The 273,612-nt window shown below is 37.6% G+C and overlaps 6 protein-coding genes and 1 pseudogene across 12 annotated transcripts; 3 read left to right on the top strand and 4 right to left on the bottom strand.

The window, feature by feature from the left end:
* The first annotated feature begins 15,815 nt into the window (after positions 1-15,815).
* Positions 15,816-16,289, top strand: LOC118839950 (cytochrome c oxidase subunit 6A1, mitochondrial-like). Its single transcript, XM_036747468.1, has one exon. The coding sequence runs from the start codon at positions 15,816-15,818 to the stop codon at positions 16,287-16,289; it is 474 nt and encodes a 157-aa protein (XP_036603363.1).
* Positions 16,290-24,505: 8,216 nt separating this feature from the next.
* SPATA9 (spermatogenesis associated 9) lies at positions 24,506-39,907 on the top strand. The gene is made up of 5 exons (XM_036741917.1): positions 24,506-24,566; positions 24,747-24,835; positions 26,626-26,853; positions 37,145-37,240; positions 39,635-39,907. Exons 1-5 carry the CDS (start codon positions 24,506-24,508, stop codon positions 39,905-39,907), a joined length of 747 nt encoding a protein of 248 aa, XP_036597812.1.
* Positions 39,908-43,506: 3,599 nt separating this feature from the next.
* On the bottom strand, positions 43,507-57,959 carry RFESD (Rieske Fe-S domain containing). Of its 3 annotated transcripts, none has more exons than XM_036736606.1 (4): positions 57,877-57,959; positions 47,300-47,479; positions 47,174-47,208; positions 43,507-44,080 (listed from the first exon to the last, which is right to left on the bottom strand). In XM_036736606.1, exons 2-4 carry the CDS (start codon positions 47,475-47,477, stop codon positions 43,781-43,783), a joined length of 513 nt encoding a protein of 170 aa, XP_036592501.1. In that variant the 5' UTR covers positions 47,478-47,479; positions 57,877-57,959; the 3' UTR covers positions 43,507-43,780. The 3 variants fall into 3 exon arrangements, with proteins under 3 accessions (XP_036592501.1, XP_036592511.1, XP_036592505.1); XM_036736616.1 differs by having other exon boundaries at positions 47,300-47,482; positions 57,877-57,929; XM_036736610.1 differs by lacking the exon at positions 57,877-57,959 and adding an exon at positions 57,313-57,540.
* Positions 57,960-61,533: 3,574 nt separating this feature from the next.
* Positions 61,534-62,829, bottom strand: LOC118839942 (annotated as a pseudogene).
* A 16,187-nt stretch (positions 62,830-79,016) lies between these two features.
* On the bottom strand, positions 79,017-80,551 carry GPR150 (G protein-coupled receptor 150). 2 transcript variants are annotated; one of them, XM_036743615.1, is made up of 2 exons: positions 79,917-80,551; positions 79,017-79,880 (listed from the first exon to the last, which is right to left on the bottom strand). In XM_036743615.1, the coding sequence occupies exons 1-2, from the start codon at positions 80,549-80,551 to the stop codon at positions 79,133-79,135; spliced, it is 1,383 nt and encodes a 460-aa protein (XP_036599510.1). In that variant the 3' UTR covers positions 79,017-79,132. The 2 variants fall into 2 exon arrangements, with proteins under 2 accessions (XP_036599510.1, XP_036599505.1); XM_036743610.1 differs by having other exon boundaries at positions 79,017-80,551.
* Positions 80,552-83,795: 3,244 nt separating this feature from the next.
* On the bottom strand, positions 83,796-134,201 carry ARSK (arylsulfatase family member K). The gene is made up of 8 exons (XM_036767441.1): positions 133,781-134,201; positions 120,168-120,297; positions 116,259-116,418; positions 104,785-105,067; positions 102,254-102,425; positions 100,054-100,278; positions 89,520-89,744; positions 83,796-84,889 (listed from the first exon to the last, which is right to left on the bottom strand). Exons 1-8 carry the CDS (start codon positions 133,949-133,951, stop codon positions 84,609-84,611), a joined length of 1,647 nt encoding a protein of 548 aa, XP_036623336.1. The 5' UTR covers positions 133,952-134,201; the 3' UTR covers positions 83,796-84,608.
* Positions 134,096-256,109, top strand: TTC37 (tetratricopeptide repeat domain 37). Of its 4 annotated transcripts, XM_036767430.1 has the most exons (45): positions 134,096-134,314; positions 134,855-134,940; positions 139,007-139,082; positions 142,763-142,799; positions 144,258-144,414; positions 152,075-152,165; positions 157,026-157,169; positions 158,222-158,313; positions 158,811-158,886; positions 161,859-161,999; positions 168,014-168,112; positions 168,230-168,338; positions 177,136-177,276; positions 179,113-179,214; positions 180,687-180,826; positions 182,149-182,235; positions 182,322-182,425; positions 182,862-182,988; positions 183,904-184,083; positions 184,364-184,488; positions 185,255-185,508; positions 186,600-186,702; positions 191,001-191,177; positions 191,745-191,889; positions 192,028-192,106; positions 192,194-192,255; positions 192,357-192,413; positions 193,990-194,058; positions 194,145-194,219; positions 194,978-195,119; positions 199,942-200,035; positions 200,972-201,049; positions 213,791-213,915; positions 214,529-214,652; positions 220,621-220,842; positions 222,377-222,449; positions 226,275-226,328; positions 226,515-226,626; positions 234,630-234,758; positions 237,691-237,812; positions 240,938-241,096; positions 243,667-243,819; positions 247,729-247,859; positions 250,392-250,515; positions 254,691-255,705. In XM_036767430.1, exons 6-45 carry the CDS (start codon positions 152,076-152,078, stop codon positions 254,775-254,777), a joined length of 4,707 nt encoding a protein of 1,568 aa, XP_036623325.1. In that variant the 5' UTR covers positions 134,096-134,314; positions 134,855-134,940; positions 139,007-139,082; positions 142,763-142,799; positions 144,258-144,414; position 152,075; the 3' UTR covers positions 254,778-255,705. The 4 variants fall into 4 exon arrangements, with proteins under 4 accessions (XP_036623325.1, XP_036623315.1, XP_036623307.1 ...); XM_036767420.1 differs by lacking the exon at positions 142,763-142,799 and having other exon boundaries at positions 254,691-256,109; XM_036767412.1 differs by lacking the exons at positions 142,763-142,799; positions 144,258-144,414 and having other exon boundaries at positions 134,888-134,940.
* Positions 256,110-273,612: the final 17,503 nt, after the last annotated feature.

Raw genomic sequence — 273,612 nt, 5'->3', positions numbered from 1 at the left:
CTCTATTCTAAGGCTTTCCAGTTTGAACTCATCATAAGCCTTCAAAAGCCTAGGGTGATCTCTGCACCATGAAGGAGCAACAGAGTAAAACTCCAGTATACAAATATGATGTAATGTGTAGTGGAGAGAGCCAGCCTTAGGGTTATTTAGGAGATCCTGGGTTCAAGTTACACCATTGACATATTGGCTGTATTAACCTGGACCAAGTAACTTAACTTTTCAGTGCTTCCTAAGCATCTCTCAAGACTAAGCTGTGGAGTAGTTGAAGTAAACATGATTAAGTCACCACTTAAAAAACTTAAAAGTGCAGCCCCATATTGTGAAATATGGGTCTCTTTCTGAGAGCAATGTTGATAGAGATCTATCATCACGATTGGAGGGGACCTCAGACACGTAGCCTAGCTTCCCATAATGCAGAAATCAGTTCCCTCAGTTAACATTGCTTTATGGATCATCCAGCCTCAGCAAGCACAATGCTTTCATGAATGGAATGGATGGAAAGTAACCTTAGCTGGGGAGACCTCTTGCAACATGGGACATTTGAGTCTTGAAGGAAGCCAGGGATTCTAAGAGGTGAAGATAGGGAGAGACAGCATCCCAGGGCCAGGGCATCATCCATGCAAAGGTACAGAGACAAAAGATAGGGTGCAAGAAGAAACAAGTATCAGTAGAGCTGGATCATGACGGGGTGAAGGGGAGGAACATTCAGGAAGACTGGAAAGGTAGGAGGGTGCAAGGACACAAGATCTGTTCTTCCCTGTGTGATAATTATGAAGTTTCAAGAGGTACAGTTTCTGGTTAATTTAATCATATTAATAAGCAGATGGTCATTTGGCCATCTGTCTTAGACCAAAGACCCCTGACGGTGGTGAGGTCACAGTTTATATGCCCTTCAAAGAGCAGGTGTTCCTGAGGGAAACCTAATCACCTCTGATTGGTTAAGCAAACGGAAAGTGGGCTATTTTGGGGTACATGACCTAGGTCACTCAAATACTGGTCAATGATACATCAATTTCCATATCATCTGTCTTGATAAAAAGGAGAATCAACATTTCTCCTCACCACCACCACCCCCCACCTGTCTGAACAAACACAATGAGCAGGAATATACCCGTTAGCTTAAACTTAGAATTTCTTTTACTGTCTGATTAGATCTTGGCATGGATAAATCTCTAAGAGAGATTTCCCACCCTGGTTGGTTTCTGGATGAGGAAGTAGAAAAGGGGAAAAACTTAAACCTAATACAAAATTAGTTGTTAAACATAAGAGAAAAATATTCATTTCTCACACCTGAGTATGCCAATTATAGGATGGCAGACCCTCTGAGAGAATAATGAGATATGGAAGAAAGAGAGGCCCATGCCAGCTTGGTTATTAATAGGTTTTATTAGGGTTAATTGGGGGAGCTTACAAGGCAGCTAGGTGGTACAGTGGATAGAGCAGCTGGGCCTGGAATCGGGGGACCTGAGTTCAAATCCAGCCTCAGTTACTAGCTGTATGACCCTGTTTGCCTCAGTTCCTCATCTGTAAAATGAACTAGAGAAGAAAATGGCAAACCACTGCAGTATCTTTGCCAAGAAAGCCCCAAATAGGGTCACAGAGATTTGGACATGACAAAAAAACAGCTCAATAACATAAAAGGCCAATCCTGAGAGGCAGCAGGACAAAGTAAGATGGTTACCTGCACCAAGCCCAGGTCAGGCCAGGTATTACATAGAAACAGCACAAAGAAGGCATAATGCCGAGGATGGCCCAGGATCACATGCAAGTTCTCTTATCAGATACTTGGAGCTCCTTTTGCTGTTTACATTCTTTCAAAGTAATTTACATCAGGGCTGTCCAACCTTAGGTTTTTATTGAAACAATAGGCAATATATTTTGATTTGCCATTTTAGTGAGAGCTCTGTGGCTTCCTTTACTAAAGCATTTATGTAAATTTCTATGATTGTAAGCCCGCGGCATAAATCTCACTGCGGGTCACATGCTTCTGGGCCACATTTTGGACAGCCCTGATTTACATTATGAGACTGGAGGAAATGTAGCCAGATTTTAGCTCCCAACATACAAAGAGGGCCATATGTGAGAGAGGTTTAAATGCCAAACAAAGGACTCAATTCTGGTTCCTGGAAGGGTAAAATCCCAGAGACTGTCTCAGGTCTATATATGAGCATTGATAATGATTGGAAAAGCAGCTTCACAAAAGTGCTAATAGGACTGAAAATATTGTTTTCCTCCTTTGAAGGGTATAGCCACCAACCAGGTTTATCAGGCTTATCCCACAACTCAGATATAATGAAGACATTGAATGAAATGGCAAATTTTTTTTTTCCAAAATGAAAAACTAGGCCCAGAAAAAATACTGCAAGGTCAAATGTCAACTTCCAGACCAAAACTTGGCAGAACAAAATCTATAGTAATTACTCAGAAGCTTTTCCTCTCCTTTGCTTCCACACACTATTCTTTAAGATACCTAATTAAAATCTTTTGTGCACCTCCCCAAACTGTGTGTGAATAAAAGACATGTTTAAATGATAGAATAAAGAGCACTTCTATGCCTCACTACCTGTTGAAAGTGGGGAGTTCTTCTGACCGTGGGTAACAGTGACTGCCCGGGGCTCCACTGCCTGAAGGGTGCCCTGCCTTGCATCCTTCCCTTGAGGCTCTCCAGGAGAAACTCTTTTTTTTCCTATAACCAGCATTTATTAAGTGCCATCTGCATGTTAAGCATGGTGCCAAGCACAGGGTTATGTAAAGAAACAAACAAAACAAAACAAATTGAAATACTTGTGTTTGCCCTCTGGGATCCCATGATCCAATAGGGGAGACAGCACACAAACCACTATGGACACATGAGCTAGAAACAGGATAAATTGGAGATAATAGAAGGAAGGCACTAGAGTTAAGGGAGGTGAGGAAAAACAAGAGGTGAAGTTCTGGTTGAGATTTGAAGGAAGCCAGGGAAGGCAGGAGGCAGAGATAGCTTTAAATGCCAAATAAAGTATTCTATATTTAGTCTTACAGGTAATAGGAAATCACTGATGCTTATTAAGTAGGAGGGTGCCATGGTCAGATTTGCACTTTAGGAAAATCATTTTGGCATCTGAGCAAAAAGATAGGTTAGAATGGGAAGAGAAAAGAATGGTGGTGATGCCACTGCCTCACGGCACGTGGTGGGGTGGGGTGGGGGGGCGTGGCTAGAAGGAGCCTTATCAACCTTAAAGCATCAGGGAAACAGAAGTTAAATAGAAGTTGTTGTCATCTACACTATGGGGTAGAGGCCCTCCTTCTGCCCTGAGAAGAAGGGGTTGGGACCAGGGATATTAGAACCCTCCAGCACTTCCCACAGCCTCTCTTCTGAGGCTGCTCTTCCAAGAGAAACTCTTAAGAAGGTTTGGGGTGTCTGTTCTCTGTCATTGTACTCCTTACCAATAGTGTCCTCCTAGTTTTAGAGGTCCTCAAACCTAAATCCTGTTTAATGAATTAACAGATTAGCTTTTACTAAGGAAGATATCTATTTTAAACGTATAGCAAGAATAAACATATAAACATCCCTCTAATATCTGGAGGCATAATCCCCCCACTGTGTCACTCACCTTCTGGGGAGGGGGAGGGGATTAGGTTCATAGCTCAGTTCCTATAGAGCACAGTCCCAGTATGTTCCAAGTCCAAAGCCCCCATGATGTTTGAGTCCCTGACACGTTGGCTTCTCAGGGTTCCTTCACTAGACCATTAGCAATATCTGGCTTGTAATCCTGCCTCCGAGGTGACCGTGTAGTCTAGTCCAGGGATTCCACTGTCTATATCTAGACCTGAAAAGGATAAGCAAAACAGACTAAAACAAAAAAACCACACAACGCAAGATAAATGAACTATCAAACAAAAAACCCCTAAGCCTTATTCTCTAGTCTACAGGGCCTAAAGAGTGGGGAGGAGGAGAAGGTAGTTCTTCTGCCCCCTTTCTACCACCACTAGGTCAGTTCCTGGTACCCTTGCTGTGGGTGACCTTGGACTTTTACCTTTCTGGACACTGCCAGAAAAGGAAAGAAAATGTCCCAGGTCTAGTCATTTATAAGGTACACAGAATCTGTTCTTTCAGAAGCTGGTCTCTGGCATCTCCCATGTGGGCAACTCTGCACTAGGTGATATGAGCATATACAAAGCCTGTTTACATATGTACTCTGCACCATGAAAAAATATATATGCTGAAGAATAGAGATTCAGACATTTTCTTATTTTTGCTTAACCCAAGCACCTGGAAACACTGGTCCATTGGAAATCATCAGAAGGTGTCAGAAAGCTTTTCTGGGTTAGCCCTCCCTGATGATACCAAATATTATAAGTAAATAATACAAGTAAAAACTTCAAAATTCAGAAAAAGCAGTGACAAGAAGTGAAAGAATTTTCCCTAAGGTACTTTTTTTTTTTTTTTTTTTTACAAAAGACAAAAACAAAACAAAAAATCATTGGAAGACTGACCAGCCTGCAGTTTTGGATGCTCTCTCCATTGAAACTTGCCCTTCTGATTCCACAGTCCTCTTATGGGCCCAAGGGGGCTGTATATCCCTTTTGGCTGCTGTACTTTTAGGATCTGGATTTTGGAGTTAGCTTGTTAGTAGTTTCATAGGGGGATTCTCCACTCTCAGGGCAGGTGGAAATCTGCCCTTCAGGGCCCCTCCTGCTCTCACTATATGTGATCCAGCACTAGATGGCCCCCAGATCAGGCACATATGCTACAATTTTAGTATTTTAAGCTTTGGGATTTAAGCCTATGGCAGTGTTCTGGGGGTGGGGTGCGGGGTTAGGAGGAGGGGCACAATCCCATCACTGGGGACACTGAAATCAGTGTATCATTATTATCCCTCAATCTTAAAAAAGGAAAGGGGGCAGCTATGGAGGAATATGGAGCCTAGGAAATAAATGAAAACATATTTCTGACAAAAATTAATGCAACCTGAGAGGAAATAATCTGTAGCAGGAGTGAATTGTGTTATATAAGAAACTCAGCTTCAAAGATTTCTTAGAGCATTGCTCAGCAGTGTTCGAGGTGGCCCTTCTCCTGACTCCTTTGGGACTTCCCACCACCACCACGACCACCACCACCACCACCACCACCACCACCACCACACTTGTCCCACCCCTGTCTCCAACCCTGCCCTGCCCCAAGGTCTAGTGACTGAAGAAAATCCTTTTGGGAACAGTAGAGCCGAGAATAATAGAACTAGCAAAAGAAAACAGATTGTACTACAGTGGACACGAGGTCTCCCTGCTAGAGTATCCCTACTTGCCAAACACACCTTTATCTAAGTCTTGATGTCTAAGAGAACAGAGACCAGAAGACCAGGGGTGGGTTAGGACCACAGCAACACTGGATTCTAACAGGAAAGGATTCCCAATCACTACACTTTCAGCAGTAGCACGATAGATAAATCAGTAGAGTGATGAAAATAGACAAAAGCTGACTGAAGAGAAACATTCTAAGCAAGCTCTAGCATAGCACAAGTTCTGCCTGATGAAGGAACTTGAATCTAAAATCTCCTGAGGAGGGGAGAGATATGAGAGTAAATGGTTCAGGGCTCCCTGAAATGAAAACGAAGCAATTCCAATAATCACCATAATAATTCAGAAGAGCCATCAAAAATTAATTGAAAACATAAAAGAAATAAAGACATTAATTAGATCTAGCCCTTGGGGAAGAAACAAAATAATCACCTTGTATTTATTGAGTGTACTCTGACAGACATGTTTCTGGGTTCTGGGAATACAAGCACAAAGAATGAAACAATTCCTGTTGACAAGGAGCTAGAAAAGTACGTGTAAAAACATAAATATAATAAATACAAATATATGCAAAGAAGTTACAAGATAGTTTGGGAGGGAGGGCACTAGCAAATGGAGGGAATTAGGGAAGACTTCATACAGATGATGCCTCAGCTGAGCCCTAAAGAAAGAGAGGACAGAAGTAAGGAGGGAGTACATTCCAGGTATGTGGGAAGGCTGGTTTGGCTAGATCACAGAGAATGGGATGGGGAGAAGTGTTCAATGAGGCTGAAAAGACAGGTTGGGACCAGGTTATGAAGGGCTTTGAAAACTAAAGAGAGGAGTTTATATTTTATCTGAGAGAAAATAAGAAACCAATGGAGTTGACTGAATAAAAGAACCCTGTGATCAGATATACACTTAAGAAAAATTTCTTTGGCAATCATGAATAGAATGGACTGAAGTAGGGAGACATTTGAGGCAGAGAATTAGGAGGCTGTTGCAATAATTTAGACAAAAGATGGTGAGGTCCTGAACTGAGATGATAACTATGTGAATGGACAGGAGTTAGATATGAGATATGTTAGGGAGGTAGAAAAGGCAAGAATTAGCAACTGACTAGAGATGGGGTGAGGGAAAGTGAGGAGTCCAGGATAACGCCAAGGTTTCAAACCTTGGAGATTGGAAGGACAACAGTGCCTTCTCCAGAAATGGGAAAGTTTGAAAGAGGGGAAGGTTTGGAGAGAAAGATAAAAAATTAAGTTTTGGACATGTTGAATTTAAGTTGTGAGATTAGACAGATAGATAGATAGACAGATAGATAGATAGATAGATAGATAGATTATAGCTAAACATATCTGTCAACCATCTTCATAAAGATGATATTTAAATCCATGGGAGCTGATAAGGTTTTAAAGCAAAGGAGTGTAGAGAGAGGAGGACATGGGACAGAACCTTGGGGAATACTTACAATTAGGGTCTGTGAGAAGGAAAACAGGTAAGAGGAGAATCAAGAGAAAGAAGAGTGTCATAGAAACCCAGAGAAGAGAAAGTATCCAGGAGAACAGGATGGTCAACATTGTCAAATCCTTCAAATAGGTTGAAAAGGACCAAGGACCAAGAAAAGATCATCAAATTTAAAAATTAAGACTTCATTGTTAGTTATGGTGAGAACAGTTTCAGATGTCAGAGGTCAGAGTTCTGATTTCAAAGGATTGATGAGTGAAAGGAAGTGGGGGCAGTTATCATAGACAGCTTTTACAAGGTGTTTGGATGAGAAGGGAGGAGAGATATAGAGCAATAGCTTGAAAGGATGGTAGAGTTTAGTGAAGACTTTTTTAAGAATGGGAAGACAAGTATGTCTGAAGGCAGTAGGAAAGAAATAAGCTAATAGGGAAACATGATTGAAGATGAAATCCACCGGAGAAAATAGGAGAAGAAGGGATAAGTACACATGTTGTGCGCACGCACAAGAATCGGCCTTGGCAACGAGAAGGGCCAATTCATTGTTAGAGACTTGAAGAAAAAAGAAGAGAGCAGGAGATGATCTCAAGAGGTTTTGAGAGGATGAGAATGGACGAAGAGGAAATGCACCAAAAGCCTCATTTTCTCAGTAAAATAAGAGACAAGATCTTCAGCTGAAGTAAGTGGGGGGGGGGGGGGGAATTGGTTAGGAAAGGAGATGTGCGAGGCTTGAGGAGTGAAGAGAAGATTTGGAATAGTTTCAGTGAAGAATGAGATAGGGAATCAATTAGAATAAAAGGACTGTCTAGCTACACAGAGGGCCCAGTTGAGGCTGGATAACATGAATTTGTAATGTGCCCAGTCAGACTTTTGCCAGCTACATTAAACAGCTGGTGAGTAGGAGCAGAGAAGCTAGATAGTGGGAGTAATCCAGGGCTGACGTTTATTGCCAAGAGAAGAGTGGCAATAGTACAAGAGGCAAGGAATTCAAGAGCAAAGAACAGGGTAGAGCTGAAGTGTCAAACCAAAAGGTTGAGAGTAAGAGAGAGATGTAAGTACAGTCAGGGCAGGGATAAATGGCCCAAAAAAGGACCCAGGAGCAGAGGGATGGAAGAATATGTTCAGGAGTGATGAGGCACAGAGAGAGGTGGTCATATAGGAAAATGTCAGAGTTTATCATTAAAAAATTGGAACGCTGGTGGGTGACACCAAAATGTAGTGTGTGACCATTCTTAGGATTGTAGCCAGATTTCATTCCTACATCAAAGAACATATTTACAGGCAGCAAAAGGGGAAAGCTCTTTGGATCCCAAGGAGGGAACAGTCAGAATAGCACAGGATTAGTCCATGGTTTAAAAAAAATGAAAGGAAAAATTGTAATATGATATTATAAAGAGTAAATGATGTTGGCTAGCACCCAAAAGTAATATATCCTGCAAAGCTGAATATAAACATAAAAACAAACAACTGGATTTCAATAAAAGGGAAGGGTTTATATTATTTTTTTATAGAGTACATGTAACTAACCAAATAACAGAAAACTAAATACTTTAGTAATGAAAGGCTAAAAATGAAATTTTTCTTTTCATGTGTCCAGAGCTAGAAATGGATGTGAACGTGGAGGAAGGAAATATTTCTTCTTCTTTTTTTTCATTTTTAAAAAATCTTTAACATTGAGCGACAGTGAGAAACATGTATGTGGTAGGATTACATAGAGGAATGCACCTCAGGTGGAAAGAAGAAAGAATTAGACAGGAGCTCAGATAACAACTGATCAGGAATTAAGGGGCAAGGTGGAGGAAAGGCTTTCAGTTTTTGCTTCTGCCTTCAGAGTGGTGAGAAGTAAGCACATTGTGGGGCAGATAAAAGAACAGAGTGGGTGTTTATAGCCGAAAGAAAGGGAAAGATTTGGAAGCAGCATACTGTGACTCCACAAAAGCAGTAAGGGTTGCAATGAACTGTCTGGGTTTGGATATTTCAGCAGATCAAATTCTACAAGAGTGGGTCATATGTCTTGGTACTAACTCCCATTAAAAAGGAGGAAGAGGTCGAGTATCTGGGGAGTAATGATTCAGGGAACAGAACAGGAATTCATGGATTCACAAGAAGGATAGCATGACATCACAAGGAATGAGTAACGAGGGAGGAAAGACAACGAGCTAACAGTTCTTCCCCTGGACTGGGATTAAGGAAATGTAAGCAGAATGGCCTTTGTTTTCTTTGAGTGACTCAGTTTATCTCATTAAGACTTACTAGGTGCTGGGCCCTTGGGGGCCCAAGGTAGGGCTAACTCCAGGGAGGGCCTAGTTTACATGTCTGGGACAGCCAAGGCTTTTTAGACCACGTGGGTTTAAGTGCACCTCTTTGCAAACAATTCATGGGGCTGGCTAAGGGGAAGTGTTAACTCCAGAGCCATGCCCTATTGGGTGTTAACCTAATCTATGTGGATGTGAACCTTCCAGGGTCCTAAGGGGAGGGGCCGACTCAAGAACCAATCAGCTCTGGTCATTCAGGTGGCTTGATGATGTCAAAAACTCTATAAGAGGAGAGAAGACAGCTTGAAGAGTCCTTTTCCATTGGAGCCAGAGACAGTTACAGCTGAAGCTGAAGCAGTAGCTGCTGGTAGCAGAGCTGACCCACGTGTGGACTGAGGAGTGCTGAGCAAGGACTTGAGGCCAGTGGGTAATCTTTTTACCGTAGAGGGGAAGCATGTATATGATTTTGCTTTATACCATCATGCTTCTCTGTGGCCTCCTGGTTGCTCTTGTGAGGCGGACTTATTGGGCCTGGAAGGTTTTGATCAAAATATCAAAATGGGGATGCTGGTTCGTGGGTCTGTTACTGTGGAGCTTAAATACATGCTTTAATTCTTCTGCCTTCTGCCTAGAGAATTCCTTATATCCTGCGGTTCTGAACCTTTCAGGCACATATGAGATTCTCTTTGAAATCATAAATTTTGCCTTCATAATACAGGAACATTAATTTACCCTACTGCTTAATCAAAAATGAGTATTCCTAGGGATATAGTCTTGAAAATCTTAGAAGGAGCAAGGAGTAAGAAAGAAAACAAGACTTCCTGGAAAGAAGGGATGCTACAAATTAGAATCACTGAAAGAGAAGAATAGATCAGGCATGGGGAAATTAGGTAGCACATTTATCTGAGCTGGGAAATGGAAGAGTTAAACAGAAGAGAAAATAACAGTAAAAGTAAAATAAGGAGTTCAGGTGTTTGGGCAGGGTATTGGGAGAGCTGAGACTGCATTCACATTCTCAGGTAGTCCAGTTTATCCTACATTATCTCTCCTTGACCTGTTTTCCAGGCTAGTTATTTTTCCTATATTTCACATTTTCTTCTATCTTTTCAGTCTTTTGACTTTGTTTCTTGATGTCTCATGGAATTATTAGTTTCCATTTGGCCATTTCTAATTTTCAAGGAATTATTTTCTTCAGGAAGGTTTTGACAGCTTTGCCAAGCTGTCGATTCTTTTTTCATGTCTTTCTTCTATAACTCTCATTTGGTTTTTAAAAATCATCTTTAACTCTCTTAGGAATTCTTTCCGGGCTTGTGCCCAATCTTCAGTTTTACTTTGAGGGTTTGCTTACAGAAATTTTCAAGTCATTGTCTTCTTCTGTATTTGTATCTTGAGCATCCCTGTCACTGGAGTAATTCTTTATGGTCAGCTTATTTTTTTGTTTGCTCATTCTTCCAGATTATTTCTTAACTTTGGACTTCATGTTATTTCCAAGTTCTGCATGTTTCTGGGAGGGATGTCTCATTTTAATTTCTGTCCTTTTGTGTTCTTCAGCTTTCATAACTCAGTCTGGGGGCCTTCACGTTTTTAGTGCTCCAAAATTAGTGTGATCCGAAGAGGAGAATCTGTCCATTGCCCTCCTGGTCTGACCTCTGCAAGTTCCTGACCCAGATTTGGGTCCTTTGGCTTGTGTGTGGTCAGTAGACTGATGATGGGCCCCAGGCACTCTTAGATTGCCAGGAAGCTCTGCAGATTTGTAGCAGCTAAACCATTGGCCCCTATTTGGTCTAGGATTCTTTTTCTGGTTATTCCACTGAAGTCTTAAAAGCTGGGTTAAATGCTAAAACTGAGTCCCTTCTGTTATTCTCCTGGACTCAAAGTCACACAGCTACATTTCTAGAACTTGTTTCTTGCTCAGTACACAGCTCAGGTAGACCATGATCCCTTGGCACTGCTCCTCTGCCCCCTGGACCCATGACCTAGAGCTGGGCAGTGGGTGACAGAGCTGCTAGATGGCATGCATTTCTGTACTCAGTGCCAGTTCAAGAATTGCCTGGGATCGCCTCCTCCATCAGTAATTCCTACCTTGGTGTTCTATCTTGGTCCTCTTACTTTCCCTTGGAGCTGGAATGTTCTCCATCACTCCAGTCCTCCATTCCTTAGTGTCTATAGACCTCTTTGTGTGCCTCTCTATACCTCCCTGGGCTGGAGAAATGACTCATTCTGACTTTTTTCTTTCTAATCCCAATTAGAATTTGGACTGGAGACTTTTCTAGATTGATGTAGCCGAGATGTGCCAGATGAGGTTGGCAAAAATGTTTCTCACTCTGTCAACTTGATTCTACCACTCAGGGCAAAGTTTTTTAATAAAATTTTGCAAGTAGTCTAAAGAAATATATTAATAAATATTCAGAAGATTATTCACCGTGACCAATTTGGATTCAAACCAAGTCTGCTAGAAAGGTCAGTCCAACCCCACATAAACCACTAGTTTTTTCTTAAAAGATATTGAAACCATTCTTTAGACTTGACTGGCTCAGGGGAGTAAGGCTTATCCATAATTATAGCCTCCTGGTGGCCTAAGCACAAAAACGCCAATGCATGAAGAACCAGCAGTAATTCCTTCATGCTTCCAACCTGCAGACAATCATGGGCAATCCAGAGGTAGGGAAGTGAGGCCACTCTGAGTCAGTGCCGTATCTTTCCCCTGCTGTGGCTAAGCAAATTTTCTTTTGTTAACTGTCAGATGTCCTACCAGTGTCTTCTTTCATTCTAATCTCAAACCTAAACTAATAGACCAAACTGAATCAGGCCTGATCTACTACATCAAGGGTGCAGGGATACTGAAAAATTAGGAAACATTTTGCATAATTGACCACATAAATTGCAAAGGCAACGTAATTGTCTAAATAGATGCAGAAAAACTTTGACAAAATAGAGCACTAATTTATGTTAAAAAGGCCTAAAAAAGTAGTTGTGAAAGGGCTCCTTTTTAAAATGACAAAAACCCAGTAGCTTGCACTTTTTGCAAGGGAGAAATACTAGAAACTTCTCAGTATAAAGCATAGTAAAGCAAGGATGTGTCTTCTTCCCACTGTTACACGTTTTGGTTCCAGAAATATTACCTATAGTAATAAGACAAGAAAAAATATTAAAGGCTTAGAGGAGACAAAAGTATTCCTACTTGTAAATGATATAATTACATACTTAAAAAAAATCTGTGAAGAAACTAATTGAGTGATTAATAGCTTTGGCGAAGTAGAATAATGCAAAATAAATCCATAAAATCGCCAATACTTCAATAGAGCACTAACAAAAATGAGGAAGAAATTATTATCCCACACAAAATAACTATAAAATGCACAAAATATATGGAAGCTAACCTACCACGACACACAAATTTTACACAAATAAAGCTAGAAAGCATTCTTTAATAAAAATAAAGGTTGACAAATAATTGGAGAAACAGTCACTGCTCAGGGTTGGACCATATCAACTTAATGAAAATGGTAATGCTACCAAAATTAATTTACAGATTTCTTGCTTACTTAGTTTGGGGGTTTACTAGATATTCTTTACTTTTCCCTTGGGGCTAAGGGAGATTTTTAAAACCCTGAGGGAATTCTTTTTAAACTAGACAAAATAATATTCTGTTAGGATAACAAAAGGTCTAGAATCTCAAAGGAAATAAAGAGAAAAAGAAAGGGAGCAGAGCACAGTATTACCAAAGTTCAAACTATATGAAAAGCAATAATTTTGTTTTTTATCATCAAAACTAGTATTGGTTAAATAGCAGGAAAGTAGATCAGTGGAACAGACTAGAAAAGCAAGAAACAGAAGCAAACAAAACAAAAAGTCCAGCACTCAAACAAAACCAAGAACACAAATTTTAAATCATAGATTAAGAACCAAATGGGACATCAGAGGCTAACTAGTTCAAATCTTTCATTTTATAGAAGAGGAAACAGACTCAGGGAAGTTAAGCCCTTTCACGACTACTTTTTTAGGCCTTTTTAACATAAATTAGTGCTCTATTTTGTCAAAGTTTTTCTGCATCTATTTAGACAATTACGTTGCCTTTGTAATTTATGTGGTCAATTATGCAAAATGTTTCCCAATTTTTCAGTATCCCTGCATCCTTGATTCAGTCTGGTCCCAGGTCCTCCAGCACTGGAGCCAATGCTGTTCCCACTGCTGGGGGTGCCGCTAGGTGGCACAATGGATAGAAGGCTGAGTTTGGAGTCAAGAAGACCAGAGTTCAAATCCAGTCTTGGACTGTTACTAGCTAAGTGACCCTGGGCAAGTCACTTGACCTCTGTTTGCCTCAATTTCTTCATCTGTAAAATTGGGATAACAGTAGTAGGTATATCCCAGGGTTGTTGTAAGGATCAAATTACATAAAAATTATAAAACACTTGGCACAGTGCCTGGCACATAGTAAGTGCATATAAATATTATATATATATATATATATATGTACACACATATACATATATATGTAATCTATATAAATATAATCTAGTAACATACCTATTAAGGCATATTTTTTAGTGGTAGTACTTTGTATGTTTAATACAATTAGAATGCAAATGTAAATGTCCTCATATACAAATACTTCAGAGTCCAATATGACAAATTGTTATGCAAGTAACTCAGGATTTAATCCTTCATTATTTCTTTATAGCTTATTTCCTTTTACCCTTAAGTTCATCCTCATATGTTAACACACTGAGATAGTAAATACATTCTAATTTCTAGCCAGACATTAATAAAAATCAGTCAAACATCCCTATGTTGAGAAAAAAAAACCCACAACTACCTTGAATTATACCATAAAAGAAAACCAGGGCCTGACAGGCCCATAAGGGAAGTTCAGGAAGAGATAAAAAGATGATGATCCTTCATAGAGTATTATAACTATCTTCAGTTGTCCATGTTTTGTTTCTGAAGCTATCAGTGGACTGATGTAACAATTAATGCATCTTAAGTAAGACTCAAAAGGATTTTTCAACATTGGATCATAATCACCCAACTTAAAGGGAAAAAAATAATGTAATGGGAAGCAAATAGTTACCCATTAAGGGCTCCCTTTTTTACAAGAACTGCTGAGGTATTTTATATTAAAGCTACTTACTGCAGCTGAGGACTCTGTGTGAGTTCCTACATTTAGTTACAAAGGCTTATTCAAAGGAATAATTATACGGCAATTTGGGAGGAGAGGAGGGAGGTAGAGTGAAGAAAAGTTGAGGAGAAAGCCCACACATAAGACTTACTTGTCCAAAAGAGATTTATCAAACAATTGTTTATACAGCTGATTCCTCAAGAGGCCTAGAGACAGGAATGGAGTGCTGCAGTATTCCATATCTATAGACAACTCAGCATGTTGAAGTGGCAGCTCCATAAATGGCTTCCCAGATTTCCCTTTTTAAATACAGAAAGTCCTGTCTCCAGTGCTCATTAAAAATGCTCTCTTCTTTGTGGAATTTATTTAATTTTGATAGGCTTGGAGCAATTATCTCATACTTCTGCTCCTAGATCTTTGTTTTGGAATTTTTGAAGATAGTAATTAGTTGAAGGAGATAAAACTGTAGGACTGGAGCACTTTCCAATTTAGTCAAGGTTCTCTAATAAGGGGGATAATGGAGGATCTTAACTATGATCCCAAGGACTATTTGGGCTCAAATAGAAACTTTCTTAAGAAGTTATAATTGTAGAAATGAAGAGACCTCAGCTGGTTTCAGGAGTAAAAGTAGAATGAATGGATGGATGGATGGGTGGATGGATGGATGGATTAAAAAGCACATGTTAAGCAATTACTGTGTGCAAAGCAGTATGCTAAATTTTGGGGATACAAGTAGAAAAGCAATACAGTCTCTGCTTTCAAAGATATTCTAATAGGGTAAGAAACACAGCTACAAGGCAAGTAGAAAGGCCTGGGGATCCTTAGGATATAATGGCAAAGTAGACAGGTAATGCATCTTCTTTTTTTCAAATATATTTTTATTTATTTCAATCAATATTTCCCAATTACATGTAAAAACTTTTAAACATTCTTTTTTTTTTTAATTTGAGGGGAGGTGGAGCCAAGATGGTGGAGTAAAGGCAAGGACTCACCTGAACTCTCCCGAATTTCCCTCCAAACAACTTTAGAGTAATGCCTCAAATTGAAATCTGGATCTGCAGAACCCACAAACTGTAAGGGTGAAACAATTTTCCATCCCAGGACAACTTATGTGGTTGGCAGGAAAGGTCTACCTCAGTGGGGTGGTGGTCAGACCTGGAACACAGTGCAGACAGCAGAGCACAGGCTGTGACTAGGTGCCAGCAGCAGGCTGTGGAGGCAGTTCATCAGTGTGTATCAGTAATTAGGGTGGGATTTTTTACTGTTTTCTCTTTTAGAATGCTAAAGTAATCAAGTGCCTTTGAGTAAGTCTTACTAGGTGCAAAGGGCCCACACCCTCTTGCTGATTAGGTGTGAAGCCTTCACGCCCTAAGAAGGGTACATAAACTCAGATGTTAGCATTTTGTTTGGGGCTCTCACTCACTGGAAGAGTATTGGTGTGGAAACTTTGGGTAGCCGCTGGAGCCCCCCCCCGCTTTGAAAAATCCCAGATATTGGTGCTTCTCTTTTTGGTAACTATGTATGTGATGTCTTGATCAGACAAAGCCTGTCTTTTGAATTGTGTTATTTGATCTGTTGTAACTTCTATTTGTATTTACTCTGAAGTTCAGGGTGCTGGCTTTTCCCCCTGAACTAAGTGAATGACATATGTATGTTTGATTAAAGTGAGATTGTTAACCCCTTAGCATTGCTTTCCTTAGAAAAGCAGATCAGGTTGGAAGATGGCTGTAACAGCCAGCGGTCGGCTGCTGGCGCAGCTGGGCCAGGTCCACGCTGCGGCTAGGTGGTCGTTCACCAGCAGCGCCCACGCCGAGGAGGGCTCGGGCTGCATGTGGAGGACGCTGACCTTCTTTGTGGCGCTCCCGGGGGTGGCGGTCAGCATGCTCAACGCCTACCTGAAGTCGCGGGAGCATCACCAGCGGCCCGAATTCATCTCCTACCCCCACCTCCGCATCCAGACCAAGCCCTTCCCATGGGGAGATGGAAACCACACTCTGTTTCATAACCATCACGTCAATCCTCTCCCAACTGCTGGGACCATACCAATCAAGCACTGGGGGACCACAGCAGCAGTTGGACCATCCTTCTTTCTATGTGGAACAGAAAATTATAGGGGACCTTCCTTAAGTTCACTTGCACCACACAGTGACAAATATGCTGACCTTACCATTTTGCTTGTGATTGGGACAGCTTAAATAAATAAATCTTACCCTAAACAAAAAAAAAAAAAGCAGATCAAAGAACCTGTGCTGGCAGCTCTTGTTGCTGGTCTTGCTGGGTCTTACACCCCTACAGCAGCTGCTAGCAACATTGTTGTTACACAGCGGCAGTAGTAACTTTTGGGAGCTCTCAACCCACAGATGGCAAGGGGGGTCAGACAGCTGGTCAGAAGGAGATTACAGGGGACTTTTTGCTGGCACTGAGTGTAGGACTCTGTTTAGCTAAACATATACACTTCTGAATCACAGCCAGGAGCTAAGAGAAGCACTACCTCACTAGTATTTGAAGCCACAGTTGTGTAGGGTCCACGGTCACAGTTCCAGGTAAGAGAAGAGTGGTTGTAGTCACTAATAGACCAGAGCACAGGCCAGGTGAGCAATTTTTCTTAGAGAATGCTATCTTGGGAGAACTGAAGAGCTATAGATGCCACCCCCCCCCAAGCTTGTTGTGAAAACAGCATCAAGAAAGGCCTGAAGCTTGAAATAGTGCCCCCTCCACCTGAGGAGAAGAGCCCAACTTTAAAATAAAGTTAAAAAGTTAAGAAATAGAGTGGAATAATGAGCAAACAACAACAACAACAAAAAGAACTCAACCATAAAAAAACTACTAGGGTGACAGGGAAGATCAAGACACAAACTCAGAAGAAGACAATGAAGTCAAAACAGCCACAAGTAAAGCCTCAAAAAATGTAAATTGGACACAAGGCCAACAAGAATTCCTGGGAGAGCCAAAAAATGATTTTCAAAATCATGTAAGAGTGGTAGATGAAAAATTGGGTAAAGAAATGAAAGCAAAGGGAGAAAAGTATGAAAAGACAATTAATAGTTGGTAAAAGAGGCACAAAAAATACTGAAGAAAATAATACCTTAAAAACCAGAATTTGGCCAAATGGAAAAAAGAGGTACAAAAATTCATGGAAGAAAATAATTCCGTAAAAATTAGAATTGGGAACTAAAACAGAGTCAAAAGAATGAAAAAATAGGAGAAAATGTGAAATATCTCATTGGAAAGACAACTTATCTGGAAAGTAGATTGAGAAATATGGCTTAAGAATTATTGTACGACCCAAAAGCCATGATCAAAAAAAGAGTCTAGACATCATATGTCAAGAAATTATCAAAGAACACTGCCCTAATATCCTAGAGTCAGAGGGTAAAATAGAAACTGAAATAATCTACCTATCACCTCCTGAAAGAGATCCCAAAATGAAAACTCCCAGGTGTGTTATAGCTAAATTCCAGAGCTCCCAGGTCAAGAGGAAAATATTGCAAGCAGCTAGAAAGAAACAATTCAAATACCGTGGAGTCACAGTAAGGATAATGCAAAATTTAGCAGCTTCTACATTAAAAGATTGGAAAGCTTGGAATTTGGTATTCTAGAGGGCAAAAGAGCAAGGATTACAACCAAGAATAATCTACCCAGAAAAACTAAATACAATTCTTCAGGGGAAAAAATGGATATTCAATGAAATAGGGGATTTTCAACCATTCCTGATGAAAAGACCCAAGCCGAATAGAAAATTTAGCTTTCAAATATAAGACTCAGGAGGATAAAAAGGTAAATATGAAAGAGAAATCGGATTCAATATGGGAAGGCAATACTCATAAATCCTAAGAACTTTATCATCATTAGTACAGTTAGTAGGAGTATACGCAGAAGGCACAGGTATGAGTTGACTATGACGGGATTATATCCAACAAAATAAAATTAAGAGGTAAGAAAGAAAGATGCACTGGGAGAAGAGGGGAGAGAGAGAAAAAATGGGGGCAAATTTTTCCACATAAAAGAGACATGAAAGGAAGCATTTTACAGTGGAAGGGAAGATGGGGTGGTGCAGGTAACACTTAAACCATACTCTTATCAGAATTGGCTAAAAGAAGGAATAACACACACACTCGGTTGGATACAGAAATCTGTCTTTCCCCACAGGAAAGTAGAGGGGAGGGAAATAGGAGAAAGGAGGTGATAGAAGGGAGAGCAGGTTGGTGGAGGCAGTGGTCAGAAGCAAAATAAAGCTTTGGGGATGGACAGGCTAAAAGGAGAGTTAGATGAACTCATCCGTAAGATGGAAGGAGATAGCAGAGTGGATTAGAAATTAGAATTTGACAATATGTTGTAACAATAATGCTGCTTGCAGTAAGGCCAATAACACCAGCCCACAGGAGGGCTGCTAGCACAGGTTCTTTAATCTGCTTTTCTAAGGAAAGCAATTTTAAGGGGTTTACGATGTCACTTTAATTAAACATTCACTTAGTTCAAGGGGAAAAGTCTGTTCTGACAGTTCTGAGAGTTCTTGATACTTGATTCTCAGTTCTTGATTATGAGTTCAATGACTATCCTCTGGGTATATATACCCCTTTTCAGGGCCTGAGGGCTTCGCACCTCTTGAGGGCTTCACACCTTTTGTGATCTAGTTAGCAAAACGGTGTGGGCCTTCCTACAAACAAAGGCAAGACTCAGTCAAAGGCACTTGATTGCCTTAGTGCTGAGAAGCACTCCAAAAGAAAAAAAAACAGTAAAAAGTCCCACTTTGCCTGCCCTTACACATGTTGTTTACAAGAAACACACTTGAGACAGAGAGACACACAGTTAAAACAAAGGGCTGGAGCAGAATCTATTATACTTCAACTAAAGTAAAAAAGGCAGGGGTAGCAATCATGATCTCAGAAAAAGCAAAAACAAAAATAGAGCAAATTAAATGAGTAGGGAACTACATTTTACTAAAAGGTACCATAGACAATGAAGTAATATCAATACTAAACATACATGCACCAAATTGTATGGCTTCCAAATTCTTAAAAGAAAAGTTCAATGAGCTACAGGAAGAAATATACAGTAAAACTATACTCATGGGGATCTCAACTTTCCTCTCTCAGAGCTAGATAAATATAAACAAAAAGAAACAAGAAAGAAGTTAAGTAGGTGAATAAAACTTATGAAAAGTTAGATACAATAGATCTCTGGAGAAAACTGAATGAGTATAGAAAGGAATATAACTTTTTTTCTCAGTGGCACATGTCACCTATACAAAAATTGACCATGTATAGGGCAGAAAACCTCATAACTAAATGCAGAAAAGCAGAAATATTAAATATATCCTTTTCAGATCAAAGGGTCCATGGAAACATAGCTAAAAAACTAAATTATCTAATCCTAAAGAATGAGTGGGTCAAAGAACAAATCATAGAAACAATTAATAATTTCATTAAAGAGAAAGACAGTGAGACAACATATAAAAAATTGTGGATCGCAACCAAAGTAGTACTTAGGAGAAATTTTATATCTCTAAACACATCAATAAAATAGAGAAAGCACAGATCAACAAATTAGGCATACAACTAAAAATCTGAGTTCCAAATTCTATCTCTCCTGTCCTCTCCTCTCCATCCACCTTGAGAAGGCAAGCAATGTGATATAAATTACACATGTGTAATTATCATAATGCATCTTCCTTAATGTTATTTCCATTGATAAATCCTTATCTGTTTTTTGACATTGAGCCATTTGACAGTACTAAGGACTTTGTTAATGAGAATTTTCTTTTCTGGTTGTTTAGGAGTTGTGTATGCTGATGAGACAGGAGTTATAATATTACACAATTAAAAGCAATAATCAATTAAAACTACATAGGTATACCAAATAGTAGCCAATTAATATGTCTTGCCAAGGAGTTCTGCTCTCTAAATTACTTGGCTATTTTAAAAAGAATGGTCTTAGGTTGTTCTCTCAGACCTTTTCCCCTTCTTGATTCTACATACGAATGCTAAGTCAGATTCTGTAGTAGAGAGGGAATAAACTTCCAATCCACAAAGATCCAAGCAAGGGGAGAAAGACATTAATTATCAATATGGACATATATACATATATATATATATATATATGGAGAAAGAGAGAGAGAGAGAGAGAGAGAGAGAGAGAGAGAGAGAGAGTCCATCAAGCATTTACATTCCTTAGAGTGAGGAAAGATAACACCTATAGTTATAAATCCTAAAAAGAAATGTATCCTTATACATACAATAAGAAGGGTCATAAAATCCACAAATTAGACACTATGAAATTTACCTTAGTAGTCATGGCTTAAACTACTATTGTAGCTTGAAAGCAAGTTTGGCAAAATAAAGTTTAAACCAACACCACAATAAGCCCATAATCATGTAAATATAAAAGGTTACCCCATATATATGAGGCACATTTTGCAAGTAGGCTTCTAGGAGAAGAATTTTTTTATGTCCTTAAAAATTAGTTGTTTTCCACTAATAAGCATTTGTTTTCTCTTCCATCTCCACCCCCCCGCCCTGGGGAAAATAAAACAAAGAAAGAAAAATGAACCCTTGTAATAAATATGCACAGTCAAGAAAAACTAATTCCCACATTGGTTATGTCCAAAACTGTGTTTCATTCTCCATAATTAGTACTCCACTTCTATCAGGAGATGGATAGCGTTCCTCATCATCAGTAATGGAGTCGATCAGAATTCTTAAGTCTCTTCATTTTTGCAATGTTATTGTTACAGTATAAATTATTCTCCTAGTTCTGTTCATTTCACTCTGCATCAATTCATACTCTCAGATTTTTTTAAAAAGCCTATCATAGCCTTTCAGCATTTTAATGACATAATAATTTTTAAAAATTATTTTCACATACCATTATTTGTTCAACCATTCACCAATTGATGGGCACTCCCTTAGTTTCCAATTCTTTGCTACCATTAAAAGAGCTTGTGTAAATACTATTGTACATATGAGTACATTTTCTCTTTCTCTGATGTGTTAGTGATCTAGGCTTTGCAATTATGTTCATAAGTCACAGCTTAGTAACTTTGGGGGAATAATTCCAAATTGCTTTCCAGAATGACCAATTCACAATGCCACCAATGGTGCATTCATGTGCCTTTTTTCCCCTGTAGCCCTTCCATCATCTGTCATTTTCCTTTTTTTTTGTCAGCTCTGCTAATCTGAATCTGAATTAAAACTTCAGAGTTGTTTCAATTTGCATTTCTCTAATTGTTTTTTTTTTCATGTGGCTATACATAGCTTGTTTTTCTTCCCCTGAGAATTACTTGTTCTTATCCTTTGACCATTTGTCAGCTGGGAATGACTCATTTTTATAAACTTGAATCAGTTTCTTATAAACTTTAGAAGTGAGACCTTTATCAGAGAAACTTGCTATGAAGATTTTCCCCCCAGTTAAAAAACTTTAGTTTTATGTAATTGAAATTGTCCATTTTTTCTTCTGTGACCCTCTGTACCCCTTGTTTGGTCATGAACTCTTCCCCTATCCATGGGTCCCAAAGGTAAATTCTTACTTGCTCCTCTAATTTGCTTATCATGTGAACTTTTATACTTAAGTCATGTATCCATTGGCATTTATCTTGGTAAGGATATGAAGTGTTGATCTAAACCTAATTTCGTCCAGAAACCAGTTTCTGCCTTCCTTCCAGTCTTTTCAGCTGAGTTTTTTTTTTAAACCAGAGAGTGAATCTTTATCCCAGTAACTGGAGTCTTTCTAATTTTTTTTTTTGTTCAGTCCTATGGTTGCATCACTTAGGAACTCCCTGCTGATGGACATCAGCAATTCCTCTGTAATTTAGAGTAACATAGAGTTGCCTCATGCATTAAGATAAGCAATTTGTCCATGGTCACACAACTATTACATAACAGAGGCAGGACTTGAACTCTGGTCTTCCCTACTCCAAGGCTGTCCTGCTATTCACTACAAAATGTTGACTTTCATCATCATCATCATCATCATCAACCATGATTATTCCAGAATCAATACAATTGGCATCAAAATATTAGCAGGATAATTGCCTCAGATAAAGTGTCACTGAGATACTTCCTGATCCTTTCAGTACTTCTTGATCATCCTCCCCAGACATCTCTTTTGGGATATAGACCTAGCAGTGGTATTACTAGGTCAAAGGGTATGCACAGTTTTATAGCCCTTTGGCCATAGTTCCAAATTGCTCTCCAGAATCATTGGATCAATTTGCAACTCCACCAACAATGCATTAGCATTCTAACTTTCCCACATCTTCTCCAACATTTATCATTTTCCTGTTTTGTCATGTTAGCCAATCTGATAGGTGTGATGTGATGCCTCAGTGTTGTTTTGATTTGTAGTTCTCTAATCAATAGTGATTTAGAGTATTTTTTCATATGACTATAGATAGCTTTAATTTCTTCCTCTGAAAACTTTAGGTTCATATCCTTTGACCATTTATCAATTGGAGAATGACTTTTATTCTTATAAATTTGACTCAATGCTCAATATATTTTAGAAATGAGGCCTTTATCGGAGACATTGGTTGTAAAAATACTTTCCCAGTTTTCTGCTTCCTTCCTAATCTTGGTTGCATTGGCTTTGTTTGTGCAAAAACTTTTCAATTTAATGTAATCAAAATTATCCATTTTGCATTTCGTAATGTTCTCTATCTCTTCTTTGGTCATAAATTTTTCCCTTCTCCATAAATCTGACAGGCAAACTATTCCTTGCTCTCCCAATTTGTTTATGGTATCAGCCTGTATATCTAAATCATGTACCCATTTTGACTTAATCTTGGTATAGGGTGAAAAATGTTGTTCTGTGCCATTTTTTTCCTGCCTAATTGTACTCCTAATTCTCAGTTTCTGCCATACTATTTTCCAGTTTTCCCAGTAGTTTTTGTTAAATAGTGAGCTCTTATCCCAGAAGCTATAGTCTTTGGGCTTATCAAATAGATTACCACAGTCACTGACTACTGTATCTTATATACCCAACCTAATCCACTTAATTTCTTAGCTAGCATCAAGTAGTTTTGATGATTGCTGCTTTATAATACAATTTAAGATCTGGTATGGCTAGGCTATCTTCCCTTGCATTTCTTTTCATTAATTCCCTTGATTTGAGATGGATTTGTTATTATTTATTCTAACTCTATAAAATAATTTTTTGTAGTTTGATTGGTATGGCACTGAATAAGTAAATTATCTTTGGTAGAATTGTCATTTTTATTATATTAGCTTAGCCTACCCATGAGTAATTGATATTTTCCCAATTATTTAGATCTGACCTTATTTGTATGAAAAGTATTTTGTAATTGTGTTCATATGGTCCCTGGGTTTGTCTTGGCAGGTAGACTCCCAAATGTTTTATGATGTCTACAGTAACTTTAAATGGAAGTTTGTTAGTAATATATAGAAATGTCAATGATTTATGTAGGTTTCTTTTATATCCTGTAACTTTGCTAAAGTTACTTATTATTTCACGTACTTTTTTACTTGATTTTCTAGGATTCTCTAAGTATAGCATCATGTCCTCTGTAAAGAGTGATAGCTTCGTTTCTTCTTTGCCTATTCTAATTCTGAAGTGGGGACTCTCATAGCATAGAAAATAAACTTCAGGCTTCACAGCCTTGTCCAAGATAAGCCCTCTTTACCTTGATCTGGTTATAACAAACAGTAATTATGTTTAGAGATATCTTTTCTGGGCATGTTATCTCATCTAGGCAATGGAAAAATGGATTATGTCTATAATTAGATTGCAATCAACAATTGACGCACTCAAAATGGAGGTGAGCCAGTCATGTAGCAAATAACAACAGTAGGACAACCCGCGCTTCTACTCCTTAAATATGAAAAGAATTAGAACAAGGCCTCCACTGAGATGGGCGGTTACTTTGTGGAGGCTATACAGAAAGACATGAATAAAAATGGGGCATGACTGAGAAAGTGTGGAAAGAATCCAATTGGTAATGATGGAAAGAATACCAACACACACCAGTAAGATCAATAGATACTTCTATTTCCCTTGGTTTAGAAAGGTATTTTTTTTAGAGTCCCGGCAAATTTCCTTATAAAGAAACTTTGTTACCAGAGGATTCACTAATTCGGGCATCCCTGTAGGAGACAGGACAGTTGTCTTATTTCCCATAGCTCATCAGTCCTTGTTTTGTGCTCTCACTCTGTTCCCCTCGCAAGCACCTCTACAATCCCTATCCTTACTATTGTGACTTCAGAAGATTCTGTAACAAGTTCACAAAAGGCCCATTGTTCCATAAAAAATTATTCTGGTAGTCAACCACAGGTTCTGGGCCTTCCCTGCTTTCTTGAGTAGGAAGGCTATCTTCATTCCTGCCTACAGGCTGAGACCGACAAACATCGCTTAGGGCTACAGGAGAACTGAGAATTAGGAGTACAAGCAGGGATTCATCATGCCAATCAAACCCGTTGGTTGGATATGCGGCCAAGTAGTGAAGAACTTTTCTGGAAGAAGTATACAAAATCTTGTTCAAATGGGAGTTGGGTGTGTGGGAAATTGGGATAAAAATTCCTCAAGACTTCATTTTCTCAGTCTCCAAGGAATTGCCACCTATATATGTTGCGTTCTTTGGGAATGTGTTGGGGGGTATATTTTTAGTTAAAATATTTCTCTGGCTTCTTTTCATCTATCAGTTGAGGGACTTCAGAAAGCAGTCATGGACCTTATAGACGAATTTAAGGATGAATTCCCCACCATATTAAGATTATCACAGTCAAACCAGGTAACGTGACTTTCTAACTTTGAAAAGGGTTCTTCTTTTCAAAAAACAAATGAATATTGTATTTTTTCCTACCGTTTGTTGGATTCTTGATCTTGAGGTTGAATGCATAAAGGCACAAGAAAGATTGATAGCTCAAATATATGGCAACAATGTTGCAAATTTCAGCTCATAAAAGACTCCCTAAATTTTAGTATGCTATTAGGGTTTAAGCCTAAGGAAAGAAGACAAGGTCATGGGCCCAGAAAAGAAACACCAACATACAAATGTTAAGAATTTGATCCAAGGCAAATCAACCGAAGGTCAAGAAGGAAATGGCTCCTGTGGTTCTGTTTATTATGGTTAACAGAAATCAACATGATTTAGATGACAATGTAAAACAAGATAGGAAATTTTACTCTCATCAAAGCAAACAAGATGAGGTTCATTTAAGATTTAATTGATGTAAAATAAAAATGCATCTACATAATATTCCAAATAAAGCTTACTTGAATTAAAGCAAATATGATAGGGAAAATGATAACAATGGGAAAAAGATAGATGTTGTGGGCATATATCCAGTCAGTCAATAACCATTTATTAGTCACCACTATGTGCCAGGCACTGTGCTAAGCACTAAGGTACAGAAAGAAAAAAAGCAGAAAATGTGGAAAGAAGGTTGAATGATTTATGATCAAGAGGCATTAGATGTTAGTATGGAGCCCTCTTAGTAAATAAACGGGTTTGGAAGGGAAATGTGGACCAATGATTGTCTTACACTGTCCAAGAAGAAAGACAGCTTATTTATGAGAGGTGAATAATCTGCTTTGCCAGAAAGGTTCATGCTCTCGAGTGGAGAAGGTGTTACCATAGTTTGGAAGAAAATATTCTTTAAAAATCATCCATTTACTTGATAATATCCCACTAGCAACCTTAGCCATCTGTAATAAAGCCAAAATTCAGTTGAGACAAAAATGATGAGACATTTAAAGTAAACATTTCAGCATACTAGGCTACTAAATAAACTTACATAGAAATATCTATGTGATACAGAGATGTTAATTTGCACTGACTTCTTAAAAATTCAGATAAACTGTAGGGATAACATATAAAAATTAATTAAGGAATGGCTCATTTTGCTTCATTGGTTAAAATGAAGTGTAGCAATGCTAAGTGATTTCTCTGGGGTTCAAGAATCCTATCTTTAGAGCTGGAAGAGAGCTTAGAAGCCATGGAGCCTGACTCACTAATTTTACAGAAAAGGAAATGAAATCATGACCTGCCCAGGGTCATATAGCCAATAATTGTAGGGGGCAGGATTTGAAGCCAAGTCATTCTCACTCCAAGTCCAGTAAACTAGGGCTGATAAGGTACCTTTATAACATATATCATGATATAACATGTTCTGGTGATGCCAAAATGTTTCTGATTCAGGATATTCTTGTTTTATAATTTAGTTTGGAGTAATGGATAGAGTCTAGGCTTGAAGTTAGGAAGACCTGGGTTTAAATTCCAACCCCACCAACACACTAGCTACATTGACACTGGGCAAACCACTCAACCTCTTCATGCCCCAGATTCATTTGCCAAGTCATAGAGGGTTTCTTGCTGGCAGAGGGTATTCTCAATCCACACTGGAAGATTCCATTCAATTCAGTCACAAATCCTTGTAACTTGTGGGATTTGTCATTTATCCAACAGATATTATGATACACAGGGAATTATGGGGATACAAAGTTGTATAAAATTTAATGTCAGTCCTCAAGGAGCTTTCAGATTATGTGCCAGTCACTTTTCAAAGGTTTGTTTTTCAGAAAACAGATGTGGTCCCGAGAACATCCAAACCAAGAATGGCTGTTACCCTAGCTAAGATACATGCAGGAGCAGTCCTCCAAGGATTACATAAGATATCCAGATCATCAAAATCGGTTGCCAAACTTTTGCAGCCTCAACTTGCCCATAGGCTTTTAGAACTAAAGAACATATCACATCGTCTGCTGAGGGATGTAAACACCCCAAAGCAACCTCTGTATAAAGTTCAGGTAAGAGAAATGAACATTTAAATGACAATAACTTTTTAAAAAAATGATTCTCTAAAATATCTGAAAAAGTGAGTATATAGTTCATTTAAGTCCTTAGGTAAAAAGCTGACATTTCTTTGGTAAGGAAAGGATTTGGTAGGACCTTTCATCCCATGCAATTTGTTCTCAAGTATTGTGAAGGGGGAGAGTAATGAATATAAGAAAACAGATCTATGGTTGCCTCCTTAAAACAACCATATAAATTAGCAGCAAGGCTATATAAAAAGTTTTGCTCTCTTTTCCCTTATTATCTTTTTTTTTTTTTAGTACACACAGTATCTGGGGAGGGAGTAGGAGAAGAATGGGAGAAAATGCTGACTATATTTTGCTGTAAGGAAGTGCTTAGGGTCTTTCATCCTAGTTATATAAATAGAGTGGAGTATCACATTTTGAAGAATTGTAAAAAAGGCTAGGTCAGCTAGATGTTGTCCAAAGCTAGCATACATCAGTAAGATGTACCGAATGGCTCAGTATCAAACTAGCTCCTTGTGGAGTTAAATTTAATTTCTCATGCCTCCTAAATTAGTCCAGCCAATAATCCCTTCTACAGTTGGCTTTAGTGTCCTAGGAATGTAGATGACTAGGCATACTGCACTTCTGTAAACTGGGAGCACTGTTTTGGTGCTCTTTTTTTGAAAGTACCAAAGAGGTTACAAATGAAGTCATGTCAAAATGTAAGGTGAGGTTGCCCCTACCATTCGTTTTGTTGTTGTTGTTTTGGGAATACATGGTATGTCACAATCCACCTGGAAAGGCTAGTTTGCTGGGACTCAATCTATACTGACTTCCCAAGACCCCTTTGTGAATTCCAGGGTTCCAAATGCTGACCAGAGTCCCAGAACCAACCCATTCCTGCCTAGGGATTTAAAAAATCTACCTCAGCCCCAAAGGAAAAGTAAAGAACATCTAGTAAACCCCCAAATTAAGTAAGAGTTATATGGTAGGTCTATAGTGTATCTACAGCCTAAAAATGATCGCTTTGTACTATGCCTCCCATACTTAACAATTTTAGGGCCAATAGAGCTATTGGGAACACAAGTACATCTCTCCCTTCGCTGTGTGGTTCAGGTATGAACATTGGTGAATATGAGTAGGTAACTTGATGATTGGAGAGACAGGGCTAGAGACTGATATTTGGAAGATTAAAAAGTCCATTATATTTTTTCTAGAATATAGCCATATAGATTTATTGAAAATGAAGTAATACACGAAACCCTTTGTCTTTCTGGTTTCTTTAAAATCTAACTTAATTTCCCTTTAATACTTTCTTCTTTTGGACATACGTTCTTTAATTCTGTATCATGAAACCACAATTTCATCACATTGGACATTAAGCATATCTTTGATGAATGGCACTTTTTTTCCAAGTCTAGCTTTGCTTATAACCCATAAGTTTCTCCTTTTATTTTCTTTTAAATTTTAAACATTTTTATTAAAAAGCTCTCCCACTAACCATCTCTATCAAACAACCAGAACAAAAAAAACCCCAAAAGTTAAAAAAACCCAAATCTCTCAATATATTTCTACTTAGAACAGCAAAATAAATTCCCATAATAGCTATGTCCAAAAATGTTCATTTTCTGCAATTTAAAGTCATCATCTCTCTGTCAGGAGGTGAGTGGCATGTTTCATCTTTATTCTTTTGGACTAATGGTTTGTCATTATATCCTAAAGTTCTAAACACAACTTTCAAAGTTATTTTCTCAGTAATGTTACTATTATTGTATAAATTATCCTCCTAGTTCAGCTCACTTCACTCTGCATCAGTTCAAAAGCTCTTCCCAGTTTCCTGTGAAGTCGTTCATTTTGTTACTTCTTATGACACAATAATATTCCATCATGTTCATATCTCACAACTTGTTTAGCTGTTCCCTAATAGGAGGACATCCCCTTAGTTTCCAATTTTGTGCTACCAAGAAAAGAGCTAGTATGAATAGTTTTGTACATATATATCCTTTTTCTCTTTTACTTCTTTGCAAGAATGGGTCCAGTAGCTGGTTCAAAATGTAGGCACAGTTTGTTCATATTCTGAGCATAGCTCCAAATTGTTTTCTAGCATGACTGGATCAATACAGCACCACTAACAATGCCTAAGTATACCTGTTTTCCCATAGCCCCTCAACACTTGTCATTTTCCTCTTTTGGTATCTTTGCCATCTTGATAGCTGAGAGGTGGAATCCAAAGTTTTCTTAATTTGCATATCTCTAGTTATTAGTGATTTAGACCACTATTTCGTGATTGTTGATGACAGTTTTTTTTTCTTTTGAAAACTGCCTGTTCATATCATTTGACCATTTATCAATTAGGGAATGGCTCTAAGTCTTATAAATTTGAATCAGTTCCTCATCTACCTTGGAAATGAGACCTTTATCAGAGACCCTTGTTGCAAAGATTTTTTTCCTCAGTTACCTTCTAATTTTTGCTACATTAGCTTTCTTCGTGCAAAAACTTTTGAACTTCATATAATCAAAATTTCCTGGTTTATCTTGTGTGATACTCTGTATTACTTGTTTAGCAATGAACTCCTCCTCAATCTATAGACCCAAAAGATAATTTCTTCCTTGCTCCTCTGATTCATTTATAAATGTAACTCATATATCTAAATCATGGATCCACTTGGATATTATGTTGGTACATTGTGTGAGGTGTTGATCTAAACCTAATTTGTGCCAAACTCTGTTCGGTTTTCCCCATTGTTTTTCTCAAATTGTTCAGCCCTCAGGAGCTGGGGTCTTTGGGTTAATCAAACAATAAGCTATTATTGTTTTGCTTAAGTCTGTCCACTGAGTGACCTTTGACATTTCTTTAAAAACTGACACCCAAACTGTTTAATGAGATTAAACAAAAACATGTGCATAATTAATTTATTTTAAATCTCTTTGGCTTTTGTATTTATTGCATATTAGGTTGAAACAGTGAAAGATGTTTCAGCTCTTTATTTAGTGAAAGCAATAGGAAACTCTGAGCATAAAATATACTGTTATTTGAGTTTTACATGCTTTTATTTAGCTTATATAAGACACAGTGTTTGAGCTATGCAGCTCACAACTGGTAGGCTGGAGTATTCAAGAGAATTTCAGAGGAGTACTTCTCATTTTTATTTACTTCATTCTTTGGCATAGTATGTGCAGGGAGAGAAACTTTTTTTGGTATTTTTAAAAATTATATATATTTTTTCAGACAATGAAAATCCACCTCCTCTCCCTTCCACCTTCCCTTTCTCAAGAATGAAAGAAAAACAAAACCCTTGTTGCAAATGTGTATAGTCAAGCAAACCAAATTTCCCTTTGGCCATATCCAAAAAAAAATAGATGTCTATTATGCATTTTGAGTCCTTCACCTCTCTATCAGTAAGGGTGTAGCATGTTTCATCATTTTTCCTGTAGAATGGTGACTGATGACTACACTAATCAGATTCCTAATACTTTCAAAATTGTTTTTCTTTTTCATCTTGTTCCTGGTTCATTTCACTCTGCCTCAGTTCATACAAGACTTCACAAGTCTCTCTGAAGCCATCCCTTCCATCATTTCTTACTACACAATAGTATTCTATCCCATTTATATACCATAGCTTGCTCAGCCATTTCCCAAAGGATAGGCACCTTCTTGGAATCTCATTCTTTGCCATCTCAAAAACAGCTTTAAATATTTTTTCCTCCTTAATTAGAGTTTGATTTGCTTAGTACTAATCCTAGGGAGAGAAAGAAAAAAAAACACTTTTTGTCTTGCTTTTTTTCCCTGTCCTGCTCCTAGGTATTTGTTATTTTTGAGTCATTCAGTTGCACCTGACTCTTCATGACTCCATGAATTATAGCACACCTGGCCTTCTATCCTCAATGATCTCCTGAAGTCTGTCCAAGCTCCTGTTCATTGTTTCCATGATACCATCTATCCACCTCATCCTCTGATGTCCCCTTTTCCTTTTGCCTTCAATCTTTCCCAACATCAGAGTCTTTTCCAATGAGTCCTGTCTTCTCATTATATAGCCAAAGTATTTAAGCTTCAGCTTCAGCATTTGACCTTCCAGTGAAGAGTCTGAATTAATTTCTTCAAAGTATTAACTGATTTGATCTCCTTGCTGTCTAAGGGCCTATCAAAAGTCATCTCCAACACCACAATTCAAAAGCATCGATTCTGTATGGCTCAGCTTTCCTTATAGTCCAACTCTCACAGTCATACATCGCTCGCTACTGGAAAAATCATAGTTTTGACTGTATGCAACTTTGTTGGCAAGGTGATGTGTCTGCTTTTTTAGTATGCTGTCCAGATTTGCCATAGCTTTCCTTTCAATTTCCAAAACACTTGTTGCAAATGTGTATAGTCAAGCAAACCAAATTTCCCTTTGGCCATATCCAAAAGAAAAACTAGATGTCTATTATGCATTTTGAGTCCTTCACCTCTCTATCAGGAAGGGGGTAGCATGTTTCATCATTTTTCCTATAGAATGGTGACTGATGACTACACTAATCAGATTCCTAATACTTTCAAAATTGTTTTTCTTTTTCATATTTTTCTCCATCTACAGTGATCTTTGAGCCCAAGAATATAAAATCTGACACTGCTTTCATTTTTTCTTCCTCTGTTTGCTAGGAAGTGTTGGGAACAATTATCAAGATCTTAGTTTATTATGTTAAATGTCAAGCCAGCTTTTACACTCTCCTCTTTCACCATCATCAAGAGGCTTCTTAATTCTTTTTCACTTTCTGCCATCTGAGTGGTATCGTCTGCATAGCTAAGATTGTTGACATTTCTTCTGGAAACCTTAATTCTGGCTTTTGATTCATCCAGGCTGGCATTTCACATGATATACTCTGCAAATAAGTTAAATAAGGTAACAATATGAAACCCTGTCATACTCCTTTTCCATTCTTCAACCAATCACTTGTTCCCTGTTTGGTTCTAACTGTTGCTCCTTGGCCCCCATGCAGATTCCTCAAGAGAGAAGTCAATTGATCTGGTACTCTCATCTCTTTGAGGACTTGCCACATTTTGTTATGATCCATGCAGTCAAAGGCTTTAATGTAGTCAATGAAGCAGGAATAGATATTTCTCTGGAACTCTCTTGCTTTCTCCATAATTCAGCAAACGTTGGCAATTTAGTTTCTTGTTCTGCTGCCTCTTCAAAAACTAGCCTCTCTTCTGCCAATTCTTGGTTCACATACTGCTGAAGCCTAGCTTGTAGAATCTTAAGCAAAACTTTGCTGGCATGTGAAATGAGCACAATTGTTTGTTAATTTGAATGTTCTTCAGCATTGCCCTTTATTAGGATTGGGATAGAAGCTGATCTTTTCCAATCCAGGGGCCACTGTTGGGTTCTACAAATTTGTTGACCTATTGACTGCAGCACTTTAACAGCATCATCTTTTACGATTTTAAACAGCTCAGCTGGAATTCCCTCACCTCCACTAGCCTTATCATTAGCAATGCTTCCTAAGGCCTACTTGACTTCATTCTCCAGGACTTCTGGCTCTAGATCAGTAAGTATACCATCATAGTTATCAGTGATGTTAGGATCTTTCCTCCATAGTTTTGTGTGTTCTTGCTACCTCTTCTTAATCTCTTTTACTTCTAGTAAGTTCCCACCATTTTTGTCTTTTATCATGCCCATTGTTGCAGCAAATGGATCTCTAGTTTCCTTGAAGAGATCTCTGTCTTTCCCATCCTATTCTTTTCTTCTATTTCTTTGCATTGCTCATTTAAGAAAACCTTCTTATCTCTCCTTGCTATTCTCTGGAATTCTGCAGTTAGGCATATCTTTCTCTTTCTCCTTTACCTTTCACTCTCCTTTCCTCAGCTATCCTCATCAAATAGCCATTTTGCTTTCTTGCTCTTCTTTTCCTTTGGGATGTTTTTTGTTGCTGCCTCCCATACAGTATTGTGAACCTCTGTTCAGTTCTTCAGGCACTTTATCTACCATATCTAATCCCTTAAATCTATTTTCATCATTTCCACTTCATATTTATAAGGGGTGTTATTTGGGTCATGCTTATACTTCCTGATATACTTCCTATTTCATTCAATTGAAGCCTCACTTTTGCAATAAGAAGCCCATAATCTGGGCCATAGTCAGCTCTAGGTCTTGTTTTAACTGACTATATAGAGCTTCTTTACCTTTGCTGCAAAGCATATAATCAATCTGATTTTGATATTAACCATCTAGCGATATCCATGTATCAATTTGTCTTTTGGACTGTCAAAAAAGAGTGTTTGCTATGACCAGAGAGTTATCTTTACAAAACACTATTATTCTCTACTATGTTTCATGTTGTATTCCAAGGCCAAATTTGCCTGTTATTCTGGTTAGCTTTTAATTTCCTACTTTAGCATTCCAATCTCCTGTAATGAATGTGACATCTTTTTTTGTTGTTTCTAGAAGATGCTGTAGGTCTTCATAGAACCAATCAACTTTGGCCTCTTCAGCATCAGTGGAATAGTTTGCCTTGGATTTGAACAGATATCATTCTGTCATTTTTGAGATTCTACCTCAGTACTGTTTTTCTCACCCTGTCATTGACTCTGAGGGCTACTGCATTTCTTCTAAGGGATTCTTGCCCACAGTAGTATATGTAGTGATCACCTGAATTTTATTCAAGCATTCCTTTTCCATTTGAGTTCACTAACACCCAAGGTGTTGATGTTTACTCTCATAGCTATAATAGTAGCCAATGGAATAGAAGACTTCCCTTCAGGACAGTTCCCTAAAATGGAAGACATTCCAGTAGTTAGTCTGATCCAGAAATAGGATGCCAAAACAGAGACTATTCCTGGAAATTAGAGATGACTTGCAGGCCTTTATTCTGGCAGTTTTTTCACTGTTGCTCTTTGTACCTTTTGTAGGTTCCACAAAACCTGGCATTTTTTTTAAATTTTAATAGCCATCTACAGTTATGCTCTTCTCTGTCATCCTCAGATCCCTAATGTACTAGAAATGCTGTGATTGTTATTTATGAGAATTATGTAATTCAGTTAAGAATGATAATATTAACTTGGACAGTGGAAAGTTTTCTCCAAGATGCAGCACCACCAGTAGGGCTTGATTAAAAATTTCTTAAATGAGAAACAATACTTGGGAGTTTCTGGCAACTCAAAATTACCTTACTTTTCCAAAAGTTAGACTTTTGTCCACTTCAGCAGTCTAGAAAAAGTCATCACCTGGAAATACCTGAAAAAGACATTTTCTTTTTCTTTTGCATAATTTTTAATTTAGTTTTTTCTTTTTCCCCAGTTACATGTAAAAACAATTTTCAACATTCATTTTTAAAACTTTGAATTTCAAATTCTCTCCCTTCCCAACACCGCTCCCTCCATTGAGAAGGCAAGTCATTTTATAATATAGGTTATAATATGCAGTCATGCGAAACATATCCATAACACTCATGTTGTAAAAGAAAATATAAACAAAAAAAAACCTCAAGAAAAAAAACCTCAAGAAAAATAAAGTTTAAAAAAAGTATGCTTCAATCTGTATTCAGACACCATCAGTTCTTTCTCTGGGGATGGATTTTTCATCACAAGGTCCTTCAGAGTTGTCTTGGATCATTGTAGTGCTGAGAATAGCTAAGTCATTGTACACAGTACATTTCACTTTGTATCAGCCCATACTAGTCTTTTCAGGTTTTTCTGAAAGCATCCTGCTCATTATTTCTTATAGTACAATAGTATTCCATTGTAATCACATACCACAACTTCTTCAGCCATTCAACTTCTAATTCTTTGCCCCCAGAAAAAAGCTGCTATAAATATTTTTGTACATATAGGTCCTTTTCCTTTTTGTTTTTCATCTCTTTTGGATACAGACCTAGTAGTGGTATTGCTAGGTCAAAGAGAATGCATGGGCGTAGTTCCAAATTGCTCTACAGAATGGTTGAATTGGTTCACAACTCCACCAACAGTGCATTAATGTCTCATTTTTCACACATCCCCTCCAATATTTGTCATTTTCCTTTTTTGTCCTATTAGCCAATCTAATAGGTATGAGGTTGTACCTCAGAATTGTCTTAATTTGCATGTCTCCAATCATTAGTGAGTTATTTTTTCATATGGCTATGGATAGCTTGGATTACTTCATCTGAAAACTCATCATATATTTTGATTGAAAAAGGCATTTTCACAGAATATAGCTGTCCCAAAGCTCAGGTGCTCATGATGTGGGCAAAACTCTTCTTAAGGCTTTCAATTACATAATTGTGTGTAAAATGAGGCAACAGGTTCAGAGGAGGAAGATAAGCAGATAGAAGAATTATAAAAGCTCAGAAGTCTGGGACCATTTAGTATATGTGCAAAAAGAATCCTATTCAGTACAATAGTACCTGAGGGTGATATTCATAAAGATGATACTGTCATCAAGAAAAGAGCCATGGTATCTTGTACTTAAGAAAGCCAGATGACATGTAATCTAAAGATTTCCATGAAAAATAGTTAGAATAAACAAAGTTTTGTTATTGAGAGAACTAAGCGTTATTTATCTGGAAAATTCACTAATGTAGAATACCTCCCCATAAAGAGAGAATAATATGTTACTACAATGCCTAGTGTGCAAATAATTTCTCAGACAGAATTTATTAAATATAAAATACAAAGAAATCTTATCTCGCGACAGTTTGCCAAGCAATCAGTCTATTTGAAAAATGTATCAAAACCAATCAAAGCATGCTGGGCTTATTTTCCCAGGTCCCAAGTAATCTCATAGATAGTCTCTTAGAGCAATATTTTATCCATTCCTCCCCTACTCAGTCTTCTTCCCTCCCCCTGAAAAAAAAAGTACCACCCACAAGTAGGTTTTGAATAATACTTAAAGTCTCTAGCTTGCAAATAATGAATGTACAGGTAAGCACGGTCCTCAACCCATGACTGTTGTCCCCAGTGCTGCTGCCATAAGAGCCCATTTTGAAAAATCATGGAGCTTTTAGAGAAAATGTGAGTTCATAGAGTCATGGAACGTTAGGGCTGAAAGGGATTTCAGAGGTCCTCTGGTCCAACCCTCAAAGAGGGTGGCATTTAACTAGAGCCTTAAAAGAAGCTCTGGGGAAAAGTGAAGAGACATCAGGGTAGCGTTTTGCTACCCAGGCACAGAGGTTGGAGAAAAGCTAAGTAGGTTAGTTTGGCTGTATAAAGTGCCTGAGGGAGAGTAATGAGTTATCAGTCCCCCAAAGCAGGCTGGATCTGGATTATGAAGGGGAATGAATGCCAAGCAGAAGAAATTTGAAACCTAGAGGCAAAGGAGAGCCATTGAATTCTCTTGAGCAAGGTAGTAACAGTCAGATCTACAATTTAGGAATATAATTTTTGGCAATCTTATGGAGTATGAATAGAAGGAAAGGAAGAGACTGACCTCAAGAAGATCAAGTAGGAAGTAATTGCTATCTAAGACTGACAAAAATGTTGACTGAAATAGGCCAAGGACAGGCTCTGCCGGTCCCTCTTCTTCAGGCTGACATCAATCTGTTAATTATCACTCATTGACTGAAGGCATTCATTCATCTCTGGATTCTCACTGTATCTACCTAACATTCAGGCCATGTGTTTTTCTCTTCCATAAGGATGTAGTAGAAAACTTTGTAAGTAGCATGTTAAAAAATCGGGCATATGACGTCTACATAACTTTGAGGGACTACTGGAAAGTTCATCAACGAAAAATCATTTGAATTAACAAAAAACTTCTTTTAAATGCAAATACCCTTTGGAGGATTTGGGGGACTATCAGTCATTCTCACATTAGCGGAATCTCATTCAATCCACGGCTTTTTCTAGACATCTAGATTAATCCCAGGGGCCCTGATTAAAGAGACAACCCTTCCTCTTCATCTCCTATACTACATGCCTTCCTCCCTGCCCTTCCAGGATCCAGAACTCAAGCCCAGCAATGTTAACATAGCTGCATTATAGGTTAAAAGACCTTTTGTGGGCTAGCCATTATTTATAATAATGTTTCCAGGGGAAAATGCCTTCTGAGTTCCAAACAATCAACTTAAAATAATAATAGTAACCAACACATGAGGCACATAGAGTGCTTAAAGCTTGTAAAGCACTTTATATATATATATATATATATATATATATATATATATATATATATATATATATAAATGTATATACATTTGTTCCCAAATGAATGTCGTCTTTTGTGGAAGAATTCTTTTTCTAGGAGTAAATGATAAAAGCCTCATTTTACACTTCACATAAAGTTTAAATTTTTTAAGTGTTAACTTTTTTAAAAGAAAAAACTTACATTTTTTTTTCCTTTTCCTACAGGTCAGAAAGGGTTCTTTGTTAGATATAATCTCCTTTCCAGCAAAAACGGCCTTTGTAAGCATACTGTATGCATCTTATGCAGCACTAATTTACTTGGTAGGTTAATGAAATACTCTTAAGTGCAATAGTTCATTCTTGTGATGGTGAAGAGATAAGGTGAATATCCATCTTATTTTTTCATAAAGATCAAATGCTATGGTAAACCAGAATATGCATAGCATTTGGGTGGAATTTCAACCTTAATTAGCCAGAATAAATGCCTTTTTGAGGATAAGGATTACATACCCAGGCATTCATCCAGTTGTCACACTGTAAGAAAGAATGGCCCTGTTTTCACACCAACCTAATTATAGTACAGTAAAGCTTCTGTTCGACAGAGCTTAATTAACTAAACATCTATATTATCTAAAGTATACTGTTGAAGTAGGCTATTTCTGGAGATCTGATATTATTTAAATGTTTCCTCTAACATTGAAATTGCACTATAGTACAGTATCCCCAATACCAATTTATAAAATAAGCTGCCATTGCTTAATTAGTCAGAGTTCCCTCAATACTTTGGATAATCAAGACAACCCTAAAAGCTTCTTTTATTTAACAGATAAAAAATAGAATTGAATATCTTATTATAAAGTTTTTGCATGTAAAATACAATCCTTAGGAGAGTAAGTTATCTACCCTTTTAATCTATAGCCTCATTAACCTTGATTTGTGAATCAGTAGAAACATTGCAGGACAGAGCTAGAGGTCACTTTAGATAAAATCTGGTTTAATCTTCTCAGATTCGGAACTGAGGCCCAGAGAGATGAAATTACTTGACCAAGGCCACACAATTCATCAATTGGCACAACTCTCAGGCTATTGTGTGTTTTATAGGTTGGGGAATGGTGTTCCTTCTCTAGATCCAATCTAAAAATCCAAGAATTGTGGAAAACAAATCTGGAAAGATACACTGGGTTATCTGTTCCAACACCAAGTGGCAAAGGATGACATTCAGATAGGGAATTGGGGGGGGTCAGGAGACCTTGACTCTAATCCTGGTTTTGCCTTCAATTAGTGTAACTTTGGGCAAACCATTTTACTTCTTTGGGCCTTAGTTTCTTCAACTGTAAAATTGGGGGAGGTATACTAAATGATCCCTAAAGCCTTTCTTGCTCTTTCTATGGTCTATGAACTCACAAAAATAAACCCACCCTTTATTTAACCTGTGGCCTTACCTGTTATCACACTTCTAAATCCTCTATTTCCATCGAAGTCCCAACAGTATGAAAAAATGGGCAGCAGCTAGGTGGCACAGTGAGTAGAGCACTGGCCCTGGAGTCAGGAGGACCTGAGTTCAAATATGGCCTCAGACACTTGACACATGTACTAGCTGTGTGACCTTGGGCAAGTCACTTAACCCCAATTGCCCTGCCCTCCCCTCAAAATGGAATGAGACCATATGCCCCTGCAAATGGGCTGCACTCTCACGTAAGTACACCTAACCCATAGTAAGTATGTTACTTAAAAATGTTTGCTTTTAACCTGCAAACATTCTGAAGTAAAATGCCACAGTTTTTAACCAAATTGTCAAAGTATTACCCAAGTTAAAAAACAAATAACGAAATCTTTCTGTCTCTCTTTCCTTCTAATGACCTATGACTAATTGTTCATACACTACCTTACAAAAACTTTAATATGTTCATAGCCTTCTCCTAGCTGTAATGGTTTGGGTCTTCCAGACTCTCATGGACTAGATCTTGCTATTTGCCATTTATTTATCTGTTTACATGTGGCTTCCCAGGTAGAATTTAACCTCCTTGAGGGCAGGGACCATTCTTTATGTCTTTGTAGCCCCATGTGACAAAATAGTCCCTTTCATAGTGTAAATTGCTTAAGAAATACTTGTTGAATTAAGCTGAATTGTTAATTTCCTTGAATACTTGCTGTCCTCTACAAGAATTTACATTTCATTTGTATGTTGCACTATACAGGTTAAGTATAACAAACCTATGTTTTGCAACTTTTTTGAAATTGTTAAAACTCTAAAAGTTTTTATTTATTTCATACATATTTCCTGATAAAAGTGCCACATAGAATAAATTTATTTGTGAGTGAGACTTCTGGCATTGGAGGGGATGAGCCGATTAAAATAATTTTAAAAGAATTTTAGTGATATTCTTTGAGATAATGAATCTGAGGTATCACAAAAGTTGGGGCTGGAAATCACTGCTCTATTGTCGCATTGAATTCTTCTCCAAATGATCTATATTCTTTTCAAGTTATGGTGCTCTAGACAGTTATTACTATATGAAGAAAATTCCAAAGGTGTTATAAAGAATTCTAATTTATAGTATTAGTTGGGAAGCTAATCCAATCACTTAGAAAATATTTCCTTTAATGAATCATGAAGACATAAATTCTGAAGTTGTTATTGGAACACAAAGATTGCTAACTTTTAAAGAAAATGTTATTTAAAAATAAAATAGATTTTTCTTTTTTATTATATAGACAGTCTGTATTAATGCATTGCTGGAGAAGGCGAAGAATATTTTTCAAGAAGAAGAGTCCATAAGGCAAAACAAAAGTGATAATTTTGAAGTTAGAAAAGCTTTTTCTGAGCCTGTGTTTTCTGAATGTGAAATCATAGCTAAGCCTTATAGATCTCTGCAGAACCCAAACACTGCTCGCCTTTCTGACATTAAGCTTCCTGATATTAAGTTGAGTAACAAGATTCAAGTATTACATTCTGTATTTGACCAATCATCTGAAATGAATGAATAAGTAAATATGAATACAAAAATCACTTTTTAAAAATGAAGCTTAAATGCTGTCTGAAGGTACATTTAATCTAAAAATGGGGAAAATGTAGATATAGTGAATACCCTACTTATAAACAAAGCAATTGCTACAAAATGTCATTCTCTGATGCCATGTAGAAGAAAAATAAAATGAACTGTTTTATATGTATGTATGATATAAGTGGTTTTCAGCACAAAGAGAAAATAGTATAGATATATAAATCAGTGTAAATCTTCACTTTAACAAATCAATATTAATTTGGCAGATTGTGTGTGTTATGGCACAGCCTAGACTGTGGGTCCTTTTACAATAAATTTATATTTTTGAAATCTCTTTTGAATACCTTTCTAATAACTGAAATTATTTAAAAATTTTTAATGAAGTTTTAAAAACTAACAAAATATCCCATAATCCTTTTTATAAAGACAATAAGTATGTAAGTATTCACAAGCTTCATAGCACAAGACTATTTTGTCATGAATAATTACTTTCTGCCTTACTTTCTCTATCTGAAAATTGTAGAAGTAAACACTTGAGATTCTTGGGTGGTCATACTGTTTAATTATAAAATACTACATTTACAATTCAAAATCAATTTGTATGGGTAAGTTTATTTGTATAAACAATTTTATGGTGGCTAGATAATATAATGGATAGAGAGCTGGACCTATAGTCAGGAAAACCTGAGTTTAAATCCAGTCTAAAACACTTACTACCTACATGACCTTGGGCAAGTCATTTAACTTGTGAGTCTGTTTGCCTCAGTTTCCTCATCTGTAAAATTGGGATATTAGCATCTACCTCCTAGTTGTTGTGAAGATCAAATTATGTCATACTTGTGAAGCACTTAGTATAGTGCTTGGAACACAGCAGGTGCTATATAAATGCTATTATGATTATGAAGTTCAAATCTTGTACGTAATTGATGGAATCCTAATAACACTGGCCCCGGCTGCAATATTCTAACTTCCTTATAGGCCCCACTGAACCGCAGGTCCACAGCACCTATCTAGCCACTCCCCACCCCCCCCACTCAATATCCTAACTTCTTTGTATATGGCTCACTGCTCACTAGAACAATGTGTGTGTGTCCGTAAACTCATATTTCTCACAGAACAGCAGGTGTGTCTATGTGATGAGATCCCAGCCACTACCTCTAGCTAGCTACTGTCCCCACTATTCTTCATATTTCCCACAGAAATAGCAGGTGTGTCCAAGCACTCAACCACAACTACATCCATCTAGCCTCAGAAAAGACCACAACACTCAGCCAAATCAGAAAGCAGCACCATTAGGATGCCCAAGCAGGATATAGACCCCAAAACAACAGAAGGGACTTTCCCTAAGTAGGCACCTGTACAATAATAGTAAAGAACTGACCTAGAGTGAACTAATATAAAGAGGCTTATTATAATATCATTATCATACATACATACCCCCCAAATGGGTTTTTCTATATGCATTGTGGGTAATTGCATGAGCAGTTCCGCCGTGGCTGGGACCCCTCCTCCTTTATCTAATCCCTTAACAAACTATTCCTGCCTTTTTAATATTAATCATATTCCTATGTTCTATGTAAATTTTGATTGTGATCCTATAAAATCCATCTTGCTTTCTCTGAAGTTGCTAGTTCCTCTTGGAAGTCAGCCCGCTTCATGAGAGGTGTCAAGCTCAATAAATGCCTACACTTGGACTAGAGGTGGTCTGACTCTGAATTCTTTGAGACAGTTCCACCACAACACCTTATGAAACCTCAACAGTTTTTGGCGTCCCTGGGCGGGCGAAGACTAAACGTCAACATAATCGAATATATAAAACTGATTAACTTTATAACTTTGAAAGAAAAAATGAAGTAGATTAACGGTAACACTTAAAGGTGACTTCTGTTTCATATTCTAAGAGTGTGTTTTCAAGGCTTAGAATGTATTATTTATAGGTTACAGAGAAATAGTTCAAATTTAAGGCCACAAATCAGACTCGTGCTGCTCACCGTAGGAACGTGTGAGCTCTTTGAGGGCAGGGACTGTTTCACTTTTTGTTCTTGTATCCCCAGCACCTAGCACAATGCCTGGCGCTGCTAGTACTTAATAAATAACTGTTAAATTGAATTGAGTCGATCTAAAACCAGTCCCCTGACTCCAAAGTCACTGTCTTGCCAATGAGCTACGCTTGCTTTTATGCTGTATCTTCAGCCTTTGGGAGCAACATCAATACATGGATGGGATTACTAATTCCTTTTCTAGAAGATCCTTGTTGTTCGGTTGTTTCAGTTCTGTCTAATTCCTTGTGACCCCGCTTGGGGTTTTCTTAACAAAGACCCTGGAGTGGTTTGCCATTTCCTTCTCCAGCTCATTTTACAGAGGAAGAAACTGAGGCAAACAGGATTAAGTGACTTGCCCAGGGTAACACAGCTGCTAAGTGTTAGGCCACATTAGAACTCAGGTCTTCCTGACTCCAGGCTGGGTGCCATCTAACTGACCTAGAAGTTTCTTACCCATTCTTTTAGTAATAAATTCTGGAAATTTGCCAGGAATTTGAGCCAAGTTCATCACTCTACGGTTTACAGCCAGCCTCTCTTCTTTTTTTTTTTTCTTTAAAAAACAAAGCAAAAAACCAACCAGGACATTTGTTCTTCCCTTGTCCTGCTGCAGCTCTCACATTCTCTATACTCTTTCAAAGAGCACTAACAATGGTTCAACAGTAGCATCCCAAGAATCTGGGATACATCCCAGGTGTATCTGGGCCAAGTGACTTTGAACTCAGCAGGGGCAGCTAGTTGTTTTCGCATATTATCTTCTTACTTATCTTGGGTTTCAACTTCCTATCATACTTATGTTCTATCTTTTTCCAGTCCAAAGATCATTGTCCTTTGTAGAGAAAACAGATACAGGAATTGAACAGTTTTGCCGTCCTTCTGCCATCTGTTATCATGGCTCCAGCTCACTAGACCACTGCTCCTATCTTTGAGCTTCCTCTTCTCAATTTAGAGTAAAAAATATATATATATAACAACCCCTTTTGTTGTTTCTAGCATTCCTTTCCATGTCTCGGATCTTCCTGAGCTTCAGTTTTCCAAACTTAAAGGACCACCACATGCTTTAGCACTGATGCTCTGTCCTTGCTTCCATTTTCTGTACCTCTTTTATTTTACTTTTAAAAATTGATATATCTTGTTCTTCAAGACTTTTATTTCTCCCACCCAGAGAATCATCTTTTATAATAAAAAAGAAGAAAAGGGGAAAAAGAAAAACATTTAGCAAAATCAATTAACATATCAATCAAAAGTGACATTATCTAGTATTTTGCACCTACAGTCTCCTGCCTCTGCAGAGAAAGAGAGGAGGAGCATTCTCATATCTCTTGTTTGGGTTTAAGTTTGGTCATTTTAATTACTCAGCATTTAGTTTAGATTTTTTTTTAATTGTTGTTGCTTTTCTTTCTATTTACATTGTAGTACTTGTGTATATTGTTTTCCTGGTTCTGCTTAAATCAATTCATGTCTTCTTATTTTTCTCTATATTAATATTCATAATTTCTTACAGTACAATAATATTCCATTATATTAATTTATATTTCAATCAGTTGAAGTTAAAAGGCATCTACTTTATTTCCAGTTTCCTGAGATATGTCTTGTTGTTTTTTAGGCAAGGTTATGTCAATGAATATTCTGATATGGAAAATGTATCATAGGTTTTGTTTCATATTACATTCCTGTTTATGCTCCTCTGACTTACCATTTTGTTGTTTTTTCAAATGATACATTTATACCAGGTTAATTACTGTCTATTTATTGTCTTTTGTATAGAATTTTCTAAAAATACTTTCCACACATATGAACACGTTTTTCCACTATTGTCATATATTTTTAAAATCAGGAACTTTCTTCAGAGTAGAAGGTCTTTGAATTACTTTAAACTGTCCAGTGGCATAGTAATCAGAATCACACTTAAAATCTGAAGCCTTAGAAAGAGTCACATAAATGTGTCCATTTTTCACAGTCACAGAATGGATCCTTTGCTTTACTCCTTTGGAACACCATTTGGGTACTGCTGATGGATCTTTCGGGTTTATAGATTGATACAGTCCTTCTCCTGTTGATAAAGTAATTTTGTATTTATGCCAGGGGCAAACAATACATGTCCGTCCATCAAAATCCTGGGGAAGAAAATTATTAAAGCAGATTTAACATTTTGGAATCCCAAATTCTAACATTAAACATAAAGATTTTTGAATGCAATTTTTATTTTATTTTTTTTTCATTTAGCAGGAATTTGTTTTCTCTCCTCCCACCAACCCCTAATTAAAAAAAAAAGGAAAAACAAAACTTTCATCATATTTGAATAATCAAGGAAAACAAAATCTCACATTAGTCATATCCAGAAATGTATCTTTCAATCTGCATCATGAGTCTTATCAGAGATGGACAGCAAGGCAACAAGATTTTTAAAACAAAAGCTATATTAACTTGCATTTGCTAAAGGCCTACTACCTGCCAGGCACTGTCCTAGGTGCTGAAGATACAATCACTAACATGATAACATGATAACATACCTCCAAGCAGGTTGAATTGTTTGGGTTTTTTTGCAGAGTCTTTATTTGCTTTAATCTGTATTCTGAGTCTATCAGTTCTCTATCTGGAGGTGAATAGCATGCTTCGTCAAGAGTATGTTGGAATTGTGGTGGGTCATTGTGTTGATCAGAGTTACTAAGTCTTTCAAAGTTGATTATATTTACAACATTGCTGTTATTGTGTAAATTCTTCTCCTGGTTCTGCTCACTTCATTTTGCATCAGTTTGTACAGTTCTTCCTAGGTTTTTCTAAAACCATCTAGTTCATTTCTTATAATATAATTGTATCCCATCACATTCAAATATCATAGTTTGTTCAGCCATTCTCCTATTAATAAGCATCTCCAGTTTCAGATCCCTTGCCATGAAAGGGCTGCTATAAATATTTTTGTATATATGGGTCCTTTCCCTCTTTCTTTGATCTCTTTGGGGTACAGCCCTAAAAGCAGTATTGCTGCATCAAAGGGTAAATATAATTAAATAACCTTTTGGGCGTAGTTTCAAATTGCTTTCCAGAATGGTTAGACCAGCTCTACCAGCACAGCATTAGTGTACCTATTTTCCCACATCCCTTCCAACATTTGCTATTTTCCTTTTTTTGTCATCTTAGCTAATCTGGGGGTGTAAGGCAGTATCTCAGAGTTGTTTGATATGTATTTCTCTATTAGTGATTTAGAGCATTTTTAAAAATATGGCTATTGATAGCCTATTCATATTCTCTATCAGTTGGGGAGCAGCTTATATTCTAATAGAGACCTAACTTATAAGAGTAGCAAAAAGTGTGTTGGGCCTAGAGTCATGAGAAATCTAGGTTTGAATCCTACCTCTGACACTTTACTAGCTTTGTAACCATGGGCAAGTCACTTAACCTCTATGAACCTTGATTACCTCATCTGTAAAATGAGGATAATAGTACATACCTCACAGGATCTTTGCTGGGATCGAATGATAGAATATATAAGTGTAAAGCACTATATAAAAGTGCTTTTATTAATAATATTATTAATATTATCATTATTAATAATGCACTGTTATTTATTATTGTTATTATTAGCTATTATTAATAATAAAACCAATAATAAAAAAAGAATTACTATATTCAAATTATTTTTAAAAAGCTCCTGACAGTTTATTACCCATCTAAAACATAAATGCCAAAATGAATGAAAGAAATAAAGATTTTCTTTCCTATTACATGCCACCATCAAATATGTGCTAGAAGTGCCTGATCAATTTTCTCCCTGAAATAAGAGATCTCGCAAAGTGTTTTTACATTGAGTTAGTAAATATTGGTTTTAGGACAAAAGCACAACCATGTACCTGGGATCTAGGATATATAAATAGGTGTTCAATACATGTTTACTGAATAAACTGAAATGAGGCAGCTGCGGGGTACAATGGACAGAATGCTAGTCCTAAAGTCAGGAAGACCCGAGTTCAGATTCCGCCTCAGGTGTCAGATGGGTTAAGTTGTGTGACTCTAGACAAGTCACTTAAGCTCTGCCTGCTTCAGTTTCTTCAACTGTAAAATGGGGATAATAATAATGGCAGGGCTGCTGAGGATCAAATGAGAAGACATTTGAGCAGTTCTTAGCACAGTGCCTGACACACAGTAAGTGCTTCCTAAATGCTTGCTCCTTTCCTTTTTCCTCCTCAGACTACAAAATTCAAAGTGAAATTCATAGATGTTTATTCCCAGTTACACTTACACAACCAATGTATGACACTGAGAAAGTAATTTCACCTGTTTTTATCCCAGGAGTTTGAAATCTATCTGTTGGAGAAATATCTTACCCATTAAGGATACTTTAAATGTTGTACTCGTAAAGCATTATAAAGTGTTAAGTATTTATAAAGCAAAAAAATAAAGTCCTCAGATAACATAAAATGCTCTATACCTTTTCAACTTTAAGAGGTTACAAGAATGAAAACAACCTCCACTTGCTACTTGAATTAGGACTCAGTTTTCTAGTTCTAGTGTGAATTTAAAAAAGAAACAGAAAGTGAAAAGGCCAGGTAATAGAAGGACCTTGTAACTTATAGGGCAACACTTAAAGGAGGAATGTTAACATCTCTGGAAGAGTGGGAGAAAACTCTATAGCTTGGGCACAGTTCTATGTTGGAACATGGACATGGACATGGACATGATTCTTAAAATGAACACTAATTAGTATGCCCTCCCAATTTTATCCACCTGGCCTAATAGCCATCATCAGCTATGGAATAAATTCTGAAGGAAACTAATGAATTTACCATCCATCAAAATGCCCTAATATCTAGCAATCTCTTAATAACACTCAATTACTAAGCTCACATCTAGGTTAAGCATGAAACATATAGATACAAAGTTCAGAGAGAAAAAGCAATCTAAGTTGAGGCTGAAACCTTGCATGAGGAGGAAAGGTAGTGCTGCCCATTTTTAGTATGGAATAGAGGAGAAGAGGGGCAGAATAAGAAAGCTGGACAGTTTTTAAACTCTTCTGTAGTAGAATCTTTATAGTATGGCTTATGTATTTTGTAACATGAGTTTGGAAATATTAAATTCTAAAGTAAAATATAATTTTTATGTTCCCTACTCATTTAGAAAGCCAAAAGATTATTAAAATACTAAACAATGAAAATATTAAGAAATGAAATAGAAAAAAATAATCAGTTTGTTGAAAATGGGTTTGTACATACCTCTATTTCTCCCAAATGTAAAGGTCCTCCTGAATCTGAAATACAAGTGAGTACAACATCTGGTCAACAAAAGTAGTTTCATAGTTAACTATACAATGACAAAGGGAACATATGTAAAAATCTTACGGTAACAGCGAATGTCCATAGCATGATATTCTCCTTTGTGATAGAAAATGACAACTTCTCTGTCATGGACTACAGCTGTCATTCTTTGAGATTTTTTAATGTCTTCTTCTCTGCCAACATAGACAGGAGAATTGTCTTCTATTGTCTCGGGATCTTGTGTAGAGCTTTGCAGATCCATGTCTGCTAAATAAAATACATTTTAAAAAATACACTAAATAACTAATAAGTATGGCCTATTAATTCAGGATCTTAACCCATACAGAGTTAATTATACTGCATAAAAAAACAAGGATTTCTTCCAGATGAATGAGACTTTCCTTGATCAATATAAAATTCTTATAGACACAAAATCCTTATTGGCTCTTCTAAAGTAGATATTTTATTTTTTATTAGGATAATCAGTTAGTAACACTAGGTATGCTGTCTTACCAAGAGTTTCCACATTCTTTCTCCTCCATTGACCTAACATCTCTAGCAAAACCACTATTCACAGAGGGGAATACCAGTAAGTTGTTGCTAACTTCTTCCCATGGTGGCAGAGCCACTTCTGGAGGCATTCCTGGTTTTCTTTACTTCTGTGGTGGTGGCAAATGGAACTTTTCAGCAGGTGCAAAGAAACTTCCATAACCTATTTAAAGCCAATTGTGTTTTGTTTGGTAACTTTAAAATGTTAGGGAAAAAAGGGTCTAGTCCTCTAAGAAGCAAGGTTTTTGAAGGAGGGTACCTAAAAGGAATAAGGTTCTTCAACAAAGGTATAATTTCCAGGATAGAGAGACTCTAAGTGAATTAGGGCTGAATTGTGTATACAATTGTTACATGCCGTTATTATAAGAAGGGCAGTTCAGAATTACATAGAAGGTAGAAAGCATACAGGTACTCAGAGCTTTAGCACTCTAGACCACTGGTTCTCAAAGAATGATGCAGGGACCCCTTGAGGGTCTTTAAGACCCTTAAAGGAAGACTCTGTGATTTTTATAATAATACTGAAATGTTACTTGCCTACTAAAATACTCTTCCTTTTTCCAACCTCATATCTGAGACTGGATTTTCTTCATATGCACCAACCAAAACAGTATATTGCAATAGACTGAATACAGAAGCAGATATGAGAATCTATCTTCTATTAAGCCAGACATTAAAGATATTTATAAAAATATGCATAATAATGCTATCCTCTTCACTATCTTTGTTGTGAAAAATAATTATTCATAGAAAATATGTTATTAGTGTTTACATGTAATAGGTTTATTATTGTTATTTGAGATGAATAAATGAACATTCTACAATTTTATCAATTTTAATTTACAATACAGTAAATATTAGTAGATATAACCATGTTAACAAAAACTCTCTAGGATTCTTGATAACTTTAAAGAAGGTAAAAGGCCTTTGAGACCAAAAGGTTTAAGAACCACTATTTCAGACCATAGTCTTTGGCAGGGAGGAATTAAGGGCAGTTAGTGCTCACAAGTGTTATAGGAGCAATTAGCATGTTTTTCTTTAAATTAAGAACTAGCTAGAAGAGGAGGAAAAGGAAGAAAACAGAAGCTCTGAATTCAAGGTATAAGAGAAGTAAAATGTGGAGTTTTAAAAGTAATTATAAAGGTACTTACTTTGTATATAGTTGTAGTTTTTCTAACCAATAGTTTCATTAGAACATTAAGTTACTTATAAGAAGAAAGTCTTTAACTGACTAGCTGTGTGATCTCAGGCAAACTGGTCTCAGGGCCTCAGTTTTCCTTTTTGAAAAGATGAGATTTTAATAGATGAAGTGTAAGTTCCCTTCTAGCTCTAAATCTATGATCCTTTGACTTTAAGTCAACATGAGAAGCAACGAAACTCCAATCAAATGGAAAGGTCAATATTAGCAAAATACTGTCAAACCTAAAGGATATGTCTGTTCTGTTAATAACAAATAGATTTTAGGGAAGCGCTTTTTTTTTGGAGGGGGGAAGAATGGGGAGATTTTTGATATTTGTTGGGAAGTGTTTGTTGTTTAAAAACTGTATTAATATTTTTAGAATAAAAGTTGCTGTGGCCAAATTTCTTCTCAACCGTTGGCCAACCTTCTGGTAATAAGCGTTTCCAAACTTAGACTAGTCTTTGTGTGACAAACACAGAATTCATCACTGGGCCTGTACTTGAAGTCTTTCCAACTTAATACAACTTTCTAGAGCTTGAGCTCTAAGATTGCAGCATTAGTGAACCCAAGGTTATTGCCATGCAACAATGAAACACTGCAGTAGGACTTTAATGGTATATAAATACAAAATGACTAGCAATTCCAAGAGAAAAGATGGGCTGGTAATAAGGACTAAATATTAAGATAATAATGCTGTGAAATAAAAGTAATGCTCAGATTCCTATTTCGAATCTTTCACAACTTTGCCAAGCACAATGACAGGCAGATATTCTCCCCAAAAATCTAAGGAAAAAATATTTAAAAGAGGTTTAAAAAAACTAAGTTGAACACTATGTTATTATAATGACTAAGTATACCCTCAGAGAGAGGTAAGAGAATGTACTTCCCTTTCTTCTTTGAAAAGGTGGGAAGGCTATGTATGAATCACTGGCATATACTATTGAACTTGATTGACCTGTTGGTTAGTTTTCTGAGTTGCTTTTTTATCTTTTATTTTTTTGTTATGAGATGGCTTGACAGGCAGGGGAAAGGATAGAGACATATAAAGCAATGAAAGTGATATAAAAACAAAATATTTTAGACCAGACTCATGATTTCGCTGTGAGCTTCCTACGAGCAAAATCCTACCCAATATTTAGAACCTGCTCTGCAACTTAGAGTTTAGATAATTCCTGCGACCACTGAAAAGATAAAGCGACTTTCCCAGAGTCAAACTGCAAGTCTATGTCTGAAGCAGGGCTTGAACCAATGTCTCTGACTAGAAGTCAGACCTGTTCTCTCTCCATTGTGCCATACTGAAAATAAGACACCTGTAACAAAATTTTTAATGGTTGAGTCAAAAAATAAACTTTGAAAAGCCATTAAATTCTTTATGTATCATATTTGATGCACACACATACAGGTGTATCAAACAACAAGAAGCAACCACCCCCAAATACTATAATCAGCTGGTCAGCTGGCTTGTGGATTCTTAAACTACCTAGATTATTCTTTCCCATACCAAAACTACCTTTTATAGCTAGTTTATTTGTACTTCCAGTAGAAAATTAGCAGGTATGATAAGGTGAAATCTGACATTAGTCAAATTTACTATCAAGTGTGACAAGTCTGATTGTCTAAAAAGTTGAAATTTTTGCCTCAAGTTTTCAGATTAAATGTAGATTTAAATTTTTCATGTTTCTCCCTATTCTCTAAGATAAATGAGAGTAAACTATTTCCCTGAAAAACAAACAAAAGCTCCTGTCCTCTAAAATATACATATGAAATCCAATACATTCCTTCAGATGATTTTTACAAAAAGAATGGCTAAATTAGAGATTATGTAAATTCCTAAAAATATTGGAAAGGTTTACTTCCAAAGTAAGAGCCAGGCAACAAGAAAAAGAGGAGGGGTAGAAAGTCCCAGTTGCTTTCTTTTGGACTTCAGCAGTGAAATGCTAGAGGATCAAGGGCTGACAGACTGGTCTAGAGGGTCAAGGAAATCAAAGGCAAAAGTCCATAACAGTTGACAGTGGAGTGCCTCACTTCTTCACAGTAAAAAGCCGTACAAAGTTATTTTACAAGGTAATATCTAGGTGGTTAATAAGTGTTCACTGTATCTTGAGCCTCAGCTCATGTCCTTAGAGAGCATCTAGTCCAATCCTCCTCATTTTGCAAATAAACTCAGACTTAAAGAGGTTAAGATCACACAGCCAGAATTTGAACCAGCTCCTTTCTATCAATTCAGATCTCATCATTCCACTATACCATCCTGACTGTGGGGCGTGGGGGTGGGGGTTGGTAGGTAGGAGAAGTCAAAATTAGTTCCTAAATTTAAAATACCTTTTCTGAAGATTTAGGTTGCGTATTAATTTATGTCTAGACGGTGACCCTGTCTCAAGGGAAAAGTGGGGAGGGGGATGAAATACTTTATTTTCAAAAAATATTCTGTGGGCAGCACTGATATGGATAAAGACTTTAGAGAGTTCACTTAAAACTGGGCATCGAGAGAGAGAAAGCCCAAGGTAGTTACATAATTCATTTTCCAGATTTTAAAAAAGGAGAAAAACCACCAGTACCATAAAAATAATGAAATGCATAAGATATGTAATATCAAAATTACGGCAATTAAGTCCAAAAGAAAGTAAAAACAAAATATAATATTTTCTTAGTCATGGTGAAATAGAGTTAGCAAATTCACAGGAATCTAACAAGAACAGTTTCAGTTTCTTTCAAGGTTGGGAGAAAAGGCTAAAGTGGACCTTTTTTTGGCAAGAGATAAGAACAGAACAAAACAGCTGTAGGTGGAATGATAAAGGTTTAAGGCACTTTATTTACTCTTTCACACTATGAAATACTTATCCTGTCATTTCATGATAATTGGTCTCTTTGTGTACAACATAAATGCCATTACTTATTATATTTAGTGGCTTCGTAATTAACAGCTCCATTTCTTAATTAAAAGTTGTGACTATCCTTGCCCATTCATAATGTTGTAAACAGGGCCAATCCAATTACTGTCATTTTAAATGTATTATTCATATTCCCCTACACAGTTTTAATCTATCTTAATCCCATATTGAAACAACACAACCTTAACAGAAAAAAGTGACAAATTAATTCATCTATTGTTATATTGAGAAGGAAAATATTTCAGAACAGTAGCCATTAGCTCCCTTAAAATCTTTTTTTTCCCTCCTTTCTCTAACTTTGAGTGACAATATTGTACATAATAAATTAGATAACTAATTCCAAGGGTCTCACAATCTGTCAGGCACAGAGGAGACAGGGAGTACACTCAGGATGCACATAATTATAATACATTAAATTCAATTAAGTCTATTAAGCTACTGGACTGGACTTCCTAAGCATCTGGAAGTGAATATCTCATAAAGAAGAGCCAAAGACAACATAACGAAAGCAGAAAACTAAAATTACTTACTGGTTACTCCACAGTACACAGGTTCAAACTACTGGGGCTCTGCCAATATAAAGTTATCAGAACTTCTAAGATGGGCACACCCTTGCCTTCAGCTTCAGAGTAAATAAATTTTGGAAACTTTTTTCTCTCAAGAGTAGTTCAGTTATTTCTTAGTGATATTCCACAATTTACACCAAAAAAGGTGGGGGGGGGGGAGGGCACACATTTCCCCTATACCCTTTAAAACAAATTCTTAAGAAACACCAAATAAAATGAGCATTTGTTTACACTGTAAAAGAGAATTGTATACAATGCTGCAAATCTTTATTGTGCAGAGCTTTTCAAGTACATAATAAATCCAATGTTACTTAAAAGGCTATCCTGCTTATCTGATTTCTTCTTTACCAGAGACTCCTACCCTTCTTGTTTGTTTGTCCTTAATTCTCAAAGAGGACCATGACTTCAGGAAGGTGATGTCACGACTTGCAAATGAATTAGATTTAAGTGAGGCAGCAAGTCACCAGCCCAGGAACCACCTGGGTCCAGTGGCAATATATAGATCAGGATGACTGGAGATGGCCTGGGATGCAGTGGGAGACCTTGGCCTTTTTAAGCTAAGGTATTTCCCAAGTCTCAGTTTGTCTGAGGCAATGCCCATTCAGTGGTGTAGACTCCATAACATTCAAGACAAACCAGTACCTCACTAACCTCTATTCTCTAGTGTATTACACTAGAAGAATGTTAGCTTTGGTGTCAGATATGCTTACTACCTATCCGACCTCGGGCAAGTCCTCATCTACAGAGTAAAGACGTTAGATTAGATGACCACTAAGATCACTTATAGCTCCAAAGATATAACTCAGGAGAATAGAAGCTCCAGACATATTCATTTCTCAGCAACTTTCTAGTTTTCATTTCTTTCTGTCTGCACATATCATTGCCTCTCCCCCATCAATTCATGAGTCCCTCACCTCTGGAACCTGCCTTAAAACTCATTTCCTCCCGGAAAGCTTCCGTGATTAAGCCCTACATGGCTACTCAATAGTTATGTACTGTAAATTCTATCTTACACTTACTAACATGTTGCTCTATAATATAAAGTGTCTTCATTTCTTACTGTGTTCTTTCCTGTGTCCTGTTGTCCAAACTATACTATAAATTCGTTTTTTGCAGGTACTGTATTATTTTCTATTTCTTTCAATAATAGTTGCTGGGTAGGGTTCAGTACACTATTGGATTAATTGAAGTGAAAGAAGACTCCATAAACCTGCTAAGCAACAGAATATGGAAAAATAGCTCCTGAATTTTCAAAGGTGAATAGAAGAGTATAAGGTTTAAAATTTCTGTAGATTAACATTCATCAAGGATATGCTTGCTTACTTGAAAAGTAACAACGTAGTTGAAAATTTGCTAAAACTTGCAAATTGTAAAAATACGTAACATGCTACTGAAAATACCCTAAAAATAAAAATTTTATACAACACAAAGGTAGGAGTCAAAAAGTTGTATTATTCTTTATCTTGAAACAGACAGTGTGCCAAGTATGTATAAAGAGCGTACTGTGTGCCAGGTACTGTGCTAAGCATTAGGGGTATAAGGAAAGGAAAAAACCATCCATATCCTCAAAAAGCTCAAAATCTAGTGGGAGAGGCAACATATAAACAATTATGTACGAACAAGACATATACAGGATAAATTGAACATAATCCCAAAGAGAAGGCCCTAGTATTAAGCATGTGCACATATTTATGTATGGCTGATCATATATGCATGTGTGTATATATAAATGTGCATATATAGCTGTATATGATTATATAGTATCTATCTATATATATATACATAACCATATGTAGTATCTATATTGATATTACACACATATATGTGTAAGTACATGCTTTCCAAACTAGAATGTAAATTCCTTTAATTCAGTATCTTCTGTTTATATGTGTACACACACACACACACACACACACACACACACACACACACAGAGTCATCATAGTAGTTGAGTATTTCCAATATGCATGGACTACCTCAGCAAATATAATAAAAGTACCATGTTGAGAGATACCTTAGAATATCTAGTGAACCTTTCATTTTACAAATGAGAAAACTGAAAATCAAAGAAATAAAGGGTTATAAAGCAAGGGTGGGAAACCTGTGGCCTTCTAGGTCTTTAGATGAGGCCTTTTGACTGAGTCCAAGCTTTACAGAACAAATCCTTTGATCAAGGGGATTTGTTCTGTGAAGTTTGAATTCAGTCAGAGGGCTGCACTTGAGGACCTAGAGGGCAACATGTGGCCTTGAGGCCTTCAGGTTCCCCACCCCTGGGTTAGGGAGTTAAAGCCCAAGGTCATACAGCTAGATAGTGGTACAGGCATAAGAACCCAACTCTCCTGGCCCCCAGTATAATTTTCTCTTCACTATACTCTTATTTGAAGGAATCAGTATGCATTCATCAGAGTAAAATCTCATTTCCTGTCAATCTAGATTCTCTGATTGCAGATGAATTCATGGTCCTTAGACATGCAAAAGACATGATATGTGTATGTAAGCACTATTTGCATTTCTACAGAGCTAATTCTGCAGATGTGACATAGACAGACAGTCTTCACTTAGGTTCTGACTTGTCGACAAGAGGAACTTTTCAGAAAAAAGGAAGCCCTACATCCACATTTAAAGAATGGGGAGGAACATTAGAGGTCATCTAATCCAACACAAGCCATAAGTAGCATGAAGTTTATTTAAAAGGGAAAGGTTGGTTCTTCTGCACATGAAAGACCATAGAATTAAATGATTTTGAGTTGGAAAGTTCTTTAGAAGTCAGCTAGTCAGGGCTTTCCCCTTCCCCCTTCTGCTTTATAGTTGGGAAAACAGCCTCAGAAAGGGTAGTTAGTGACTGGACTATAACTTGGGTCTCTTGATTCCCAACCTACTGTTCCTTCCATAACACCATATCTCTCCATAACTTTGTAATACAGTATGCATAAGACATTGAAGTTTATGTATCTAATCAATATCTAGGCTATAAAAAACAAACCAAACATAAAATAAGCCAGCTGATTAAAGAAAATCTTGTACTACACAGTTTAGCAGCATCCAGGACAGAATCATAGACTATATCTCTATACTAAATTTCATCTTTTAGACAAATTCAGTGCTAACAATAGCTGTCCTCTGACTTCAACCTCTCTGGACCTTAATTCAAATTACCTAACCTCTCTGGAGTTCAGTTCATCTATAAAATAATGAGGCTGGACTATAATGGATTCTTAAGGCCCTTAAATCTATGATAAGAATTACAGAATCACAGAATTTGAGAGTTGAAAAGGACTTCAGTGACCATCAAATGTAACCCTTAGCCAGGAGTAGTGGGGATAGTCTAACAACCTAGGACGTGGCAATCTAACTTCTGCTTAGACTTCTATAGAGGGGAAATTTACCTCTCCAAGAAGTTCATTCCATTTTTTGGACGACTGTTATTTTTTTTTTACATCCAGCCTAAATTTGACTCTCTGCAACTTTCATCTATGATTCCTGGTTCTGACCTCCAAGGCTAAATCCAGCAAGTCACATTACAACCTTTCAAATCATTGAAAACCACTTTCATGTCTCTCCTGAAGTCTTCTCTCTTCTATAGGCTAAACATCCCTAATTCCTTCCCTGGATCTCCACATGATACAGACTTAAGGTCCCTCCATCATCCTGGTTTGGTTGCCTGCACTGCACCCAGGGCCATCTCCAGTGGTCCTGATCTATATATCTGGCCACTGGACCTAGATGGCTCCCAAGGACAAAGTCAGGCTGGTGACTTTGCACCGCCCTCCCTCACTTAAACCCACTTCACCTATATGTCACGGCATTACCTGCCCGATGGCACGGTCCTCTTAGAGAACAAAGGACAAACAACCTAATGTTTATGGTACTCATCTGGCATTTATCCGGTGAGACTGTGAAGTAATGAGAACGAATTTCTATGAATCAAGTGGAAAACTGATCCACGGCTGCCTCTCATATTTACTTGTCAGAGTCCTACCTAGACTCCGCCTTCCTCCCTCAAAATGAACATACCCCTTCAGATGACCCTTGGACAGAGACAAAACAGAACATCACCAAAATTTCCTTGTTTCTGGACTCTAAACTCTTAGCGCTGCCGGAGATCTCGCTAGCTCTTGTAGTGGCCACATCACACTGAGCGCTCAGTCCCCTAAAACTCCTGACTTTTTCAGAACTACCGTCCACCTAACCACGCTCCCTCCGTCTCGTACTTGGGAGGTTCATTTATTTTTATAGTTAAGCGCAAGACTTTACATTTATCCCTCCTCAATTTCATCAGATTCAGCCCAAGGCTCTAGTCTGCTAAGCTCTTTTAGGATCCTGGCTCAACCAGATAGCTCTCCTTCCCAACTCCGTGTCACGGGCAAATTCGATCATCTTGACATACAAATAAATGTACAAACGCGATTGTACAGTAAACCAAAAACTGGTTGGTTCATATCGGTGCAAGATTTTTTTGTTTAAAGCTGCAAGGTTTTTTTGGTAAACAAATTTGGTAAATAAACGGGTGACAGCCAGTCATCCAAATTAGTGTATGTGCACATATATTTACTACATGTATTTTCAAATCATCGAAAAAAATCTTCTGAGTTTCAGATTCTCTACCTCCCTCCCACCCTGTCCTCCTCCTAGAGAGGGCAAACAATGATATCGATTATAAACATATGTTCCTATTGGCCATGTTGCAAAACAGATCTAAAAAGTAATAAAAGTATGTATATATACACATACTTCTTTAGGTGACCGGCTATATGCATACGTGTGTGTCTATATTCATATTCACATACACACACACGCACATTTAACATAAAAGGAGCCCTGGCTGCGCTCTCCAGGGGGCAGTGGTCGTCAGAAGGGGGATCTTGCCTGCCTGCTTTCTGGGTCAAGAAGCAGATCGAAATGATCAGGGCTCACCTCCGAACTCCCGGGCTCCGAACCCAACTCTGCCAATGTTCCCGCGCAAGTCACTAAACAAGCCCTAGTGTCCTCCTCGGGATAAAGAGAGGCTAATTTTATTGTCCCTAAACTAGGTTCCAGATTCAAACACCACGCGTGGAGCCCGCCAGCCCGGGCCCGTGGGGTAAGGCGTAACGAGGCCGAGCATCAGCCCGCGGGCTCGGGTTACATCCAGGAGCTGGGGCCCGCTGGGAGGTCCGAGGACTCTCCTCTGCCCCTCCCCCCATCATGGAGACCAGGGCTTCGCCCCCGCTCCGACATCTAAGGGGCACCCCCCCCTCCCCGCCCCATCCAGGGCCGCGCTCGAGGCCTGCGGCCCCGACAGTGAGAGGAGAGCGCCTCGCGAGCCCGGCGCGTTCCAACCGCCTGTCCGCGCGCCCGCCGGAAGTAGAAAGCGGTTCAGCCTCCTCGAGCCCTGCCCCACCCCCCGCTCCTCCCCGGGGGCCTCCCGAGCCCGCCCTCCCGCGAGGATGGAGCGTCCACCCGCGCTTAGCTCCTCCCCCCCCTTCACTGCCCCCGAACCTCAGTCCAGCGCCATGCGGTGCCGCGGCCTCCGAAAGCCAGGGGGATCCACGTAGATTGAGGCCTTCGGGCTTTTCCCTTCTCCGCGGGGGCGGAGCGACATCATGCACGTGACCCGAAACGGCGCGTCTGGAGGCTGGGTGGCGCTGCCGGGTGGCGGGCTATTAAATTGTGAACTCCTCCCTCTTTCCCCCTCCCTCCTCCCCGCCTCGCCCCCACGCTCTGCCTTTTGAGCTGCTGTAGGTCATGTGGTGTACGGTGCTCCTGGTCAGGGGGCTCGAGTTCGAATCCTACCTCAGACACTTCTCTCTGTGACTTTTCCAAGTCCCTTGGCCTCAGCTTCCTCATGTGCAAAATGGAATGATAATAGCACCTGCCTTCCTGGAGTTGGTATGAGGACCAAATGAAATAATATTTCTAAACTGCTTTGAAAACCTTAAAAGTGCTTATGCAAACGGTAGCTATTATATATTTATTATATATTATGATATATATAATAATAATATAGATATATTATTATTTATTATCACTCCTCCTCACTCTTGGTTACCGGTGTGAACCAATGATGAACCGGCTTGGCGCGTCCTCACATCCACCTCGTGCAAAGCCACGCAAGGCTCAGCTCTAGCGCCACCTTCAAGAAGCCTTTCCTGATTTGCCCACCCCCTCACCTTGTAGATAGCTCCTGTAATTACTTATTCAAGAACGGGTCTCCACATATTGGTAGCTCCAGTAGACGGTTTAATAAATGCTTGTGGTGGATGGGCTAACCAGAGTTGGAATCACGAGTCCAGCTCTTTCATCTGTTACCTGTAGGACCCGTGGAAAGCGACTGCGGGTCTCTGCCTGGTGGGTAAAATGCCCCTATGGGGATTAGATACTTTGGGCGTCTTCTACCTCTAAGTGTTAGGATCTCAGGGATCCAACCAGCTAAAGAACCACTTTACGATTTTACCTCTAATAACAACTTCAGTTACTTCTGTGAGGACCATCCATCTTTTGAATTTTTTTCTCAGCCCATTTAAAAAAAAATACAATTAGCACAGTCTCCATCCGTGTATTATGAACGGCTAGCATTGTATGCTCAACTGAAAGACTAAGCTTGGCTTTTTCAGGGCATTGTTAATTATCGATGAAGCATGATACTTTATTCGCCGCCCAACTTGTTCCTGGGTTCCCGGTGTTTTCCCCTGAACGGCAATGAAACCAGTTTCCATTGGAACAGAGTTTTGATGTGAAAAGTTAATTGGATTCTCAAATCAAGGTTATTTATTATTATTAAGTCGTTATCGCATGCAAAAAAACAAAAAACCGAAAACCAACCCAAAACCCATGCTGAGGGTTGAGACAGGTGCCAGAGGATTCAGGGAAGTATAGGAATTCAGGAAGCATAGCACCCTATCTTCAGGGTCTTTATAATCTAATTGAAGAAACAGAATTATAAAGATAATTTGAATTCATTGATTTAATATTTTTAAAGCATATATTCAACCATCACTACATTACAATAATTCCAGTAAGAAAATTCTATTTTTAATAAATAAAAATAATACCTAAATAAAATAAACCATATATAATACATAAAATTAATAATAATCACAGGCTATGAGAACAAGAAGAATAACATCTCTACAAATAGTAAAGTTACCTCTCCATTAACCAAAAAAAAAAAAATCAAAGTAATTATACTTTGCTAAAATAGTAAAAAACTGTTAATTTTCATATATATTCATTTTATGTGCTGTCTTATTCCTGTGATGTGCTCAGCATACATGTCCTTGCTCCGCTTAATTGCAGTCTATACCATTAATTTTCTCATAAGATTACTACATCTCTGCCCAATTTTTAGTCTGGCTCCCAACCTCAGTCCCATGATCCTTGCATTACTTCAATCTGAGGGTGCATAGTATAATGACAGAATTAGGGATATAGCCAGTAAGTGCTACATCACAGAAATTGAGAAAAGAGAGATAGAAACCCAATGGCTTAGAGTACTTTATGAGGGCTTCTGGAGAAAGGCAAGACAGGATCGAGAAGACCCGGCTAGACAGCTTTTAATGTGAAAAAGACGTGATCATCTCACTGCAAACATGAGAGTCATCAATGTTGTGGAGCAGGCCCTCCCCTACCATCACCCCGCCCCCGTGCCACCTTGGCTGCATTAATTTAAAATGTCCAGAAATAGGAACATTATAGTCCTGCTTTGCCGGGCCTTATCTAGTGTCACGTCCAGCGTGGGCGTTCTATTTTAGGAGCGGCATTGATAAACTGCAGTGTCTCCTGAGGAAGAATAGATAAGGAGGCAGGGGTGGGGGAACATAAGATCACTATCTTCAGATCTCTGAAGCGATGCCATATGGGAGGAAAGATTAGGTTTATTCTGCTTAGCTCCCCCGTAGAAATTAGAGAGGGATATTTTAGTTCAGTAGAAGGATCATCTTCCTAATAGACAGCTATCCAAAATACCTGTTGAAAATCGATTGAGGATGCCTAATAGCTGCAATTCAGTGAAGAAGCAGCATTTGTGGCAGTGGAAACTCAGGGGAGAAACAGCATATTGCAGTAGTGGTGGAGTGGAGAAACAGCCCATGGCGATTGGCAGCTCCCTGGTAAACAGCAGACGGCAGTAACAGCGCAGAAACAGGTAGCAGCTCGATGAAGGCACATAAACAGATTCTTATCACTCGGGGGCGGGAGGGAGGGGGAAGCCGCAAGCAGAAGCTTTGCAGGCTGGAACATCACCATAGGAGCGTGAATTCAGAGTTTCAATCAATAAGCATTTATGGAGAACCTCTTATGGGCCAAGCGCTGTGCTAAGCACCAGGAACACAAAGAAAGCGTCCCTGCCTTCAAGGAGCTTACCCTCCGACGCAGGCTTCTTAAAGATGGCACTTGAGTTGATGCAGGGTGTTCAGAGAGGTACACTTGGAGTCAGGAAGATGCTCAGACGTTTATTAGCTGCGTGACTCTGGGCAAGTCACCTAACCTCTGTTAGGTTTACTCTTCTGTAAAATGGGATAGTAATAGCATCTGCCTCCCAGGGTTGTTGTGAGGATCAATGAGATAACAATTGTGAATACCTGGCAAATAGTAAGTGCTCTGTAAACGTTCATTATTATTATTATTATTATTATTATTATGGGAGACAACACATAAAAAGAAGCTGACTGATAGGAGGAAGGGTACTCCACGAAGGCGAATGATGAAGTCCTGCAGCTGGGGTGGGAAATGTTTCTAGGAGGTGTGAGTTGATTTTATCTTGCATGATGAAGAATTTCTAGAAATTATGAAGTCTAGAAGAGGAGCCAGGTGGGAAATGAAATTGAATTGGCTACACATTTCTTTTTTTTTGTGAGGATTTTTTTTTCTGCTAGAAAATTAGCAAATACATATTAATAATTTCTTTGAGAATACAATAGATGACATTCGCACAACTATCAAGGCCAAAATAACTTTTAAGGATCAAAGTATGTTCAAGAATTCAATCCTAATTCAGCATGATGAATGAAGAGGTGAGAGGGATGATTCTTGGACTAATGACCATCGATTTAGGAAAGCTATATTCCTATTAAGAGTGGGAAAATAGGCGTGTGTACTTCTTTCTTATCTCAGTCGCTGATTGGTGCAGAGATTGGTCCAAAACTATTTCCTTCCAGCTCATCTCTTCCCTTCTCCTTTCTTTGGTTTGCCTTTTCTATGAAGCTTCTTTAGTTGCATTTGCTCTTCCTTAAAATCTGGAGGTTTATCTCTGCAAAGGTCAAAGAAACAGAGTTTCCTCATGAGAGCAAAACAGGTGTTGTGAGGGGTGTACCAGTCGTAAGTTTCCTTCCTTTCCGCCAAAGGCTGTTCGCTAGATAACTTCACTACTTTCCTGGACTTGGAATCAATGGGGCTGCCAACTTCTCCAAATGTTCGAGCACTCAGGTGGGCCATTTACGTGGCATATTCTGAAAGGAATGACGTCTCAGGAGAGAGCCAGAAGAAGACAGTTCCAATTTAACAGGTCCGGGCCTTCCTCACCTATATGTTGCATCAGCTACATGTTTCTTCTCCCGCTTATCATGAACCATGGGAATCTTTGGGACTTTACACTATTGTGTGTTTCTGTGGAACGTCCTTGTCTCCCAAAGAGCACCTTGACCCTTAGTGTAGTTTTCAGGAGACCATTGGCCTAGGGATATATATCACATCGTAGGAACTAAATATTTGTTGAACGGTGAGAGAATGTCAGAATAAAGAGTTTGGACTTTTTTTGTCGATGTACACTACTGGAAGATTCCTTTGCAAGGACTGTGGGGGTGGGGAAGGAAAAGAGAAGGTTGACATGACTTAGAGATTTCTAGCCCAGGGATTTGGGAGATTGGTGGCATCATAGAAAGAGATGGGAAAAAATATAAGAGGGAAAGGGAGAGTCAAGAAATGGCAGTGGGGAACAGAGGAGTATCCCAACTGTTTCATCAGAATCAGTGTGTCTGAGAGGTGAGGAAGGTATAGCCAGTGGAGGGCTAGGAACACAGGGTTGCTAATGTTAGAGGAACAGTGAGGAGGAATCTTTTCTACACTCTAAACCCACTCCTCTCCCTCACTGGTTATATTTCTAGAAGGTATCTTTGAGCCACCACCCCTGCCTGACTTTCCAATCCAGCCTCATGTTGAGTCACTTATATTATGTTCCAGTCCCCTCTTCATAGGCAGCTCTCTTCTCTGCTGGCAGGGGTCCCATCCCTCAAAACTGATTCTTCCCCTGAATGACTATCTCTATATATCCATATTTATCTGTTTGTCTGCTTGCTTTTTTGGAAGCAAACCAGATTAAATAACTTGCCCAGGGTTATCTATATCTGTCTGGAAAGTGTGTCTCTACTCCCTCAATTATTCTTCAAACTCTCTCAAACCAATGGACTCTCAAAATACTGTATGGGATCTCCTGGGCAAATCACTGTTAGACGCCATGGCTGACGGGGATGGTGGTGAAAAAAGAAATCACCTTTTTCCTCCCTGCAGGGGTCTTCTTCATAATGTATTTCCAAGCCTTGATGCCCTTGAACTGAACTGCCATCTCTAGGTCTTAGCTATTTAAAGTCTTGCAAGCACATGTCTAATTTTTGCTCAGCGAATATAGTAGCTCTCTTTAATTCTGTAAGAGAACAATATTCATACATCTTTATAGTTAGCCCTTCATTGCTGCCTTATAATTACATTCTGGCCCTTTTGATTTGGGAGGGTGGTGAAAGATCAACTCCCCCATACCAATTAGAAGAGCATATATTTGATCCTAGAGATAATTGAGAATCACTAGAGTTTATGGAGTAGAAGTGTGTTACAGTCAGATCTTCATTTTGTGAAAATCACTTTGGTGGTTGTATAGGAATGAGGAGAGGCTGAAAGGTAGGGGGACTCAATAGGAGCCTATTCCAGTTGTCAGGATGATAAGGGGCTGAACAAGGGTGGCAGCTCTAGGAGTGGAAAGGAAGAGACACATGTGATAAATGTTGTGAAGACAGACACAACATGATTTGGGAAGTGTCTGGATATGTGGGGTTAGTGCCAGTGAGGAGCTGAGGATGACAGTGAGAGGCTGAGAACCTGGACAACTAAAAACATGTGGGTACCCTCAGCAATAGGAGGGAAGTTTGAAAGAGGGGTAGGTTTAGGGAGGAATGAGAATGAGTTCTGCTTTGGATATATTGAGTTTGAGCTGCTTATGTATTCAGTTTTAAATGTCCAATAGTTGGTTAGTGATTCAGGACTGGAGCTCAGGAAAGGGACTGGGGCTAGAGATATAGATCTGAGAGTCTTCAGCTATAGATAATAAACGAACTCATGGAACTTGGTGAAGTCACGAACTGGGATTATAGAGGGAAAAGAGAAGAAGGCCAAGGGCAGAATCTGAAGGTATGCCCATGGTTAGTGGGCATGACATAAATAAAGATCCAGCAAAGCAGACTGAGAAGGAATAATCAGTTAGTTAAGTGGAGGGCCAGGGGAGTAATGTCACAAAAATCCAGACAGGAAACAGTATCTGGGAGAAGGTGATCAACAGTGTCAAATACAGCAGAAAGGTCAAGAAGGATGAGGATTAAGAAAAGACCATCCAGATCGGAGATTAAGAAAACATTGGTAACTTAGGAGAGAGCAGTTTCTGTTGAGTCATGACATCACAAGCCAGGTTTCAGAGAGTTTGGAAGAGAGTGAAAGGAGAGGAAGTAAAGAAACTAAATGTGGCTTGTTTTACCAGTTTTAAAAAAGCTTTTTTTAAAAAATTATAAATTTAACAATATGAACAGATATGAGGTTTGTTTTCCCCAATAAAAGAATAGAAAAAGAGGACAGAATCTTAGGCCATGAATATCTATAAGGTACAGCATAATGATTTTTTTTCTTATTTCAAATTAAACGTGGTAATTACAACCCCATTCTGAACTTCCTTTTAATGTCTTGCATATTTTAAAAATGATTCATTGATGTTCTTATCTTACTTTTCTTCCCCCCTTTTTTTTTTATCAACATCATTCCTTTATACCCTCCTTAAATCTCTTCCAAAACCAACAAAGTAGTGGTCGGACATTGCATTCATCAACTTTCTTAAGTCTTTCAAAATTGGTTGTCTTTATGATGTCATTATGTAAATAATGTAATATAAATCAATTTTCTTGTTCCCCCTCACTTTGTCAGTTTATACCAGTTTTCTCCAGATCTGTTCTTTTTATTATTTTATATGGTGCAGATATTTTTGTGCATATGGGTCCTTTCTCTCTTTCTTTGCCCTCCTAGAGATATATTCCAAACAGTAATATCACTAGCTGGGTCATAGGTAAGCCCATTTTAGTGCCTTTTTGAGTAAGTTCCAAATTGCTTTTCAGAATGTTTGGATGATTACACAGTTTTACTGACAAGGCATTAGTGTGGTTGTCCCTCTGACAATTGTCACTAAACCAGTAAAATTCTCACTCCACTAGTTGTAGTTCTTGGGTTTATTGAATGCCATGCTATTATGTTCAATTGCTTCTGGGTCTCATGTATATAATCTGTTCCATTGACCAAATCTAGATGGAGAAAGACAAGAAAAAAATTTCAATGAGTTATTTTTCCAGCCCAAGGCAGCATATGGAGACAAGAGAGTTCTGTGGATATTGTGGATGGGATCTGGCCAGGAACACACCAAGCAAAGCACTCCAGTATAGGGAGAAGCTGTGCACCAGGGCAAGTAGGGGTACAAGACCCTTACTGTGGCACCATGACCTCTTACAGAGTGTGGGAACAGGTGCTAATTGGACATTTCATCACCCACTGCCTAGTTCTGGGTCATATACCCAGTGTAGGCTGGGCATAGGGGACCTGTACCTGCAGAGGGCATTCCAGGGTAAGGAGTAGTCTTTTGGGCTGTGTACCCAAAGAGGAGCAAGCTCAGAAGCAAATAGCAGCTCTTATAGCTTAGAACTCAGGAACAGAGGCAGGTCTCAGTTACAATTCCTAGACCTGTCCAAAACCTAAAGAGGAATAAGCAGGGTAGGACTCCCAAACCAAAAGGAAGCTTGCAGTTAGTTCTGCTTCTCTCAACTAGCAGTTTCCCAGCTGGCTGAAAGTGGCTGAGTTCAGTAGCAGTGTAATGGCAAGGGCGTACCAGGGGCAAGCCCACAGATATGTTGCTCAGACCTAAACCCAGGTCCAGAACTTGTAGAACTCAGACCAGTGACTGGACTTTGCTCTGGATCAGACTACTTAGAGAACAACAATAACTTGCAGTTCCCCAGCCTGAGCTGTTGCTGAGATCCTGCCATAGCACAGTATTCAATACCTCAAAGAAAACATCAACAGGACCATCCCAGACCTTTCTTCAAGAAGTGCACCCCAAAGCCAAGAAGTAGGCTAAAAGAATAAGCAAGCAAACAAAAATCCTACCACTAAAAAGCTATTGTGGTTACAGGGACACTCAAGCCACAAACCCAGAAGAGAATTACTCCAACACATACAAAAGCAAAGCCTCAAAGAAAAACACAGCTTGGGCACAAACTTAACTGGACTTCCTGGAAGATATGAAGCAAGAGTTAAAAATTATCACATCAATGAAATAAGAGTGCTTGAGGAAAAAATTGGATAAGAAATGAGAGCTATGAAAATTAGAATGGACCACATAGATGACAATATATCCATGAGACAACAAGAAATATTAAAAACAAAGTCAAAAGACTGAAAAGAATAGAATAAAATGTAAGATAACTCATAGAGGAGAAAAAAAATTTAAGAATCATTGGACTACCTAAACACCATGACCAAAAATTAAAAGAGCTGAGACATATTTCAACAAATTTTAAAAGATAACTGCTCAGATCTCAAAACCAGAGGGCATAGTGGAAATAGTCTTACACTCACCTCCAGAAAGAAACCCCTCTCAGAACATTGCAACCCCTCTCAGAACATTGTAACCAAAATCCAGAAAGTTGAGGTCAAAGAAAAACTACTATGAGTCACCAAAAGGAAAGAATTAAAGTACCCAGGAGCCTCAGTCAGGTTCGCACATAATTTAGCAGCCACCACTAAAGAGCCAGGGAGATTTAATATGCTATTCTAAGAAGGAAAGGACAGGGACTTACAGCCAAAAATAATTCACCAAGCAAAACTCAATATAATCATACGGGGCAAATGAATCTTTAATGAAAAAGAAGATTTCCAAGCATTCGTCATGAAAAGACTAGAGCTACAATAGAAACTTTGGAATTCAAACATAGAAGTTAAGAGAAAGAAAAGGAATGTGATGAACACTGATAATATGTAATTGAAATTTATCCATAATGTTCTATACAACTTCTCTTTGCCTAGCCCTGAACCTGTTCACTGTTTTTTAAACTTTCCTCCTCTCCTTTTAATCTCTTCCTTTACAATCCATCGTTGGAAGTTAAAATTTGTTTTGCTTGTGCTTATTCCTTTTCTTTTTAGTTTTTAACCTGTTCACAGATAAACATCAAGTTGATCACCCTACTTGACTACTTATGATCGCTGAGTGGTTCAGTGGATGAAACCATCGCAGGAGGAGTGGAAAGAACACTTTGAGAAGTCACTGTATTTTAATTTTGGTACTGCTGATCACATTCCTCTGATTTTGTTTTAATAGCTCTCCACTTATTCCGCCCTACATTTCTGTTTTCATTTTCTGCTCTAATTGTTTTCATCCCCATTTCAGTCAAGCTTGCCTTTTTAACCATAGCACCCATCAGTGAGAGGGTCCCCTGTACATGGCAGCTGAATTATGTGTATATATTTGTTTCTATTATATAGTTGTCTGTCTCCTTTCTCTTATAGGCTAATGATTAAAGAGAAGGCTTACATAATGTTAGAGTCAGGAGGAGGAGAAAGAGATAAAGAAAAAAAGAAAGAGAAGATGGAGGAAGAAGAGGAGAAGAAACTAATCTGCTTATTAGTCAGTCAGTCAGTAAGCACAGTATTCAAGCCATTGTGCTAGGGATACAAAGAAAGGCAAAAAATAAAAATGAAAAAGTTTCTGCTCTCATGAGGCTCACAATCTAATTGGGGGAGTCAACATGTAAGGTATATACAAGGCAGCTAGGAGGAGCAGTGGATAGAATGCCCTGCCCCTGGAGTCAGGAGCACCTGAGTTCAAATTTCACCTCAGGCACTAAGTAGCTGTGCAATGTTAGGCAAGTCACTTAACTGTTTGCCTCAGTTTCCTCTTCTGTAAAATGAGCTGGAGAAGGAAATGGCATAGTACTCCAGTGTCTTTGCCAAGAAAACCCCAAATGGGGTCAAACTGGGTCAGCCCCAGTTGGAAATGACTAACCGACTAAAAAACCCAACAACATATAAGGTATATACAGTGTGGATGGAAGGTAATTTTGGAGAGAAAAACACTAACAGCTACAGGGATGAGGAAACATCTTCCCGTAGAAGGTGGGCTTGGAGCTGAGTCTTGAAGAAGGTCAAGAAGAGGCAAAATGTAAGAAGGGAAGAGCATTCCATGCATGGCAGTCAGCCCATATAAAAGTACAGAGATTGGGGTTGGGGGGAAATGGAATGTCATATCTGTAGAGCAAACAATAGGACAGTTCTGCTGGATGGCTAAATGTGTGCTGAGGACTAGAGTGTAAGAAGACTGGAAAAGTAGGAAGGGGCCATGTTGTGAAGAGCTTTAAATACCAAACAGAGGACTTTATACTTGACTGCGAAGATAATAAGGAGCCTTTGGAATTTATCAGGTTATTATAGCACACATAGTAATATAGCTGTCTATGTATAATATACTTTTATATAGATTTTAAGATTTACAAAGGGCTTTCCTGACCCAAATCCTGTGAGGTAGACATTATGAGTATTATTATCACCATTTTACCAATGAAGAAACTGAGACTCAAGGAAATTAAGTGACTTGTATTTGTACAAGGTCATAAAACATAAAACAAGGTCATAGATCTACTTCTTTTTCCAAGGCTAATGGACTTTATGGTATACCATAACTGCCTTTTTTGAAAGTGTTTGTAAATCTACAAAATATTCTAAATGGACATGTGACCCCAGTATTAAAGATTACACCATAAAAACATTAGAAGAGAAGCAGGGGACACAGTGGAGGGAGTAGCAGGCCTGGAACAATCAAGGCCTGAGTTCAAATTTGGACTCATACTTACTAGCTGTACATCCCATAGCAAGTCATTTAATCTCTATCTGCCTTAGTTTCCTCATCTGTAAAATGAGGTACCTCTGATGGTTGTTTTGAGAATCAAATGAGATAATTGGCTTTTTTTCAAATGAGATAATATTTGTAATGTGCTTTTTAAACTTTAAAATGCTATATAAATGCCAGCCATTTTTCATAGCTGGGGGTAGGAAATACATCCTTAACCAAAAAAAAGACTAAATAAAAATAAAATAGATAATTTTGATTGCATGAAATTAAAAGCTTTTGCACACACTAAAAAATTAATGTATCTAGGATAAAAATGGAAGTGGTGCAAAGGGAAAAAAATACTTCTGATAGCACTGCTAGCACAGCATGAATGTAAATCCTAAATAGTAACTGTTTCTCTTTTGGCCAGGAACCCTGAGGTCTTCCCCACCCAGTCTGATTTTTTCTTTTTGAGTTTTGATTACAGGGGCCATCTCTTGATTAACTTCTTAAAGAGGCCTATTCCCTATATGGGTGTTACCTCACTCAACACTCAGAACCTGAAAAGACCTTGGCCTGAAAGGGCTAGTCTCCCATTGCATCCTGGGCCATCTCCAGTTGTCCTGGTGAATATCAGGCCACTGGATCCAGATGGCTCTGGAGGAGAAAGTGAGGTTGGTGACCTTGCACAGCCCTCCCTCACTCAAATCAAAGTCAACTGCAGGTCATGTCATCATTTCCCTGATGTCATGGCCCTCTTCGAGAAGGAAGGACAAACACAAAACAACAACAACAAGATATCTAAAATATAGAAATCCTTCTTTCAGATGCTTCTGATAAGAGTTTAATATCTAAGATATAGAAACAACTAATAGAAATATTTCTGATTGAAAAATGTTTCCCCATAAGTAAGTGATCAAAGGTTATGAACAAATAGCTCTCAAAAGAAGAATTGTAAGAATATTACCAACCATATGAAAAAAATGCTCCACATCACTAATAATAAGAAAAATGCAAATCAAAATAACCCAGAGGTTTCAACAGTTGTTTCAATTAATTTTTAGTTAATTCTCTAGGGTTTTCTAAGTATATCATCATATTATCTGCAAAGAGTGATAGTTTTGTTTTTCATTGCCTATTTTTATTATTTCAGTTTCTTTTCCTTGTCTTATTGCTATCGCTAGCATTTCTAATACAATATTGAGTAATAAAGGTGATAATGTACATCCTTGGTTCATTCATGATCTTTTTGGGAAAGCTTTAAATTTATCCCCATTGCAGATCATGTTTACTCTCAGTTTTTGGTAGATACTACTTACCATTTTAAGAAAGGCTATATTGATTCCTATGCTTTCTAGTGTTTTTTTTTTTAATAGGAATGGATATTGAATTTTGTTAAAGGCTTTTTCTGCATCTATTGACATAATCAAACGATTTTTGATGTTTTTGTTATTGATATGGTCAATTATGCTGATAGTTTTTCTAATATTGAACTAGCCCTACATTTCTGGTATATATCCTACCTAGTCGTAGTGTAGGATCTTTGTGATATATTTCTGTGATACTGGTAATTTGACTTTTTCTTTTTAAATCAAATTAACTAATGGTTTATCTATTTTATCTTTTCATAAGCCAGCTCCTAGTTTTATTTATTAGTTCAGTTTTTTAAACTTTCAGTTTTATTTCTCTTTCCTGTAATTTTGAAGATTTCCATTTTGATGTTTAATTGGGGGTTTTTTTGGTTCATTTTCTGTTTTTTTTTTTAAGCTGTGTGCCCATTTTATTGATCTGCTCTTTCTTTCTCTTATTGATATATGCATTTAGAGATATACATTTGCCCCTAAATATCACTTTGCATTCCATAAATTTTGGAACATTGTCTCATTGTCGTCATTCTCTTTAATGAAATTACTGATTGTTTCTATGACTTGTTCTTTGACCAATTCATTCTTTAGGATTATGTTATTTAGTTTCCAATTAATTTTAACCACAGCTCTTTATTAAATCTAATTTTTATTGCATTATGGTTGAAAAAGGTACATTTAATATTTCCAATTTTTGCCATTTGGTTGTGAGGTTTTTATGCCCTAATACATGGTCAATTTTTGTGAAAGTGTCATGTATGGCTATTCCCATTCAGTTTTCTCCAGAGGTCTGTCAAATCTAACTTTTCTGAGCTTCTAATCATCTCCTTGACTTCTTTCTTATGGTCATATTTATCTAACTCTGATACAAGAAGGTTGAGGTCCCCCACTAGCAGAGTTTTATTGTCCATTTCCTCCTTTAATTCATTGAACTTTTCCGTTAAGAATTTGGATGCTATGCCATCTGGTGCATATATGTTTAGTATCGATATTACTTCATTATCTATGGTTCCATTTAGCAAGACGTAGTTTCCTTGCTTATTATTACCCTTTTATTTAGGTCTGTTTCTGCTTTTGCTTTGTCTGAGATCATGATTGCTATCCCAGCCTTTTTTTTTTAACCTCAGTTATGCATAACAGATTCTGCTCCAGCACTTTATTTTAACTCTGAATGTGTCTCTCTGTTTTGAGTGTGTTTCTTATAAACAACATATTGTTGGATTCTGGTTTCTAATCCATTCTGCTATCCACTTCTGTTTTATGGGTAAGTTTATCCGATTCATATTCACAGTTATGATTAGTGATTATGCATTTCCCTCCATTCTGTTTTCTTTTGTTTGTGCTTCTCTTTCTCTTTTTATCCTGTCCCTCGTCTAAAGTCTGTTTTGCTTCTGACCACTGCTTTCTTTTATCTTCCTTCCTTTCTTTTTAACCTCCTCTTCCTTCTCTTATCCCCTTATACTCCTACTTTCCTGTTGGGTAAGATAGTGTTCCATTACCAATTGAGTACATGTGTATACACACACACACATATATACATACATATACATACAAACATTCATACATACATGTTTCCCTCTTTGGACCAATTTAGATGTGAGCGAGGTTCAAGTATTGCCCACCCCACTTCCTTCACTATTTCCCTCTCCATGGTAGAAGTTTTTCCTTTTACACGTCTTTTATATGAGATAATTTTCTCCATTCTTCCTCTCCCTTACCGCTTCTCCCAGGGTATCCTTCTTTGTCTCCTAAATATCATTCCAACATAATTGATTCATTCCCATATCCTCTTTCTATGTAGATTCCTTTTAACTACCCCAATAATGATTAAAATTTTTAAGATACATGTATTATATTCCCACATAGAACAGCGAACGGTTTAACCTTATTGAATCTCTTATGATTTCTCTTTCATGTTTACCTTTTTATCCTCTTGAGTCTTTTATTTGAAAGTCAGATTTTCTATTGAGCTCTGTTCTTTCCATTAGGAATGCTTGAAAGTCCTCTATTTCATTAAATATCCATTTTTACCCTTGAAGGATTTTACTGTTTTGCTGGGTAGGTTATTCTTGGTTGTAATGCCAACTCTTTTGCCTTTCAGAATATCATATTCCAAGTATTCTGCTTCTTTAACGTGGTAGCTGCTAAATCTTCTGTGATCCTGACTGTGGCTCTGTGGTATTTGAATGGTTTCTTTCTGGCTGCTTGAAGTATTTTCTCTTTGACCTGGGTGCTCTGGAATTTGGCTTTAATGTTCCTGGAAGTTTTCATTTTGGGATCTCTTTCAGGTGGTGATCAATGGATTGTTTCAGTTTTTATTTTATCCTCTGGTTCAAGGATATTGGGGCAGTTTTCCTTTATAATTTCTTGAAATATGATGTTTTGGTGCTTTCTTTAATCGTGGCTTTGAGATAGTCCAATAATTCTTAAATTATCTCTCCTGAATCTATTTTTCAGGTCACTTGCTTTTCCAATGAGGTATTTCACCTTTTCTTCTAATTTTTTTCATCCTTTTGACTTTGTTTTATTGTTTCTTGATGTCTCATGGAATCATTAGCTTCCACTTTCCCAATTCTAATTTTTAAGGAGTTATTTTCATCGGTGAATTTTTGTACCTCTTTTACCATTTGTCCAATTCTGCTTTTTAAGGAGTCCTTTTCTTCAATGAACTTTCGTACCTCTTTTTTGATTACCATATTTCCCCATGAATAAGACACTCCCACGTATAAGATACACCTTAATTTTGGGGCCCGAAATTTGAAAAAAAATGTATTACATAAAGTTATTGAACTCAAATATTATTCATCATAAAATTCATACAATAATACAATGAAATTCAAGGACCTTCTGCTCATAGCTTTCAGGCATCTTTTGGGTAAGTCTGGTGTGTCTATGCATGCTTAGTCCATTCCGTTTCATAAACCTGAAGCACCAATTGTGTCCTCCTTTGAAATCAGTAACTTCTTTTTCATCAGCAATCCTTCTTGCCTCATGCTGAACCATCTTTGTGGACGCAGGAACTCCAATTGCCCTTTGCTCTTCAATCCATATCTTCAATTCGCTCTCTAAATCAGGCCGTTTTGCTGACTTGCCTCTCATGGCCTTCTTCTGCCGTGGCATTTTCAGTAGGGTTTCTTCTTCCCGTAGCCAGTCTCAAATTGTTTCCTCAGTTGGAGGAGGACCAAACTTACGTTCAGCAGCACGATTTCCATTCACTTTTGCAAACTGGATCATACTTAGCTTCAATTCAGCATCATACAAAAATCTTTTCTGAGCCATTTCTGGGCAGAACGTGGCAAAACGTAACCTAACATACTGGTAACAAATGCAAAACAATGAGCGCAAAGACAACAAGCACGAAAAAGTGGGAAATGCAAGTAAAAAAATCTACAACAATGAACACAAAAACAAGCGCGATAAACCAGGAAATGCAAGTAAAAATCTACAACCACTTTATAAGATGCACCCAGTTTTTAGACCCAAAATTTTTCTAAAAAGGGTGCATCTTATTCATGGGGAAATATGGTTGTCCGATTCTATTTTTTAAAAATGTGATAGACAAAGCATTTATTTTATTTTTATTTATTTAATATTTTTAGTTTTCAGCATTGATTTCCACAAGATTTTGAATTACAAATTTTCTCCCCATTTCTACCCAGCGACCATCCAGACTGTCCTGGGCTGGAGCCCTGCTTCCCTCTGCTATTTCGTGGGTTCTGCAGTTCTAGAATTTGTTCAGAGCCATTTTTATAGGCGTTTGGAGGGACCTGGGGGAGAACTTTAGGCAGGTCCCTGCTTTCCAGCCGCCATATTGGCTCTGCCCCCCTAGACTCAATTCTATTTTTTGAGGTGTATTTTCTTCAGTATTTTTTGAGCCTCTTTTACCAAGCTATTGTCTTTTCATAATTTTCCTCCTTTGCTTTCATTTCTTTACATATTTTTTCCCTCTACTATTCTTATTTGATTTTGAAAAAAAATTTTTGGCTTTTCCAAGAATTTTTATTGGTCTTATATTCAATTGACATTTTTTTTTTCTGGAGGCTTTGCTTAGAGCTATTTTGACTTCATTGTCTTCTGAGTTTGTGTCTTGATCTTCTGTCTCACCATATTTACTTTTATGGTCAATATCTTTTTGTTTATTTGTTTGCTCATTTTCCTACCCTTTTTCTTGATTTGGAACTTTATGTTGATATTGGGTCTGTTGCCAGAATGAGGGGGGTAGGGGGGGGGTTGGTGATGATGTTGGGGCACTTTCTCAAACTTCTGGTTTTTTCCCCACTGCTGTTTTCAGAGCTAGTTCTGGGTGTTTGGAAGTTTTCAATGCTTCCAAGGTGGTGTGATCTGGGAAGAGGTGTGGTCACTGGTCTCCTGGTCTTCACTCTTATCCTGACCCAGGAAGGGTCCCTAATCCCTTGGGATTGCAATTGATACTGCTCTCCTCCAAGCCCCTCCTCCCTTGGGACTAGAAGTGATACTGCTCCTCAGGGTCCCCTGATCCCTTGAGGCCAGAAGTGGTATTGCCCCTCAGGGCTTCCACTTCCTCTTGACTGGAAGTGCTCTCCCTGCCCTTGAACTGACCAAGAAGTGGATGTAAGCAATGGAGCTGCCAAACTTCTAGTCTTGCATCCAGTGCTTGCACAGGGTTACCCTGGAATCTCTTTCTGACCAGTTGCCAGGTGCCCTTACTGTCTCTGGCTTGAGAGCCCTAGACATTGCTACTGCTTCTGTTAGTGCCACCTAGTCCCACCGCTGGTATCTCATTCACGTGGGCTCAGGGCCAGCCTCCTCTCCTATGTCACAAATCTTTCTTTCTGACCTCTTAAGTGTTCTTGGGCTAGAAAGGTATCTCTCGCTCTGACCATTTGTTGGTTCTGCCTCTCCAGAATTCAGTTTCAGGTGTTATTTTAGAGTTGTTTGGAGGGGAATATTAGAAGAGCTCAGCAGTCTCTGCTCTGCCGTCTTGACTCTTCCCCCAGAAGTTCTTTTTTTTTTTTAAACCCAAGATGATGCCCAGGTTAGAACAAGGGTTCTTAATCTGGAGTTCATGGATACAATTCATGGTGTGTCTTATTTCCAATCTGTTGCCAAGGTCTATTGATTTTACCTTTGCAACATCTCCTGTATATGTCCCCTTCTCTCTTCTGTCACTGCCACCGCTATCACCAAGGGACCATTGCAATAGCCTAGTGGTGGGTCTGCTTGGCTATTGTCTCTCCCCATTCCAATCCATCATCCATTCAGCTGCCAGAATGTTTTTTCTGAAGCATGGGTTCAACCAGGTCATCCCCCTACCCAATAAATTCCAACAGTTCCCTCTTGCCTCAAGAGTCAATTACAAAATGCCCTATTTGGCATTCAAAGTCTTCATAATTCAGCCCTTTCCTACTTTTCCAGTCTTCTTATACCTTATTCCCTACCACATACTCTTCAATTCAGTGATCCTGGTCTCTTTGGGGTTCCAGAAATAAGACACACCTTTTCTTAGCTCCAGGCATTTTCCACATTCTACTTCCCTTATCTCTTCCTGCTTGCTTCCTTTAAGTGCCAACTAAAATCCTATTTTCTCTTTTTTAATTAAGATTTTTTTATTTTTAGTCTACAACACTCAGTTCTGCATGATTTTGAGTTCTGGATTTTCTTCCCCTCCCCCTTCCCTCCCTAAGACTAAAATGCTATTTTCTATAGGAAGCTTTTCCCAACTCCTCTTAATTCTAGTGACTTCCTTCTGTTTTTTCCTACTTATCTGGTATATAGTTTGTTTTGCATACATTTGTTTGCTTGTTTTTCCCCATTAGATTGTAAGCTTCTTGAGGGTAAGAACTGTCTTTTGCCTCTTTTTATATCCCCAGTACATAGTGCCTGGCACATAACCAGTGCTTAACCGATATTTATTGACTGACTTTGTAATTTATAATTTTAGAAAGTTGCCTGGGGGCACTAGGAGGTTATGATTTGTTTAAAGTCATGATGCATTAAATATGTGTTCAGAGGCAAGGCTTGAATTCTCACTTTTCCTGACTTCTCATCCACCAGGCTGCATTTCTTCTATTAATTTTTGGTAGTTTAATTCATTGTTCTTCTGGCTGATGCTTTAGCTGTAGTACTATCTTCCACGTACTCCTTATTCAAGGTATGAAATTTCATTCATGTTTGCCTGCTTTAGCCACAGTCTGTTTCAGTAATGTAATCCAAACCAGAAGTGAATTTGCCTCTTTTCTGGAAGTAGACTATGCATTCTATTAATTCTTATTAGATCAACATCCAGTATTGAGATGTGCTTGCTCTTTCCTTCCTATCCTCTTCCCATGGAGACCAATTAGGTTCTAAACCAGTTCCAGGAATGCAAGTTTGGTCCACCTCTTAATTATTTGAAATCTGTAGATTAAGTAGTTCCAAGGTCAACCTGACAGTTAGATTTTGCTCTACAATGGGAATGGAGTATCCTTTGAGACTGCTCTGGAACGTAAATATATCTCTATTTGGCTATAGTAGTGGTTCTCAAAGTGTGGCTCAAGAACCCTTGGGAGACCCTAATTCCTTTTCAAGTGGGGTGGCATGGTGTCTGAGAAAAACATTTATTTTCATAATAATACTAGGATGTTATTTTCCTATTAAAATACTCCTCCCTTTTTCAATTACATATCTATGTGAGGCTGGATTTTCTTCATATAGAATGAATGCAGAAGCAGATATGAGAATCCGGCTGTCTTCTACAAATCTGGGCATTAAAAAGGTTTGCAAAAACATAAGAAGCAATATTACTCTTACCATTTTTTTTTGCTTTGAAAAATGTCATCCTTTTTAGTAAAAATATCATTTATGTTAACCTGTAATGGCTTTATCATTGTTATTTTTAAGTGAAAAAATGCATATTTTAAAACTTATTAGATTTAATTTCTATGATATGGTTAATATTGACAGACATATCCTGCATGAATTTAAAAGGGATCTTGAAATGTGTAAAGGCATCGTGAAATGCCTTTACATTGTTTGAGAGCCACTAGGCTCTGAGGGTCTATTTAGGCAAGGACGACAGTTTTCGATTTCACTTCCTGGGGCCACTTTGGAAAAGAGTCTCTCTATTTCCCTTCCATCCCTTGCCTCAATTAGGTTTGTACCAGGCCTCAGTGAGGCCAAGGGTCTTAATTCTATTTTCTGGTTTGAAAGTTAACGATGATTGTAATGTGAATTGGGCTTAATGACAATATCAACATAGTCTATATGGAGTTGAATTTAGTCAGATTTCACACGAATTTCACCCTGTACTCTCTATTTTGTTTTCTGGTCCTAATTATGGAATATACAGAGCATTTCAAGCAGATAACACCCAGTTGTAGAAAAAGCCTGTCAGACTTTAATTCTATATCCTTTTCTACTTGGTACAGCATGAAGGTTCAAGCCTGTTAAATTCATGGTTTTGCTATTATATAGCTGTATTTTAATTATTTAGTGGTTTATAATCCACTTTGTAGACTTTCTAGGTATTCTCTTTACTCTTGCTGATAGTTTTTATATCATAGTACCTTAGCCCTTTCAGTCAAGGTTAGAGAGAAGAAATAAATAAATCATTACTGCTTGATAACATTTCTGGTAAAAGTTTTGGGGGAGGAGGTTAAATAGTTAAAAGGGGGTTTCTTTATCTGTGGATATGACTTATCCATATTTTTGCTATCCCTCATGATGGATCATCAATAGCAAATACAGTAATATTTTAAAATAATATATTATAATAAATATTAGTAATCAGGAGTTTGGGGTTAGGTTTCTGGTTCCATTACTTTGACCTCAGCCAAATCAATTTACCTTTACGTATTTATTTCTCCATCTGGAAAAGGCTGTTTTTCCCCGAGCCTCAGAGCTATATGGAAACACACAAATTACCATCATTTCATCTTTCTTACATAGTGAAGGGCTCACATATTCAGCCATACCCTTTCTTAGAATCAAGGACATCTGGAGAGGAAGGCAGAGGGACCCCACTGTTATCTCCCTGTGTTTTGATTAATCCGTCATTTTCAGCCTGATAAACATGCCAGTATTACATAGGCTTTTTGAAAGGTTTCTGCACATCTTCCTAAGGATACAGTTTCAGTCCCGGCTGCTTCCTCTCAGCGTAGCTGTATCTCCCATACTAAAGAAATCCTTTCCCAGGTGACAGCCAAAGCCTTTCCTCGCAACTGGTCTCTGAGTCTAGGGGCATCTACTAAGATAGTGCTGTAACGAAGGGTTTATAAAAGTCTCCTTCCTTCCAGTGAGAATTTTCTGATGTTGTGTGGGTTATTTCAAAATGGTTAAGTTAGAGTAATAATGAAAATAGCTAATATTTACATAGTACTTTTCACATATATTATCTCATCTGTACCTTCTGGGAGTTAAGTTCATGATGCCTTTAGAGGGCAGAAGCCAAACAAACAAAAGTGAAGGCACCTATTTTTTTTAAAGGAGAAACTAATAATTCTTTGCATAGTGGGCACTTAATAAATACTTGTGGAATAAATGAGTGACATGTGAAAAATTACTATTTTTTGAAAAACATTTTTATTTTTTACAAATACTCTATCACTAGTCAGTCACCACAATGTAATATAGCATGATTACAGTTCTAGCAGCATCTCAGCCACAGTAGCTAATCAATCTGTCCAACATAAAGGATGTCTTTTTTTTTCCTCTTGTGAAAAGAAAGAGAAACACAGGATGACACATGGAATAAAAGATGTAAGTAAGACTCAAAATAAAATAGAATTGACAGCAAATTCCCAAATCTTGGCACTTCACTTAAAACACAACTGCAGAATTCAGAACTCTATTTAAATATTAAATAAATGTGAAAATGGAGAGCTCTCTAGAGATTTCTTACTCTTCAGAACAAGTGGCAGCCTGATTTTTTTCTTTTCTTCTGTACACACTGGAGAATGGGGTGGGAGTTCAAGAGAGAAATGAAAAGTCAGGAAAGGAAGGAGGGAAAGGAGAGAAAGAAGGAAGCAAGGAGGAAAAAGGGAAGGAAAGGGTGGCAAGAAGAGAAAGAGAGGAAACCAAGGGAGGGAGAGAAAAGATGGAAGAGGCAGAGAAGGAGGAAGGATGCAAGAGAAGAAGGGGAAGGAGGGGAAAAGAAGGACAGAAAAAGGAGGGAAGAAGAAAAAGAAAGAGGGCAAGGAAGGAGGTTTTTAAAGTAAACCACCTGCTTTTCTTGCTAATCAGTGATCTCTGGAGAGATGGGCTTCCCAGGCTTCTCTCCCTGAAAGGCGCAGAAGTGAAAAACAGGCCACTGCACTGGCTAGAAGGCGCTTTCACAGGAGCAGGGGAGCTGCTTGGGGGCAGGCCGTAGTGGTGGGTGAAGGGAGCCCTCCGACGTGTAGGCTCCCGGCTGCTCCCGACGACGATGGTGATGATAGTGGTGGTGGGGCCAGCGGTGCCGGTGGAGTGGTTGGTGTCCCCGGGCCGCCTCGTCCTCGTCCTCCCCGTCTCCTGTCTTCGGGCAGTGGCCACAGCAGCAGACCGTGCCCAGCCTCCTCCACAACCGCCGCAGCCGGCTGTCACCAGCTTGGAAGAAGAGGTAGACGTAGGGATTGAGGGCGCTGTTGGTGACCACCACGACGCCCAGCGCAGAGGCCAAGCCCTCGCCTTGCCCATGGTCGGGAGGCTCGGACGACCAAGCAGCGGCCAGCTCCGCCGCGAAGTAGGGCAGCTCGCAGACCACGAAGAGCAGGGCCAGCACCAGGGTCATCTTCAGGCTCTGCACCTTGGCTCGAGTGAGCGCGCTTCGAGCCGGGGCTCTGCAGTGACCAGTCTCCCAGGCGCAAGGGGACCAAGCGGCAGGAGCTGGCGCCTGGGGTCGCTGCTGCCACAGAGTCCAGAGCAGGCGGCAGCAGGCGACACTCAGGATGACGAGAGGAGCCAGGAAGCCCGCGACGGCCCCATACACCGTGTAGACCTGCAGGTGCCAGCGAGGCAGGGGTCCGAAGATGGTACGGCACCGGCGCTCCCCGGACCACGCTCGGGCAGAAGCCGGCTGCCCCGGCGGGCTCTGTGAGGTGGCCAGGGAAGAGCCAGGTGTGGACGCAGCCAAGGGCAAGGCGGGAACCCCACTGTAGCCGTCGGGGAGGCCGGCGGCCGGCCCCCCACGGACCACGAAGGCCTGGGGCAGGGCGAGGAGCAGTGCCAGCAGCCAGCCCAGGGCAGCAAGGGCGCGAGTGGGCAGGGGCGGGCCCAGGGGCCGGCTCACCACCCGGTGTCTCTCCAGGCAGATGAGGGCGAGAATGTTGGAGGAGGCCAGGAGCGCCGACACCTGCAGCAGCTTCACGACCCGGCAGGCCAGGTCTCCCCCGACCAGTTGCGTGTCCGCCAGTAGCTCCCAAGCTAGCTGCGACAGCACGGTCCCCCCGCACACGTACAGGTCGGCCAGGGCCAGCTGCACCAGCAGAAAGTCCATCTTCCGACGCTTGGGGCCGGCCCAGGGTCCGCCGCCGCCGCCGCACAGCGTACAAAGCACGGTGGCGTTACCCACCACTGCCACCACCAAGATTATCCCGAGAGAAACGAGCCGGACCTTGTGGCTTGGAAGAGTGGGAGGCGGGGGCAGCATCCCGGCAGCAGAGTCCCCCACAGACGACAGGTTGATACCCTGGCCCAGCGGGATGGAGATGGAGAGGTTAGGTACCGGCGGCAGAGGGCCGGGACCAAAGGGATCCTCCATCTCCTAGCAGAGGCCGCTCGGATGATTGAAGTGTTGGCACTGCAGGGGTGGGCGGGACGCGGCGCGGGAATTGGAGGTGAAGGTGAAGGAGCGCTCCAGCAGCTGGGCCGCCGGGTTAAGTTCCTTCTTGGAAAACAAACTTTCTTGAAAACGCACAAATGAATGCCGACGGATTTGCAATTTCTCTCTCTCCATCCTCCCCTCTTTTTTTTTTTAATAGGTTGTGTCTCCGTCATTTGACACTGCGATGTGGGCTGTGCACCAAGTGAAGGCACGATTGCTTATTCGCCACCCCCCACCTCGAGCCGCCGCCGCTTTCCCCTCCAACCAGTCCTGCCCGCCCCCTGTCTTCCCTGGAGCGCGGTGATCAGCCTTGAGAGAACAGCGCGCACACAGGTGGCCTTGCAGCTCCGTCAGAGCACTCTCTAGGAAGAAAAGCGCTTGGACCGATAATTAACGATTTGGCTGGAGCTTTGAAACCGTCTCGGCTCGGAAAGCAGCTGCCTGCGGGAAGTACCTGGCTGCATGGGGCTTTAAAGGGTCTTCTTTAAAGAGCTGATGTATTTTCCTTAAACGCATGGATTGGGACAATTAACCTGGTTTAAAGTGTAGCTCAGCGTAAGAATGAGAAAATAAAAGCACAGAACCCAATTGCAATATATGAATAAAGTCAAACCAGAAGAATCTCCGAGAACTTTGGTATGTATAACCCGTCCAACAATCAGTGTGGATTTCGTTGCAGTCACTTCTCCCAGGGAAGTCAAAGATTTGCAGTTGTGATTTTCCGATCACTAAAGGCAATCCTCTTTTCCATAGTAGCGACTGCTACATACATTCTCTGTGATGTGAAATTAATTTCATTAGTCTAAAGCCTGCATTAATAGTTTTTATGCAAATAAGTAATCCATTTATTGCTTTCCCCCTTATGTTTTGATCCAGGAACGGATGTATCGTTTCTTCTCGACTTTGTTGATTTCCCCTTATACCAGATGGGAGGTTGTTAAGAGGGACTACGCCTCCATTAAACCTAAGAAAAGGTGACTAAGAAAATGTAAAAGCAGCCAATTTTTTTTTTTTTGGATTTCCAAGTTACTTGGAAATCCAAGTAATAGGAATTAGTTTAGATTAAATCCTTTTAACAGACCTCGCCTCCTGCCCCCCACCACAAAACAAGGTTTAATTTTTCCTTAATTAATTTGAGCCGTTGCAACCCTTCCAATATAAGGCCAGCTAGGTTAAGGATCCTCGCACCAATCTGGTCCATGGTTAGGGCCAAAGGTAAATAAAATGCTGTGATTGAAAATCCTAGACTTGGGAAAGTTTTAAAACCTAGTGCTAGAATCCCATGGTATTTGCCTAGGTATGTATCCCTCTTGCCAAGCCTTTTCTTAAAAAAAAAAATTTGTCATATGATTTTCAATAGTGGCTCCAGTGGTCATTCTCCCCACCCCCAATGGAGCCAGAACACTGGACTGGGGTTAGGGGTTGTAATCCTAGTCCTTAAAGTCAGTTATCTAACCTAGGTAAATAACTTTACCTCTCTTGGGACTTATTTTCCATACTTGTCAAATGAAAGGGTTGTTCTAAGTTCTGCCAGTGGGGGCAGCTAGGTGGTGAAGTGGACAGAGTGCCCGCCCTTGTGTCAGGAAGACTGATTTTCCTGAGTTCAGGTCAAATTTAGCCCCAGGCACTTATTAGTTGTGTGATCCCGGGCAAGTCACTTAACCTCGTTTGCCTCAGTTTCCTCATCTGTAAAATGAACTGGAGAAGGAAACAGCAAACCACTCCATAAGAATAAATGTCATAATAAGGTCAGGAAGAGTCCAACGCTAAATAAAATTGGGGGCAGCTAGGTGGCAAGTGGATAGAGAGTTGGTTCTGGAGTCAGGAAGATTTGAGTTCAAATCTAACTTCAGACAGGTACTAGCTGTGTGACTCTGGGCAAGTCATTTAACCTCGTTTGCCTCAGTTTCCTCATCTGTAAGATAAGCTGGAGAAGGAAATGGCAAACCACTCCAGTAACTTTGTTAAAAATTTGAGTTTCTATGTTCATTACATATATTTTTGGTGATCTGGAGCAAGTCACTTCGTGGCTGTGGAGATCATAAAATTCAACATCAATAAACATCTTGTAAAGGTTTTAAAAATCACTTATTTATATTAAAAACACTGTTGATTATTTTTTGTCTTTACATGACAGTAATTCCATACCTTCCTTTCCCTCTTTGAAACCTCCTCCATTTAATCTCTGAGGAAAAGGTGGGGAGACATACTTTAATTTCTCTCAGGAAGAGACATTTGAGGAAAATGTGACACTTTAGTCATTCACTCAATAAAGATGTATTAAATACCTGCTATGTGCCAGGCACTGTGCTAAGTGCTCGGGTTACAAAGAAAGACAAAAGACAGTCTCTGCCCTCAAAGAGCTCACAATCTTAATGGGGGAGAAAAGCAAACAGCTATGTACCATCAAGCTATATACAGGATAAATGGGGAATAATAATGATAACAATAGCTAACATTTATATAGTGTTTACTACGTGCCAGGCACTGTGCCAAGTGCTTTACAAACACCAGAGATAAGAGGGGTTAGGAAAAGCTAACAGTAGGTGAGATTTTTTTCTGGGACTCGAAGAAAGCCAGAACGCAGAGAGGAAGAGGAAGAACATTCCAGGAATGGGGGATACCCAGTGAGAAACGTCAGAACTCAGATGGAGTCTCTTGTGTGAGAAAGATCGAGACCACCAGTGATGCTAGGTCAGAGTATGGGGTGGAGGGGTGGAGGTGGTAATGAGACCAGAAAGGTGGTAGTTAGGTTATGAATACTGAACAGGAATAATTAATATTGAATGACAAAAAGAGGACTTATCTTTGATCCTGGAAGTAAGAGGGCACCACTTGAGTTTATTGAGTGGGGGTGGTTGTGATGGTGTGTATGAATTGGTTAGACCTGGACTTTAGGAAAATCACTTTGCAGGATGGATTGGAGAAGAGACTTAGGGCACACAGACCTACCAGCCTCATATTACAATAGTTCAGGTGTGAGGTGATGAGGGCCTGCACTAGAGTGGTGGCAATGTCAGAGGAAAGAAGGGGGTGACAGATGTTGCAAAGTGAAATGAACAGGCCTTGGCAACATATTAGATATGGAAGGTGAGAGAGAGGAGACAAGGCTGACACCTAGGTTGGGAGCAGTCTTTGTGTAGGACTTTCAGGCAAGACACATTTAACTGAACAAGTAAAATACAACATTTGTAACTGGGACATTTATTAGCATAAATACAAAAGACATTCAAGAGAAGTCATAGAATGGCAGTAAACATGATTGAAGAACTGTTCAAATATGAAAAAAATTAAAAGAATGGAATCTCACTTTATTCATTTGCAAAAAGTACTTCAGTAGAACATTTTTTCAAAGTAACTACAATGATACCACAACTAAGGTTGGATCTAGGTTCTTGCTTCTCTTAATAAATCCAATTCCCCAGGCTCACACAAGCTTCAGTCCAGGGTGCTGAAAGATCGGATGTATTCAAGGAGAGAAGTGATTCACAGTCTAGTGAGTCTGCTACTTACTGCCTTGGTGATGTTGGGCAAGTTACGTAACTTCAGTGGGCTTCACATTCTCCTGCAAAATAAAGGCACTGGACTGTTCATCTTCTAGCTCTAAATCTATGGTCTTATGGCTGTTCTTATTTGATATATAATGAACTTTAAAGAGTTGATAAATGCTAAAACATTTCATAGAGGTATAGTCTTTGTATTAGAGTATTTGTAATTATATAGTTGTTTTTCATATTTTATTTAATCTATTTGATGCCAGCACATTATGGCAGCTATATTAGAAAATATAATTCTGTAAACATCCAGCTTCTATTTTAAAATATAACAGCATTTAATAAAATTGCTTTGACTGTCAATGATCACTTAATTACTGAATTTCACTATACCTTTAGTGATAAAGATTTTTGTAACTGTACACATATTTATACTGCTTGCATAAAGATATAAAAACACATAGGTAGTGCATTTGGTTACACATTTTTGTACAAACATTTTATAAATTAGTGTTGGTTTTAAGCCATTGGTTAATTGCACTTTCATACTTCATTGGTTCTTTTAGCCAGTCCTGGTGCCACCTAAGGTTTGCTATCGCTTTTGTATAGTTTTGTCCTAAGCTGTCTTTCCAACTGATAAACTGTTTCTTGTTGTACTGGTGGACGGAAGCAGACACTACAGGGTAGTTTATAATGGAGCGAAGCTTTTGGTCCAGAGAATGAGTGATTTCTGGAAACCTTGTGGCTACATTTGTTAATTCATCTGGATCTGAAGAAAGATCTGAAAGAAAAAAAATTATATGGCTGAATAATGTATTTATTATTATTTAAAATCAAGTCACCTGCTGGAAAGATATTATTTTGTGTTGAATTCAGAATGTAATTCGGAATGTCATTATTTTATGTTAGATTTGGTATTGTGTGAGAAACTGCTTTCTTCTTCCTCTTTTTGGTTAATGTGAATGCTGAACAGGAGGTGTACCCTTGGAATGCAAATCAGGAATGGTCCCTTCTGCCTGGCTGACAATTGCAATGCCCTACCACTATTTTTGGCTTCCTATTGTCCTTTCCTGTCCATTCTGTAGGGATAACTGAAGCAAAGTAGAGAGTACTCGAATGTCAGGGCCTTATCGTTAGCAATTCGGCTTGAAACTTTTTAACAACCTTGGTTGCCAAAGTACAAGTTCTTCTGGTACTTATGTAAATTATGAGGCTAAATTCCTAAAGTATCAAAAAAAAGAAATAACACCTGGATCCATGGAGTCTTGATATATCTAAGAGACAAATAACTTCTTCTTGAAACCTTGGTTAGATATAATTTCTTTCACATTATTGTTTTCTACCAAGGCAAAAAATTGCCTTCTTGACAAAGGGGATATATGGTTCTAGAATAAACAAGTTTCTAGTAGATACGTTTTAGGATTTAACATTCCTTTCATTTAAAATATGATAAGAATGTTGAGTATGATAAATTATGAGGAAGATGTTAGTTCCTCTAGGATTAAGCACAGTTTTGTGCACAAAGTAGGTGTTTAATAAAAATTTGTCTAATCAAACTTTATTATTAGAAAGCTATTTAAATAATTTACACCAGAAATATACTGATAAAAGTGAAGAACTTTGTCCAATTAAATTTCATTTATAAAGTACTTTCAGAACAAAAGAGACATTTATTCTTAATTTATTGCTACAATGAAGCACCGTAGAAATACATTTGGGTAGAACTATTCCTCTTCCCTTCCTCTCAGGCTATGTGGTATGCGGGTATTCACCAACAAGCTTTAGGTATGCTGGAACTAATTTTATAAATACCTTATGCATTTGGTAACTCTTTATTTTCCTAAAAGTTCTGATTGCATTAGGGCTGTCTATATCTATAACAACATTACCATCTGGTAAAATTCTATTGAGCGTATATAAAGTTGGAAAGGTATACTGGGGCAAAATTCAATGCCTAGTTAAGAAATTATGAATTTTTATTCAGTATGTTATATGAAATGATGGAAGGTTTTTGAGTAATTTGATTAACTCAACTCAATTCAGTTCAACTAATACTGACTGAATGGAAAGGTACAGTGAGGCCAAACTGTGGACAGACTTGAGGGTAAGGACATTTAAGTTTATTTTGGTATGTTTTTATTTTATTAATGAGGCAGCTAGGTGGCAAGCACACTGGGCCTGAAGTCAGGAAGACCTGAGTTCAAATGTGAGCTCAGACACTTACTAGCTATGTGATCCCGGACTGCCTCAGTTTTCTCAATTGTAAAGCAGGGAAAATAACAGAACCTACCTCAAAGGGTTGTGAGAATGAAATGAGACAATATTTGTAAAGCACATAGCAAAGTGCCTAGCATATATGGGGCACCCAATAAATGCCTGTTCCCTCCCCTCTCCCCATATAACAGGGAGCCTCTGAAATTTTTAAAGTAAGGGGATTAAGTAATTATGAAATAAACTTTAGGAATATGAACCTGGCAGCAGTTTATGCGATGCTTCTGAAGAGGAAGAGAGATTGTCATCAGTAGATTAATGAGGGGTAATGAGAGCCTGAACTAGGCAGGTGGTAGTAGGAATAGAGGGAAAGTTGGCAAACAGAATATCTGAATGGGTATGGTAAGTAAGAGGGACAGGGAATGGTCAAAGATGGCTTCAAAATCGGAAATATGGATATTGGGAGGATGGTGGCACTATTGATAATAATGAGATCTGAAGGAGAAGCAGTCTTTTGGGGGAAAATGATGTGTTCAGTTTTCTATAGTTTGAGGTGTTAGTGGGGTATTTATATGGAGATATCTACTGTGATGTGTTAATGAATGGATCACAGTAACATAAATCCAATCATACTTCAAGTGATACCAATTAAAATGATGCTTATATAGTTTATTCTTATGCTAATAATATAATCTCCATATAGTTTTTTATAGAAATAAATCTATTAAAGTATGACTCTAAAGACACAGCATATGGTGTTTAGATTAGTCTTCAGGTTACATTTATTAACACTGATTAGGAAAAAATTGGCAGTGAGAGTTAAAAAATATTCAGTCACAGCTAAGGCAATGTTAACTTTCAAATATGTAAATATCATTTTCTATAAATAAAATATGAACAATGGAGCTTAAGATGCAGATAACCTCTCTGAGTAGCTAAGTTATTTATAAATGACAAACTCTTGACGAATGCTTTTGTATTTTTTAATAAACAATTTATATTGACAATGTAATTTACTTTCTCTAAAGTACAACTTTGATGCCTCATCATGGTGTGGAGGTGGCTTTGGGTTCTTGAAGGCTGTATCAGTAGCACAAGCATGTGTTCTCTCTCTCTCTCTCTCTCTTAAACCTCCCCCCCACCACCAATCCTATCAAGTAGGAAAGTCTCTGAATGTGGCCCTGATAATATGCCATTGTCTGAGGTCCACCCCCTCTAAGTTTGGAGAGGGTCATTACCAAAAAATGTCTAACAAGTGTGGGGCTTTTGATCACTCATGAAACTGTCTAATGTGGTGTAGATCAGAGGTGTCAAACGCGTAGCTAGCAACCTACAACACTCCCAAAGGGGTCCTGAACGAGATTAAAATGTAATTGGAGAATATTTAACAAAATAAATAAAAACACAATAAAACACAGATAATGTTAATATGTGTTTTTTTTCTAATTCAATATATGGTCCACAGGGATCCTTATATACAGCTTAATGCCCTCCATTTTTTTGGAGTTAGCTTCCACTGATGTAGAGGGATTGCAATTGAAAACCTACACTGATGAAAACACAGCTCTTCTGAAGCATGTCTAAGTAATATAATTTACAAAGAAAATTAAAAAATAAGATCTTGCATATTCAGTTCTATTAGGTTCTCAAGTTCCCATTTGAACACTTAGAAAAATCACCGTTTGATTCCTTCCTTTACAACTGTGCATACTGTGTCCCAGAGCAGAGAAGAAAACCTCTTGCTGACATGGCCTATGATTCTCTTTGTCATCTGAGCTTACTAGTCAAGTGCTACTAGAAGTCCGCTTTCTAATACATGATGTTAGATGATAGCTCTTTAGGGCAGGAAGACCAGTGGAAAAACAGTGTAGAATTCTGGGTGAGACTATTCATTGGTTTCCTTTCCTGGTCTACCTTTGGTTCTTTTAGAAATCTATCTCTGGGGGTACATAAGGAGGGCCATGATCTAGGCACGAGCAAATAAACAGCCCAAAGTCAGCTTCTGATGCTGACATCCTGAACTCTGGTTTTAGGGGAACTGGTCTTAATAATAACAATAATAATGTTAACTATAACTACAACTAATATGTTACTATAACACAATATTTTCATATTATTATATATAACTGACATTCACATAGGGCTTTACATTTTCTAAGATGCTTACTATACATTACTTCAATTGAGCCTTGCAACCACACTGTGAGATAGTGACTGCAGGTACTACTATTCCCTGATGATAAAAATGAGACTCAGAGATTGTAAATGAGCTGTCCACTGTCATCCAGCCAGTGTTAGAAGTCGAATTTGAACTCAGCTCTTCCTGAATCTGATGCTGGTTCTCTCTATGCTAAGCACACTCTCATTAAGAGTTACTTTGAAATAATAACTTTGGTAGTTTAAGGAAAAACTGGCATTAACATGTGATTAAGGAAAAAAACCTGGCATTAATGTGTGATTTAAAAAATCTAGAATGTCTATTATAAGAAATAATTTAAAATACTACTATAATATTCCCATTTTAATTGTTTCCTTTAACAACAGGATATAAATATTTTTAGAAATTTAAATACTTTAACATCCAACTAAATTCATTCAATATCCATTATATTCCTACTTTTGCCAAAAAAGTGTTAACACATCGCTATGAGGCAGGAGAAGAGCCCTTCAATTTCTAATGTTATATCTGCTGCAAGAAATTATTACAATGTATATGCCTACCAGATTAAAACCTGATTCATTCTATTTTTGTCTAGTGTACTACGAAAGGACAAACACTGTGAAGTTATGAAATCCTGCTTTGAATGTCTCCACTAGAATCAGTTTTCCACCTTTAAGAAACAATTGTTTTTCTCCCAACTTGCTGTTAATTTTGCTAGTAAGGTACTCTTACTTTTGCCCTGTATGCTCCATTAATTAACTTTAAAAGTATATTGGGAGTATGCATGGCCGAACAGAGCAGAGAGTCAGCCTTACATTCATCAGGAAAACACCTGGCTCTGCTTCTGACCCGTCCTGGTTATGTGACCCTCAAGCAAGGCACTTACTCTCTGTTGCCTTAGGCAACTCTAAAACACTATAAAGGGCAGAGCATCTGCCAATAGTTCTAAATGGGAGTTATCTACAACAATGAAATCATAGATCTGGATTAAAAAAAGATACAATAAAAATGAAATTTAAAAATATATCAATTGACTTACCAAAGAGTTGAGGAGGTGAAGGAGTGCCATCAGAGTAAGCTATGTATTTCCATTTGTCAATTCTCAGCATATAGGTGGAAGCATTCACATTGCAGCCATGGAATTCACTCAGAATCCAGGGAGGGCGTGGCCTTGCGGACTTAGAATTATTACTGAATGCTTCTGATGATAATGGAATCAAAGAATATCCACTCAGGTTCTGAAGGAGAGGAACTCCAGCAATATCTAGACATCAAAAATATAACAAGTTTTTCAATAAAGCTTAAGATATCTACAATATTATTTACATTTTTTCATGTATCAGATCAAGGGATGGTTATCATATTTATTATGAAGAAAAATCATGCTTTTGATACTGAGCACAGAGGGGCGTAGTTATATGAAATAAGCATAAAAAATTCTCGTTAGTATTTTTAGCATGACAGAATAAGAAATCAATTTACAAATAGATTCAAACTGTATTAAAAAAGTTTGGAACTTGCAATGCATTTTTCACCCCACCAGGACAACGGGGTTAGGTTCCTAAGCCAGACCAAAAAAAGCCTGTGAACCCACAATGTTCCAGAACTATTTTTCATTTATAATGACAAATAGAAAACAGCAATGCTCAAAAAACTTCCTAAGTATTGCTTTCCCCATCTATAAAATGACAATACTACTATTTGCATTTCATATCTCACAAGGCTGTTGAGAAGATTAAGTTTATACATACTGCACCAATCTCTCCTGAATTCCCAACTGCTGGTTAGATACCTCCAAATGGATGCCTCATAGGCATCTCAAACTCAGCATGTCCAAAATAGAACTCATTATCTTCCACAATTAAACCTGATCCTCATTATAACTTCCTTATTTTTTCTAAGGGCACCAGTATTCTTCTAGTCACCTAGGCTCATAACCTTAGAGTTCTAATAACAGCTAAAATGTATGTATCACTTTAAGGTTTGCAAAGTGTTTTACATATATTATATATATTATTATACATATATACATATATTATTGCATTTGATTCTCACAATAACCCTCGGAGCTAGGTTTTATTATTATCACCCTCATTCTATAGTAACCCCTCCTTCATGCCCCATGGCCAATTACCTCCAACATCTATCTCACATCCACAGCTTTTTTCCCCACTCAGCCAAAAACCTAATTAGGGAACCTGTCATGTGTTGTTTCTGTAGTATTGTAAATTCCTAACGGATTCTCACTTTTAATGTCTCTCTCTCCTCTAACACCTCTTTCCCATAGCTGCCAAAAGCAATCTACCTGAAGTATGAATCTTTGATTGTCATGATTCAGTATGTTTACTTCTGCTGATGTCTCTCTTTGCCCCCAGTGCCTCTTTCAGCCATTGGTGAGTTTCTCTTGGAACCTCCATTTGGAGGAAGAGCCCAGTCCAGCTAGCCTTCCTCCTCTGGATTTCACCATCAGGCCTCAGCTGCCTTCTCTCTCTGCCTCAGGGACCTCTTCTCCCACCTATGGGTTTCTCTCGGAAGCTCATTTTGAGGAAAGGCCCAAACCAGTTATCCTTTATTCCCCTGGACTTTGACACTCTGCCACTATAAGGATAACTTCCACCTCTCTCCCTTTTTATGTGTTGTCTTCTGCCATTAGAATGTAAGCTCTTTGAAGGCAGGACTGTTTTTCTTTTTTGTTTGCATTTGTATTCTCCATACTTGGCTTAGTGCCTGCCACATAGTAACCCCTTAATAATGCTTATTGATTTGACTAGCTAGAAGAATTATGTATATTAATTTTCTACATGTTACATATTTATTGCATTGAATGAACAAATTTTTTCCTATGGATCTAATGCAAAATATGTTGATTATGTAAAAATGTGACTTTTTTTGGGGGGAGGCAGTTGTATGCTATATGCATACCTCCTACTATTCTAAATTTTAAATTTTCAAAGGATTAGAAAAGTTTGTTACGGAGATGTAACACTATCTCTTTATGTGCTGAAAGGGGCAGGAAAAGAGCATCTGTCTAAGGGACATTGATGAAATCAGTCTGAGAAGAAACTGTTTCAATTAAAATGTTGTGAAAGACATAGACTGTTTTGAGGACCTGAGAGAAAACTACATCTCAGATAAATGTATTAAGAGGCCTCGTCTGAAGGCGGAGCACAGATTGGGCTGCAGATGGTTGCAGGGCACTGTGGTCTATCAGATCATTTGCGTGTGACTGTCTTTAGAGTTGTGAAAGCTACAGCTGATAAACTATCTATAAAATAACTGTTTTGGAACAATGGGAAGATTATATAAGAAGTGGGTAGAAAGGTGAAATTTTTGAATTTTACATTACAAACCTAAGAGGCATCACTGTTTATTGAGGTCCTGATTTTAGACATCAGAAACCAGAGACAGGAGGGCTAAGAGATGATCAGGTAAAGAAAGAAGCAGGAGAGTTAGGAAGCACAGGAGTAGTTCAGGCAGAAGTCACAGGAGACAAGAAAAATAGCTCTCAGAAGACAGAATATAGAGTTTAACGGCATCTGACTCAAGCTGACAGGTTGCTCTGCAGCTGTGTTGCTGCGAGTCATGCTGACTGGATGAGAAGCTTGTTTTTTCGAGAGCTGATTGTCTGGCTAAAAACACAATCGCCCTCTAGTGCAATCTATAGCCTGAAGAATGGGAGACTCTGAGATTTGCCTGTGTCACCCTTTACTGTCTTTGTGGTATGAGGGAGAAGTAAAGGGGGAAAGACAGGTTTTGCATCTGCTTTGCTGTGAGAAGAGGTGTAACTCTGCTGAGAGCCTATTAGGAGAAAACATCCCTTGCTAATATAAGAGCCGGTTGGGAAAGGCTGCACTGCCCTATCACTATCTATAGCTTGAGAGAGAGAAACTCCTTAGAGACCTGAGCATATTTGAGGAGTATGGAAGTTCTCTGGCTTAATGGAAATGCATGTCACTGAAAAAGCATAACATTTCAGAACCCTTCCAAGGGTAGGTGTGTGCTAAAAGAGCTCGTCCACTGATTCAGCAGCCTGAAAGTAGAAGAAAAGTAGCTTTGATAAAAGCAAGAGAGCTGTGAGGAGTAGAGTAGGAATAGAGAAATTGTTTTGCCCAGCAGGAGATACATGGTGCAGATTGAAGGCCTGCTGTTGAGTCATGAGAGGTCCTAGGCATATAGATTCCATTTCTTTTATGTCTCCCTACTAGGTTTCTGTGTGTGTTCATTCAACTCTATGGACCTTATGTCCATTAGTGGGAGAGTGTGACCCAGATTTATGAGTGGATTACTCTTGTTTTCACTATAAAGTAAATGCTATGATTATTTTTGCTTTTGACTTATCAGAAGCATGAACTCAGGGGATCAGGAGCTATAAGTAATAAGGAGCAGAAGTACAACCCTTCAACACTAGGATTACCCCCAGAACCCAGAGAGCACATTTGACTTGTAGCCACATGTTCATGGCCAATATCCTTCCCCCTGCCCTTTTCCTCCAGGGAAAATACCTTAGACTTGCCAGCATGAGTTTGGGTTGGGCATGGGTGAGCCAGCTCTAGAGCAGGGGTACATGCAGCTGGCAGATAAATATTTATTAAGTACCTACTATGTGCTAGGCACTGTGCTAAGAGCTGGAGATAAAAAAGTCCCTACTCCCAAGGAACTCACAATCTAAAGGGGGCAACAACATGCAAACAATCTACATATTTCTATAGCATTAAAGGTTACCTCTTTAGCATTATATGATATTTTTAAGTGCTTGTTTTTATGAAAATTAGTTTTTATATTCAATTTTTCTAGTAATTCTGCCATTGTACTCAACTCCATATTTTGCTATTACCAAGGAGAAAACATTTACCTTAGTAGTAGGAAGATAACTACATAATTATTAACAATAACTAGTTTAAAATAGTGGGAAAAGGTTAAAACTATGACATTAGAAACATAATGATTTTAAAAATAAGAATTATAGCTTCTTGACCTAGGTAAGATGGTATAGGTAAAGGATTTCTTGGTTGTGGCAGTATACTCATTCTACCTGTTTACTAAAGATCATCTCTAATTTTTATGCATCAAAGAAAGAGGCAACATGGTATAGTGGATAAAGGACCAGCCTGGAAATTAGAGACTTGGATTCAAGTCCTCTCTCTCTTGTATATCACAACTGTGTTCCCATTAGAAAGTTACTTAACCTCTCAGTGTTTCCAGGCTATTTTCTAAGACTAAATAAGCTGATGATCTAGTGTAGTGAACTTTCATACCAGGATTTTCCCACACTGATGAAATCAGGGCACCAAATTTTTAAAAACTGAATGCATGAAAGATGACAGATGGTTTTTACTACTTTGTTATTCATCTTAGTAATTCTACTTTAAGATCATTAGTTTTGACTTATAAAATTTAGGATATGGCATCTAACACTAGTCAAGACCAAAGCTATCGGACAAGGAGAATTTTAAAATGTAAATGACTTCTAACTGAGGAAATTTTTATAATTAATTGCATTGACATTGTATAATCATACTTCTATAATGCAAAATCAGTTGGATTTCCTATGAAGGACTCATGAAGTGAATCAAGAGTTTCTAGGAAATGCTGTGGAGAAGTCAAGGATGAGAACTGAGAACAGGGTATTGGAGTCAAGTAATCAAGAGAGTGCTGGTGACCTTTCAGAGAGTGGTTCAGTGACTTTCATCCAGACATTTAGAAAATTATTTTCTTTCACATCTATAATTACAGTGAGATTTGCACTGTAGGTTTCTATGTCTACTGCTTCATTTAAGGAGATACAGATAGAGATATACACATTACTCATCCCACTGCAACAGAATGTAGTATCATTCTCCCCTACTACTCTGTACTTGAGAGGAAGCACATAGCCATTTGGAGGCTTCATTAGGATTTTTACAGCTAGCTGCAATGGAAAGTCTTCCCATCTTCCTTTTTTTACTCAACTCCTTCTCTTTGTTTACTAACACTTAAATCTTGCAGTCAAAGAGAAAGTCATTTGGAACTGTCCAAAAGTGGAATGGGTATGTTTGAGATGTAGTGGTACTCTTCACTGGTAAGTTTTCAAATGGAAGATGGGTAGTTACTTTTGGGGGATGCTGTAGAGGGGATTTCTGTTAGGATATTTGTTGGATTAAATGACTTGTTAGCTCTGTTCCAAATCTGAGATTCTATGATTCTCACAGGATAAGAAATTATGGAGGAGCTATGATAGGTGTCAGTGGAGTGACTGAAAACTCCAATGAAATCACAAATTAATTTATACAGTCTTCTGTAATCTCTGTACTGGAAACTGACATATCATCACAGGTGGCCAAAGTTTCATCTTACTATTTCCATAAGCTTTTGTGAGAATAGCTTATATAACACATACTCCTGTAACAACAATGCTGCTAGCAGCTGCTGTGGAGGTGTAAAGGAAATAACATCAGCACACAGGAGGGCTGCTAGCACAGGTTCTTTGATCTGTTTTTCTAAGGAAAGCAACTTTAAGGGGTTTACAATCTTACTTTAAACATACATATATCATTCACTTAGTTCATGGAAAAAGTCAGCACCCTGTACTTCAGAGCAAATACAAACAGAAATTACAGAGAAAAATGACACAAATCAACAGAGAGGTTTCTGTCCGACCACAGCAATACATAGTTACCAGAGAGAGAGAAGCACCAACATCTGGGTTTTCAAAGCTGGGGGTGGGGGGTGGGGACGGGCTCCTTAATGGCTACCCAGAGTCTTGTCCGAGCAAATCACAGGAATAGTTTTCCAGTGAATGAGACCCCAAAGCTAAATGCTAACCTCAGAGTATATATACACTTCTTCAGGGTCAGCCCACAGAGACCATCACAACCATGTGACTCGAACTCATGTGACTTAGGCTTTCTTGTGACTTAAGCTGGTCATCAAAGACTCTTGATTAATCAAAGACTCCTGATAAGGTAAGTCTCAATCAAAGGTGCTTGATTACCTTAGTGCTGAGAAGAGCTAGAACTCCAAAAGAAAAAAGAGCAAAACAAAGAGTCCCGCTTTGCTTGCCATTACAACTCCTGTTAACAGCTTCTAACGGTATTAGGGAAGAAAGGTATATACATGAGAATCTTCTAATTGAAAAAAGAACTCAGTAAAAAAATAAATTAAAAAACTGATCACATAAACTTTCCAGGGACAAAGGTAGAAGCATATTTGGTTGACAAATCGCTTAGAGATGTCAGCAAACAATGACTAAGAAGGGTTTTAAAATAAAGTTTTAAAAATAAATAGGTTTTTAAAATAAAATAGCATTGGTGACACTAAAAAATCGCAGGCCTTGGAACACCATATATGGAAGAGCAAAAGAACTGGGCCTCCGGCCGACAATATCATATCCAGCAAAGCTAAGCATGATTTTGAATGGAAAAAGATGGACACTTGATCAACTGTCAGACTTTCAGGACTCTGTTTAAAAAAACCCTGTATTCAATAGATTTGACATATGAGAGCCAAGGGAAATATGAGGTACATACCAATGACCAGTTACAAGGGATTAAATAAGGATATAATGTTTACTTTTTATGTATGGAAAATGTAAAACATATACTAGTAATTAGGTAGTTCATAAGAAAGATTGGGTTAGACCTGAGAATGATATGACTTCAAAAAGTAAAACCATTCAAGAACAGCTAAAAGAGTAATTATCCTATACAAATGAGGTACAAGAGGAAGAACCGATATAGAGGAATTAGATGGGGGAACGGGGGCTGTTAGTTCTGGAAGCCTACTGGGTTTGGGAATGGGTGTAAGAGGTGAAAATACATGTACATCTAACGAAATAAAATTCTAAGTGAATAAGGAGGGGGTGAGGATAAAAGAAGGATCTTTATAGGAGAGGGTGAGGGAGTAGGTTAAAAGGGGATAAAGAAGGGTATTTAGGTTTAGGGGAATGGCAGGATAAGAGAGAGATTGGCAGAATGGAGGTAGGTTAAGTAATAGGAGGGCAAGGTAGCATGTAGAAGTAAAGTAGAAGAGTTAGGAGAGATGTGAAAAAAGAGATAGGCATAAAAATAAACATAAGATCAGGAGTAGGATATCTTAGGGAGGGTATATGTTTATATATGTATGTGTGTGTATATAATATATAAGTATATGTGTATGTATATATTAATACCTATACATAAATATATCCATGCTCAATTGTAGCCTTGGGGTGCCAGGTAGGGGGAAGGAAGGGGGAAAAAAGAACAAAGCAAAAAGTGTATAGCAGAGAACAAAAGAAAACCTACAAGGAAGCAAAGAAGAGATGGACAGCTTTAAGCTTAACACACAGTATTTGATATATAGGCTTTCTTGAAATGATAAGTTATTGCTATATATTCTGAATCCTCTCCTATGTTCTGCTGTGCACAAGACTTTTTTTCTTATTTTATATTTAAGTTCATGATGTTTCTTTTTCTTTTCTTATTATGTATGTTTTTGTATTTGTTTAAAATAAAAACAAAATTTTAAAAAACACGGAAGGACATACATGAAAAAAAAATTAAAACACTCAAAACGTGATTTGAAGGCAGGAGAAAAATAAAGGATAAGGATTAAAACATCTTAAAAGCCCTAAAAACCACTAGAAAATTCAGAAGTTTTACAATGGACTCTATTTTACTTGAGAAACTAATTCAGAAGGTAAAAGACCTATTTAGATTTTTTCAAAAATTATCAAGCATTTATTAAGTGTTTACTATGAGTCAGGCATTATGTTATATTACCAGTAAGTTTGAAAATATCATCTTCTGAACTGAGGGAGAATTTTGAAAGACAGCATGGTGTGCATATGTTCCCATAGTGGGTGATACTACCCTCTAGGAGGCTCTGGAATGATCCTGGGAGAGCTGTAGTATTCTTGGATGCAACTGGGGGGTGTTGATTAAAAAGAAGGGGGTGGTGGAATCATACGGAAAGAAGAGAAGAAAAATTTGAAAAACTATTCCTATGTGTTTCATCTGTTGTATAACAGAGTTAGACTTGTAGTGATTACATTATTTTCCAAATAAATATACAAAATGCAAATTATCAATCAGTGGTCATCTGCCAACAGGTTTTAACAAGCAAGTGTAGGCAGGTGAGTGTGTGGTGCAATGTCGGAAACGCCAGCATGCAACAGCAGGAATATATGCATGCAATGACTTATTTACAACACAATAATATATAGTTAAATGATGCAATATTGTGTCATCAAAATTTCAATGCAGAAAACCCCCATAAATTTACAATAAATTATTAAATTTAGGATATGTCATTTAAAAATATTTTATATTTTTTGAAGTGATGCAAATAAAAAAACCTGTTAAAGGGTTAAAAACAGTAGATTTCCAGGGGGATGATGAGTAATTTATTTTTGAAAAGGCAGTGGTAGGCCAATTAAGTTCGGGAACCTCTGGTGCAGTGGATAGAGAGCCAGCCAGGAAAACCTCAGTTCAAGTTCTAGTAAGTCACTTAACTTTTCGATGTTTGGGGCAAAAATCTGAGACTATAAATTGCAGAGAAGATAGCAGAGGCAATTTCCTCATCTGGGAGCTCTGTATGCCAATGAAAAAACACTCCTTTCCTTAAATTTCTAACTAATATCCTTTATATTCAAGGATGATGTATACATTTTATTATTCTTACTTCCAAATTACCAAATGCTCAGTTTTGAATGCTGCTTTTCTAGATTTAGGAATATACTGCACGTGTAGGAAGTCAATGCAGTAAAGAAGTTATGGAGAAGCATCTAAAGCAAGGGTTCTTAACTTTTTTGGGGTCATGAACCCCTTTGGCAGTTTGCTGACATCTATGCACACCTCAAAATAACTTCTTAAATGCAGAAAATATATTGGATTTAAAAGAAAAACAATTAAATTGAGATACAGTTATCAAAATATTAAAAAAAAGCAAGTTCATGGGCTCTAGATCAAGAACTCTTAAAGTTGACAGCTCTTTCAGTAGAATGTAATCTCCTGAAGCACAGAGCCTGTCTTACTTTTGCATCTGCACTTCTAGTGCCTAGTATTGCGTCTGGTACATAGCAGGTGCTTGATAAATACTGTTATTGTTAAGACTCATGACACAAAAAGAGACAACTAAAAAAAGGCAGTATGATATGAAAGTCGATGCAAGCCCAATGAGAAAGGTGATGCAATTCAGAAAGGTGATTATAGAGGAGGGCATGGTGACATTTAGGGGTTATAGAAATTAGTTTCTATATTTTACAATCCCCTCCTTCTTGGACCATTGTAATCATCTCCTAATCACCTCTTGGTCTCCTGTGTTAAGTCTCTCCCCTCCAAACCATCTTCTACACAGCTGCCAAAGCAATATCATTAAAGCACAGGTCTGACCAGGTCACTCCCCTGATCAAGAAGCTCCAGAGGCTCCTTCTTGCAATCACAATCAAATACAAACTCCTGTTAGGCATTTAACACCCTTATGGAAGCGTACAGGACTGAGGCCTTACAAAATAATACAAATTAATAGTATGTTACACAATTGAAGAATTTATATTTTAACAGTATTCTGGTCTGATGTCCTTGGTCGCCTTTGAATGAAGACCTGATCCATTTCTCTTGAATGGAACACAGAATCAAAACAGGGAGCAGGTGTAATTCTCCAAAGAAGGAAGGTTGGAGGTAGATCATCAAACTGGGTTTATGGTAGACGAACTGAGAGTAACAATGTCTTCTTGTTGACCTAACGAAGAGGGGCATCCCTTTTGTTTACCAGTGACCAGACTGAAAGGCAATCTTTAGAGGAAATAGCTAGTTTCTGGAAATCTTTTCCATGGTTATGTGCTGACATCTACACTGATGTCTCTATTTAGTAATTCTAAAAACTTCGACTGAATATGCTTTACTATTGCTATAGGATTCCATTGGGAACGTGTGTGTGTGTTGCGGGGGGGGGGGGGCTTTGTAAGATTTGGTTAAAATGCAAGGGAATACTTCCCCTCGGCCCTTGAAAATCTTGCTCTAGCCTACTTGCCCGGTTTATTATAAGTGCTCTCCTTCATGCTGTCTATGTTCCAGACAAAACTGGATTTCTTGTTATTCCTCACACACAAGATTCTGTGTGCCATCTCCAGGCCTACCTACAGGTCATCTCTCAGGCTTGGAAAGTACTCTCTTCTTACCTCTTCTAATAAATCCCTAGCTTTCAAGTACCACCTCCCACACAAAGTCTTTGCTGAAACCTTTCAGCTTCTACTATCCTGCACCCCTGAAATGTGGAACATGAGCTCTTTGAGGGCAGAGACTTTCATTTTGTCTTTGTATGTCCAGAACCTAGGGATACCTGGGACATAGGAGGTTATTAATAAATGCTTACTGACCAATTGATAATCCTATGACTCATATGAATATTTTGAAGGAAAGGGGATTAATTACGAGGAGTGAGGAGCAGAAGGATACATTTTACTTTTTATGAAGTTGAGTCATAAACGACTTACTCAAAACTATTGGCAAGCCAGCAAGAGCTGTCTTGGTACACAGTCTTGTGCCATCATCTTCCTAAGCCACATGACAGTAAAAAAAAAAAGTTCATACTTCAGACAGAATCACATAACTTACCTAGTAGAGTGGGGTAAATATCTACAAGAGAGACCATATCTGGGATGTGGAGGTCTGCTTTAATGCCGGGCCCCATCATCAGAAGAGGAACGTGGGAACTTGCTTCATACATACTCATTTTATAAAACTGGCGATGGTCCATGGCCAGCTCACCATGGTCAGAGGTGAATATAACAATAGTCTTCTGAAGAAGATTTAACTGGTAAAGAGTCAAAATAATCTCACCTATTGAAAAAAGGAACACCCTATTGTAACAAAAAAACAGTGATGACATGTATGTGTATTGTGCATACATATATAAATATATACATACATACAGTATGTATTCAAATGGATTTTTGATGTCCTTCACTTCAGAGCTTTCCCTGAATGATACAGACTGTGACCCCTCTATGCCTGACAATCCTGTGCACCTCTTGCCTATGTCTGGCCAGAAGCTCATCACAAGGGGTTCACCCAATGTGCTGGAGACCTTTCTTGCTTTCTCTCTATGTTGCAAGGGTACCAGTGGAGCAGTCTGGCTGTCTACCCGCCGTCTTTCACCTTTAACATGTCATCAGCTCATTTTCTCTTCCTATTATATAATCCTTCAATGATATCTTTTTTTCCAGTTCTTCAGAGTTAATTTAACCTCACTGGTTATATTTCATAGTCTGCTCACACTCATCATATGTACTCTATCAAGTGCTGAAGATGCAAATATGGAAGTGAAAGACAGTTCTTGCCCTTGTGGAACCTTCTTCATTACTTAGTTTTTCTTATGTGGATGATTAGATCAAACTTTTTTTGAGTGGTTACAGATCTAAGTACTAAAAATCCTATGGGCAAAGATTACTCTCTATATTCTTGCCTTGTATAATTTTGTAGCAAAACTGAATACATTGAGTTATATTGTCTTAATTAAATTATCTCATAGCCAACCACTATAAAGCTGTAGTAACATCACTGTTAGTACCTATTTATAGCATTATTCCTGTAAAATAAATGATGTAATAATGTTTTGCCCAAAACGATAAAAGGTATCAGGTGGAATATGGCCATACATAATTGACAGTAGCACCATAGCTGAGAGATACCAGCCCTGTTTGCCACTGCCAGTGCTAAAACTGCACATGGTAACACAGGCTGCATTAAAAAAAACAACTTGATTGCTTTTGTCACAGGTGAGTGCTGTGATGAAGGAAAGCTCCTTTATTTTGCCATTATTAAAATCTTATTGAAATAATCCAAGGCACAATGAAGAGGGTTCTGGACTTGGGGTCAAGAAGATGAGACTTCACTTTCTGTCTAAGATGCTTAATTGGTGTGTGAGCTTGGGCGAGTCATTTCTCTTCTGAGAGATGGTTCAGATCTGTATCAGCAGAGGGAATTTCCATACCAATGGAATCAAGTCCATACTGTGATGTCTTAATTTTATTAACATATTGCTCTCGAAATAATTCTCATTGTAAAATGCTAGTTTAGAAATTAAATTCCAAGCTCTTAGATTTTGTTAATATTCTAATGCTGGCAAAACCTCCTACCCATTCCTGTTACCTCCTTAAAAAAGGATTAGAATTCTCTGTCTTCATAGCCTGATGATGTGATAACCAGACAGTACTCCAAACTGCAAAGCAAATACTTTCCTGATATGTTACCAACTGAAGGCTGCTTTAATTTTGAGCTGGCCTTGAGCCAAGATGAATATAGTTAATCTGTTCCACCTGCAGGCTAGCCTTAGTGGCTAGAATCCTAGGTAAAAGAACAGTTCTGGAGCCACCTGGATGTTAAGAGTCTGACGAAGGGCAGACCAGGCTTTTAGGACTGATTCTGTATCCTAGAACTAAAGCTATCTTTGAAATGCCCTGTCATTTGCCTACCCACGTTTGGCTCGTGCCCAAAAGTCAGCCTTCCCATCCAAAAAATTCATCTTAAGCAGATGGTAGCCTTCTTCGATCCCTCCTTCATATTTGAATAAACTGAATTATCCTCCAAGTTATTTTATCAACTGATAACTGAGATATGCAAAGGTTTATTCCACAACTAATAGTACGTCTTCCAATCTTTCTGTGCATCAAGTACACCGTCTCTAAGCAACTGTTGTATGAACATCCTTGAGTAATTTTCTACAAGTCACTAAAGCCAGCCTGAATCACAGTCAGTTAGAAAAACAACATTATTCTTCTTCTCTGTGTAATTGCTTATTAATTATACCACCTACCAAGCATGGCATCTGTCTCAGCACACATAGCATAATAAAATGCTCTAATATCTCTAATTTCTTTCTTTGTGAACTGCCCAGTACAGTTTTTAGTGTAGGAAGAATAATAATCTACAGGGTGCATTTCTGACAGAGGAGACCATTTTGGAATTTTGATAGCTTTATAAAAAACCTAAAAAATAAGAGAGAAAATTCAGTTATGTAAAGGTAAAAGTTATTTGTTCTTACATAGTCAAAATGCCAACCTACGGTTTCTAATTAAAGATGGTGAGGAAAGACTTGCCATAAATGATTTAAAACAAATATTTAATCAATTAAATATGGAAATTATGTACCAATTAATTTATTTGAAATTTAAGTTATTGTATATTTGTACACGTAGAATAAGACATTTCTGAAAATTACTTTCAAAGCCATACAACCAAATTGAAATTCCTATAATTATATGCTAACAGAGAAACTCTAAGTAGTACAAAAAAAGAAAACCAACAGTTCAGTATGGTGTTAAGTCTTAAAAATCAACACTGGTGTAAGTCTTAGATATCAACAACAGGAAATAAAGAGTTTGATTTCAGCTCTTCTCCTTTCTCTTCCTGACAGATCGTTAGCAGAAGTACATGTAATTTAGGGAGCTAACCAAATGTTTATTTAAATAATAGTTATGGGGGCAGCTAGGTGGCACAGTGAGTAGAGCACGGCCCTGGAGTCAGGAGGACCTGAGTTCAAATCCGACCTCAGACACTTTACACATTTACTAGCTGTGTGACCTTGGGCAAGTCACTTAACCCCAATTGCCCCGCCTTCCCCCTTCCAAAAAAAAAATAACAGTCATGGTTCACATTTCTATAGGACTTTAAGGTTTGCAAAGCATCTTCCTTACAACAATCTTGTGAGGTAGGGTAGTGCAGGTATTAGTATTCTACTTTACAGATAAGGAAACCAGCTCTGAGGCCTGTTAACTGACTTGCTCATGGTTATCCAACTGCAGTCTATGGCAGGACTCAAAACCGGGTCTCGACCTAAGTCCAGCACACTTTTCCAATCCACTATGTTGCTTATAAACAGATGTCTTTTATTTGTATGTATACATGCTTGCAGGTTTAGCGGACCTTTAATTACAGTAAAATACCTTTAACTTTGTGAGGATTGTATGAAATCTTCTTTAGGACAGTACTTTGTAACTGTAAAGCACTATATAAGTGTAAACTTATTCTTGTCATGAGATATATTGAAAAGTGACTTGTAAAGTAGTTCAGAGATATGCTTACTAATTTCTTATATTACTTAACTCCTTTCATCAGGATAACTCACTTTTTGCAAGAAGACATTATTGTTTTCCTCACAGATGAGGCTGAGAGGCAGTACAGCATGAGAGAAAGTTGGCTTCGGAGGAAAGAAACCCTACTTTGATCCTGGTTATATCATAAGACCCTGGGCAAGTGCCCTGATTGTCTCAGTACTTTAAGGCACTGGGAGAGCTTCTTAAACTTCTTCTACTCCTGATCCCTTTGGATGTTTGGGCAGCATTTGCTGGCACTGCCTGGCCTGAGGGCATGCTCAGTGCAAAGCACGCATGCTTTGTGTTCAGAAACAAGGCTGCAATGAAGTTGTGGGATGCAACATGGACAAGCACTGCCAGAAACACCTTGGATTCATTACGTGTTTGATTTTTTATTAATTTTTGGTTCTTGCATGTTCAGAAACCTTTTACTGTTGGCAAAGGGTCAAGACCCATAGTTTAAGAAGCATTGTAAGTCTAAGCAGGCCTCTAAGACTAGAAGTGTCAGTGGAGGGGCTGTCCTGAATTGGTAGAGGGAGTTTACTTTTCTATGAATTCCCTATAACCATGAAATAACAGGCACAGTCCATATTCTTATAGATTAAAAAAACCTTATGGTAATCCTCTACAACGACTCACAATAATTTGTTTAAGGTTTACAAAATGCTTGTCTCCCAATAACCCTGTGAGTTATACTGTGCAAATATTATGATCCCTATTTCATAGATGAAGAAGTTTGACTCTAGGAGAGTGATGTGCCCAAGGTGACACAAAGAACTGGGACATGAAAGTAGGGGTGGGGAACCTACAGCCTCAAGGTCCAGGCCACATGTGGCCTGAGGCCTAAGGTTCCTCACCCCTGCCCTAGGTTTTCTGACGCCAAGACCAAGAGTCTTTCTACTACCATCATGCTTCCTCTGCTTTAGCTGTGAGAACACATACACACATATCAGACACAAGGCAATATGACTGAGTTTAATAGATGAGTTACATTCATTTTTGCAAAGTTGCCTCCTTAGCTATTATACATTATATTACATATTATATATAATATGTATGTATATATGCATATACATACATACATATATACACATACATACATACATCTATCTATCTATCTATCTATCTATATGAGGCTTTGAATGAATTAGAATGTTCATCTTTTATACCTCTAACCTTGGATGCAAGGAAAAAGAATGAAATTCTCAATAAAACATATGTAAATTAATTTCTGTTTCTGAAGTATACTTACTTTTTTGAGCCAATAAGGAGATGTCTGGAATGTAGAGGATCCAAAATTTTCCCCTGTATATGGTGATGGATAAGGATGTGGTAAATTTAATCCCAAATAAAGAACAAATGGTTGAGTAAAGTTAATTGCTTCTTTTCTTAACCAGCTTGTTGCTTTATCTGTATTCTGCCAATCTTCTTCCATTATTCTTGCTTTTGTCTTATCAGGGATAAGATTAACCACAGGCCTGCCCTCCTGACGAAGCAAGAAATCAACATCTCTTGTCCATGCTTCCACACGATTGCTGAGGAGAAAAGTGCAGCTTCCTGTATTTTACTTTAAAACTCTGCTGCCATATGTTCAATAAGGAATAATAGTAACTAGGTAGCAAATGATACATGAAACAATTTTTGCATTCAATCTTGTTTCTTACGGAACAATGTCAGATCATAAGAAGCTATTATACAGCTTACTGCATTACCAAATTGAAAATTAGGAAAATATGCAAATCAACATATTTTTCAGAATGACAATGCTATGTTGCTTTAGAGGTACTAATTGTTCCTGTTATTAGTCCGACATATTTATTCAAATAAAAAGTGATTTGAAGTCAGTCATTGTTTTGCCTTATTCATTTAATTTGTATCTTGTACTCCTTTTGCCAGAAAAATAAACCATAATACCTCTAATCAATGATCCTATAATTTAATTATATCACTTGATCCTTACATTTTAATTCTATTTCCCATGCATATTCAAATACTCTCATCATTATCTTGATTTTTGACTCTACCTTTTGTGATTTCTAGGGCAGTTATAACCCTCTGGTTGTCCTTCTATACTAGTACTGATGTAATTTTACCCCCTGATATTTTCATGCTTAAGCTTTTTAAAACTTAAGTGGAATGGTGGACTCACTGATGTTGGTATTTTTCCTCCAGTGGTACAGATTACAACTCACCCATGCGTTCCTGCCCCATATGATTTTCATTCATGTTCATCATATTGGAAACCCTTTTATATTTTCATGTTACTGATGTGACACACTTTCAATCTTGGAAGCATTAAGGAATCATTTTATAACATATCTCAGAAAAGGGAATATTACTGTGTTACAAGAAACTGTAAAAGGAACAGTTTTGGAGAAATCTGGCAAGACTTTAATGGGACTGATGCATAGTGAATTGAGCAGAACCAGGAAAACAATTTATGCATTAACAACAATACTGTCAATAAAAACAATTCTGAAAGACATCAATTCAATGACCAAACTCAATAATTATTAAATGAGATGGATGCAAGATAGAGAATAATATATACACTTCTGGACATGGTCAGTGCAAGAATTTGTTTTGCTTGACTGTGTCTATGCAAGGATTTTATTTTTGTTTTTTCAATTTTTTTTGGTAGGGGAGAGTTAGAAAGGAGTGAGGGGATTCAATGCCCTCTTCCCTCTGCCCCCATCTCCCCTTCCAAAAGAGTATTTTTTCCCCATTGAAGTATTTTTTTTAATGTGCAGAAGAGAGGAGGAAGGCTAAAAGGAACCACAAACAAGCAAACATTTTTGAAACTTACATGCTGAAAGTATTAAATACTTAAAAAAAGAGAAGCAAGCTGTACATTACAGAGATCTGTAATTTCATATATAATCTTTTTTGTTCTACTACGTATAAGGAAATTGCTGCAGAAGCATATTCTAACCCTTCTCTCCCGTGCTGAGGGTAGTTTTTCTTTTAAAGGTATTGAGACCATTTTTGGGACTTTGTTGGCTCAAGGGAGCAAGGGGAACTATTGACTTCACTTCCTGAGTGACTGTTTGAGTGAAAAGAAGCCAAGAGGAGCAGAAGGGCTCTCAGATGTTTGGCTAGGGGTTCTCAATGAAGCTTCCTTCAGCTGAATTAACTCAAGGGGTTCGCAATGCTCATCTTTGTGGAATATCTTCCTCCTGCCATGGCTAAATACACTTTCTTTGCTTAACTTTTGAAATGACCTATCAATGTACATTTTGCTCCAGTATAAAATCTAAATTACCAGGGGACTAGCCTGAGTTATGCCCAGTCCAGAAGAGAAATGCTAAATTTATTCATTTTTGTTAAGTTTTTAAAGTTCAGAATAAAAAAATTGTCTGTCTTGTCTTAATGATAATTTTATCCCTCCGAACGGAGAGGAACCAGTGAAACTGCTTCTTTGGACTTAGGAGTGGAAATGATGGGAAACTTGAGGAAGTGACTATTCTACCTTAGGATGTCACACAGTAGAGAAAAGTTGGGTATAATTCGACAGATATGGACCCTGGATATGGGGAAAGAAGGTCTCAAAGGGCTTAGAAAAAGGATTGGTAGATGGACTAAAATTCTATAAGGGGAAGCCAGCTTTGGAAGAAGATCACAAAAATAAAATTCTAAAAACACATTTTAGATTAAGAGGAAAAGGATGAATATACCAATATACCAAGATAGATACACAGGAACTCAACAAGCAAAAGCAGTTTTTTATTTTTGTCTCTGTGGCCACAGTACCTGGAACATAGATGATGTTTAAAAAAAGTTTGTTAGAATTTAATGGATAACATCTAGGACTGAAGTCTCACTGGAATGACTCAGATACATGCTTGACCTTGTGCCAACATTTTTATCAGTGACTTGGATAAAGACACAGATGGTATGCTTTTCAAATCTGCAGATCACACAAAGCTGGGAAATTCAGCAAAAAGGCAGCTAGGTGGCACAGTGGATAGAGTATGGGACCTGGAGTCAAGAAAATCTGAATTCAAAGCCTCAGACACTTATTACTTGATCCTAGGCAAGTCACTTAACCTCTACCTCAGTTTCCTTATTTGCAAAATGGGGATAATAACAGCATATGCTTACCTCCCAGGATTGCTGTGAAGATAAAATTAGATGTTTGTAATGCATTTTCAAATCTTAAAGTACTATATAAATGCTATTATTATTATTATCATTAATAAATAATTAATTCCTTTGGATTATAAGATGGAGAGAAAAGTTCCACCTGTATCAGTGGAGGGGGTTTCTTTACCTGAGAACTTGCAAAACCAATAAAATTACAGTTCTAATTCCTATCACTGGATAGTAATTGGTATCCAAGAAGTATTCAAAAAATCTTGACAGGCTAGAATGTTGCATTAAATCTAACAAAGTGAAATTTAATGGATATAAATGTAAAACTTTACACTTGGGTTCAAGAAATCACTCATATGTACAAGATGAAGGAGGTATGGTTAATTAGGCAGCAGTTTCTCTAAAAAAAGATTTGTGGGGATTAGTTGATGAGACTGAATATGAATCAATGCTGAAATATGGCAGCCAAGATGCCTGCATTAAGACATGCATGGTCCCTAGCATACAGGTTACTGATAGTTCACTGTACTCTGTCCCGATCAGATCACATCTGATACAATGTTTAGATTTGTTCTGCTTGACCCCAATGAATAAAACTTGGAGCAATGTTGGAAAGGGACAAATTTAGGTTTGCTTTAATGAAATAACTTTCTAACAATTCTAGGTATCCCAAAGTGAAATGGGCAGATAGTGGACCCCCCCTCACTGAAGATATTCAAGCAAAAACTTGACTATTTGTCATACATGTTGTAGAATACAGTTTTGCTCAGATATGGGTTGCATTTAATGGTATCTGAGATCCCTTCCAAGATGGAAATTTCGTAGTTTTGTTTGAAGCATAAATTAGGGAGATAATTGCCAACGGTGTTTGTTGCTGTCATTATTTTATTTGGGGTGCCAACATAAGAAGAATGTACATTTTTACCCATTTAAAAACTGAATGGTTTAACTGCTTCAGTTTGCTTATTATTAATATATTAATTTTAATATTTATAATACTATGGAAATAATAATAAATAATAGAGAAATGATAAGACAAGCAGTGGCGGCCTAATTAGTCAGTCAGTCAACTGTCAGTCAATAAGCATTTATTAAGTGCTCACAATGTGTCAGGCACTGTGTTAAGTGCTGGGGATGTAAAGAAAAACAAAAGTCTGGTCTCTGCCTTCAATGAGCTAGCACTTAATGAAGGAGACAACATGAAAATAAGTATATAAATGTAAAATAACTATAACCATATGTAGAATATATACGCAATGCATATGGAAGATAACTGCAGAAGGATAGCACTGGCAGTGGTGGGCATAGGAAAAAATCTGTAGAAGGCAGCATTTGAACTGAGTCTTAAAGGAAGGCAGGGAAGTCAGGAGGCAGAGGTGAGGAGGGAGAGCACTCTAGGAATGGGGGACAGCCAGTGAAAAGGCTTAAAGAAAGAAGATGAACTGTTGCATTTGAGCAACAACATGAAGGCCAGCGTTATTAGACTGCAGTATGTGTCAAGGGGAATAAAGGGTAAGAAAAATGGAAAGGTAGAAAGGAGCCAGGTGGTGAAAATAAGTGAGTCTGAATATTGAATATTCCAAAAGGCAAAAGATAAAAGCTTACAACCAAGAATAACTTATACAGCAAAAAATAAGTATAATTTCACAGAGGCTAAATGAACCTGAATGAAATAGAGGACTTTTAAGCATTCCTGACAAAAAGACGAAGTAGAAATGCTAAAGGGTAAACACAGGTGTCAAGAGAAACATAAAAGGAAAATATGTTTGAGCAGCTGTAAAGGAATACATAAAGATGAAATGTCAGACACATTCTAATGGAGAAGAAATAAGTGTCCCCTCTGAAACCTACGCTAATATCATCAAGGGTCATAGGGGAGGGAAGGGGAACTCATTAACTCATATAATCTAGTTATACATGTAGATGACTGTACAAATTAGGAGGAAGGGATGGGGGGAACCAGCAACATCTTTTATCTTTGAAAAGAATGTTTAGCTATATGGGGAAGCTAATGTCCTACCTCTTAATTTTGGGTATAACATTCTAACAATTTCTACCATTTCTCACCTTTGCAGAAAAATATTGTGTAATGCTACTTGATATTTCGATATTCTTCTTGGCTCCTAGAACCTGCGCGTCTTCACACCTGAACTCTCAATTTCTATGACTAGTTCTCCCTTGAGTACATAATTGAATCTCTTCCTGGCTACCAGAGATTTCATTCCTTGAAGTGATTTCCTGTCTTGAAAGACTATTTATCTGTGTCTATCTGTTCCCTGCTAGATTTGGTGTCTCCTGCTGATCAAGCAGCGATGAGTCAAAGTGGCCTGGCTGACATTTGGAAGTTGGAGAGGAATGAGGAAAGAGAAATTCCATCCTTCCCTCCAAGAGTGATTCCCTCTTGGTGTCTGGGCTCTTCCTCAATTGTTGGCTCCTGCCTGAACTGTCTTTCAAGGATGGTGAGAGCCAATGTCAAAGAAATACAGGGCACAAATGTATCTTTATAATTACCCGTCCCTAATCTACGATTATAACCTGGGCTTCCTGGGCTGGGGAGGGCGGGGATGGTCAGAGACCAATTCCCCTGTACAAGTATTGTCTCCCAATTCTGCCTTCTTGGAATACTAATTCTAATGAGCAAATTGAGTGATATTTGTTTTCCTACAAAACATGTTTGATCACATCCTCCATTCTTCTACCTTCTCAGATAAACAGTAATATCTGAAGAAGTAAAAAAAGGATGTCTTAAAATTTTCAAAAGCCAGAAGGAGTGCTTTTGAAAACTGAACTGTAAGTGGGAGTCTAAGGTTCAAAATCAAGTACAGGGTATTTTGGAATTTTTAGAGAAAAATAATGTACACTGTAAGATAAAAGGCAGAAATGGGAATTTCATGAGAAAACTCATATGCTAGTGATGTTTTGCCTTCTAAAATATTAAAAATATGAAATTACATATGTATTGAAATGTTCTGGAATGACACTGTTTTCCATGGGAATAAATTAACTTGCAATAGGCTGGTCTCTTTGCATCAAGTCTCTCCCCAATTTGGTCCATCCTTCACTCAGCTACCAAAGTACTCTTCCTAAAGCAGAGGTCAGACCACGTTTCCTCTCTATTTAGTCATCTCTAGTGGCTCCCTGTTACCTCCAGGATCAAATGCAAAATCCTCTTTGGCTTTTAAAGCCCTTCATAACCTGGCCCTTTCCTTCCATTCCAGTTTTCTTTCACCTCACTTCTTTCCCCATACCCTACAGGCCAGTGACCTTGGTATCCTTCCAGTTATTTAAAAAAGAAACTCTATGTCCTAACTCGTGGAATTTCCATCCGTTGTCCACCACGCTTGGAATTCTCTCTCTCCTTATTTTCAACTCCTGGCTCCCTAGACTTCCTTTAAGTCTTAGCTAAAATTTCACCTTTTATAAGAAGCCTTTCTTGCTTCCCTTTAATGCTAGTGCCTTCCCTCTGAGGATATCTCCAACTGTCCTGAATACACACACATATTGTATATGTACAATACACATATGTACATATTATATATTTATCTTATTTCCATTGAAAATATCATTCATAAACATTTTTGACAAATATATATACATATTTTGATATTTAATAGTTTAGAAGGCAAAATATCACTAGCATATGAAATTTGTCATGAAACTCCTATTTACTATACCAAAATATATTTTGAAAAGCTCTCCCCTATACATATTCTTTCCCTGTTTTCCTTTTCTATTCCCCCTACCTAGGAAAGGCTGATGTAGGGCACCCAGCTAAACCAAGGTAAATGCCAAAATAATACAACTAGGCTGTATTCCTAAAGGGATACAGGGAGGCAGTTTTTTTAAGATAAAATGCAGAGTGGTACCTTGCAAAATTCATTAGCATAAAAATATAAATGGAATCAGGAAGTGGTCTGTATCGTTTATAGATGACAGGTCTATACTGAGTGTAGGTTTTTACAGTGGCAAATCAATGAGTTAAAATGTATTATGTATCCATCATTACAAAGCATTGCATTAGATCACTTTTTTCCCTCAATAATTTGAAATGGCATACAGAAACCTCAAGAGATGATTCAGCACAATTCATATAACCTTTGTAGGACTGCGTTGATAACAGAAACCCTGACCCCTTTGTTCAGACAAATGACTGTGTGGGTGCATAAAGGAGTCAAATAAATCATCTTAACAGCTGACTTCTCTTCCTCCAAATTCCGGTGAGAAGATGAATAAATGAAAATATACCAAAAATAATTAGGGTATTGAAAATTACCTTCTACCCAGAAACCACCAAGACAAAAGTGAATCTTTTGTTTTATATTGCTATCATAAACCTCTTAAAAGTTTTTTTTTCATTATGAAATTTACAAACATCAAATAAAATGGGCATTTCTAAATACAAAGTAGAACAGAAAGAGGATTTATCTCAGAACCTTTAATATGGAAAAGTGACAAGTTCTGAAGTGGGCCACTATGAAGTCAGAAATATTAAAGCAGCATTTAAAACAAATGGAATATGTATGTATGTATGTGTATATATATATGTGTGTGTGTCTGTAGGTATGTGTGTGTATATATGTATATGAATGAATAGTTCAAAATAAATATATAATACTAAGAAAGAATAATGGCATAATCTTATGGAAAGAACATTAGATTTGGAATCAGAGGACCTACATTCTAATCGTGACTCTGTTACCTGTATTAGCCTGGGCAAGTCACCAAACTTATTTGGGCTTTAGTCTCCTAGTCTGTAAAATGAGGGAGGTTGAACGAAATTATCTCTAAAGTCTTGTCCAGCTCTTGATCCTATGATACTGTAAACTGGTGGAACACTAATACAACACTAAGATTATTCAGAGCAAGGACTATAGTTAGCTTACTTTAAGTTCTTCACAAAAATGATTTTCTATTAAGAATTGTGAATCCCTTCCTCAATTTGGATCCTTTCCAAGTTTATTGTACTATCAAAGAAGACTATAAAATGCCTATTTTTACTAAGTCTGGTTCAAAAAATTCCCTTTGAGTTTGGCCATATTTTAACCGATTTGTACCCAAGCATCATCAAAAGTTACACTTACGACTTGGTAGTCTACCTGTGATCCAGAAATTTCAAGAATTTTATTTTACTGCTGATTAGATTTTCCCTCCAGTGGGAAACCTCCCCCCTTACCTTTTTAAACTAAATAGCATGAAGAGGATATATCAGGGCCATATGATCGTGTTGACAGATGAGGCCATTGTACTTTAACTCTTCCTATGGAGCGTTTGGCTGCCTTGACGACAGGATCTGTGTATTTATGAAGGCATTTGCACATCACTGAGGATCGGTGATTCAGACCTTCCTCAGAGGTCAGAGGATGATTTCATTGGCTCAAATTATTGTTGGCTAATGCTACTCCTTACTGTGCCTATAGAAAGGAACAGATGCACAGGTCCCTGAGAGACATCCAGAGGGTCCTGTCTTCCACCCACTCTCAGACTCAGGCATCATAAAATCTTAGTGCTGCTTAGTGCTTTAATAAGTCTTAATCTTTGGGGCTGAGAGATTCCATCCCTGCCTCTCTTGAGCTGGGGATTCTTGTTCTTATTCTTGGCTGTTGCCCTTCTGCAGGTCAAAAGGCTTTGCCACTGTCTCTCCATAGCTATCATCTCTGGGGCTGAGTGGGGCTTGAATCAAGACTTTTGGGACCCTGTCTTTACCCACACATCAAGGTGTGTGAAGCTGAAACCTGTGTTTTGGCACAGATTTCCAAGGATGCAGCACTCCTCCATCATTGCGATGGCCTTGGAGAGAGGATCCACATGGTCCAGTAATCAAAGGTCCTGTTCCCCAGCCTTTTGAAAAGGTATCAAGGTTATCTAGATGAAGGATTGAGGACATGACCCTGGAGCTAAAGGAGCAACAAAGGGCAGTCACAACAAGGAAGAAAAAACCTGGACTTTGTCTTTTCTTACTAATGTGAGTTATTTAGGTGATGTGGTATGCATCTAGCGGGAAGGAGTACCAAGCTACTTCTCAAAGAGAAAAACACTCAAGGTCTTGAGTAAATCAAGCAGTCTGCTTCCTGTGGACTTGCAGCCAACAGGAATCCTGGATGAATCCCTCCAAATGTAGCTTGTGTATTATTTTGGGAGAAAGGATCTATCTTCACTCATGCCTTTCTAAGGCAAATGACCTAGATCCCTCAAAACAAACAGAATGCTACAATTTCTGAGTTGGAAGGAATCTCTACGGCCATCTAGCTCAACATGTACACAACAGGAATTTCCACTATAACATACCTGACCAGTGACCATCCAGCCTCTGCTTAAAGACCTACAGGGAGGGGGAACCCACCACAAAATGAAGCAGCCAGCCCACGTGACTTCTGGACAGCTCGAATTGTTAGGAAGTTCTTCCTGACATCAAGCTTAAGTTCAGCTTTGTAATGTTGATCAGTTGTGCCAGAGAAGACATCTAAATCTTCCTTAGCATGCTGGGGAGAAGCTGTGTTGCTCTGGTGTGGGTGATGAGTGGGACAGGGAGGGGCCATTGAGGCACAAGGAGCAATTGGGTAGCCATGCTCAGATTCTTGACCTGGAGCTTTGTCTTTGTCTTTTACTTTGGTCCCCAACACTTCTGTCTTCTTTCTACCTTTCCTATGGGAAGTCCTGCCCAGCATTCTGTGTCCTGGGGGGTGGGGATGGGTGTGCATCTAGCAGAGGGTCCTTGTAGGGAGTTGGGAGCTGCTTGACTTTTTGCTCCTTGAAGAATAAGAAGCCCAGCCTGGAGGGAAATTGTGTCAGAGGTGACACCTAACCTCCACCTGCTTTTGAGTTTTCTGCCCGAGTTCCTGACCTGGTGATTATAAGGCAGAGGAGAATAGCATTTTGCCCTTTAAAAATTCTAAAGTTGACTCCTTTAATCCTTTAATTAGTAAACTGATTTTTACTGCATTTTATGGTCCACTAGTACCTCACTAAATATTAGTCCTTAAACCTGAATCACTGGACTGATCTAACACAGCTTTGGCCTAGAAGGTCACAATTCTCCAAATACCTGGAAAAAGCTCTCATGCTACCCGTGAGTCTTCTCTATCCTAAATTAAACATTCCTGGTTCCTTCAACCAATACTCCTATGATATTGACTCAAGGCCTTTCACTCTTCTGGCTGTCCTTTTTTGGATCTGCTCCAGGTTATTAATTTCTTTAAACCATTCTGGTAGTAGAATATTATCAACCAGAGTCCTCTACCATGGAGCCCATCCGGGCTGGCTTTTCCTTAGGCCCTGATCCTTTCAGGTTGGTTTCTCATGACTGGCTTATGGAATAAAGGCTCAAGCCTCACTGCCATGCTCAGATTCCCAGGTTTCTTAGGACAAGCTGCCTTGATTTACTGATCACTTAAAGGCATAAAAAGTTCTACCCACATGAAATCAGGGCTTTTCAAACTTGATGCCTGTCTCAAGGCCACCAGAAGTCACCATGCCAGACCACTTCTGTGCCTAGAGTGCTGGACCTGGAGTTGGAAAGACCCCAGTTCAAATCTACTCTCGGACACTCACTAGCTGTTTGACTGTGGCCAAATCACTTAATCTTTACTTGCCTCAGTTTTCTAATTGGTAAAACGGGGAGGAGATAGTTTCATTGTACTCTATCTCATCATACCTCATCTCTAGTATTGTGATCAGTGCCAGACACCAGGGTTATTGACTCAGGCTGGCCTCCTGGTACTTTGCAAACCTTAAAGTGTTATATAAATATTACCTATTATTAAATATTTACATCTACTACTTGAAAGAAACGAAAGACTTGTAGATCATTCAATAGTTATCAAAAAGGAGGTTTACTCATAGCATAGAAAAGACATTTCACAGAACACAGCACTTAGCTGCGTGATCTAGCATTTATATGGTACTTCGAGGTTTGCACAGCACTTTACAGATTATCTAATTCTGACCTTACCATGACTGTGGGCATCAGGCACTATACATCTATACACACTGTGTGTGCCATAGCTGACTTTGATAGACTTAGCTCTTCTCAGAAGGCAAGGACCTAAAACAATTCCAAAAGACTCATGATGGAAAATGCCATCCATATCCAGGAAAAGAAATATGGAGTCTGAATGCAGAGCAAAGCAGACTCTTTTCTTTTTTTGTTTCATTTTATGTTTTTCTTTCTCACAGTTACTCCCATTCGTTCTTCTTCTATTCTTTCTTTTACACAACATGACTAATGTGAAAATATGTTTAATAGGAATGTATAATGTAGAGCCTATATCGGATTGCATGCCGTCTTGGGGAGAGAGAAGGGGAGAAAATTTAAAACTTACGGAAGTGAATGTTGAAAACTAAAAATAAATAAATTAACTAAAAAAACCCCACTGTGTTGAGACGTACATGTCAAAAACAACCAACACATGGAACAGCCCTTAGAATCATTTGGATTTGTCTTTTAATGTTTATGGAAAACAAAATCATAAGTACATTAATCATATTAGTTTAAGAAGATATCATTGAAATCTAAGTTATATCAACAGAAAAATAATTTAAGAATATTTTTACCTTTGGTCTATTAAAAGTAGTCACAGTATGCATCTACGCACATTCACACATACTACATCAGGAGGCATATGATTCATTATTTACCTAATGGAGTGATGTCCTGAAGTATAGTCCAATTTTCCAAACTTCTGTGTGTGGTAGCCAGATTTTTGCAAAAGGTCCATCCATGTTGTGTAATTTTCATCCAGGCCCTTAAAATTATTCCAAGATTCAGTTAAATGAGTAAAAAGGCCACTCCACATTGCTGAAAAACATATAAAATAGGGATTATAATAAGAATTTAAAATAAACACAATACATATGTGTCTATACATGTGTATCTACACATGCGAATATGTAAGTATATGCATATATACATACATATGTATATATACACATACACACACACTTTGGCTCACTTAAAGGCTAGAGGAGTAATAAGTATAGGGATATTTATTTATTTTAGGCATAAAATTATAAGCTCCGTTATACACTTAACCTCCAGTTAAGATAATTACTCACATTTAGACAGAGGTTGGACTCTTTGCCTAACTTTACATTTCTGTCTGTTTCTAGTTAACCCCTGGCCTATTTGTGGTTAAGGCAAAATTCAGTTTGATGGAAATGTTTAGGTAATGAAATAACAGATGATACTAATAACATTGGTGATTAGACAGGCACCAGGAGAGAAAACCAGGTTCAAAGAGTCAACCTTTTCCTGAATCTTCTCTCAGCTTGGCTTTTTTGCTCTGAGATACCTGTAGAGCCAACGACTTATCTTGATATCTCCCATCTCTACCACAGCTCAGTACTGTCTTTGCTCCTCAGGAGTGTGCTGGAATGTTACACCTGCTCCAACTACCCTTCTGAGCTCCCTTGATGATTTTTAGAGGATCCTTGAGTCATGATCATTTCCTCAATCTATCCAAAAAAACAGAAGTCTTGTGTGAAGTTCAAAGGCCTTTTTGAACTTAGTCTAAGGCCTATGAATAAACTGATTCACTGGGCATCTTATAACTTTAAGTGGAGAGGGGTTGAGTAAGTCAATCACTGCAACATTAGATATATATTAGGGATTAAAAATATGTTGCTATCAGATCAATGGACATACTATATATTTCTATAATGATTAGTAGGAAATATTTTACAATTTCCTACTCTGATGCCTCAGAATTGAGTGGTCCTGAGCTCTGGAAGGTTATGCCAGTGGAGCACAAATTGTGGTCACACTAAAAAGTTTTCCAAAGCAGTCTTAGCAAGAGATTCTCTGCTCTGTAAGGACTAGTTCAGATCAGAATGAAGAGACTGACTACAAGTAGGGTGGTCATTTGGAAATGACCTCTTTAGCCATGGGAACTTGTGGAACAAAGGAAAATATGGCCTTCAGTATTATGTGGCTTTATGATTTTGGAGTGGCAGAAAACGGGCAGAGGATGCCAAAATTCAAAAAGTTTTCAGACTATGAAGCTAAGTTTAGTTGTAGTCTCTTAATATCTGTGTTCAGTAACTACTGAATAGACAAGTAAAGGAGTGGGTTTTACTGTGTGTCTAAGGACAAGAAGAAATAGTTCATAATGCACAGTTGGTAATGATAACTGTGAATGTTAATGGGATGAACTCACCCACAAAACGGAAGTGGAGAGCAGAGTGGATTAGAAACCAGAACCCAACAATATGTTATTTATAAGAAACACACTTGAAACAGAAAGACACACAAAGCTAAAATAAGGGCTTCGGCTGATGTTGAAAAGGCAGGGGGAGCAACCATGATCTCAGACAAAGCAAAAGCAAAAACAGACCCAATTAAAAGGAATAAGCAGGTAAACTACATCTTGCTAAAAGGAATTACAGACAATAAGTAATATCAACACTAAACATATAGGCACCAAATGGCATAGCATCCAGATTCTTAAAGGAAAAGTTAAATGAATTATAGGAGGTAATATACAGTAAGACTATGCAAGTGGAGGACTTCAACTTTCTCCTCTCAGAACTAGTAAGTCTAACCATCAAATAAACCAGAAAGAAGTCAAGAAGATTAACACAATCTAAGAAAAGTTTGATATGACAGATATCCAGGAAAAACTGAATGGAAATAGAAAGGAGGCTACCTTTTTCTCAGCTGTACATGACACCTTCACAAAAACTGACCATATATTAGGGCATTAACACCTCACAACCAAACAAAGAAAAGCAGAAATATTAAATGTACCCTTTTCAGGTCACAATGCAATAAAATCAGATTTAATAAAGGGCTGTGAAAGCATAGATTAAAAGTTAATTGGAAAGTAAATAATCTAATCCTAAAGAATGTATTGGTCAAAGAACAAGTCATAGAAACAATGAATGATTTCATTAAAGAGAATGGCAATAATGAGACAACATACCAAAATTTGTGGGATGTAGCCAAAGCAGTACTTATATCACTAAATGCATCCATCAATAAAAGAGAGAAAAGAGTAGATCAGTGAATTGGGCATGCAACTAAAAAAAAACTAGAAAAAGAATAAATTTAAAAGCCTCAGCTAAACACAGAAACAGACACCCTGAAAATCAAAGAAGAGATTAATAAAATTGAGAGGAAAAAACTAGAAGCTGGATTAAAAAAGAAAGTCAAATTACTAGTATCAAAAATGAAAAAGGTTAATGCATCACCAATTAAGTTGAAATTAAAGCAATTATTAGGAGCTGTTTAGCGCAATTACATGCCAATAAATCTGACCAGCTATGTGAAATAAATGAATATTAATGAAAATAAAATATAGAAGAGGTTTGTGCTATAGGTAACAATTCTGAGAACCAAGGGGGTGATTCTGAAAATATCTGGAAAAGAGTATATTAAAAGGCAGGAAAAAACTGGACCTTATTATAAGAGCAACAACAAAAAAGGACTGAGAGAATATTCATAATTACTGACCTATATGCATACTGTCTTATGTTTATAAAACTTGTTAATAAGATGCTGCATTGGCGCGTAGGTAATGCTAAGATCCTTTATGAATGATTTATGGGAGGCCTTGGCCAAGAGTTGCACAGGACAAGAAAATGTGGCTGGATTGCAATCTTTACTTTACTTTTCAAAGGAGAAGTCATATGGATGGATATGTTCATCAATCCGTTGAAATACTGAAGCAAAAGATCCTTGTTTCCTACTTCAATGAAGAATATAAAAATATATAACATTTGAGAGGCAGCATAGAATAATGTATAGAGAGCCTTTCTCGAGGTCGAGAATTCCTAGGCTCAAGTCCCATCCCTGGCACACACTGCCATAGTATGCGTTTCTGCCCAAAGCCACACGATACATCTATAAATTGCAGGGCAGCTAACACTCTGCAATAATACAGGGAATTTCCTTGCTGGGAGTTCTCTATGATGGAGAAATTACAAGTGTGGATAAAAAAATAAATTAAATCAAGTTCTGAACCCACAGACTCCATAATATAAATTTTAGGTTTTCTCTTTCATTGGAAGCACATTCAAATGAATGAATAAGTATCTTTAACTTGGGAACCTCTAAGAATAAGTGTCTTAATAATTTAGAGAGATACAAGCCAAACTACTAGGTGCTATACAAACTTAAAAACACAAAGAAGTTACAGAGAAGCCAAGAAAAACAGTTGTTTTGGAGAAAAGATAAAGGATTAAACTTTTCAGTTGTATCAATTCATGTTTTAATATTCTGTTCCTGAATTATATACACTTCCTAATGCCAGTGACATTTTGCCAGTTTAACTATTTCTCTAAACTAAGCCAAACTACTGAGATGACCATACTAATCTGAGAAATGAAAACTGCATGGCAATTAGTGAAGTCTGAATATGGAAACATTTGATATCATGATTAGCATATTAGCAGATCCTCAGATAAAGCCCTCTATATTTGGAAGGTTAATCATATTCTGTTCTCTGAAGTCTAACACTAAAGAAAAACTTAAACTAAGTTCCATATTGTATTATTTATTTCAATTAATATATATATATATATATATATATATAATAAAGACATCTGTACCTGCACGTGATGGGCAACAGACTGGAGAGTTTGTGTATGCATTGAGAAAAAGGGTACCATGTTTTTTGATGAAGTTTATAAAAGGAAGTGCTACTGTCTGATTTCCTGGATGAAATGTGAGCCTTCCATCCTATAATCAAAGAAATAGTAGTTAATCATATTATACAAGAAGTATATTTTCTAATAATAATAATAATGTTAACATTTACAGTTTGCAAGGGGCTTTAAAATTATCTTTACAGTACTCAAAACAACCCTGTAATGCAGAAATATGCTTTTCATTCTGCAGATAATGAAATTAGCATAGGGACATTAAGAAGTCAAATACTAAATGCATAAGCACTTCAATTAAATTCACATGAATCAAGTACGTTTATCAATAAACTAGGAAAACTGACTTTTCATGACACTACTCAACTCCTCTGCTAGCTCATTATCGACTGACTCACCATTCCTGCGACTCCCCATGATGCAGTGCTTGTGCTTGGACCCTAATTCTAACATCACATTTCCCCTTAGCCTCTGCCTGGGTGCCTGTGCCTGTGGCAGAATTCCAATTTCAGAACAAATCTAGTTCTCAAACATTCTTTCCCAGGAAGCCTCTCTAGCTAAAGGGCAGTGTGCCCCAAAATTATCTCTGATTCTTCCTTAGTAAGCAGCTATGCCCAATTATAGTTTGATTCCCAGGTGTTGATAACTGACCATATACTGAGTCTAACATATATCTTAGACATAGTTCAAACGTATACTCCCTTACATTAATCTTGACTAACAAGGCACTTGATGGAACCTATCCAGTATCTCCAGCTAGCCCTGAACTTTTGGTGACTGAGTGACGTTTCACAGGCAAAACCACACCTCCTCCTGGCCGTGCGCCCCGCACCCTGTGGGCTATTTCCCAGTGAACTCTGGGTAAGATACCTGTGCAGTAGATACAAAAAGTGCATGTTCCTGTAAGAACTGACCAACCCCTAATCACGCCCTGACCACTCCCTAATCCCACCCCAACACACCTAATTGACAGGTTTCATCCCTAAATCTTGTACTTAAACTTTCCCTGTAGCCCCGTCTGGTTGCAGGTTCCCTAAGAACTCTTGCCCGCTTTGTTTACTTAAAGCCTCCTTGACTTAAAGAATGCTTGGGTCTGTGAATTCATTCCAGGTGGCCTTGCCTTGGGAATTTTGGTTTAGGATTTCTGCATCCCTGGGTTCATTTCTCCCTCTACACCCAGACTAAAAGTCTCTTCCTGGCCACCATACCCTTATTAGAATAGAATATTAGAATTTAAACTTATTAGAATGTAAGCTACTTGAGGGCAAGGGCTATTTCACTTCCGCATTTGTATTTTCAGCTCTTAGCCCAATGTCTGGCACATAATAAAGGTTTACTTAGTGCCTCTTCATTCATTCATGGAAATCAAATATACCAAATATTCATCAACCAAGGCTCTGTACTAGGTCCTTTTCTCCCTGTGATCTCATCAGCTTCCATGGACTCAATGATCACCTCTATGAAGATGACTTCCAGATTGATATTCAGCTCTTGAGCTTTAGTCCTGTATCAACAACTGTCAACCGGACATCTCCAACTGGATGATCCCTAGGCTTATGAAACTTCATCTGTCCAAGAGAACTCTTTATCTGTCTTCTCATATCCTCCTCCTTTCCCATTTCCTTATTTCTGTCAAGAATCATCCCTGGCCCCCCCCCCCCCCGCCAAACACTCAGGTTTACATCCTCAGAATTTTCCTTGGTCCTTCCCTCTCAACTCACTTATTATATCTCGATAGCTGCTGAGCCTTGTAGAGTCTACGTCCATAACATCTCTCCACATCAACCCCATTCTTTCCAATCACAAGGTCACCACCCTGGTCCAGGCTTTCATGACATCTTGCCTGGATTACTCTAACAGTCCCCTAATTGGTCTCTGTCTCAAGTGCTTCCATTCTCTAATTAAGTTTCCACATAGCGGCCAAATCCCTTACTCTCAATCGATAAATGATCAAAGGATATGAATAGGCAGTTTTCAAAGCAAGAAATCCAAGCTATCTACGATCATATGGGGGAAAAAACCTCTCAATCACCAATGATTGGATAAATGCAAATCAAAGCAACTTTAAGGTTCTACCCCACACTTCTCAGACTGGCAAAGACGACAAAAGAGGAAAATAACAAACGCTGGAGAAATTGTGAGAAAAATAGATACAGAATTGTGAGTTGGTCCAGCCATCTTTGGAAAGCAATTTGAAACTATGGTAGGAAAACTATGAAACTGTGCATACTTGACCTACTACTAGAGAAATCAAAGAAAGGAAAAGGGGGAGGGTAGAGAAGAGGATAAACATTTATGTAACACCTACTAAGTGCTAGGCATTGTACTAAGCACTTCACAAACATTATCTCATTTGATCTTCACAACAATCCTGCAAGGCAGGTGCTATTATCTCCATTTCACAACCGAGGAAACTGAGGCAATCAGAAGTTAAGTAGCTGAGGCCAGATTTGAACTTAGGTCCTCCTGACTCCAGGCCCAGGTTCCATCTAAGGCATCACCAAGCTGCTTACAAAAAATGATTTATATGTACAAAAATATTTATAGCAATTCTTTTGTGGTAGTCAAAAGTTGAAAACTAAGGGAGTGTCCTTTTACTGGGGAAAGGGTAAACAATTTGTGGTATGTGAATGTAAGGAATATTAGTGTGCCAAAAAAAGATGAAATAGACAATTTCAGAGGGCAGACCTTTATGAACCGACGCAGAGAGAAGTAAGCAGAACTAGGGGAACAATTTATCCAGTAATAACACTATAGAGTAAAACAACTTTGAGAGGCTTCAGAATTGTGATCAACACCATGATAAATAAACCAGAGAAAGAGACATGCATTTTTGGACATGGCTAACGTGGACATTTTTGCTGGACTATGCAGATACATATTGAAGGATTTTTTTTTTTTGGGCTTTGGGAAGAGTGTAGTATATGATGAAAATGCAGACAACTATGTACAATCAAGTTATATATGGCTATATGTAGGATAAATGGGAAATAATTAAGAGAGAAGACACCAGAATTAAGAGGGATTGGGAAAAGCTTCTAGTAGAAGATGGGATTTTAGCTGGGACATGAAGGAAATCAGCAAAGACAGGAAGCAGAGAAGAGGGGGCAGAGTATTCAAGGCATAGGAACAGCCACAGAAAATGCCAGGAGTCAGGAGATGAAGTATCTTTTGTATGAAAAAGCAAGTGGCACTAGATCTAAGAATACATGGCAGGTGTATGGCATAAGGTATACTAGAAAGGTGGGAGGGGGAGAGTAGGTTAGGAAGAGCTTAGGTTAGGTTAGGTTAGGTTAGGTTAGGAAGAATCTCAAAAAGAGGATTTATATTTGATCTATGTCATGCCTTCCCTCCACCCCCATTCAATAAACTCTAGTGTCTCCCTACTGTCTCCAGGATCAAACATAAATCCTCTTTTTGTCTTAAATTATGTTTAGAACCCCCTGTTCAATATAGCACTATTTAATACGATATTGTTTCACTTTTATCTTTGTACCCCTAGCACCTCAAACAATGGCTTGAATACAGCAGACATTTAATAAATTCTTGTGTATTGATCGGTAGCAGAAAAGTGTGTAATATATTTGATCCATCAAAATTGGTTTAAAATGAAATTTAGATTAGGAAAGAGAAAGTTTCAGGTAACTGGAAAAGTAAACTCCGCAAAATACCTTACTTGCCAAAATTAGGTTCTGAAATAATGATAGTACAAATAATAATAACTAGCATTTCATAATGCTTTTAAGGTCTGTAAGGTGCTTAATCTGGTCTCATTTGATCCTTATGACAACCCTGTGACCTAGGAGTTTTTATTTTCACCATTTCACAGATGAGGGAACTGAAGCTGAAAGAAGCAAAGCAACTGGCCCAGGGTCTCACAGCTCAAAGTGTGAGACAGAATTTGAACTTAGGTCCTCCCATATCTAAGCCCAGTACCTATCCACTCTATCACCTAGCTGCCTCTAACAAAAAGATCTTCAGAACAGTCAATGAATAGTTAATGAAAATACTGAGTGCCTATTACACATAAGGTATGGGCCTACGTGCTGTGGAAGATACAATAAAATATGAAACATGGCTTCTACTCTTAAGAAACTTACAGTCTAGTTAGGGAACTATGAGAGACAGACAGACAGACATTACAATACAGCGGCTATGACATGGTGGCGAGAACACTGGATTTGGGGTTAGAAGACACGAGTGTGAATCTTGGCTGTGCTACTTACTACACCTGCGTGAACCTGGGCAACTGAATTAACTTCTCTGGGCCTCAGTTCTTTCATCTGCAAAATGAGGTTGGGCTGGTTGAACTAGATGGCCTCTTCAATTCTTTCCAGTTCTTGATTCATGATTACACTTTCTAAGGTCCATTCTAGCACAACTCCCATGACCTGTGAAGTAAGATGAGAGGAGGCCTGAGGAGGGGAAGACTGCCTGAATTAGGAAGATCAGAGTTCAAATTGTAAATTATTTAATTCCCATAAATTACTTAATCTCTCAGTGCCCCAGGCAACTTTCTAAGAAAAAAAAATGGGGATTAGTTGCTGATTGGCACTACTGATAATTTCCTGGAAATTCCTTGTATACTTGAAATCACAGATCCAGACCAAAAAATAAATATCAATAAGTAAATATGAGAGGCAACCATGGATCAGTTTTCCATTTGATTCATAGAATTCGTTCTCATTGCTTCATAGTCACACTTGATAAATGCCAAATGAGTAGCATAAATTATAAAAATGTGTGCTGTTTGTCCTTCATTCTCTAAGGGGACCATGACATCAGGGAGGTGTGCCATGATATGCATATGAATTGGATTTAAGTGAGGGAGGGCTGTGCAAAGTCACCAGCTTCACCTACTCTTCCAAAGCCTTCTGGGTCCAGTGGTGGGGTATTTAGAGGGAGGTATGTCCCTTCAAGCTATGTTGGAAAAGTTAAACACCTCCAAAGTTAATAACCTCCAACTGTCTTATTGAACAGTGGATATTAACAAATGATAGCTGGGGTAGACGGTTTGCACTCTAACTGTAACAAGAGAAAAATCAGATGCTTCCTCTCTCGTATTTAAAACCAAAAGAAGTGTTTTATTACATTTGAGTTTGAGTGCAAAAGAATTAAGACTGAGGAAATGGTAGCTGCAGTAGTTGAAGTTTCACCTTTGGAAATCTTGATATCAGGTTAATCTTTACCAATTCTAAATAGAAATAGAAAATGGAACGGCTAGGCTAGGGGAAAAGGCCATTCCAGAAGTGGAATGGAAAGAAAAAGAATTCTCAATAGTATAGCAGGCTGGCATGCTATTGGAAGCTATAGGCTAAATTAAGACTGCTGCCAGATGGGATGTTCAGTGGAGAGAAGAGATAATTCAGACAAGAATCAACACACACTTAATTCTAAAGCATATGTATTGATTGTAAAGCTTATGTACATGCCCATTTAGTTTCTAATTTTATAATTTATAACTAAAAATCTGTCTAAGCAATAGCTTTTTTAAAAGTGGGTAATTCCAATCAAGGTTCAATCAACATACATTTATTAAGCATTAACTTTGTGCCTGGCACCAAACTAGGCTTTGGGGATACACTTTAAAAAGAGAGACAGTCCTTGACATTCATAAACTTACATTTTTCTCTGGTGTGTATGTGAAGGAGTACATGTTTCCAGATAAATAAGTAGAGGATGTATACAAGGAAAAGGGAGAGATGAACAATGGGGAGTGGGAGAGAGGAAAGGTCCTTGAAGACAGTAGCACTTAAGTTACTAGAAGCAGAAGTGAAGAGAAAATGAGGGCAGGAAGTCTGTGCAAAGCCTAAATGGCATGTTATGTATGGGGAAACAGCAAGTGGGTGACCAGTTTGGTTATAGTGTGTTGTGTGAGTAATGAATCTGGAGGGGTAGAATGCAGTCATACTGTGAAGAGCTTTAGATGTCAAAAAAAAAGAATTTGTATTTTGTCTTGAAGATGAGGAGGCAATGAAGCTTCTGCCAAGGTCAAACCTTTACTTTAGGAATAAACATCGGGAGGTAGAGTCAAGATAGCAGAGTGAGAGGAAGCATTAAATTTGTCTCACTTTTCGACAAAAATCTAGAGAATACAGCAGACTGAATTCTGGTTGGAAAAGCCAAATAGAAGTCACAGTAAGTCATTTATCTAGTCCTAGGTGGCTTAGGGAGATTGACAGAGAGGTTTATAGACATTGGGGAGGGTATCTGGTTTGGAGCATACACAGCTGGAGCATTTCAGCACCCAGGGCAGGAGAGAAGACTGATTCTGGGCACCAGGACAGGAAATTTCCTGAGATCTCTTTCTGTCCCTGAGCTTCTTCATTTTCTTCCATTTTTTTCCCCAGAATTTTGACTCTGTTTTATTATTTCTTGATGTCTAATGGAGTCATTAGCTTCCACTTGGCCATTTCTAATTTTCAAGGAGTTATTTTCTTCAGTAAAGTTATGTACCTTTTTAACCCACATTATTTTTTCATATATTTACAATGATTCTCTTTTCATATCTTTTCCCCCAGCTCTAACCTCTTTTCCCATTCTCTCCCTTCTATTCTCATTTAGTTTTTAAAATAAATTTTTTGCTACTTCTTTAACTCTTGCTTTAACTCTTTTAGGAATTCGGTTGGGGGCAGAGCCAAGATGGCAGCTGGAAAGCTGGGACTTGCTTGAGCTCCCCACCAGGTCCCTCCAAAAACCTATAAAAAATGGCTCTGGACAAATTCTAGAACTGCAGAACCCAGAAAATAGCAGAGGGAAGCAGCGGTCCAGCCCAGGGCAGCCTGGATGGTCACTGGGTGAGGTCAATAGTGCATGCAGCTGGGAGAGGAGCAGAGCAGAGCCCAGTGTGGATGGCAGCACAACCAACCAGACCAGGAGTCCAGGTGGAACAGCGCCCTGAATCAGTGAGCTGTGGCAGTTACCAGACTGCTCAACCCACAAACACCAAAGACAACAGAGAAGGTTAGTGGGAAAAGCTGCAGGGGTCAGAGTGAAAGGAGTTTGGGGTTCAGCCACTTCGCCTGGGGCAGGCGGGGGGTGGGGTGGGGTGGTGCAGCTACAGAACTTCAGCTGCAGCTGCTTCTGGCCCCAGGCCCACCTGGCTGGAGGAATTAAGTGGCAGATCTGAGCTGGAGTGCAGAGCCTGCTTAAGAGCTGAGTCAGGTCCAGGTTGGTAGTTCTTGGGGGAGGAGGAGGGCTGGTGTGGCAGAGCTGGCTGTACAGAAATAGCTCTGAAAACAACGGCGCATCCCCTCAAGCTTGGAACAAAGTACTCTTTACTCTACAAGCAGTCATACCCTTACAAAAAACTCAAGGGTCAAGTAAGTTGGCTGGGAACATGGCCAGGCAGCGAAAACACTCTCAGATTCAGACTCAGACTTTGGATTCTTTCTTTGGTGACAAAGAAGACCAAAACATACAGCCAGAAGAAGTCAACAAAGTCAAAGAGCGTACATCAAAAGCCTCCAGGAAAAACATGAACTGGTCTCAGGCCATGGAAGAGTTCAAAAAGGATTTGGAAAAGCAAGTTAGAGAAGTAGAAGAAAAATTGGGAAGAGAAATGAGAGTGATGCAGGAAAACCATGGAAAATAAGTCAATGACTTGCTAAAGGAGACCCCAAAAACACTGAAGAAAGCAACACCTTAAAAAATAGACTAACTCAAATGGCAAAAGAACTCCAAAAAGCCAATGAGGAGAAGAATGCCTTGAAAAGCAGAATTAGCCAAATGCAAAAGGAGCTCCAAAAGACCACTGAAGAAAATACTACCTTCAAAATTAGATTGGAGCAAGTGGAAGCTAGCGACTTTATGAGAAATCAAGATATTATAAAACAGAACCAAAGGAATGAAAAAGTGGAAGACAATGTGAAATATCTCGTTGGAAAAAGCACTGACCTGGAAAATAGATCCAGGAGAGATAATTTAAAAATTATTGGACTACCTGAAAGCCATGATCAAAAAAAGAGCCTAGATATCATCTTTCAAGAAATTGTCAAGGAGAACTGCCCTGACATTCTAGAGCCAGAGGGTAAAATAGAAATTGAAAGAATCCACAGATGGCCTTCTCAAAAAGATCCCTGAAAGGAATTCTGTTGATCTTGTGTCCAAACTGCATTTTTCTTTAAAGCTTTGCTTATATATCTTCGGGCGTCATTCTCTTCTTTGGTGCTTGTGTTTTCAGCTTTTGTGTCACCATAGTAGCTCTTCATCATCAGATTCTTTTTTTCTTTGCTTCTTCCTTTGCTGTGAATTCACCTTTATCATTTTTGATACCAGTAATTAGGTTTTACTCTTTTTTTTTTAACATTTATATAACATTTTTTAAAAATTTAATTTATTTATTTAACATATTTAGTTTTCAGAATTGGTTTTCACAAGAGTTTGAATTACAAATTTTCTCCCCATTTCTACCCTTCCCCCCCACTCCAAGATGGCGTATATTCTTGTTGCCCTGTTCCCCAGTCGGTCCTCCCTTCTGTCACCCCACTCCCCTCCCATCCCCTTTTCCCTTCCTTTCTTGTAGGGCAAGATAAATTTCTACGCCCCATTGCCTGTGTATCTTATTTTCTAGTTGCATGCAAAAACTTTTTGTTGTTGTTTTTGAACATCTGTTTTTAAAACTTTGAGTTCCAAATTCTCTCCCCTCCTCCCTTCCCACCCACCCTCCCTAAGAAGTCAAGCAATTCAACACAGGCCACATGTGTATCATTATGTATAACCCTTCCACAATACTCATGTTGTGAAAGACTCACTATATTTTGCTCCTTCCCAACCCATCCCCCTTTACTGAATTTTCTCCCTTGACCCTGTCCCCTTTCAAAAGTGTTTGTTTTTGATTACCTCCACCCCCATCTGCCCTCCCCTCCATCATCCCCCCCTTTTTTATCTTCTTCCCTCTTCTTTCCTGTGGGGTAAGATACCCAATTGAGTATGTATGGTATTCCCTCCTCAGGCCAAATCTGATGAGAGCAAGATTCACTCATTCCCCCCTCACCTGCCCTCTCCCCTCCTCTCCCAGAACTGCTTCTCTTGCCACCTTTTATGCGATAATCCACCCCCATTTATCTCCCCTTTCTCTTCTCTCAAAAGTCTCTCTCATCCCTTAATTGATTTTATTCTTTTAGATATCTTCCGTTCATCTCAACTCACCCTGTGCCATCTCTCTCTCTCTCTCCCAATACATATATATACATACACATCCTAATAATATGTATATACATATAAATATCACCCCAGACATACATATATATGCATATATATATATATATATATTACATATATATATATATAATGAATATATACATATAAATATATATATTATGTATCCGTATTCCCTTCAGGTACCTATACTGAGGTCTCATGAATCAGACACGTCATCTTTCCATGTAGGAATGTAACCAAACAGTTCAACTTTAGTAAGTCCCTTGCAATTTTCTTTTTCTTGATACCTTTTTCATGCTTCTCTTGATTCTTGCGTTTGAAAGTCAAATTTTCTATTCAGCTCTGGTCTTTTCACTGAGAAAGCTTGAAAGTTCTCTATTTTATTGAAAGTCCATATTTTGCCTTGGAGCATGATACTCAGTTTTGCTGGGTAGGTGATTCTTGGTTTTAACCCTAGCTCCATTGACCTCCGGAATATCATATTCCAAGCCTTTCGATCTCTTAATGTAGAAGCTGCCAGATCTTGGCTTATTCTGATTGTGTTTCCACAATACTCAAATTGTTTCTTTCTGGCTGCTTGCAGTATTTTCTCCTTCATCTGGGAGCTCTGGAATTTGGCGACAATATTCCTAGGAGATTTCTTTTTGGGATCTATTTGAGGAGGCGATCGATGGATTCTTTCAATTTCTATTTTGCCCTCTGGCTCTAGAATGTCAGGGCAGTTCTCCTTGATAATTTCTTGAAAGATGATATCTAGGCTTTCTTTTTGATCATGGCTTTCAGGTAGTCCAATAATTTTTAAATTATCTCTCCTGGATCTATTTTCCAGGTCAGTGCTTTTTCCAATGAGATATTTCACACTGTCTTCCATTTTTTCATTCCTTTGGTTCTGTTTTATAATATCTTGATTTCTCATAAAGTCACTAGCTTGCACTTGCTCCAATCTCATTTTTAAGGTAGTATTTTCTTCAGTGTTCCATTGGACCTCCTTTTCCATTTGGCTAATTCTGCCTTTCAGGGCATTCTTCTCCTCATTGGCTTTTTGGAGCTCTTTTGCCATTTGAGTTAGTCTATTTTTTAAGGCGTTGTTTTCTTCAGTGTATTTTTCATTATTTTTTGGGGTCTCCTTTAGCAAGTCATTGACTTGTTTTTCATGGTTTTCTTGCATCCTTCTCATTTCTCTTCCCAATTTTTCCTCTACTTCTCTAACTTGCTTTTTTCCAAATCCTTTTTGAGCTCTTCCATGGCCTGGGACCAGTTCATGTTTTTCTTGGAGGCTTCTGTTGTAGGCTCTTTGACTTTGTTAACTTCTTCTGGCTGTATGTTTTGGTCTTCTTTGTCACCAAAGAAAGAATCCAAAGTCTGCGACTGAATCTGGGTGTGTTTTCGCTGCCTGGCCATATTCCCAACCAACTAACTTGACCCCTGAGTTTTTCAGTGGGGTATGACTGCTTGTAGACTAAAGAGTTCTATGTTCCACGTTTGGGGGGAGGTGCCTGCTCTGCCACACTAGCACTGCTCCTTCCCCAAGAACCCGGACTGGGCTTAAATCTTCAGCAGGCTGTGCACTCCTGCTCTGATCGCCACTTAATTCCTCCCACCAGGTGGGCCTGGGGCCAGAAGCAACAGCAGCTGTAGCTGCCCCACCTCCGCTGCCCCTGGGGCTGGTAGCTGAACCGCAAACTCCTTCCACTCCCGCAGCTTTTCCCACTAACCTTCTCTGTTGTCTTTGGTGTTTGTGGGTTGAGAAGTCTGGTAACTGCTGCAGCTCACTGATTCAGGGCGCTAGCGGCTCCTGGTCTGGTTGGTCCGCACAGCTCATGCTGGGCTGTGCTCCGCTCCGCTCCCAGCTCCCAGCTCTGTGTGGGATAGGCCTCACCCAGAGACCATCCAGGCTGTCCTGGGCTGGAGCCCTGCTTCCCTCTGCTGTTTTGTGAGTTCTGCAGTTCTAGAATTGGTTCAGAACCATTTTTTATAGGTTTTTGGAGGGACTCGGCAGGGGAGCTCACGCTAGTGCCTACTTTCCTGCTGCCATCTTGGCTCCACCCCCAGGTTTTATTCTTTTTAAGAAAATCAAGTTAGCTGATGGTTTATCTATTTTATCATTTGTTTTTAGAAAAAAAAGAGCTCTTAGTTTTATTTATTAGTTTAGTGGTATTTTTACTTTCAATTTTGTTCATATCTCCTTTGATTTACAGGACTCCTATTTTGGTGTTTAATTGGAATTTTTAATTTATGTTTTTCTAGTTTTTTAAGTTACATGCCCAGTTCAACACAATGACCAACCACAACCCCTAAGGACTTGTGATGAAGTATGCTATCAATTCCAGAAAGAAAGCTGGTGTAGACTGAAGCATATTTTTAGAGCAAAGGTTGAAGCATATTTTCTTCTCTTTCTTTTTTTGAACATGGTTGATGTGGGAATTTTTTTTTTTGCATGAGTATACATATTTATAACGGATTTTTTTTCTTGTCTTTTGAATTGGTGAGGAAGAAAGAACAGGGAGGGAGAGAATTCCATATTGAAAATAAAATAAAAAATGAATTTTGACTTGGCAATTGTGTGAAAGATAGATTGGAGAGACATGACAGAAGGAGGCAGGGTTATAAATTAGGTTACTGCATGATGAAGGCCTGAACTAGTGGTACAAAGAAGGCAATAGAAGCAATGGCTATTGAGAGTCATTAATTATATACAGTGTGATGGAGAGAGAACAAAGAGCTGAAGATGATTCATCAGTTTTGAACATGGGTGACTAGAAGAATGATGGTGCCCTTGACACAAAAAGGGAAGCTAGGAGGAGGTATGGGTTTAGGGGGAAAGATAAAGATGATTTCATGGCAGAATTTTTTTGGCTGAGAGATTGGGAAAGGCTTAAAAGAGTTACACGTAATACCTTTTTAGAGCTAACATGCTTGTTTTAAGTCTTGCAGTTATTTAAAAAAAGATCTTTGGAGTAATGGTTAAGTATTTATGTACTCAGATACAATCCCTCAAACAAAAAAAAAAACTACCGTTGTTACTCATTTATTTGACCCATCTTTTGACAATATCACTATCCTGGTGCAAACCCTCATCAGTTCCTACCTTGACTACTGTAATAGCCTTGTGGTTGTCCTCCTTGCTTCATCTCCCCATTCTATCCCATCTTCCACTCAATCAAAGCAGTCTTCCTAAAGAACAGGTCTGACCCTGTCACTCCCCCAGTCAATAAAGTCCAATGGTTCCCCATTACCTCTAGGATCAAAACTAAAATCAGTGGTTTGTTTTTTAAAGTCCTTCATTATCTGGCCCTTCATACCTTTCCAGTCTTTTTCCATTTACGTCCCTCCACGTACTCTCCAACCTAGTGATACTCTCTTCTTTGATCTTTCTTCAACGAGACCTTCGTCTTCAGACACTGGGTATTTTCATCGACTGTCTGCAAGCCTGGAATTCTCTGGGTTCTCACTCTAACTCCGGCCCTCCCTGGGTTCTTTCACGTCCCAGGTAAAAGCTCATCTTCTGCAAGAAACCGTTCTGGATCTTCCTTAATCCTAGTGCATTCCCTGTGATTACCTCCACTTTATCCTGTATATCTTTGTACCCAACTGTTCACACGTTGTCTCCTTCATTAGAGTACGAGCTCGACAGCAGTGACTAGTTTTTGCCTTCTTTGTATCCCCAGACTTAGCACAGTGCCTGGCAAATAGTATATGCTTAATAAATGCTTGTTGACTTCATTTGCGTTAAAGGATTATAGATTTAGAAGTGGAATACCCCTTAGCCCCCATTTTACAGATGAGGGCTATAGAGGCAAAGCATCTTGTCCAAACAAGGCCACGTGGAAAGTGTCAGAACCATGAGTCAAACACAGGTCGATTTAATCCACCATAAGCCCTTCCAATTAAAAATGGGCCGAGAGCGATCTAACTAGAGGACAGGAAGGTCCTACGGGCATGGTTGTTAGGGGGGAGAGGGGGTATAGGAGACTTTCATTTATCATTATCCTGCTTATCATTTTTCAAACAGACCACCAGCATTAGAAGTTAAAGTGAATGGGAAATTCACTTTTCAGTTCCATTCGTTTGCAAAGTTAATACCCCTGAATGAGTGAGGGAGCAAAATGTCACGAGACCCTGACAGCATCCCCCAAAGAGCGGATGCAGTTTAAAAGGGTCCGACACTTCCCTTCCACGCTGTGCACACTTCCTAGTTTGCAGCAAAGTGAGATCACGAGTGGGGGTGAGGGTTAAGGGAGGCTCTCGGGGTTTCCGATCGGTGCGGTAGGGGCAGCTACACAGGGTCCCTGGTGCACTAAGTGCCTCCCTGGCCCGCCCGCACGCAGGCGGCGCCCTTCCGCCAGCAGCTGTGCAGGGGAGGGAGGAGGGGCGCCCTCTCTCCCCGACCTCGTACTTACGAAAGAATCGCTCACCACCAGCACCACATTCGGTACCGAGGGATCCCGGGCTGTTTGGGGAGGGGGCCTCCCTGGGCCGGCTTTTTCCTCTAGGCTACCTGCCCATGGGGCCGGAGCCGGACCCGCAGAAGTGGCCACCATCAGGACCACACCTACTGACCACCATTGCATCGCCCCACCGGGCCGTAGGGTTCACCCTCCCTTTCTCAGTCCCAGGACACAGCGGGAAGCGCTCCTGCCGGCGCACCGCTTAGGCTTGTTTTCGAGGAACAGGTCCGCTACTTCAAGCACACTTCCTCTGAATGCGCTGCTTCAAGATGCGCAGAGGAGGAGGGGCAGAACTACACCTCCCAGCAGGCCGAAGGGACGCACAGGCGCTCGACGTAACTTGGCCGGGAGCTTGTTCCGTCCTCCCCTCCCCCCCCATCCCTCGGCCCCTAGTTGCTCTTTCTGCGGCTGGGCGAGGTCACGTGGTCCTGTCCTGAGGAAATACGCATGCGCCCTGACCCGTGGGCAGAAGGCGGCTCGAGTAAGGTACATGTAGAAAAAAATGAATCGAGGTCTTGGGGGGGGGTGGTTGGGTTAGGGACTTCTAAGGGGGCTGCCCGTCTGCGGTAGAAGGGGACCAAAGAGAGGGCCCGGGGTCTCCCCTCTTCTGACCCCAGGAGAGGCGCGAGCCGGCTGTGGGAGGACTCGCTGAGGTGGCCGTGGGCAGCCTGCCAGCCGCGGTGAATGGGGCAGGGCTTGGAGGGGCCTCCCCCCCGCCCCAGTCTTCAGCCCCTGCGGGGCCCTCTGACCACTGGGCTTCCCCTCCTGCCCCCGGGGCCGCTCCCACCTCCCGGGGCTGGGTGATGGGGGGCTTCAGGGCACAACCTCATCTTCCCAGGTGTAAGGGTGGCACGGGAGAAACCGTCTCCTCCTCCTTCGTGGGAAGAAGGGTTTGATTATGTGGCGTCCCCCCGCCTCACAGGGTTGTTGTGGGGAGAGCAAAACGCGGTACCCACAAACGTGAGCTATTATGTGACGTTTCCTTATCTGACGTTGGTTCAGAAAGTCATTCTCTTGTTGATACAGCTTCTCTCCTTCTTGAACTTTCTTCCTTGGAAGGATGCAGAAGGAAGCAGAGCCCTGACATTTCTGACTCCTTATTTTAATCTCAGGTATGTAGCTTGTAAATTGTGCCAGTTACCAATAGTTCTAAAATGTTCAGTAATGGGGATAGTTCACATTTAGGTTTAATTAACAATTTCATTACGGAATGGTAGAGTATTTTTTTTTGGGGGGGTGGGTAGGGCAGCTTGGTGATTTGGATGTAGTATTGGACTGGAAATCATGAAGATCTGGTTCAAATCTTGTCCCAGACACTTGGTAGCTGTGTGATTCTGGGCAAGTCACTTAACTTCAGTAGGCTTGAGATTCCTTATCTGGAAAGTGAGGCCTTGTGACTTGACTTGTAGGAGTCCTCACCCTAAATCTGTGATCCGTTTCATTGATGTAGAAGTTCCTGGGTGAGAAAACTCCCTCTAGCAATGTACTGCAAAGTAATGAGACTTTCCCACGTTGGCAAAGTCAGTATGTGTCAGAGGTGGGTGGTGAATCCAGCTCTTACTGATTCTGAGTCAGCTCTTTATCCATTACACTCTGTGAGTTGCTGTTAACCCCATTTTACAGATGAGTAAATGATTCTCAGAGAAATTACTTTGTCCAAGGTCACAAAAGACAAAAAAAAAGATTCTTTTGAACAGCTGTTTTAAAACCTAATGTTCCCAAATATCAGGGAGGCATGGTACAGCAGGAATAGCATTGACTCTGAATGTTCAAATCCTGCTTCTGATACTACCTGCACCATCTGATATTACCAAGTATCACCTAATACTTCTGATATTACTTAGTATTACCTAGTAGCTCCAATACTACCTGAATCAGAAGACCTGGGTTGTCTAAATCTGTAAAAATAATGTGAAGGATACTAATGCCTAGAATGACCTGATGCTGAAAAGGAAATCTAAGAATGTATAAGATTGCCTAAGGATTTTGGTACTATGATGAGAAGATAGAGCAGCACTACTTAATTCTAATTTTGCTACTCTTTTCTCTACTAAGACTAAGGTTCTTTGATTGAAAAAGACAAAAATGACTAACAGGCAGGAAAAGATAATTAAGGAGATTGTAAGAGAGTACCTAGCTGCCCCTGAGTCCCAAGTTACCAGACCCAGATGAACTGCATGCTTATGTACTGAAAAAAAATTGTCAGATATGATTTTTGAGCTGGTGTTAGTGATTTTTGAGATGTGGAGAACAAGGGAGGTATTGCAGGACTCAAGAAGGGAAATCATCAATTTTCAAGAAAGATGAGAATAAAGTCTACAAAATAGTTGTTGTTGAGCCAGACTCTTAATTTCTGGCAGAACTTTGAATTGACTTATTTAGATGATGGTTAGTGAATCTATCGAAAAGGAAACAGTATTCACCAAGAGTGAACATGGCTTCAAGAACAGATTGGGTAGGACATGATCCCTGTATATAATATCTTTGCTTAATTGTTTATCTTTTCTCAAGGTGGGGGAGGGGGTGGCAGTTCAGTCTGTCTGGAAGAAGGAATGGGAAATTAGTGTAATGTTCAGATAAAAGATATCAATAAAACATTTAAAATAAAAGGTAAGAAACTAAAAATAAAACAGATTTTGCCAAATTACTCTCATTTCCTTCCCCTCCCAAGAGGGTTATCAGGCTCTTAGATTTGGAAAATTCTGTAGATAATATATTACTCTCTATGTTATATATAATATATTACTTGGATTTTAGCAAAAATTTGACAGTTTCATGCTATTCTTATGGATAAGGTTGGGAAATGTGGGTGGAGCTAGGTGGGTTGAAAACTAGTTTAATGATTAATGTCAAAGAGTTGTCCTTAATGTTTCAAGTCAACTTGGAAGGAGGTCTTTAGGAAGTTGGCTTGGCCCTGTGTTATTTTTAACATTTTTATTAGTCTTTCAGTCATTAAGCATTTATTAGATGCTTACTATGTAAGCACTAGGCAGTTGCTAAGCTCTGCTCCCTGCCTTGAATGATTTCACATTCTAATGGGAAAGACAATATGTATTTTTTTTCAATTCTTCATTTTATTTTTCATTGAACAAGCATTTTCCATTCCCCTTTCCATTTAAAAGAAAAACAAAACCCTTGTAACAAATATGTATAGTCACATAAAATGGATTCCCTTATTTTCCATATTCAAAAATTGATGTTTCAGTCTTCATCTTGAATCTGTCTCTTCTCTGTCAGGAGATGGGTAGCATAGTTCAGGTTCAGGCCTTTGGAATTATGGTTGGTCATTACATTGGTCAGAATTGTTAAAGTTTATCAGAATTGTTTGTATTAAATTGTTCTCCTGGTTTTGCTCACTTTACTCTGCATCAGGGGAAGACAACGTACAAATAACTACACACACAATGTCCAGTGTAAATTGGAGATCATCTTAGAGGGAAAGCACTGAGCATCTTAGGGAATCATTAAAGATCTCTTTTGGGAAGAAGGGAGCCAAGAAGGGGAAGTGAGGAGAAAGAGAGCATAGATTGCTTATATATCAAATTTATAGATGAAAGAAAGCTAGGATGGATAGCATTTTGAATGATAAAGTCAGGATGCAGAAAGATCTTTTACAGGCTAGAATCTAATGAGTTACCATTTAGTAGGGATAAATGTAAAGTCTTAAACTCATCTACTCCTCCTTGCATTCCAAGTCCATCACTCCTACTCTGGGCTCACTTTTCTCCGTTTGTTATTTTTATACTATAGTTAAAGTAGTTTGACTTTAGTAGTCCACACTGCTCCCTACCTTAGAGTACTTTACCCCTTCCTTCGTCCTATTGCTGTTTATCCCTTTCTAAATCTAACCCTCCATTACTGCTTTCATCTGCCCTTTCTGCTCCTACTAGAATATGGAGAAAGTTGTGAGGGTAAGGGAAGGGAATAAGCGCTTATATAGCGCTTTCTATTTGCGGGACAGTGCACTAAGCACTTTACAAATATTACCTTATTTGGTCTTCTCAGCAACCTTCAAAGGTAGATGTTATTACCTCCATTTTATAGATGGGGAAACTGAGACAATCAGGTTAAGTGATTTGCCCAGAATCAGATAACTATTAAGTGTGAAGCCAAATTGGACCTCAGGTCTTCCTGATTGCAGGCCCTGTAAGGAACAACGTGGATGCCACCTGTTGTAAGGACCCTTTACTGACATCCTCCCAGTGTTAGTGTCTCTCCTCTTCCCTCCCAAGTTACTTTGTACATATTTTTATTTACTTTATTTACTTTTGTTTTTCTCTGTTTCTTGACGCAAGGGCAGAAACTTGTTTTTGTTTTTGTCTTTGGCATATAGCAGACTGCCTGGCACATAGTAGATACTAATAGGTACTTATTAAATTGAACTGAATACAGTGGGAGAAGATTGATAATTTCTGGGTATATATGTGATCTTAGATTTTGAACTGTAGGAGACCTCAGTGGTCATCTAGTACTAACCCTCTCATTTTGCAAATGAGAAAACAGACTGGCAAAGTGATTTGCCCAAATTTACCCAGGTGATAAGTGGCAGAGCCAGTATTCTAATCTAGCCAGGAGTCATCTGATTCCAAATGCAGAATTCTTTCCATTGCATCATGCTGCCCAAGTATGAGTTAAGTTATTAAGTCTTAGATTAAAAATAAAATAAGTATAGCTTGATCAGTTGTTTATGTCATTTTCCACCCTATGGGTCATTGACTAAATCTTTGGCATACTTTTGAAGTCAATGGCCAGCATTTATTAAGTGCTTACTATGTGTCAGGTACATGCTTAGTCCTGGAGGGAAAAGTACAAGCAAAAAAAAAACCCCAGACTCCCTGCTTCCTCAGAGCAGGTCCCCACGCAGGGGCATGGTGGAAAAATTCTGAGAATCAAAAGCAGAGCCCAGAGAGCAGTGATGTTTGGTTGGCTGGAGGGTAGCTCACCATGAGGAAAAGGAGGCTGGAGGGCAGAGTTATGTTCTAGGGTGAGGAGGAGGCTGAGGCTTAATGGTGAAGTCTGGCTGACCTTAGCCCTTATGTCTCTTCTCTCTTAACAAGCTTTAATTGTTCAGCTGCTCTCAGTTAGGGAATCAGCTAATTTGATCATTTTTTAAAGAAAATTTGAAATTTTCTGTTTCAGGATCTTGAATCTCATGTCTTATTTGTTCCCTTTAACTAGATGAAGGATGGATGAAATGCTGTCTGAAGTTCTGTCCAGCAAGATAAAAGATAGAAGTGATGATAGTGGTCCAAAGGTAAGCACATAATCCCAATGTTACCTAATGATGGTTTGATGGTTTGATCTTTACATTTCAGCAAAAAGGTTTAAAGATACGATGTTGTGTCTCTTTATAGACTGTAAGTTCCTTGAGTGGAGGGATTTGTATTTTGGTGGTGTGTCGCCAGGGCTCTCATTGTGCTGGCTAGAATCAAATACTTCCCCTTCATATCAATGTTGGAGTCGGTCTTGCCTCTTTTCTCTCCCTCAAACTCCACATCTAATTGATTATTAATTCTGATTGATTCTACCTTTATAGACCATTGGTGTAGAGGCTATTGTGTAGGACTAGGAATGACTTTAGAATGACGGGTTTGAACCTGCCCCAAATACGTAGTAACTGTGTGACTCTGTAAGTCACCTAATCTTTATTTGCCTCAATTTCCTCATCTACAAAATAGGTATAGTATCGGTACCTCCCTCTCAGGGTTGTTGTGAGGATCAAATGAGATAAATGTAAAGTGCTTAGCACAGTGCCTGGCACATTGTAAGTGCTATATAAATATTAGCTATTATTATTATTTTTATTTACATCTTAACTGTACTTAATGGCCATTGCTACAGTAGTCCAGGTGGTCATAACCTCTCATTCAGACTATTGTATTACCTCCTGGTTGATTTCCCTCCTTCCAGTCTTCTTTGTCTCTACTCCTTCCTCTGCCCTGCTGCCAAAGCTATAGTTCTGAGGTGTGGGTATCACCATATTATTGTCAGCTCAGAATGTTTAGTGGCTCCTTGTTGCTTCTAGGAGAAAATGCTAACTCCTCAGCCTATTATTTAAAGCCCTCTAATAATCTGCCTCCAGTGTACCTTTACAGAATTAATTCATTACTTCATTTGTTCATGCATTTTTTTCTTCTAGCCACATTGGCCTTTTAGTTGGTACCCACACTTGACTATCTGTCTCCCATTTCTGTTTCTTTGTGGAGGCAGCTGACCTCCATGGCTAAAGTGTTTTCCCTCCTTGTTTCTGTTTCTTATAGTCATTGACTTCTTTTAAGACTCAGCCTAACTTCTTCATGAAACTTTTTCTGATTCCCTGAGTTGTTAGTCTTCTCTCCTTCCTAAAATTATCTTTTATTTATTCACTCCATACATGTTTTGTGTTCTTAGCAGAATATAAGCTCTTTGACTGCAAGACTATTTTGTTTTTGTCTGTGTTCCCTGCAGCCAGGAGAGTGCTTTGCAAATGGTAACTGCTTTAATTTGTAAAAGATTTACTGTTTTATACTAATAAAAAGAGAAATGCAACTCTGAAGTTTCAACTTAGACCCACAAAATTGGTGAAGATGAAAGATGGGAATAGTCAATGTTGAAGGGACTATGGAAAGAACCACACTAGTTTCCTGTTGGTGGAGCTATGACTTGGTCTGATCCTTCCGGAACGCATTTTAGAGTTATGCTAGGAAGGTGATTAATATATCTGTAGTCTTTGATCCAGAATCCCACTGTTAGGCATAGTCCCCAAGGAGATCAAAGATCAAAATCCTCTCTTTGCCAGGATATTTACAGCAGCATTTTTTGTAGTAGCAAAGATCTGGGAAAAAGTGGTCATTCCTTGTCTGGGGAGAGGGTAAGGCCATTTTGGTGTGAGAATGTAATAGAATGAACTAATACAAAATGAAATTACCTGAAGAGGGAACATAATATACTCAATGATTATAACCATATAAATGGAAAGAACCAAAATTAAATCAAAACTGAAGGTTCTATAATTGTAATGCCCAAGCTTAGCTCTAAAGAAGAGATGGGAAAAAAACGCACATCCATTCCTCCTTTACAGATATGAGGGACTTTGAGCATGGAACATTTTCGGTGTTGTCAGAATTGGTTAATGTACTAGTTTTGCTGAATTTTTTTCCTTCTCATTCATTTTCTTTCCTTACGGGGAGTAGTTCTTTGAATAAAGGAGGGATGTATTTGGAAATAAAGATTATGTTAAAACAAAAGATAACCAATAAAAATGGAAAAAAGTTGAATAATAAAAAGATATTAATAGAAGGATTCTCACCCCTCCCCCCCCCCAAAAAAAGAATCACTGATTTGATAGTATAATCCTCCTAAAATAATTTGAGAAGGAGGGAAGAAAGATAATTACATATAAAGGAAATTTTAATAGCTAGTACCTTGGAAGATAAACTAAAAGCAAGTATATTACACTACAGGGCACCTAGGTGGTATGATGGATAAAGGGCCTGGCCTGGAGTCAGGAAGACTTATCTGACTCAGCTTGGGGTGCTTAATCAGTTCTTATTCATTCAGTGACTATATGTATGAAGCACTGGACCAGAGGCACAAAGATTAAAAAATTGCATAGCCCTTATCCTTAAACATAATATAATATTTTACTTGGAGAAAGAGAACATGAAGACCTACATATAGTACAAGTAGGGACAAAGGAGATGTCCAGACAAAGAGCTCTAGGAAAATGTTGAATAGGAAGACAATACTCTGGGGAACCATTTAGTTGAGAGCCAGAGAGTGGTAGGTTGAATACTTTTTTGAATTAAATGAAGAAAGAGATTAGGAAGAAAAGAACAGTAGGCTTAGTCCAGAACATGAGACATTTAGTTTATAGACTAAGAAACTTCATTGATGTGAAAGGTTGCTAAATATTTTAGGTCATCAGTAAAGAAGTCTTTTGAAGGGCAGTGTGCCTTTTATAGGACTTTACATTCTTACCTGTGTAAGAACTTCTGTGCAGTTTCACTGTTGTCTATTACATGAAGTTCAAACTTTTGTTGTCTGACTTTTGAGACCCTCTATAATTTGTCTACATCTTCTTTATAGTTAGGCTGGTTTTCTCACTGTCTTTTATATACTTTACTGCTTCTGTTCATAATCATTTGCCCCCTGGACTGTTCTTCATCCTTCTCTGTGAAAAAATAAATTAATTTTCCTGGGCATAGTTGAGCTCTTTCCTCTCCATGAAGCCCTTTTATGTTTATTCTAGCCTACAGAGATCTCTTCTCTAAGTACCACAATATTTTATTATTCTAAAGTGGTTTCACATGTGTTTTATGCCTTTAGATAGGAAGCTTCCTGTAGAGGGCCAGCTCTGAGAAAGTCCATTCTGGGATAAGATACTAGCTAGGTTTTCCCTGAGGCCTGTTCTTGCCCTTGGGCTGATAACTCAGCATGTGGGCTCTCCAAACCCCGCCTCGACACACACATGCTCTCTTCAAAGCTTCCTCCACATACACGTGCTCTCTCCAAAACCCCCACAGCACACACGTGCTAAATACCACCTGTGGGCTATTAACACAATACTGTTTATGGCAAAAGGGGAACTAAGCATGAGGAAGTCATGCATTATAACAAATGTCTTGCATGTGAATTTGTTGATCTGCTTGCCTAAAAAGGTATATAAGCCCTTTCCCTTTGCATAATGAATGGAGCTATCATTTACTCTCCCACCTGGCCCGTATAGTCTTTTCACTTTTTACTCTCTGCAGCATTGGGCCATCTCTGGCCATTTAGGCGCCATAGCCACTGACAGCAGCTTCTTGGGTTTATGTCTTTTTTTTTTTATCACCTAACAACAGTAATAAGTGGCATATGGTGCCTATAGTATTTTATAAATACATGATCTTGTTTCATCCTCGCAACCACCCAGAGAATATAAGTACTACGGTTATTATTATCTTCATTTTAGAGATGAGGAAACACATCCAGAGAGGTCAAGTCACAAAAGGTGTGAGACAGAATTTGAACCTGGGTCCTTCTGCATTGCAAGCCTAGTAATCTGTCCACTATACCCTGTTACTTTTTGGAGCCCACTACAACATGAAATTAGACACTCAGTATTTATTGGTTGTTTCTTTTGTATCCTTTTAAAGATTTGATACTATCTAAATATAGGGAAGGTCATTTGGCAAACAGTTATTGCTTGCCTAATCAGTGCACAGTTTTGGGCTTGGTTGGCAGTGAGAAAGATCCTGCTTTTAAATAGCATATATTGTGCTTCAAAGTCTGCAAACATTTTGCAGGTATTTGCATTTGTCTCTCATAGCAGCCTTTTAAAGTAGGTGTCATAATTTTGCCCATTTTAGAATTGAGTAAACTGAGGCTGAGAACGGTTAAGTAACTTCCTCTTTGGAGTCACATATTTGGTGATTGAGGTGGGATTCAGACCCAGGTCTTCCTGCTTCTGAAGGCTAAAGGTGAATAAAGCATCTTCACTGCCTTCAAGAAACTTATTACGTAGGGCAGAGAAGAGATAAACACAAATGACTGCATAATACAAATTGAAATACAAGTAGAAGGGAATGAGATTTAGAACCAGAAGGCAACTTAGATATCATCTATCTGCCTTCATTTTAGAGATGAGGCAAAGCATGTTACAAACCTTAAAGCTCTGTGTGAATGCCAGCTTTTTGAGATGAGGCAGCTATGTGGCAGAGAGTTTAAGTGAACTTCCCAAAGTCACATGGTAGTAAGTAATAGAGCATTTCACTCCCAAACCAGTGTTTCCACTATACCATTCTGTCTTCTATGATATTTAAGAGAAGTATAAAGTATGAACATTCAGAAAAGGGTGGGTTATTTTTGTTTAGTGACATCAGAGAAAGAATTTGAGTTTGTCTTTTAAGGGAAGGGGTAGGATTTCAGGAGTTGGAGTCAGTAGGGCATTTCAAGGAGATGGGGTGGTATGGAAATGAGAAAGCACATGGTAAAAAATGACTGGTTGGTCAGCTTGGCTTGATTGTAGGAGATAGGTACTATGTTTACTGCAAGGTGGCAGAAGAAAGTTAGAGCTAGATTATAGAAGACTTTGCTAGACTAAGAAGTTTATACTTTATCCACATAGGTAGTAGGGAGCTATTGAACCTTTTTAGGCAGGAGAACAATCAAGACTCTGTATCAAGTATATTAGTTTGACAGACATATGTAGAATACACTGGAGAAGGGCAGAGACCAAGTTCTTTCAGTGGGTGGTGGGAGGAGAAATGGAAAGGAAAGGATGAATACAAGAAACCTGTCAGAGTAAGAATCAACAGAAATTGGTTTTGGGGTTCGTTTGTTAATTTTAAAAGCTGGGCCTTTTAAAATGACCCCTTTCATTTTGTCATTTTTTTCTTCCTTCCCATTTACCAAATATTCAATACTATTTATCAGAAAAATCTAAAATAACAATGATTATTTTTCTTAGTTTTCAGCTATTTTTACCAAAGGATTCTTCAGCTTGAAGACATTTTAGTGTGAATTTAACATTAAAATTTACTGGCCTCTCCAATCAAGATTTGTAATCCTTTAAAAAAAAGTATCTGATAACTGCACTTATAAATTTAAGTCAAGAAAATTGTCAGGTAAGATCATGCTGCAAAAATTACCGAAGTCATATTTTTAAAAATTGTATGTCTGGTTGTAGCCATCAAAAACTCTCATGCTTGCATTGTAAATAGCATTAAATCCAGATTGCAGGCAAGTGATTTACATAGTAAATCTTTTTAACTTCAACTTTTGTTAGTACCTTACGTTAAGTGGAGGATTGCTTTCTTGGTTTTGGTTCTTCTACCTTTAGAGGTTCTCTCCTCAATTGCTTTGACACCTCTTCTTGAATATAAGGAGGTAAGAAAGACTTAACTGGCCTAATAGTTTAATTTTTTTACTTTATTAATACTGCTGCTCTTTTGTTTCTGCTTAACTCTTCTCCCAGCTTCACTGGGAGACTAGATTTCAAGTGAGTAGGCCATGAAAAGATAAAATTTCATTTTTAATACTAAACTGAAATTTATTTGCTGGGAAACAAATATGGTTTGTGATGGATTAAAAATTATTAGAGCAGAATGATGAATTTAGATAACTTATAGAATGTTAAAAGTTAAGGCTTTTAATGTATTTTAAAATTAAGAATAAATTTCCTACATTCCAAATTGAGTTTTCTTTTTGTTGTTAAAATTACTGGAAAAGCTTTTTTGAACTTTTAGCCTTGCTTCCTTTCATGTGTAAGCATGCATTTTCTTTATCTGAAATGCCAGTGAAGGAAATAAATAAGTGACTTGCCTAAGGTCACACAGCTAACAAGTGTCTGAAGCTGGATTTGAACTCAGGTTTTCCTGTCTCTGGGCCTAGCAGTCTATCCAATGAGCCACCCTGCTGCCTTCATCTTACGCATGTGCCAAATTTGGAATGATACAGAGCATTCCAGTTCACCTCCCAAGCATGTTTTAAAGATAAATAACTTAAATGTATATGAAATGTTGAAGGATAGACACTAGATAAATCCAAGGCATTATCATTGGTGGTAGATAATGAAATTGATTCTATTGATGGGGATAAAATGCTCATTTTTTGAAGCAGATGAACTGTTTCATGTGTTGAATTCTTTAGAGAAAAGATATTTAAATCTCTTAAAATAGGATGATAGTGTATGTCAGCCTAGGATTTTTGTAGGTAACATGCTGGTCCTGGGTAGTCTAGGCTCTGAGTTTATTTATCTCTGTAATTGGGAATTTTTGGAGGGGAGAGGTGGAAGATTGGAACAAAATGGAAATGTGTGCAATTTTTAAAAGTTATTATAGATGTAAAGCCTCTGTTTTGGTAACAGAAAAATATATCAGAGAATCAAATAATTTCTAGAGGTGGAAGAATTTTTTTAAGTGTAATTTATTTATTTTTAGTTTTCAGCATTCACTTCCATAAGATTTTGAGTTTTACATTTTCTTTTTTCTTTTCTTTCTTTTAAATTTAATTTATTTAATATTTTTAGTTTTCAGCATTGATTTTTCACAAGAGTTTGAATTACAAATTTTCTCCCCATTTCTACCCTCCCCCCCACTCCAAGATGGCATATGTTCTGGTTGTCCCATTCCCCAGTCAGCCCTCCCTTCTGTCATCCCACTCCCCACTCATCCCCTTTTCCCTTCCTTTCTTGTAGGGCAAGGTAAATTTCTATGCCCCATTGTCTCTATATTTTATTTCCTAGTTGCATGCAGAAACTTTTTTTTTTAACATCTGTTTTTAAAACTTTGAGTTCCAAATTCTCTCCCCTCTTCCCTCCCCACCCACCCTCCCTAAGAAGGTAAGCGATTCAACACAGGCCACATGCATATCATTATGTAAAACCCTTCCACAATACTCATGTTGTGAAAGACTAACTATATTTTGTTCCTTCTATCCTATCTCTCTTTATTGAATTTTCTCCCTTGACCCTGTGCCTTTTCAAAAGTGTTTGTTTTTGACTACCTCCTCCCCCATCTGCCCTCTCTTCTATCATCCCCCCTTTTTTTATCTCCTTCCTCCTTCTTTCCTGTGGGGTAAGATACCCAATTGAGTGTGTATGTTATTCCCTTCTCAGGTCAAATCCAATGAGAGCAAGATTCACTCATTTCCCCTCACCTGCCCCTTCTTCCCTTCCTACAGAACTGCTTTTTCTTGCTACTTTTATGTGAGCTTATTTACCCCTTCTATCTCTCCCTTTCTCCCTCTCTCAATATATTCCTTTCTCATACCTTAATTTGATTTTATGTTTTAGACATCATCCCTTCATATTAACTCACCCTGTGCCCTCTGTCTATATGCATATATGTACATATATGTATATGAATGTATGTATGTTTATTCCCTTCAGCTACGCTAATACTGAGGTCTCATGAATTACATACATCACCTTTTCATGTAGGAATGTAAACAAAACAGTCTAATTTTAGTAAATCCCTTATGATTTCTTTCTTGTTTACCTTTTCATGCTTCTCTTGATTGTTGTGTTTGAAAGTCAAATTTTCTATTGAGCTCTGGTCTTTTCACTGAGAAACCTTGAAAGTCCTCCATTTTATTGAAAGTCCATATTTTGCCTTGGAGCACCATACTCAGTTTTGCTGGGTAAGTGATTCTTGGTTTTAATCCTAGCTCCATTGACCTCTGGAATATCATATTCCACGCCCTTCGAACCCTTAATGTAGAAGCTGTTAGATCTTGTGTTATCCTGATTGTGTTTCCACAGTACTCATATTGTTTCTTTCTGGCAGCTTGCAGTATTTTCCTTGATCTGGGAGCTCTGGAATTTGGCAACAATATTCCTAGGAGTTTTCTTTGGGATCTTTTTGAGGAAGCGATCTGTGGATTCATTTTACCCTCTGGCTCTAGAATATCAGGGCAGTTCTCCTTGATAATTTCTTGAAAGATAACATCTAGGCTGTTTTTTTGATCATGGCTTTCAGGTAGTCCAATAATTTTTAAATTATCTCTCCTGGATCTATTTTCCAGGTCAGTGCTTTTTCCAATGAGATATTTCACAGTCTTCCATTTTTTCATTCCTTTGGTTCTGTTTTATAATATCTTGATTTCTCACAAAGTCACTAGCTTCTACTATCTCCAATCTAATTTTTAAGGTAGTGTTTTCTTCAGTGGTCTTTTGGACCTCCTTTTCCATTTGGCTAATTCTGCCTTTCAAGGCATTCTTCTCCTCATTGGCTTTTTGGAGCTCTTTTGCCATTTGAGTTAGTCTATTTTTTAAGGTGTTACTTTCTTCAGTATTTTTGGGGTCTCCTTTAGCAAGTCATTGACTTGTTTTTCATGGTTTTCCTGCATCACTCTGATTTCTCTTCCCAATTTTTCCTCTACTTCTCTAACTTGCTTTTCCAAATCCTTTTTGAGCTCTTCCATGGCCTGAGACCAGTTCATGTTTTTCTTGGAAGCTTTTGATATAGGCTCTACTATGTTGACTTCTTCTGCCTGTATGTTTTGGTCTTCTTTGTCACCAAAGAAAGATTCCAAAGTCTGAGACTGAATCTGGGTATGTTTTCGCTGCCTGGCCATGTTCCCAGCCAACTTAACTTGACCCTTGAGTTTTTCGTGGGGTTATGACTGCTTGTAGAGTATAGAGTACTTTGTCCCAAGCTTGAGGGACTGCGCTGTTGTTTTCAGAGCTATTTCTGCACAGCAAGCTCTGTCACATCAGCGCTGCTCCTCCCCCAAGAACCGTCAACCTGGACCTGACTCAGATCTAAGCTGGCTTTGCACTCCCACTCTAATCCACTACTTAATTCCTCCCACCAGGTGGGCCTGGGGTTGGAAGCAACTGCAGCTGTAGCTCCGGAATCAGCCTCAGAGCTGCATCACCTCTGCTGCCCCAGGGGCAGTGGCCAAAGAAGAACTCCTTTCACTCTGTCCCCTGCAGTTTTTCCCACTAACCTTCTCTGTTGTCTTTGGTGTTTGTGGGTTGAGAAGTCTGGTAACTGCCACAGCTCACTGATTCAGGGCTCTAGAGCCTGTTCTGCCCCGCTCCCGGTCTGGTTGGTCTAGGCGCAGCCCATGCTGGGCTCTGCTCTTCTCCTCTCCCAGCTCTGTGCGATAGACCTCACCCCGTGACCATCCAGGCTGTCCTGGGCTGGAGCCCTGCTTCCCTCTGCTATTTTGTGGGTTCTGCTGTTCTAGAATTTGTTCAGAGCCATTTTTATAGGTGTTTGGAGGGACCTGGGCGGGGGGTGGGTCATGCAAGTCCCTGCTTTCCAGCTACCATCTTCGCTCCACCGCCCGAGTTTTAAATTTACTTTCCCTCCTGCTCTTTCCCCTTTCCCAAGATGGAATGCAATCTGATAGAGGCTCTACTTACACATTCATATTAAACATATAAAAATTAGAACTAATGGGAGGAACCATGAGAAAGAAGAAGCAAAACAAAACAACAAAAGAAAAGGATAGCAAGTAGTATGCTTCCAGCTGCATTCTGACTCCAAAGTTCTTTCTCTGGATGTGGATGGCATTTTCCATTATGAGTCTTTTGGAGTTGTCTTAGGTCCTTGCATTGCTGAGGAGCTAAGTCAATCAAAGTTAGTCCTCACACACTGTGGCTGTTACTGTGTCCAGTGTTCTCCTGGTTCTGTTCCCTTCACTCAGCAGCAGTTCATATAAGTCTTTCCAGGTTTTTCTGAAGGCTGCCTGCTCATCATTTCTTATAGCACGATAGTATTCCATTACATTCATATACTACAGCTTGTTCAGTCATTCCCCAATTGATGGACATCCCCTCAATTTCCAGTTCTTTGCCACCACAAAAAGAGCTGCTATAAATATTTTTGTGCATGTGGGTCCTTTTCCGTTTTTATGGTCTCTTTGGGATACGGACCTAGGTATTGCTGGGTCAAAGGGTATGCACAGTTTTGTTGCCCTTTGGGCATAGTTCCAAATTCCTCTCCAGAGTGGTTGGATTAGTTCACATTTCCGAGGTGGAAGAATCTTAAGTAATTTCATCCAACTCTAGCCCTTATCCTAAGTGTGAATTTGATTTCTAAAATGTCTAGTACATGGCTTTAAGGTCTTTCCTTGAAATTATGGAGAACTTTGTACTATAGAATCAACCCTTTCTGTTTTTCACCAGCTTTGTTATGAAGCCAAAATTTGCAGCTCTTTAAAAATCTGCCTATTGTTTTGTTTTGTCTTCTGGGCCAAACATAATGAAGCTAATCCCTTTTCCACCTGACAATCCTTTACTATCTGAGCACAGCTGTTTGGGCCTGCCCCCTTCTCCATGGTAACTGTTCTTAGTTTCTCCAGCTGATGTTGTTTGTGGCTTAATGTCTTTCCCCTCAAGAAATCATCCTCAGGATGACTTTTTAACTTTTCAGTGGCCCTCCTACAGTACGATATTCAGAAATAGTTACAGTAATAACAATTCACATTTACATAAGAACTGTACCTTCCAGTGTATTAAGAACTTATTTTGGGAAGTTATGCATTGTAGTAGAAATAAACAAAAATCTGAGTCAGAGGATCTGGGGTCAAATCCTGTCTGCAGCTTACTGCATGTATGACCTTGAGCAAGTTACTTTATGAACCTGTTTTCTCATCTGAACTAAGTGACTGCTAACATCTTTGCTAGCCAGGTACTCTGATCCCCATTTTACACATGAGAACATTGAGGTTTGGAGAGGTTAAACTAGGATTTAGACCATATCTTCTGATAAGTTTAGTGGTGATTCCTCTGTACTGTTTTTGTCTGATGGGATTCAATTTGGCGAAATTCAGTCTGAATGCTGTCACCTAAGATTACATTAGCTTATTGGTCTATGCTTTTTAGCCACATCTTTTGACCCATGAATTGCCTTTAGGATAATATAAACTTCACCTTTAGAGTTCTTTTCAGTCTAGCCTCACCCTATCTTTCTAGTTTGATTATACATCATTCCCCCTTTCCATGTTCTAGATTCTTGCTGTTTCTTTTCACTTATGACACTTCCTTTCCTGTCATTGTGCCTTTGCATGGCAGGCTCCGTGCCAGAAATATTGCATTTTCTCTCTCTCTCTCTGCCTGGTACAATCCCATTTTTCATGAGTCAGCTGAAATATTACTTTTTCATTATCCGTTCTCCCCAAATGTTGGTGCCCTCCTTCCTCAGACAACCTTCCAGTTATTCTGAATAGAATTACATGTATGTGTTGTCTTCCCTGATAGAATTTAATCTCTTTGAGAATGGGGACCGGTTCACTTTTTGTCTTTGCATTCCCAATGCTTAATGTAGTACTAAGATTCATTGTCGCTGCTTAGTAAGTGCCTGTTGATTGATTGATTTACTCTCTATACTGTAACCAGTGTAGAAGTAAACCTAGGCTTAGGCCTGTAAATTTATCCCTGTTAAATTTCATCTTTGAATTTTAGCTTTGTTAAGATGTTCTGACACTCAATCTGCCATTCCATGTATTAGTTATTCCCTCCACTCCTTAGTTTTTTTCTTTACATTTTTGATAAGCATATCATCCATACTTTCATCCAACTTGTTGATATAATATCAGCCAGAACCAGGCCAAAGACAGAGATGTATTCCAAGCACTTTAAAACTCAGCTTTATGGTAAGGATGATGAATTGAAAAATAACAACACGTGAATCCTGCTTTCTTTTTTGGCTTCAAGTTATTTCCTCAAATTACACTTCTTTCCTTCATATAAAGCTGTGAAGTTCCTTGGGTATAGTTGCTAAAATAGAAGTGCAAATCTCCAAGCTCAGTTATGACAAATTAAAATCTATTTCAATTAATTTGGTAATATATCTTATGACTTAAGTCTTAGTTATGTGGTAAGTTCTCTCTGTGTGTTTAATCCCTTAGGAAAGTCACAATTTATCTCTAGCTTTGCTTCAATATTTCTCCCTGAGGAATTTATGCAGATGAGAGATTGGCAGTTATTTTTTAAGGGTTTAGAGCCTAAAATGTGTGTGTGTGGGGGGGAAATTTTAGCTAAGCAGATAAAGGATTTTGAGGAAGAATTTTCTCATTAAATGCAATAAATCCTTACCTTTTTGATTTCCCATGCCTATTTCTATACCAAATGTTACCCCTTTTTAAAATTCCTTTGAATCTCAACCATTTTTGATGGGAAGCTTCTTAAAATGTAATTCTTCTGGCCTCTGATTAACTTTGTTTTGGGTATAGTATAGTGAAGATTCCTTTTAGGTGTGGTAAAAGTACAGTTATTTGTAATTGGCTGCTGAGTTCTTTTTCGACTAGGAAATCCCGTGATTTCATGATTATTTCTCTTTCCTTGCTTGGTAACTAAAAAAGAACAGCAGTTGAACATGAAAACAAGCAGTCTCTTACACACCTTGGTAAACTGACAATAATTTTGTATAATTAAAGTTCATAATGATGACTGAATTATCAAGAAAAAGCTAAACCATGTTTAGTAAGCTCTGCTTTCATAGAGCATGGGTGTATAAGATGAATTGCCTTTTACTTCTACATTTCTTCATATTTCTGGTTGCCATGCAGTATAACTGATAAAATTAATGGCTGCCTGGGGAAACCAAATAGCCAAATTTGTTAAATCATTAACCTTAATTTCATGTATAACAATGTCAGGGTAGCAGTTTCATCTCTTGCTCGCAGGACAAAGTTCATGAATTTTTGCTTTGTTCCAATATTCCTGAAAATTACTTTCAAGTGACATGCTGTATTATATAAGTAAAAGTTGCTGGAAATCTATCTTCTGGATAAGTGGGATGTTACTGTAATGTCATTTCTTTTTGTTAATAGGATGTCAAACAAGCAGGTGAAGACAGCATTGAAAAGTGCCAGAGATGCAATAAGAAACAAAGAATATAAGGAAGCTTTAAAACATTGTAAGGTAAATAGACCTCTTCCAATTTTGTTAAAATGAGTTATATTATCAACTCATTTACAGGCACTATCTATGAGTTCGCGTATGAACTGATTAGATATAGCCTAAACACATAATCATTAAGTTGATTAATTTTGATTGGAGATAAATAGTAAAACATATCCTTGCCCAAATCAGAGTTGGCTATTACATTCAATTTCTAATTGATCTGGGTTTTTAAATGGCTCAAATATTGTACTTTTTTTTGGGAAGAGCTGTTCGGCCCATTTGCCAAAAAAAAAAGATAACCCAGTCAGCTAGTGGTTTTCAAGAGCCTCTTGTGGCACTTAAAGGCACCATGCTAAGTACTGGGTGTATAAAAAAAGACAAAAAACAGTCCATACTCTTAAGGAGCTCACGGTCTAATGGAGGAGCTCATAGACTTTGAAGATGTGATCATTTCCTCACTTAATAAGGTACATGTAAGATTTTGTTGCATGCAATAATTTATTCAGTTGAATGAACATATTGCCATGTTATAGCCCCTGCAGTTAGGAATCTAAATTACTTGTATCCAGTAGATACTGAGTGTGACACAGCTTCCTTTTTATAGTCGTAGTAACTGTATGGAACAGTAGATAGACTGTTGTACTTGGAGTCAGGAAGACCAGAGATCTAATCATGCCTGAGATACTTATGAGTTCTCTGACCCCAGACAAGTGACTTAACCTCTGTCCACCTCAGTTTCCTCACCTGTAAAATGAGGACAATAACAGCACCTACCTCCTAGGGTTGTCGTGAGACTCAAATGAGATAACATTTTTGTGATGTCACGCAGCTTCCACCTAGAGCCTTAGCTTTGGGAACCAGGATAAGACATTTTTTTAGTCTAGTGATGAAAGAGCAGGTAATAGGGAAGGAATGCTGGTGCATGGTGGCTCTTGCTTCTTTGGACCCTTGATGGTAATGAAGAATTATGGCGTTGTTTCAGTTACTGAGGGTAGATTGATGAGGTAGGTTCCTAGAAGAGAAGGCCTAAAATTTCTGAGGGTGTGTCCTACTCACAATTGGCTTCTTGAACTATCTTTGTGGGACGGTAGGTGATGGTAGTATGTTTTTAGCTTTGTAGGTTTTTCCAAATATCACAGTTTCTAGAAATCTTCATTTGCCTAGAGAACTTCTGCACTTGTCATATTAGTGATTTTCACCTTAACTCTCCTAACAAGTTAATATGTTACCCACTCATTTGCAGATACTCAGTACCTGAATATGAGGTGACCAGAAATAGAAAATTAGGGCGAGTCAGATACATGAAAATTATATGTTTTAACTCTAATCTGGATGAACATACTCCTGATAACCCCTGTGGTGAAAGTTAAAGCATCTCCACGTGAATAAACCAAATCTTATCAAATAACATCAGAATGAAAATAGCTATATAGCAACAACAAAAAGGATTGAGATCGTCCTTTTGAGTTAATTGTAGTAAGGTTAAATTTACAGTTCTTGGACAAACCAAAATTCATGAAATAGTAAAAGAGAAATCTGTTTGCCCTGTTGCCTGTCTTCTCTGATCATATCGTAGTTGAGACCTTACCTTCTTGCCTAAATTGTTATACTACTTTCTTAACTGGTTTTACCTCTAGTTCATCTTCTCTCAAATCCTTACACTGATACTTCTATACTCATGAATGAATGAAAATGCATTTATTCAGCACTTATTATGTACAAAGTACTGGGGATACAAATAGAGAATGCAGAACAGTCTTTGCTCTCAAGACACTCCCATTCTAACAGGGAGAGACAACACACACATAGGAGCTATTAGTTGCAAGTCCTTAGAGTGCAGTAGCAAAGCAGATGGTGAAACATCTTCTTTAATGCCATTTCCACTAATAAAACCACACTGATTTCGGATGTTGAGCCGTTTGATGGTGCTCAGGACTTTAGTGGCAAGAACTTTTGTTTTCCAGGTCTTCAGGAGCTGTGTGTGGCAGCTGAGGAAGTTGCCAGGTCACATCTCCACAAGGGATATTGCCCAGGATAATGTTTTTTTCTGGTAATAAAAATTCAAATGGCTCCCTCTTGCTTACAGAATAAAGTACATCTTTGTTACTCTGGCATTCAAGGGCTTTCACATTCAGGTTCCATCCTACTTTTTGGCCTTATTGTGTGTTATTCTCCATTATGTATTTTTTGTGTTCCAGTCAGACTGGACTAGTCACCATTGGGAAGCTAGGTGGTACAGTGGATACAGTGGCAGTCCTGGAGTCAGAAAGATTCATCTTCATGAGTTCAAACCTGGCCTTGGACACTCACTACCTGTGTGACCCTGGTCAAGTCACTCAACCCTGTTTGCTTCAGTTTTCTCATTTGTAAAATGAGCTGGAGAAGGAAATTGCAAACCACTGTAGTATCTTTGCCAAGAAAACCCCAAATTGTATCACAAAGAGTTGGATATGGTTGAAATGAAGGAATAGCAACAAAAGTCACCATCACTCATGCTTAGAATAGTCTCTCTCCCATTTTCTGCTTTCAAGGGATACCTTAAGCATCATCTCCATGAAGCATGTTCTGATCTTCTTTCCCTCACTCTTACAGGAAATATCTCCTTATTTTGCTGTTTTTTGTTTCTTTTCCTTTGCATTTATCACATTTTTCTTTTCATTTTAAGTTATCTGTCTGCATATCTTTTCTACAAGATTAATAATAGTTCATAATATTGCTAACATTTATATAGCATATACTATCAGCAAGGCACTTTACAATTATTATGTCATTTGAGCCTCAGAACCACCTTGGGAGGTAGGTGCTTTTTTTCCCCGTATTTTATTATTTAATATTTTAGTTTTCAACATTGATTTCCACAAGATTTTAAGTTACAAATTTTCTCCCCAATTTCTTCCCATTATCCTTCCCCCCCCGGTAGGTGCTGTTTTTAATCTCCATTTTACAAATGATGAAACTGAGGCAAGTTCACACAGCTAGTAAGTGTCTGAGACCATATTAGAACTCAGGTCATCTTGACTCCAGACCTAGTACTCTATCCTCTGCACCACCCAGCTGCTCCAAGATTATAAACTCCTTAATGGGGGTAGGGATTATGTCTTCTCATCTTTCTAACCCTACCACCTAGTTCATTATCTTGCAAAACCAGATATCAGAATTTAATATATAGGTAATTTGAATTTTTCTAGAACATCTCCACTAAAGTCTTCATTGTGTCTTTGTGGTAATTCTTGATTTTAAAGGCTGTGCCAGAAGTACTGGCATGCTAGAATATCGCATCGAGCTAGAAAGTCTAAAAGCATGGGCCTGAGAACAGATTTTGCTTTTTATCCATGAGCCAGTCCAGCTCAGTTTTGCACAGCCTGCAAACAGTCTACTCTTCGGATGATGAAGTTTTTGGCCATTAGAACGTTTGAAGACCATCTACCAAGTTAAAGGGGAATTGCAGTCTGCACTAGTAAAAGGATAAGATGAAACTCAGCTCCTTGAAATACATATGAAATTACATACTCATAGATGCTTTATTAGTTTTACATTAATACATGCCAATAGGTGTTTTATTAATTATTTACTTTAGCATTATACTCCGTACTATTTAGGATATTTATACAGCATCACCAAGTAGCCTGCAATTTAAAATAGTCATGTTTAGCTCAAAAAAAAATCAGACTGGGAAGTATTTAATTTGAAAAGCCTATCCATCTTATGTAGCATTGGGAATGCAGATGAATCTGAAACTATATGAATATCTAATACTGAAAATGATTTCACCATAACACATTTGCTATGATTCTGTCGATCTCCAGGGCACATATTTGTGTAATTTCTTCCATCCTTGGTGTGGGTGTTTTTCAGTAGGTGGTATGATCCTTTCTTGATGGTAATTGATCTTGTTTAGTAGACTAGTGCCAGGGGCAGATTGTTGCTAGAGATGTCTTATAGATGACAAAAATATGAACTGTTGTAACCAGTAAAAATTGTGAAATTGTGGATCATCTCTTCTAGGTAACACATAAGTAGTTCACAGAAACCCAGAATATTAGAGCTAGGAGGGACCTTTGAGAACATCTAATTAACTGTCCTTCATTTTACCAATGCAGAAACTAAGGCCTTAAGGCATTTTGACTACGATCACACAGTTATTAATTGGAGAACTAGCATTTGAATCCCCAGCACACGATTTACTAGGCTAGGGAGGTTTTTTTTCTGCTGTGGATCAGCCTTACTTTTAGTAACTGTCATTTGTAAAGGCAGTGATCCTTGCCTTAAATTCTTCTGTGAGGTAACAGAAAAATAAATCTTCATGGTAATGGTATACACCGCAAAATACTAACACCACTGCACAAATATACCCAATGAAGATTGTATGGACAAGTCTGGGATCATGGTAAATAGAAATAATGGTGGAATAGGTCAAAGGGAACTGTCAGATGAAGAGCTGGATTTTGTGGGTTGGAATGAGATGAGATCTGTAATTAAGTAAATGTGAGGATGAAGATGAAGTTTTAGGTAGTTCACCTTGTTTTAAATTTTCAGAGATTGAATTTTACTAAATCTAGCTTGTGTGGTATTTGGGGAATTTTCCATTCTAAAAAGAAATTGATCAGTTCTCAATGTCTTTATTCGGTTTACTTTCTACGGTGAATTTTCAGTTCCAGGCTAGTTTCCTCACATCAGTCTTGAGGGAATTCAAACCAATTTTAACATTAGTTCAGTTATAGACAAGAAGGCAAATTGAAGGCAGATAAAATTACATGAATGTATTTTAGAACCAAATATATGGTATAAAATACTCTAGGCTCTTAAATCGGTCCATGTATTTTGGGCGTTGGATGGATTTGATGTGATTTAGTGAACTACTTTTATGTCTTGGAGCAGACTGTATTGAAGCAAGAGAAGAACAACTACAATGCCTGGGTTTTTATTGGAGTGGCAGCAGCTGAACTGGAACAGCCTGATCAAGCACAGGGGGCCTACAAGAAAGCAGCTGAACTAGAACCAGACCAGTTATTGGCCTGGCAGGTATGTGGGATGTTGAATGAATGTTTGTGCTGTTTTTTTTTCCAGAGGATTAGCTAGCTTATTACCAATCTCAGGACAGAGGTAACAGGACATTTCAAAGGTATATCCAAACCTCAGAGCTTGGATTTGAAATATTCTGAGTTGAACAGTCTTTTAAATGTCACAATTTGGCATTCAACTTGATTATATTATTGCTAATTAGGTTTACAAACCTGATAAATTTAATTGTAAATTCGCCAAAAGGTTCTTTAGAAATTCCTATTTTTCTTTTTTTAGTATCCTTGTGGGAAATTGAATTAAAAATATTTATTGAAGAAAAATTTGTCAGTCAAATCTTTTAATAATTGAATACATTTTAATTGTGTTTTACATATTGATAGTTTTAATATTGCTTATGATATTCTCCAAATTTAATATTTAAGTGTCTTTCCTGGGTTAGCTCTTTTTTTTTTTTTGCCAGTATAGGCATAAATTATTCACATCCTGTTTTACTATTTTCTGCAAAAGACTATAGAATAAGAGACATGGACCCTGGAGAACTTGAACTTGTTTATTAAAACCACTTGATGAAGAAATTTCACCATAAAACCAAACCTTAGAGAGATTCCCTTCCTACCCTCTTATTGCATATGACGAAATGGAATTTTAAAGGTCCAGTGACTTGCACAAACTCACACAGCTAATAAGTGGCAGAAATGGGATTTTAACTTAGGGGTCTTCTGATTCCAGAACTTGTGTTCTTTTCATTATACCATACTGCTTTTCTAAGTAAAGGTATTTTTATATCAATACTCTTAGAACAGCTAATTGCTTTTATAATCTGATGGCTATTGAACAGTGAGGCAAAAAATTGTTGTTTTTGCTTGCTTATGTGATAGAACGCAATATCATATAGGCCATGCTATTTTGGGATTTGGGGATTGTGTTTTAATTTTTATCATAGAAATGTTGCAAATGATCCATCTTTAATCAGTGAGGTACATATTTAAGGAAATTTCATGTGTTGAATATTGTATATTTTTGGAAAATTGACTGACTGCTCATTCATTTAGGGGTTAGCAAGTTTATATGAGAAATCTAACTATGCAGATGCCAAAGATGACTTGATCACTGTCTACCAAAAGCTTTTGGATCTCTATGAAAGGTAATGAACATATGGTAAAAGACTATTTACTTGGTAAGCTCAAATTAGAATAAGCTGTTGATTTAAAACTTTATTTAAATGACAGACATTGAGAGTCGGACGTTTTTCTTTTAAAGGAATGCCATAGAAGTGGGTACCATCTCTGCTAGTACAGATCGCAACCTCTTCAATGCTTTCTCATCCTGTTTGAATTTCTTTGCCTATGTCTTTCTATAAATCTTCCCAAGATATTATAACCTTATAAAATATGAACATAAATTTATAAATACTAACATAAAATTATACAATATTAATTCACAACATTAAAAACAAAGCCCTAAATTGTGATACTTTGTTTTAGAGACGGTTATTTAGGATCACTTCTGTATGAAAATTTTATTTATAATATGAGATTTTAGCTCTTGTTTAAAGTAACATCCATTAATTAACAGTAAGTGTTGTTGAAAATTTTGGAGATTGTTTTTTCAGCTACTTTAAGATATTTCTGTTTTTTCAAGTGCTGACAAGCAGAAGTGGTGTGATGTCTGTAAGAAGCTTGTGGATCTTTATCACCAAGAAAAGAAATACCTGGAGGTTGGTTAATAATTTTCTGGGGGTGCTAGATTTGGTTTGCTATAAAACTATTATTAAAGTTATTTAACTTTTAATTTAAATTTAAAAAGTCTTACTGTAGTATAATGAAACTGAATTTCCGGTTTTTGAAGCTTTCAGGGCTTCTGCTATGAACCATTGAGAAGAAAAGGGAGTAATTGTACCTCTAGTTTCTAACATAAGGGTAGTATGATTTGAATCCTTTAAAAAAAAAGTCTACTCCGATGTATCATTGAAGGCTTTACCAGACTAGCAGTGCATGCTCTGGCAGGTTCCACAGTGCTGAAAAGGCTTCGAGGAACATGACAAAAGTGAAATTGATTATATTTTAAAATAATAACAATAATAGTCGCTAAAATTCATATAGAGCTTCCTGTGTTCCAGGAACTGTGCTAAGTGCTTTACAATTATTATTTCATTTGATCATCAGAGCAACCTTGGGAGGTACTATTGTTATCCCCATTTTACAGATAAGGAGACTGAGGCAAACAGAGCTCGAGTAACTTGTCTAGGGTCCCACTGCTATTAAGTGGCTGAGGCCAGATTTGAACTCAGATCCTCCTGACTCCAAGCCCAGCATTCTATCCACTGTGCCACCTAGCTGCCTCTAAAAAACCCTAGGAAATTACTGATTATATATTGATTACTGTTACTAATATAGCATCATCCCTGAATTGGCTGTTTGTATGTAGTCAGGTGACAGACTTGTTTTAATAAAGATCAAAATTAATACAATGCTGGAAGAAACAGACTTGTTATAATAAAGATCAAAATTAATACAAAGCTGGAAAAAAAAAGACTGGCAATGAAAACTACTCTAACCTGACCTATTTGAATAAATTATTAACAGTAAAAAAGTGGGATCGTGACTGAAGAAAGGATACAGAAACTGACTACAACTCTAATGATGTGCACAAGTTTAATTGATGAAACTCATTTTCCATAATAATGAGATCAAAAGAGCCCCAAAAGCACCTTTCTTAGTAAATGCTTAACTTCCTTGCAGATAAAGAGATAAAGCATCCAAGGACAGCACCAGTTTAGAATATAAACCCATTTGTAAAATCTTAAGAGAAAAGTTTGGTGGAAGACTATATATATGCACTGTTGCTTCATAAAAAAGCGAAGTTGTAGAGGGTACAACCAGTTTAATGATATCTTTAATAAAAATGAAACCAAGCAACCCAGTTAAGCAAACACACTCTGAGAGCATTTAAAGATGAAACTGAAAGTATGTCAACAAACAGCAGAAAAGTATCTACAGAGATTAAAAAAAAAAAAAACCACAACCCGTCTCTTTTTCAGCACCAGGGAAAGTCTATGTAGCTTTTACATTTGGACTTTAGCATCACCTTTCCAAATATACTTATAAAGAACATAAGATTATATTAAAGAGAACAAAGATGGGAAAATCAGCTCAATTACGCCAAGCGCACTTGGAGAGTTCTGTAAGAGGGGACAGGGGACGTCGTGTATTTGAGAGGCTCTCTTGACTCTGGCAGCTTCTCAGTCTCCTTTGCTGGATCATCATTTGTATAGTGCTCTCTCTTTGTGGGTGTATCTTAGGGCTCTGTCCAAGGCCCTCTTCACTTTTGACCCTCTCTCTGCTGATCTAATTTGCTTCCATGGGTTCACTTGCTGTGTCTATGCAGACAGCTCTTAGATCTCTATATTCAGATCCACTCTCATCGTGAAATCTAGTCCCATCTCACCAATTGCCTAATAAGTTATCTGGATGTCCTGTAGACATTGCACACTCACCATGTCTAAAAACAACTTACCTTTCCCCTAAATGCTCCCCACATTCTTCTTTATTTCTGTTGATGGCTTCACCATTCTTACTGTGCCCCAGGTACACGGTCTTGGAGTTATCCTCAATTCTTCCCTGGTGCTTTAGTGGAAAGAACAATCAGTGGCTCTGAAGTGAGAGGCCCTGGGTTCAGACCCCATCTCAGATGCTTTCTTGCTTGAGTGAACTTTGGCAGCCCGCTTAATCTCCCTGAACCTCTGTGTCCTCATCTGTAAAATGAGGGGGCCTCTAGATGGCTTCACATTGATTTTCTTCTCTTACAGCTACCACACTAGTTCAGATCTTCATTATCTCTCCTATGTCATTGTAATATTCTCCCATTTGGCCTTTCTACATCCATTTCCCTTCTTTTCCAATCCATTCTTCACACAGCTGCCAGATTGATACACCTAAAGCATGGGTCTGACCGTATGATTTCCCTGGTCAAGAAACTCCAGGTCAAAATATACTGCTCTTTGTATTTTAATAGAGAAAATACAAACTCTTCAGTATTTTAAAGCCTTTCAAAAACTAAATTTAACCTGTATTTCCAGGCTTTCCAGCACAATACTTCCCCTTTATGTATTCCACATTCCAGTGAAACTGGCATGCTTGATGTACTCTTTGTATGCCCATCCATTTCTTAGTTGTCTGTGGTTCTACACAGGCTATCTCCCTATTTCTCTAATGCTCGCTCGTCTGCCTCATGAAATCCCTGCTCTTGTCATGGCTCGGTTCAGGAGCCACTAGGAGGTCTAGTCCAATTGTCTCAGTTACTGATCCTCTTCCCCAGAAGTTGCTTTGTATTTACTTTGTATATGTTTGGTATTTAATTTTCTGTGTACATGTTGATTCCCCCAATAAGCTGTAAGCTCTTTGAAGATAGACTTTTTTTTTTTTGATCTTTGCATTCCCAGCAACAAGCATAGTGTGTGGCACATAGTAGGTTCTTAATAAATCTTTATTGAATGGAATGGATTTGTTTCATCTCATCTCGTTGAAGTTTAGAATATTTGCTGCTTCTAAATATCATTTTTAAGACATATTTAGAATTGATAAAAATAAGAATAACTTGATAAAAATAAAGTTCAGAATATTAATGTGGTCAGTTTATGACCAAGTTCTTCATTTTTTGCAACGCTGTATCATTTCTCTTTTTGGCCAGGTGGCTCAAACATGGCACAGACTGATCAAAACAAGAAAGGAAGGTGGTGCAGAGGATCAAGAGGTCCACCAGCTGTGGCTAAAGTTAACTCAGTTCCTGGCTGAGAGTACTGAAGAAGAAAACGAGGAAATTCAGCAACTGGTAATTCTATTTTACATATATAATGTATATGTATATACATATTTTATATATTTATATAGTTCACAGAATTTCAGAGTTGAAAGGTTCTTTATGTTTGTTCAATCAAGTACTTGTTATTTATCTCAGTAGCCATCTAGTTCAACCTTTATCCTCAGTTAAATACCTTCTGTCACAAACACAATAAATAACCATTTGGCTTTTTAGTGTAAACCTTAATGAGGGGAAGCTCACTCCCTCCTGAGGTAGTCCATTCTACTTTTGAATAGTTCTTCTTTTTTCTGAAATCAGCAGCCTTTCCTCATTTGAAGTCCACTCAATCAAACATTTCTAGCCAATCTGAATTATAGCAGTTGTGATATTTCCAACCCCCAGGCATTCTTTTTCTTGAGGAGTTCAGTACTTGGTTTGCCATCTTCCTTTCTTCCCCAACTCTTGCCTTATGCTGGGAGCCTTCAATATGTACTTAGAGGTTTTCTGAAACTCCACCCTATCTCTCATCTCTATCTCCGCTTTACTCATACAGCTACCACCTTATTGCGTCTTGCCTAGGTTATTGCAGTAGCCTCCAAATTGGGCTCCTGGCTTTAACCCTTTCTTCATGCCACTGTCTTCCTTCCCCACTACTAATGGAATTTTCCGCAAGTGAAGATCTGACCACGTGACTCTCCTACTCAGTCAACTCCAGTGGCTTCCTATTGCTTAGGGTATAAAATAGAAATTCCTTTCCTTAGTTTTTAAAGCTGTTCACACTGTGGCTCTAACCTTTCTCTCAGTTTTCCTTGAACATTCTTCTTCTTCTGTACTCTGACCCATTGACCTTCTCTGTTTTCACCTGTAACATTCTATCTCCATGTCATTGCACTGGCTATCCCCATTACTAGAATGTGTTCTTTAAGACCCTGCTCAGTCACCATCTTTTGCATGAAGCTTTTCCTGATTCCCCCAACTATTAATGTCCTCCTCCCTCTCAAACTACCTTCTACTTAACTACTTTTTATACATTTATATGTTTTAACCTTGTATTTATTCTGTATATTTCTTCATGCATAATTGTTGTTTCCTCAATTTACCTCATTCTTGTACTTGTATTGCCAGGGCCTGCCACATAGTAGGCACATAATAAAAACTTGTTGATTGATTGGCAGTGTGTTATAGCCTGTAATGAGGTTCTTTGGTGTCCTTTGGCTCTGAATTTTAATATTCAGAGAAAGTCTCATGAAGAATTTGTAGAGATGAAAGAAGTAAGCACTTGAACTAGTAGTTGTCATTTTTTTTTGTGGGGGTGGGGAGGCAACAATAAAATAAGAGATGTTTTGCTAAACATTTAGTGTCCTTCACTCATTGAAGAAATGAAAATACGGTAAAAATTAATATTGGAAAGCAGAAAGTGTTTTGTTTAACATTTTACATAGTTTTATAGGATTTTCCATTTAGAATCAAGCAAGTCCCTGACTTGCTTTAGGAACAGAAATTATGAGGCCCTTGCTTCTGGGACAAGGATGGTACTAGCACCCAAGTCCTAGATTTTGAGTCTCTTGTTTGTATGTGAACTTTATCACTAAATCATCAGAATAACCATCAAGAGAAGTAAGAAGCCAAAGCCATTTGAAACATAATTTCAGTGACTTTTCTCAAAATAATACATCCAAAGTTATATCTTATTTGTGCTTAGAATTTAATGTCTTAGGGGCTAAGAAATTTTAATAATTGAAACAACTTATCCTAATGTTTTTCTGTGTCTTTATCTTTTTTTTAACAATGCAAATTTAAATGGAAAGGAATAAGTAAATGCTTTTTATTCTTTATTTCTAGATTATGCTTTCAGAGCTGTGATTGGAGACTGTTTCCATCCATTATTTCTTAGTACTTTAACATTTTTAATGACCTTACTCCATTATAAACCTATTGAAGGGAGTGTAATTGAAAAAGCACTTGATCAGGCATTGGTGGTCCTTAGTTCTAGTCCTGGATCTGCCCTCTGCTAGTGGTATCACTTTTCATAAATCATTTCACCTCTCTCAGCCTCAGTTTCCTTGTCTATGAAATGAGAGGCTTGGATTAGTTGATCCCTAATTCTCTTCAGTTCTGAATCCTATTTAGCTTGATAATCTCTAATCTTTTTCAGTACTAAGATTTTATTACTATTGATTATGTCACTCAGTAATTTTGTTTTACTTTTGAACAATTTGTAGTTGTCTTCTAAATGTTGACTTTTCTATCCTTGATGACTTCAATTCACTTTTTTCTTTGATGGTGAACTTTGGTTTTGAAGGCTATTTCAAAAGGAACTTACATTTAACAGAAAACACAAATAGCTGTGTCAAACAGCTGACCCACAACCCTCCCAAATGTGGCCCAAGCCAGATTAAAATGTAATGGGGAAATATTTAACAATATATAAAAATACAATAAAACATAAATAATATTACATTTTAAAATTAAGTCAATATGTGGCCCACTGGGATCCTTACATATGGATTAGTTGTCTACTTTTTCTATTTAGGTGTGACAGCACTGATTTAGGATAGGACAACATTTCCTAAAGTTAACTGTCAGTTCTCTCTTGGGGCAGGTCATCTACCTTGCTGCTGCTTTTAGAAGGCACTGGAATCATAAACTAGAACACAACTAAACAGAAGCGTAATCTCTACACGTCCCTTCCAATTCTCAGATTCTAAGAGACATGCTCAAAATTGTGTTGCAGGCATATCCAGACTACAGTATGCAATTTTAGATTCCATACTTTAACAAAAATGTAATAGAGCAGGTGAAGTTTCAGAGAGAGACAATGAAAAGAAATATGCACAAGCTGTTGCATTGATGAGAATTTTTCAAAACAATTTTCATTGTGGAAAAACAAAAACCAAGAAATGTTGCATGGTGAGAATTTTTCAAAACAATTTTCATTGTGGAAAAACAAAAACCAAGAAATGGGATACTCATGGACTCTGTTAAATCATGAAGGGTAGTCTGTACGTAGCTTTATTCACTGAATACTGAAATTAAGAGGTACCATTTGAATCTTATAGGAAGCAATTTGAGGTCAAATAAAAAATATTGCATTTGACTAGTTAGCCAAAGTCTCTTGCTTTGATTCTAGAAAGGCAATGGAATGAATTACCCTATGGGGGCATTTAGCTAAAAATAGAAATTATTTCAAGAAAAATTTACATTCAAAGATTAATAGTGTATTCTTTATAGAGGATTATGAGCATTTAGGTCTCCTTGGAGAAGAGTCTCTAACAATTCAGTGTTATCCTTGAATCTTCATTCTCATTCTGCATGTCTAATCAGTTACCATATTTTCTTGTTTCTCTGTACATGATCTCTTTCACATGTGGCCCCCTCTCTCCATTCACATAGCCACCATTCTAGATCAAACCTTTGTTACCTCTTGGTGATGGTAGCGTCCTGATTGCTCACTCTGCTTTAGGTGTCTCCACACTCCAGTCCATTTTCTACATAGGTATAAAAGTGATTTTCTTAATCTCAGATCCGACCATCCCAAACCCCCTTTTCCTTTCCCTCCTTCCCTCCAGTTTAAACTCTGATGGCTCCATGTTTCCTTCAGGATCAAACATAAACTTCTTGTCTCTTACAGGTCTTCACAATTTAAATCTTATTGTTTCTAGACTTCATAAACATTGCTATCCTCCATACATTCTGTGCTTCAGAATGATTGACCTTCTCGCTGTTTGTCATTCCTGATATTCTGTTACTCATCACTGTACCTTTGTATTAGTTTAACCCCCTTGCCTGTAATGCTCTCTTCACCTCTGCCTCATGGAGTCCTTGTTTTGCTTTAATTTTCAGCTCAAGCACCACTTTCTACATTAGACCTTTCTTTGTCTTCCTAGCTGCTGGTGCCCCCTCCTTCTGCCCCAGCTTCCCTTGTATCTGTTTTGCCTATCTTTATTTGTATATGTGCATAATAGAATGTAAACTTCTTGAGAATAGACTGTTTTACTCTTAAGAGCTATACTTGCTCATTGAATTCATGTAAAGTGATAACATGGAGGACAAATGTTCTTTGTAATCAGAGACAGAATATTTGGTTTGGTGAGTCATTTAGCAAAGACATTTTGACATTTCTTAGGTTCTACTTTCTTATCTCTAAGTTCTTATTGAATTTAGTACTTTAGTCAATACCTTAAGTATTCATTATTTCTGTTTACTGTCACTCTTATAGCCTACTTTTGTCTCTCTTGATACATAATCATCAATCAAGTACTTGTGGTTTAAAGCTTCACTTCAACAACAATAAATGAAATCCCTGATCCAGTGAAAGTATCAGCCAGAAAAGCAGCAAGTTTAGTAGAGAGCAGGGCTGATGTTTTGTATTAGTTTGAGGGTGATGTTGCCCATCTCCACTGTAGAGAGCACTTTGATGAAGAATTGAGTTAGGCATACAGAATTGGGAAACTGGAGAACATGCTAACTTCTCCTAAGTCATATTTACCCAGTGTAACTTCATTGTTTTGTCTGAAGCATTTTGAACTGCCAGAATATCAAACAGTGCATTTCTTTTTTTTCACACATTGCATTTCAAAGACATAAAAATGCCTTTTTAGTTGTATATGATATTAAATTTTAGACTGATACTTTAATTATGTAGTACATATAATTAGGAGTTGATTATATTTTTAAAAATAAGAGCTTCGTTTTTGCATTTTTTTTTGGGTTTTGTTTTGGGAGGCAGTCAGACTCACGCAGCTAGTAAGTGTCTGAGGTCACATTTGAACTCAGGTCTTCCTGATTCCAGGGCTTGTGCTCTATCTACTGTGCCACCTAGCTGCCCCTAAGAGCTTTGTACATAAAATCTTCAATAGAATGTATTAATTAGAAAAGGGCAGATGGGTGGTATGGTAGATAGAGTGCTGGGCCTGGAGTCAGGAAGACTCATCTTCCTCAGTTCAAATCTGTCCTTACACACTTACTATCTGGGTGACCCTGGGCAACTCACTTTACCCTGTTTGCTTTAGTTTCCTTATCTGTAAAATGAGCCTGGAGGAGGAAGTAGCAAACTACTTCAGTTTCTTTTCAAAGAAAACCTCAAATGTGGTCATAAAGAGTCAGACATGACTTGAAAAATGACTGAAGAACAATTGAATTAGAAAAAAATTGTTTCAACTATGCTACTAATGTCTCTAGGTTCCTTTGTATTCGTAGTAAAATGAACACATAGTAAAGACAGAGGCCATTGGCTGTTTTCCTCTCTGATTTATTTCATTTCACTTTTCTGTTAGACTACTTAAATTATGACAAGAATACTTATCATTGCTGCTGGTAGAAAGCAAGTGAATTGTTTAGTTTTTTTGGAGGGGCATTAATTAACTTCTCAATCTTTGAGATTTGCATGGGGCATGAAAAAGTAGGTATAGCAGTTGGTGTGAGATATGCAACTTAAACCCAGGGCCCCCTACTCTGCAGCAGGCAGTCTTCTCCACTAGATTACTCTGCCTTTTCAAGACTATTAACTTGCAGAGCAGCTGCCAATCTATAGTAAAAGGAGTTTCCTTAGTGGGAGTTTCCCCACACTCTGAAATATCGGAGATACAGAGACAACAGTAAAACAATCCTCTTTACATTCCAGTGGAGGAGACAACATTTATATAATACAGTGTATGTACAAAATGAACCCAAGGTGGTTTTGGGAGGAATGTCCCAGCAGCTGGAGAGATCAGGAGAAAGGCTCATGTAGCTATGCGGTGCTGAGCTGCATCTTGAAGGAAATTAGGGTCAGGGAGGCAGCAACAAGCAGAAAGTCCCTCCCTGTCATGCACAAAGGCCTGGAGGTGGGAGATTGAACATGGTATGGACTTGCATGCTGTGCTTCTAAAAAATCCATTTCTTTTCATGAAAAGAATCACACATATAATAAATGGGAAGATTTTTGGAAGTAAGAAACAGTGAACTAAGAAACTGTTCTTTAAAATAAAAACCTTATAAAGTCTCCATTTGTTATATTTGTAATTTCAATATTCTGTAATGATGTCTATAATTTGTCTTTTTAGCTTTTCACTGCATTTGAAAATGCTTTGAGTTCTTCAGATAACATTCCTAGTGAAGATCATGAAACACTTTATAGACGCTTCATTCAGTGTTTATCTAAAGTAAGATTTCCAAATATCTTTTTACAAAAATTCTTACATATATATCCACAGTATAATTTTAAAAACATACCTTACTAAGATGAATATTTATTTTTATTTTGTCTTTATATTTTTAAGTTTCCTCATGAGATTTCTAGGATGAAGAAAGCATGTGAAGGCATGATGAACATCTATCCTAGTGTGTCTTATCCATTGGAAATGCTTTGCTTACATTTAATTCAGTCAGGTAAGTTGAAGTTTTTTGGTTTGTGTTTAAAATTTTTGTTATTTTCATTATTGAATGCGTATTATGTTCAAGTAATTAGGTTAACATGGCACATAAATGAGTATAGGAAGTATAGGGCGTGGTTCTCACTTTTAAGGGATCAGGTCTGATTGGAGAGAGAAAGCATATACCTGCATGAGTACTATTACAAAGAATTTTATGCTGTCAGATGAATTGTATAGTCAAGCTTCAGAGGAAGGTGTGTGCCCTATAGAATCAGAAAAACTTTGTGAAGACCAAGATTTTGAAGGATAAATAGGAAATGAACAGCAATATGAAGAGGTTGAGGAAAGAGCAAAGTTATTTGGTGTCAGAAAAGTTATGAGTGGGTGAACTGTGGACCTGTTTTATTAATATTGAGAACAGGTTAGCGTAATGAAGATGGAAGGACTATGTAGCAGAATATGGGGAAAAGTAAGAATTTCTTTGTGATATGCTTTGGAAATAACAGAATATAAGTAAACACAGAAGAATGAGTCCTGATAAGTACATGTTAAAATTGTTTTTTTTTTTTTTTTTGCCCCATTTAGGTTTAGTTCTAGCAATGGACTGAGAAAATAAATCTTGGAGAATGTTTGGGGAAATTTTTATGGGAAGGCTAGAGCCAATAAAAAAAGAGAATAGAGGTTAGAATAGCAGGAGAAAAACCTGGAGAATTGTAATGTCACACTTTGCTAATTTGATTAAGGTCAAATTTCAGAAAGGTCTAGGAGAAGTAAAGATGAGCAGGCCCTAGTAGTCCTGCGGTGTGGTCAAGAACAATTGAATGGCTATAACACTCCCAGCCCTAATAGATCAGTTGTCAAAAAATGTGAGAAAGTTTTCAACATGAAAATTGCAAAATTGAAAACATGCTTTTAAGTCACTAATATTAAGAGATGTTCAGATTTCAACAACCACATAGTTGGCAAAAGATGATCCAAAGCAGGGGCAGTAGTGGAGGTGCTTTGGGAAAACAGCTGCACTCATTCACATGTGTTGGGGCTATGCCTTGGTCCAGTTTTTCTGGAAAGAAATGTGGAATTATGCAAGAGAAGTGTTTAAACTGTCTGTACAGCACATTGCTCAGCACTATTGCTATTGGACATACTCCAGAAGGAAACAGAAAGGTCAAAGCCAAAAACAAAGTTTTAACATAAAACAAAATACAGCACCACTCTTTTTAGTGTGAAGGAACTGGAAATAAAGTAGATGCCCATTGGTTGGGGAATAACTGAAAACGTGGCATGTGAATGCAATGGATTATTACTGTAGAGTGAGAAATGATGAATGTGAAAAATTCAGAGAAACACGGGAAGATTTGTAATAATTAATTCGGAGTGAAATAAGCAGAATCAAGAAGACAGTTTCCTCAGTTGACCAAGACAGTTTTACTCAGTTGACCACAACAGTGTAAATGAAAATATCACTAAAAGTAACCAAACTAAGTAACTGAAAAACCAAAGACTGATCTAGACAACATATAACAAAATGTACTCACTTGGGTAGAATGTTGTAAATATGAGCAAATAGGGTTACTCTAGAGTAGTGGTGTGAAACTCAAATAGAAAGGGATTCCTACAGTCCATATTGACTTAAAAACCCACAAATGAGTATTATATGTATTATATTGTATTTTTAATTTATTTTGTTAAATATTTGCCATTTACATTTTAGTCTGATTCTCACTAGGGGGTTTTGCAGGTATGTGATAATTTTGCTGTCTCTGCTGTACAGGATATTATTGCTTGTTTGTTTTTCTTATAAAGGAAGGCTCATTCCAGAGGGAAATGGAGGGTTTTCCTTCAGAAATATCTGTGGTACAAAGACAAAGGGAATCAATAAAACATCTTACAAGAAAAAGATGCATGCTCTGTAAGGAAAAGAGCATCACATAACTCTTCAGTAAAGAGAAGGGTATGATTTTCATATTTATGGTAAACATTGCCTTTCAGCCAAGAGGTTTTTTTTTTTTTATTAAATTGGCCTTTGTTCTTGTTAACAAATGTAATAGTTAGCACAGGAGTAGCCTTCTATATGGAAGACAGAAATGGTAAGTTATCATTTTGTTTCCTTCTGTCTTGTGGCATGTGGACTCTCCCTTCCCTAATAGAAGGAGATGAGACAGACCAAATGGAAAAATTTTGGCACCTTGGCATGCACCTTTTTAAAATGTCGAGTCTTGTTTGTTAATAAATTTCAACAGATACTATTGTTTGCATGGTATACAGTACCTTGCATATAGTTGGTGTTTAGTTTAATATATGTAGTTTAATTGAAGTTAAGTATTGTGCTCTCACAGGATATAAAGTGGTTTCCTTTATTCTTTTTATAGATTCTAAGGAACAGACCTTGCCCCTCAAATCAGGTTATAGACTAATAGAGACAAGACAGAGAAGTATAACAAATTGAGCTATATAAATTCAGTAATTATCAAAGTGCTGATATTAGGGTGGTAGATAGATAAGGGATTATACTGGGGAATAGTAGGGCTAATTAAAGGTGGGAGGATTTTAGGGTGAAGATGAAGAACAGAATAGCAGTGTAAGGAATTATAATTTATTATTATTACTATGACCCAGGTATGTGGTTTGAAATACCCTGGGGGAGATGGTCAATATCTGGCTTATGATGATCTCCTAGTAGTTTAGGTTTGCTATTGGAACAAAATAAAATAGTCATAGAATATATGACTTTTGGTAGACTGAAATTTACCTAGCTATGGCAGAGAAAGGACATTCAACAAAGACACTGCTGATTGAGCTAAGCAAAGCTTACCTGGCTCTGTGCTGCTCAGAGTGCTCCACTGGGCAAGTATTCTGAAGCTCATTGTGACTTTTTGTACTCAGGGACCTGAAAGTTATGTCAACAGCTGGAGCCTTTAGTCTCCTGAGCCAATTAAGTCTAGAGTTTGGTTTCAGTACATTTTAAAGAAAAGAACTAGCTCAGACCAAGTCATGGGGGAAGGTTGGGATATCTCTTCCTCCTATTACCAGTTATCACCAAATGGTCATTGTGGATTGGAGAATTCAGACTTGGTGATGAGTTGTTCAGATAGGTTATAGCTTTTACAGTTAACAGAGAGGCATGAAAAGTAACTGGAATTGAGAGGTTTTGTTTTTTTTTTTTTGTTAAATCATAACTAAACTTTCTTAGGTACTGAGTACTTTGAATAGTGTATTTAGTCATTCTTCAGGGTCATTATAGGCATGCTGTGAATAGGACTTGTATTTTTCTTAAAGAATTTGAGCATCTGCTAAAACTGAATCACTCTTCTGTTTCAGAGAGAATGGTAAATTTCATTCTCCTTTGTGCCGCTTTCCATGTTGAGACTTGAAGAGTGTGGTTTTTTTTTTAAACAATTCAGCTTGTTGTAAGACACAGATAGCAAATACTGAATAGCTTTCACAGTTGTAATATGATGAATTTTTTTCCCCCTAATGCTAAATGACCTTTTGGTTAGATTTTATGTTGCTTAGTTGTTGAAGCATTAGACCAGAACTTTTTTTTAAGGCTTTGTGCTTTGGAAACATTAGGAAATCCATGTCAACATAAAATAAATAAGTGTTCACAAAATATGTTTTTCACCTCCTAGCTAGGTATATCCAGAGGGAAAATCCTTTAGTGTTGGCCAGTTGAAACAGTATATGAAAACCACTATAGAATTAGAAGTAAATAATCTTTGGTTACGGAAATGGCACACTTTCTGGGATTTTTTTTATCGCATGTACAGACTTATTGGAACAAAAATCTTCATTTCAGGGCTTTTCATGCTTTCATTCATAGAACTTTTTATCCTTTGGACTTAGAATTTCAGCAGTTACATCTTCCCAGAGTTGAAGCACCTTTCTGCCCAGGGTACATGCCTATAAAGTAGTTGTTTCATCTCTTTCTTCTTAATTTACCATGGTTCCAAGATTTATATCCAAACTTTTCCTATTAACATTGGAAGGAGGAGTGTAATAAATCTCAATTCAGGGCAGTAGAGTTTGGGGATAGAAGACTTTGTCTGCTCTTCCTTAAAATAGGAACAATGTACCTAGTCCTAATGACAATTTTCAGCAACACTGGAGTATTCTAAGTGTTTCTAAATACTCATGGAATGTCAGCCAGGAGTTCACTTGGTTCCTACTCTTACAGCATTTCATCTTGTTCCTACTAGGTTATTATTATTGAGCCTGGGGTAAAAATGAGTCCCTTACTTTTACCTAATGAAGATTGGCTGTTGGGAACCCTAGACAGTAGCTAAAGAACATAGTTGGAGAAAATTATCATACAATGACAGCTTCCCCTCTTCAAGAAATTGGCACTATGAAGATGTTCATTCTAACTTTTTTGAAACTTTTTTCTTTTAACCAGTCTTTTGTTGTTACTGTTGTTCAGTTATGTCTGAATCTTCATGACCCCATTTGGGGCTTTCTTGGCAAAGATACTGGAGTTATTTGCCGTTTCCTTCTCCAGCCCATTTTACAGATGAGGAAACTGAGGCAAACAGAGTTAAATGACTTGCCCAGGTCACACAGCTAGTAAGTGTCTGAGGTCAGTTTGAACTCACGTCTTCCTGACTCGAGGCCTGACACTCTATCCACTGCGCTGCCTAGTGGCACTTCTTATGTACTTTTAATTTTGTAATGTTCAGATGCTCTAGACTAGTGGTCTTCAAAACTTGGTTTGAAGTAAAATTTTTTTAGCATGCATCCCCAATATGCGCCTGCTTATTTATAAGTTTTAATTATGTACATTATAAAAGTTAGAAAAAATAGAAATTAAAAAAGGATTTGATAAAGAGGAAATAATATTAGATCCTAGAGTCAGTAGAGAGCCACTGGAGTTTATAGATTAGGGTAGAGATATGGTATTCACTATGTTTTAGAGAATTCACTGGTAGCTATGTGGAGGATGGATAAAAGAGTGGAGAGATTTGAGGTAGGGAAATCAATTTAGGATGTGACACATATTGTAGAGGTAAAAGTGATGAGGTTTGGCAGTTGATTGGATATGTCGGGTGAGAATAAGGAGTTGAAAATGATGCCAGGGTTGTGTATGTAGGGGACTAGAAGGATGGTGGTGCCCTTGACAGAAATAGGGAACTGAGAAGCAAATGATTGAAGCATACCATTCATGTCAGGTTATCCTATGAAACACATTTTGTCCCACCCAAAATGAAAAGGATATATATCTATATATCTATATCTCTATATATCTCTATATCTCTATATCTATATCTATATCTATATCTATATCTATATATATCGATACATCTACATCTATATCTATATATATCTATATCTATATATATCTATCTATATCTATATCTATATATATAACAAAGAATTTACCTGACAGTTGTAACAACGGTATGGCCAGCAGCTGCGGTAGGGGTGTAAGACCCAACAAGACCAGCAACAAGGGGTCTTTTATTAACTCTTACTCCCCTGCCCAGCGTTCCTTAAGGAGTACCTGCTGCTGGAGTTGAGCCAGAGGAACTATGTGGGAGAGTATCAGATTTTTCCAGTGGTATCTGTACAACTGCTACTGTGGGTTCATGTAGAGGTTAGGTTGTAATTCCTCTGAGGGATGGACAGCTGGCCTGGAAGTGGGAAAGTTGGAAATTTAATCAAGGAATTGTTGGAGATAAGGGTATATATGTATGTGTTAGAGACATGATTGGCTATCATAGGGATAGTGGGATGTTAGCTATCTTTCTACCCTCCTTTTGGTTGATCATGCACGCCTTAGGGTTAACCGATGAGTCCCTAGCCCCTTCTTTGAAGATCAGTGCTGTAGACACATGTGCTGTAGTGAATTAGATAATTAAGCTCTTTCTATTTGTTGGTGGTTTGTACTGTAATGTTATTTTTGGATTATTTCAGTTGTATCTGACTCTCCATGACCCCTTTGGGGTTTTCTTGGCATTGATACTGGAGTGGTTTGCCTTTTCCTTCTCCAGCTCATTTTACAGATGAAAACAAACAAGGTTAAGTGACTTGCCCAGGGTCACACAGCTAGTAATTGTCTGAAACCAGGTGAATTCAGGTCCTCCTGACTCCAGGCCAGGTACTCTATCCATTGCACCACCTTGCTCTCCTTTGTACTGTAGTACAGGCTATTAACCAGAATTGTCTATTACCTATTGTGCTTTTGAGGATTGAGACTAGTTTTTGGCTCAAAGTAGTTGGATTCTGATAATTAATTTTGATAATTAAGATGGGACTTTTTTTTTTTTTTTTTTTTACTGTTTTCTCTTTTAGAATGCTAAAGTAATCAAGTGCCTTTGATTAAGTCTTACTAGGTACAAAGCCCCAGGCCCACACCCTTTTGCTGATTAGGTGTGAAGCCTTCAGGCCCTAAGAAGGGTACATAAACTCAGAGGTTAGCAGGTTGTTTGGAGCTCTCACTCACTAGAAGAGTATTAGTGTGGAAACTCTAGGTAGCAGCTGGAGCCCCCAGGCATTGAAGAAAACCCAGATGCTGGTGCTTCTCTTTTTGGTTACTGTGTATGTGATGTCTTGATTAGACAAAGCCTTTCTCTTGAATTGTGTTATTTGATCTGTTGATATTTATTGTTTGTAATTTCTATTTGTATTTGGGCTGAAGTTCAGGGTGCTGGCTTTTCCCCCTGAACTAAGTGAATGATATGTGTATGTTTGATTAAAGTGAGATTGTTAATCCCTTAATGTTGCTTTCCTTAGAAGAGCAGATCAAAGAACCTGTGCTGGCAGCTCTTATTGCTGGTCTTGTTGGGTCTTACACCCCTACAGCAGCTGCTGGCCACATTGTTGTTACAATTGTAAGGTAAATTCTTTGTTATAGCCATCTGACTTTCCATAAATAGGGAATATAAAATGAAAACATAGTATTTATTTTCTAATTTCCTTGGAGGTGATTAGTCCCAACTAATCAATATAACACCATGACTTATGTCATGGTGTTAATTATTAGTAGACCAAGTCTTTGAGAATACTAGTATACCTTTATGGCTAAAGCCTGCTAATTTTCTATACATGGTAGAGTTTGATTAAAAGATTATTTTCGACAGCTGTTTATTGAACAGCTACTATGTGTAAGGTATTATGTTTGGTATTGGGCATGTAAAAATGTAGTACATACTAGTTTTGCCCTCAAAGATATTTCAGTTCAGTTAAGAGTAATTACTTATGCATAGAGTGAAATAGCAATAAACAGTGGCATGTACAGAACATGGTGTAATGTTGACAATAAGAACTATTAAAAATTCAGAGAAGAGGGAGAGCCTACGTGTTGGTACTGGAGTAGAGTAGCCAGCTATTCCTAGAACTCATTTTGGTGCATGGGTAGAACATATTGATAAATCAGTCTTTATATTTCCCTTAATTGTGTCATTTTGTGTTATGTCTTTTTTTTTTTTACTAGCATACATATCGAAATAGTCATACTTTCAGTTTCTTCGCCAGTGCCTCTGCAGAACATTCGAGTTTTTAAAATTGGGAAGGGGGTTGCCCTTTAGTCATTATAGTGTCCACTGGCATTTCCTTTGCACATGGGAGCTGCTGAGTCACTGTCTATGTAGAAGTATCATTTGCATTTAGTTTTAGTTGCCTGTAGTATTGACTGAATAGTAAAAACTTCCCAGTTAACATTTTTTTCTTCCATCATATTTTTTTTAATATTTTGATATAAATCCTGTGAAAGAAAATTTTGTTAAATATTTCATTTGGTGGAGAATGGAAATTTATATACAGATATTACTGCCATAGCACATTGTTTTGTTTTGTCCTGACCAGTGATTTTATTGGTTAGAGGGCTTCTCCTGGGTAGGGAATTTCCCTCTGCCAGTGCAGATTGGCAGCTTGTCTGCAATTCAGAGATTCCTGGGGTACTTAGAGGTTGTGACTTGCCATATGGTCAGACAGTCAGTGTCTCAGAAAATATAAGATAGGAACCAGATCCTTCTACATTATAGGCAAGTTTTCTATGAACTTTGACTTGCCCACCTCTCTGTCAAGTCTTTAGTCTTGTTTTTAGTCTTTAGATCTGTTTTTCAGATTTATCACTTTATGTTGGAAGTTATTTCTTTTTAAGAGTTTTTAATTTTCACATTTTATTTCCTGTACCTCCTCTCTTTTTTCCCAGAATAGTTGAGATTAAGCCCTTTATTGTATCTTAAATATTTCTGAGGTTGGGAGTGAAAGATAGTAAGCTTTGATTGAGGGTAGAAAAAAATGAGAATATATTTGGGTTCATAATTACATAATTTCGATTGCTCTTTTTTTTTTGTTTCTTCCAAATTGATCATGAAATTAATGTTATGGATTTAATGCATAAAATACATTTATTGCATTGGTTGATAATTACTACATAGACGTAACATCTTGGAAAAGGAAGACTTAAAAGATTTTACAGCATTTTTAATGTAATTGTTAGGCTGCTAGTCCACTAAAGGAGCTTATTCAAAGGAAGAAAGATAAGAAAAATGGGTAGGTAGTAAGATATTCCTGAAATCTTATAGACAGTTTGTAACAGAGTGCTGATCAAATTTCAAACTCTTGTTACTTAGGATGAAAGTACTTAATTAAGAGCAAATTTTCTTTGAAAGTTTTGGCTGTTATGACATCATTTAAGAATTCAGTTTCTAGGTAGGAAAGGAGTGTGGATGTGCCTGAAATAGTAGGAAAACTTGTTTTATTACCATGTTTTTCTGTAATTTTACCAGTAAATAATCTAGCTTTTAAAAACTAATATAGACCTGGAACTTAAAAACTTCTTGCATATGAATTAGATTATTTTTCCTTTATACCAGGAAGTTTCACTGATGAAGCCCTGCAGTACTGTTACCAACTGGTGGAGAAGAACTCAGAAAGTGGTCCTGGCCTCATTGGCTTAGGCATAAAAGCACTACAAGACAAAAAATATGAAGATGCTGCCAAAAACTTAACAGAAGGTAAATATGTAATGCATAAAGTAAAATAAGTAGTACAATTGTGGTCTTAAAGTGATACTCATTCAGTTTTTAAGTACTTAGTATTGGCCCTTAAAGAACTTAAAATATAGGTAGAGAGAGAAAAATCCATAAGAAACAATTAGACAACCATTTCAAAGCATCTTGCCAGCAGGGTTGAGGGTGGAAGCCTATCACAGAGGATGCTAAAAAGACCTGTGTTAAAAGTGCAACCTCTGATAGATGCAACTGGGCAATCCTGGACAATCACTTAACATCTCTGAGCTTCAGGCAATTCTCTATTATAGATGGTAGCACTCTTCACTGATGAATGCAGCCACAGGTTCTGAATATATTGATGCAATGGCATTAATTGCTATTCTGAGAAAATGAAAGTGCTCATAAAGTAAATTATGTGTATATTCAAGCTACTTTATTTCGCAAATGAGCAAAAATGTCACCAACTTTATATTCTAGAAATTGTGAATTCTGCATATTCAGACATAGTAATACAGTTATCTAGTAATATAGTAATTACAATATATAAAAAATTAAAAGTTAATCAGGTTATTGACTTTCTCAAAAATAATTATGTTGGAATCATCTGAAAACTAGATGCATATAAAAACCTTTACATTTTTGTATAAGCCATCAGTTGAAATTTATTCCAAATTAGCAATTCCGGGCAAAGTCTAGTTTTTCTCTGTTTTTGGATAGAAAAAACTCAATTTCTCATTTATTCTTTCATTTAAAAAATTCTGGCTAAGTTTTATTCATAGAACAGAATAAAAGCAAAGGGTTTTGGAAGTACTTTTAACATTCCACTTTTGTGGAATTTCTCTAATATGCTAATTTTTCTGTCAGTCGCATAGGTTTTCTACTGGACAAGTAATGAAGCTTATCCAATAGAATGTTACTTTCTTGAGGTCAGGGACTGCAGGGTTTTTGTCTTTGTATCTTTAGTATGGGCCTTGCCCTGCCATAGAACCCAGTGTTGGACATTAACTTGAATTCTGCCTGACGCTTTGTTTCTCCAGGAGCTGTTTCTGATTCAGTTTTTATTCTGCATAGAGAAAAATGAAAGTTAATCATTTTGGAAAAATATTGTCTGTTGAGAGTCTGGAAGCTGTTGGAAACCCTCAACATTCCTTCTTGCAGTGCGACTTAGCCTTTCCCATAGATAGAGGACAGAGGAGGCAAGAAAGCCCCCAAAGGACAACTCAACAGGAGGAAATGGCAGAACAGTACTGAAAATATTTTAGAATGAATTGTTAAGTGCGTTTACTGTTACCTCTCAAGGATTCAGCATTGTACAGTAGAAAAACAATAGATTTGGAGTCAGAGAACCTGGGTTAAACTCCCACCTTTAACTCTTAGAACTTATGTGGTCTCATGCAAGTCATTTAACTTCCCTGGGGCTCAGTGTTCTCATCTGTAAAATGGGAGCATTGGAATATTTGCTCTTAGAAGTCCTTTCTAACTCTAGATTTATGATTCCATGATCTTTTGTATAATATGTGACATGTACATGATTGTTCCAAGCTGAAAATACACAAAGGAAGCTAATTTTCTTTTACTTTTATAATAATCCTTCCTATTAATGAAGTGTGTGTGTGTGTGTGTGTGTGTGTGTGTATACACACCTATATATGCATGTATATCTACATACACACATACATATTTTGTGTGTGTGTGTGTGTGTGTGTAAGCCATTGCTGTCCAGTGATTCAAATTGCTTTAAAATTCGTAAAGGTTGTTGTCATTGCTGTAGGCTCAAGTTGCTTGTTGTATAACTCAGTCACCAATAATCCTGAGTTTATGATTATTGTGTTCTGTTAGGATTAAAATCAAGCAGTGTCTGCATAGTAGGATGGTATCATCTGGCAGAGACCCAAGTGAAAATGCATCGCTATAAAGAAGCTATACTTTCCTGCAATCAAGGTAATAGTTTTATTGAAATCTTACAATTGAGTTATAGTGGTTGCTCACCTAGTTTGTTTCAAGGGCAATACAAAAGGTAGCATGGTGAATTGGATGTAGGGATAAACTTGGGATTAGGATGGCCCAGCTCTGAACCTGACCTCTTGCACTTAGACATGTAACCATGGACAGGTTATTCTTTGATCCTGTTTCCTTATTAGTAAAATAATAATAACAACAGTGAGAGTAGTAATATTGATAGCTAGCATTTATATAGTACTCTGAAGTTTGCAAAGCACTGCATATAACTCATTTGAGTTGGGGACAATATTACCTTTCATATATTCTTCATGTGGCTGTTGTGAGGATCAGTTGAGATAATGTATGTAAAACACTTTGCAAAATTGAAAGCACTATATACATAAATGTCAGCTTTTATTTTAATTTTGAGAAAAATCATTTCTGTATTACTGCAGTGTTTTATTGTGTTTTCTAGAATGTAGAATTATTTAAGATTTCTTAAGTGTCTGTGTGAGATAAATCTTTAGCCATCATCTAATAGGTTCTCAGGTACATAACCTGTCAGTAAAGACTGACAGCTTCTCCTGAAGGGTTCTTTGTGTTCAGAATTTTGAGACTGGGGTTGATGGACTTTAGGAGAATATGTTTCTGACCTTTAGGACTTTATCAAAGGTTCTGAATTGCTCCAAGAGTGCAAAGGAAAATCCTAGGGAGATCTGGAGCAGGTATGATTCTGAGAATGGCATCAACTGAAATAAGGGAGGGATAGGGGAACCTTGACGCTCTATGCTATGTCTTTGGACCTGAATAGGTCTCTGAGTTCTATACTTGTCTGTTTTTCTTCTGCTAAGGAACTTATAGAAGGCATACTGAATGTAATTTATAGCCCAGTTGTGACAAGTCATTTTGATATGGGGTGGTGGGATAAGCCTTAGTTATCTAGTAAGTTATCTTTGTCAGTATTCTGAGATGCCTAGTTATTGATAGAGAATATAGCATATTTTGGTATAGTTCTGTCATTATTTCAGGTATTTTCTTATTGGGCTCAATGAAGATTTCATTTTTTGCTATACATTATCATAGGATTAGAACTACAAAGGAACTTAGAGACTATCTGATTTTGTTGTTTCATTTACAGATGATAGCAGAAGTTAATAGTAGCTAGCATCTGTATGGTTCTTTAAGGTTTGCAAAGCGTTTTACGTATGTAATTTTATTTGATCCTCTGAACAGCTCTTTTGATGAGTCAGCTAACCTGTACATGGTCATTATGTAGGTAGTTGGTACTAGAGCCAGATTCAAACCCACAGTCTCCTGATTCCCAATTCCTTGCTTTCTTTAGTAACCACGCTTTTCACATGTGCTATATTAGTAATTTGTGCTTCTCTTGAAACATACAACTAAGTTTATTAATAATTCTTTTAAAACCCCCCTTAGAGAAGATTCACATTTTTATTTTTACATTTCCTTAGCTCTGAAGACAATAGAAAACTTCAGTGCACCTGGTAGAAGTCTTCATCAGAAGAACCTCTGCCTTCGTTTGAAAGCAGAGGCCTTAATAAAGCTTTCAGATCATGACTCTTCAGAAGAAGCAATTGCCACTGTAGATCAGGTATTAAGAGGTTTCCCCTCAGTTTTTCATGGCTGTCATCAGTCAAGTCTTTCCCTTTTAAAAAACTTTGCCTTGGAAAGTGTGTATTCCCAGTACAGTACCAGATCTGTAGAACTTACATGGCAAACTTCTTACTTTTGGTTTTCTCAAGTCATCTGCTTGACTTTTTGGTTCAAAAATTGGAACATAATTTATTAGTAAATGTGAACAGTGACTAAATAACACTCAGACAAATGTGCTCTTTTTCTTTCTGTTCTTTTGTCTGTTATTGTCACATGTTAGAACAAGTTCGAGGTTTTGATGTCTTAATGTTTCATTTATTTATTTATTTTTTTGAGAGGGGAAGGCAGGGCAATTGGGGTTAAGTGACTTGCCCAAGGTCATACAGGTAGTAAGTGTGTCAGGTGTCTGAGGGCAGATTTGAACTCAGTTCCTCCTGACTCCAGGGCCGGTGCTCTACTCACTGCGCCACCTAGCTGCCCCTAAAGAACATATCTTGTACCTACTGAAAAGAATAACATGATGATACACAAGTGACTTTTTATTAATGATGATTCTCTGCAGACATGCAACTTAATAACTTCATAGAAAAGAAAGTTGAATTTAAGGAACCACACTAATTTCTTAGTGTTCTAGTTTGAAAGCATTCTTATCAGAAAATGGCATAAAAATGTGAGTACTAAATACGTTATCCTTAAAGATTGTTAGCAAAAGAGAGCTTTAATATCATTGTGGAGTTTGTTTAAAAATTTTCTTGATATTTAAAGGTGATTATATCATTGTATCAAATTCTATCATAATTTAATATATATCATTTTGATATGTTGATGTAATATATATCATAAAATTCTATCATAATTCCTTAAAATTTGAGAATAAATTAGTCAACAGTTGGCCCCTATTTTACCTTGGTATGAATGGGTTTGTCTCCTTTTCATGTATACTGTATTTTTATAAGTATGTTATCAGTTCCTTAGAAGAAAGAGCTATGGGTGTTGTGCTAAGTTTGTTTTTACAGCACCTAATATGGTGGCTTTTACTCATAGTAACTCCTTAACAAATGTTTGTTGAATTCAATTTTTTGAATTTTGAAAAAAATTTTTGTTAAGTTCTGAAGTATTTTAAGTCATTAAAAAGATTTCTCTAGGAAATAGCATGAAAGAAACTGAGAATTAACCAGTTGCCATTGGGCTTCTACACTATAATTTTGTGGCTTTTATGTTTTAGTATTGCCATTCTTTAAGCAACAAATCGTGCTGTTGTATGAAAAGAAAAAAAATCAGTAATAAATGATTTAACAACAATTTGAAATTATTTCCTAGGTCTCAGATGCAAATAATATTCCAGAGCTTTTAGTTCTCAAAGGTCTTGCTTATCTAAACAAAGGCTTAACTGATAAAACTTCAAAGGTAAGTTTTTAATTAAAATTAAATTTTTAAAAATTAAAAGCTGTAGAAGTAGTTATATGGAATTAATAGTATATTTCTCTTTGTAGATTGTGGAAGAACTCCTTTCCTCTCACCCTAACCTAGCTGCAGTCCATGCCCTGGAGGCACTGATTCATTTTACCAGAAAGGACTACCCAGAGGCAGAGAAAGGGTATGGATACATGGACAGCACACAGACCAGTTTAAAATTTTGGGATTTGTTACAATATCCAAGCTTGTACAAATTGATTCTTTCTAAAGTTCTCTGCCATTTTTTGGATAATTTTATTTCATATATATCCAACATAATTAAAATACCACATTTATTGTAGCTTTTTAATTTCTAATCAAGTTATCATAATGTGTTCAGTAAGTAAGGATCATGTATATGTCTTTATTACCTAGCACAAGTTGGGTGCCAAAGTATCAGTATGCTTTTAAAGCATTTTTTTCCCTTTAAAAACATATTATTTTACTAGGCATAAATTAATTCCAAAAATAATGTGTTGGGTTTATTTGGCACTCTAAAATTTATGCAGGCATTCACAGTGTTAGTTAGGAATGTCTAAACATACATTCTACAACCTCACTTTTTTCCTTCTTCTCAGATTTCAGAGAGCTCTTGACAGAGAAGCTGAGGTTGCTGATTATTATTACTATCTTGGACTAACATATTGGTTCATGAGTGAAGATACAAGAAAAGACAAAACGAAAGCTCTTACCCAGTTTTTGAAGGTGAAAAAAATACTTATTTCCACTTTATATGATACAAATATATGTTGCATCTCTCATGAATGTTTTTTTAAAATTGAGTCCTTTTCTTTATATTCACTTATTTTTGAATATATTTCCTCCAGTCAAGCCTTCCCCTGTAATTAAGATTTAAAAAGGAAAGAAAAAAAACACAGTAAAGCAAAGCCAAACAACACAATAGTTGTTTCATTGTTTTTTGATAATGCTTTGTTGTGACAGACTTTTGAAGAAATTTTAAGTATTAAGAAAAGAAAGTGCTTTTTAAAAGAAATTCACTGAAGGAAACTGAGAATTAACCATTCTCCTCCCTACCCCCACCAAATGTAGCTTTTAGATTGTCTTGTCCATAATAACATTGCTTTACTAGTCTAATTACCTTAGAGCAATAGAAGAGACCTTGGAGAGGGTCTTTATCCTCTCATTTTGGAGATGAGAAGCTAAGGCCTTGAGAGATTTTAATTTGATCTTGGTCACACGACTTGTTAGAGCTCAAGCTGAGACTCTTGACTCCTCTCCTAATGATCTTTTTGCTGTCCTGTTTAACTCCTTAATTTTCTGAATTGAAACCAAACCCTTTCCTTGATTGCTTTTTAACACTGTGAAATCTTGCATTCTTTTCTTGAAAGCAGAATAGTTTTCATAATTTTATAATTTTTAAAAATCTTGTTAGCTGTTATATACAGGAAAACAGATATTTTGTTGACTTTGCCTTTTCTTATCATCCTGGAATAGCTGTCATACTTGCTTTAAATCAGTCCTTCATTAAAAAGACATTTAATCAGCTATTTTACATTGAAATATTAGATTACTACTATCATCTCTTTTGCACATATTTTTTTGAAAATGACACTTCCAAATATACTATTTATATTTTTTCTATGTGTTTTTTATCTAAAGGCTGCAAAATTGGACACGTACATGGGTGAGGTTTTCCGCTACTTAGGACATTATTACAGAGAGGTCGTTGGAGATAAGAGCAGAGCCCGGGGGTGTTACAGAAAAGCTTTTGAACTGGATGAAACAGATGAAGAATCTGGAGCTGCTGCAGCTGACTTAAGTGTGGAGCTTGAGGATATGGTATCTCTCCTTCTTTGTCTTTTAACCATTTTCCCCACAGTGCCTTTGGTATAGTTACATACCCTAATTTGAACAGCTGTAGTTGTCTTCATTTTGCTATCAATTCATCTCATCAGAATGTTTTTACCATGACCTTGATGTAGCTATTTATTTTAATAGCATATCAACATAAGATTTTTAAAAAGATGTGAAAAATCTGCTATTTAGTATAGGAATACATTTGAGAGTTGTACACACATATCTTGCTTTTAAAAAATATGACTGATTTTTTTTTTATTAGGACACTGCTTTGATTATCTTAACAACAGTAACTGAAAAGGCAAGTGCTGGGACAGCCAAATGGGCCTGGCTTAGAAGAGGGCTCTACTATTTGAAAGCTGGTCAGCATTCTCAAGCAGTGGCTGAGTAAGTGGTACCATATTCAGACAATTTAGTGGGATCATCATTTGTAAGTATTTAAGACTCTATGTGGAATATTGGGGCTATGGTGGTAGCATCAAGGTCCTAATGTCATATGCATAAAAAACACTCAGTAAATTTTTGTGGTTTATGTTCATCATGTGAGGATTTTTCTTCACTGTATTTTTCAAGCAGGTTGTTTAAGTGAGATCTTTGCATAGTTGGATCACAAGTTCACTTGTCATTTTACTTAATCTGGCCTTCAGAGTAATAGATTTTATTTGGAGGTAAAGTGATTATTGTTTTCTTCCATTACTTAAAATTCTAAACACTTGTGTGGAGGAATTGCTCATTAAAATATTGAAATGTGATGAAATAAATGCATTAAAAAGTAATGGTTAGCTTAAAATACGGATATTAATCCTGTTGCAGTGTTTTAGAGTTGTATATATTGAAAGGTGAGGATTTGAAAAACAGGGTAAATGAAACTGGATAAATGCTCCCGTTGAGAGGTCAGAAAGCTGGAGCATCATTGGATACAAAACGTCGAGCTTGTGAAGGGGGATCTTTGTGGAAAAGTTTTTGCATTTCTAACCTGGTCATCCTAAATTACAAGTAATGTGTCTTTTTATAGTACATCACAAAATTTTAGAGTATATGAATATATGAGATTTAGCCAAATTTATAATTTTTAAAATTGGTGTGTTAATATTTTAGTTACATTCTCCTTCACCATTTCTTTTATTATGAGACTTTTTCTTAAAATCGTTAGTTTACAGGCAGCATTAAGAGCAGACCCAAAGGACTTCAACTGCTGGGAGTCATTGGGAGAGGCCTACTTGAGTAGAGGTGGCTATACCACAGCTCTGAAATCCTTCACAAAAGCCAGTGAATTGAACCCAGAATCTATCTACAGTGTGTTTAAGGTTGCAGCAATACAGCAGGTCCTAGGCAAATACAAAGAGGCTGTAGCTCAGTATCAACAGATCATAAAAAAGAAAGAAGATTATGTACCTGCTCTGAAAGGTAAACTTTTACATTTTAATTGCATCACTAATTTTTGTGTTACTAAGCAGTAAGCTTTCATTTAGAAAGTTAGACATTGCCTTTACTGTGTTCTAATCTGAAAAGGATTTCCATAATCAACAAATAGCATGTACTAGTCAGAAACAAATAATTATGTATAGTAAAATCCTATCCTGATATAGTTACCCTAAATTGTATTATTTTTGTACCCCAACTTCTGCTTTCTAGAGAAACCACTTCACATACTGGAAGAATTAATGTTAAGGACTTTTGCCTCTTTATTATGTTGAGCTGATGTAGCAAATGCAGTTTATTTTAGTAGAACACTCAGACATAGACAACTCTGTTTCTTATGATTCAAATAAAGTTTCCATCTAGGTAGTCCATCAACATCTCAAATGTAACATCTTCAAAGTTAAATTCATTACATATTGTCTTTATAGTCATACCTCAAAAATTGTAGGACTTGATATTTTGTAATAAGCTTCAGCAGTAGCTTGTGTCTTTATTTGTAAGACTTCCAGAGGCATATAATACAAATTCTTATCAAATTTGGACAGAAAATAAAGCAGACTACGTAAGATCTAGAATTTTGATTGATAGAATAAGCTTGACTTTTTTTTTTTAAAGTAAGTTCTCTTTATACTGTCTGTTCTTTTTCTCTTTGTTTCCCTGAATGGAAGACAACCAGATCAGAATTAACTTAGGCTTTGGCTTTCACATCAGTGTCATTTACTATAATGCTGGAAAGGCTTGTTCCTTTGTAATATTTCAAATAAAGATATATATTAAAGGAAAGAGTAAATTAAATTTTATATATGTATGTATATATAATTACTGATGCTATTGCATACATTTACTCACATCTGACATTCTTTAGTAGGATATGGGCTCCTACAAAAAAAAACCTTAAAAACTACATTAAGCAGAAATCATGGAATTATCTTGAATTTTCTAGAAGGTATATTTAAGAAAAAGACTCCTGTGAATATGACCACCATAGTGTTCAGAATTTCCATGAGTCGGCAGTGAAATTAATGCTACTGTTTTATATGAAAACTTACATTTAAATTCACACTTCTTGCTTTCAGGTCTTGGTGAGTGTCACCTTATGATGGCAAAAGGAATGCTGACTGATTACCTTGATGGGAAAGCTGTGGACCACATCGAACAAGCCTTGGATTACTTTACTTGGTGCGTAAGGAGTTGCTTGAGTTAATCTTGCTATTAGTCTCTTTGTAAAATTTCAATTAAACTTGATGTCCAGAAAATAAATTTACGGTTTAGGATGAGACAACAAAATTACTATTTTAACTTGAAATAAAGCAATAGTTCTTTGGTTAATCTCAACATAAAGTGAAAAGTACAGGAAAATGCTTTGTTTAAAAATATTTTAAGAGATTTTAAACTTTCTATCTTGCCCTTAAAAAAACATTGCAGCGTTTAGGGATCAATTTAGCATTTTATATTTTCCAAAACTGTGAAGCATTTTCATGATATTTTACCAAGATATTCTAAAGAGAAACTAGAAGGGAAGGAGCTACTTTAGCTTAGTTCCTATTTTCAAAAAGTCCAGTGACCTGCATAGAATAAGCACTTAATAAATGTTTAAAAGGACCTCTTAAAAAACAATTCCTTAGTAATCCAATTTAAATATGTATATTTTTGGTTTTAGAATCATCTGATAACTATAGTAATATGTCAGTACCTCAAGGATCTCTGATTTTGTCGGTGGAGAGTTCCCACATTGATGAAGATCTCGGCCCATCTATAACTTAGTAGATAAATCTTAGAGAGCTGCCTGAAGCTCAAAGAGGTGACTTGCCCATGGTCACACAGCTAGTAAGTGTCAGAAACATGATTCGAACTCAGTCTTCCTGACTATTCACTCTGCCATGCTACCTCTCAACTATTAAACGATAATGCTTTTATTTGTCTGCAGTCTTACTGTGAAATACTTTCATATATATTCTCACTTGTATAGTTTCCTTATGTAGTAAAGATAGGTTTGATTATCTTGAATTTTAACTTTGTTCAATTATCTTTTATGCTAGAAATAGTTGCATTTGGCTTGAGTTCTAGTGTAAAGAGTAATGACATACGACCAATAATTTTATGGGTAGTCTGTGAGATATGTCCACTAGAGTGCATATTTTCAGTCTTACTAAATAAGCGTATTATAGAATACATCACATATGCTATGCATATTTCTTTACTAAAATTTTATTTTTCTCTCATGGTTGGCATAGTTGCATTATGGTATAGAAGGAACTCTGGTTTCTTGAAGGATACACCAGTGGAACACAAGCTCTGGTGAATCCTACTACATGGGAAAAGCCCTAAATTTGAAACTAGGGAAAGACTGCCTAGCTGAATTCAGAGTCTCCTTACTACAAGTTTGGCCACCAGATGATTAGTTTTTTTTTTAAACTTTAGCAACTCTTGAAACCACGAACTAAGGCTTTCTAGAATCACAGCATCTAAGATGTGAGAGATCTCAGACCATGTTTTCTGAAAAGCCATCCCTTCTACATCATATTTAACTAAAGTGTAACATAGTACCTCCTGATGCAGCCATTTCTGTGTTCGGATAGCTCTAATTGTTAGGACGTTTATTTTTACCTCATGCCTAGATTTTTTTCTTTGCTTCTTTCAGTCCTGGTTCTGCCCCACATAGTTGAGCATAAAAAATACATTCCCTATTTGTGATAGACTACTTTTCATGTAATTGAAAACACTCTTGGGTTCCAGGGTGGTGATTGCTATTGTTAAAGGGAATACTAGCCAGTATAAAGTCACAGATCCTGGAAAAATACATATCATATTTTCCATTTTTGGAGGAGTTTGCATTTGGAAATTTTAAATCTCTGGTGGTAGTAGTGCGGCTTTTGGTACGTTCATTAGTAGCCTTCATGCTAGTAAGGTAGCAGTGTTGGTGCTCACTGTGTTAGGAACTTTTGAGCCGTGTGGGGTAGCACTATATTCAAGAGTCCATAGAATAGGAATATATCCCTAATATTGTAAAATATGCTTTAAATTTAATTTTGTTTATCTATTCTACATCTAGAAAGAGGAACTTTTTTTTTTTGAGAAATTATATAAGGCTTTAAATCACGAGGCGAAATTGGGTAGAAAAGAGATTCTAAATTAGTGTCCTATAAGAGAAGGGAATCTGAAAGATTTGGATTGTATTTGGCAGATAGAAATATTTGATTCTGTGGTTAGGATAGATTCAGTATTTTTTGTGGAAGACTTTAAAAAAAGCCTGCATTGAGAATATAAAACTTCAGAGGCATTTGTTGTTGTTCAGTCATTTTCAGTTGTGCCCAAATCTTTGTAACCCCTTTTGGGTTTTTCTTAGCAAAGATACTGGAGTACTTTGCCATTTCCTTCTCCAGCTCATTTTACAGATGAGCAAACTGAGGTAAACAGGGTTAAGTGACTTGCCCAGGATCACACTGCTGTTAAGTGAGATTTGAACTCAGGAAGATGAGTCTTCCTGACTGCATGCCTGGCACCCTATGTACTGTGCCACCTAACTGCCTTGAGGCATTAAGGAGACGCATTAGAACTCCCCTTTGCGTTTGTATATGTGCGTATACACACACACACACACACACGCACACACACATGCATATATGTATATACACACACACATGTATATATGAAAACATTCATCTTTCCCTTTTTCTTATTTGCTTGTTTTCCCTCTCCTTATTTTTACTTTTTGCCTCCTGTCCATTCTACTTCAGAATTACTTATTTGAGTAGAGCAACAAAGAGTCTGCATAAGAGGTTAGGGGAAACTTCACCCCAACACTTGTCTAACTTGTTAATTATTGCTGTACCTGGAACAAAGGGAGAAATAGGATAGGAGAAGAGCACAGCTTGGAAGGATGCCTAATGGGATTTTTGAAACTCCTTTAGCTATATTTCTCTGTCTTTCATTGTAGCAGAGCAGTTTTGCTATTTATAGTAGCTGGTATAATGCTATAACAGGTAATATGCTTAATAATTTTATGTGGTGGTAGTATATTTCTATAAAGCTAACCTTAAATTTAATTTTAATCTCAATTGTTTTTTTTTTTTCTGATAGCCTAAATTTTTTATTGTTAACAGTTAAAGATGTATTAGGCAAAAATTACTTTATGCAGTTCAGAAGGCATTATTTTCTCTGATTAGCTAAAAAGGAAATAATAGTTCACATTTTGTAGTACTTTATCATTAACCAGGCACTTTTACATATAGATTATTTCATTTGAGCCTAAAAATTACCATGTGATTAGGTAATTGAATTTTAACTTCTTAGATGAAATTAAGAGTCAGAGAAGTGATTAAATTTTGTTTGAGATTATATAGATAGGAAGTAGAAGAGCTTAGAAGCAAATTCAGGTCCTCTGACACCAAATGTAGTGCTGTAGAATTAAGACTTTTAAGAGAAGTGAAATTTGTATTGATATCAAATCTGTTTGGTCTCCAAGGAGAATAAGGTTGTTCCCTCTTTTCTTCTGTTTCTCTTTGTTCTTTGATCTCTTTTTTGTTTTCAAGTTATCAATTTTAGAAACTTAGACAAAAGAGCTTCCAATCTTCTTCTCTGCTGATCTTCCCAGTAGATTTCCAGTCATGACAGCTATAACTTGTCTTACTTCTCAGGAAATCAGTGAAAAATGTTGTTTGGCTGGACTCCATCAGCAGAAAAGGCTATGAAAAATGTTCCATCTGCTTGTCCATCTGCCAGTACCATAGCTGTTTGCAATATCTCATTGCCTAGGCTCTTGTAGATTAAATTGCCTTGTTTTTATTCACAAATCAGTTTTTCCTCAAGAAATGGGGGATTGAGGATGGAGGTAATTGCTTAATTGAAAGGGACTAGCTTTCTCCTTTAGCATTTCTGTTTACCTTTGAATTTATTTACCTTTACTGGTAGAAATAACAATAGAAAACAGGATTTTTTTTTTTTGTATTTTGATACTCCGAGTCTCATAGCAGAGGTCTCTTGTTCCACTGCATTCAGATGAATATATACCATGACTTTGTGGTACATCTCTTCCATTCAGGGAAAGTTCTTCTGTGGCACTGTGTGGCAATCAGCATATTTCAGTTTACAGTGAAAAAAATTAGAGGCAAAATCCTTGTTTACTGCTGTAATAGAGCCTAGCATTAAGTTCTTTAAGAACTTCTTTAAAAATCTAATATTGGAAATAAATTGTTCTGGAAAATTCATTGGTTTGTGCCTATTAGGCAGATTTCCTGCCACTTTTACAGAAAGAATTATAGAGGAAATAAACAGATATAATTTTGGGTAGCCCTTAATATAATGTACTCAGGAGGTAATTTTACTCAAGTGAAGAAGTGAACTCTCAATAAAGTATTCACAGCACCTACTGGAAGGAGTCACTCTGTTATATATGTACTATCTTTTTAAGTGATTAGGAGAGAGGAAAACTTGATATTTTGGGAAATATTTTAAAGTAATTGCATTTTTCCTTTTAGGGCTCTCCAGTATCGATCTGATGTTTCTTGTATTTGGAAGCTCATTGGAGATGCATGTACCAGTTTACATGCAGTTTCACCATCTAAAGTGAACGTGAATGTTCTGGGAGTCCTTCTGGGTCAGAAAGAAGGGAAACAAATATTGAAGAAACATGAGCTTCTCCATCTAGGGGGAAGGTAATTAATTAATTTTTTGGACCAGACCTGTGATTTTATTGGTTTAGGGAACTGCTGATGAGAAAGTTCCCTTTAGCTATGGAGATTTGAACCTGCTTTACAATTTATATTATGAGAGGGTTGCCTGGAGAACTGAGGTTAATCTGATATATGTCAGAGGCAGGACTTAAACTTAGGTCTTCCTGATTTTAAGGCCTGCTCTCTTTCCACCACTGCCTCTAATTTATTCATTATGTCTCAAAATATTTTACTTTTTATTTCTGTATTTTGTTTTGATACAACAAACACTTCCCAACAAATACCCAAAACAAATCCTTCCCTAAAGTACTTCTCGAAAAGCAGTTAAGCCAAACTGTGATTGTGTGATTGCAAGTGATAAAACATTCCACTTTTCCTTTGTAGTTTCTGGGTTGTTAACAGAGAGGAAAGTTGTTTTCAGTTTGTATGCTTAAAATTTGATAGCCAGTCTAGAGGAAAGTAATTTAACTATAGTGTTGTCAGCAAGCAACATACAGATTTAAATAAGATGCTCTATTGTTAAAATAAAATCACCTTATATTTTTGTAGGTGCTATGGCCGAGCATTAAAACTGATGCCTACAGCTAATACGTGGTGTGATCTTGGAATTAATTATTATCGTCAAGCACAGGATCTAGTGGAAACAGGAAGCTGTGTGAATGAACTTAAAGAGTTATTGGAGAAATCTTTACATGTATGTTACTGAGACTCTTAGGAGTCAGCTTGCTATATTGAACAAAGATCTTGATATTTGCAAATAAAAGTCCATTGATCCTGACAATTTCACTGCAAGTAATTCCAAGAAATAAAATGTAAGTTTTTGTCTTTCTAGTGTCTGAAAAAGGCAGTGAGACTGGATAGTAATAACCATTTGTATTGGAATGCCCTTGGTGTGGTTGCTTGTCACAGTGGTAAGAATTAAGTAATACTTGATCACATTAGAGAATTATTTGTTCTTATTCATAAAACTCACTAAAATCAAAACCCATATTTTTCAGGCATTGGAAACTATGCTCTTGCTCAACACTGTTTCATCAAATCAATCCAGGCTGAACAAATTGTAAGTGTAATCATCACTTGAGAGTATTCCAGAATTTTGCATTTTTGTTTTCCTGAGAAAACCGTATAGTAAAGCAGCTTAATTTTCTTTTTTTTATACAGAATGCTATTGCATGGACAAACTTGGGAGTTTTATATCTAGCAAATGAAAATATCGAGGTAAAATTTTCTTTATTCAGGGGCACCAAGGGGAGGTAGACGTTAAAGACCTAGAAGCATTTTTTGTTTATACATTGACTATCAATAAATACTTCATGATGTTTGTACTATTTATGGACCTGGTTGGGATTTGTTTTTTCAGTGGTAATACACCTGTACAGTAACATGGTGTAGAGGAGAAGTGGCCAAGGGCAACTCACTTAGCCTCTCAATGTCCCAGATAGTTCCAAGTTATATATTTCTTAATCTGCAGGGATGCTCTCTACAGTGATGAAATCATAGGTCTTGACAAAAGCAAAACATATACCTGGTAAGGTACTTGATAAAGATTAATTGGTGGAGTGATACTTCAGTGCTTTATACTTCAAAAGACCTATGATTTCACTTGGTATGGGTACATTCTCCATGGATGTAGGCTCCATCCTTTTCATAGAGTGAGGTGCTGTCACCAAAATATTTATCATCCTTTGGTTAATGATAAGCCTTTCTGAACTTGCTTCTCAGACAACACAGAGTCAAGCACCAGGCTTGCACATAAAACTTCCAACTGGTAGGACTTAACCAGAGTTTATGCTTCACTAATGTGATCAGTGGCCATCTCTATGTCTTCTTGAGGCATAAGAGTAGAACTATCATAGAGAATGAATTGAAGCAATGCTGTAATGTTGATGTAATGGTCAATCTTAGACACAGTCTTGTTCTGTAAATACATTAAAAGTATTATTTATTTTTTCTTTACTGTTTCAGTGGGAAAAAGTCTGTTCTCTTGGAGTGTCTTTCATTTGTGACAGTAATTTTATAAATTTTTATTCATATTGAAATGTAGGCGAAAGTAGGCCTACTGAGGTCTTGTTAGGAAGAAGGGCAGAATAGAATATTGGAAGAGTATTTTTATAAATTCAGCCATCTTCAATTTCAGCCAGCTTTACTTGGATTACTTAGCTCTTGACTTCAGTAGGTGTTAATCTCTCTACAAAGCCACTACTTGATTTGGCATGTTTGAGCTTTTACCCATGAGAAAAATCAGAGACTAAAATAGCTGGAGTGTTAATCGGTCATATTTGCAAGTTTTCTCACAAATCTCTAGATGGTATTGTGCATTCACAGGGTCTGCCTTAGCTCATAAACCAGATTGTTAACATTTGCCATTCCAGTTAGTTTGGAAATAAAGGGTATAGACTCATTTAATCCCTCTGTTTAAAGTTTAAGGTGAGGAAGAAATCAGTGGCTGATGGAGAGGGCTAGGACTGTTTTATAGTTTGGTACTCTGGGTACTTAAATGTTTTCTTGTGAGTGAAGCTGAGTCTTGGTCCACGAACCAGGGTATCTGTATACTATGAATGAAAATCACCTTTGTAGACAGTGAGAACTAAAGAGTATAAAACAGACAGTGCTTGCTATAAACAAAGATGGTTCTGGACAAAGTTGGGCTATTTTTTCTCCCTAATAACAGCAAATTTGATGACATGCTTTGCTTAACTCACTACTTCATTTTAGTGTTACGATTATTACTATATTTAGACCCTACAGGAAAGTGAAACATAATATTTAATGATGTTTTTGTGTACTTTTATAGCAAGCTCATGAAGCCTTCAAGGTTGCTCAGTCGCTTGATCCATCTTACTTAATGTGTTGGATTGGGCAGGTAAGAGATGAAAATTCCAATTATATCTTTATTGTATTTTAGAAAATAGGTTTATTTGTTTAAGAATCTTAATTTTCCTTCTGTAGGCCCTTATTGCAGAGACAGTTGGAAGTTATGACACAATGGATCTCTTTCGGCATACTACTGAACTCAGTATGCATGTAAGAATTAGCATTTTTATTTTGCATTCATTAGTGAAAAAACAAGTACTGTGCTGTTAATAAAATAAGTGATGGAGTAGAAATTTAATATGACAAAATATTGGAGGTGGTGAGTATTGATTAAAAATTTTATCCTAATAGGAATATATCCAATCCTCATTAAGTGAAAGTCTTCTCATTTTTGTCTCTAGCTATTAAGATATTGTGATTTAATAGATAAAATAGCGATTCTCATATATAGGGAGATTCTCATTAAAAAACAACAAAATTATAAAGTCCAAAGGCTTTTCTGTTTCTCCCTAATTCTTTTTTTCCCCCTTTTTGGGGGAGTGTTGTGAGAGTGCACCTGGATCTCCCTAATTCTTAAATGAATTTATCTTAATATTACTATTGATAAGTAAGCTAGTACTGTCATGTTGAATTGTAGCTGCAGAGAAGAAAATTCATTCTTCTTAATGGGACACTGATCTCTGTATATTCTTCAAGACTGCTATTGTGCATTCAAGATTAGAGAAAGAACTTTTAAGTAATTTGACCAGTTATGTTCGGGAAATTGCTATTGTGCTTAGGTGTGTCAGATAGCAATGAAACTTGATAACAAAAAATTCAATTAAGTTTCATATAGAACTATTTTCTTCAAGATTTAGAAAATTTTCTGGAGTTAATTGAAGTACATTGTTTAACATCATAGTTTTAAATTGCTTGATTGCTAACACCATGTCCAGTTAAGTAGACCTCTTCTTTTTTCCCCCTTAAAGACAGAGGGAGCAATAGGTTATGCATATTGGGTCTGTACAACATTGCAAGATAGGACAAACAGAGAAACGGAGCTGTATCGCTATAATATCCTCCAGATGAATGCCATTCCAGCAGCACAAGTTGTTTTGAGCAAGTATACAGGTATTATAAAGTTTGAAGTTACCACTATAAGTATTATTTTCTTTTGATGGTACTCAGAGATAATCATGGGACAGTACAGTCTTGCTATTCTTTTATTTTTATTGCTTAGTGAACTATGGCAGTGTGAATAAAATGATTTTTGTAACTGAATGCAAATATTGGGATTCAGAGTAATCTTTTGTAGATTCACTGAAAGCATCTTTGATACAACTTTAGAATCAGGCAGGACAGTGGGGACAACATGAACTTCTCCCTTTTCTAGCATGGTTTTGATTTTCTTTCTAGGTCTCTATTTTGAAAACTTTTCATTCCAGGTGATTGGGAGATTATGAGTGTTAGGTATGGCAGCATCTATTAAAAATATTGTTACTTTCATCGTACAGAAGGGTATTGCATTGGTAATACATACAAATATCTGTTAAATAGCTGGAGGATTCTTTAATTGTAAATTAATTTGTATATTTTAAATATTTGTTCTCTTTCAAGGATCTGAGTTGTGCCTGTTTGGCTTAATAGGGGAGAGAGAATAAACATTTAGACATGTCTACTATGTATCAGGCACTGTGCTAAACATTTTACAAATATTATCTCATATCTTTTTTTCTAAATAGATATTTTATTTTTAGTTTACAACACTTAGTTTTACATGTTCTTGAGTTTCAAATTTTCTTCCCTTCCCTCTCCTTCCCCCTTCCCCCCTAAGATGGCATGCAGTCTGATATAGATTCTATATAAACCTTTGCATTAAACTTATTTACACAAGAGTAAAGTTGCAAAGAAGAATTATGACCAATGGAATGAATCATGAGAGAGAAAAAACAAAACCAAAAAACAAAGGAAAAAAAAGAGAACAAATAGTTTGCCTCACTCTGCATTCCGACTCCACAGTTCTGTCTCTGGATGTAGCTAACTTTTTTCATCATGAGTCCTTTGGAGCTGTCTTTGAGCCTTGTATTGCTGAGGAGAGCCAAGTCTATCAGAGTTACTCATCACAGAATCCATATGTCTGTGGTTGTGTACAATGTTCTTCTGGTTCTGCTCCTCTCACTCTTCATTATATTGTGTAGATTTTTCCAGGTTATCATGAAGTCCGTATCTTCCCCATTTCTTATAGCACAATAGTATTCCATTACATTCATATACCACAACATGTTCAGCCATTCCCCAATTGATGGGCATCCCCTTGATTTCCAATTCTTTGCCACCACAAAAAGAGTAGCTGTAAGTATTTTTGTACATACGGGTCCCTTTCCCCCTTGTGTGATCTCTTTGGGATATAGCCCTAGGATATCTCATTATATCTTAACAACCTTTCAAGATAGATGATGTTATTATCTCCATTTTACAGTTAAGGAAACTGAGGCAAACAGAGGTTAAGTGATTTGTGCAGTATCACACAGCTACTAAGAGTTTGAGGCTGAATATGAACTCAGGTTTTCCTGACTCTAGGACTAGCACTGTACTCACTTTGCCACCTAGCTGGTTCAATTATAACATATTATTATAATATTAGCCAGCTGATTTAGTTTTTATCTTATTTTTTTTGAAAAGTGATCCATATAATTATAGAGTTGCATAGTTAGAAAAGATCTTGCAAATCACCTAAGTCTAATCTTTAATTTGATTTTACAGATAAGTAACCTTGTTTTTAGGGAGGTTATTATCCTGCGCAAAGTCATACTGCTCTGAAATGGGCTTCCCTGTGACTTTCTGTTCATTTGTGTTAGTTCTGTCTATCAGAGACAAACAAGGGAATTTCATGTACTAGTCCTTCAGTTGTTGAAGATAGCATTCGTGTTACTTCTTAGGCATCTCTTTTCTAAGTTAACCATCCCTAATTCTTCCAGCCTGTCTTTTTATGATATGGTTTTGAGTGTTCCCAGTCCTGATCTTTCTTTTGGATGTGCTTCACTTTTCAATGTGTCTTCTAAAAGGTGGTGCCTGGAAAAAAGACACTGTACTCCAGATGTGACCTGACCAGAGGAGAGTACAGTGGGATTGTCACCTCCTGTACTTTGTATACCACACTTCTATTCAGTCAGCCCAAGATGAAGTTAGCCTTTTTTTTTGGTTGCTGTTTTGCATGTTAACTCATTTTGAACTTTTGGCCACTTAGAACTTAAAGTTCTTTTTCAGAAGAATTGCTTTCTTCCTTTGTCTCACCCAATCTTTTACTTACGCGGTTGATTTTTTAAAAGAAAATGTAGGACTGAATTTTATCCCTATTAAATTTAAACTTTGAACTTTAAACTGTCTATTTTTTTGCATCCTGATTGTTTCATTCATTTTATTAGTTATCCTTCTCTGCTTTGTGTCATTTTCAAACTTGATAAAAGTGTCTTCTGGACCTTCATCCAAGTGATTCATTAAAAAATTGATTAAAAAAGGCCCAGTGACACGCCACTAGGAATCTCTCTCGTGGTTGAGATTACTTAATTAATTGATACCCTGAATTTAGTCAGCCAATTCTGAACCTACTTGTCCTATCGTTCAATGCACATAGCTTTATGTTATCCATAAAAGTATCATGCTGTTAATTACCTTGCTAAAATCCAAATATTTTATGTGTCTGTCATTCTTTTGATATGTTATTAGTTTGGTAATCCTTTGAAAAAGGAATTAAAATTACATAAAATTGATTTTTTTTAACAACAAAATAATTAAAGGTGAGGAAAATTAATGATTCTTAGAAATTGCATTTACCAACAGAGTAAAACAAAATTTAATACACCACCTACCTGGAACAGAGGCAAAAACCAGCCAGTAAACAAACAAACAAAAAAAAGTACCCAAGCAACTATCCCCAAATACTTTTTATTTTCAAGAGAGCCTCTTAGGTGCTCACTATTTGCAAATGATAATATTGATTATCTGTCTGTAGTGAATGAGAATTGGGGAGAGGACCTGTGGTTCACTGATTGTATTAAATAATAATAGCTAAATAATAGCCCCCTGCTCTGCCTATCTTGAGTACTTAGAAATATTTGATGAATTGATTTGGCAGTCTGATAACAAGGGAGGAAACAGAAAAGTAGAACTGAGAACTCAAAATACAGGAATTTTAGAGCTTCTTAGGATCATAGAATCATAAATTTTAAGCTAGGGAGGGACCTTAGAAGTCATCTAGTCTACGCTCATCATTTTACAGAGGAGGAAACTGATACCTAGAGAGGTTACATGAATTGTCCAAGATCACTCAGGTACTGTATGGTAGATCTAAATTTGAACTCAGATCCTATGTCTGCAGATATATTTTTTCCTCTGTACTATCCTGCCTACACACAAAGAAATGAAGTAGCTCCTGACATTGTTACTACATTATAAAATATAAACTATTCATAATGATAAACTGAGAAATCAATAGCAGTTTTAATATGCTATTTTAGAAATAGGGAAGTACATCATCATCACTATCAGGCATTTATTAAGCATCCCTGTTGTGCTTAACACTGGGGCTAAAAAGTTAAAAGCATTTTAATGGGGGAGGTAACATGCAAACAGCTTTGTGCATACAAGGTATATATGGTCTAAATGGGAGGTAATCTCAGAGGGATGACAGTAGCAGTGGAAGAGACAAGGAAAGGCCTTGTGCAGAAAATGCCGTCTGAGCCGAGTTTAGGAAGCCACGAAAAGGAGCATTCTGGGCATGACAGGGGCCAGCCAGTGATCAAGGAATTGGGAGATGGGAGTGTTGTGTGAGAAACAAGAAGGCCAGTGTTGATGGATTTCGGAGTATGTGGAGGAGAGTAAAATTTAAGAAGATTGTAAAGATAGGAAGGGACCACCTTTTTTTTGTTTAAGAAGATTCCGTTACAAAATGATGCAAAGCTGAAAGCAGGAAATCCTCAGCTGTTACTGAAAGTTAGATGCCCAGAATAACATTTCATAGAGGTCCAGGTAGTTGAGATTTTATTTTTCTTAGTTATGCATTATAAAGAGTTGATAGATATGATTACATATTTCAGCATCTACAGTGACAAATACATTTCTCCTTCATTGTGCCTTAGTGCAATGTCTTTGTAATGTCTTTTGTCATTAGAAATATAAGGTATAGCACAGATAAATGCTTTAATTTTTGAGTTCTGGCATTCATCATTACTGTTAGATTTTTTCTTCTTTAGACATGTTGGAATAAAACCTCTGAGGTGAAGTGTGGCTAAATTTAGTCATGAGAAGGTTAAAGTGATTTGCCCAAAAAACGGAGCTTCCTTCCAAACAGGACAGATTTTAATAGACAGGTTTTAATGTGGGCTAGAGTTTCACATTGTTACTTTTAGAAATAAAAATGCAACGGTTTTAAACTTTAAAATCATGTAACTAAAGATTGTAGTATGTAGTGGGGAAAGAGCCCTGAACTTGGAGTCAGGTTAGATGTGGTTTTGAATCCAGCCTTTGACACCACTAGCCACGGCATATAATTGGGCAAATCCTGTAATATCTCTAGAGTTACCACTTCTCTGTAAAGTGTGTGGTACTTAGGTGACTGTTGTGAGGATCAAATCTGATAATTTTTATGGAGCAATTTTAGTCTCAGGTGCTGTGTAGATATCCATTACTGTACTATTACATATTGTCCAACAAATTAAGCATTAACTGGATATTTTATATTAAGGATAAAGTTAGGTTGGTATTTTGACGGTGCTTTTAATTATGTGGCACTGTAACTTTTGGATAAGTTTATTATGAATTTTGTTTCAGCTGAAGTGACTCGCTGGGATAATAATTTTTAAAATTAATATAAAAAACTGTGATTTGGGGTCTTTGCTGAAATCACCAAGGGTTCATGAGGCACATATAAAGTATAGGCATTTGTGTTTTTCAGAAAGAATTCAGAATTATGCTCCAGCTTTTACAATGTTGGGTTATTTAAATGAATATCTACAACTGAAGAAAGAGGCAGCTGATGCATACCAAAGGTAAAGTATATGTTTAACATTAATTGAGAAATAAAGATATTCTCTTTTCCTTATTGGAGTTAATGAACAATCATCAGAGCACCTAGTACAATCGGAATGCATGTACTAAATAAATAAATTTCCTAATCTTTCATCATATGTCAACATGTTTCTAAATGTGGGAAAGATGGAAAGTTGGGTTTTCATATACATGTATGGTCTTGATTCCACTACATAATTTTAAACATTTTCTTTTTAGGGAAGTCTGTAATTTATATATAGAAAGCAGTATTTCTCTATAGCTCAGTCTGCTTTGTAAAATGAATTTGTTCAGTCAGGGAAGGTAGAAGGAGAACCAAAAGGTACCTTCCAGATAATATTACAAAAAGACCTAAAATAATCTGCTAGCCTTTGAGGAATATTACCTATATATTATGAGAGGAATGTAACTTTTTGCTAACAAGAATATCTGTACCCAATAGAGGCACTTTAGTAAAAGAAAAAAAAGTCATTTTTACTTTAACTTCATGATATGTATTATAGTGTTCCCTTTCTTAGATGTATTTATTCCATCAGAGAAAGAATCGCTTAGTTGTACCCTCTGAGAATGCCCTTGATGGGCATCGAGCAGCAATTTAAAGGAGTAACCTCTAGCTGGCTTAAGAGGTTGTATAATAGCCAATTCTAGTTTAGTGTTGTCTAGGTAACTGTAATGGAGGTTGATGATTAAGCCACATTCTAAGTACCTTTTTATGCTGCTTTCTACTTCTGTGTAGCCTCTTTCTCAACTGCTATTACCACAGATCTAGTACTTATACAATCACAATTTAAAATTACAACTCACTGAGAAATCATACTGACTTTCTTTACCAGTCTTTGTAAATGGATATAGCTCACAGTAAAGATGAAAAGAATGTTGTTACATGTAGATTATTCTAAACTTTCTCTTTTGGCAAGGGCAATTTTATTACTACAGAATGAAGAAAATCAAGAAATCTATAATGTTACAGTAAGAAATTATGGCCGCTTGTTATGGTAAGCATATTATTTTCCATTAATTTTTATGGGGTCGGTTCTAATTTTTATCCCAAAAGCATTTTATGAAAGTTTCAGTGAATTCATTGTTTTAAATGGGAATGTTGTAAGCATTTTTTACTTAAAAATTTTTTTAAACATGATATCCTATTTTTGAAATTTGGATTTTATCCCAATTTGCCAAAACTTTTAAATTTAATTAAACTTCATTTGGAATAGTTTGCTTGCTTCCAGTTGGCATGTTGGGAACAAAATATGTCACTTCCTTACTACTCTTTGGAATGCTAAAGAAAAACAAAATTCTTTATGTAGTTATTCTCCAGATTATGAAATTTGACTCTCAGATTCTAGCTTTGCACATGACTCTTGTTTTCTCTACACCCTGAGGCTTTTCTGAACAACAGCTGAGGTATCTGAGTTTGATGGCAATGCCTAATAGCACATTTAGGAACTTTCAGACCTCACCCCTCAACAAGCAAATTCCCTTTCTTCTCTGTGTAGATCATGGCTACATCATATTTATCCTTTCCCATTTTCTTTTGGTTTTTACTGCTGATCAGGTAATTTCTTTTCACACATACATAGATATCATTGTTAATTCTCTTCTAATCTTATTCCTCTCAACTCTCTTCCAAATCTTTCTAAGTTACTTCAAGATAATCTCTCTGTGTGCCTCTGCTTTCTTCACTTTTGTCCATTTATTTTTACCCTTTTTCTGTCTTTTCTACTTTTTCTCATCTTTTTTTTTTATTTGTGGTAGTAGCTAATAGCTATCATTTATGTAGTTCTTTAAGGTTTGTGAAATGCTATACCCATATTACCCCCTTTGATCCTCATGACAACTTTGTCAGGTAGGTGCTATTATTTCATTTTATAAGTGAGGGAACTGAGGCTCAGAACCATTAAATGACTTGCCAAGGGTCACACAGCCTGTTGCGAGGCAGAATTTAACCCCAGGTCCTTCTGACTCCAAGGCCAAAGGCTAAGATTAATGAGCAGTGATAAATATTAAAAGTAATGTCAGCAATGAACCTTACTTTAAAGGGAAGAAAAACTGTAAATTTTAGAATAAAATTAGTCAAAATAATCAGTCCCACCAACATCTAAATATTTTGAATTATCGCTTCTGAAGCTCCACAAGTCTTTTTCTGGATATAAACCTTTTTCTTAAGTTAACTATTAGTAGATCAAAATAATTTTCTCAATAAAATATATTGCTTTTACATTTTTTGTTATTAACATTTTAGTAATATTTTCATTGAATATAGAACTGGACAAGATCTTAAAGATTCTTTCTCTCTAGCCTCTTCCTTTTATAGAGTAAAGAGGGCATCATGGTGTAATGGAGAGACCACCAAATTTAGAGGCAGGGACCTGGGTTGAAATCCCTCCTCTGCTAGTTACTGTCTTACTTGCTTTAACAACAGCTAGGATTTATATAGCCCTTTAAGGATTGCAAAATGCTTTACAATTATTATCTCATTTGATCCTCACAACAATCTTGAGAGGTAGAGGCTATTATTATCCACATTTTATAAATGAGAAAACTGAGGCACAAAAAAGTTGAAGTAACTTGCCTAAGGTCATTCAGCTAGTGGCAGAATGTGAACTCAGATCTTCTTGAGTTTAAGCCCATTACTCTAAGCCTGTTACCAGCCCATAGCTGCTGGCACAGTGGTGGCAAGCCCTGGGCTTAGAGTCAGGAAAACTCGAATTCAAATCCAACACTCCCTAGCTGTGTGACTCTGGGCAAGTCAACCACTGTCTGCCTCAGTTTTCTTATCTGTAAAATGGGGATAATAATTGTACCCACCTTTTGTGGTGGTTGTGAGGACCAGATAAGATAGTATTTGTAAAGCTCATTGCACAGTGCTAGGCACTCCATAAATGCATATCTCCTTTCTTCTTCACTGTATCATCTAGCTGACTTTAGGCGTGTCACTTATCCTTCTTTAGTCTTGTTTCCTTCTTATTTTTAAAATTTATTTTTTTAATTTAAATTTAATTTATTTTTTAAAAAATATTTAATTTAATTTTTTAAAATTTTATTTTAAATTTGAACCATCCCCATCTCTCTCTCCCCACACTGGAGAAGGCCACTTTTTGGCACAGATTTATAAATAAATTTATAAGTATTTATAAATAAATATTTATAAATATTTGTAAAACCATCCTCTATATACTTCTGTTTGTCAGCTCTTTCTCTGGAGGTGGATAGTATCTTCCTTCGTAGATCCTTTATAGTTGATTTGAGTATTTATAGTACTCAGAATAACTTGGTTGTTCGCAATTATTCTTCAGACATTATTGCTGTTACTGTATATAATGTTCTCTTGGTTCTGCTGACTTCACTTTTCATTATTTCATGCAAATCTTTCCACACTTTTCTAAGATCATCTAGCTCATCATTTCTCCCAGCACAGTAGCATTCCATCACAGTCGTGTACCCCAGCTTGTTTAGCCATTTCCTGATTGATGGGTGTCCCCTCAATGTCTAGGTCTTTGCCACCACAAAGCAATATTTTAGAACATGTAGGTTCTTTTTTTTTTTCTCCCTGATTATTTTGGGAAACACTTAATAGTGGTTGCTTCCTTATTAAATGAGGAAATATAACTAGATTGGGGGCTTTTAAGCCTACTTTTGTGTTTGATAAAGCCTGTAGAACCTATTTCAGAATTCTTAAACACATAAAATAAAACATGTATGATTACAAAGAAAACCAATTACATTGAATCCAGTTATCAAAATATTAAAAAATGAAACAAAACAAAAATTCTCCAAGCACATATTAAGAACCCTTTGGTCATTAGCTAATTTTTGGGGTCCCTTTCAACACAAAAAACAATAAGCTTGTAAAACTGAGTTTAGTATTGTCTGAGGCCACAAAGGTAGTATGTGGCAGAGAGAGGATTTGAACTCTGGTCTTTGGACTTGGAATACAGTGCTCTTTCCACAGATGTACTGTATTTTAGCTACATTATGCTCTAGGACTTCCATAAAGGTCCTCATTGTTAGAACCTCATTATGGTATGGAGATGTCACCCTTAGTCTTCAAAGACTATGGGTAATGGGCAAATTACTTAATTTCTTTGTACCTTAATTTCTTCATCTATAAAACAGGGAGAATATTACTATGACATCCACTTCGTAGGCCTGTTGTGAGGACTGTATAAGATAATATATGTAATTGCACTTTGCCAAAATCTTAGCATGCTATATAAATGTAAACAAATGAAGTAATTATTAAGTATCTACTATGAGCAGAGTACTATGCTAAGTGCTGGGGATAAGTAAGACAGGCCGTGTTCTTAAGAAGCTCCCATTCTTGTACATATCAGTGATCATCACCTATGTCAGAAGAGTGCAACCTCTGGAAGATTCTATCAAGCTGGAAAAACTTTGGGCCCCGGTAATGGACTACTCACTGAAGAAAATAATTCCTTAAAAATTAGAATTGGGCATATGGAAACTCATCACCACGTGAGACATCAAGAAACAATAAAATAAATTCAAAAGGATGAAAAAGTAGAAGAAAATGTTAAATATTCCATCAGAAAAATAACTGACCTGGAAAGTAAATCTAGAAGAGACAATTTATGAGTTACTGGATTTCCTGAAAGTCATGATCAAATCTAGACATATTTTAAGAAATTGTCAGGGAAAGCTGCCCTGATATCCTCAAACCTGAGGGCAAAATAGAAATTGAAAGAATCTACCAATGACCACCTGAAAAAGCTCCCAAAATGAAAACTCTGAGTAACATTATAGCCAAATTCCAGAACTCCCAAGTCAAAGAAAAAACATTTCAAGAAGACTGAAAGAGACCATTCAAATGCAATGGAGCCATAGTCAGGCTTGCACAAGGTTTAGTAGGTACCACATTAAAAGTGGAAGGCTTGAGATATATTCCAGAAGGCAAAAGAGCTGGTATTACAATCAAGAATAACCTATCCACCAAAACTTAGTATAATCCTTCAAGGGAAAAACCATCTCCAAGGTAGCTAGATGGCGCAGTGGATAAAGCACAGGTCTTGGAGTCAGGACGACTCATCTTTCTGAGTTTATATCTAGCCTCAGACACTAGCTGTGTGACTCTGGGCAAGTCACTTAATCCTTTTTGCCTCAGTTTCCTCATCTGTAGAATAAGCTGGAGAAGGAAATAGCAAACCACTTTGGTATCTTTGCTAAGAAAACCCAAATGGGATCGTGAAGATTTGGACACCACTGAAAGTGATTGAACTACAACAGTCTAGAACCATGTAACTAGATTTTGCATACCAGTGAACATTCTACCAGATGGATGGCAGTTACTAATAATAGGTTTATCTCTTTGAAAAATTTTGGAATTGACAGAGTTTCTCTCAAATTTAGCTCAAGATTTTAATTAATAAATAAGTGCTATTGACATGCTTGCAACAGATGATTATAATGTTAATCAAGAGCAGCAGGAAGGGGAAGCTTTTGTTAGCTAAGTATTTTAAAATTGCTCTTATATTTAGGTTATTAGGAAAAAAATAGTCCATTAATATATAGTTGGCATAAAGTCTTTCCTTTTGTAATACAGTGGTCATTTATGGAGGTAAATGACTTCATAAAACTAGTGAAAAATAAGAATTGTACTATGATTAGAGGTTTTAAAATTAGTGTATATCTTTCAAACTCTTTGGGATATAGACCTAGTAATGGCTTCACTTGGGTGAAAACGGTATACATAGTTTAATGGCTTTTTGGGCAAAATTCAAAATTGTTTTCTAGAAATGACTGAACCAGTTAAAACTCCATCCACTTTACCTCCATGATTTTACCTCTTTTCTCACAGTCCCTCCAGAATTTTTCATTTTCCTTTTTTATCAGCTTTGCCAGTCAGATGGATCTCTAATTATAAGTGATTTAGAGCATTTTTTCATATGGCCTTTGATAACTTGGATAAAGACATAACCAGTATCTGTTACGTTATCTTTTATATTTTTAGCTGTTCAGGTTTACCATTACATAGATTTAGAGCCAGAGAGCGCTTTAAAGGTCATCCAATCTAATCCTCTCATTTTACAATTTACACTTGAGGAATCTGGGCCCCAGAAAGACTAAGTGAAGAATAAATTACTTGCTCCACAAAGTCACACAGGTAGTAAATGACAGAACCAGGCTTCAAGTCACAGCAATACTTTGTTTTTCTGCATTTTCTCTCCACATCTGGAAAAAATTTTTCTTTAGTGTACAACAGAACAAAATATAAATGTGCAAGAAATAAAGTGTCTGATACCATCTCTAGGACTGTATCCTAAAGAGATCATACAAATGGGAAAAGGACCCACATGTACAAAACTATTTATAGCATCTCTTTTTGTGGTGGCAAAGAATTGGAAATTGAGGGGCTACCCGTCATTGGGGAATGGCTGAACAAGTTAGGGTATATGAATGTAATTGATACTATTGTGCTGTAAGAAATGATGAGGGGGCAGAGCCAAGATGGCAGCTGGAAAGCAGGGACTTACTTGAGCTCCCTGCCAGGTCCTTCCAAAAATCTATAAAAAATGGCTCTGAACAAATTCTAGAACTGCAGAACCCACAAAATAGCAGAGGAAAGCAGGGATCCGGCCCAGGACAGCCTGGATGGTCGCTGGATGTGGTCTATCACGCACAGAGCTGGGAGCGGAGCAGAGCCCAGTGTGGGCAGTGGCAGGACCAACCAGACCAGGAGTCTGGGCGGAACAGGCCCTAGTGCCCTGAATCAGTGATCTGTGGCAGTTACCAGACTTCTCAACACACAAACACCAAAGACAACAGAGAAGGTTAGTGGGAAAAGTTGCAGGGACAGAGTGAAAAGAGTTCGTGGACTGCCCCGGGGGGGGGCAGCAGGGGTGGTGCAGCTACAGAACTACAACTGCAGTTGCTTCTGGCCCCAGGCCCACCTGGTGGGAGGAATTAAGTGGCGGATCAGAGCAGGAGTGCACAGCCTGCTGAAGATTTAAGCCCAGTCCGGGTTCTTGGGGGTTCTTGGGGAAGGAGCAGTGCTGGTGTGGCAGAGCTGGCACATCCCCCCCAAACGTGGAACATAGAACTCTCTAGTCTACAAGCAGTCATACCCCACTGAAAAACTCAAGGGTCAAGTTAGTTGGTTGGGAATATGGCCAGGCAGTGAAAACGCACCCAGATTCAGTCTCAGACTTTGGATTTTTTCTTTGGTGACAAAGAAGACCGAAACATACAGACAGAAGAAGTTTAAAAAGTCAAAGAGCCTACAACAGAAGCCTCCAAGAAAAACATGAACTGGTCCCAGACCATGGAAGAGCTCGAAAAGGATTTGGAAGAGCAAGTTAGAGAAGTAGAGGAAAAATTGGGAAGAGAAATGAGAAGGATGAGAGAAAACTATGAAGAACAAGTCAATGACTTCCTAAAGGAGACCCCCCAAAATACTGAAAAATACACTGAAGAAAACAACACCTTAAAAAATAGACTAACTCAAATGGCAAAAGAGCTCCAAAAAGCCAATGAGGAGAAGAATGCCTTGAAAGGCAGAATTAGCCAAATGGAAAAGGAGGTCCAACGGACCACTGAAGAAAATACTACCTTAAAAATGAGATTGGAGCAAGTGGAAGCTAGTGATTTTATGAGAAATCAAGATATTATAAAACAGAACCAAAGGAATGAAAAAATGGAAGACAGTGTGAAATATCTCATTGGAAAAACCACTGACCTGGAAAATAGATCCAGGAGAGATAATTTAAAAATTATTGGACTACCTGAAAGCCATGATCAAGAAAAGAGCCTAGATATCATCTTTCAAGAAATTATCAAGGAGAACTGCCCTGATATTCTAGAGCCACAGGGCAAAATAGAAATTGAAAGAATCCATCGATCGCCTCCTCAAATAGATCCCAAAAAGAAATCTCCTAGGAATATTGTCGCCAAATTCCAGAGCTCCCAGATGAAGGAGAAAATACTGCAAGCAGCCAGAAAGAAACAATTTGAGTATTGTGGAAACACAATCAGAATAAGCCAAGATCTGGCAGCTTCTACATTAAGAGATCGAAGGGCTTGGAATACGATATTCCGGAGGTCAATGGAGCTAGGATTAAAACCTAGAATCACCTACCCAGCAAAACTGAGTATCATGCTCCAAGGCAAAATATAGACTTTCAATAACATAGAGGACTTTCAAGCTTTCTGAGTGAAAAGACTAGAACTGAATAGAAAATTTGACTTTCAAACACAAGAATCAAGAGAAGCATGAAAAGGTAATCAAGAAAAAGAACAAGAAAAAGAAATTGCAAGGGACTTACTAAAGTTGAACTGTTTTGTTTACATTCCTACATGGAAAGATAACATGTATGATTCATGAGACTTCAGTATTAGGGTACCTGAAGGGAATATGCATATATATATAATATATATATATTTATGTATATATATAAGTGAATGTGAATGTATGTATATATCTGTGTGTGTGTGTGTGTGTGTGTGTGTGTGTGTGTGTATTTATGGAGAGAGAGAGAGAGAGAGTGCGTGGACACAGGGTGAGTTGAAGATGAAGGGAAGATATCTAAAAGAAATAAAATCAAATTAAGGGATGAGAGAGGAACATACTGACAGAGGGAGATAGGGGGAGATAGAATGGGGTGGCTTATCTTGCATAAAGGTGGCAAGAGCAAGGAGTTCTGTGGGAGGAGGGGAGAGGGCAGGTGAGGGGGGAATGAGTGAATTTTGCTCTCATCAGATTTGGCCTGAGGAGGGAATGCCATACATACCCAATTGGGTATCTTACCCCACAGGAAAGAAGAGGGAAGAAGATTAAAAAAAAAGGGGGGTTGATGGAGGGGAGGGCAGATGGGGGTGGAGGTAATCAAAAACAAACTTTCGAAAGGGGACAGGGTCAAGGGAGAAAATTCAATAAAGGGGGATGGGTTGGGAAGGAGCAAAATATAGTTAGTCTTTCACAACATGAGTGTTGTGGAAGGATTATACATAATGATACACATGTGGCCTATGTTGAATTGCTTGACTTCTTAGGGAGGGTGGATGGGAAGGGAAGAGGGGAGTGAATTTGGAACTCAGAAGTTTTAAAAACAGATGTTCAAAAACAAAAATAAAAGTTTTTGCATGCAACTAGAAAATAAGATACACAGGCAATGGGGACTAGAAATTTATCTTGCCCTACAAGAAAGGAAGGGAAAAGGGGATGGGAGGGGAGTGGGGTGACAGAGGGGAGGGCTGACTGGGGAACAGGGCAACCAGAATATATGCCATCTTGGAGTGGGGGGAGGGTAGAAATGGGGAGAAAATTTGTAATTCAAACTTGTGAAAATCAATGCTAAAAACTAAATATGTTAAATAAATAAATTTAAATTAGAAAAAAAGGATTTGGAAAAGCAAGTTAGAGAAGTAGAGGAAAAATTGGGAAGAGAAATGAGAGTGATACAGGAAAAGCATGAAAAACAAGTCAATGACTGGCTAAAGGAGACCCAAAAAAATACTGAAAAATACACTGAAGGAAACAACACCTTAAAAAATAGACTAACTCAAATGGCAAAAGAGCTCCAAAAAGCCAATCGGGAGAAGAAAGCCTTGAAAGGCAGAATTAGCCAAATGGAAAAGATGGTCCAAAAGACCACTGAAGAAAATACTACCTTAAAAATTAGATTGGAACAAGTAGAAGCTAGTGACTTTATGAGAAATCAACATATTATAAAACAGAACCAAAGGAATGAAAAAGTTGAAGACAATTTGAAATATCTCATTGGAAAAACCACTGACCTGGAAAATAGATCCAGGAGAGAGTATTTAAAAATTATTGGACTACCTGAAAGCCATGATCAAAAAAAGAGCCTAGATATCATCTTTCAAGAAATTATCAAGGAGGACTGCCCTGATATTCTAGAGCCACAGGGCAAAATAGAAATTGAAAGAATCCATCGATCGCCTCCTCAAATAGATCCCAAAAAGAAATCTCCTAGGAATATTGTCGCCAAATTCCAGAGCTCCCAGATGAAGGAGAAAATACTGCAAGCAGCCAGAAAGAAACAATTTGAGTATTGTGGAAACCCAATCAGAATAAGCCAAGATCTGGCAGCTTCTACATTAAGAGATCGAAGGGCTTGGAATACGATATTCCGGAGGTCAATGGAGCTAGGATTAAAACCAAGAATCACCTACCCAGCAAAAGTGAGTATCATGCTCCAAGGCAAAATATGGACTTTCAATAAAATAGAGGACTTTCAAGCTTTCTCAGTGAAAAGACTAGAGCTGAATAGGAAATTTGACTTTCAAACACAAGAATCAAGAGAAGCATGAAAAGATAAACAAGAAAGAGAAATCATAAGGGACTTACTAAAGTTGAACTGTTTTGTTTCCATTCCTACATGGAAAGATGATGTGTATGATTCATGAGACCTCAGTATCAGAGTAGCTGAGAGGAATATGCATATATATATATATATATGTGTATGTGTATATGTACATATGTGTGTGTATGTATATATGTAGGTACATATATATATATATATATATATATATATATATATATATAGACAGAAGGCACAGGATGAGTTGAATATGAAGGGATGATATCTAAAAAAATAACATTAAGGGATAAGAGAGGAATATATTGAGAGAGAGAGAAAGGGAGAGATAGAATGGGGTAAATTATCTCGCATAAAAGTGTCAAGAAAAAGCAGTTCTGTAGGAAGGGAAGAGGGGGCAGGTGAGGAGAAATGAGTAAATCTTGCTCTCATCGGATTTGACCTGAGAAGGGAATACCATACACACGCAATTGGGTGTCTTACCCCACAGGAAAGAAGGAGGAAGAAGATAGAAAAGGGGGGACTATAGAAAGGAAGGCAGACAGGGGGAGGAGGTAATCAAAAACAAATACTTTTGAAAAGGGACAGGGTCAAGGGGGATAGGTTAGGAAGGAGCAAAACATAGTCTTTCACAACATGAGTATTGTGGAAGGGTTTTACATAATGATATGCATGTGGCCAATGTTGAATTGCTTGCCTTCTTAGGGAGGGTGGGCGGGGAGGGAAGAGGGGAGAGAATTTAGAACTCAAAAGTTAAAAACAGACATTCTAAAACAAACAAACAAAAATGTTTTTGCGTGCAACTAGGAAATAGGATACACAGGCAAGGGGGCATAGGAATTTATCTTGCCCTACAAGAGAAGAAGGGAAAGGGGGATGGGAGGGGAGTGGGGTGACAGAAGGGAGGGCTGACTGGGGAATGGGGCAACCAGAATATAGGCCATCTTGGAGTTAGGGGGCGGGTAGAAATGGGGGGAAAATTTGTAATTCAAACTTGTGAAAATCAATGCTGAAAACTAAATATATTAAATAAATTAAATTAAACATGTAAAAAAAAAAGAAATGATGACCATGCTGACTTCAGGGAAACCTGGAAAGACTTATATGAACTGATGCTGAGCAAGGGGAGCAGAACCAGGAGAACAGTGTACGCAGTTACAGCCACATTGTATGATAACTAACTTTGATTGATTTGGCTCTTCTCAACAATGCAGGGTTCTAGGACATCCTAAAGGTCTCATGATGGAAAGTGCTATCCACATCCAGAGAAAGAATTACAGAGTCTGAATGCAGATTGAAGGAAACTATTTGCTCTCTCTCTTTTTTGTTTTGTTTTGTTTCTTCTTTCTTGTGGTTCATTCCTTTGGTTATAATTCTTTACAACATGATTAATGTGAAAATATGTTTAATGTGAATGTATATGTAGAACCTATATTAGATTGCATGCCATCTTGGTGAGGGGGAGGGGAAGGAGAGGGAGAAAATTTAAAACTCAAAAGCTTGTGGAACTGAATGTTGTAAAATAGAAATAAATAAGTAAATTTTTTAAAGATTTAAAAAAAGATTTTTAAAAGAGAAATAAAGTGTCTATCAGAACATTAACATTTTAAAAGAAAATTTATTCCCTTCATTTGAAACCTTGGAGTCTTCTATCTTTATAAATACTTGCTGCAAAATTAGGACTTGTGTGACCAATAACATCTTATCCCAGAAAAATCTTTTCTCCAGTCCCTGAATATGAATCCAGAAGATGCAAACTGCATCTCTGTTAGTTTTTGAAAGAACTTTTTGATTGACTTCTTGAAGATTTATTTCTAAAAGCAACATGTGTGAATAATATTATTGTTTCTTATTTCTTGAGATGGAAAAACTTCCTAAGTTAACTTTGTATGTGGAACTAGATACATTCATATTCGTTGCACCATAAAGTTATGTGCTTGTATGGTTTAAAAAAAAGACATGCTTATAACAGATAGTAAGCAGAATGATATGTGCAAAGCATGCTTATAAAAGTATTGGATTCAAAGTTAGAAGACTAACGTTCAGATCTGTTATTTACCTTGGGCAAATACCGACCATCTCTGAGCCTGGGTTTTCTCATCTGTAAAATGAGAGTATTAGGTTAGATGGGCTTTCAGGTTCCTTCACATTTTAGATCCTATGACTTATGTACATCACTGTCGATGAAATCCATTTGCAGTTGCAGAATTTTCTTCTTTTTATTTTTTTGGCTTTTAAAATAATTTTTTTTAATGCTATCAGTAACTTGGCAAAAAAAAAATGCCAGGTCATTCTTATGTCTTGTGTTCATTTGTTAACTATTAACCATAGCATTCCGTTTAATTGCTTTAAAGATATCCATTTAGAAATGAATTTGTACATTGTTGAGATTTGTTGAGATTTTAATTTTAAAAATTGCTTTGTAAGTAATTAGCCTAATTAAAAGCAGTCTTTTTATAGTGAATAGAGTGCCAGACTGAGAGTCAAGAGAGAACTAAGTTCAGATCGTTCCTAGCTGTGTAATCATGGGCAAATCATTTAACTTTTCTGATCCTCAGTTTTCTTATCTGTAAACTGGGGATAATAACCAAATCAATAAGCATTTATTAAGTGATGATGTGCCAGGTACCATGCTAAGTGCTGGAGGACTGGACAAACAAGACAGTCCCTGCACTCCAGCTCATATTCTATTAGGGAAGACAACATATGAAAATATATATCAGGAAAAACTTCATCCAGAAAGTTGTACTTAAGCTGAGTGCTGAAGGTAACAAGGCATTCCAGGGGACAAGGTGAGGAGAAAGTATATTCTAGGAATAGGGGATAGCCAGTGCAAAGACACAGTGATACACAAGGGATTGTCATGTATCAGGAAAAACAAAAATGTATGAGGTGAGAAAAGTAAGTTGCATTCAGTTCGTGAAGGGTTTTAAATGCCAGAGGACTTTATATTTGATTCTAGAGCTAATAGGGAACTTCTCAAGTTTATTGAGTAGAGAAGTGACATCATCAGACTTGGCTATTTCACAGGGCTGTCTGGTGGATCAGTCAATCAACCGGTATTTATTAAGCAACTACTGTGTGGTGAAATGAGATAATGTGTTTAATTGACTTTGCAAACTTTTTAAAGAATTATACTCATTCATCTATCATTATTATAGGATAAAAATGTTCACATGTAATTTAAATGGAACAGAGTTTGAAGGCCATTACTATTTCTCGAATATCCATTTTGAATTACATGTATATTTTAAACTTTTTTCTAAACATTTAATATTCTGTTTTATGGTATTTCAGTATTGGTAGATTGTTGAACCTCAGCTATAAACAAGGTAAATGTAAATGAATTTTCTGTAGGAAAAGTCACTAGTAAAATATAATTCTTGGGTTGTTACACACTCATGTTTTTCATGATATAAATTAGATGCCTTTTCCCCTTAGTGCTATTGGTGAATATGATAAAGCCATCCAGGCTTTTAAGTCAACCCCTCTGGAAGAATTCGATGACATCATAGGTCTTGCACTGGCTTTATTCAAGAAAGGACTTTTCCAAGAGAGCAGCAAAGGTGAGTCTATTGCTTGAGGCAAAGAATATATTTTCCCAGGTTTGATTAGAATTTATCTTTGTACTTTTAAATGCTTTGTCATAATTATTAAGTTAAAACTTTTGATATCTTAAGTTGATGAGCTGCTTTTTAATGGTGGACAAAAAACAGGTTAGCCTTTTGGGTTTTCCTGGGGCATGCTAAGAGATTTGCTACTTTTATTGGGCCATTAGACATTTCTGTTACCCAAAACTCCGTTCATAGCCTGACTCATTTATTGTGCCATTGGTTCTAAACCTTTGAGTATCCCATGGCTACTGAAGTGGAATTATATCTGGCCCAGGCTGTGTCCTAGAGTAGGGTGCCTCCAAACCTCGCTGGGAAATCTGAGGGTAGGAGAATGGTTGGATGGTTGAGAAAGAAATCTCACAAAGCACCTTTTTTGGTCCAGCTTCTCAGGGATCACCATTGTAGTAATTTAGCCAAATGAATCACTAATCCTTATTGTATTCCTTGAAAACAAGGTAACAATTAAGATGTACGTTCTCTTTCCCTCTGTTTTAAAAATTCCATAATAATTGGGATTACTTTTCATGCCATTTCATTTTTGTTTCCAATTCACCTTAATTAACAGCCTATGAGAGAGCCTTGTCCATTGTTGAATCAGAGCAGGACAAAGCTCATATCCTGACGGCCCTGGCAATAACAGAATACAAACAAAATAAAATGGACATAGCCAAGACATTACTATTCAAATGGTATGTATAGTTGACATTAATGTTTAGTCATGTTTATGTCAGGGGGTGACTAGGTTGAAATTTGTGTTTATTCTGAAGCAGAAACAACATTATTGGAAACAGTGGTCGTTGACCCTTTGATTATGAGCTATTGAACTATGAGGCGGTGTTAGGGACATAATATGCCTTCTTAGATCTTAGCAAATTATTTTTCTTATTATGGCAATACATACTTTAACTGTTTCTGTACTTTTTGAAACAGGACAGTTAGGAAACAGCCCATCAGTATTCTTTCTTGACTTACTAAAGTTTTTTTTTTCTCCAGTCAGTAAGCTTTTGTTCAGTGCCTACTATGTGCCAGGCACTGTGGATAGAAAAAGAGACATAAGTCATTCCTTGCCTTTAAGGAACCCACATTTTTATGGAGGAGACAACAAGCAAACAAATATGTTCAAACAATTATGTACAGGATAAATAGGAAATTACAAAGGGAAGGTGCTAGGAAAAGAGGAATTAGGAAAGGCTTTCTATAGAAGATGGGATTTTAGTTGGGACTTGAAGGAACCCAAGGAAACTAGAAGGCAGAGATGAGGAGGAAAAGCATTCCAGCATGGGGGACAGCCAGAGAAATGTACTGAGAATCAAGAGACGGAGTATCTTGTTTGAGGAACAGTGAGGAAGCCAGTGTCATTTGATTGAAGATTATGTGGCAGAAAGTAAAGTGTAAGAAGATTGGAAAGGGAGGAAGCAGCTATATTATGAAGGGCTTTGAATGCCAAACAGGATTTTGTGTTTGATCTTGAAGACAACAGGGAGCTACTGGAGTCTACTGAGTATGGAGTGGTATGATTGGACTTGGCTTTGGGAAAATCACTTAGGTGATAGAAAGGAGAATGTATGGAAATGGGGAGAGACTTGAGGCAGGCAAATTCAGCAGCAGGCTATTGCAGTAGTCCAAGGTGTTGGCAGTATCAGAGGAGAGAAAGGCACATATTCAAGAGATGTTGCAAAGGTGAAATCAACATGTGTTGGCACTAGATTGGATATGAGGAGGTGAGAGATAGTGAGGAATCAGGATTGCTCCTATATTGTGAGCCTGAGGAACTGGGAAGATACTGTTGCCTTGTAAGTAAAAGGGAAGGTAGGCAGGGGAAAAGGTTTAGGGGGAAAGATAATGAGTTCTGATTTGGACATGTTGAGTTTAAGCTGTGTATGGAACATTCCTGAAAGTGAGTTGGAGATGTGAGATTGGAGGTCAGCAGAAATTGGGACAAAAGAAAGGTAGATTTGAGAATCATCAGGATTGAAATGATAATTAAATCCATAGGAGTTTTAGACATAAAGAGTGATATCACAAGCAAATTAGAGGAGCATGGAAAAAATTTACTTATAAGGTCTATGGATAAGGGAAGATTTAATGACCAAGTAAGAGATGGAGAAGATGATGAGAGGTAAAATGAATTATTTGGATTACATGGAAAGAAAAAGGTTTTGCAGGAACAAAACTATTGCAGCCGGAATCAGAAGGAAAGAAGGAAACTGGAGGAAATTTTTTTTTACAAAAATTTTCTCTGACGAAGGCCTCACTTCTCAAGTATATAGGGAACGGAATCAAATTTATAAAAATCAGAGCCATTTCCCAATTGAGAAATGGTCAAAGGATATGAAGACAGTTTTCAGAAGAAGAAATCAAAACTATCAACAGTCATATGAAAAATGCTCTAAAATCATTAATAATTAGAGAAATGAAAATTAAAAGAACTTTGAGGCCCACCTCACATTTATCAGATTGGCTAAAATGACAAATAGTGGGAGGGATGTGGAAAAGTAGGGACACTAATGCACCGTTCATGGTCTGAATGGGTCCAACTATTCTGGAGAACAATTTGGAACTGTGTCCAAAGGGCTATAAAACTGTCTTAACCTTTGACCCAGCAATACCACTACATCTATACCCGAAAGAAATCAAAGAAAAAGGAAAGGACCTATGTATATAATACTTATAGCAGCTCTTTTTGTGGTGGCAAAGAATTGGAAATTAAGAGGATGCCCCTCAGTTGGGGAATGGCTGAACAAGTTGTGGCATATTGATTGTGAAGGAATAATATTGTGCTGTAAGAAATGATGAAGGAGATGGTTTCAGAAAAACATGGGAAGACATATATGAACTGAAGCAAAGTGGAGTGAGCAGAACCAGGAGAACGTTGTACACAGTAATGGCAAGATTGTATGATAATCAACTGTGAATGACTTAGCTACTCTCATTGATGCAGTTATCCATGATAATTCCCAAGGACTCATGATGAAAATGCTGTCTGCCTCCAGAGAGGGAACTGATGACCGCTGTTAAAGTGCAGTGAAACATATTTTTTCTCACTTTATTTTTCTTGCTCTTTTTTTCTTTACATCATGGCTAACGTAGAAGTATGTTTTGCATGACTTCATATGTATAATGAATATTATATTGCTTGCTTTCTCAATGGTTAGGGGAAGCACTGGATGTTGGAAGAGAATTTATAACTAAAAAATTGTTAAAAGGCAGGATATTTTTTGTTTTGTTTTTCTTAGATTACCAAGCAGAATAGTTTAGTAGGAGAGGAAAGCAGACCCAGGACAGAGCCTTGTAAGACACCTAGGATTAGAGGGCATGATCCGGATGAGGATATAGCAGTAGAGATTGAGAAGTAGTGATCTGAGAGGAAAACCAGGAGAGAGCGGTGTCCTGAAAAGCTAGAGAGAAGAGAGTATTAAGAAGGAGACAGTGACCAGCAGTGTCAGAGGCTGCATTAAGGTCATGAAGAATGATGACTGAGAAAAGGCCATTGGATTCGGCAATTAAGAAATAAGGACTTTCATCAAAATGATGAGCTTGGAAGCCAAATTTAAGAAGAGAGTGCAAGGAGAGAAAGTAGAGGCATATATTGTAGCTGTCCTTCTTGAAATGTTTAGGCACAAAGGGCAGAAGAGATAGAGGATGATGACAGGAATGGAAGGATCAAGGTTTTAATGAGGATGGGAAAGACACAGGCATGTTTGTAGTAGGGAAGATTGAAGATAAGTGATAGGGCACTCTGTTAGAGGGGACAGAATGAAATGGGATTGCTTGTGCAAGTGGTAGATTCAGCCTTGGTAAGAAGTAAGGCTACCTCTGTGTGAGACAAGGGTGAAGGAGAGGAATGTCTGAATGATATGAAATGAGGAAGGAGCTCATGATGGATGGCTTCAATTTTTTCTGTGAAATATGAGGCAAGATTCTTAGCTGAGAGGTTGGGGGAGGAAGAGCCATGGGAGACTTGAGGAGGGAAGAAAAGTCTTGGAAGAGCCATGTGGAGAGTGGGATAGTGAGTTGATAAGGGAGTGTAGAAAGATTGCCTAACAGCAGTAAGAGTCCAGTTGAGGTTGTATAGCATAAATTTGAAGTGGACCTGGTCAAAACAGTTGCCTGGTTTTATTCACCTCTGTTCAGTAGCATGTTTATAGGAATGAAGGTGAAGTATGGTGAGAGTCACTGAAGGCTGACTTGGTAGGCTGCAATAGGCGATTGTAACAACAGTGTGGCTAGCAGTTGCTATAGGGGTATAAGACCCAACAAGACCAGCAACAAGAGCTGCCAGCACACGTTCTTTGATCTGCTTTTCTAAGGAAAGCAACGTTAAGGGGTTAACAATCTCACTTTAATCAGACATACATATATCATTCACTTAGTTCAGGGGGAAAGGCCAGCACCCTGAACTTCAGAGCAAATACAAACAGAGAATATCAGCAGATTAAATAACACAAACCAGTAGACAGACTTCTAGCTTTCTGTCCAATATCAGAGTACGTAGTTATAAGGGAATCACCAACATCTGGGTTTTCAAGGTTGGGAGTGGCTCTGAGTTTATATACCCTTCTTAGGGTCGGAAGGCTTTACACCTAGTCAGCGAAAGGGTGAGGGCCTGGGGCTTTGCACCTAGCAAGACTTAATCAAAGGCACTTGATTACTTTAGCATTCTAAAAGAGAAAACAGTTAAAAAAAAAAAAAGTCCCGTCCCGATTACCATTACAGGGATGTGATTGGGTTAAGAAGCAGCCTTGGTGAATTCTGATGGAGATTCTTATCTTCTCCTTTCTCTATATGATCAGGAATCTTTATTCCTGTTTCATGCTTCTGGATTTAGGATCTAAATTTTTATCTAGTTCCTGTCTATTTTATATTTTAGGTTTTTTTTTTTTTAAACATTCTCAGAGGTGGTTTCTTCTTTTTTGATGAGAATTGAATGAGAAAACTGAGAATTCAAGAATGGTACACTGTTGGTGGAGGTACAGTCACTTTTGAATGTTTACTCTGTATTTATAGTGAGTACTTTTTGATGTGGAGAAGTCAGGAGGGTAATAGGAGAGGTGGAATATAACCACATAAAAATCTTCGAAGGTATTTACAAAGATACAAACAAGTAAATTAGAACTGTATGCTCCTTGAAGGCAGGAACTTTATTCTTTGTAACTTTAACATCTAACACCAAAGTTTGTATTTTAACATCTTATAGTAATACATCTTTGTTGAATGAATAGTAGATGGCTAAAATACCTAAACAGTGAGAGATAGTTTCGGTTCAGTAATGTTGAATTTGATGAGGTAGACTTTTGTAAATTATAGATACTAAATATTGTTTGCATTGAAGGTGATTTTTTTTCCCTTTTGAGTCAGTGTACAGAATGAGCTTTGCGCCTTTGTTATGAAGTTTAAATTTGTATTGTTGCATTCTCTTCTTTCTTTCTGGCATCCTTTTCTGATTGTTAGTGTTGTCTTTTACTGATTTTTAACCTTGCTTGGGCTATATTTCTAAATACATCTAAATTCCAGGCATGTTTTCTTACTCTTGTTTGTTTCTGGTAAGCTTGTTTCCACAGAATATTCTTATATAAATTAGAATTTTAATGCTTATTTACTACTACAGAGAGCTAAACATATTGCTCTGTACCTCCATTAATGCTACATTGAGTCAACAGGTATGTCATTTACTGACATTATTCATTGATAATAACTGCTTTCATTTAATTCTTCTGAGTGCTTTTTGAAAGACTTCTGGGACAGGTATCACCCAAAGTTCATAGTAATTACCAGGAATATTCCCAAATTTTATCCTAAGTTTATAGGTCAGAAGCATGGTATAATGGAAAGATCACTGGCCCAGAACTTGGGAGTCCTGGGTTCTAAGCTTCATTCTACCTTTCTCTGGGAAAACTTGAGTAAGTTGCCCGACTTCTTTAGGCCTGTTTCTTTATCAGTAAAGTGAAGTGACTAGAGTAATGCTCCGTCAGGTAAGAAATTCTCATAAGTCTTAGGTGTTCTTTGTGTATATTAATAAGGTTTTCTATCCATCTTTAGTTTAGCCTCAAGAAAACTAAATCAAAATTTCACAGGAGATGTTTATGTCCATTGACACAATTCTCCTTAAGCTTTACATTTCATTAAGTCCAAAAAAAAAATTGATTGGAAATGTGATAGAGATGACTGAAATTTGTACCTTATATACAGAATTCTGGTTTCAGCAATATTGTGCTAATTGAATGGAAGCTTTTCTGGGGAGCCATGAGAAATTAGGTAATTTTACATTGAAGAAACTATTTTTTCATCCTCTGTCATGCATTTCAAGATGGTTATTGAAGGCAGACATCTTTGCCAGAATTATTTCAGCAACTTCTCAAGAGTTCCACAGAACTTGACTCAGTATTTTTAAGGACTTTAAATAATTGATCTGGGAAGAAAGGGTGAACAGGTGTCTTTCCCTCCGCTCCCCAAGACCAAGAATCAGTGAAGCACATAGATTTTTGTATATGTAATAGTAGGAGTTTCATTGTCCAGAGAAATCAGAGGATTTGCTCTGGTGAGATGTTTTTAGTAGAAATGATTTTTGGCAAAGTTTCTATGACAGGTAATTGTCAAACTTCCTGGAAATTGTACACAACTGTCCTGTTTTTTTTTTTCTCTTTTCTGAACTTACAGTTCTATCTTAAAGGAACCAACCACCGAAAGTCTTCAAGCACTCTGTGCTCTGGGGCTGGCAATGAAGGATGCCACTCTCTCAAAAGCAGCACTTAATGAGTTATTAAAGCATGTAAAACAGAAAGATGATAATTATCAGAGGTGTCTTATTACATCAGCTGTTTATTCATTACAAGGTCGAAATGTGTCAGTGCAGAGACAAGTGTCAAAAGCTGTCCACAGGTAAAAATCTATATTTGAGAGCTTTGAATTTCATTTAATACCTTTAGTATAAAATCTTAGTGAGCATATTAAAATGAGGTAAGTCATTATGATGTGAATAGAAACCAATCCCTTTTAAATGAAGGGCTTACAATATTGACAAAGCTTGCTTCCCACCTTCAGACAAAAGGGTTTTGTTTTTGTTTCCTGAGAGAAGGGGTTTGGAGGTAAAGGGTCTGGCAATGTGACAACCTTGGGCAAGTTAATAAAGCTTGAGGTGCCCCAGGCTTCTCACTAACACTACAAATTACAGATGAATTGTCAGTCTGAATTAGTGGAGGGCCTACACTGATAAAGTTACAGATCTGAACACTTCCATCTGCCCCAGTAAATACATAAACCCATTTGAGAAGATAATAGTCTGCTCTCATATAAGCATTTTCACTCGCAGTCTGACCAAGCCAGTAAATTGGAGTTACTGCAGTTTCCTTTGGTAGTTTAGTTCACTGCAGTCTCTTCTCACAGATAACCATTTTCTATGTAACTTAAATCTGACCTTATATATGAAACTCCTTGTGATATTTAAGGCAAATAATTGCTTGGATATTGAGACCATATAGTACACTGGATGATAGAGAAGTAGTCTTGATCTCAGGAAGACTGGTTCAATTCTTCCTCTTTTGTCAGTTCACTGAGATGACAATGGACATGCCACTTAACGCCTCAGTGCCATGAGTAACTGTATAAGCCTCTTAAATTGTAGAAGAACTGCTTCATTGCATGGGTAGAGGGAGTTTCCTCACCTTTATCTCTCCCCTTTGATGACAGTCATTTGGTACTTTCAGAGAGATATTGAGTCTGTTAACAAATGGCCCTTGGGCCCTGAAAAGGACCTGAAATGAAAGAGTCTGATCAGAGATTATAAAAGCATTTATTGTCTGAGAAGAGTTTGCATAAATGGAGCAGAGAGGTAGAGAGATCTTAGCTGCTCAAAGGGAAGTGGGGAAAAGGGTGAGATATTTATGGTTTCTAGAGGTTTTCAGGCAGGGAGCATTTTCAGTGGGGCCTGGAGGGTGTGTGTGGACATGTCTGTAGGTACAATAAAAGTAAGATGTTTGGAAAGTCCTGAAATTGCAGCTGCTGCTCAAGGTTGCCCTTGAGCTGTTCAAGGCTGGTCCAGTCTCTACAAGCATGTCCGAGTTCAACTAGAGTTCATTTCGCAAAGGATCACTGGTATATCAAGCAGTTTGGGGCTTCATAAGCCTTTCTGATTGACTAGTTATTGTGTAACTCTGACAGATTAGTGTAGTCATTAGAGACCCCATGTTAACAAGCCATACAACAGACAATAACTTATGTGTTTTTTTGAAAATTGGGAACTTTGTATTGAGCTAGGAACATGTATCATGAATTCGTTTTATACAACTAAAATATTTTTATACTTAAAGTTCTGAGGGAAATGAAAATTGAAAATATTTTTGTTTTTGTTTTGTTTTGTTTTTGTTGTAGTAGATAACTCCATTTTAAACTTTGTTACTTTTGCTTTCTTCTATAGTAACCCAGCAGACCCTGCCCTTTGGTCTCTCTTATCCCGAGTGGTACTTCAGTATACTCCACGAAATGCCCAAGTAAGTTATTCCCTAAAGTCTACCAGAAATAGAAATAATATATGCCATTGTATTGTAAGTGTTACAGTTTTTAAGTACGTTTTACAACTATCTCACACAATCTCAGTGTTAGAGGGGTCCTAGGTATTCCATCTAGTTCAATGCATGCTTAGCTAAGAATCCCCATTATAACATCATTAACATGTGTTTATCCAACTTACATTTGAAAACCTCTCGAATGAAAACCACTTTCTACAAAAACGATTCATTTTTCCTTTTTGTTGTTGGTGGTCAGTCATTTTCAGTCATGTGTGACTGTTTGTGACTCCATTTGGAGTTTTCTTAGCAAAGATATTGGAGTGGTTTGCCATTTCCTTCTCCATATCATTTTACGGATGAGAAAACTGAGGCAAACAGGGTTAGGTGAGTTGCCCAAGGTCACGCAGCTAGTAAGTGTCTGAGACTAGATTTGAACTCCAGAGCTAGTACTCTATCCACTGTGCTACCTTGCTGTCTCTGATTGTTCAGTAATTGTGAAAATGTTCCTTATATTGAACTAAAATAAATATCTCTTCAAATTCTATCCTTTGCTCCTACTTTTGCCTTTTGAGCAAAGAACAAGTCTAATTCTTCTTCCATGTGATAGCTGATAAAATACTTGAAGGCTTTTACTATGTCTAAGTCTTCTTTTACGGGTCAGATGTTCCCAGTGCTTTCAGTTCATTTTGATATGGCCGTAATCAGCTTATCTTTTGGTTATTTTCCAGAGTTCTTCCTAAAATGTGGTGTCCAAAAGTGGATAGAGTACTGCAAATATTTGCCCAGGGATGAGTATAGTCAGTGAAACTATAGCCCTTCTCCTCTTGGGTACCATTACTTTTCTTAATTTGGTCAAGGATAACATTTTTTGCTTGCCAGGAAACATTTTCAATTCTTATTAAATATCTAGTCCACTAAGACACCTCTGACTTTTTAATAAAAGTTGTCCATCCACATCACACCTATGCTGTCCTTGTGAAGTTGATTTTATGAACTCCAATGTAGGATTTTATGGTTAGCATTCTAGATTTAAAGTCAGGAAGGTCTGAGTTGGAACCTTGCCTCAGATACTTCCTATCTGTGTGACCCTAGGCAAATCCCTTAACTGCTCTCAGCCTCATTTTTCCTCATCTCTAAGATGAGGATATTAGCTGCACTTGCCTCACAGGGTTGTTTTGAGGTTCAAATGAAAAAAAAATAGTTTAAATATTTTGAAAATCTTAAAACACTATATAAATGTAAAAGATGATAAGATGGTGCCTATTCAATTTCAATTTATTAAATCCTTGTCTTAGCCTTTTTGGAGACTTGACTTTGTTATCCACTGGGTTAGCCATCCTTCTCGGCTTCATTCTATTGGCACATTTGACAAATGCGCTGTCTGTGGATCCAGATCCACAGATCCAAAATTGTTGAACAATGACTAAGGTTAGAGCCTTGAGGCACTCCAATACAAATCTCTTTTCACATTGTTACTGATCCATTAATGGTTACCCTTTGGTTCTGGTCATTCAGCCAGTTTCTGAATCCACCTAAGTATGCTGTTGTCTAGGCCACATCTCTCCATTTTGTCTACAGATACTTATAATACAAATAAATTAATTTGGGTAATGGGGCAGCTCTGATAACTGGTCTGAGCACCACATTTTAGAAAGGACACTGATCAGCTATTGAGAGCACAGAGGGAGGACAAAAGGACGGTCAGAGACCTTAAGTTCTTGCCATGGGAAGAATGGTTGAAAGTGCTTAATCTGGAGAAGAGAAGAGCTGGCGTCTGAGGGCGTCTGAGACATGGCTTCAGGTATTCGAAGGGCTCTCTGTCAGTGGACGAGGGTCTAGAGGAAATGGTGGAAGATGCAAAGAAACTTTTTAAGGTTTGATTTAACAAAGGCGTTCCTGACAGTTAAAGCTGGTCCCAAATGGAATTAGTTGCCTTAGTAATGTCCTCACTAGAGGCTTCATGAACAATCTGAAAGATCTTTTGTCGGGTATTTTGTAGAGAGGATTCTTATTCAGGAATGAGTTAGGCTAGACGGTTGCTGAGGTCCCTTCCAATTCATATTCTTTGATTCATATGTTTTATGATTCATTCAATAAATAGATTTTTCTCTACATGCCTATTATTAGTTGCATAGGACTTCCAAGGATATTGAGGTATGAGCATTGCCAGTGATAATGAGGTCTTATCCCTATTTTAGTGATGCAGTCTATACTTTTGATATATGAAATATAACTTTGTTTAGAGACCTTAAGAAGGGTAATTGGTATCAAAGTACAACCGATGTCTACATGTAAGAAAAGAATAAAAAAATCCACAAATAATAGAAAAATAGTTATGTGAAACTCTCTCTACACATGTAGAATCTATTTCATAGGATTGTAGATTTGAAGGTGGAAATTTAAACACATATTTTCCTGTTGTTTCTTAAGGAAGCACTACTGCCACTTAAAATCAGTACCTTACTATAGATTTCTTTCTGATCCAACTGAAAAGCTTCTGTGGTGATTGATTGAAAAGATGTGTAGTAGTGCTTTGTTTGGATTCTACGTGGTATAGATTAAAAGCTATTCTGTGCTATGATTTATTTAATTTTTGAGTTAATAATTGAAATAGTAGTATTGAAATGGTATTTAAAGAGCACTGGAATGAGTTTTGCTAAAATTTGAAGTTTTTGTAAATAACTTTATAGAGCATTTTATGTGAATAGGGAGCAAATAATTTTTTCTATCTACTTTAATTAGAAAATATCACATCAAGTCTTCAAACATTTATTAAGCACCTACCATATGCTAGGCATTACTAAGTACTGTGAATACTAAGAAAGGCAGAAGACAGTCCCTGCTTCCAAGGCACTCACAGTCTACTAGGAGGGTCGGAATGCAGATAACCACGTACAAACCAGATGTATGCAGGATAAACTGCAGGAAGGGAGCATGAAGGGAGGTCAGGAAAGGCTTCTTTTGTAAACCAGGAGACAGAGATGAGGCAGAGGTAGAGAGTTCCAGGCACTGGGGAATTAATCTCTTAGGTCCCTTGCAGTTGTAAATCTGTGATCCTGTGTTTTATGAGAGGACATAGGTAAAAATTGTATGGAATGAGAAGACCCAGAGTTGAAGATGAGGAAGGAAAGAATGACAGGCATGATGGACTGAGAAGATGGAAATGTACTCCACAGCAATAGGAAGTTTAGGGAAAAAAGAGGGCTTTGAGGTTAAGATGCTACATCCAATTCAAGCTATCCAGTAGGCAGCTGGAGATGGGGATGTTGAGGGTAATTACCTGTGCTAGTTACTTTTAATTGATACTCAATCATTATGGCTTAAAAAAATCTGTTAGTATCATAGCAATTTAAATTAATGAGAAATGTAGTCAGTTACTAGCAATAACAATGAGTTGCTTTGAGTAAATAAAAAATTCTGGGGTTGGATGAGCAAGAAAAACCCCAATTTTCAAATCAGTAATGAAAAAGTATTGTTTTATTCTTCTGGGATTTTACATGTTTGTGACAAGGGAAGCCTTCTTAGTGAGAAGCCCCTCAGAAAGATGTAACAATAAAACTTTCTTCTTCCTAAAATGCACAGAAAACAAAAAGTATGAAAGAGGACAAATAAACAAATTTTGTTAGTATCCTCATAAATTTTACATAGCTGTATATTTAATATACATGTATGTGTGTAGTTTCATATATAAAAGTGTACTAAATATCTTTTTTTTAGAAATGTTCACATTTGATGATTAATTTCATAGTGAATAAAAAATTTAAAAAGAACAATCAAAATGTAATTGTTCAATATTTTATATTTCAGGGTGGAGCTGTAGCAGGAAATGTGGCTCATATACTTGATTCAAATCATGGAAAGGTTGGTTTTCCCCTTGTTGCAAAGAAATATTCCACTTTGATATAAATCATGTTAATATAAGAGAATTAAATGACTTTGAAATGTGACATAGAGGTGATGTCACATCATCAACATGTGGCCGTAGTAATTGGAGAGACATGCATTCATAAAAGGAGATTATTTAGCACTTCTTTTTTTATTATACAGAAGGCCTTACTGTATACTGCAGTCAATCAGTTGGCAATGGGAAGCAATTCAGCAGAAGATGAAAAAAATGATCCGCTGAAGACCATTCAGAAGGCAGTCCTGTTATCTCCAGGTGAATAACATAAAAATTACATAGTTCATATATCTTTAGTAATTCACACTGCAGAATTACAAAGGATTTTTATGAGATTTTTTCCATAATATTTTAGCACATTATTCATTTATATGCAAATGGTACTGATAACTAAAAATATTTTTTATCTCTTCATGAAAACAGACCTACTAGAATCTATACTTAGAAATATACTTTGTTAGCAGTTACTGAAAAGTTTTTATTTGGAGTACATAGAATAACTGTAAATCAAATGAGCTATTTCTCCCCTTTCTATTGTAGTAGTTTAAATTAATGAAGTTTTATTATAGTTAAGTTGTTCGCTATATGTATGTTTACTCATAACTGAGGGGGAATGGTGTTAGCTCTTTGAAGGAAAAGATTATCATTTTGGTTAAAAAAAAAAAGTTTTACCAAGCACCTACTGTGTGTACAATACTGTTAGCGATGATGATGTAAAGGTCCAAGAGAGCTTATTGTTTATGCCAATGGGCACTCTTAATCCTGACCAGCAGTCACATAGTCAATTTGTTAGAGGAATAGAATTTAGAGCTAGAAGGAATCTTCTAGTCCCACTTCCTTTTTTTACAGGTGACGAAACTAAGCCTCGGAGTGGTTAAATGATATCACTTAATCACGGTCATCTGACTGTATCATGCTGTTGTAAGAGAACACTAACACAAAGCTAGACCATTGTAATTTTAATGGGAAATGGAAAAGCAACAAGCATTTATTAAGTACTTACTATGTGCCAGGGTGTGCTGAACGCTTTACAATTAGTATCTCATTTGATCGTCATAACGATCCTGTGATGTAGGTACTATTTTCATCTACAGTTGAGGAAACTGAGGCAGACAGAAGTTAAGTGACTTGCTTAGAGTCACACAGTTAGTAAATGCCCACAGGTGGATTTGAACTTGGGTCAGCATCCTTTTCATTGGGCCAATTACTGTCTCTAATGACCAATAATGACCATTCAGGTTTGGCCCCCCCAGGAAAAGAGTTGAGGAAACCCACTGCTTTTTTTTTTTCTTTGAAGACATGGGGTGCTCTTGGTGCCAACACTGCTTACACTTCCAGGTGTGGTTGTGGCAGTGGGTTTGCTGAACTGGTTTTCTTTGTTAGAAGGGAAGCTTCTCTGTCTAGAAATGATTGGCTGCCCCTAGACCTCAGGCCTGCCTCGTAGAACTGAAGTGCTATATGCATGTTACCTTGGAAGGCCAGCATCCCTGACCTCATCAGTGAGAAGGCCTGCCCTCACTGTGGCCTGGAGTATGGGGTTCTTTCAGAGTATCAGGACTGAGGGATGGGAACCCCATGTGGGATCTGTAGGGTATCTGAAGGGAAAGAGCCCAGAAAGCCAACGGCCTCTTGCCGTTGGTCACAAGAGACATGTAAGTTTAAGTGATACTTTTCAATCCTTCCTTCCCCCTCACTTCCCTTTTTTTCAGAGTCCAGCATTAGCCTACCTGCCTATCTTTATACTGCTGCCATTGTTGATCCTGACCAGGATTTCTCTCCTCCTCAGCTTTTCATAGTATTATTTCTCCTTTACAGTCAAGCCAGTATGCAGCCTTTCTGAGATTTTCTCATGCTTTTATCTTTGAGCACATGGCACTGTTCCATTGAATTTCTTTTTTGCTTATCACTGATCCCTTATCAGTCTTACTTTCCTTCTTAGAACTTCTTCCCTTTTTATTCTCTCTGCTCCCACCTGTTTCCATGTTGAATTCAGGTCTGTAGGAAAGTGTGTGCGTGTGTGTATGTGTGTGTGTGTTCACCCATCTTTTTATTCAGTTTAGATCAGAGCTGTCCAAAATGCCACAGCGTGATTTATGCGGCACCCCTACAAGCATAGAAATTTACATAAATGCTTTAGTAAATGGAGCCAAGCTACCGCAGAGCTCTCACTACAATGGCAAATCAAAATATATTGTCTGTTGTTTCAATAAAAACCTAAGGTTGGACGGCCCTGGTTTAGATGAAAATGAGGTTCATGTGATGTCTGTTCTCTCCACCCTTTCTCCATTTTTTTATATGCTTCATCTCATGGATCCCTGTTATGTGAATTAACATTCCCTTCTTTTTCTCTTCTTTTCTTCCCTACTCCTTTCTTCTCTAAATACTCTCAAAACAGAACAAAACTACTCCCCAGGGCCTCTGTCTTATTTAACTCCTTCTGTGACCCTTGCAGACATTAGAATTTTGAGGGGACACTTGTTTCTTTTCCTCCTATTAGAATGTATTTACTTTAATGTCATGTAGTCCTCTTCAAATGCTTAGATGTAGTTACCTTTCTAGTATTAGCTTGATTCCTCCTTGGCTGAGATGTGGGGATCCCAGAATACTATGCTGACTGGGTGTTGATGTTGTCTTTTTTTCTTGTTTGGCTCAGGCACAGAGCTGAATCCCGGCCTGGCTCTGTATTTTGCTGTGGGTCTGGGATGCTTACGTGCCTATGTTTTCCACCTGCCTTTGTTTGTCTCTACTAAGAGTTTGCGCAGAGTTCTTGCAGTTTTCTTGTGTAAATCTGGACTAGATGGAGGAACTTGTAGCTATTTTTTTTGTTTTGTTTTCTTTATTGTTATTCATTCTGGTGCACTTTTCCTTTTTTGCGGGGGGCGGGGAGAAGGCAAGGCAGTTGGGGTTAAGTGACTTGCCCAAGGTCACATAGCTAGTAAGTGTCAAGCATCTGAGACTGGATTTGAAATTAGGTCCTCCTGACTCCAGAGTCGGTGCTCTATTCACTGTGCCACCTAGCTCCCCCTCTGGTGTACTTTTAGAGCTTTTGCTGGAGTGTTTATGGGGTAATTTTGGCTCTTCTAGGTCCTAATATACCTCTATGAGCTGGAAAATTACTCTACTGCCAGAGTTCTGTCCCTCCAGAATAAATTGAGCAGTTAGCATGCATTTTGGAAACATATAAGATCCACAGCATGTAATATTTGACAGCATGATTTTTAACATGGGTCTTCAGACTAATACATCTTGTTGATTTAACTTTCTAAAATAACTTGTCCTCAAGTATGTAGATCAGACAAGTAGGTAAATTTCCTTTTTCTGGAATTGTTATTGAATGAGTTAATGCTGATTAAAAAACAAGACTCCCCTGTGCCATTTACTAGCTTTGATAGATCTAGGCACAAAGATTTATCTACATTTTAGAAAGGAAAGATTGATAAGGTAGAGTGGTCTATGGTGGTCACTTTAAGTATCTTGTCCTGTCATAGGTGATTTGTATTTATTATAGGCAGCTGATCAGACAGAGTGGTTTGATCAAACATCTAGATATGTAGATTTGTACCTATTAGAGAAATAATCTGTGAGTACATAAAAATGCAGTAAATTTAGAGCAATCTAGTATAGCTATAAGATTAGGGCTTAGAATTTCTGTGGCTGTATGTAGCACAGTTTTAACACAGTATTTCAGGGTATTATTTAAAAAATGTTTCAAAATAGCTAAATATAGCCAGAAGAATAGAAAGGGAAATAATTTTTCTCATTGAAATGGAACTGGAAAGTGTCAAAATAAAAATTTAGTTGGACAAGGGGAGGAGGTGTGTGTGTGAGATGTTGTAAGAATACTTTGGTGAGGTTTCTAGGTGTGGCATCTGTGCATCATTCTGGCCCTGTCACTCATCTTCATAAAGAATATGGCTATGGCTTAGCTGTGTGTGGAAGCATCATTACTCAGGAGAGCCCTTTTTGCCTTGCTGCTTCCTTGTCATTGAGTGGTGAACCCTCCAAAAATAGGCTGCCTGTAGAAGAGAGAGGACCTGAATAATCCACACACTATTTTGTTATCTCTTGAATAGTTCAGAGCAGTGTAATGATTCATGTTTCCTTTTTCTTTTTTTTAAACAATAACAAGTTCACCATGGCTAGTCTTCTTTTGACTATAGCAAATTTATCTGTTTTCTATAGAAATGAGACAGATAAATTTGAGGAGGCAGATGTTTGTGCTATGTTTTTGAAATGAAGTCAGTTACAAATATTCTAGTCACTTGAATAATAAGATTTATCATCTCCACTTTTGGAAGTTTTAGGACTATGTAGGTGATTATCTAGAGCAGGCCTGCTCAACCTGTGGTCCATGGGCCTGATTTAGAGCCTATGACAGAATTTTTTCAAAGGAATTGTCAGGAAAATGTATTGCTTTATCAGGTTTCAGAGGAACTTCCAAGATTTGTTCTTTTCCTTCTTAGAATAAATCTGAGAACATGTGGCATTCCGTGAGAGCCTGTCGGGGGTCATGTAATCCAACCTCTGTGTTTACAGATGAGGAAGTTGAGCTCCAGTGCAGTGAGGTGACTTTTCCTGGTCACCCTGCTAGTCACATGACTCAGATGGAATTTGAACCCCTGTCTTCTCATCCTGGATCTAGTGCTGATCCTCACACTGCCTTCATAGCAATGTGTTTACATTCAACTGCACTCACTTACCAGAGAAGTACAATGGAAAGCGTTCCTGGATATGGAACCGGAGAATCTAAGATTAAATCTCAGGTCAAGTAGTCATTCAGTAGGCATTTGTTAAGCCTTGGTGTATGATAGTCACTGTGCTGTCTGTTGGGGAGACAAAGATAAACATGAAGCAGCTCTTGACCTCAAGGAACTTACATTCTATCAAGGGATGCAACATGTCCATAAAATAAACTGGAAACAAAATAAATATAAGGTAATTGGGTGAGGGGGGGGGAATCACAAGCAGCTAGTATGATCAGAAAAAACTTCATCGTCAAGGTGTTGCTTGTGCAGTTTTGAAGGAAAACGGGAGTACTAAGAAGTGGAGATAAGGTGGGAGTGCTGTGGGTGAAAACCATTGCAAAGGCCTGGAAGTGGGAGATTTTGTGTGTCAGCAACATTAATAAGGACAATGTGGCAGCATCATAGAGTAATGAGTGTATAATTAGGTTGGAAAGGTAGTTTGAAGCCGAGTTGTGAAGGACTTTAAGAGCTAAAAAGAGGAGCTTATATTTTATTTGATCCTAGGGGTAGAAAGTGGCAGCTAGGTGGCACAGTAGATAGAGCACTGGTCCTGGAGTCAGGAGGAACTGAATTCAAATCCGGCCTCAGACACTTACTAGATGTGTGACCTGGGCAAGTCTGTTTGTCTCAGTTTCCTCATCTGTAAAATGAGCTGGAGCAGGAAATGGCAAACTACTCCCATATCTTTGCCAAGAAAAACCCATAATGGAGTCAGGGAGAGTTGGATGTGACTGAAATGACTCAACAGCAAAAAGAGGTAGAAGGGAGCCATTGGAGTTTATTAAGTAGAAGGCCTTCACGTTAGGAGAATCACTTTGGCAGTGCGGTGGAGGATGGATTCTTGAGGCAGGGAGACCAATCAAGAGCCCATTGTGGTTGTCAGGGCTGTGTGGATAGAGACAAGGGGCTGGATGCAAGAGTTAAGTGTCTACAAAGGAAGTATATACACAGTACATACCCTGGATTACTCCCACTGTCCATCTCCTCTGTTCCTACTCAGATACTGCTGAATGGAGCTGAAGTCCTCAGACTGGCGTACTGGGTACACTGCCGTTTGTTAGTTTACCTTAGCTGGGTCCTCACTGCAGCAAAGAGAGGGAAGGAGATAAACGTTTCTATACCACCTCCTTGGTGCCCCGCCCTTTACAAATTCATCTCATTTGATCTTCTTAGCTACCCTGAGAGATAGGTGCTGTTATTATTATTATCATTTTTGTGGTTGAGGAAACTAAGGCAAATAGAGGTTAAATAACTTGTCCAGGATCACACAGCTAGTGAGTATCTGATACCAAAGTTGAACTCAGGTCTTCCTCGTTCTAGGCCCAGCTCTCCTTCCACTCTGCCACCTTGCTGCAATCCTTTTATTCCTCCTCAATTGATTCTTTATTTCATTCCTTACAAATATGATTCCAGGTATTCTCCTTAAGAATCTCACTTTCTTTCAGCTGAGGATTTTTCCTTTTATTTTGCTGAAAAAATTGAGGCCGTTTGCCATTAGCTGTCTCTTTTCCACTTCTCGTATCAAAACTTTTTGACAGTTATGTCTTCCTCCCTCTTCACCTCTTCCCTTTCCCTAGTCTCTGTTAATAAGGTGGCTCTTTTCCTTGCCAGTGCCAGTCCTTCAACATATGCCTTTGATCCTTTCCCCTCCCATCTTCTCCAGTAAATGCCCCCTCAGTCATCCTCTTACCTCTTCCTCCAGTCTTTAATCTCTTGCTGTGTACTAGTTCCTTTCCTGTTATCTTCAAATGTGCCCACTTCTGCCGATCTTCTTTTTAAGAAAAGCCTTCACCAAACTCTACCATCCTCTCAAGCTATCGTCATATAGCTCTCCACCATTTGTTAGTAAGTCTCCTAGAGAAGACACAGAAAAGTCAAGCAGATGTAGATCTCAGCCAGTTGATGTGGGGTAGATACATTAGATATTATTATATAGGCCCTTGGGAACTCTCACATTCAGCCATTATAACGCAGAGGGAAAAATAAGGAATGGCCTTTGCACAGGCAGTCTCCTATACCTGGAAAGTACTTCATTTTCACCTCTGACTCTTATAATTCTTAGCTTTCTTCAAGGCTTTCAGCACAAGTGGAAAGAGCCTCTGGAGTATCTAGAGTTAGAGGACCTGGGTTCAAATCTCACCTCTGTCATTTGATAGTCAGTAATAGTCAATAAATCTCTTTTAAGTGCTTACTTTCTATCAGTAGGGAAACAAAGAAGGCAAAAGACAGTCCCTGCCCTCAAGGGGCTCACAATCTCATGGGGGAAATCAACCTTTGAAAAGAAGCTGAAAAAAGAGGTCTCAGGGGTTAGAGGAGGTACCAGGCACATGGGACAGATTGGAAATAATGAAACGGTTGCCCTGGGTGCCCTCTTTAAATGGAGATGAGGGAGGAGCTTGGTTCACCTTCCACCCTCTCCATAACCACACTAAAGGGGTATGAGTGTCAGAACTTCTCAGGATGAGGTTTTCTGAGACCATGATGAAGTCCAAGAGAGCATTCAGGTGGGAAATGATGGGGAACTTGACACTTCTATGAACTCTGATATCCCCAGCACTTAGTACAATGCCACAAAGTGGGCACTTGTTAATACTAGTTGACTAACTGATTTGGCTTCTTCTGGGTTTCATTTTCTTCAGCTGTAAAATAAGAGGATAGAATTGAATCTTAGAATCATAGATTTAGAACAGGGAAGGACCTTAGAGGCCATTGAGTCTAAAACCTTTATTTTTAGGTGGGAAAACTGAGGCACAGAGAGGTTAAATGACTTGCTCAGGGTCACACATCTAGCAATTGATTGAGACTCATTTCAGCTCTAGTAACTACACTTCCATACTAGGATATTTCTCCTTATCACTGTCATTGTATCCAGGACTTGGCCTTGCACGATGCCAGGGCTTGTAGCATGTGCTTATTAATAAATACATCACTAATTCACATTTGAGGATATTGTTACTAAATGACTATCATTAAAATTTGTGCTTTATTTTCCCAGTACAGGTGGTTAATTTTTGTTGCGCTATTCACACTATTTTTTTTAAATGATCTAGTTATGTAAGTATGGATTTGTAGGACAGCTGACTAGAATTAGGGGTGATAGTCAGGAAATAGATAAAAGCTACTTGACTCATTTGATACCTTGATCTTGACTTTGGCCTCATTAATATGGTACTTTAATCAAATTATCTATACAAACTACCTATAAATAGAAACTTATAGAAGAAGAGCTTGTTCTCATTCTTTGTGTAGGAATGGATGAAGAATTACTAGTAAATCTTGAGAAGTAAGTGCTGTGATGAGTCTCCTTTTGGTTTTTGTCAATATTGTGACCTTGATTAGTCAAAATTCCTTTAAGTCACTGAACTCTTCTTTAAGTCACTGAACTCTTCACTCAGGATTTTCAGGGGGTAAAAATCGTTGCCATTGTTTACAAATATAGTGCCTTTTAGCAGTTCTTCATAGAGAATATTGGCATAGTAATGAAGTTTATACTTATATTATGGTTTCTGTTTTTAGATGATCCTGCTGTCTGGGCAGGGCTAATGGCAGCCTGTTATGCTGACAATACATTGGCTGTCTTAAATAACACACAGCCAAAGAGGACAGAGCTAGATATAGCACTGTTAACCACTGTTTCTGCTACAGGTAAGTGAAAAAACTTTTTTTTAACTTTTTAGTTCCTTTTAGATTGAACTTAGTATTGAACCTTTAGGTATTTAAGTGCAATGAAATAAATACTAATTCTGGAACATTTTATTATGTAAATGCATTTCTTAAGGCGTTTTAGTTATAATAATTGTTTGATGTCTTTCTTAAAACATTTTTAAAAAAATCAATAGCTCTGCCTATTTTAAGAAACATAAAATTTTAAATTTTATTCTACCCACTATAATATAACCAGAATAAAGGTCTTAGTAATTTGATAGGTCTTATTTTAGATTGTGTAAATTAGCAACTTTATAGAGAATAATCAGAATAAAAGAAGGGAAACTTTATCAGCTGAAAACAGGTGGAACCAGCCCAAACACCCTTTTTTTGTTTTTTGTTTTTACCATTTCTGAAGTTTTTATCTAGTTGATCTAAACAAATGAGCTAATAATGTACTTGAGAGAAATTCATAAGTGGTAGAAACATCAAAATTCTTTTCCTTGTGTTTTGATATTTTAAATCCTTCAGTCTGATAACCATGGTAGGCCCTTGGTTTCGTTTTTTATTTTAAAAACTGTTTTAGCATCAGAAATGAATTACTCTGGTTTTGAATTAGGCAGTAGTTTTCCTTTTATCTCTAGGTTATCTATAATTTGTTGGTCGATGTCAACCTTCTGTCATTTTCTATTAGTTCTTGACTATCAGTGATAGCCAGCTGATGTCAGGCAGCTACCTTTATGACACTTTAATGTCTGTCTTTAGAGAAGATTGTAATACTTGACAAAACTGAAAGAGCCAAATGAAGAATTAAATTCAAAAGCACCAAAAATAAGTGCAGTGGTTGTTGGGGTTTTCTCATTTATTTGATAAATTAAATTTAATGAATTAAAATTTTTACTTTAAAAATGATTATCTACTTTAGTACAACATAGCTTCAAGTGTCTTTAATACTAGAATTTGTTTTTTTCGCCATACTTCTGATTGCTTAAACTACACTAAAGAATTTATGCCATTTTTTATGGGGTTGTAACAATTCAGTTTACTGGTTTTCAAATGAAATTTCTAGGAATATCTGAGTTGCCAAATATATACTGGAAACGCTTAGCAATTCAGTTTTAATCATTGGACAATGACTCAAACACTATTATATGCAAGAATGGTGGAGCCAGGACAGCTGTGATGTGGTATATAGAACACTATGGCTTTTTTACTCAGAGAGACCTGAGTTCAGATATTACTTGTGGCAGTTATTAGTTGTGTCGTTCTGCACAAGTCACCTAACCACTTCATGCCTCAGGTAACTCCCTAGGATTTACCTATTAAGTCATACACATATTTTAGTCTCTTGGTAGAGGGAATTTCTATACTAAGAGTTCCCCACACTGATGAAATCATTGAGTCTTTCATATTCTATATGCAAATCACTGTTGTAATATGAATCTGTTGTGTTCTATATTCTGTCTAATGACTCTTTCCATGTTAGTGGTTCTCTCCTTCTTAGCTATGTCTTTAACTGTCATAAGAACAAAGGGTTCCCCAGAGCTTTAATCCTTTGATATTCTCAGGCAAGAATTCAGTTCACTGGATTGGGAGGGGATCAAGAAGACACATCAATAGCCTAATCTCAGAATAGAGACCACTGATGAGTTTGGGGATTTGAAAAAGAGAGAGAGATAGCTATACTCACCCAAGTTGATCTAACAGTACTTTTGTTGAAAGTGCACAAACTAATTTATTGGACATATTGATTCATGTAATTGTTATGAGAAAACATGTGCCCTCTGATTCAGAGCCACTGGGAGTCCTTGCGTTGGCCCTTGCATTGGGAGTGAGGCTGTATGTATATAGAACTGAGTCTTAGGCATTTAGCTAAAATGATGATAGAGGCCTATGAAGTTTTTATACTGGGTAGTTGAAGGGAGCCAGATGCTTCAGTCTAGTGTGTGTAAACACTAACTGCCTTTGAAAACCCCAGCCATGATGGGGCCAGTTAAGTCTAAACATGGGGAGTTGGAAAAACTCCTTTGGTGCCAGGGCCAGCATCAGATATTCATCAGTCACTTTAGCTGTCTTACCAGCCCTCTCTCAAGATTTTAAAGATATTTTACTACAACTCAGTTCAACAAACATTTAAATCCTTACCATATTTCAGGCATTATGGTAGACCCTGGGGATTCAGACAAAAATGAAACAATCCCTCTCCTAAAGGAACTCTGTTGGAGCAGGCAGGGTAGGGAGGGGTAGTTTTCCACTATTCAACTATATTTCCTTTCAGATTTATTGTGGGTTCTGCAGTTTGTAGTATAACTAGGTAGAAGCTATGATGTAGTTTTATGTAAAAGGCACAGATAGTATAAGATTGACCTCAAATCATTATCTGTCAAGTATCATGTAAATTTGTGTGTATATGTGAGACTTCAATATCACAAGCCTTTTTCAAGCTTATGGTAATTTAAATATAAGATGTTACTTACACTCACTTTTTTCCCACAGGGCCTCCCTGATAGTTTTTATCATGTGTTTACTCCTTAGCTTTCTAGGGTGTTAGAAATTAGAGACCAAAGATAAACACACCATGAAATTAAGTTTTTGGTTTCTCAGCAGGGGTGTCCATAGAATGAGTCCAGATTCAGTCAGTTGTGCAGTCATTTCCTGAATCAGTTATCCAAGCGGAAGGGCATCCATGTATCTTAGGTGACTTTGTTGTATATTAAGGTCTGCTTTAAGCTTGCCTTCCAACCACATATAGCATCCCCAAGCCTTTGACACTCTCAGCTTTGATTGTAAGGGCTCTTATTCATGGGGCAGGAAATTTTCTTCCGTATTACATTTTCATAGTGGTAACATTGGACACGTTTTAGCAGCTGATTAATTTTGTATAAGCATAAATTAAAATTGAAAAGAAAAATAAACATGTTTTTATTTACAGTCAAAGAAAAAGACCTTCCTGAAAGCTATGGTCAGACTATTGAAAAGTGGTCTCTTTGTCAAGCTCTCGCCGGTTTAATAGAAAAAGGGAAAATTTCAGAAGCTGAGGCCCTCTGCACAAAGGTACAATGATAGGCTAAAATGAAATGACTTCTCAATACCTGAAGAACTTGGAGAAAAGCACACTATAATTATTGCTTCTACTTTTAGAATAAAATCTTATTGGAGGAAATATGGTACAGTGGTAAGAACACTGCACTGGGGGTCATGATACCATTTGGAAAAGATTTTGAAATCAGGTGTACTTTGCCATTAAGAAGGAAGATCTCACTAGTATCTCCTTAGCACTATGAACAAGGCAATATTTTTACTTTTGATGGCTTCCCCAAAGTATGCCACTTGCTATGTTAAGGGATTTTTTTGTGATCTTAGCCCCTCCCTCCTTAGTTGAGATAGCACCTAAAGACTTTCAGAAAATCACTTGAGCTTCTGGGGATGAAAAAGGATACTTTTTACCTTTTTACTTTATGCCATTCATACTTCTACTTAATTCTGATAGATGGGTTAAGTGATCTGGGTACCCCCATGCCCAACACAGATTGCAACTCTTCCTAATAAAATGAATTCCTTGGTATCTGACCATCAATCAGAGCTTTCCCACACTATCCAGAACACACAGCTTGAGTCATAGACACACAGTACATCCAGGACCGTATGCAAAGCATTTCCAGGCTGGTAGAATAGCTTTACTGTTACATTGCCATCAGTGATCTGTGACTTCATCAGCATAGGAACTCCCTCCACCAATGCCAATTGAAGCCCATCATAACTTTATAAATAAGTTATAATTTAGAGAGTTGCTTAAGGGTTAAAGAAGTTAGGTAATTTGCCCATGGTCACACAGCTAGTGAATGGCAGAGGTGGGATTTGAACCCAGGGTTTCCTTATTCCAGGTTCACTCTTCTATCCAGTATGTTACAGTAACTCTCATTTCCACCTTTTCTTATCCTATTTCTTTTTGGTCTAGCGTAAGACTTTGACTCTGAAAAAAGATAATTGATGTGTTCTTGTTATTGGAATCTTAAAATCTCAACGTTAGAGCAAGAAAAAGTAGTGTAAGAGGATGAAGAAAATGTATCATTTTTATATCTCTTGACACCTAAGGAAGTATTGGTAACTCTGAATCTCCCCTTTCATGGGAAGAAAGGGAAAAATCCCTGCTTATAGAAAAATGATTTGGTAATATAGTATGTCCCATTAGGGTATGGTAGTTTGGAGTTAACTTTTTTCCTTTTATGGTTAGTTAAGCTGTTTACCTCCTGACTGTTTTTCTAGATCTTAGCTGAGGTCATAAATCAGAATGTCAAACTAAATCAAATTTAGTTGTGTTATAAAAACGAAGAAACAGTACTTAATAGTACTGAAATATAAAGTTTAAAATTACAAAAATTTTTCGGGATTACCAGAAGCTTTTGTAATTGTCAGTTCCTCAGTAAGAATGGGATGATTTTTTTTCCTAACTAAAATTATTCCTTAACTGTTTTTAGCTTGCAAGTTAAAATTTCATACTTTGATGTTATTGGGTTAAAATCAAAACTAATGAGACCAAGATTATAGGTTTGAAACCCATGTAGACTAACTGTACTCAAATTTAGTATGATCATCAGCTAGACTTGGTTAGCCTGATATCCTGAAAGTTCATCTCTTAGTTGATTGTTGGAACTTAGAATTTTTTTTCCATAGAAGCAATATTATAAATGGTCCGCCAAAGCTTATATTCCTCCTAACACAGCTGAAGTATAGTAGTAACTATTCTCCCGTATTTACTGGTGGTGGGAGCAGGTATCTCTGTGGTGTAGAGAGGAGAAAGAGAAAGGGTAAGACAAAAAATGTATACCACATTTCCTGGGTTGACCCAGACAAAATTTTTAAATTGGATAGTTTTTGTCTTTAATGATGACCCTTGTTGATTGACATTCTGGGCTGCCTTAAGCCTTCTAATGCAGCATCCTATTCATTTGATAATCCAGAATTATCTCCTCTATACACTCATTCCTGAAGTTATCTACATACCCCCTCCTTCCTAAATGAAGTGGAAAAGACACCTGGTGTCAGCGAGCCCTGGGTTTTAATTATGCCTCTGACCCTGACTAGCTGTCCAATAAGAGGTAAATCACTTTAACTCCCTGAATTTTAATTTGCTTATCTGTAAAATGGGCATAAGTCCAACTTCACAAGGTTTTTATTTCTATCAAATCAATCATAATATCTAAAGGCTTTCTAAACCTCAAAACGCCACATAAATGTCAGCTATTGTTAATATTATTATTCACTTACGTAGGCCATTAAGAAGACCACCATCTTTCCCTCTTTAAATATTGAAGTGCCTAGCTGAACTAACTCACACTGACTGATGGCACCTTCTTATTCTCCTAGCAATGTTTGTGTTATTTAAAATGACCCCATCAAATCTCTCTATTTTGGTGGCATTTCAGACAGTAGAACAAAAAAGTGAAAAGCTTTAGATTGTTTGGAGAAAGATATTTTAGGGCAGAAATGATTTATGTAGGACAGGCCCTGCTTGGGAGTCAGGTTAACCAGTGTTTTTTTCCTCTCACAATTTCTTTGCTTCCTATAGGTCTGAACCCATAGATTTTCTAAATGCTCCAAGGCTTTTTTGTTTTTGTTTTTTCTCTCCCTAATTTTTCTGTTTTTTTGTTTTTTATTTTTTTTCTCCTTTCTTCCAGAGCTGGAAGAATGAGATGCAGGCTTTTTGAATACATAGACTTCATGTCAGGCATTTATAAGCTGGAGGCCGTCCATATGTGCTTTCACAAGGAAAACTAAACAAGTCAATACAAATCCATTACCACTGTTGGTAATAAAACTGGTGTCTGTGTCATTTATGTCATCTTTATACATGAAATATGTAAATCAATATTTGAGGTTAGAATTTACATGTCAGGGTGACTGATTAAAAAAATATAGATTGATTTGACTTAGCAAGCAGTGTTATATTTTGTATTATATCTGAAGTTTCCATATTAATCATACTATAGCTGAATTAATGACTTGCTTTTAAAGAATGAATATACTTTCAGTATTTTATTAACTAAACTGTATTCTTTCAGAGTTTTTTCCCCACTTGGGAAAGTAGCTTAATAATTTTTTTTTGTATTTGGAATTTAAGAAGTTTGATCAATGTCCTTCTGATTTTGCTTTGCTTTATTTATTTTTTTCTTTTTTAGCATTTAAAAAGTAGTCCTGACCAACCAGCTGTCTTCCTGCTTTTAAGGCAAATTCAATGCAAACCTCTGCTCCAGGCACAGAAACATCTTCCAGATGCTGTCCTGGAAGAGCTGCAAAAAACAGTTGTGTCCAATTCAACATCTTTTTCAGCTTGGCAGGTAAATTATTGTCTCTTTTTCTGGCTCTAATAAGGCACCTTAGAATACCTAAGTAAGTGGTAGAATTGAAGGGGTATTGCATTTCTTAATCAACTTTGTTTTAGGCAAGTCACTTTTACTGTACTGTATGGTCTAATAGCTAAAACAAAGAAAAAAAATTGTAGTCAGAAGATTAGAGAACTGGATTCCCATTCTAGCTCTGTCACTAACTGGCTGTATGACAACTTTGCTTCTGTGGGCCTCTGTTGTTTTTTTTTTCTATATAATTAAAGGTTTAGATTAGGCGATCCTTGACATCCCCTTCTAGGTCAGATGTTTTATGTTCTATGACTGTCTAAAACTTAGTCACTTTTTAATGAGCGATTCCCCTATAGAATGCACTGTATATGTAAGTATATCTTCCCAATAGATAATGCAATTCCATATTGCTTTTTAACTCTGCTATTGCTTTTGAATAAGCTGTATGCATTCAGAGCCCTACAGGTTGCTATGGTGATCTTCAGTTTCTAAAAGACAAAAAAATAGCTGAAGATGTAGAAGTATCAGTTAATTCTTAATTTCAGCCAAAAAAGAGTTTAAGCAAATCTAAGAGTGTGAGGAAAGAAAACCATGATAGAAAACATTTGAGTGAAGATCAGTAAAGTCAGAAATAGACACATTTTTGCCATTAGAGTTCATTATCTATGGTATAGAACAGGAGAGGAACTACAAGAAGAGTTGTGGAAATGGATTACTAGTCTGGCATAGAGGTATGATCTAGTAGTTATAGGGAGCTTAATTTATTCACATGTCTATTGGAACTCTGTCTGCCAAAAGCAGAATTTCTTGTCTTGGCTTAAGGAAGATTTCATCCTTCAAAAGTATGAGGAATAAATAAGGGAGAATTTTTTTTTTAAACCAACAAGGAAGAACTGGTTGCTGGGATGGCAGTGATTGCTGTTTAGGGGCAAGTGATCCCTCCCATCTTGAAATCTGTGCTCAAGCAAGTTAGACATAGTCTAATGTGAACCCTAGATTTAGAGAAGAACACTTTTCAAAAGATTCAGAGGAATTTGAGGCAGAATCCAATGAACTAAAACTCAATAGGGAAAGCCAGCCCGAGAGAGACTTCCTTCTGACTTTATAAGGATAGCAGAAGAGCATTTGGACTGTTTATCCACCTATTATCTCTCAGCCTTGCCACAGGATCAGCCTGTCTTCATTTTTAATTATGCTAATGACATCTTTTTATTCACTGTTGTCTTTGAACTTCATTATTTATGTACTGTACCTCTCTCTTGCCTTTTGTGTTGTACCTCTCCATTGCTTTATGTGTGATACTCATTTTCAGTTCTTTGAGACTATTATGTTTCATATAATAACTCTAATAGAATGATGGCACTGAAAAGAAAGGCCTTTGTTTCTGGAAAAAGTTTGGGGTTATTAAAGAACCTTGCGGGTTCTTGAAGACAGTCCAACCTGTTCTCTTCCTCTTGTTTAATTCTAGGCTAACCGCATTGTAAGTGCTTTAAAAGCATTCAATTATTAGTAGCAAAATCTTCACATCTTCTTTAGATGCTTAGCTCTTTTGCAGCAACTATATAGGTTTAGGTAGTTTATCTTACTGGGTGATTAGTACCTTTAAACATACCTCTTAGGCTGATGCCCAAACCAGTTAAAGTTGTTATTTCCATTTTGAGATAACTCTTGTTGCCAAGCATGGGGAAAGTATATAGTAATCTAGGATTGTTATGAAGATCAAACATGTTCAAGGTACATTGTAGACTTTAAAGTGCTATATGAACATCAATTATTATTATGTAATTATTATTTATAGTACATTTCATATCACACTATATATTTCACTACATAGTCATTGTTACTTAAGCCTAAACTGAACTTGCCTAAAACTTTGTAGTATTATAGTTAATTTAACTGAAAGAAAGTAATATATGTTCTTATAATTTTCCTGTTTTTCCCCAAACATCAGAAAAATTTAAGGGGAATTTTGATATAGATGTTTATATTTGTTTACAGATGTTTTACAATTTCGTTCCAATCATTAATCTGCTTGCTTTATAGTCAGTTAGGATCACTGAAAAGTGTTAAACATTGTATTATTTAAAGTTAAGTTTAATAGGCTCTTTTTGATATAATCTTTGCTTGAAAAATGATGTATGGTTTAGTATACTTTAATTCTAGATTCAGGGTGTGATTCTCACAATAAGTATCTTGTAATCGAAGATCAGATCCTGCAGTAGATGAGCTCTCCTGGTTTTCTTCATAGCTGACTTAAAATTTCAGAAGAGCCCATCCCACTCCCACCCTCCCAGGCTTCAGAATAAGGACGATTCAAGTGGGATGTGTATTTGCAGGATTGAGTAAAGAATCTGCCACTCTTTGGGCCTGTGTTGTGCATTCAGTATCAATATGATCTGTAATTTAATAAAGACTATAGCTACACCAAAGGTATAATGAAATTATTGAGAGTGGGGAACCAAATTGCTTATTAAATTCAATATCAAAAATGGTAACATACTGATATTTAATTGGTATAGGTAACTAAAACCTCCTGATTTTCTGCCTTCTAGTGGTTAGCACAGGTATACCAGGCTCAGGGAATGATGGGTGCTGCAGAGATGTGCTACAGAAAGAGTCTCCAGGTGGCATCCCAGCAGGGTAATTGGAATGGAAAACTCTCAAGTTTACTGAGACTGGCATTACTTGCCCTGGAAGTCTGCAGGGTAAGATCCTTTTGTGATTATTAGAATGAACAATTGATTCCATTTACCAATAATACACAAGCTTCTTGAAGGCAAGGCCTATTTTTCCATTTTGTCTTTTTTATCTCTAGCACCTATGAGCCTTTTACATAATAGATGTTTATTGCATTGGATTGGATTGTTAAATTTATGATAGCCTTTCGACATAATTATATTTGGAAAGCTCCAGTATTGTTCCATCTTTAATTTTGGTTTACTTTTAAACGTCATATCATTTTAGATTTGTTAACTACAAGAGCAGAGAGAAGAGTTCAGTGGGGAAGAAAAATTAAAAGCCACAATTTTGTTTTACAACTCTTCATTTGAGCTTTAACAAAAAACCAAAACTTATCTGTTGTGGTGATGGTGTGTGTTAAGAAATAATCAAAGCAGGTCATTAGTACTTCAGATTGCCATTTTTGCTCAGAATGCATTGGTAATTTGTCACTCCCTCTGCATTGTTAGTACTGGGAGGGGACTTAAGGATCTTCTCTCACCCCCTTCCTTTTCTAGATAAGGACAATGAGGTACGGGGGTAAAATGAAGTGTCCAGGTTCCCACAGCAGAGAGAACAGCAGAGCTAGGCTAGAACCATGTTTGTTGATTCCCAGTTAAGTGCTCTTTGTATTATACCATGTGCCCTTCTCTAGCTATGTGTTTTCCTAATAATTTAATCCTGTCAGTGCCAGTGGCTTGTTAGAAATATGTTATTACCTAAATGACATTTCCCTCCACGAAAGGGCCACCTTTACACTCTGATGCCTAATGACTTATGACCTTGGTTTCTCAAAGATGATCAGAAAAATACAAGTGTGTCTAATCTACAAGGGCTTCAAGTGTGGGCCTAATGATAGCCTGTTTTTATTCAGTAAACAAAGTTCTCTGCTGTACTAGGTCCTTTGCCAGGTAAAGGGGGAATTAAAAATGTAGGTAAAACACTGCCCTTGCCCTCATAGAGTTTCCTGTGTAGAATCAGAATAAGACATGAAGGCAGTAAGTGGCACAGTGGATAGAGCCCTGGGCTTTGTGTCAGGAAAACATGGGTTCAGTTCTGGCTTCAGACATTTAATAGCTATGTGACCCTGGGCAAGTCACTTAACCTATGTTTGTCTCAGTTTTCTCAATTGTAAAATGGAATAATAATAAGTCACCTATATGTAGATATACATGTTGACTTTTCCCCTAGAAAATTAAAGCTTGATTGATGGCTCTTGCTTAATGATTTTCTTCTAAAGGAAAAACCCTGTAAACATCTGGGTACACAATTTCTTTAATAAATCACATGGCATAACTTTTACGCTGAATATTTGTGAAGCACTTAGTATAGTGCCTGGCACATAGTAAGTGAGAAATGCTTGTTTCCCTTCTAACACAGATAACTATTATATACAGTATTACATAAGTATATTAGAGAATCATTAATTGAGAGTTTATCCCCTCCCTCATTATTCTTTCCCCCCCCCCCCAAAAAAAAAAGGAAAAAAGTATTGTGAGAAGTCGTAGAGAAAAGGTCACTACTCTCTGGGCTTGGAGGGTAGGGGATCTGGTGGTATTGGGCAGTCAGGAAATCAGTGAAGGGGAGGGTATTCCAGGCATAGGGGACAGTGAGCAAAGGCCCAGAGACTAGAGGAGGTGGAACACATTCAGGCAGAGTGTATTCCAGATTGGCTGGAGTGTAGGAAGTGAGTAAAATGTGGTAGAGTTGGAAATGTAACATGGTACCAGATGTGGAGAACATTGAGTACCAGACAGGTTGAACTTTAAAAAAAAAAAATCAAAAACAAAAGACAAAACTTTCTTTCAATAGAAACTAGAATAAAAGTAATGATTCTTGCAATTTATAATCCCCACAAGAATATTTTTCCTTAGGATGAAAAGGTGCTAAAATTAATATATCAGCTGAGGATACTTAATCAAATGAAATAATGCATATAAAGGCTATATAAATAAATGTCCTATATTATTATGATAAAAAATTAGTAATTTCATGGTAAACAGTTTGTTCTTATTTTGCAAATTTTTATAGAATTCATCTGTATACTGCAGGCTATCTCGTATGAGGCCAGTGTCCTATATTGTATACGATAATATAGTAATCTTCTCTTAAATTAAATTCTTTTTGTTGATATTACAAAATACTTTATTTACACTTTTTTTTTTTTTTACAAATTTTTACAAAATTCTTCAGATAGAATAATAATAGCTGACAATTTTGGAGCATTTTTAGTGAATAGTGAATAACATGCTTTATATTCATTATCTTATTCAAACCTCACAAGCCTTCGAGGTAAGGGGTAATATTCCCAGTTTTACACATGAAGAAACAGGCTTATAGAAACTAAATGACCCGTACATGGTCACACAGCGGGTAAACGTCAGAAGTGAGATTGGAACCTAAGTCTTGCTGACTCCTGGTCTAGCACAGTGGCATACAAAAATGCCAGAACCTATTAAACAGATGTTTACTGTTAATTTCTTAGTGATTAAAACAGGGTATCTGATTCTTGAAAGCTTCCCTGTTTAGTGTAATTTTAACAGTGTTAACCCAGTCCTGCTTTTTTGACCAGATGTTTTGGAATGTATCATTGACCCCATTTTCAGAGCAAACTCTCCATTGACCTCCCTTCATTTCCTACTTTGAGTTTAATTATATCGTTTCCTCTTAAATTATTGCCCAAATTACTAATGGGTGAACTATATCTGGATTTTATTGGTTTAACTTCTGCTTCAATTTTGATTGTAACTTAATGTTTGAAACCAGTGTTATTTCTGTTCCATTAACATACCCAGAAATCAATGCTCTTAGAATCTTGACCACAGTTTCAGGCATATTATGAACAATTTTCTAATACTTTTTAACAAACTTATTTCAAGGGAATAGCCATCATTTATTTTCTCTTTTATTGTTTCCATTTGGAACTGGATACTCTTTCCTGAGGCACTGCGTGATGTAACAGCATTAAAGTATGCATTTTCTGGTGAGATGTACACAGACATAGGCACCTCTATGTAGATACGCATATTGACTTTTCCCCTAAATCTTGAATAATGCCTCTTGCTTAGTGATTTTCTTCTAAAGGAAAAACACTGTAAACGTTTGGGTACATAATTTCTTTATTAATAAATCACTTGGGGTCACTTTATGCTGAGAGGACTTGCTAAAAATATAGTTTGTAACTCCATCCTTTTCTTTGACAACATCTACCAGTTGATATCTAGGAATGTACATTTATCATATGTAGTTTTATTTTTTCTTTGTAAATAGATTTTTATTTTTTCCAATTACATGTAAAGATAGTTTTCAACATTCATTTTTTATAAGATTTTGAGTTCCAAATTTTTCTCCCTCCCCTCATCCCTCCCTAAGACAGCATACAGTCTGATATAGGTTATACATGTGCATTCATGTTAAACATATTTCCACATTAGTCATGTTGTGAAAGAAGAAACAGAACAAAAGGGAAAAACCATGAAAGAAAAAAAAGTAAAAATAGTGTGCTTTGATCTACAGTCAGACTCCATAGTTCTTTCTCTGGGTGTAAATAGCATTTTCCATCATGAGTCTTTTGGAATGGCCTTGGATCATTGTATTGCTGAAAAGAGCTAAGTCTGTCAGTTGATCATCACACAATGTTGCTATTACTCTGTACAATGTTCTTTTGGTTTTACTCACTTCACTCAGCATTAGTTCATATTGTGTAGTTTTAAAAACTAGTTAGACTAGTTAAGTTTTACATATTTAATTGAGGAAAGGTTATCCAAATTAAAGACACTTGCTTAAAACCAAATGGAATAATGGTACATTTTCTTGTCATAGTTGATTTTAGCACACCTGATACACTTGAAATAAATTTCAAATTATATCTGTTTTTTTCTTTTACATTTTCATAGGCTGATATTTCAAATGATCACTGGCCATCTTTGGTTCAGGAAGCTACAGCTGAAGCACTGAAACTTTGCTTTTGCCCGCTGGCTCTTCTGTTGCAAGCTTTGTTACAGTTTCATCGCAAAATGGGAGCAAGGTATGTCATCAAGTTACTCTCTACAACTGCTTTTGCCATTTAACATTCTTCTTTACCAGCTTTCCCCTAAGAAGAAATATGGATTGTTGTCAGCCTGAAAAAGTGCCTCTAGTTACATTCCATAAGTCTCACTCTATAGCCTGTCCTAGTCAATGTTTCTGTCATTTATTTGTATAAAACCCTACGAGGCATATTTGCTGGATCTTCAGGATATAGAATTTCATCTAATATGTTAGATGAGATAATCAGGAGTTCCAGAAGATCTTCACAAGTTGGGGTGGGGGGCCAAAACTCACAAAATTAATTAGGACAAATGTAAGTGCTGGTGTCATGTGGGATGAGGAAGCCTGGTCTCACAATAGTTAATGTGGAAAGGAAGAAAAACCAAGGTGTTTTTAGTTGACTGCCGACCAGTGGTATAATGTAACTGTTTAAAAAAATGCTAATGCAGTCTACTAGGCGGTAAGAGTAAGGGTCTAGATCTTTGATTTCTGAGATGTAGAATACTCTTGCTATGGAAATATTCCATCAGTACATATTAGCAACTTGTAATTTATAGTCCCATACAGTTACCTGGGGCACTGAAAGATTAAGTAATCTGCCCATGGTCACAAAGTCATATGTGTCAAGAGGCAGAACCCAAGTATTTCTGACTCTTGAGGTCAATTCTTGCTCTCTAATACAACCTTAGGCGGTATTAATAGAGAATTATTGTACCTAGGCAAGGAATATTATAATTCTTATTTACTCTGCAGTAGTTAGACCACGTTGGGAGTATTGTGTTCAATTCAGAATCTCTTCTTTTAATATATTAGTCCATTAATAAATATTTAATAATTAATTGATTTGATTAAATTTTTTTATAATTAAAAAAAATTCCTTATGAAGTTTGAGCCTCTACATATGATTTATTTAAGGGGAGAATAAATTTTTTATAATCCACATTTAAAGTGAAGTCTTTCAAATGATACTGAATCTAATGTTTTTATTGGATCTCACAGTATTGGGAGAAAAATTATTTTCCTACTTATTTTTGCTTCATTTTTGAGAAGATGAAGAAGTCAGTACTATTTAAGCTTTTTTAAATGGACAGAAGATACCACATATGTCAGTTTTTACTGAGCTTTCCCACCACAATACAAAGCAAGATATGTACTAATAAAGATAATACGAAAGGGTGTTTTTTGAATGCATGCTAATTTTTTTTAAACATTTAATTAATTATTAATCAACTAATAATTAATTACTATATTAGTTAATATATATTCTTTTAAGAAAAGCATTGTGATACTAACTTGTGGTCTGGAAACCATGACATTTGAGAGGTATTTGAAAGGGTGGGGCATGTCTAGCTGGGTAAAAAGAAATCTTCAAGTGGGTTAAACATTTAAACATTTGAAGGGCTATGTGTGAAAGATCAGACATCTCATGTTAAGTTTAATTTAAAGAACATTTGCTGTGTGCTTGTCTTACCTGCGAGGTTAGGTCATAAGAGACCTCTACTGAAGTTCAGAGAAATAACAGTAGCATTTAGTGGATTTGGGTGAGTAGCAGCTTTAAGAGAGCGGATGACTAACTTAAATCATTCCACTCTATTTTTCATCAAATGTTAGACAAGTAAATGGAAGTGCTATCTCCTCTAAGCATTTGACTGATTCTATAGAAATTAAATGAAGAAGTTGTTATGATAGTAATATGTTACTAGCTTGAATATTTTATTTGTGCCTCCCTCCGCCTTGTAAAATATATATATGTATGCATATATATACATATATATATATTTCAGCATTTATTTACTGTGTATGTATATATATATATATATTTAAGCGTTTATTTACTAAAAGCTATTTCAGGGCTAGTTATTGAAGGATATCTAAAAACTAAATTACTGGGTAGTCTTCTCTTTTCCCTTGTAAACAAAAAAAAAAGAGATATTTATCCAAATTATACCAAAAAAAGTCTTTCTGGGATCAGATATTTAAAAAATAGACAAACATTGATGTGGGAGTGATTTAGGGAGCCTAGATTTAGAAACTAATTAAAGGTTAAAAAAAAAAGAAGCTTGATTTTAACAGAGCTTATTACATAAACCTGTTCAGATATTCCATATGTTCCCCACAGAAATACCAGTATTGTATAATCCAATCAAATTATCTAGATGTTTATTAAGCACCTACTATCTGCAGAACATTGTATTAGTTTTCAGAGGAGAAACAAAGTTTAGATAGAACAGATGGAGCTGATAGTCTGGTAGGGGATCAGACCCTTCTTGTTAACCTCTTATGCAACTTTTTTGCCTTTTCCCTTGCTCCATTGTATATCAGAATAAAGAGTGCATGCTTTTTGGTTCAGAAGTGTCCAGAATTAATACCGTTTTCTTCATTTTGAAAGATTTGAATTAAAAATTCATTAAATTCTATACCACTACATCTGCAAAAGAAGAAATCAGAGAATTACAAATTTTATGGTGAGTGATGTATGAAATGGCTGGTGCTGCTTAGGTTACTATAAACGTCAACTCTGTTTTCCCAGGGAGACACGGCGGCTATTGGAGAGAGTAGTGTATAAGCCTGGGTATCCCAAATCCATCGTATCAGTTGCACGCTGGTACCTCCTGAGGCATTTGTATGCCAAAGATGATTATGAACTAATTGATGTAAGTAATTGATTTATTTCAAGGCAATGGCTTAATGATTTTAGCATTAAATTTTGTAATTCTCCTATTAAAAAATACACATGCAATACTGGCAAATAGACTGCAACATCTGCTGTGGAATCTCTTAAAGGTTCAGGAGGATTCACACACCAGTCACTAGTTGCACTTTCCAGTTGTCATCTTGCCATGAATCATGAGAAATTCCCGTCTGACTAACAATGGATTAGGTATTCTTTGAGCATAGTTCATTTCTATTTACCTCTGCTCTTAAGCAGTCATGGCAGAGAGAGAGAGAGAGAGAGAGAGACAGAGAGACAGAGAGACAGAGAGAGTGAGAGAGTGTGTGTATGTGTGTGTGTGTGTGTGTGTGTGTGTGTGTGTGTGTGTGTATGAATATGTGTGTGGAGGTGGGGGTTGCATAGGGGGTATGTTGGGAAGGGGATGTTTCAAAAGGGAGCGTGAGAATCAGATAGAAAAAGGAAGAGCAAAAACTAGCCTGGACCGTTGAGAGAGGGAAATGGTAATAGACATTGATGTTGACATTCCTTATAAAGTTTGAGCTTCCACATATGATTTATTTAAGGGGAGAATACATTTTTTATAATCCACATTTAAAGGGAAGTATTTCAAATGATATTGAATCTAATGTTATTTGTTGGATATCACAGTATTGGGAGAAGAATTATTTTACTACTTATTTTTGCCTTATTTTTGAGAAGATGAAGAACTCAGTACTTTTTAAGCATTTTGAATGGTCAGAGCATACCAAATATGTCAGTTTTTATTGAGCTTTCCCTCCACAATACAAAGCAAGAAATGCACTAGGTATGAGAGGGTTTTTTTTTTAAATGTATGCCAAAATTAGGCTACCTTAGCTGTGCTTAAAAATAATTAAGTTCAAGTGCTAGCATTTGAAATAAGCTATTGTGGGACAAACTACTTTAAAATTTTACCAAGTTTAATAGAAATAAGCTATGTCAATTAATGGCAAATGCTAGGAATCTAGAGCCTATAGCTAATGGAACTTGTCATAGGAAAATCATTTAGCTATCTGGTCCCATGTGATTTTGAAGCTGATTTAGGATTCTGCGGTAAAAAGTCTTGCTTCTTTTTTAAGGAAGCAATTTACAGTCTCCTTTCTAGAGCATGTTAGCTATCCCTTTCAGCTTTGTTGTCCTCAAATTTGATAACATGGTGTCTGTGATAAACATTCATCCAAGTACTTATAGTCCAATGGATCTATGATCTCCTCTATATTTGTACTGTCTCCAGGAATGCAGGTTATAATAATCCAGCCATGCCTTGAGATGTGTGCTTCTTATGCATCTCTTCTAAGAGATCCAGGATACCTGAGGCCTTCCTTTCTAGATACTTTAACATTCCACAGGTATTTCAGTGTAGTACTCAGGCTATGCATCTCATTCACTGCTGGCCAACTTCTTTTCACAGTAATATATTTCTTGGTTAACATGTTTTTTAATCACCTTTTGCATAATATTAGTAGCCTTAATATAATGCAGCAAATTATGTCTAACTTTGTGTCTCTAGTCACTTTTGGGTCTCTTGTAGTTTGGTCCTTCAGAGATTCTGGTGTTCCATAGCTCAAGGCCATTTAGAATCACTGGAAGCATAATGGTGTTTTTAAAAAAAAATAGCTTTTGTTTCAGGCAGCATTTGGCATCACTGATGAAAGCACTGCAGTTTTCTGAGTACAATTCAGGCCATTCTTTTCATCCTGATTCTTTCTGGGCTTGGTTCATTGTCTGTTCTCTCTGCCCAAACTGATACTGATATATTGATGGATTAACTCACTCTATCCCACTGCATATCATGGCCTGGCATCCTTCACCCACTTTATGTGTAGATTCCTTGGCTGAACTCTCATTAAGTCGCATCTGTCTGCATGTGTAATATTCTGGGATGTGATGCAGTAAGAACAGTGTCATTTGTAGCAGGAGCATCTGGACAACCTCATCCTCTATAGAGCATTTCTCTTCAGTTTGAACTCTGTGCTTCCTCCTTTGGAGATCATAGGTCTCCCTGTTTTATTGCTTATTTCATGTTTATAATTATAGGATCATTGAACAAAATTCTGTGTTGTTTCTATGCACTAGTCTTATGTGATCTTAACATTTGCGTGGTGAAGCATATGTTGGAATGGGAACATTAAGGCTGTGTAGACATGTCAAATGCTTTTTAAAAAATTTTGATATATTTTGTTTTGACATAACATACATCCCAAGAAACCTACACTACTAAATGCATTCCCCAGAAACATTTAGGTGAAACAGCATGAATGAAATTGATACTCCATGCCACTCTCCTAAACTTCCCTGTTTCTGTTGAGGGCCACTGTCCTTTTAGTCACCCAGGTTCTTCAGGCCTTGACTCTCCTCTTCCTTCCCCAAATAGCCAGTTGTCAAGCCTTGGTGAGTTTACATTAATTCTTTCTGGGCTTGGTTCATTGTCCGTTCTCCCTGCCTAAATTATGTGTACTGATGGATTAACTTACTGGTCTGTCCCACTACAAATCGGGGTCTGGCATCCTTCACTTTATGTGCAGATTCCTTAAAGTCTGTCCGCATTTTTCTACTCCAGCAGCCACAACCGTATTTTGGGATCTGTGGTAGCCTCTTCGTTGGACTCTCTGCTTCCAGTTTCTCCTCTCAATCTATCTTTCCCATAGCTCCTAAAATAATTTTCCTAAAGCGAAAGCCTAATCATATCACTCCCCTGCTTGAAGACCTTCAGTGTCTCGTTGTCTCTAGGGTGAAATGTCAGTCCCCTAGCTTAACATGTAAAGTCCTTCCCAGTCTGGATCTAGCCTAGTTTTCCAGACTTATTCCACATTACCTCCTTTTACACCCTCTATTTTCCCGCCAAACTGGTGTGCTATTCTCCAGACTTGCGCTGTCTCCTACCTCCACGCCTTTGTATAGACCGTTCCCTATTATTTTTTGGTTCTTAGGGAAACACAGAATTAAAGTTTGGGTAGAGTATCTGCCTTCAAAAACTTAACTTTGGTGATAAGCATGCAATTAACCTCTTCAGAGAAAAACATGGAGTTGATATAATTCAATAATTAGGTTGAAGAATAGGTTGGGAATTCTGCATTTGGTAGAATATGTGGAAGTATGGAGTACTTGCTAGAAAAGTCCTACACACTGAGTTAATGATTTTTTTTAATAGTATGACATATTTTGGACATCTAAGAGCCAGATTGGCCACCACCTAAAAAATGAAAAGAGTAAGGAAAACCCTAGTGTTGATTACAAAACTAATCAAGTAAAACTTTTTAGCTATACAGACAGTTCTCACTTTATGTAAATTCACATATCCCAAATTTGACTTTACAGAAAGAATTCTGAAAGAAATTCGCATTCTAAGAAAACACCTACGTTAGCTTTATTGTATAGTAGTGTGCTTTCACTCCTCCCCTACCTCTGCTCAGCACTCCTGGCCTTGAACTGTCCCTCTTCTCCCCTTTAAAAAAACCCTAAAAAACCCAGTCCCTTCAAGTGAAAGCTGTGAGGCCACCATCATAGCCACCACAGGATTGGGGGCTTAGCTTGAGACCTCTGGCACCAAGAGCGAAGACCTTCACCCTACTCTGCCATCTGTACTTGGGTGCTGTATGTCTGTCCTTGGCCCCTGAGTGTCATCCATCCACCCCTATGTCTGTATCTGTGTCCACTCTCATGTGTCTGCCCCACACATGTTCTTCCTCTTGCTTCAGGCCAGGCCCCCACGTGGCTGGCCCTGGTCCTCATGGATCCTTGAACGGTGTGCCAGCTCCCTTCCTCCACAGGTGCCCCACCCCCTTCCGCACTGTTGCAGGCACATTCACATTACAGTAGTAGAGGTTTGTGGGATGAGGGCCACTTATGGAAAGAGAGAACTGTCTGTACCTGAAAAGAACAACAAGTGGAGGCAGCCTCATTGAATGAACATTTGACTATAATGTGCTTCCCTGTGTGGTGTTAGTACAGTTTAAAAATAACTCATTCTTTGGCTGAACAGTCAAACTCAGCAGAATGACTAAACTTTCGACTGATAACGTTCTTGTGTAGTCTGATATTTTTCCTATCAATATCTAATGTTCACTAGTTATGAAAATAGTGAACTTTGTCATTTTATAAGGCCTCCTAATGTTTCTCTTTGGTTTTTCATCACAGATGCTTGTAGACAATGCCAAAGTTCATGGAGATACCAGAGCACTAGAACTGAATCAGAAATTGTCATCATCGTCATCATCAAAATGACATAGATTGCTTATAGTCAGTGGACTAAAGGAAGCTGTCAGTGGAATTGAGGAATAAATCAAGTCTTTCTCCCACAGCAACATTCTGAGGCCCTGCACCTCCCTTGCTATTCTACTTTTAATCCAGAACAATTTATATAAATATTCCCTTCCCCTACTAAACACACACACACACACACACACACACACACACTCACTCACTCACTCACTCACTCACTCACTCACTTACTCACTTACTCACTCACTCACTTTACCACCTTGAGGTGCAATCTCTTTGAAACCCTTAGCCTGACTTTAATTCAGAAAATTCTCATCTTTCCTGTTCAAGAGGAAAGTTTGCAGTGAGAAGAAAACACACCTGCCTGTCTAGTTCGACAGCAACAACTATGAAGACTGCATGAATAATGTTTTTTGGTGTCTTCAGTGGCACAGAACACTTTTTGCAATAAAGCCTTAATAACCATCCTCTAAATAATATGCAAAGAAGTTAAGAAAGTAGCACAATCAGATGTTTTGTTGTAATGTGCTTTTATGCGATATGTCCTAACAATCATTGCTTTTATAGGCAGTGGAATTCAGTATAACCCCAAACAAAACTAAATAATATAAATATATAAACTATTTTGTTATCAGTTCATATAGGATTCTGTGCAAGAAACAAAAGTGTAAAGGTGCAGGTGCGTCTTAAATTGCTGGTATGTATGTATACATGTATATATATTTGGTGATCCTTAGATCTGTGGCTGTTTTAAGTTGTTCATTTGAAAGAATTTTTGAAGGTTTTTTTTTATGGTGGGTCAGGGTTAGGGTGGGGTAGGAGACATGACTGCTTACAATATCTAATTAATCATGACAATTTCTTGACTTTGTGATGGCAAGTTTTCTTACTTGAATGAAATAAAATCATGGCCTGTTTCTAGCACCATGAACAGATGATCTCAATATGTTATATTTAGAAATTTGAAATATTAGATGCTTCCATTATTTTCACTTGTTTAGGTTTTATATTTTTGGGGAAAGTATTTTTGCATTTTTAAAGAATTTATTTTAAGCGATTCAGTTTCCTTATTCCTTTATAGTCTTGCTTTTAAAAAATGTTTTTACTTATTTGCTGACATTTCATTTATTTTAGTTATCTATTTAATTCTACCAATCATGTATTAAATATGGCAGTACTATTTTTTAAGCCAACAGGCTTACATTATTTTATGTGAAGTGCTAATTAATGTTGAATTTCTGAATTATAAATTGTACTTCAGTAAGAGCAACTTTTTATTGTGAATTTGTATACAGTGCTATATTATTAATAAAGATTAAAGGATAAAATGGTAAAGATGATACCAAGTATATTGCAAAAACTTTAGACCTAACCCAAGAAATTCTGCTTTATGCAGAAAAGTTTAATTCAGTGCTCTCTTCTATTCAAGTTCCTTTAAACCCTTTGACTTTAAGAACTTCTTAAGTATCCTCAAAGGAAGTTATAGATTCAATATGCTGAGATCCCATAAATTCATATTGTCTAAATGTTAGATAAATATCTATTAAAATATAAACTGTTACCCTCCACTGGGGGATAAAACACTCTTGTATTAAAAGGTATATTTAGAATGTGCAAAATATGATTTAGAGCTGAAATGAAGTTTTAAACTAGTTTAACCCCCTCCTTTTATCAGATGGAGAAACAGGCCCAGAAAGATGAAATGACCTCTTCATAAGCCTATACCTTTAGTAGGGAGCAGAAGCCAGCTTTAGATTCAGGGCTTCTGACTTTACAGAGTAGTAAGGGTCAGTATAGGATCATAGGCCTGAAGCTGGAAGGGGCCTCAGAAATTATGTAACTCCCCTGTGTTTTATGAGTGAAGAGCCAAGGAAGTTAAGTTGACTTGTCCATAATCACACAGTAAGTGGCAAAGGTAGGATGTGAACCTCTGACTCCAGAGGTAGTGTTTTTCCCACTCTGCCATTTCTCCTTTACCACTGATAATTTAAGAGTGTCGTTTTCTCTGTTAGGTTTTTGAACTGAAAATGCATCTCTCTAACTTAGGAAGGCAGATTTATTTCTTATAAGATCTCAAGAGTTGGAAGGAAAGCCATGTAATCCAACCAATACCTGAACAGGAATCCTTTTTGCAATATTTGAGAAGCTGTTATCTAGCCTTTGCTTGGAAACTTCAAGTGATAGGGAACTCACTACCTTTTGAAACAATGCATTCTGTTTTTGGATAGTTGATTGTCATAATCTTCCACATATCGAGCTGAAATCTGCTTTCCTGTAATTTCTTTTGCTTCTAATCGTGCCTTCTGGTGCCAAGTGAAGCAAATAAGCTCACCACTGTCTCCCTTTTCTTCTCCCTTTCCTTCTCCCTCTCCTCCTCTTCCTCTCTTCCTCTTTCATTCTATGCCTTTGTATGAATCCTATCCATCATCCTTTTTCTGGCTCACTAAAAGTGCTTTGTAGAATGTTAATAGACTAAAATAAAGGAAGTCGAGTCCAAGGAAGGGAGAAAATACTCTAAAACTGGTTTGAGGATCCTTTCAAGGATGTGTTAATCACCTTGCAGTGGTAGATGTTGGTGATATAAAGAAAAGGCAAAGTCCTTGCAAGGAGCTTACATGCTGTGGGAGAAAGGAATCTCTTTATTATAACAATTACAAAATAACTTACTATGCAGAATCCAAAGCAAACAATGCTAGTCTCAGAATACTTGAGGTGTGCACTTACTATTTAACCCCTGGCCAGCACACAGTATTCCTTAAGAGTGGTATCCCTATGGCAGCCACTAGAGGGGGGAACAAGATTATGGATATGAAGGTACTTGGTAAACGAAAGCATTTCAGGATGCACCACATTGATATTATTAAACCTAATGACACATCTAGCTTCTCAGGGGTTCTAACCTCCCCTGCTCGAGATACATCCCCTGATAGTGGAAAGTTGATTGGACCAACCTGGGGATGGGAGACTTGGTTCAAATCCCGTCTCAGGTGCTAGTTGTGACTGTGGGTAATTCACTTAATCCCTCTGAGAACTGTTTCCTCAGCTTTAAAATTGAGATAATACTTTTGTCTCCAAAAGCCTGTTTGGATCAAATGAAATAAAAACAAAGCAATGTGCCATAGTAATTTTGCACAATGGCAGGAGCATTGGCTCTGGAATGAAACCTGGGTTTAGCTTTTTCCTACCTCTATGAATCTGAGCACCCCACACCCTCTTTGGGTCTAGGTTTAATCTGAATAATGAGGGAATGGGGCTACATGGCGTCTCAGGCCCATCGTGGCTTGGGATTCATGATCTTAGTGTAATATTCCTTTGAAAGTGTGTCTTCCCTTCCTAAACTTGATGCTAATTAGACTTTCATAATTGTTTTCTTGCCCTTAGGGAAGTCCAGAGTAGTGAGAAAAAAAAATTCATGAGTTGACAGATTTTTACTATTAGGATTCCTCTGATAATTTGTAGCTTTACAACTTTTTGAGGGGGGAGGGCAAGGCAATTGGGGTTGAGTGACTTGCCCAAGGTCACACAGCTAATAAGTGTGTCAAGTGTCTGAGGGCAGATTTGAACTCAGGTCCTCCTGACTCCAGGGCTGGTGCTCTACTCACTGTGCCACCTAGCTGTCCCTGCTTTATGTCTTTATAACAGTTTTAAAAATATACATTGACGGAATATAACTCCCTCCTCCCCATTTTTTAAAAAAACAACTTGTCACTTAAAACAATACATGTCTCTCTTTTGTAAGACTGGTAGAAAGTGAGGTAGGCCAAGGGCAGTGTATAACAGTGGAGGAGCTCTAGATCTGGTCAAAGAACCTGGGTTTGGTTTTACTTATGTCCTGTGTTGACCATACGCAAATCACTGAACCTCCCTGGGTCTTTGTTTTTTTATCTATAAAGGGAGAGGGATAGACTAAATGATCTACAGTAGAGATCACGTTCTACTTTAATTATCCTAAAGTTTCTGTTTTTGACAAAGGATGGAGGACAGAAAATGAGATTAAGATTGGTGTATGACCTTTAACATGCATACACTATGATGTGCTTTTATATAACCTGCAGCTGTCAAGATAACCTGCATGTCATGGTCTTTACTGTTCTGATCAGTTATCAAAGTTCATCCTGTCAGGATTCTTCCCCACATTTGATGTTAAACCTATTAAAGAACTGGTTTATGACATAAATTCCATTATCTCTGGCAGCACTCACAAAATTATTCTGAATTACCCTAGAAATCACAGTCAGTGAGAATACCAATCTTTCAGAAGCACTTTGTCATAGGATATGATGAAAGCATTCATTCTCTTGATGACTAGTCTAATATTCTTAGCCTACCACTTAGAGCATATTATCAGCACTACAATTGAATAGGCACCTTGTTTAAAATTAACTCTCTTTAAAATCATACGGTATTAAATAAAACATAGATAGAATTGACTTACCCATTAAACCCAAAATGGAGTCAGCAGGGGGAGAGAAGAAAAGATATCATAAGGACTCAGAAGCAGAATTAGCCTGCAAGTGGATTTACTCCAATAATATGCTGTCAAGGGCTATACCTATTCAGCCCCATTGGTCCTGAATGAAAGAGCACTCCATACTTATGTCTTCTAGCAGGATCCATTTTGAATTTTGATTCCTCACTTCAGAATGCAATGGTATACCAGGCCCAGTTATTGAATATCCTGAGTCACCAGGATGGTAAAGAGATTTGAAACCATGCCGTATAAGGAGTGGTTGAAGGAACTGAGTGGGGATCCTTAACTTCCAAGGAACTTAGCGGGGGCAAGACTGAAATAATTAAGTTATAGAGTTAAGTTATGCATGAAAGTGAAGAGGGATTAGATTTGTCCTACTTGGCCTCAGGACCAATGTTGGGAAATTACATGGAGGCAGATCTGAATTCTATATAAGGAAATAGTTCTTAACTAAGGATGTTCAGAAATAGAAGGGATTAAGCACTATCCACTCAAGTGTATAGTGAGTTCCTGCTCACTGGAGAATGGGTTATAATTTATCAGGGATGTTAGAGAGAGGAGTCAAGCTTCAGGTAAGAAACAAGATGATATTCGAATCCCCTCTGATACTAGGATCCTATGAGAATCTATCCAATGTGCTAGAAACCTTCCCATATGTTTAAACTTTTTTTTCATAAGTAGGGCGTAATTTGGTATGTCCATTTGTTATCCATTTCTCTTACCAGATGACTGATCTACCTCCTTCTCCAATGATGTGTTTCTTGAATGTTGCTTCTAAAACACTATTCATAACTGTGAGCTGCTTGTCCCCACAGTGCATCTGTCTAGTGCTTTTTGGGTCCCCTGCAACTTAAACTTGGGAGATTACAACTGTTCCAGGATTTGTAATCATTTAGCATAACTGGAAGAACATTGGTGTTAAAAATATGAGTTTGACTCAAGGAATAGTTAATTCCAATATTACATAAGCTTCTTGCAAAGATAGGAAAATATGGAATCCTATAAAGTTATTTCTATGAAAAAAATGTAGTCTTGATGCCTAAAGCAGAGAGAGCCAAAAAGATAAAGAAAATTAGAGACCACGATCTTATGAATATAAAGGCAAAACTTTTAAATAAAATATTAGCAAAGAGACTACAGCAAATATCACAAATATCGCACTATGACCAGGTTGGAGTTATACCAGAAATACAGGCCTGCTTCAATCTTAGGAAAACTGTCACCACAATAGACCATATTGATAACAAGGACAACAAAAATTACGTGATTACATCAGTAGATACAGGAAAAGCTTCTGACAAAACAGTATCCATTTCTGTTAAAAAAAAAAAAGACACCAGGAAACACAAGAACAAATGTACCTTTATTCAATTTGGCAAATAGCATCTATCTAAAACCAGAAACTAGCTTTATAGATAATGGAAGTTAACTACAGGCCCTTCCAACATGACTGGGGTAAAGCAAGGATATTACAATATCACCACTACTATTTGATATAGTGCTAGAAGTGCTATTTATAGCAATAAGACAAGAAAAAGAAATTGAGTCAGTATAGGCAAAGAGAAAACAAGGATCTCTTTTTTAGAAGATATAAGATAATTTAGTTAGAGAAAATCCTAGAGAGTCATCTGAAATTGACCAAAACAGTAAATCTAGCAAAATTGCAGGATATAAAGTAAATCAACATAAATCACCACCATTGCTATGTAAAACCCAGCAGAGACATAAAGAGAAATTCTATTTAAAATAACTACAGAATGTTCAAATACTTGGAAGTTTGCCTGCCAAGACACACAAAGGAACTATGTGAATATAATTGCAAAACATTTTACACAAATACAGACCTAAATAACTAGAGAAATATTAATTGTTCATGGGTAGGCTGAATCAATATAATAAAAATGACAATATTGCCTAAACTAATTTACTTATTTAGTGTCATGTCAGTCAGACTGCCAAAGGATCACTTAATAGAGCTAGAAAAAAATAATAGATACATTTTGAGGCACAAAAAGTAAAAAATCTCAAGGGAAATTATGAAGAAAAAAGGAGGAGAATCTAGCAGCACTAGATCTCAATCTATATTAAAACCCAGTAATCATCAAAAGAATTTGGTACTGGGTTAGAAATTAAGAGGTTAGTCAATGGAACAGAGTAAGTATACAATATATAGAAGCAAATGCACCCAGTAGCCTAGTGTTTGATAATCTCCAAATCTCAGCTATTGGGACAAGATTTCACTATTCAACAAAACCTGTTGGGGATATTGGAAAGCAATCTTACAGAAACTAGATATAGAGAAACACTTCACACCACATACCAAGACCAGCCCTAAATGGGTACATTATGTAGACATAAAGGGTCATATCATAAAAAAATTGGAGAAGGAAGAAATTATCTTTTAGACATTTGGAAAGAGGAAGGGTTCAGAACCAAATGAGGCATAGAGAGGATCATAGAAGATTAAAAAAAAAAAGACAATTTTGATTACATGCAATTAAAAAGTTTCTGTACAAAACCAATGCAAGAGAAACAATTAGGAGAAAATCTTTGCAGTAAGTTTCTCTATTAAGGGTCTCATTTCCAAAATATATATGGAACTGATTCATATTTAAAATGAGTCATTCTCCAATTGATAAGTCATCAAAGATATGTACAGGAAATTTTCAGAGGAAGAAATCCAAGCTTTCAATAGCCTTATGAAAAAAAATACTTCACATTACTAATAATCAGAGAAATGCACATTAAAAAAACTCTCAGGTTCCACCTCGTATCTGTTAGATTAAGTTTCCAAAAAGGAAAATGACAAATGTTGGAGATGTTGTCAGAAAATGGGTACATTATCAGTGCATTGTTGTGGAGCTGTGAATTAGCCTACCTACCTTGGAAAGCAATTTGGAATTATGCCCCCCAAAGTTATAAAAGTATGCATGGGTTTTGACTCAAAAGAGATCAAAGAAAGAGGAAAGGGACCCATGTGTAAAAACATTTATAGCAGGTCTTTTTATAGTAGCACAGAACTGGAAACTAAGGGAGTGACCATCAATTGAGGAAGTACTGCACAAGTTATGAATGTGCTGGAATACTATCATGCTGTGATAAATGATGAAAGGGATGGTCTCAGAGAATCATGGGAAAATATGCAAACTAATGCAGTGTGAAATTAGTAGAACCAGGAGAATGATTTATACAATAACATCATAAAAACAATCAACTTTCAAAGAACTCTGAGCAACACTATAGCCAAAAATGATTTTTGAAAACTAATGGTAAAGCTCCTGATGGGCGATGGAGAGAGGTGGAGCAAGGATGGCAGAGTAAAGGCAGGGACTCATCTGAGCTCTACCCCAAACCATCCAAATATCTTTAAATAATGACTCTAAACAAATTCTAGAGTGGCACAACCCACAAAAAGGTAGAATGAAACAATTTTCTAGTCCAAAACAACTTAAAAGTTTGGAATGAAAGATCTATTATAGCGGGGTGAGAGAAGAGCACAGTGCAGTGCAAGCTGTGCCAGCACAGCCCTGCCTCTGGAAAATCAGGAGCAGGCCTTGGGAGCTACTGAATCAGCAGCAGCAGCTGCTGCTTGGGTGCACCAACTGGTCAGAAGGAGATTACAGGGGTCTCTTTGCTAGCCTTGAGGCAGGACTCTGTTGTTTTGCCCAAACTTGGATCTGGGTTGCAGTCCTGGGTGGTGGTCCCAGGGCAAGGAGGAGCTTTAGCACACCAAAGCTTGAGGCCATAGTGGAGGGGGTGACTCTTGTCACAGTTCCGGGGCAGAAGAGTGTGCTTGTGGTCACTCACAGACTACAGCACTGGATAGGAGAGTAGTAAACACCTCTCCTTAGATCATACCACCTTAGAAGAACTGGAAACTTATACGTCCCTAGAAGTATCTCTGAAAACAGCTGCACAAAACTCCTGAAGTTTGGGACAGTGCAATTTCCACTCTGGAAGTAGAGTCCTACTTTAACAAAGATTAAAAGTCAAATGATAGAAAATAAGCAAACAACAGAAAAAAATTCTCACCATAAAGTTACCATGGTGACAAGGAAGATCGAAACACACACTCAGAAGACAACAAAGTGAAAACTCCTACATCCAAAGTCTCCAAGAAAAATATGAATTGGTCTCAGGCCATGGAAGAGCTCAAAAAGGACTTTGAAAATCAATTAAGAGAAATGAGAGTGAGGCAAGAAAATCATGAAAAAACAAGTCAACAGTTAGGTAAAGGAGAAAAAAAATAACAAAGAAAATAACACCTTAAAAAACATATTAAGCCAAATGGTAAAAGAGGTACAAAAAGCCAGTGAGAATGCCTTAAAAAGCAGAATAGGCCAAATGGAAAAAGAAGCACAAAAATCCACTGAAGAGAAAAACTCCTTAAAAAGTAGAATTGGCTAAATGGAAAAAGAGGTACAAAAGCTCACTGAAGAAAATAGTTCCTTAAAAATTAGAATTGAGCAAATGGAAGCTAATGACTTTATGAGAAATCAAGAAACAAAATAAAACCAAAAGAACAAAAAGCAGAAGATGATGTGAAATATCTCACTGGAAAAACAATTGACCTAGAAAATAGATCCAGGAGAGATAATTTGAAAATTACTGGACTACCTGAAAGACCTGATCAAAAAAGAGTCTATACTTCATCTTTCAAGAAATTATCTAGGAAAACTGTCCTGTTATTCTAGAACCAGAGGGGAAAATACATATTGAAAGAATCCACCAATCACCTCCTGAAAGAGATCCCAAAATGAAAATTCCAGGAATATTATAGCCAAATTCCAGAGCTCCCAGGTCAAGGGGAAAATATTTTGAGCAGTCAGAAAGAAACAATTCAAGTATTGTGGAGCCACAGTCAGGATAATATAAGATGTAGCAGATACAGAATGAAATGCATGTTTTACATGGCCAATGTGGGAATTTGTGTTGGTTAAATGTGCATATTTGTTACAAGTGTTTTCTTTTTCTTTTTCAATTGGGGGAGGGTGAGAGGGAGGAGATAAAGTGCTAATTGAAAAAAAAAGTTAAAACAACTATGAATTTGTGTGTTTGGAAACAGCTTGAGATCATTAAAAATACTATACAATTTCTTAAGTGCAACCCAGCCTGCACTTTTCCTTCTGTTCATTATCTATCTATCTGTATATATGTATGTATGATCAAAGCTCTTTTCTTTTAACATCACTGTCATTTCCCTATTACTCCTCTCACCTGTTTGACTTTGCCTAAAACAACAACAAAAACAAACAACCCCCCCCCAACTTTGAGGTACCACCTCACACCCATCAGATTGGCTAATGTGACAAAAAAGGAGAATTCATTTCAATTCAATAAGCATTTATTAAGCACCTACTATGTACCAGCCACTGTGCTAAGCTGTGGGGATACAAATAAGAAAAATGAAGATAGTCCCTGGTCTCAAGGAGCTTACAGTCTAACGGAGGAAGACAACACAAAAAGGAAGCTAGAAAGAGGAGGGGACAGAACTATCTGGGATACTTGGCCCAGGGATATCATGTTTCTTGGAGCCTAAACCAAACAGAGCTGCTGATGGAAAGTGGAGAGTGAGCTGGAAAGTTCAGATTTCAGCCCTTTATTTTGTTCCGCCCTTCAGTTCTCCAGTCAGAGGGGAGAGGAGGCTGAGACAGTTGAGAAGGTATTGAGTATCCACAGCTGAGTTAATCAGCATGATGATGAGATTTCAGATGATCACTTGTCCTGTGTGGGACATCATGTTCTGCAGAATCCAAACCAAGCAGAGTTGCAGATGGAAATGACAAATACCAAAGGGTTTGTGGGAAAAGAGGTACGCGAAAGCTCTGTTGGTGGAGCTGTGAACTAATTCATCCACCCTGGAAAACAATTTGGAATTATGCTCAAAAAAACTATTATACTGTGCATACCCTTTGATCCAGTGATTCTACTATGAGGACTATGCCTCCAAAGAGATCAAAGAAAGAGGAAAAGGACTCGTAGGATGAAAAACTATGTGATGGCAAAGAATTGGAAATTGAGAGGATACTCGCCATTTGGGGATTGGCTCAACAAGTTAAAGGATATGATATAGACTGTTGTACTATCAGAAATAATGAAGGGGTTAGTTTCAGAAAAACCTTGGAAGACTTGTATGAACAAAGACAAAATAAAATGGCAGAACCAGGAGAACAATTTTTTTTATTTATACAGTAACAGCAATGTTGTAAACACAATGTACTTGACCGATTACAATTCTAAAGGACTCATGATGAAATATGCTATCTACCTCCAGAGAGAGAACTCAGAATATAGATCAAAGCAACTGGTTTTCTCTTTTTTGGGGGGTGGGGTACATGGCTAACATGGAAATTTTTTTGCTTGACTATACACATTTATAGTGGGTTTTGTTTTTCACCATCTCAATGATTAGGAGAGAGGAAAGAGAGAATTTAGAATGAAAATACATATATATACATATATATGCAGTGAAGCAAATTAAAAAATCGGTAAATTAGCCATGTCTGAGGAGAGAGCATGATTTTTAGTCCTCTGAAATTATTACTAGTCACTGGACTGATCAGAATTACGATTATGATAAATATTTTCTTTTACGCTGTTGTCATGTTGTAAATTGATTGCTTGATTGTACTTACCCTGCTCTGCATCAGTTCATTCATAAGCCTTCCCAAGTTTCTTTGAATTCCATGTATTAGTTATTTCCTATAATATAACCTTATACACAATGATATGCTACAATTTGTTCAACCATTCCCATCAGGAACTTTGTTTCTTTCTAGTTAGAGGCAGCTAGATTGCTAACTGGATAGAACTCCGGGCCTGAAGTCAGGAAGACTTGAGTTCAAATTCAGCTTGAGGAACTTAATAGTCACATGACTCTGGGCAAGTCAGTTAACCTCTGCCTGCCTCAGATTCCCCAAATGTAAAATGGGGATAACAAAAGCACCTACCTCAAAAAGTTATTGTAAAGATCAACTGAGATGATACTTGTAAAAAACACAGCACGGTATCTGGCACATAGCAGGCACTTAATAAAAGCTTATTCACCTTCCATAGTTCTTTGCTACCATGAAAAGTGCTGATGTGAATATTTTAATATATGTGGTACTTCCCCCTCTGTCTTTAACCTTATTGAGAATATATACCTAGTACTGGCTAATTCTTTCAAATTGCAAAAAAAAAATTATGAACTTAAAAGTCATCACTAAGCATAAACATTTCGATATGCAGAGAACAAATAAGGGGATTATATATAAAGCCATGGACTTGTTATATAGTTTGCACAAATACATGTAAATATATGTCATATATATTTAAAATTTAACAAAGCAGTAACAAAATTGCCCTGTATCCCCTTCTGAATTTCTTAACACTTTCTTCCAAGTATTTTTAAGATGTTTGATAGATTGTTTTATTGATACTCTTTTTCTTTTTTTCATATCTCTAACCATACCTCCCCCAGTAAGTTCTGTCACCCCCCCAATCATAGACTCCCTCCCTTACAACAAATATAATCAAGTGAAACAAATTTTCATTGGCTATGCATGTCTAAAGATGTTTGTCTCATTCAGCAAGTCCAGTCCATTACTTTTCTGCCAAGAGGAGGGTAGCACGTTTCATCAATCTTCTGGATTTGTTATCGCATTGATCAAATTTCTGAAGTCTTTCAAAGTTGTTTTCCTTAAATTATTCTGGTCATTGTGTAAATTTTTCTCCTGGTTCTACTCATTTCACTTTGCATCAGTTCATATAAGCTTTTTCAACTTTCTCCATCCTTCATATTTGTCACTTTTTATGGCACAATAATCCATTGCATTCGTATATAATGTATGCCATTCCTCAATTGATGGGTGTCCCCTTTGTTTCTAGTTCTTTGCTATAACAGACAACTCTGCTATAAATATTTGTATCTTTTAAATTCTCCCCTCAGTCAGGATCTCAGTTCCAATGAAGAAGACTATTAAAAGCAGTAGCTCTTAATTCTCATACACAGCTTTTGTGGAAATTCTTTTGGAATCTCTGTAAGGAACCCATTGTAGAACCATTTTGAAATTACTCTGTCCTGCATTTTAAAGGGACCAAAAGGGAAAAAAAAGCCTTCCTCAAAAAGATTTATAATGACTCAGTATCATTTAAAAGTAAATACCCTTTTCAGTATTCTTAGGAAAGTAATTCCTTTGGTCAGCAGTCCCCAAACCCAATAGTTTTTCCTTTTTATACCTGTGAAGTATCCACCACTGTTGATTACTTCTTTTTTTTATTCATGTCTGTAAATACATTATTTTGTTAGTAAAATGTTTATATCCATTCACAATAGGTTCTTTCTTCTTTCTTGAGGTCTTTCTTCTGATAACTTTTAAGTAGATGGAAGTCATAAAGGCATCACCTCTCCAAGCTGCCTCAAACCCATTCCAAAGGGCGTGAGTCAGAGCCAGAACCATATATGAGCCTGGAATATTTTGGCCCAAGTAATTTAGACTAACCTGGTTACTTAGCCTCTGAGGTAGAATCAGAAACAAGATTAGACAGTGATTGAGAAGAACAGGAGTTTAGTCAGGAAGACATTAACAGGGCTGAGACATGACAGCAGCCGCAGTAACAGGAGCCTGCAGGAAGCTGGACAGCTCCTGGCCAGGTACAGAGTTCAGTCAGGGATGAGTGATAGGTTTATCAGGTACAGCTGAAGGTCCACACAATGAAGTCAAGACAGGATGAATAACAGACAAGGGAACACAAGGAGCATGGAACCCAGAAGCAAGAAGAAAAGCAACTGGGGGATCTTCAAATGTAGCCATGGGAAGGAACCTTTATCCTTCCTGAGTCTTTTGTTTCCCCCTCCCCCTTAGGTTAATAACCTGAGAAGGTAGAAAGAAATCCAAAAGTCTTTCTTACCAATAGGGAGAGCTCAGAAGAGAATTGGAGGCAGGGAGATGGAACAGTGGGCAGAGTGCTGGCCATGGAGTAGGGAAGACTCTTCTTCCTGAGTTCAAATCTGGCCTCAGGCATTTATTAGCTGTGTGACCCTGGGCAAGTCAGTTAAACCTGTTTGCCTCAGTTTTCTCGTCTGTAAAATGAGCTGGAGAAGGAAATGGCAAAGCACTCCAGCATCTTTGCCAAGAAAACCCCAGTGGGGTCGGTCAGGAAGAGTTGGACATGTCTGAAAACAAGAGAATTCACTCCCTAGTAGCATTACTATATTGGAATGGAAATATCACTAAACTGTGCACCTGTGCAGAAGGCCTCCTGCTAGAGATCCAGGCAGAGGTCTTTATCCTTCGCTCCCCTAGGAGTTAGGTTATGATGCTTGAATTGGAACATGCTCAAAACCTCTGACTAAAATAATGACTTTTACGCACAGAGTGCTACTTTCTCATTTGTAGTCTTTTTTCTTTTTCAACAAAAGGGAAAGAAATTAAATCTAGGAGTACTTCTGCAGGGCTTACGAGGGGAAAAAAAAACAAAACACCAGTCTTTTGTCTCCATGTACCTTGTAGGCTCTGCCACCAGCTTTGCTTTGCTGGAAAAAGAAGTATCTTGCTCCTTTGAGAGGGAAGTCCTTCCCCACCCCCCTCACTTTTATAAACTGAGTACAATAATCATCCAAAATAAAAATAAATACCCTTAGGAATTTTCTAATAACACAGTAAATAAAATAAGACAATTAAAGAAGTCCTTTCCTCCAGCTGCTGTGGTTTGTCTGGTAGCTCTAGAGGATGAGGGACAAACCAGGGGTACATTAGAGCCTGGCTCTTACTGGCAGGAGAGCTCATTGTCAGATTTTCATCGTGAGCATTTATGTCTTGGAAAGCATAAAATCTATAAAAAATCAGAAAATCTATAAATAAATTGATTTATTATTTATTGCTGATTGTCTTTTAAGAAAACGATGGAAGAACTAATAATGCAGATTAAACTTAAATGTTTCTCGTGAGTTCTTTTCCTATATTTTTGGAGAGCCAGTTGTTAAACATTTACTCACACTCCTGGAAAATAATAATTTATATATTTCTTAGTGTCTGTGGGAGAATCTACTTCTCCCTGGATGGTTAGAGAAGGGATAGGAGGGAGCTGTTAGATGGGCTGAAGTTTTGTACCATTCCTAGTTGAGGCTTAGTCATTGTTCTGCTCCCAGCAGGAATGACCTCCCTCCCTCCCTCCCTCTCTCTCCAAGTCAAGTTTGAGTCTGTTCAAAGACAAAGGCCCCTGGGTGACCTGGATGAGATTTCCCAGAATTTTAGGTATTTTGGCTTATGTCAATTCCAAGGTCTTAGATCCAGGGAATTCTGGGAAATCTCCTTAACCAACAGGAATTCCATTTCCCAAGCCCTGAGTTTTAATGGCAATAAGTCAGTTTTCATTCCCTTAGTCTGGGACTTATGGGTGTAAATAAGTGGGAAACCCTTGCCAGTCTGAAGTGGGGAATGAGGGATTGGGAGCAGTGAGCAGTAGAGTGCCTGACAAGTACTAAATTACATATGATATATATAATTATAAATTATATGTAGGTGTTGTATGTCTCTAATATCAACTCTAAGTTGTATCTTTCCTTTAAAATGTTAAACATGTTAGTGAAAAAAACATGTCTCTTTGATTTTTGTATCATCTTCATGTTTTAATATATCCCTACCCCATCCCCTACACAGCAAGCCATCTCTTATAGCAAAGAAATGCATAACTCAGCAAAACTTTCACATTCCTCGTGTCTGATATTAACATCAGACCCTGCAAAGAAAGGGAAAGAAGGGAATTTTTTCATCTCTTCTTTGGGGCCTGCGCAAGGGTGTGCTGATAAATGTTTAACAAGGGGCTCTCTGAAAAAAAAGGCGGGACACAATTTTGAGTTTAATTTACATTAATAACATTTTGTCCATCACTTTCTTAAGTTGAGACAATCAACAAAACAATAAATCAAGCTCCAGTTTGTAGCATTTCCAGATTTCTGAGGTGCACATGTTTCCACTCTGAAAAATCAACAACCGGCTCCCGAAAGTGATATGAGTTAGTTCCAACAGACCTCTGAGCCCAGGTTGGTAATCAGTGACTTATTTTTTACAAATAACCCTTGCTACTTTCATTCAAAAGTCTATCTTTCTTTAAAAACATGAAGGAGTAGAAAAGCTTGCCTTGTGAGATTCAGTTTTGCACATTGGAAATTAGTGTATTGGATTATCCCACAGCTATTTCCAGGTAGCACCATCAACACCCGGTAGCATTCTCTGAATTGTAGAAACAATACCCAAGAGGAAATCAACCTTTCCTAGAGTGCTAACATTGCCATCTTACACCTTGAAAGTAAGAACAAAAATAAACGTTACTTGAATTGAATTTTTTTAAATGTCGAGACAGATATCACTTGGGTCCTGTGTGTATATTGGAAGCTGTCTGACTTGACTATTTGTTTCAGAGAACTTTATAGTTTTACCAGGGGGAGTCCTTTGCAAAATTGCAAATGATGGATTTAAAAAAAAAATCTTCGAGACCTGGTCTGACCTCCCATTAGCATCCCTTCTTCTCCTCTCCTCACCCCCAGCTCCAATTGGATTCCTAAAGGTTCTCTCCACTAGAGCCAAATAATTCTTGCTAGGGTAAGAGATGATAAAGGACTAACATGTTAAACCCCAGAGATATGTGCATTTGAATAAAGGAAGGATCCTTTTAATCCTCTAAGAATTTTAGGAGAAAAGAAATAAACGGGTAGAATTGAGTATGTGATAGGTTTTAAGGAGAGCTGTTTTGTTGGGGTTGAAAGCCCATGTAACACTCTTCAAATCACATAATTAAAGTGATTGCTTATTCCATCTGCTAATTCTCACATAATTTCATATAGGTAAGAAGTTGCAAACAATCTGTGTCCTCTGGGAAATAAATATTGCTGGCTAGATGCTAACAGCATCTTTCAGAAGGGTTTTTTGGTTTGTTTTACTGGTCAAGGCTTATGGAGGAAATAACCCCAAGTGGACATTAGCATCAGTTCTTCTCCCCTATATCAATGATCATATTTCTAGCACCATTAGCTTTCTTCCCTTGGGACAAGGGCAAGGAGTTCATTTAAGCTAGTTCTCTCCCCTGCCCCTCCCCCACCCCAGAAGAATCTATTGTTTCTATCTTCATCCCTTTTGGTGGTTTTGTCTATTTCCAGGATTGTTTCAAGCTAAAGTATTTTTTAAAAATGGTTTACTTTGGACCTCTCTGGATGCAGATATTTGCAAATCCTGCTTAGAATGAAAAGTGGAGGAAATACAGTATCTGAGAGGTTGATTACCATTCATACTATAGGGAGGGGAAGAAAGACCCAGTGGTTACCAACAAAGATCCCAGAGAGCTGTTCCTCTGTCCCATTTCTAAACTGTCTAGAATAGACTCTATATTAGGCATGTGATAATAGGAGGGGACTTACTTTACCACAATGCCATGGATCTAAGGCATAGGTACTGGCTGGAGGCAAGCAAGAATTGTTGGAAGAAAGCGTGAGACATGAGGAAAAGATGAGGCTGTTTCTTTGTGTAAAAGCTGTGGAAGCCACCAGTGCTATTTGGAAGCCACAGATACAAAGACAGGTTGCTGAGAACAGGTAGAGATCAGGCATTCGGATGCCAGAGAGATACAAGAGAAATGTCTGCACATTGTGTTCAGTGGAATTCCTAGCTCTACTCATGCTCCTGAGACTTCCCTTATTGGTGTGGTGGGTTCATTTAGAAGAGAAATAAGGTTGACCCAGAAGGAAGGGAGGAGCTCCACTTGCATCCTTTCCTATGCTTATTGGAGCTTAGATATTGTTCTGGGCTGAGCATGTGTGTTAAAATTGCACAATATCTTGTTCTGGTTACCCTGACCATCCACTTCTCTCCTCTAGTCAGTATAGTAAATTTATAAGTAGCCAGTATAAAGTAACAATAGTAGGAAGTAAGATTTCAAAGGGGAACCTAGAAATCACTTACAGACTGTCCTACAAGGGAGCAGAAGATGTTTGTTGCAAACTGTCTCCTAAATTAGGGGAGCATAAGTGCCACTGGAAAATACCTCATAAATGAACTAAGGCCACATCCTGAGACTCTGGGCTGAATCGGGGGATGCCAGCAAGGTATCAGTTCTGCTAACATCCTATAACTAGTCTATAAACCTCAGATAAGCTCCAGATGTGAGCAGTAATACCAGAAGAACTCCAACAAATGTTATGGTAAGGTGTTGCTGATAACTTTGAGATGATGTGGTGTAATATGAAGGTAGAATTTGTAATTTCAAAGAGGATCATATATATGTCTGAAAGGTTTGGAACCGCCGGTTATAAGGAATTCTCAAAGTAGGAGGCAGAAGAATCAAAGCATATATTTAAGCTCCACAGTAACAAACCCACAAACCAGCATCCCCATTTTGATAGATTGATCAAAAGCCTCCAGGCCCAATAAGTCCACTTCACAAGAGTAACCAGGAGGCCACAGAGAAGCATGATGGTATAAAGCAAAATCATGTACATGCTTCCCCTCTACAGTAAAAAAATTACCCACTGGCCTCAGGTCCTTGCTCAGCACTCCTCGGTCCACACGTAGGTCAGCTCTGCTACCAGCAGCTCCTACTTCAGCTTCGGCTGTAGCAGCTTCTGGCTCCAACGGAAGCTGTTTTTAACCATCCGGCTAGCAGCTTCTGCGGGGGTGTAGCCGGCACACCGGGGAAGCACAGGTTCTTTTGATCTGCTTAATCAAGGGAAGCAAGGTGAAGGGGCCGACAAGCTTACTTTAACCCAGCATTCAGTCAGTTCAGGGGAAAAAACCAGCACCCCGAACTTCAGAACATTCATTTAGTTTAGGGGAAAAAGAGCCTCTGCTATCCCAGACATGTAAACTAGGCCCTCCCTATAGCTAGCCTTACCCCGCCATGGTTTCACACCTAACAGGGCTCTGGGCCCAGCACTCAGCAAGGCTCAATGAGATAAACTGAGTCACTCAAAGAAAACAAAGGCCATTCTGCTTACATGTGGATATGTAGTGGATTAACCCTAAGGTGGCAAGGGGTAATAATTTATCCACCCTACCTTCCCTTCCAAACCCTATAAAAATGAGATGCCAAACTCCTACCCCACTCCCCACCCCCAGCACCACTTAACCTGCTATGGGTCCATGTTGTCCAACTCCTCCCAACTCCAATCCTCGACTTTCTGTCGATTTCACCCTCTTGATTCTCTTCCCCATGCTCCCTGCTTCCCTCTACCATTCCCACCCTCCTTCCCCATACCATACTGAGAGAAATGATGATTAATAACCAATGATTTGGGGAGGTCCAGAGTTTCCCCCTTTTCTTAAAGTCCTGATTTAAAAAATTCAGTCTCTTGAAGGACATTGCTGATAATGAGACTGCACTAACTTTCTTGTT

This window comes from Trichosurus vulpecula, chromosome 1 (genome assembly GCF_011100635.1).
Source record: "Trichosurus vulpecula isolate mTriVul1 chromosome 1, mTriVul1.pri, whole genome shotgun sequence".
NCBI classification, from domain to species: Eukaryota; Metazoa; Chordata; class Mammalia; order Diprotodontia; family Phalangeridae; genus Trichosurus; species Trichosurus vulpecula.
This window is presented reverse-complemented; position numbering and strand designations above follow the sequence as displayed.

Coding starts and splice junctions, on each gene's coding strand:
- LOC118839950 (XM_036747468.1), top strand. CDS start 15,816: ATGGCTGTAACAGCCAGCGGTCGGCTGCTGGCGCAGCTGGGCCAGGTC.
- SPATA9 (XM_036741917.1), top strand. CDS start 24,506: ATGCCAATCAAACCCGTTGGTTGGATATGCGGCCAAGTAGTGAAGAAC. Junction 24,567..24,746: donor GAAGAACTTTTCTGGAAGAA/GTATACAAAATC, acceptor TTCATCTATCAG/TTGAGGGACTTCAGAAAGCA. Junction 37,241..39,634: donor ATGCAGCACTAATTTACTTG/GTAGGTTAATGA, acceptor TTTATTATATAG/ACAGTCTGTATTAATGCATT.
- RFESD (XM_036736606.1), bottom strand. CDS start 47,477: ATGGATCTGCAAAGCTCTACACAAGATCCCGAGACAATAGAAGACAAT. Junction 47,209..47,299: donor TATGGACATTCGCTGTTACC/GTAAGATTTTTA, acceptor CTTGTATTTCAG/ATTCAGGAGGACCTTTACAT. Junction 44,081..47,173: donor TACATTTGGGAGAAATAGAG/GTATGTACAAAC, acceptor TTTCTTCCCCAG/GATTTTGATGGACGGACATG.
- GPR150 (XM_036743610.1), bottom strand. CDS start 80,551: ATGGAGGATCCCTTTGGTCCCGGCCCTCTGCCGCCGGTACCTAACCTC.
- ARSK (XM_036767441.1), bottom strand. CDS start 133,951: ATGCAATGGTGGTCAGTAGGTGTGGTCCTGATGGTGGCCACTTCTGCG. Junction 89,745..100,053: donor TATTTACCCCACTCTACTAG/GTAAGTTATGTG, acceptor TTTGATGTCTAG/ATATTGCTGGAGTTCCTCTC. Junction 84,890..89,519: donor TTCACCTCCTCAACTCTTTG/GTAAGTCAATTG, acceptor TTTTTCTTTCAG/ATCTTTCTTCAGATCCAGAT.
- TTC37 (XM_036767412.1), top strand. Junction 177,277..179,112: donor TGCCAAAAACTTAACAGAAG/GTAAATATGTAA, acceptor GTGTTCTGTTAG/GATTAAAATCAAGCAGTGTC. Junction 234,759..237,690: donor AACCACTGTTTCTGCTACAG/GTAAGTGAAAAA, acceptor TTTTATTTACAG/TCAAAGAAAAAGACCTTCCT.